The sequence below is a fragment of the Chanodichthys erythropterus genome, chromosome 5 (assembly GCF_024489055.1).
Source record: "Chanodichthys erythropterus isolate Z2021 chromosome 5, ASM2448905v1, whole genome shotgun sequence".
Classification (NCBI taxonomy): Eukaryota; Metazoa; Chordata; class Actinopteri; order Cypriniformes; family Xenocyprididae; genus Chanodichthys; species Chanodichthys erythropterus.
Genome location: NC_090225.1, coordinates 7,362,619 through 7,606,411, shown reverse-complemented (window position 1 = coordinate 7,606,411; position 243,793 = coordinate 7,362,619). Strand labels below are relative to the sequence as shown.

Here is a 243,793-nt window from a genome sequence, read left to right as displayed (position 1 = left end):
AAATTCTGAAGTGAACTAATATTTTAAGTAGTTCAGAAGTGGTTTTGCTACTCAATCAAGAAATTGCACTCATCTAAATGGGTTCATGGTAGAAGTAGGACCACAACTTAGTCAAAGAAGGGGAAACATGACAGGACTAATAATATATTCATTCCGGTAAAAGGAATCCCCAACAATATTGCTGTTATGAAGCAGCTTCACCAAAAACAAATACCTCAATGCAATGTTAAAAAGGCAAGAAAGATACAGTAGATAAAAACACAGCAGAACTCAATACAGTGAAGAAGAAAAAAACAAATCAAAGGAAACACAAGGATATTTTATTAGGCTCATCACCTGACAATTACAGAACAATGCAAATAACAACAGCTGCCTTCTGAGCAGCTTTTCAATTACTAAGGTACAAAAAGGATTGTTCGTCATGGCAACCAGTCAATTGTTCACATCTTATCATGCCAAGCCCTTATAAAGTTGTTTTCGAATGCTACATGGTCAAACTGCATAGTGTAGTGTGTACGGCTGATAGAGCCTATATATTTCATATTCAAAGTGAATCAAGGGTAAACAGTCTTATTATAACACGAGTATACAGTGCTTGGCATTTTCCATGATAAGAAGTGTTCGGTAGAGTGCTACTAGACAGAGGAGTAATGAGTCCGAAATATAAGAAAGTTCTAATAGGAAACTTACAAAAAACAAACGGCACATAGTTCAAGCACACCGTCGCCCCCCACCCCAATACAGAACCCAATCTCCACAAGAGATATTCAGCATTACTAAAGTGCATCTCTGCAAGACTTGTCATGAAAAGTGATTGTTGGTTCTATTTCAAAAAACGAAACACACAGAAAACCATATGTAAATAGATATATGTAGTTGTGTATTTTGCTTATTTAAAAGTATGTTACTTATTTTTAAAAGTTTGTTCGTATGATAGAAATGTTTTTAGAAACTATTTACATGCAGGGTTTTGTATTTTGTTGCATGAACTAATTTATAGACAGCAAACATAGGTGTGTTTTCCAAGGCAACAGCTAATGTGTGAGCACTGTTTTTCCCTTCTTTTTTTTACTACTATATTTTTAAGCAAACATGGTGATAAAAGCACAGATTGGTGATCAAGGTTTTTCACTCTTTTAATAGTTGATGGATATCATGTCTCTTTTTCTCTCACCCATGTAGTGCCTTCATATTTTGGGCAGCTTTGGTGCACTTATGATGGGGTTGGTCTCCTGCAGAAAGCGTCGGCCTGCGCTTTTGTAGTCATAGGTGCAGTCGTGGGTCTCCGAGTAGCGGTGCATTGAACAAAAGATGTTGCCACACCTTCAAAAAAATAAACATATTGTTATGAGAACTGCAATAATCAGATACCATTCTAACCAATGCTTTTTCTAAGATGTGTGAGAAAATGCACTTCGGATATTACTTCCTCAGAGCTGAATAAATGGTGTCTGGAGTCTATCCAGATGTTCATTGATTTTCAGAATGGAATTAAAGCTGTTAGAAAACTATAGAGAGCAAAGCTTATAGTGGGACCAAAAGGAATTGTTTCTAAACATCCCACACACAGATCATGCATCTTATTTTTATAAGACCATAGCTTCTTTTTTCTTATAAACCCAGAATAACAAAAATAATCTTGACAAAATAATACTTGCGTTTTTGTACATTAATGCAAGGCCATTAGAATAACTTATAACTTAATAATAATATCTCCAACATAGGCTACTATGTGTATACATATATAGTAGTAGCAGATTCCCCAAAAATATATATACTTGCAATTAGATTATATTACATTTTAAAACACTAATAATCATACAGTTACATTTGTATTGATTACATGAGTACTTAATATTCACAACATGACAGTAAATTATTCATAATTTATTGATTTTCAATAATTCTTATTTTTACTTTTATCTATTGAGTGGTGCAGTTTGGGAAAACCTGACATAACGTCATGTTTAATGCACTTAATTTTGTTGATGACAAATTTTCAACAATTGTTTTGTTCTTTACTCATTTTTATATCACTGTAGTACAAGAATATCCTATTCCAATCTATGTGATAAACAAGTTAAGGCTAAACGTAAGGTCAAAAGTCTAATTAAACTACCAAAAATGTGTAATATGTAATGTAATGGATGTTGTGTAATTATATATATATATATATATATATATATAGTCAAAGCAAAAAATATTCAGACATTTTTGTTATTTTTGATATATTTTTACTAGTGGGTGCAGGACACTATAGTTCATTTCTGTAAGTAAGGATAGCAAAATAAAGTAAACTGTGACATATTATACCCCAAAATTCTTCATACCACTAAAATGACCATGTTTTGTTTAAGTGTTATCTGACATAATTAAGATTTTTTTTCTGACACAGTTTAACTCTGAGATCTTGTAATATTTTATTACCATTAACTGTAATAATAAATGAAATGTTTGATTTATGCTCATCAAGGCTACATTTATTTGATCATAAATATAGAAAAACAATAATATTGTGAAATATTCTGATTCCTTAAAGTAAAAAGATGGATTTTGTTGATACTGAATTAATTTGATTGGTAACAGTTCTATAGTGTCTTATTATTCAAACTGAATTTATTGATCAAATAACAAAAAAAAAAAAAAAAAATTGACACATTCATTATAATAACACACACATTACAAAAATGCCCCAGAAATCAATTTAATGGGGCAAATATTACAAATATGCTACCACAGGAAAAAAAATCCTTTTTCTTTCCGGATGAGTTTATCTGAAGGACAAACACATAACAAGGCTTAATGTTGAACCCTGATGCTAATTTGGTGCTTATTATTATCAGAGCTAAACAGTAGTGTTGTCATATTTCTGTGGAAACTGGATTCTTTGATGAATGGAAAATTCAAATAGCATTTATTTGAAATGGAAATCACAATATACAGTCACTATATATATTTTATCAAACTACATAAATCACAAATGACCTAATATTTACAGCAGAACAACTAAAAGTCATACTAAATGTAATATTTTAAGAATAAACCACAAACTCATAAAGGCCTACCAAACTAAATATTGGGGGATGTGTCCCTGTCAGTGTTTATGGTGATTACGGCCCTGTTATGAACAAACAAATCAGTCAGGGTGAAAAGAAAGCACTATTTGATTTATCAGTTAATTGATGGATTTTATACGGCGCAGGAGAGAATAACAGGCACAACTTTCAGAATAGTCCTTTGCCTCATTCAAAGCTTTAAAGCCAACATACAGAGAAACTGAAGGAAGCCACAGATAGTGTTATCATTAATACTGGCGTATGACATATAGGAGAACTACTGTCACCTCTGAACAGAAATAACTCTGTCTTGTTATCTCAAGTGCACACGCACCAAATGAAGAGCATACCACCGTTTAAGATTACAGATACACATTAACTACCATCTTGTAAAAAATAAAAAGACTCATACTGAGGGATACGTAGAGAGAACTCACTGTACCTGCATTCATAGCTGGTGGCTAAACCAGTCTTCTTCCCACACAGGAAGCAGTGCTTTGAACTCTTTTTCTTTGTTCCAGTGGGAGCCTTCACAGGGGGCAAGTGATGTGTTGGAGTGCCTAAATTCCACATATACAGACAATAACAGGAATAGAACAAGAGAGACAATCAGAACACCTATAAAATATGGATTCAAAAGGAGAAAAACTACACATGTACCTTCAAAACCTCCCTGTTTATTTCTAGTCACAACTATAAAGAACAACGGAAAAACACACATTGTGACAAAATCGTGGCAAGCACTGAGGCATGAGATTGGATTTCCAGTCATGTACTTCTGGTCTATCTATTCTGTTATTTGCCGTCACTGTTGCATTTTCAAGCCAATGACAATCTCAGATGTGACAGAACATTCAGATGCTCTGAAACACTGGCGGTAAAATGTCAGGGAACATTTCCCAAATGTATCAGGACCACCTGTTTCAAAACCATCATCCAGACTCCTAAGTGCACAATCATGCAGCAAGTCTCTTTAAGCATCAAACGTCTGAGTGAAGATGTGCTTCTATTTTGTGTGTTATTTTAAACATGTGATCATGTGAATATTTATCTACGCGGCTGAGGTGTGGTGTTAATTTCCCGTTTCTTGGTTTCAGTCAACAGTTATGCTTGTTATGATGGTGAATATTTTAAAGTCTGACAGTCCATTGTTGGGCTCATTTAAAAATGCAACACCTTCTGTTAGACAGTCAGAGTGCATGCGACCGATATGGTCAATGAATTCATTTCTAAGGGTGATTTGGTGCTCAAGAAACATTTCTTATTATTCTCAATCTTGAAAACAGTTGTGCCGCTTAATATTTTTGCAGAAACAATGATAAATGTTTTTCAGCATTTATTGATTAATCAGAAATTAAAGGATTAGTTCACTTTCAAATAACATTTTCCTGATAATTTACTCACCTCCATGTCATCCAAGATGTCCATGTCTTTCTTTCTTCAGTCGAAAAGAAATTAAGGTTTTTGATGAAAACATTCCAGGATTATTCTTCTTATAGTGGACTTCAATGGCCTCCAAACTGTTGAAGGTCAAAATTACAGTTTCAGTGCAGCTTCAAAGGGCTTTAAACGATACCAGACGAGGAATAAGGGTCTTATCTAGCGAAACGATTGGTCATTTTCGCCTTCCAAGTGCCTCCGCCAAAACTGCACTTTCGTATCCTTCAAAAAGCTTATGCTGTATGTCCTACGCCTTCCCTATTCTACTTATGGAAAAAAAAGCTGGCGCTGCATTCGTGCCGTAAGTAGAATATATGCCGTAGGACATCCAGCGTAAGCTTTTGGAAGAATAAAAAAGTGCAGTTTTGGCGGAAGCACTTGGAAAGCGATCGTTTGTTTATATAAAGCATATACATTTACATTTTTTTTCTGAAAATGGCCAGTCGTTTTGCTAGATAAGACCCTTATTCCTCGTCTGGTATCATTTAAAGCCCTTTGAAGCTGCACTGAAACTGTAATTTTGACCTTCAACCGTTTGGAGGCCATTGAAGTCCACTATAAGAAGAATAATCCTGGAATGTTTTCATCAAAAACCTTAATTTCTTTTCGACTAAAGAAAGAAGGACCTGGACATCTTGGATGACATGAGGGTGAGTAAATTATCAGGAAAATGTTATTTGAAAGTGAACTAATCCTTTAAAAACAACAGCATATATATGAAATAAAAATCTTTTGTAACATTATAAATGTCTTTACAGTCACTTTTCATCTGTGTAATGCATCATTGCTGAATAAAACTCCTTCTTTAAAGAAAAATCTGACTGACCCCAAATTTTTAAACGGTAAGGTATATCATACATATTCAAAATTTTAAACTACAAGCTCAATACACTTTGAACATTTGTACTGAACTAGGATGGAGGTAGCTATATTTCCCAAATAAGTGACATATGCAGCATGACATTAAAGCAGTGGCCTGTGGATTTACAGATGGGTTTCACAAGCCTGAGGAAGACGGGTGTAAAAATGAAGCAGTGACGAGTGGAAAAGTGTGACAAACGACCAAGGCTCGCCACAAATGCATTAATCTCAACAACAAAAAATTTCTCAGCGATACAGGCCAGCACTGTGAGATGGTGTTTTGAATGGTTCATCTCACATGAACAGAACACTGTTTAAAGTCAAGCCACTCACCTAGTCTCTTTATTGAACTGGAGTGGCCGCTTGATGAGCTTGAGGGCTGCAATGACAAGATTTTGTGTGATAAAGCGTTTGTGAGATTGTCACAGCACTATTCTCATCAGCTAAAATGCCAAAACTAATGAATCACATTTGTAATCGGTTTTGCATGGTGTATAATTTGCAGCAAGTGCCTTTCGTGACAGGATACATGCTCTACTAGTAGAACTAATTTGCACGACAGCATCTGCAAATCAATATTGGGTAACACTTTAGTATGGGGAACACATATTCACTATTAACTATGACTTTTGCCTCAATAAACTCCTAATTTACTGCTTTTTAAAAGTTGGAAAGGTAGATGTTGTAGCATTTAAGTTTAGGCATTGGGTAGGATTAAGGGATGTATATTAAAGTCACGCAGAATAAAGCCCCATTCACACCAAGAACGATAACTATATTTGCGTCCACACCAACGAATGATAACAGTGTTTATTCTTGTGCGCCGTGGTTTCAAAGTGTGTGCAACATGTTTTTACTGTTGTTGTTGCATTTACACTGCTTTAACCAGCAGATGTCCTCAGCATGCTATGTTTCGAGTGAATAGCTAGTGTAATCGATCTAATCTAACAGTGAATTTAGTTGACGACGTCAATATAATGGAATAAAAACAACACCTAGTCTTTCTCACTGCAACTTCAAAGGAAGCAAGACAACATGCTGTCGAAACTAGCACTGGATACCTGAGGTAATTTTATGATGCACTGTTTGCTAGCCTGGCGTAATGATCTTATCGTTAAAACTTCTCACCATTTATTCCAAGAATATGACTGATTGTTTTCCATGTATTCAATTTCTTTGAAGTATCCTTGAAAAGGGTGTATAACTTGTCAAACAGTGGTGGCTTTTTCTGGACCTTGGCGATTAACTTGACCTCCGCAATGACGTCTGCCATTTCAAATGCGCAAGGCCTTAAATTAGAATGGATTCTGATTGGCTGTCAGTGTTTTATCATTCAACAACTGGAAAAAAAAAATTGTTCTGAAAATGATCCCAACTACAACATTCTTTCTCTATATCATTATCATTATAGCTATGGTGTGGACAGTGATATTCTTTTATATTTAGAACCATTTTTAGAAACAATATCTTTATCATTATCTTTATAGTTATCGTTCTTGGTGTGAACAGGCCTTTAGGCATTAATATGTGCTTTATAAGTACTAATAAACAGCCAATATTCTAGTAATATGCAAGCTAAAGAGCAACTAGTTAAAAGTGAAAATTGTTCCCCATACTAAAGTGTTACCGAATATTGATATTAATTTTACAATAAATTAATCAAATAAAATTAAAATATAAATTATTTAAATAAAACATATAAATAAAATAATGTAATATTAATAAGTTATTAAAATTATAGCTCTGAATTCTTAATGTACACACATTTGAAAAGATGTTGTAAAATAAAATATAGCACATCAGTTGCAAAATTGCTTGTAACTCTAAACAATTAAACTGTCCTTGATGTTACACCTCTCAATTGGGCAGTTTGATTATGACAAATCATAATGTCAGTTATTTCGGTCAATACCGTATGTCACGATTATTTAACATGGACAATATTAACACGATATGACCAAAACCATATACAAGTAATTTATTTCATGATACTGATATATAAATCAAATATATTTTGCTTGAAATAAGGTTGCTATGATATCAAAATTTTAGATACCACAATTTCACAACTCTTTATACCAATTTCGACATGTTTTTGCATAATAAAGCATTCGTGAAATTATTACAGCACTATACTCATTTGCTGAAATGCCTAAATGAATTAATCACACTTGTAATCCGTCTTGCCTGGTGTATAATGTGCAGCAAGCATCTTTTCGTGACAGGATACACACTCTACTACTAGTAGCACTAATTTGCATGACAGCATTCGCATGAGTTCTTATTGAGTTAAAGCAAATAGCGTTTCACCTTGCATCCCATTGAGGTTAAATGAACATCAGGTTTTTGAAGCTGTATGAAAGGCGAGATCTGTAAAAGCAGCAGCAGAAGTCAAGGTTACAAACTCACCGTGTACCCAGCTGTTCTCTGTAGGGGGGAGATCCTCCTCAGCAGGTCTTCCTGCAACAGATGGATGTTGGTTGGCAGGGGGGCGGCTGTAGCACATAACCTGCCCAAAGAATAAGGTCCGGCCAAGGCCTCTTGACCTCCGCCGCCTGCCAATGAGGCCAGAAGCTCTGCGTTGCTCACCGAGCCCAATGGCTCTTTAGTCGCTTTATTGGCCATCTTTGTAATATCTCTGGCCTCACTTTTGGAAATCACCTCTGAGCGCTTGTCGACTTTGAGCCCACATACAGATGTGGTCCGTGACGGGGAGCCGACCGGAAGCGTCGGACTGTTGCTGGTTCTGAGGAGAGCGTGGGCTGGACTGGGCTGCACGGCAGAACCAGTAAACTCAAAGTGCTGCGGTATGTGAGGAAGAGTGAGGGGGTCACTGGCAAGGTGCAGGTCAGGTTGGGATGTAAGCCTCCAGTTTGAGTTGATGGCTTGGGAAAGAAGAGGAGCTGCAGTATTGGGTTCCGGCACAGTTATAGAGTTCAGACCTTGCTCTCTCTGAGCGGATACATCCAGACTGAGGGGCTCAGGAAGATTGAAGGGAACAGCTTTTGGCGGATCCATCACAGCAGAGTTCTCGGTTACCGTAAGTCTGTCGCTCTGGAGATCGACCTCATCCTGAACTCCAGGGCTGGACAGAAGAGATACAGGTGGGTACACACAGTCTCGCATGACTTTAGGCCCTCTCATATCCAGTCTGGACACTTTGGGAGGGAGTCTGATCTTCCTGGGCACTGGATTATCCCATGGTTCCTCAGCCTGAAGCATATATATGCCCGAAGCTGCAGAGGAAGAATGAGCGCGGCTTGAGGAAGTGGGACTTGAGAGAGATGTGAATGGTTGGCGGGAGGTGCCAGCAGCAGGGGATGAAACTGCAGGTTGCTGCTGATCTCCGATCGGAGGTAGATGTGTTGACGAGGCGTGGCCTATCTGAGGAAGGACACGAAACATTCGGTGGTGTCGGGCAGAGCCAAGCGAACCACTGCAGGGCCGCGGACCCACTGGAGGTCTGACTTTTAATTTAGCAGTCTTTTTGGGCTGACAAAGACACAAGAAAACAATCACACACATGTCATGCCAAATAAGGCACACAAACAGAGAAGATCTGACACACATTCAAAAGACTGTGATCAGGAGTGGGTGGTATGACCAAAATCTTCTATAGCTGTATGAGTCATAGTAAAAATATGTGTCATAAAAAGACATTTTTTCAAAGCAATGTAATGGACAAATTAGGGATGCATCAATATTAAAATTCTGGCCAATACATAGAAGCCAATAATTAATTTTTAGTTATGGTCAAGAAACAATAAATGGCAGATATTAAAATGTATAATATTTATACTTTTGTCTAAATAAATACAAAATGAAACACTAAAAACTAAAATGCATTTAAGTGAATTTATGCAGCACAACATTAAAATGTACAGCATGAAAAATGCATATTCATTTTGAGATCTGCTAAAGATTACATTTAAGTGTTATAAAATTGCTACTTTTTTTTTTTTTTTTTTTAGGTTAGATGATAGCAGGTAATCTCAATGTAAAAATATAAGAATGCACAAATAAACATGCAATACCGATAAATACAAACTCTAATATTGACTGATAACCAATGTGGTACAATTATATTGTATCATCCCTAAAAAAAATAGTTTATATTATAATAACTAAGTGGTAATGACTTACTAGATAATCCTGTTAATTCTGTAATATAAACATTTTTGGAACTTGATGCACACAAACCAAAATATATAATTTAAAGTCTGGCATCAGTGTAAAAATAGCTTCACAAAAGACTCAACTGTAAAAAAAAATAATATTACTTTTACAATAAATGAATCAAATAAAACTATTAATTATTATAATTTATTTATAAAATATGAATAAATTATTGTTAAAATTAGCGGTGTAACAATATATCGTGCCACGATATGTCATAATACAAAAATGAAACAATGTGTTGTGCATAGTTCACCTAAAATGAAAATTACTCTGTGAGAAAAAGTGTCAGTACTACATTAAACTACTATAATGTTGAATATAATGTATAATAATGCAATGGGTGAATATTTGAACATATTTGAACATATTCATAAAAATAAATCAGTGCTAGAATCAGTGTTAGAACCTATTCATTTCCACTCCTAATTTAATACCAAATTTAGCAATTTAATCTACAGTACATTTTTTGTTATCCTTTTATGTCTTGGAGTATCGCAATAATATCATATTGTGAGTTCAATATTGTGATATGCATCAAATAGTGATGTGAGGGTATAATTACACCCCTAGTTAAAATGGATAGCTCTTAATTATTTTTGCACACACATTTAAATCACATTTAGTCAAGTTGTAAAATTAAATATAGCACATCAGTTGAATCCTAACTGATGTGTCAAGTTGGGATATTGCTGTAACCAATTAAACTGTGCTTCATGTTACACCTCTTAATACATCAAAACATTTCTATGATGTCGACAGGAGCAATGCATACAAACCTATCAACTACGGTACAAGTGTAAGCAATAACAGCAAAGGTTTCCTAGATAGATAACCACAAATATCTGCGACTAAGACATGTCTACTGACAACTATACATAGTTGAGTGTGAATAATTAACTTCATATGCCATTCTGCTGAGCTTGTAGTTATTACTGCGCCAGTTAATCAGACACAGCGTGGGATGGGCGACACTCCCTCAAGCCAGCTGGAGAACTGTGCGCACTTCCATACTGCTCCAATGACAAATCTAATCAGATGTGTTTGACAGTGAGGAGATTCATGCACTTGAGGATAAAATGCTAAAATATGTGGAGGAGGAAAAAAGAAAGATTAATAGCACTTCTAGTCCGCCTGTTTTGTTACCTTTTTGTTAAGGTTCATATTCTCCATCTTGGCCTTAAGCAGTTTCATCTTGCTCATTGTGATGGAGTTCTCCAGCGTCTGCTGTTCTGAGGATGCACTCTCTGATTCTTCCTCCTCCTCCGTGTACACATTATGTACTGTGGCACCGCTGAAACAAGCACATGCAAGGACAGTGCTGTTCAATTTCCTTATGCTGCACTGGATGAAAATATTCATTTTGAGATTTGCAAAAGATTTATAGTGTTATTAAAGCGCCCCTATTATGCTATTTTAAAAGGTTCCCAATTTTGTTTTGGAGGTCTCCTACTATAGGTTTACATGCATCCAAGGACAAAAACACTTTAATTTCTCATAATATACATTGCACCTCACCTCCTTTCTCAAAGACTCTGGTTAGTTCGAAGATTCAGTCTCTCTAAACCCCTCCTTTCTGCAAGCCTACACTACTCTGATTGGCCCAGTCTGTTGTGATTGGTCCACCGCTTACAGCATGATCATATCTGAATTTCATCTCCAGGGGCTTCTTCAGCACTTCAGGAATGATAGGGTCAGTTTTACCATATCAATTCCAGCGCAAGTCCTCATCCTTGAGAAGTGCATGCAAAGTGGATTTGCAGCACTAAAAATAATGTCTTCTCGACATGTCGACAACACAAACCAAACTCTTCCAGGCCTTGGCTACAACTACAGTGTTTAAGGGCGGGTCAAAGTAGATGCTGTTCACGGGCAGCCAATGAAGACCACTGGCTGGCATTATGCAAATTTTGTTTCATTGTTTATGTAGGTATGTAACAGGAAGTGAGGCTGGAAATGCTGACGACTCATTTCAACAGTTCAGAATTGGTTCTTTCATTTAAAAGACAATAACTATTTTTTTGGGCACTTTTTCCATCTTTGCAGACCTTTTACATTCACAAGCAGTTATATTACACACTGCATGAAAAGTAAGATATGCTGATGCATATCTTCATTAGGAAAACAACATGACACATGAAAACTGTAGCTCTGAAACATCTGCTTCCATCTAAAAAAGGGAACCAGAGTGCAGTGTGGACAGAGTGTTTCCTCTTGGCAAGTAATTTCTCTTCTTTTGAACTGACCTCAATGATTCAGACACAGGTGTGAGCGTTCCATCTCCTCTATCCACCACTCGGAAGAAATTGAGCTGATCTCCCTCACGGTACACCAGGAAGGTGACCTGTTTATTAGGCAGAGACTTTTCCCACATCTCCTCTCTCCCTGCATCAAGGCAGTCAGCGATATCCCTCACTGAGTCATCTGTCACTGTCACTGCAGGTAACGAGAAGAAACAGGATGCAGGTCATACTAATCAATATCAGATTGTTAACTAACTGTGCCTGCAAACTTTCTGGAATGGTAATGAACAACTTTTTTTGGCCTCAAAAAAAATAAAAAAAGAATTGCAGAGTAGCAAAGTGGATTAGAAAGTTGCAACAAACCCAGCTTGCACTGACCTGCTGCAGGCATGTAGTGCAGATCAATTAGTCAAGACTTTCCAAAGCCAATCAAACTCTTTCAGTGGTTATCTTATTAAATATTCATGTGGCTTGTACAGGTGCAGAAACATTCCTGTGTTGCATTTCATTTCAGCATCTTAGGAAAACAATGTTGAACGGCGATTGCAAACACATTAAACTGTAATATATTTGTAGAATATTCTTAAATATTCAAATAACTCTTTAAATCCTGACATACAAAAATAGTCAAAAGAAAAACATAGAGAATAGAAGATTAGAAACTGAAAAATCTAAAATGAAACTGTAAAAATAAAAACACATTTATAAACATTTATTATATTAAATATCAGGCTTTTATGGTCTTTATATATTTAAAATGCATCTTTGAAGCTACGCTATTCATTTAAACCTTTTTTTTGTTCATAAAGGAAACTTTTTTTTTTTTTTTTTTTTTTTTTGAGGTATGGCAATGCCAACAAAGGATGAAACCAGGTTATAAATATATTTAAAAAAAACACTTGGAATATAAATGAAAAAAAAAATCTTGTAACAGGAAGCTGGACATTTTGGAAATTATATTAAGTCAGAATGAAATGGAAATTCCATTGGAAATATCTATTTTCTAAATGCATCTTAATGATCTTATTGTGAACAATTCATCAATGCATGTGTTTTATTAAAAAAAAAAAAAAAAAAAAAAAGGAAAAAAAAAAAGAGAAACTTCTCTCTCTCAATTAGTCAGCTTAAACCCAACCCCTTACTGAATATCGAATAAGTTCAACAACTGATGGATAGAAGTCTCGCCCTACATTTTTTTCGATAATCATTTCACTCATATGTTTGTCATAATAAGAAATAAATTATCTGTTGCTACTTCATTACATTGCAACTTTTAAAAGCCCTTCTACTTCCTGAAGAGCATGAATAGCCCACCAGGGGGTGGATAGTTATTTTCTGGAAGGTATTGATCATGTTAATGATGGACTGTATATGCAAATCTGGGGTTTTCAAATGCACAGTATGAAATTTCTCAGGATGAGTAACTAACCCAGGGTATATACAGTGTGAAATAAAGACCAAGAAAAGCCAGGAATCAAGATCGCATTAACCTGGGGTTCAGAATGACAGGGTTAACACTTTCAACTGTGAAAATCCCAGTTGGTGGTGGAAACGCACCTCGTCTGGTGTTTACAGGCCCTCCCCTCATGGCAAGCACCAGCTTGAGAGTGCAGCCCTCTGTGATGCTGAAAACATAAGCATAGGAAAGCTCAGAGCATGCAGTAGCACAATAAACACAAAACCGCTACAGTCTGTACAGTTCTGCCTTTATAAATATTTGCTTCAGTTAACATTTGAAGCACAATGAGTGCCATCCAGCCACACAATATCTTCCCAGAAAGCCTCCATGTGGAACATTAACTGACAAGAATTTATGACAAATCCACCATCTGTGACCTCCAGACTGAGCCAGTCTGCTCTTGAGACAAGTGGCTGCATTTAAAGGAATAGCTCACCCCAAATGCAAATGCTGTCATCATTTACTCACCTTCATGTTGTTCCAAACCCTTTCATATGGTTTTCTTTCTTTCATAGAACATAAAAGGACATGTTTTTTGAAGAATGTCCAAGCTGCTCAAGAGCAAATAAGATTTGAGAGGCCGTGGCAGAGAGGTTTTCCGTGAATAACAACTTAAATATCACTCTGTTCTTCACACAAAGCTATGGTATGCCTTCAGAAGACGTCAAATATAGAGCATGAGTCATATGGACTACTTTTATGATACCTTTAGGCTGCCTTTTACAGCCACTGGTCAAAATATGCTTTCATTTCACAGATAAAAACAGCTTGGCCATTCTAAACATCTCAGTTTGTGTTCCACAAAAAAGATAGGGTTTAGAACTCTAAAATGTAATTCAGATGGCCTGTTACCACAACTTAAAGGAACACTTCACTTTTTTGAAAATAGGCTCATTTTCCAACTCCCCTAGAGTTAAACAGTTAAGTTTTACCAGTTTCGAATCGAGCCTATTTTTTTAAAAAAAGTGGAGTGTTCCTTTAAATAAATGCATGGTTACAAGTTAATAACTCTAATTTATTGTTTTAATTAAACCTTTTAAGTTGCAAACATTATTTTGTAGAGTTCTGTTGACATAACAATGTTGACAATTACATCAACTTAAAGGGTTAGTTCACCCAAAAATGAAAATTCTGTCATTTATTACTTACCCTCATGCCGTTACACATCCGTAAGACCTTCATTTATCTTCAGAACACAAATTAAGATATTTTTGATTAAATCCAATGGCTCAGTGTGGCCTCCATAGGAAGCAATGGACACTTCCTCTCTCAAGAGCCATAAAGGTACTAAAAACATATTTAAATAGAGAATATTGTTGGAGTGCCAAAAAAAACGAAATAACGACTTATTTAGTGATGGCCGATTTCAAAACACTGCTTCAGGAAGCATCAGAGCACAGATGAATTAGTGTATCGAATCTGCTGTTCGGAGCGCCAAAGTCACATGATTTCAGCCGTTGGCAGTTTGACACGATTCGACACACTGATTTATTTATGCTCCGATGCTTCATGAAGCAGTGTTTTGAAATCGGCCATCACTAAATAAGTCGTTATTTTATTTTTTTGGTGCTCCAAAAATATTCTCATTGCTTTATAATATTAATATTGAACCACTGTACTCACATGAACTGATTTAAATATGTTTTTAGTACCTTTATGGATCTTGAGAGAGGAAGTGTCCATTGCTCCCTATGGAGGCCTCACGGAGCCATCGGATTTCAACTAAAATATCTTAATTTGTGTTCTGAAGATTAACGAAGGTCTTACGGGTGTGGAACGGCATGAGGGTGAGTAATAAATGACAGAATTTTCATTTTTGGGTGAACTAACCCTTTAATATCATCTGTAATTTAAACTGAAATTTCTGCATTAATGGGCTTTTTTTATTATTAAGTTGTAGTAACTTAATGAAATTGTCTTGATAACTTTGGAAATTAGGCAGTGGATTTCTAGTTCCCAGCATGCTTTGCATAGGACTGTATAACAAATAAATGTTGAAATTAAGTGTTACTTTGTTTTTAGTGAAGTGAAAGACATGTTTTAGTGTTTAATGCTGTTATGTTTGACATTTAAAAGAGTTTCTGTAATGTTGAAGTTTTTGTGTTCTAGACTATGAATGTAAACACTACATTGACTCTATAAGCAATGACTGTGCTCATGTAACAGTGACAAGTAAATCTTACTTGATCATTAAATATACATGTTAAATAAGTTATAGCTGTTGATTTGAACTTAAATAGATATGATTAATTTGTTCCAGGGTTACAACTCTGGTAGCTGAAGTGACTTAAAGGTGCCCTAGAACTTTTTTTTAAAAGATGTAATATAAGTCTAAGGTGTCCCCCTGTGAAGTTTCAGCTCAAAATACCCCATAGATTTTTTTTATAAATTTTTTTAACTGCCTATTTTGGGGCATAATTAGAAACGAGCCGATTTCAGGTTGCGGCCCCTTTAAATCGCACGCTCTCCGCCCCCTACCGAGCTCTCGACTCTATCACAGCATAAACAAAGTTTACACAGCTAATATAACCCTCAAAATGGATCTTTACAAAGTGTTCGTCATGCATACTGAATGCATGCATCGGATTATGTGAGTATTGTATTTATTTGGATGTTTACATTTGATTCTGAATGAGTTTGAGGCTATGCTCTGTGGCTAACTGGCTAACACTACACTGTTGGAGAGATTTACAAAGAATGAAGTTGTGTTTATGAATTATACAGACTGCAAGTGTTTAATAATGAAAATAAGGACGGCTCTTGTCTCCGTGAATACAGTAGGAAACGATGGTAACTTTAACCACATTTAACAGTACGTTAGCAACATGGTAACGAAACATTTAGAACAGTGGTCTCAAACTGCCGGCTCGCGGGCCATTTACGGCCCGCCCTCCCCCTCCACCCGGCCCGCAACTGATCTAAAAAATAAAACATAATCCGGCCCGATAAAATAATTATTATTATTATTATTATTACTCTCTAGTTGCTACCTGTCTGATATACAAAGAAAAAGCGCGCTTGCCTAAATTACAGTAAAAGCACTCGACTTTAAGTCACGAGCGTCGATTTAAACCACCGAAACGCGTCCGATGCAACCATTAAACATTACCGATGCTCAAGCGGCATCTTGGAGAAATGTGTGTCAGCTGTGTGAGCACAAGCGCTGCAGGTGTCTGTCAGGAAACAGAAGAGTGTACAAATGTACTCAGGGATTGTATTTGTTCAGTACAGTGTTGTTCAGTGCAAGACTTTAATGTTATTTAAGCTAACAAAGTAAGGGAAAATACTTCCACTAAATGTTAAAAACTAATAATGTATGTAACAATGAGAGATTTTTATTTTTTGGCAAGATAAAGTTGATAGGCTATATATAGCTCCAGTTTTTTGTTTATTTCTGACCCCTCCACGCCACAAGTGTTGCTGGTTTTGTTCCTAAATTACTGATTTTTTTTATTCCATGCATCTTGTTGGATGTGAGAAGTTCAATTAATTTCAATTAATAGTATTATATTAGTAATATTAGTTTATTAGTAGTATTATATTAGTAATAGTATTATATAATTATATTACACTCTGTAACAATGAGAGACACAGCTGTTTACATTTAGTATGGTAAATAAAATATTTATAGTATAAAAATATTTTAGGCCTAATGAAATTTGTAAATGAGAAATAATGCAAAGTAAATTTTCTGAAATGTTGTGCTTTCTTGCGCTTCAATGTTAATATGGCCCTCCTATGAGGTGTCAATCACAGAAACGGCCCCCCGCCAATTTGAGTTTGAGACCCCTGATTTAGAAAGACAGTTTACAAATATCACTAAAAATATCATGTTATCATGGATCATCCAGACGTTCTGCCCTTGTGTAATACTAACTGCCCTTGTGTAATGCCTCAATCATGGGCTGGCATATGCAAATATTGGGACCGTTCACCAGTAACAGTCGGTGTTATGTTGAGATTCGCCTGTTCTTCGGAGGTCTTTTAAACAAATGAGATTTATATAAGAAGGAGGAAACAATGGAGTTTGAAACTCACTGTATGTCTTTTCCATGTACTGAACTCTTGTTATTGATGCAAACTGTTGCTTTAATTTTGTTGTTGTTGTTGTTGAGCCAACACATTATTTTTTAGAGAGTAGGGTAATTAAATTATGATAATTTTCATTTTTCAAAATGTACAGTGACCTTGCTAGGTTAAGTGGAACATGTGGTAGTTGAACTTCCTGTAATTTAACATCCTGGATCCTGTTTTATAAAGCTGAAAAACAGTTTGAAAACTCACCTGTAATCATGTAAGCAGTACTCGTCTTCAAGCTCCATTCCATTCCAAATCAAATGCTGCTGAGAGACCGGGATGCCTGTGATCAAAGAGATGTCTTAAGATGAGAATGTACAGCCATCTTTTTATAATGCAAACTATAATAAACATTCAACCACATACACAGGGTGAGACGAAGCAATCACGTCATCTAACATCACAAAAGAACAAACAAAAGAGCAACTGTAGAATAGAACAGGAGCATGAGGTGAACAGCTGATTGCAGTTAATGGTTGACCAAATGGAATGTTTCTGAACTGAAATCGTTTGAGGAAAATAGAATACAGAAAAGGCAGAGAAAATAACATCTGGCCATTGACATCTTATGTATAGTACAAATCAATGTCTAGTGACATTCAGAACTTTCACATCCTTGTGGGGTTTTTTTTTTTTAGACAGGCACGGATTACAAGGCATGGATAAAATTATAAATAAAGATGTCCATTTAGTTGAATATAGAGCCCTTTTGTTTAGGAACAATGACTGCATATTGTGAACATAGGTTAGCATGAAAACTGTAAACCAAGTGCAGAGATTAGTAAGCCCATGAAAACTTATAATTAAATGAACTGGAATGAGATTTGAGAGTTACAGCCATTCAATCAGACTGACTTCAAAAAGCTTTTTTTGCAGTTTATGGTGCTTTTTGTCCTTTTTAGAGCTTGACAATTAACTTGTTCTTTAACCATAGGTTTGAGTCATCACATCACATCACATCACAAATAGAACAAGGAACTTTTAATTATTAATATACTGAAACAAATTAATCAATTCAAAAAAATCAGTTCTGTAAAAGAAATGGGGCAGCCAGAACAAATATGACTCAGATCTGCCCCCCTGTGTACACAAAATAAACCAACAATCACCTCTAGATCTAGCAAATATCACAGTGGTCAAGAGATACATAACGACACAAGAAGCATCTTAAATGCCTGAAATTGCTTTATAACAGCCTTTTTCAAGGTCATTATTGTTGTTCATTCTTAGGACCATGAATGAAAACAATGCACCTGGACATGACGATAAGCTTACCACTTCAATTTTTCATACGTTTGCACTGGCCTATGATTCAGCGAATCGATGTGCCTTTATCGAGTGTAAAGTGCAATAAGACACCAGAGCGCACCCATGCAACACAAAACTGGTATCTATTCCCAGAAGGGGTAATTTTCTAGACAGGATCAGTGAGTAGTGTGACAGTCAGAGTGGTTAGGGTGTGTGGCCTGCCCACTGTTTAGAGACATGCCAGGTCATGCTTTTTAAACTATACACAGCCTCCATGTGTGTAATCTTATTCAGAAAAAACATTTCATATTAAATTGTGGATTTCCTCAACATATCAGTCTCATACTTTTTTCCACAATTGGACTTATGGACGCTTGTTTCCAGCACGGAATTTAAAAAAAAGAAAAAGAAAAAGGTAATTGGGACTTTTTTTCTCACAATTCTGAACTGCGAAATATATACTGGCAATTATAAAGTCGCAATTGCAAATATATATCGCAATTCTAAGACAAAAGTCAGAATTACAAAATATAAAATCGCAATTGCGAGTGATAAAGTCCAAATTACAAGATGTATCGCAATTGCAAGAAAGTCGTAATTGATCAAAATTTGCAGTTGTAAGGAAAAAAATCTGAATTGTTAGATATAAACTTGCAATATTGAGAAAAAAGTCAGAAATAAAAAGATATAAACTCGCAATTCTGAGAATAAGTAAGAATTGACCCTTCGCCAGGAGTTTGATTGACAAACGATCTAACCAATCATAATGCTGAATCTGCCATTTTGTCCGACAAAGCAGTCAGGAGATAGAAGATTAACCTCGGTGGACTTGAACTTGAAAAATGGTGTGTACTGACGTCTTTCTGCATTTGAAACAACATTCCTTCTGATGTTCATTCATGTTTATTTGATGCTATAAATTAACTAGTAGGAAGAGATGATCGGTTCACAAGCCGCTTGAGCTGAGGCGCTACAGCGATCTGTCACGGATAAAAATGTTTTTTATTGTTCTAATTTCTTTAAAAAAATACACAATTTGAAAGCTGGGACTTTGTTTAATATCATAAGTAACCTGCTTTGTCTTGTCTGTCGACATGTTGTCAGTGTCCTCTTTACTCCACAATGTATTTTACACTCTGTGTGGCGTGACAGCGCCATGGCTTGTCAGACAAAGCAACAGTAACTAAGGGGGGCGGGTCTTTGCGAAGGGTCAACTGAAAGATATGATTTCACAATTTCGAGTTATAATATCTGAATAACACTGTAAAAAAAGAATTGTTGGTTTAACTTATAAAAAGTAAGCTACCTGGTCGCCTTAAAATTTGGAGTTCATTGAAATTAAAAATTTTAGTTATTACAATGAAGGCGATTGGTTTAATCAGCAGAAACCCAAAATATGTTATCTGAACCACAATAATTATTGAAGTTGATTTGACAAAAGAAAAAATGTTGTGTTAAGAAATAATTTTTTACAGTGTATGAGAAATCCAATTCTGAGAAAAAAAGTCAGAATTGTGAGATATTTTATTTTTTTATTTTGTTGTGGAAACAAGCTTATTTGGAACTGATGCTTGGAAGGGGCAGTGACTACTGCTCCAGATGCAAAGCGTAGTGAATCTAAGATTAGCCACAAAAGAAGCACATAGCAGAACTAAAACTAGGCCAGCCCTCACCTGTAATCCACAGGGCTGATAAACGCATCTTTAATAAAGCTAAATCCTGCAGGGGAGAGCCAGACCTGGTGGAACTAGTGCTGTCTAACATATCAAAGTGATCCTGGGAGGAAAACCACTTGAGACTGGCATGTTTAAAGACCCAGTGATGAATATGGAACAGTCGTCTGGAATGGCAATATCCCATCTGTGTTTTCAACTAATGCTTTTCCTGTCTCGTTGATTTCACACTTACATGTCAACCAGGAGATATAAATGAAATAAATGAAGCACGCTCAGTCCTTATTTCTAAGCCCAGCGTTTGCTCACATCACGTGCAAGTCATGAGAGAGAAACAACATACTGTATAGCTGTACCGACAAAACAAATATAAGCTCTTCATTCAAAGAATATTAACATTTCTCAGTCTAACAAAGCTGTTTTCAACCATGCCACGTGAAGCTTTAGAGAAGCAGCAATTTTAGTTACCAAGTAATAACAATGGCAGCTTTTGATAGTAAGAACCCATTTATTCTCATCTCCTTTTTTGATTGCTCATGTGTTAAACTGGTAAGACACATGCTTCATCTGTAACTGCATGGGCGGATCACGAATGCCAATTACTGAGTGTGCCAGTTCTTAACAAACCACTTAATTTATTCTAAAGCTCTAAATCAGAATGATAACATCAAACTACTTGGAATGAATCTCATCTTCAAAACCACTCATGGATATTTAGTGTCTAATTGTTCTAAATTATTATCCAATCAGCACAGACCATTTAAGGTGCATTTCTTATTACAATGCATCAGTTTTTCCCCTTTGGCTTAAAGGATTAGTTCACTTTGAAAAGAAAATTATTCCAAGCTTTACTCATCCTCAAACCATCCTAGGTGTATATGTCTTTCTTCTTTCTGAAAAAGACAATCGCAGAAATATTAATAAATATCCTGATTCCTGACGCATCCATGCTTTATAATGGCAGTGAACGTTACCAAACATGTATGAGCTAAAAAAAATGTCTCCATCCACATCCGTCCATCATAGACATACTCCACACAGCTCCGGGGGGTTAATAAAGGCCTTCTGAAGCGAAGTGATGCGTTTGTGTAAAATAATATTCATATTTAACAAGTTATGAAGTAAAACATGTAGCTTCCGCCAGACCGCCTTTCAAATTCAAATTACGGAAAAAACAGAATTGGCATTGCGCGAGTTCCGTAAGCCGAATAGGGAAGGCGTAGGACGTACAGCATTAACTTTTTGAAGAATACGGAAGGAGGTCTGGCAGAAGCTACATATTTTACTTCATAACTTGTTATGGATTTACACAAAAGCAACGCTTCAGAAGGCCTTTATTAACCCTCCAGAGCCATATGGAGTATGTTTTTGATGGATGGATGTGGATGGAGGCACATTCTTCACTCATATTCATTTGGTAATGCTTACTGCCATTATAAAGCTTGGATGCGTCAGGATATTTATTAATATATCTATGATTGTGTTCGTCAGAAACAAGAAAGTCATATACAGCTAGGGTGGCTTGAGGGTGAGTAAAGCTTGGGGTAGTTTTCATTTGAAAGTGAACTAATCCTTTAACATAGGCCTATAGTTGAGGATTATGATGGATAAAGATCGTTTCAGATGAATGGAATGTGTGATTATACTGTACTGCATAACATTTAACAAAACTTTTGTAGTCATTTACAATTAGAAAATATACAATAATTATGAAATGACCATCCTAGCTGGTCAAACCAACACTACCACAAAAGTTTGGGGTCAATGAGATTTTTTTAGATTTTTTTTAGATTAATATTTTAAAGGTGCCCTAGAACTTTTTTTAAAAAGATGTAATATAAGTCTAAGGTGTCCCCTGAATGTGTCTGTGAAGTTTCAGCTCAAAATACCCCATAGATTTTTTTTAATACATTTTTTTAATTGGCTATTTTGGGGCATCATTAACTATGCACCGATTCAGGCTGCAGCCCCTTTAATTCCTCACACTCCCCTCCCCCGGAGCTCGCGCTAGCCTTAAACAGTATAAACAAAGTTTACACAGCTAATATAACCCTCAAACGGATCTTTACAAAGTGTTCGTCATGCATGCGTCATGCATGCGTCGGATTATGTGAGTATTGTATACTGTTATATTGTTTACATTTGATTCTGAATGAATTTGAGGCTGTGCTCCGTGGCTAATGGCTAATGCTACACTGTTGGAGAGATTTATAAAGAATGAAGTTGTGTTTATGAATTATACAGACTGCAAGTGTTTAAAAATGAAAATAGCGATGGCTCTTGTCTCCGTGAATACAGTAAGAAACGACGGTAACTTTAACCACATTTAACAGTACATTAGCAACATGCTAACGAAACATTTAGAAAAAATTTTTTACAAGTATCACTAAAAATATCATGTTATCATGGATCATGTCAGTTATTATTGCTCCATCTGCCATTTTTCGCTATTGTTCTTGCTTGCTTACCTAGTCTGATGATTCAGCTGTGCAGATCCAGACGTTAATACTGGCTGCCCTTGTCTAATGCCTTTAATAATGTTGGGAACATGGGCTGGCATATGCAAATATTGGGGGCGTACACCCCGACTGTTATGTAAAAGTCTGTGTTATGTTGAGATTTGCCTGTTCTTCGGAGGTCTTTTAAACAAATGAGATTTATATAAGAAGGAGGAAAAAATGTAGTTTAAGACTCACTGTATGTCATTTCCATGTACTGAACTCTTGTTATTTGACCATGCCAAGATAAATTCAATTTTTCATGCGAGGGCCCCTTTAATTAATACTTTTATTCAGCAAGCATGCATTAAATTGATCAAAAGTGACAGTAAAGACATGTATAATGTTATAAAAGATTGTTGTTTCAAATAAATGTAGCACTTTCAATTCATGAAAGAATCCTTAAATTATCACAGTTTCCACAAACATATTATAAGCAGCACAACTGTTTTAAACACTGATAATAACAATAATAATAATAATAATAATAAATGTTTCAAATCAGCATACTAGAATGATTTCTGAAAGATCATGTGACACTGAAGACTGAAGTAATGATGCTGAAAATTCAGCTTTGCCAACACAGGAATAAATTACATTATAAAATATATTTTTACTATTTTAAAGTATTATTTTTGATCAAATAAATACAGCTTTGATGATCATCACAGACCTCTTTCAAAAACATTACAAACTTTTTCTGAACGCAAACTTTTTGAACGGTAGCGTATAAGGACATTTTGTAATGCGAGTAACGCCTCAAACTAAAAGTAAGAGTAAAATGTCTGTACATGCAGAAGGAAATGTGTATATTTTTAGATGATCTACTTTTTATTCACTTTAAGAGTGATTTTTTTTTTATTCATGTAGTGATTTTTTTTCAAAGCTGAAATATTTCACACAATCCCTCATTAAATATGAGTTGTACACAGTGCTAATTATTTAGGAGTAAGAAAAATGCAGTTTAAAACAGTATAGCATGTCACAATAAAACACAAAGTACAGAAACAAAACTCATGGTTTCCAATCAAGTGTAATGTCATTATATATATAAAATCATGCTGTGTAATGAGTCAAGAGAGGACACATACCCTCCAATCTTTGAATCTTGGCCTTGACAGAGACAACCTGTTCAAACGGAGAGACGCGTAACTGGAAGCAGGTCCCTGTCAAAGTCTCAATGAACAGCTCCATGGTCTCACTGAAGGGCAGCTTGTAGTGCACCACGCCTACATTGTCATCATTGAAAAACGGTGGGTTTCTCTTGTCAGTCATTACTGCAAAGGACAGGGCTCAGGATGAGACAATAATGAACCCTGCCCAAGGTGGAGGAGTGATGGCTGAGATGCTGCCTCTGTCACAGCAGGAACACATCATGCATGGAGCTCTGGGCTGTGGAGAATCACAATCTCTTTATTAGCATACAAAGAATGTGACTTGATGAATATAAGAATGTTTTGGTGAGTACATACTCACACATACATAAACAAACACACGTATACATTATACATGTATTATTGTATATTTATACACATATAGGCCTATGTCTATCTTAATGAAAAGGGCTCAAATAAAACGTACTGTGAATATGCCTATTAACTTCTGCAGAACCATGGTTTTGTTGTTAAGAGAATGTTTATTTACAATTAGTCTAAACAGCACAAAAGTGCTTTTAAAGCTACAAATGATGTTTTTCCAACTTATTTTCTATTAAAATAAAATCTTATTAGATGAATCACTAATAAATGAACAAATTAAAAGTCCAGTCGACTAGCTTGGTCCTTTGACTATATAATCGCTCCGTAGATCTATTTATCTTACCTTGACAGCATCAGATCTGCAGGGAGAGACAGCTGGATCAGAGAGTGTACTGGCGGATGTCCCAGCCACAACACAGCCCAAAACCTATGTAGTTACCTCTAAAGGTAAACGCGACCGATTCTCCACAGTCTCTGAAGTGTTATCCGACAGAAACTTACAATAAAAGCTGCTTTTAGTCTGTTTCAGCGGCTAGCTGGTTTAGCAAAGCAGCACAGGCAGCCCACCGAACTACTCGCGGATGCCGTTGAAGCTTACAAATTCCTCCTCCACCTTTGCAGTTTCTGCACGCCAAAACGATTCCTTATTTTTTTCGAGCCACGAACAATTGCTTTTGTTCCTATGTTATAAGGCTCAAAGGCCCCATTAAGACAGAATACAAAAAAAACTGAAAAGGAGGCAGCCTATTGTGATGTTCTTGATTGACAGTGAGGACAACGAATGACATTAGCCGTTGTAAAAAAAGAGAGTCACTCGTCCAATGGTAACGCAGAGTGGGCGGGACAATATTCGCGATTCCTCTTTCCATCTCCCGGATGTTACCCCGGTCACCCTGGCAGCGTCAAACAACACTTTGTGACTGTATCTGGTTCCATTTTCTATGTATAACATTGGGATCTTTGAAGATTTTAAATTAAGAAAAGCAATGGTTTTGTCCGCTAAAAATGTGTTTGAATTACAGCACTCGCACTCAAGAGTACATTTCATAAAATATATTTTCTTTAGTTTCCAAAAATCATTTCACATGCAACACAAGAAAACTTCAGCTCAAGTTATAAAAACATCAACAACAAAAGCACTTATGTTGGCGCATAGGCTTAGAGTAATGGCACCACATTTGAAAATTAAACCATACAGTCGACAATATCAGAGGAATGTCTCCAGTCTTAATCCGCACATCTTTTACACCTTACCAGTCCATTCTCATGTTTAAAGTGCTAATAAAAGACACAATAACCATTGCAGATGTCAATGCCAATTGATGACCGCTACATCATTTACCAATCAGATGACTTCACAGATGGCATTAGAGGTAAACAGACTTACAATCTTCTTTTTTCCTGTCTATTTTTTTGTAAAAGTTACCTATAAGAGTTTACATTATTAACAGTGTTAGATTACATCTACCTTCATTTAGGCCATGAACTTCGCTACAGAGTTAAACAAAATAGCTATTATGTAGGAGACTCAGTTTCCCCCAAACGCATTCAGGGGATCATCGAAAATATTGTGGCCTGTTTCCGCAGTTGAGATGGGATCCTGGGCGGGTTGGCTCTTCTTAGACTTGGAGGATGGCTTTACCGTAGGTTTTGTAGTCCCAGTCGAGAAGATGTCATCTGTGAGATGAGAGCAGTAAACCAGTAAACATTTGTAACTGTGTCTTTATTGTTTAAAGTTGAGCATATTAACCTTCAAAACCAATGTTCATAAAATTAAAATGACCCAGGGCCTAATGTATAAATGATACACTGGCAGTCAAAAGTTTGGATTAATTAATATTTTTAATGTTTCTGAAAGAAGTAATAATATTTCACAAAGTTAGTATTTTTTACTGTATTTTACATCAAATAAATGCAGCCTTGGTGAACATGAGGCTTCTTTCAAAACATTAAAAAGTCTTATTTATTCCAACCTTTTGACCACCAGTGTATGTGCATGGAAACTGTGTACACACGAAATGGCACTGAATTGTGTGTACAACAATTTTCCACACACATATCATGATTTATATATATAAAAAAAATAATAATAATAATATTGGCATAAATATGTGCACACCATCCACTCACTTTAGACTCATTTGCTGGTGTGATTGAAGTAATGAAGTAAACAGAATGATTTTAAACTCCCATTAATGGAGTTACAAACTAAAATACAAAAAAATACAATTATATTTAAGATTTGCACATTTTATTTTTTGAATGTTTGAATGTCAGTGCAAAATGCCCTACTGTCAGAAAATCGTATTTACACTGCATCTGTTCGGGTAAAATTTGTTTAATTTATAGGCAAAACTGCATATTTTGCCAATCAGAATGAATGAGAATAAATGACATCTTTATCCAAAAAGTAGACAAATTTGGTAAATGTATTTTGTTTGATGTATATTTGAATATTTTTATTCTAAAACAAGACAAGGATACTGAATACATTTTTGCAATGTAATAATGACAAAGAATATTTACAATCCGTCATTCCATACGATCTCATATTTCTTGTTCAGTAAAACAAGGTAGTATCATGTGGATGGAAATATGCATGAAAATGATATGCAGATGAGGTTATGCATAGTAAAACGAGGTGTGGTAAGCTCCATATATGAATATTTTGGGGAGGAGAAATGCTCTCTGACAGGGTCATTTTTCTCAGGCAGGTTCTGGAATATATACGGTTTTACAAATCTGAAAACTTTTAGGGTAAAATCTATGCCAAGTTTTATACATGAGGCCCCTGGTAAGAATCGCAGTGAAGAGTGTTTTGCAGAGATAACTAACCCATGTCATCATCGAATATAGATTTTGTCTCCACTTTCTTCTTTGCTTTCTTCTCCTTTGGCTTTGTGGTGCCAGTCAAGTCAGCAAAAATATCAACATCATCATCAAACAAACTTGCATCCAAAGACACTTCCTTAGGCTTCTTCTGGCCCTTGGTGGGTTCTTTCACTTCATCCTGTAAACATTTAAGGTCAATAAAGATGCAAAAATCAGTCATTCCACTCCCTACCACCACAATTGATTTGTAATACCAAACTAAATGATATTTACCTGGAAAATGTCTGGTTTTGCAGGACTGGCCTCTGTTTTGGAGTTTTTACTATCTGTACTTTTACTCTTTCCTGCTCCAAAAATATCATCATCGTCATCATCTAGGAAGGACATGTGTTTGGCTTTCTGGACAGGCTTCGGTTTCACTGTGGCAAAAAGATCATCCTCATGGCTGTCAAAAATAGACGAGGCCTGGTCTTTCTTTGAGGTTATGACGGCCTCTGTCTTAGAGGCTTTTTTTTGGCCCTCTTCAGGGGTCTTTGCTTTGTGTTTAGAAGAGGGAACGGGCTTTGTGGCAAAGAGATCATCCGAATCAAACAGATCATCTGCTGAATCGAGAAATCTCTTTGGCCTGACTGCTTCATCTGGGCTCTTGGCTGCAGCGGGGCTGCTGACGGGTATAGTTAGCGCTGAGGGTCGCACTGAAACGGGGTTAAAGGCAGGGAGTGAAGCAGCCATAACTGGTTCGTTAGCTTGTGAAGAGGTGCTTTCCCCAACATCTTCCTCTGATTGCTGTGCTGCAAAATGTCTTGCTGCCCTTGTTTGCGGCCGCCGTCGCACTGCACCTTTAGCCCGACCCTGCAGGAGACAAAAAGGCCACTGAATGGATCCTCTACCAACAACAGCAGTTTTCATCGCAATGGCACGCAACTAGGGCTGAACAAATTGAAATAAAATCGATATGGCTTAGTGCAATTGGTTTCAGAGTAGTGTTTGTCACAATACTGGAATTTCCAACTTCGATACGATACCTTGAAAAATACTGATATTTGATACCATTTTCGATACCACAGGGAAATCTGCCATATATAGCGCCATACAGATAATTTGTTAATATCTTATATTTTTTCAGTAATTTGGGTAATCAAGCTTACACAGAACAGGGAGGCTTTATTTGAATCGTTGAACGGACTGTATTTACCTGAATACTCAACATTTTTGCATAATTTGTAAATATTTGAACGTTTAAGCGCAATAAGCCACAAAAAATAAGTCAATTTCACAAGCTTTTTGAGAAGTGGCTTTATGAGAACAGCACTTAGATCATCTTTTGGCACCACTATTCAACCGGAGCGAATGAGACGAGTGAGTGACAGGAAGCGGATGTGTGTTAATTTGCCGTCAGAAAGAAGAGAGTAAGAATGCGCAGCTGGTACCGGTATTGATATTGGAACCATTTCAGATATTTCAATATCGATACATATCTAAATATCGATAGTTTTTTTGGACAACACTATTTCAGAGTGAACTGTGAAATTTACACACCTGATATCATGAGCTGAAGTATCATGTCACACACACACTGTGAACACCTTTTTGCTGAGGCGCCCAGGGAGCAATTGGGGGTTAGGTGTCTTGTGGCTAATGAGAATGGAAGAGAGCGCTGTTCATTCACTCCCCCCACCTACATTTCCTGCCGGGACTGAGACTCGAACCCAGGACCTTCAAGTTACAAGTCTGACTCTCTAACCATTAGGCCACAACTGCTCCAACAATTGCATGTGTGTAAATGAGCTTCGCTCCGAAACCAGCAGCGCATATTTTTATTTGCTGGCAACCCGTCAAAATAGAAGCTCAATGGCTTTCTGTTTGAAAATTACATATTTTAAGACATAAATATTAGAATTGTAATTTATAAATAATCAATAAATATATAATATAAATAATTAATACAAATTAATTGTATTTTTTATATATATTTTTACAGTACATATGGTGTTATTTTTATATTTTTATTTTTAAAACAAATCACAATAAAAATCTTTTTTTTTTCTTTTAAGTCATTTAAATTGGTAAAAAAATGTGGGAATGTGGCCTATGAAAACTAGAAATTTATCATTATTTGTCACCAAGATATTATATTCTGGTATTGTACTGAAGCCAAAACTGTGGTATCGAGCCAACTCTAATCATGCAGCCCTTCACACAACCAATTTTTAAAACTGTAAAACATAGTCAAGTCACCATTATTTATATAGCGCTTTGTACAATGCAGATTGTGTCAAAGCAGCTTTACAGTGATAACTGGTATTTAATTTTAAATACCATTCATATAGATAATGTCAGTAATGCATTTACAAGCGAATTTTTATCATGTTTGGATTGCTTTGGTATACAACAATTTAACACACTGCCCACTCATACTAAGGGGCATACTCTTGATCTTATTTGCTGCTCTGGTATAACACCTTTTAATTGTACTGTTTCTGATCTATCCATATCAGATCACTTTCTGGTGTCATTTTGTGCCAAACTGGCCATTTTTAAGGTAAACCTGCGTCGCCCGATTACATTTCGGAATATTAAGAACATTGATTTGCCTACTCTTGCTGATGAACTTGCCATTTTTTCCAGTAAATCTGATTTCACTACTGTTGATGAACTGGTAAAATATTACAATGATGGACTGAACATGATTTTAGATGAATTCGCACCTGTGAAAACTCGAAATGTTTCATTTGTCCATTCAGCTCCTTGGTTTACACCTGAACTGCGTGAACTTAAAACTAAAGGTCATAGGTTAGAGCGGCTGTATGTCAGGTCAGGCCTTACTGTACATAAAGACATGTATGCTGAACATATTCAAAATTATAAAAATGCACTAACTACAGCTAAATCCGATTACTACTCTAATGTAATTGGAGCTAGCAATGGGAACTCTAGGTCTCTTTTCTTGGTGGTAAACAATATTCTGAAACCACCTGATTCTTTTCCATCTGATATGTATTCCACTGACTTATGTGATCGCTTTTTGACTTTTTTTACATCTAAGGTTGAAAAGGTACATCGGCAATTACTTGTTGGTACTCTTCACAATGACTCTTGTCAGTCTATCACTCACACGCCTCCCCACTCTGTTTTTTCTAACTTTACACTGCCAACTATTTCAGAGATAGAAGGTCTGATAGGTAAATCTAAATCTTCGACTTGTCAGTTAGACCCTCTACCAACTCCTTTAGTAAAAGCTTGTTTACCAGCCCTTTTGCCGTTGATTACTAACATTGTTCATGCTTCACTTGGTTCTGGTTTTGTATCTCCATCTCTTAAATCTGCTATTATTACACCTATACTTCAGAAACCAGGGGGTGATCCATATGATTTTGAAAATTATCGTCCAATTTCAAATTTACCATTCATCTCCAAGGTAATTGAAAAGTGTATTGCAATTCAAATACATGAACATTTGTCCAATAATAACTTGTATGAACAATTCCAATCTGGTTTTCGTCCCCACCACAGCACTGAAACTGCTCTTGTCAGAATAACCAATGATCTACTGTTGGCAGCTGACTCTGGGCTTTTAACTATACTTGTCCTTCTTGACTTGAGCGCTGCCTTTGATACTGTCTCACATAACATACTTCTTGACAGATTAGTTTCCATTGGTATTACTGGCAGTGCTCTGTCTTGGTTTAGTTCATATCTATCTGGAAGCAGTCAGCGTATTCAATTAAAAGGTTTTAGTTCAAGACTATCTACAGTCACCACTGGTGTTCCCCAGGGTTCTGTTTTGGGCCCGCTTCTCTTCATTATATATATGCTCCGTCTTGGTGATATTTTAAGAAAATATGGTATTAATTTTCACTGTTACGCGGATAACACCCAACTTTACCTGTCTGCCAAACCTACCGGTTCTTTTCCTCCGCCATCTTTGTCAAGCTGTTTAGCTGAAATAAAAGACTGGCTTTCAGCTAACTTTTTGAAATTAAATGGCAATAAAACTGAGGCTCTGCTTGTTGGCACTAGATCTGTTGTGTCTAAATCTACTTGTTTCTCTTTACACATTGACAATACTGCAATCTGTCCTTCCTCTCAGGTTAAAAGTTTGGGTGTCATCATGGATAGCACACTATCTTTTGAAGCTCAGATTATTAATATCACACGGATTGCATACTTCCATTTGCGTAATATTAATCGTCTACGTCCATTTCTTTCAAATAATAATACTGCAGTTCTCATTCACGCACTAGTCACCTCACGTATAGACTACTGCAATGCTCTTCTCACAGGTATTCCCTCCAAATTGCTGCATAAGCTTCAACTGGTTCAGAATTCTGCAGCTCGTGTTCTTTCTAGAACACCTTCATCACATCATATTTCTCCAGTTCTCCAGCAATTGCACTGGCTTCCAGTAAAATATAGAGTTGAATTCAAAATCTTGCTACTCACTTATAAGGCACTTCATAATCTTGCACCACAATACCTTACTCAACTTCTCCAGGTTTACACTCCTTCACGTGCACTTAGATCTTCATCTTCAATTTCTCTCGTGGTACCTCGGATTCGACTTACTACTATGGGTGCCAGATCTTTTAGTTATGTTGCCCCTCGCCTATGGAACTCTCTTCCCCTCGATGTTCGCAACAGCGAGTGCTTGTTGACTTTTAAAACGCGTCTTAAGACATATCTTTTTATACAGGCTTTTTTATTACATGTTTTATTGACACTTAAATGCACTTTATATGTATATGCTGTTTGTTTGTTTGTTTGTTTGTTGTTTGTTTCTGTCTTATGCAGTGACCTGTATATTGCTTGTAAGGTGACCTTGGGTGTTTTGAAAGGCGCCATGAAATAAAATGCATTATTATAATTTATTATTAATTTTGGCTGCACAGCAGCATACAATGGTGTCGATGCAGGGAGATCAAAACACTGTTGAATATCAAATGTCATACATACTGCAGTCTGACCCACCTTGTTAGCATTCTGTAGCGTGCTGACCTGAGCGGGCGAGTCAAAGCTTACACCTCCCTCACTGGAGGCCTGTTTATCAGGGATAGTATCGGTAGCTGGCAATGGCCTGGTAGCTGCAGAGAGGGAAGTGGGTGCCATGCCAGGGATTACGCTGACAGCTCCTGGAATCCGTGGCACTGCGCCTGGCAGAAGGCTGGCAGGGTTGACAGCTAACCCAGCCTGAGAGAAACAAGACATTTTTTTTTAATCTGTGATAAAACTAATCAATATGCACAGTGCCCTTTGCTCACATGCCAAGATCAGAGAGGAACTGGTCTGTACTATTTTAGAAGTACACTAGATTTGCGTTTCCTGAAGCACATAGCAGTGCTTGCAAGGCAGCAACAGAAAAGTAAAATCCACATTTTAGGTCTGCGTAAATAAATCAAGATGGCTTACATTTTTAAACTGATGCAAGAAAGAATGTAGTATCAGTATGCAAATGTTATGACAATGTTATCACTGTTTGTAACAAGGAAAGTATCAATACACTGCTGCCTTGCAAATACTGTAAATAGCACATTGACAGATGCAGATTGCTGCATCTAGAGTTTTCCTGTTGGTGCATTAATGATGTACAGCATTTGCATAAAGCGTAACAATGTTATGGCAAAGCTACAAATGTTTTGGTACTGTATACCAGAATAAGTGAAAATGTTAAAAGGCAGGAATATATTGTGTGCAGAATTACAGATTTGAAACAGATAAAGGGTGTCGTACAACAGCCCAATGAAAAGCAAGATTTTTGGTTTTCTTAGACTTCTAAGAAAGATCATGCCAGGATGCCAAGTAACACAAACAGAATATAGAAATACAGAAAAAACACTGTTTAAACAATGAGAGTAATGGAGCATAAAAAGTATAGAGATTTTTTTTTAAAAACATTACTTGAAGTTCTCCAATCCTTGAGGAAGTTTTTTTAGATTTTAGAGGGCTTGTAGGCTCCTGTGCAATTAAATAATATCAATTACATTTAAGTCAACCAATAAAAAACAAAAATCACTTTTATAGGTTCTAGAGATCTCCCAAAAATTTGTTTTATATGTGGTAAATGTAGTATTCTAGTACTCTACAAATAATTATTTCTAAATATAATAATATATAAATCATTAATAAAATGTAAATGCGTAAAAATAAATACATTTTAATTTCATAAATATTACATCTCTATTTGCTACATATAAACACATGCAAATGGTTTTCACATAAATATTCTGTTGCTGAATAAAGATAAATTAAAAAGCAACAAAGCAGATTTATTTCTCTGCATACCTTGCTTGATGTCAGTGTTGATTTGTCCATTTCATTCGTTTTAGGCTTGCTGGGCTTCTCTGGTACTTTCTGCATGTGGATAATATTGTAGAAACATTTAGGAAGTATTACCGTTTACATAAAAACAAAACAAAAAAAAAATAAAAATAAAAAACGTATTATTTTATTTCATTTTTATTTCATTGGAATGGTAGGGGAAAAAAAAAAAAAAAACACACACACACACACACACACACACACACACACACACACACACACACACACACACACACACACACACAAATCATGGACATGATACAAAAAGCTTAAATAGTCCTGAAAAAAAAGTCATACTCATCAAAAATTACCGCATTGGAAATAAATAGGAAAATAATTTAATCTAGTGGAAACATTTGGTTTACTGCCCCAAAAAATGCTATTTTTTGCGATATCAACCTCAAATTGAAACGCAACTTGTTTAGATTTATGGCTTTGATTTTCTCAGTTTTAAAGTAAAACATGTTTTAGAAACTATATATTTCATATTAAAATTAAAAAAAAAGTTTGTGCATTTTTCAATAATAATAATAAACTTCTGTAACTTTGTTATAACTTTTTTCACTTCACCAATAATCTGAGAAGTGTCTTCTTTAAAAAGAGACCGAACTTAAGTCTGTGCTCCAAAGATGCTTTAAGTTGGAAATTTCATTTTCATGCTCAAAAAGTGGTTAACAGGTAATAAATGGATTATAACTACTGCATAAATAAAATTTAGCACCATAAAATCCCCTAAAAATACAAAATATTAAATAAAAACATTATCGAACTAAAACATAGTACATTTCATTTAATTTAAATAAAAAAAAATAAAAATTTTGTCATTTTTGATCGCAACGCGAAGAGCACCAGAAAGTTAAATGTACAAATTGGGGAACGAACAGTACCGGAGGAGCTTTAGGCTTTGCTGAACCAAAGAGGTCATCATCATCATCATCCCCAAACAGTGTGGGGGCAACTGGTTTTACAGAGCTCTGAGACGACACCTGTAAAATGAAAACACCTCCATCAGTAAGAAACCACTGTCTCACCATGAAGTGGCAAAGTCTATGGAAAGTCTAAAAGCTTACAGCTGGTTTAGGAGATGTAGCAAAGAGGTCTACATCAGGATCGTTGTCTCTCTGTTGCGTGTGGCTGAAAAGGAGTTCCTCATCTTGGAACACACCTGTGCTCTTCATGAGGGGCCCATGATCCTGAGATCACAAGCAAAAATCAATCAATAACATTAAATAACCTACTTAAAGTACCATTCAAAATCACACCTCACAGCACTGAATCTAAAACTGCTAACCTTTAGTGCATTCTTTTCTGCTGATTTGGATGTTTTAGGGACAGGAAGTATTTCATCAGTGTTCATATCTTCATCGTCATCATCATCATCATCATCAAAAAGACTCAGTGCCGTTTTCTTGGCCTTGGTCCCCTTAATCTCCATTGGCGGTGGGCCCTCCTTTTGCAGCTCGTCACTATCAGCAATCTCCTCTTGATTCTTTGTCTGTTTCTGTGGAAGAGACGATCTTCAGTTCTGTAACCCTTTTTTCTGAGCATGTATCTAGGTATATATACTTATTATTTTATGCTATACATTTTTATTTTGTTAATTTTATATAATATATTTACATAAAAATAACTTTTAATTATTTTGCAAACATTTTACTCACTTTACTTATGTCTTGCTTTTCTCCTAATATATCGATCCCACCAAAAAGGCTAACTGCTCCAACTGGCTTCTTCTTAATCTCAGTGCTGTCGTCAGAGGACAGAATGGATTCCACAGGCTTCTTCTCCACAGACGATTTCTCCTCTGCCATCTTATCTTTTGCTACATTGGGCAAATTTTCCTCCTCCGTAGATTCAAACAGAGAGGGAACACCAGAAGCCTGGAATACAGAGTTACTCTGAGTTACTTACAAATGACAAGGCAAATAAAATCTTTGATTATTTTGAAAGAAATGCTTCTAAATTAGCAAGGATGCATTAAATAGATTAAAAGTGATGGACATTTACAATGTTAAAAAAAGAATTTTAACATGTAAATAAAGCATTCTGGTGCACTCTGACAAGTTGAAACACTGATTGATAGATTACATGACATGATATGGATTACTGTATCTTTCAACATATCTTCGGATGTTCATCCATGTTTATTTTGTGTAAAGCGGAAAAGATGGTCAGTTCATGTGCGCTCAGTCTTAGCTTAAACTGAAGCGATACAGCGATCTGTCTGACGTCTATGGTCTCACTCCAGTCTATGGGAAAGTATTCGGATCTACACGATTCACATAAATTACATATTTTGATTCAAAACAGCGAATTTCAACGAAAAGCGACTAGTTTGCATGTATGACTTTACAGTAAGGTTTCATTAGTTAACTACTTTAGTTAACATGAATGTTTTTGAAGTAGCAAAACAATATATTATAATGGTATCTGAGGAATCATGTGACACAGAAGACTGAAGAAATTTTGCTGAAAATTCCACCTTGCTCTCACAGGAATAAATTACTTTTTAAAATATATATTAAAACTGAAAATTATTATTTTAAATAGTAATAATATTTCACAATATTACTGTTTTTACTGGATTTTTGACCAAATAAATGCAGCCTTGGTGAACGTGAGAGACTTCTTTGAAGCATGAATGGTAGCTAAAAAGTATTTGGACACTTGGCCACACTCGCCTTCGGTTCAGAATGAGTTTTATTTGCAGGTGTTTTGAAGCCAAAAAGAGGTTCTTTGTCCTCGTCATCATCTTCATCCTCAAACAGGAGAGACACTCTCTGAGATGACTTCTTACTGCGAGGACAAAAAAGAAAAAAAAAAAAACTTTACAGCATAATGATTTAGTGTTTCTCTCAATACTTCAGTACGTTCACTGATGATACACAAACCTTGACTCATTTGTGGCTGCAAACAAATCATCATCATCATTATTATCAAAAAGGGCATCTTTCTGTGGTGCTTTGACACTGGGAAGCCTGGAGGGGGCGCTAACGCTCGACTTCATTCCACTGGGCTTCACTTCTGGGCTTTCTTTGCTGGGTTTAGAGCTCATCCATTGATCCTGATACAGACAAATTTTGCAAATATTTTGACATTCAAATAATTGGAAAATAAAGCAAATATTGTGCCATGTCATGTGATATCAGCATGCATTATCAAATGAAAAATTGACATGATTAAAACAATGAACAACTGAAAATGACATCAAAATACAAAGACAACTTTGTATAAATATTTCGAAATGTTGTTTTCAACATGTTTGTGTTGTTTTTACTGCATTTTTACAATAAGTACTGACTGTTTTGTAACTGTTTTACTAGTGTTGAAACGCAAAAATACCTCATCATCACTGAAGAGTGAACTGGCTACAGGTTTCTTGGATGGCAGAGATGTTTTTTTGACCTGAACTGACTTGGACTTTGGTGTCGATGAAAAAAGGTCCTAAAAGATCAAAACAGACTTGTTGAAAACCACTGAATGAAATAAAGTATATCCAGATTTCCCCACAATCTATCTCTTTAAACTAAGCTTGCTTAACATCACCTCCTCTTCTTCATCATCAAATATTGAGAGCGGCGCTTTGCTGGGTTTGTTCTGAGTGGTAGGCTTTAATTTACTTGCAGTCGCACTTGGAAATATCTTTAAAAACAAACAAGAACAAGAACAGCAAATAAATCAGTGACAAGTATCGAGTCAGTTTGTAATTAAGGTTGGGTGATATAACTAAAACAGATATTTTGAAAGGGAAATCTCAATATTTAGCTCACATTATTACCCTAAAACATCAGTTATCAATTTTTCAAACCGATTTCAAAAAACTGCTTCAGGAAGCGTTGGAGCATAAATGAATCAGTGTATCGAATCTGCTGTTTGGAGCACCAAAGTCACGTGATTTCAGCCATTGGCAGTTTGACATGCGATCTGAATCATGATTCGATACACTGATTCATTTACGCTCCGAATCTTCCTGAAGCAGTGTTTTGAAATCGGCCATCACTAAATAAGTCGTTATTTTGTTTTGTTTTTGGCGCACCAAAAATATTCTCGTCGCTTTATAATATTAATAATGAACCACTGTTTTCACATGAACCGATTTAAATATGTTTTTAGTACCTTTGTGGATCTTGAGAGAGGAAATGTCATTGCTCCCTATGGAGGCCTCACGGAGCCATCGGATTTCAACTAAAATATCTTAATTTGTGTTTTGAAGATTAACGAAGGTCTTACGGGTGTAGAACGGCATGAGGATAAGTAATAAATGACAGAATTTTCATTTTTGGGTGAACTTACCCTTTAACTGGTCACATTTAACTTGGCCAATTAAATGGGTCTCCACAAAACAAATATAAATTTGATCTTCAATTCCCGCACTATATGCAAATTTAACACATCAACGAAAATCAACATCAAAAAAGCAAAATCAATGAGCTGCATTTCATCATCAGCTAATGTCAAGATCAAAGCAATATGAGAGAAAGTTAATTTAGTCTCACTATTTTTAATGAATATAATCGAGTGTTAAGCTTCAGGATGCAACAGCAAACTTTCAGTTTCCTTTGCGGCGGTTTTGGCTTGCTGAATCGATAATCAGCTACTCATCTGTGGTGGGCCATATCTGTGGTGATATGTGTTGCAGTAGCACTGTCTTATGCAGTTTGTAGTTGATAAAGATGCTCTTTACCATTTTGGGGGTGATATGTGGTTCAACAAACAGATGCATTAACACTTGTCCTGTTTCATTTAGAATGAGTCTCAAACTACTTCATAAAGTGTTTTGAGTTGTTAGATTTAAATCCACCTCGAAAGCGTTTCGAAGGGCATTTACACCTGGTCTGTTCGCTATAAGATAGCTATCCAATCAGAGAAAAGGCTTGAAGAGACAGGTATTAACAGGCCCTTAAATTCCAGAAACAAACTTCGTTTTAGACTGAATTTGTTCAAAATGATGTCACACCAGTTTGTCCTTTGATTTCAAGAACAGGGCCTTTAGAAGATTTACTAATATACTATAATTAGTATTTTACATGAGTAATTTTAAAACTTCATTACTATATTAATCACTGCAGTATTCACATTGTTGCTTAATTTTATATCACCAGCAAAATCATGCAAATTTTTTTTATTTTAAATGTACAGTATGACCCAGCACTAATTGTAATTCATCAGAAAACTGAGAATAGGCTCTATGTATGATGACAATAGAAAAATGATGTACTTGTGAGTCTTCATCATCTGAGAACAGACTCCTGCTATGTGCTTTCTCTGATGCTCCCAGAGCAGGTGAAGATTTGACTGCTTCAGGTGGAGGTCCACTCTGAAAGAAAAAAAAAAGATTGTTGAATGTGAAAACAATTAACCTTTAACACAGCAGACACTATTAAGAGAATAAGGCTGTGTGTCCTCCAAAGCGTTTTTAGCCAGCTGAAAAAGCTAGGTGCTCTACTGAAAACGCCTAGCCGTGAGCGCACCATTTTTTCAAGTTGAGCTTTGTTGCTATGATATGGAATATCCGCTGCACTGTTACTTGTAGCTGATTTCGCAGATAATTTGTTTCAGACTAAAAATGTTGGCACAAATGTTCTTATCCATTTTGTTCTGTTCTCTGCTTGTTGATGTCATTGTACAGCAAGAATTTTGTGACAGTGTTGTATTTGTCCCGCCCCTCCTCCACTCTGGTTGGACGGCTGACTAAAAAGTGACAATGAGCACAGCGTTTTACTCAAAGTTGAACATTCTTCAACTCGAAGCAACCGGTAAAAAACACAGCGCACTCAGTACTTGAGCATGAAATAGACGCTCAGTGCCTCCTGCCGTTTAAAAAAACACAGCGCTCCCATTGAAAACAACTGGAAAGTACACTAGCGGCTGGAAAAAAACACTTTGGTGGACACACAGCCTAAGGGTGTGTTCACACTTGGCAAGTTTAGAAACGCTTTTTGAATGCTTGGTAAGTCGCAAAATATACAGGGTTTTTTTGTTTGTTTGTTTGTATCTTTAGGTCTGGTGTTAAAAAAGACAGTGTGAATGCTAAGCAAACCAGGACTAAATGTATCAATTTATTTTTTGGTCCGGACCAACAGAACTAAGAGAACCGAACTACAAGTGTGAACACACCCTAAGGGCGCGTTCACATAGAATGCGTCTTTGCATATAAAAACGCGAGACGCAGCAGCGCTCAGGAATGGTTATTAAAAAAAAAAAAAAGCGCAGCACAGAATGTGAGGGCCTCAAGACGCACTTTTGAGACGTGATGCAATAACGGAAATAATAGACATGAGCAAACAGCAGAATAGATAGATACTATTTTTGACATGGAAAAAAGAAAATAATCGCACTGGCTATGGCTATGACACAGCGTCTTAAAAACGCAGCGCTCATGTGCAAGGCACTGCAAAAGATGTGAGACACGAGTGTAACAGTAATGCACGTCCATCTAGTGCATGTTTAGATAGAAAAACAATGGAAAAGTAGCGCGTTTTAATAGAAAAGCACGTTCCGTGTGAATGGCCCCTAAGAGAGAAAGAGTTCTACCTCTTCAGATTGGGCGGACTCTTCGCTGGTGGAAGTTCGGCGTTTCTTCAGACCCTCCAGTATATTTTTGGTGCCAGGCCCAAACATTGAAATGGCTCCAGCAGGAGGCTGCAAGCAAGCACAATCAGTATAGAAGCAGTAACAATGTTACAGTGAATAATGATGATTGACAAGCAGACCTTTTTCTCTGGAGGACGGGTCTCCTCCTCCCCGTCGGTTCTTTTGTCCTGCTGTGGAGGAGCAGCACTGGCTTTCCCACTGTACATAGTTCTATCTTCATCATCATCATCCTCCTCCTCATCAGCTTGCCCAAACAGGTCTACTGCTTTCTTTGGCTTTTGCTTCTCTTGTCCTGATCACAAAGATATGCATTTAAGATTCCCCAAAACAACAGTCATTTTTCATGCTGCAGAGAAAATGTGAGAGATTTACCAGGAGTGGATTTGTTATGCGTCTTTCCGCTGAAGAAGTCATCATCATTGTCATCCTCATCATCATCATCATCAACAAAAAGCCCACCTCCAACTGAGACACGTTTTGGAGCTGCCTGCCCTTTGGGCTTCACTGGACTTTTACTGTGTTTACTCTCTAGTGACTCTGAATCATTTGGTGAGCCAAAAAGTTTGTTTTCTGTGGGTCAGAGAGGAATAAAAATATCTTGCTCATTAGTAACTATAGCAAACCTTTATGCAAAACAGTGTGTGAGTATGCAAACTGAATGCAGTTAACGCTTACCAGGAAAGATGGAGACAGCACCAGTGGGTATTTTCTTAGTTTTAAGGGGCTCTGCAAAAGCAAATGAAAAAGATAAGATTACTATTATGTAAATGAGTTGTTCACACAGTGACTTTCAGAAGGTACAGCGGTGTGTGTGAGTAAAATCCAGTCATTACAGTAAAAAAAGCTTATTAAATGGCTATTTACAAAATACATTAATAAATAGAAATTACATTTACATTTTTTATTATTTAATTTCATAATAAAAAAAATTGTGAAAGCATGAAATCGGGTAGCAGGAACAACTGATCATTATACAAAAAAAGTTGCCAGAAATGTCAGTCATTTCACAGAAAAATCAAGTTATAAGAGTAGCATAAGAGTCCAAAAGAGTCACAATTAGTAAATTTCACCTGTTGCTTGGGTTACAGTCTTTTCCTTTTCCACTGGCTCATTTTTGGGTGCATCAGAAAACAGATCTCCCTAAGGAACAAAGCATATGAAATTAATTACAAAAGATTACAACCATGTCTTCTAGTTGCATTTGTATGATATTGTATGATTACTAAATTAATTTTGGTCTAACCAACCTCATCGTCATCATCAAACAGGCCTTTGCCTCCACTAAAGAGACCACCCTTCCCACCAAATGGAGAAAATTCCTCATCTTCCATTTTTGGTGGTTTGAACATCTCGTCCTGATCATCTTCCACTGTAATTACATATACATAAAATATATAGCATTATTTTATTAGCTATATCCTACCGTTTTTCAAAGAAACTATGGTTCAGTTATGCCACAGTGTTAGTGTTTTGAATAAAATAAATATATATAATCTGATGATGTACTACCGTACAAACGTTTGGGGTCATTAAGTTTTTTTTAAATAATGAATACATTTTTGCCATGACAAGAAAAAATTAAATTTTAAAATATTTTAAATTGATAACTGTAAAAATATTTCACAATATTACTGCTTTTACTGTATTTTTAATCAAATAAATCAGCCTTGGTAAGCATAAGAAATAAGCTACGACCCCAGACTTTTAAGCGGTAGTCTACAGAGTCCAAAATATAGCAGAATGATCTGATAAACGTGCTATGAAGTCGCTCGTACCCTGAGGTTTTGGCTCTTTCTTTGTTTTACTCTTCTTCTGGGTGATAGATGGGCCAGATGATAATGCTTGAGAACAGACAAGTACATGCACACAAATAAACTTCAGAAAGACAACAAACTGAATGGAAAGATGGAAATGTGGTAAATAAAAAACAGTCAAATCTACATGTTCTTAATGATCATACATGTGCGATCTGCTTCTGGCTTGTTTGGAGTCTCTCCCTTGATTCTGGCTGCTAGTTCATCAGCAAAGGATGGTAGACTAGTGTCCTGAACGACATGGGACACAGGAAATTTAAGTTTTAGTCTGCACATTTTTATACTCTCTTAACTCATTTGCTAAGTATGTCTGAGGTGCTCAGAAAATGAAAGCTAACCTTTCTGAGTTCATCTTCATCCTTATCAGACCCTCCAAATATGTCAGAATCTTCATCTTCATTCTCTTCATCAGCATCATCATAACTAGCAATGGATGGTTTCTATGGGATGAATTACAGAAGTACAGCATTTTATAGATGTAAAATAAAGCTTTTTATGAAAAAGGTCTGATTTACGTAAATAAGGCTTTGAAAATAGTGCAGTTATCAAATGTCTCACTTTTTTATAGCTAAATTTCTAATTTAATAAATGTGCCTATTTAACCCTTGTGCATCCTTATGGACATTTTTGTCCATTTCAGTTTTGTTTTTTGTTATAAGTGTGCCTTTGTTAATGCCATCTACATGAATTTTGGCTCAGGTGTTTATTTTTATTGGAATTTTAATATTTTACCCTCATTTCCTTCAAAAAATCAATTTTACCCTCTGTACAAAAAATACTCATACTTAGGACCTTAAGGACAAAAATGTCCACATTGAAACCCATTTAAACTGCAATTTTTTAACCCATGGCCATTTGACTATAAAATGATACAATATTTGCAAATAGGCATTCATTATATCGGCAAGGCTTCAAATTTTACATTTTTACCATTTTTTACTAGATTGTGCCATATTTTCAAATTTGGCATATAAAAGAAATACTCGCTTTATTTGAGTTTTCTGCTTATGCATATTATAGTCTATGATAAAGTCAATTTGAAAAATAATGCAGCTATAATTGTGTGGGTATACTGGTAAGGATGTCAGAGTGTAGTTTGCAGGTGTTTACTGAAAATTTAATTTGTGTAATTAGTTTGAAAGAAATTATACCATACTGGCAATCAAAAATCCCACTCCATGTATGAGTCACACCCTTGGCAGGGTCATAGGGTCATGTGAAAACTATGAAAAAGGTCAAAGAAGGCTTTAAGGTTCTTCTTTTTGACCAAACACGCATCTTAACCCTTGATTGCACTTTTTCACTTGTTATTGTTTTTGTACGGAGATAAAAGTTACCCTTGAATTTGAAGTAGACGTTCAGAAGCCCCTAAACACATTATTTTAGTTTTCACCACAAGAAAATACTGATTTTTTAGTCTGGTAGATTTTATACAAAGTTTGAGTTCACACAGGTGTCCTCACAGCCAAACCTATACATATGTGGTGCTTGAGGGGTTGATCATTTCATTGTTTGAAGAGACGTTACTCAGCAGAGGAAGCTCTGAAGCTAGTGCTGCCCACTGACACTGAGCACACAGGTGCATTAGAAGCCGAGGATGTAAAGAAACCGATTTGTAAAGTGTTAAAATTCTGAAAATGAATGAATGTTTGGTATCTATGGATAGAACAGATGCTGGTTAAAAAATTGACATCAGTGAAAGTGGAAAAAATATTAATATATAATATTTCTATGGCAGTTTTTTGGCATGGACATTTTTGTCCATTATTGACCTAAGTGTTATTTTTTGTAAAAAATCTGACACTACATAAAAAAATATAAATGCCTCAAAATTAATGTTGTTGTTCTTCATTGACCCACCTAAGAATCTAATAAGCAAAGAAAAAAAATTCTGCTTAGCATTTAGTTTATGAAAATTAACTATTTTTATTTTTTTCATAAAAAAACACCTATGGCATTATGTAAACAAACCAGCATTTAAAGGGTTAAAGTTCTTAAAATTAATAGATGCTGGTTAAAAAATTGACATCAGTGAAAGTGGAAAAAAATATTAATACATCATATTTCTATGACAGTTTTTTGGCATGGACATTTTTGTCCATTTTTAACCTAAGTGTAACTTTTTTTTTTTGAATGCACAAGGGTTAAATGTATAAGCATTAAAAAAGAAGCATAATATAAATATAAATGTTATATGTAAATCTTGAGTTGTAGAAAACTTGAATATGCTATTTAGAAATGTACTGGTCGATGTTAGATTTAAGATCTATATTTACCTTTCACATTTACTGTAACTGAAAAAGTTATATTAGTGTATAATGATTAGATACTTAAAAGCATTATTAAAAGCTTAAGTAAATCTGACAATAGTGGGTTGCTTTTGTTTTATAACTCATTTTGTTTTACATGTGAAAATTCCATATCTATAAAAAATAAGTACCACTGCTGTAAAAGCACCTGAATAAATATTTTGCATATATCCTATACTTTTTTGCAGTGTATCCTAATATAGTGTAAATCCGTTACTTGTCTATAAACCATCAGAAACGTAGCAAAGAATCTTTCAAGTCTTACTTTCTTAAAGTTGCCATGGACTTCCTCATCCTGGTCAGAATATTCATCTGAGTGCTTTTGGAACAGAATCCAAATGCAGGATTACACATAAATATATTTATTTATGTAATGTTGTCAATAAAAAAAGTCCATAAATTTGGTTACAATGTTTTTGAAAATAGAATATTTATTCAATAAATAAAATATGCTTAAAAATTTTTATCTTGGCCAATGTTCTTTAAATGCTAATGATGCAATTCATGTAAAAATATGTGTACTGTACATATCATCCTCTCTCACCTCATCACCATCTTCAATATCACTCTCAATGACGCTGTCTCTGTCACTACCGAGAGACATTTCTATAAAACACAGCAAACAAAGAGAAGCTAAAAGCAACATACAAAAAATAAATATATATATATAAAGATTATGAATGGGAAATGTCACCATCACTGGACAGATCTCCCAGGCCAACATCCTCCTGATCCATAAAGGCTTGGGACCCAATCAAGTATGGCAAAGGCCTGTCCACATACAGATCCTACCAATAAAATACATTTAGGCTCAAAACCTTAAAATCACCATAAAATCAAAACTGAATATTTGTACTTTTTTTTTATGGAATACTGGATTAGTTATTATGAAAAACTGCATTTATTTATAATAAAGGATTTTTCAGATTTTTTATTTATTTATTTTTTTCATATCCCCTCATAATCTTTAATCATAAATATTTTCCCCTCCCTCTTGTAGCAACATTGGATATCATTCAACTTGGCATGATGCCCCAAATCTACCGAGACCAATTTTATGATTTTTTGACAAACCGCTCAGAAGTTATAAGCAAAAATTGCCATTTTTCATATCTCCGGACAAGTAGGTGGCGCTGCACCAAAATGCAGCATGTAACCTCAAGTCATGCTTGTGATGACATGGACAAATATTGGTCTGAACATGATAAAGCGTTGAGAGGATAGAGCCTTACGTCTATTTTCGCAAACACTATGTAAAATTTGTTTGCATATTTGTCAAAAACGGTTGGACAAATCGGCTTGAATTCAATTTTTTTTTTTCAGCATCGTCTGAAGATAATCATGAGTTTTAAACAGTAGACTCAAAATGTCAAGAAAACTTTCATGAATTTTGTTTCTAGCCCTTACAGTTCAAAAGTTATTAGCATAATAAGGTTATATTTGGACAGTTGGTGGTGCTAGAGGGATTGAGTTAGAGACTCCAAATTTGCTATGGTGACAGTTCAGACTGGCCTCCATCAGTGTGCCAAATTTTATAACTTTCCCCCAAGCGGTTCTATGGACGGCCATAGACTTCCCGAGCGGAAGAAGAAGAACGGATAGGTTACGCACCTTCGGTTCTTGGCCCCTAATAATCAAATAAGTGCTCAAGGGCTCTACAGAAACACTACCTTTGCTTCCAAAATGGGTTCTACTTTTTCCAAAGCCTCTTCATCCTCAGAGTCAGAGTTTCCTGCTTTAATGTCGAGCTGTTCGAAAGCAGATTCCAGGACCTTCAGGCCATAGTTGACGGCCTCTTGGACTTTGGGAATAAGTTCTGCTTCCTTCTGTTCCCTTGTCTTCTCCTTTACATGTGTATGAAATGGTAGGAATGCTTAAAGCCATTGTCAGAGAAGTTTTCAAAAGAATACATAATATAAAAAAATCATAGCAATGGTCCACAGCAGAAATAACCAGAGAAACATCCCCAAACAGTACCTGTTCAGGTTGTCTCTCTGTGGTTTCTGGCTTTGGTGCAGGGTCTTCCACCTCTTCATCATAAACCCTCTAATGAGTAAAAAAAGAGGTCATAAAAATAGGGTTTGTTTGTGCTTACACCCTTATTGTTCTTTATCAAAATTCACAATCTCACTGACATGAGCTAAGAAAAATGCTGAATAAAGAATTCACAGTTAGGCCACTTTCTCAAGGGAGGAACGTTGAACAGGAAATGTGCAAATATCATAAGCTGACAAACTCTCCCCCATATTCTCTCAAGACAAGTGTGATATTTCAGTTTGTGAAACTTGACCTACTTTGCTTTGCATCATACTAAGTGAATTCTCTTTTAGCTAAAACCATGAAAAAAAATGTACATACGTTTTCAATGAACTGTGTGTTGGACAGCATGAGGAAGTCATTAAACACTGTATGTAGGTGGCTGTCTGTGGCTTTAGTGTCCCGGATAAGACCGTCCAACTGCTTCTCAATCTCATGTGTCTTGGACAGCATCCTTTGAGAGAAGTCTTGCAGGAAAAGAAATAACTGCAGAGATACAAACAAACAATCACTCAAACCATATGTACAACGTAGCAGCAAGCACAAACGGTATAAATATGAAATATGAATGCATTCCACTCCATACCCCTGAATCTGCGGCAAGTGACCAGTTTGTGCTGGATTTCTGCATCTCTTCCACTGTCCAGGGTCTCTCCCACACCTGCTCAGCCTCCCCATTATGATTACTGGGGCCATTCTCCATAAAATTAGACATGCTTGTTTAATCTGTAAAAGATCACAAGTTTTACTTGAATAAGTTACTGATGCAATGGGCATTATGACTCATAAGATTATGTCTTGAAGGATTAGTCCACTTTCAAATAAAATTTTCCTGATAATTTACTCACCCCCATGTCATCCAAGATGTCCATGTCTTTCTTTCTCCAGTCAAAAACAAATGATCGGCTTCCAAGTGCTTCCGCTTTCCGCATTCTTCAAAAAGCTTACGCCGTATGTCCTACGCCTTCCCTATACACTTACGGATAACGCGGCGCCAGTTCCGTTTTTTCCCGTAAGTAGAATAGGGAAGGCGTAGGACATACGGCGTAAGCTTTTTGAAGAATGCGGAAAGCAGAAGCACTTGCAAGCTGACCATTTGTGTTTATAAAGCATATACAGTTGTATTTTTTTCGAAAATGACTGATCGTTTCGCTACATAAGACCCTTATTCCTCGTCCAGTATCGTTTAAAGCCCTTTGAAGCTGCACTGAAACTGTAATTGACCTTCAACCGTTTGCAGGCCATTGAAGTCCACTATAAGGAGAATAATCCTGGAATGTTTTCATCAAAAACCTTAATTTCTTTTCGACTGAAGAAAGAAAAACATGAACATCTTGGATTTTGTCATCTTGGATGACAAAAACTTGTATAGGACTCATGACTGCCCCTTGAGGATAAGAAGTGTACTTAATGAGTGTGTACTATAAATTTCAATTTCTGTAGCCATTCCGAAGTCTTTTGCTTTTGACTACGGGTGAATCTTCAGTTGTCACTGATGACTGTCATTTGGACCTTTCTGGATTACAATCCGCCATCAAAATGAGAAGTTTACCTATTCCAGCTGCTGTGAGAAAAGGCTATAAATGATCCGCTACCAGTAGCGTCCTCACATATAGCCTACTAGCTGGGACTCGTTCTTTCTGTTTACAGACGCGACGTAATGATGAATGATGAACGGCTACATGATCGAATTTCCCGTGGAAACCCACCAGTACCGATTTTATTGTAAAAACATACAAGTAGGGCTGTTCAACGATAATCGCAATTATCGTGTACAAAATAAGAGTCTGTGTTTACTTAATATATGTGTGTTTGTTTTGTGTTTAATTATTATGTATATATAAATAAACATACATTCATGTATATATTTAAGATATTTAAGATAAATATATTACATTTCTATAAAAATATTTACATTTATATATTATACAGTGCTTCCTACAGGTTTGAAATATACTTGCGGTGGTAGCCGGGTGAAAAAATCCTCCTATTACCCACAGCACAAAAATGGTCTACTACATCTGACAAACAAATAATTTTATATAAAGGCCATAAAGTAGACATTGTAATAATTCATCAACTTGAGTTCATTAGCAATCGCTTGGCATAAATCTGCGCTTTTCATTGATTGAGAATCACTTTGAAGCAGTCTGAAGCTCTGTTGCGCGAGTTTGTAGAACGCGCAACAGCGCCCCCTTGTGACTTCGCAAAATGCAGCGCCCGTTTGAATGCTAGCGGGATTAAACAGTTCTGACGCACACATAATGAGTAGGTACGAAACGACTAGTTAATCGATCGCGGATGGTTTCATTATCTTGTGCGGATATAAAAGTATAAGAGGATAAAAATAATAAAAGCAAAAATGTGTCTCCGAATATACTTGGGCAGCCGTTATTATACATGGGCGGCCCGCCCAAGTAAAGTCTGTGTGGGAAGCACTGATTATATAAATATATACAAATATAAATATATGCATATATTTATACATACATGCATATCTTAAATATATACATGTATGTGTGTATTTATATATACATAATACTTATTAGGGCTGGGCGATATATCGCATGCAATTGTCACGCGCATTTCGTCAGTAAAGCCGGTTCCCTGATTACCGCTAAATCACCATCACCTGCTTTCAAATGGAGCGGCATTTAATAGACAGAGCCGTAGTTCACTGATAAGCTACGCAATATCGCGTTCATTATCGCAGATGAATCGCCTTCGATAATGAACGCGATATTGCGTGGCTTATCAGTGAACTACGGCTCTGTCTATTAAATGCTGCTTCATTTGAAAGCAGGTGATGGTGATTTAGCGGTAATCAGGGAACCGGCTTTACTGACGAAATGCGCGTGACAATCGCATGCGATATATCGCCCAGCCCTAATATTTATACACAGAACAAACGCAGACTCTTATTTTGTACACGATAATTGTGATTATCGTCGAACAGCCCTACATACAAGCCTACCGTTGTGAAGCGGGTAATGAGATAGTTTTGAACACTGGCTGGTTATGTACTTGCTCAAAAATTGATTTTGGATCATTTTTAACCAAAAAAGTTACGAACTGCAGTTTTAAGTGCTCTTAAAGAGAGTACTATTTCATGACTATGTTTCTTAACAGACTTAAGTACACTTTAAAACTGCACTTTGTAATAATGTAAAAATAAACATTTACTTTAAAGTAAAGGTTATACTTTAATAATGGTTTTGTTGTGCTTTAAAAGAAGTACAGGTCTTGTTGATAACTAACATACACTTCTACGCGTTGACATTATTTGACATTACATTTAAAGTTAATACATTTTAAATGTAACATGTAATTACAAATATATTTAAATACATGACAAAAAAAAGTTCCAGTAAAAATTACATTAAAGTGTATATTAGTTTACCATAAATGCTTGTCATTACATTGGGCAGTACACTTTAACCATATTTCAAATACAACATAAATAATTATGAAATAACAAATAAAGATCTACTGTACTTAATCGTTACTTAAGAAGGCTGGTCCACTCAAAATAAATTTAAAATATAGCACATTTTCATTCAATTGTAAATAACATGCAATTAAGTGTCCGAGAACATTGTATTCAGTTCACACATATAGTAAGTATAGTCTTTTCAAGTTCATTATTTCCATAATAAGTGCTCTTTTTTTTTTTAATTATGCTAAAGTGTACTTCTTTTTCACAATGGGTTGATACATGCTTATTTACTTAAAGCCAGATATTTTTATTTTATCTAACAATTGATATACATAGTAAAGTGTAAACAATATTTATCTCTCAAATTACACTTCTGAGGAAACTTTCACAAGTTAAAAGCTTATAAACTATGTGTCAATGAAAAATCAACATATGCAGAAGCGATAATCTCGTTCTTCCTCAAATCTTAAACGGTTAGAAATATAAGTACATACACCTGAATGCACTTTTGATCCTTTATTATCTGTTATTTTACTGTTTTATGCATTTATATGTGATTGCTCAACCTGCTGTCATACAAGGCTAGCTGCTGTGCTAGCAATTTACAGTCTGAATCTCTGCTCATTTCGTTTGAAGTACTGATTTACCTTATATATGTACTGTGGTAAAATATCCTCTGTAGTGTTTTTCTTCACCTCTAAATCTCACGAATCCAGCAGTGAGAGAAGTCAAGGGCAGCTTATCGCTGTCATTCGTCCATCATCAGCTCAGTGTTTTGAGAGGTCGGCCATGTTCCGTTTGCAGAAAATCAGCTGATTCTAGTCACCTGACTGAGGCGCGCGGCAGCGACGCTAGAGTCTCTCTGATCTGAGAACAGCTTCTGATACGCGTGAATGACGTCTTACCTATGCGTCTTACGTAAACGAAGCGGATTTAAACTGATCTCAAAGCAGTACTTCCTGATAGGAACATCTAACGTTTGTTATAAAAAAGAAAACAGGGATTTTTTTAATGGTTTATCATGAATGGTTGAATGTAATCTGTTGGGAAAAAAGAAACATAAAAGATGCAGTGTGGATAAATTTTGTAAATCAGAAAATGTCCACGTAAATTTAAAAATTTAAAAATGTCCACATTTTCTAGAGAAAATGTTGATTCTGAATCAATAAATCTGAATGCAAACCCTGCTGGAAATTACTGTAGGTTATTGTTCGCTGTTTAGCCATTTACATTGCAAAACACACATCCATCCAATCCTGTGGATAAAGTTTATCTTTGAGTCTGAGATTTTTGCTCCTTCATGAGAACTTCAGTGTTGCTGATGTTGTAAACTACTTGTTCCCATCAGTGCTCAAATAACTTTTTTTGTTGTTGTTGTTTTAAACCACTCTGGGGTCCTGAATCTCTAGGGTCCTTTGTTAAAAATCTGAGATCGGATGCTATTGGACATGGTAGGCCTACTCATAGGACTATTTATTTACAAGTATGTATACAAACAAGGTGACTTCTGTCTTTAATATGCACAATATGGATATGGAACCAAGTAATATTGGAACCAGTAACTCCTGCAATAACCTCCTGCTATTGCTAAATGCTAAAATGGTGTTGGCTGCTCTGGAAGTAAAATGTAAAATTTGCAAATCCTAATGCAACAATTAAAAGAAAATATAAATCAAAGTGGGATTTAACCAAACTGAAGTAAATATTTTTTAAGAAAAATTAACCACTATGAATCCTAGTGACCTGATAAAATTTTGCTCTAATCCATAAACAGTGGCAACATGACAAAACTGTATTGTAAAACAACTGCCCATTTATTCACAATTTTTCCAAACTCATCAAAACGTATGTCTCTCAATTTATCATGACTAATACAGGATTCACTAGTAGACATCTATGACTTTAAAGTAAATAATCAATCTTAAAATAAAAAAGATACAATTAATGTTTCACACAATTTTAAAAGAAACAAGCTGTTTAAAACTCAAGAATGATAATGTTGCTGAAATATGCATATACAACATTGACATTTGTTTGACATGTGGGTAAAATAAACATTAAAAAACAGCAAATGGATAAAATAATTTCTGGCTACAAATTATTATTACGAAACTTCTCTTACATTACACATATGAACCTTTATATTTAAAAAAAATAAAAATAGGTCCCACTTTATATAAGGTGGCCTTAACTACTATGTACCTGCATCAAAAAATAAGTACAGTGTACTTATTGTGTTCATATTGAATTGCAAAACACTTTTGCTGCTATTGAGGTGGGATACGGGTAAGGTTAGGGACAGCTTTGGTGGGTTTAAGGGTGGGTTAAGGTGTAAGGGATGGGTCAACAGTGTAATTATAAATGTAATTACAGAAAGTAATTACAGATGTAATTACATGCAGGTGTTTTTCAAATATAAGTACAATGTAAAAACATGTATGTACACAATAAGTGCATTGTATCAAATTATTAATTTAAATGTAAGTACATAATAGTTAAGGCCACTTAATATAAAGTGGGAGCAAAAATTAATTTTCTAATTTTTATCCCATAAAACACTCTGATAAAACACTTTCTACTACTAGCATAGCACTTCTGCATGGTTCCATGCGACTGATGAATCACACAGCCACACTGTTTGGGATTCTGTCTGGAGACAGATAGTAGTAAGGCAGCTTCTTCCCCTCATTTCGGTTCTTGATGACTTTGGTCACTTCTCCAAGGTTCTTGCGGAATTGCACCATGGCCTCTTTCACAGGTTTCTCAATGAAGTGTTCATCTGGATACATACCTAGAAACAGCTGCAAAAAAAAAATCATACATTTCAGAATCTGTCATGTTCACATAGCACATCTGAGCTTTTATGTATTCATGCAGATATGCACTTATTTCAGACCTCATTTTCTTGAAACTGACTGAGGGCCCACACAGCTCCCAGATGCCAGCAGGAGCGTCCTCGATCAGGCAGACTCTCCACTATGTACTTCAAATCCACCTCGCCTTTCTTTGTAGGAGGAGGTTTTCGCATGGTTGGGGGGGAATTTGGGATCCATGAACACCAGTCAAACTGGAGTAAAGAGTCAGAACATTGATATTAGTTTTGCTGTTCATTTTATTTTACAACAAAATATGCCAGAAACATCGTAGTGTGTAATCTCACCTGGCCAAAGTTTACGGAGGCATGTTGTGCAGAAGCAGTGAAGATGACGATAGTCAGATACTCCACCAGCTGCTCTTTGGTTTGTAAACTCTTGGGAAACTCTGCAGACAATGACAACTTTTCATCACTGGTTCATTCAGAGGTCAGAATACATACAGATAAGAATACATACAGGCCTGAAATTAAAGCTCTGCTAAAAAGTGAACGGAGAAAGGAACTTGAAAATTACTGATGTCATATACAAATTTTGTCACCAGTATACCCTTAAGAAAGCCATTTAAAGAGTTAGTTCACCTAAAAATTTAAATTCAAAACACAAATGAAGATATTTTAATAAAATCTAAGAGCTTTCTGTCCCTCCATTGACAGTCCAAGAAACTACCACTTTGATGCTTCAAAAAGTTCATGAAGAGATTGTAAACCAATCCATTTGAATCAAGCGGTTTGGTCCAAATTTTCTGAAGAGACTCAATCGCTTTTAATATTATTTTGTTATTCATATTATCAGGTTTGTCAGGGTTTTGATGATGGACGAGGACTCAAAAGCAAGACCCAACAAAAACTACCCATGGGGGGAAAAACAGACTCGACTCGACTCGACTCGACTCAACTCAACTGTACAAAGGGAAACATATGACGACAAACCAGCACAGGATTGCAAACACAAGGAGAATAAATAGGAGAGCAAACAAGGCAGGTAACGAGGGAGGACAGGTGGGGCAAATGAACCAATAATGAGGTAAGAAGGTTGGCGGGTCAAGACAATAGACGTGAGAGCACATGGCACACCAAACAAAACAAAAACACAAGCACATGGTCAATAAGGACAAATCACAAGCCATGTGCTTACACAAGATGAGACATGAACATGAAAACTCATAAGCCACGTGTTCACACAAAACAAGACAACATGAGGGACAAAAGACAAAAACACAACACGAAATCACGCGGCAGGTGGAAACCAACCGCTTGCTACACAAAATATGACAATACAAGAGCGCCTGGCCAATAAGAACCGACCAGGCGCTACACAAAACACAAGACAAGAATGCACGGCACATGAAAGAATACTCGACAGTGCGCTCACAATAAAAGACAGGACTGGGAGCGCGAGTGTCCGAATCCCGACACAAAACCGAAACCAAACTAGACATGAATGACGGGATCCGAACGCCACGCTCCCAACATGAAACAAGACACGCAGACAAGAGAGCGCACGGCTCGAGAACACTCGAGACCGTACGCTCACACAAAAACAGGACAAGAACGGGAGTGTCAGAGCACTGTCACTAAACCAAGAAATAAACTAGACAGAAGTGACAGAATGTTATTCACATATAAACATTCACGCATATGGTAAACGGAAGCTCAAGCATGTTTGCTTCACGCGCGAGAACCAATGAGGTTCATTCTCGTCTGTTACGCAGCACGTTTGAGCTTCCGCACAAACCAGTGAGGTTTGTTCTCGCGCATCAAGCAAGTACGGTTGAGCTTCTGTTTATGTTCGCTGATCAATGTTTATGTTTGAAAAAGCCTAAATTCAATCTGTTCATCATATAAAGTGATCGAGTCTCTTCAGAAAATTGGACTAAACCACTCAATTCATATGGATTAGTTTTACAATCACATTATGATCTTTTTGAAGTGTCAGTTGCATGGACTGTCAATGGAGGGACAGAAAGCTCTCAGATTTCATTAAATATCTTCATTTGTGTTTCAAAGGGTGAGTGAATGATGATATTTTTTCATTTTTGGGTATAAAAACACCCTTGGAAAAAAGTGTACTTAAATGTGCACTTGTGTGCTTCAATTTTAAAATATAAATATTTGTTTTTAATATATTTTTTGTGCAGATAATATAATGTTAATAAAATAAAGGCCACTTAAGTGTACTTAAAGAGTGTACACTTTCATGACTGTTTCTTAACACACTTAAGCACACTTTTTAAAGGTGCACTGTCTAATAATGTCAAATAAGTTAAAAGTTTTACTTTAAATCATAATGATGTTAAATATATATTATAATTAACTTTTGTTGTGTTTTAAAGAAGCACACTTAATTTGATGTGTTGACTAAAGCATATGTAAAAAAGTACTTGATAATTTAACTGTAGTGTGTTAATTGATATTTCATTTAAAATTAATATATTTTAAATGTACTACATTGGACACTTTGATTTTAATGCACGACCTATAGAGTCGTTTTTTTTTGGAGGACAGTCTCGTTTAAATACAATGCATACAAGTTTCAATAGAAATGACATTAAAGTACATTTTAGTTTATCATAAATGCTTGTCAGTGTATTCATCAATTGTCATGTCATGTCTTGTTTCGGTTTTGTTTCATGTTCACAGTTTATGGTTTGTTTTCATTGTTATGCTTTGTTTGTTTCCCTTGTTTGCCATGTGTTTTGTCATGTGATTCCACTGCCCTCATGTGTTCATGTCATGTGCTTCCCCTGTGTCATGTTCTGATTGGTTGTCATTGTCATGTGATTTAATTTCTGTCTTGCCATTGGTCCTTTGTCAAGTCAAAGTCAAAGTCAATGTCAAAGTCAAAGTCAAAGTCAAAGTCAAAGTCAAGTCGTTCACGTTTGTATTTTGGATTTATGTAATTAAACTGCACTTGGGTTCTACCTACACTCACCTCCAGTGGACTCCCCTCCATTACATCAGTACACTTACTGAAACACTAAATTTCAGCTAATTGCTTTTAATATAATTTAAACTATAATATATTTTCATTTCACTGAAATTGCAAATAAGTGTCTGACAACATTATATTCAGTTTGCACTTAAGTATATTCTTTCTGTAATAAGTATTCTTTATAAAGGTACAGCGCTCCTCAAGTGTACTCCCTTTGCATGATGCAATTTTGGGATTTGTTTTAAGCATATATTTACCACATTGGTCAAAATCCTGCATTCCAAAGCTGCAAACATCTTTCACAAATGCCTGGATCTCTTCATCCTCCTGAACTGTCTCATCTTTCTCATAGTAGATGTTCACTACATCTGCCACAAAACTAGAAAGAGACCAAATAAATATCAAATTACTAAACAAAAAACAAGTTTTCATTCCTTTTTACAATTGAATGTTCATTCTTCTTTTTATCAACTATGTACTGTAACATACCTTGTCACAGCCTCCCAGACACGGCAGCCATCATCTCTGTAGAAGTAGTAGGGCAGATCCTCCTTGCTGTCCATGCCTCGTTCTTTTATGGCTTCTGGGAAAATCAAGGACTTGTATGTGAAGGTTTTCATGGACCTCTGGACCAGTTCTACGTGTCCACCTCCACCTGTCCCATTAGCCTGTAAGACACACATACAGATACAGTACAGGCACCCCTCAAAAACACTGCTGTTATTTAATTTTTCAGTGACTCGTTCTGCATGTTACATCATTATACTTGTAGGTGGCGAGAAGTGGCTGTCTTTATGAGTGGATCAATGAATCAAATGTTCAAACATACCGATTCTTTCAGGAACAAAACAAATGACTGTCTTTATGAGTGAGTTTTTGAATTAATCATTCAACCAATTTGTTTAACAACATTGGCTGTGTCTGAAATTGCATACTCTGAGTATGTTGGCCTACTACTTTTGAATAAGTAATTACTTTGTGACCATTAAAAAAGTATGGTCAATATAGTAAGAATATATGTAGTATGAATGTCACCCGGACAAATTACATTCTTCATGCTGTCAATACCATGTGATCTACCAGCATAATTTGCATCGCTTCACTACAATGTACAAATCTCTCCCATGGCCTCATGTCACTTCACATATTGTTTTTTGCCTACCACATAGGGAAGTAGGCATATTCAGATGCAGCCCGTCTTTATGAATGAGTCATTGAATATTTGATTCAGCCGATTCAGTGCTGATTAATTCAGGAATGAAAAAAGCTCTTTATGAGTGTCAATGACTCATTCATTCACGCCTTTTGTTTTAAAAAATCATTCAGGGGCGAAACACCACTACTGTGTGTTGTGATGGAAAGTGCAACTTCAACTTTGATTAGAACCATAAATATTGTGTCTAAAATGTAAGTTACTTAATATTAACTTATTTTTTTACACAATAATTTAACTCTCTATAGTTAAAATAACCCTATTCAATATTGCTATATTCACAAAACATTGGTGTTAGTGATAAACTACACTGTAAACAATGAGAAAATACACACTGTAGGTGTATGCAGGCATTGTTTATTTTATTACCATATTATATTAAAACTACACCAAAACTGTGTATTTGAATTTCAACATGACTTGAATGTTGTAGAATGAAGCAATTTTGCTGAAGGAAGTGGAAATACTTGCATCATTTAAAGTCATCTTTAGTGACCAAAGGCAAAACCAAACACACGCAACTTATGCAACTTGCCTCAAAATTAAAAATTGCATGCCTTTGTATTTAGACTTTTTACATTTACAAAAATACAAAATGGTCAGCAGCAGACATATAGAAAACATTCTAGACAGAGTTTGCTTATGGAGGAAGTAAACTGATAAGAAAGAGAGAAGCTGACCTTGTCAAAAAGTCCACACTCACAGATGAGCTGCTCACGAGCTTTGGTGTTAATGGCAATTGTAAAACGGATGTGAGGTAACAGCAACTGGAAGAGCAGAAGATGCCTTTAGAATATATACTCAACCATACAGTTACATTCATACCAACGTTAAACTCTGTACTATAGAGAGAACAAGAAATTACCTTAAAAACAGGATGAACTGCAGGCAGTTGTCTGAACATGGCTATGCCAAAGACCTCAGATATCAGATGTGTCCTGAGAAGATGTGTGACTGTCTGGTGTACGTGAAAGTCTGAAGATCTCACCCAGATCTTGGCCAGCATCCAGTCATACTCATCATCAGTTGGAAGGAAGATGGGATTATCCTCTCCTGGTGTCTGACCCAGCTGTGCAAATGAAGTAGAGGTCATTTTCAAAACTCATCCTTTCTATTTTTATAGACAATAGCATAAGCCATGGTCACAAATCATGTAAGGGTGAGCGTGGGAGACTTCACTATTTCTCATATACCAACTTGTAATGTAAACTCTGCAGGACAGTGGCCCTCTAGGGCCGGATTTGAGGAACTCTAGCATACACCATACAGTATGGTCTTTTTTGTGTGTTTTGGTGCTTAAAAGTTACAATTACCATCCTCTTATCCCCCATCACCCATGAACTTCCTGTTTATGAAAGAATTCTGATAAAAAGCATCACGGTTGCCACAAAAAAAAAACAATATTAAGCAGCAAAACTGTTTTCAACACTGATAATAATAAATGTTTCTTGAGCACCAAATCAGCATATTATAAGCATATAATAATTTCTGAAGGATCATGTGACACTAAAGACTGGAGTAATGATGCTGAAAATTCAGCTTTTCAAAGAGAAAATAATTTTTTAATCAAGTTCAAGTTTTAAGTTTTTAAGTTTTGTTTGTATATGTCTACGTGGTGTTTAAAATTTGCTTTAAGACAAACTATTTGCAAAATTCATTGGTCAACAAATATGCTGAGTAATTTCGCCTTAAAACCGCAGTGTACCAAAGACAGTCTCAAAAAATGCCCGTTTCCTCCTACCACAAACATGTTACCAAACCGGTCAACATGCAGGGCAGGGCTTTTCTTCACTGACTTTCTATCATAGAAATTCTATGAAGTTTAAAGCATTTTAAGCATGGTAATTTTTAAATGGCAGCTGTCTGACTATGAGATGGCAAACAAGAACATGGTTTGTGTAACATCAGCAACACATTATTAGCTGTTTGATAACATAGTCAGTTATGTGTCCGCTGCACAATTACCATTCAGATACATTAACTTGTAGACAACCCTGTATAATCTGGTCTTCTGAATCAGCTTCTTGTTCAAAACATACAGTATATGACTGAATTAAACCAATTGAGGCTCTGGTGGTGGATGTGGAGCTGGAGAGGGGTGTAAACAAAGAGAGACAGGCCAAACAGTCCATTGGCGTGTGAGTTCCTGCAATGGAGATCCAGACAGAGCCGAGGAGACATGGAGCCAGGATGACACCACAGTTCCAAATGGCCAAGGTGGAGCTGACGGCTCATGGGAGCGAGCTGGAGATGGGGACCCGGAAGTCCGCGGTGGATCCGGAGACAACGGCAGAGCCGGAGAGAAGGTGGAGTCCCGTGAAGCCAAAGGGATGGAAGGCAGAGGCGCAGCTGGCAGCCAGGAATTCTGTAGCAGAACCAAAGTGATAACTGACCAAGGCGGAGATGGAGGGACGAGAGAGCCACGGCAAGGTGAACGTGATTTCACCAAGAACGACATGTTCCTGGATCAACATCTTTGACAAGTTTAACATTTATGTCAAATTTAGGCTTGCAACCAGGGTTAGGTGCTTCTACATCAGTGTTATTCATATATCTTTCCCCTCTGATTTTAGGGATAAGTTATGGGTAGGATTAGGTTTAGGGGTAGGAACAGGGTTACGGCTAAATTTTCGGACAGGAATGTTGTTCCAGGATCAACAAAATATGTCAATCCAGGAACATGTCTTACTTGGCAAAATCACAGTGACCAGCCCGGTGGAGCTGGTGGGATGACGGGCCTTGGTGGAGAAGAAGGAGCTGATGGGTCGGAGGGCCGAGGTGGAGTCCGGGGCTCGGAGGCAGAGACGGGATTCTCGTACCAAGATGGAGCTGGGGACTGGAAAGCCCGAGGTGGATCCACACCACAAGATGGAACAAACTGAGGATGAGCAGAGGCACAGACAGAAACTAGTGGTGGCAGGGCTGGGAACTTGGGAGGCTGGGCGGGAACATTGGAAACACAAGAGATGCAGGAGACGTGAAGCTGGGCGGAACCAGAGGAAACAGGAGAATCAGGGGTATATCCACCTCAAATTCCTCTAAAAGATTTCCATAGGCCAAGCACAACTTATCCACAGTGGCAAGGGTGTGGGCAGGGCTTCCCTCCATGCCCTCAAACTCCACACGCACTCCTTCAGGGAAGGGCGTTGTTGCCAACTCAAGCACCTGGTCAGACGTGTCGTTGGGCTCCGTCAGGCTCCGTGTCTGGTGGAGGCTGGTGGGCTCCACGGGGCAGATGGTGAAAGGTGAATGATTATTTCCCAACAAAAAATTCTTTGGTTCCGGTCTTCTGTCAGGGGTGGGTGCTATAAGTAATGGTATGCCATAGAATCATTCAAGCGAATAACTTTAATAACAAACACTCCGGAAACAGGCAGGAGAAACTCAAGAAACAAACACTTACAGTAACATTGACGAGACCGGACAAAGAACTGAACAAAATAAATACACAGACTAAATTAGATAATTAATAGAACAACAGGTTAACAGAATGATTAATCAAGGGAACAAACTGGAAACTAGGTCAAATGACAGGGAACACAAGCAAACAGGAACAGAATTAAAATACAATGAAATTAAGCCAAAACAGAACATACACATCACACCAATATTTCCACTTGCCATTGTGCATGGTTTACTACAGTTGACCAAGTGGATCAGGTGTTGTGATCGAGTGGAGGTGGGGACTAATTTACTTATTCATGGATTAACCTTTGTGTTGAATTTATTTGGGTTATTTTCAAAGCCATTTTCTACTCCATCTTCTATCAACATATATTGCTCTGTATTTTTGCAAAAAGCATATCCTGAAAAAATAACAGAACAATGTATACCTAAAAATAAAAGCCATTTTTTTAATGAAGTGTGCATCACATATAGGCCTGCTTTCACAGACAGAGTTTATATTAATCCAGGATTAGGCCTTAGTTCAGTTACTTCAATTCAATGGCTCTGACATATATTAAGGTATGTCAGTGCAAGTTGTTTTAAGATGTTAAAACAGCTCAAACATGCATTTTAATCTGGGACTAGGCTTAAGCCTTGTCTGTGAAACCAGGGAATAGCATTCATTGTGTTTTTCATCATTAAAACTGTTTTCAGTCTTTGACAGAAAAAGTGAAATAGATCCATCAAATGTTTTTCATGGCAGTTTTTCAATAAAATATTTGACTCCTTTATATTAAATTGCTTGTATTCATCTTGTTCTAAATCACTTTTGACAAAAGCATCTACACTAACTGAATAGTTTGACTAATTTCAAAGGGTAGCATGAGAGTATGAGAAAAGAAACGCAGAAGCAGAAATTATCTTATCACACACTGTGGTGTGAGAACTGTCTGGTATGTTTCCAGCATATGTGATTGTTTTTATGTGTAGATACTGTACCTGTATGGCAACTGGCATGATTTTGTTCTGACTGTTCTTATACAGCAAACAGATGGGTGCAGCCAAGTATTGAAGGGTGCATGGGTCCGTAGCATTAGCGGTAACACCATCCATTAACTCATAGTCAGCAATAAAGATGTTTCCTTCCTGCAAAGCAAGACATCATGTTTTATTAAAACCACAAACTATCACGTTGGTTTTTGCATGGCTCATGTGTGTTGTATACCTTGAGCTCTTCTTCCAGCGTGAGACCTCTCTCCAGACTGGCCTCCACAAGCTTTTGTGTGATTGGAAACTTGTCAGGAATTTCTGTGCATTTCCTGATGACCACTGGATTACAGCCATTCAAGAACTGGTATCCAAACATGAAGTCTTCCTTCCAATGCTCCATCACATACTCTGTGCAAGACACACAAGCACGTAAATAAAATAATGTTTGTGGTAAATATACACCTGAAGATATTTTTACCTTACATAAATTATACACATTCATATCTCAAACATGAATTTTGTAGCAGTTTAAAAATGTCAGTCAGAACCGTATGGTATATTATTTTAAATGATAAAGAATATAAAACTTAACATAAATATAAATATTGTACATTAGGTATTCAACAGATATTTATGAGTAAACAAAAAGCAAAGCTGCAAATTCCAAACTGGTGATTTATGCATGATAAGAAATGAAAGTGTTTGTGAGCTGAATAATTGTGGGTCATGTGCAATTCTTCAACAGATCATTACATAAATGTTGAAAAAGATGTTGTAAAAATTAAACATACTGGCGGTTCAAACCTGATATCGTGTTCTTAATTCTCATGAATATACGCTCAAAGTCTGCAAAATCTCCCCATGAGGACTGAAACATGTGCATGAACTGGTTTACGTAAAGATTCTCAATCCTGAGGAATAGAACAGAGCCGAACATGAAAATATATATGGCCTATGATATATTTTATTGCAATATATATAAAAATAATACATACAGAGAGATATTCGGTGATATTATTCTGAGAAATGTTGAGTTAGTTAGGTAGAAGAGTAAATTAATATTTCATTAACAATTTTAGACCATTTTTCCATTTTAACACAGGGTTTTGGATAGTGAAAAGGAAGTACACTTTAGCATACTTTTTAAAAAGAGTACACTCCATTGCATGTTATTTGTAATTGTAAAAAAAATATATATATAGTTTAAACTATATCAAATGCAATTAGTTAAATGCAATTTGTGGTTTTTGTTTTTGACACTTATGCGTTGTTATGCTCCCCCTACTGGATTGCAGGTCAATATTTTCTTAAATAAAGTGGTAAATTATGTGTTTTGTGCAAACAAAGCACTCACATTGCTTCATAAAACTGAGGTTAAAAAAAAAATGGAATTACATGGAGTACTTTAATGATGTCTTTACTACCTTTCTGGACCTTGAAAGTGGTAGTGTTGCTTCCAATGAAGGGACAGAAAGCTCTCAGATTTCAACAAAAAGATCTTCATTTGTGTTCCGAAGATGAACGAAAGTCTTACAATTTGAAACGACATGAGGGTGAGTAATTAATGACAGAATTTTCATTTTTGGGTGAACTAACAATTTAAAATGTACTTTATAGTCAAATTTTAAGTGTGATAAGGGATAGTTCAGCCAAAAATGAAAATTCCGTCATCATTTACTCTCCCTCAAGTCTCTGTTCTTCTTCTGAACACAAAAGAAGATATTTTAGAAAATTACAGTTAACTAAACAGTTAATGGACCCCATTGACTTCTATAGTATGGAACTCAATGGGGCAAGCAAATGTTTAGTTACCGACATTCTTCAAAATAGCTTCTTTTGGGTTCAGCAGAAGAAAGAAATTCATACAGGTTTGGAACAACTCAAATTTTCATTTTTGGCTGAACTATAACTTTAAGAAACATATTCAATGGTACTTTCTCTAAATGATCTCAATTGGACTTTTATTGCATTGATACTATTTCATCTGAAAGTCTAGGTTTTTTTTTTTTTTTTTTAAAGATTTGCTGTTCATAACAAGTGCACATTCAGTAAAATATAATTGCACTTCTTTTTCACAAGTGTAACCAAGGCAGTTTCTCACAGCCACACACCCACTAAACCAGAGAGCTCAACCCCTGGATGCGTGAAACATTTTTTGTTGTTGTAATAATCTGACTGTCAGTGTGTCTGCACATATGGTTTAACACGTACATCCTTGTGTCTGAGAAAGACACTTCTCAAAGCTATTTATATCAACAGCAAAATCTACTGATCTGCAATTTCCCCCTTTTTAACAGTCACATTCTTACTTTAATACAGGCCAACACAGTTCAGCAAGACCTGTGCAAATGTGTAATACCACAAAAACAATGCATGTATTCAGACCTTGTTAGAGATACATGCAAAAGACAGAGTTCTAAAAGAAACATGCAAATGTGCATAAATACAAACAGATGGTCACTTTATGTAAATAACAGTTATCTGACTGCACAGACCAGTAAACATAAAACGAAATGAATCTTACGCTTTGCTGTAGTTGAGCACAAAGTCCACTCCTTTCTCACTGTCAAACTGAATGTCTCGTGGAAGCTCACTATGGGCTTTGGCATCTATACTCATAGGGAAGCCAGGATGCCACTCCTTCCATCTTCAACATTAAAGACAACATCGTGTTTTAAAATTCAGTTTCTTTTACATCAGACCCAAACCATTTATTGTCAATATTATGAAATAAATAAAAGGTTCCACTTTTAGAAATTGGATTTCCTGGGCAGTGTGGTCAGACATGTGGTCATGATGGTATCATTGGCAGAAGTCCCAGATTTAGTCCCTTGAGTTACTAGACAAATGCAGATTTCGGTTCCTATAATTAATGTTCTCTTGTATGCTTTTCACTCTGGCTTAAAGGGTTAGTTTACCCACTCACCCTCATGTCGTTCCAAACCTGTAAGACCTTCGTTCATCTTCGGAACACAAATTAAGATGTTTTTGATGAAATCCGAAGAAAATCCCTTTCTGATCTCCTTATACACAGTAATGTCATAACAAATTTCAAGGCCCAGAAAGATAGTAAAGACATTGTTAAAATAGTCCATGTGACTACAGTGGTTCAACTTTAATGTTATGAAGCGACAAGAATACTTTTTGTGTTCTGAAGTAGAACCCGGAAGTGCTGCACTGTGTTTACAACATGAACAGCATAGGAGACTGACAGGAAAGAGAAGAAATTGTTGAATAAAGTTGTTATTTTTGTTTTGTTTTTGCACATAAAAAGTATTATTGTCACGTCATAACATTATAATTGAAACACTGGAGTCACGGACTATTTTAACAATGTCTTTACTATCTTTCTGGACCTTGAAATTGCTGTGTATAGGGAGATCAGAAACCTCTCAGATTTGATCAAAAATGTCTTAATTTGTGTTCTGAAGATGAACGAATGTCTCGTGGGTTTGGAACAACATGAGGGTGAGTAATTAATGACAGAAAGTTCATTTATGGGTGAACCAACTTTTTAATCCTGGGTTATTGTCTTTTTAATTCTCCTTTTAAAGGGAGAGTTTACCCAAATAAAACATCTGTCATATGTTGCTCTTCAAAATATCTAAATATATCAGAACAAGATCCACACAAGATAAAGATCCTACAGGTTTGTACAAGTTAGTACATTTTTGAGTGTGCTATTCCCTACCACTTGGAAACCAAACCACACTTGTAATTTTGAAAAGGAGTAGCAGAGTTGTTCAACTCGTTTACTCCTTAAATTTGTTTTCGGCTTATAGACGTGAAAAGATGCAGAAGTTAGCAACAAACTTCCAATCATAAACTGAACAGCGCTTGCCTCATTAAATATTCACACACTTTGTAAAGTCACAGAAACACAAACGTGCTGTATTTTGTTTTCAAAACCATCAAACAATTGTGTAAAACGTGTTTATTTGAGTGATGAGTGTTTTATTCTTATGATTATGGGCAGAACAGAGTATTCAGAACAAACTGGATTGTACCACCAGGACTATAAATTCAACTGATGTGCGAGACAGCGAGACAGAGCGTAATTTAAACAGGTTGTATGCAAGAATTTTAACCCAGGATTTACGAAAGTAAACGTTTAAAAATAAAGGTTTCAGTAGGGTTTTTTTTTTTTTTTTTACAGTGATGCTGTAAAAAATGTGTAATACCATTTTCTTTTCCCCAAAGAAGAACCTTTTAGAGAACAGATCTTAAAAGAACCAATGGCTGGTAGGGACTACAACAAGCTTCGTCCCGGGTTAGTGACATCACAAACCCCAAAACTTACACAAACCCTGCCCCCGAGAACACAACAAAGGGGGTGAGGCCATGTTGGGCTGCTTTAGAGAAGAGGAAGAGTTGTTGTGGTAGAGTGTTGTTACCATGCCGTCATTTTACACCAGACTGCTTCACAAACGAGTGAAGCGAGTGTCAATTCAACGCTGGATTTGCACAAAAGATTAACATGACGGCACATGCTAGTCGAAAAGTTGAATCAACTCCACAGCAACTACATAAATTTATCCACTAACCATTCAGAAACGTCCAGTTTCATTCTAAAAGTTGTAACTTCTTCCTGAGTCTCTCCATCAGTGTCCGACTCCGGTTTGAACAATGTAAGGCTGAACACCGTTACTGACAATCCTCATTTTGGCTGCGTGAGATTCTCCAGCTTTGTTGTTGTTAAGCAACCAAAGCGTAAGCTGTTAAAGCTCCGCCCTCTACTGGAAAGGGGGCTGGGAGCAGCAGCTTATTTGCATTTAAAGTGACACACACAAAAACAGCATGTTTTTGCTCACACCCAAATAGGGGTGAATTTGACAAGCTATTTAAGTGATCTGTGGGGTATTTTGAGCTGAAACTTCACAGACACATTCTGGGGACACCAGACACTTAAATTACATCTTGTGAAAAGGGGCATGATAGGTCCACTTTAAATGTTTTTCATGGAACCATCGATGCCAGGTTAAAGATTAAACAGTGTAAAACAGAGTTATAGTAGTCTACATATGTATGTGTGTGTGTGTGTGTATGTGTAGGCAATATCACAAATATATACATTTTTTATAATGTCCTGTTCTGACCATATACACTGTTCTGACCATAAACCTTTAGAATAAATCACACTCATCACTCCAAATTAACACGTTTTCTGTCACTGTTAAACATTTTGAATCAAACTCTGTGTGTGAAAGCGATGTAAAAAGAGGAAAATGAATAATCTGTTATGATGAAATCGCAGACCACATGCACTTTATGAAGAAAGTACTTTTCCTGGAGGCCAAGATTGTTGTGGTTAACCTCCTTCTAAATGTTGCATCAAACCTGTATGTCTTCTGTCTCTGTTCTAGTTCTTTGTGCCTGTGTTGTTTCGCCACTCCAGCCTTCTTGTCATGTTGTGGTAATCGAGCTGAAACACAGCAAGTATCAAAACTTTATGTTATGGTAACATTTAGCATTTCTATTGCAAGAAGAAATGTGCACAGGCAATCAGTACCTACCCCTGCCATCTCTGAGGACCACTTCCTTGTCATCAACTAACCAGCGAAAGCAGGGAAACTCAATGTAATCTCCATAGGGAGTCTTCACTGTGATGTATTTGCAATACCAGTCATCTTGCACCCAGTATTTCTTCTTTTCGATTTTCACCAGCTCAATTTCACCCAGGTCTTCTCCCACAGTGACGTCATATGAGTCCACCTTGAATTACACCATGATATTTTAACGCAATGTATAGTTTCAATAGACAATTTTAATACTGCATGTGTTATAGAGTATTACAGTACAAATAACTTATAAGTCTTTATATGACACATGCAATAGTGAACTTCAACTGTGGCAATAAAGATATTATGCTGTCATTAAGATATTTAAAGACACAAATCATGAAAGTCTACCTGAGGTGAAAATCAAGTTTTTAATGTTGTTTATATGTCTATCTTGTGTTTTTAACATTTAAGACAAACCATGTGCAAATTCATGTCAACAAAATTGAGTATTTTCTCTTAAAAACTGCAGTAAACCAAAGACAGTCTCAAACACTTGTTTGAAATCGCTAGTGTTTCTTATGACACAAACTACCTTGTAACCAATCACGTCAACGTGCCGGCGGGCTTTAGCATATCATTAACTGGGGGAGTCGCAAAAGAAGATGCCGGCAGGGGCGGTTTCTTCATTAGGGCAATTGGGCAACGCACCACCAAAGTGAGAAAGGGACGGATTTTTCAATCACATTCAACCACAGAGTTACGCTAGCTGTCACTGCTAGGCTGTTTGTTCTGCCTCTGGATCATGCCCTGGATATACTCCAATCAGCGTCGAGTCACGCTCTGTGGAGTACCGCCTCTTTTTGGGCGATTTCAGTCTGGTCGAGATTTGCCCATAGACAGTAAAACTCGGTTTGCCCCGAGTGCTCCCATAGACTTCCATTCAAAAACCTTTTTTTTTCGAACTGCAGGCACTGCAATGCATTCTCTATGGGTTCCGGGAGGGCTCGCACTAACGTGCTTTCGTCATCATACGTAACCTTAACTTGTGCGGCGATTGGTGCAAACAAACATACCGCTATTAATAATATTTTTTTAAGCTGTAGTGACATCCAATAATTTCCTCAGGGCATATTTACATTTCACAGGTATATTCTCCATCTGCAAATGTTAGAAAGTCGAGAAAATATTTCCATTTTGCAGCCAGGCGTGGACGAGTCTTCAGCAAGCACAAACTTACGTGAACGAGCGCGGCCGCGCGCATGCGCGCCAAACAGACGGAGTTCAATCTGAGTCAAATACATTTTGCTAAAAATATTTGTTGTTGAAAATTTGTTTTTGTTGGCGAACATAATTATGCCATATGTAGAATTTCTAAAATACAACAGTGTATTTGTACAATAGCAGTAACTGTGTAAAGTGACTGTTAATAGGGTAATCAACATAATAAAAATTAGTCTGTTCTATTGTTTTTATTTATTTTCATTTTTAGTTTAGTGTATTTAACTTCTGCTTTAAAAAACATTTTGTTTTTAGATTGTAAAGTTAGAATATTAGAATATAACCTAGGCCTAATGTGATTTGACCCCCTTTTTTGCACATAATATATCATATACTACACAGTTACATTCATGTTTGGTTTTTATAGCCTTCAATATGAACATTGTTTCTAGGACAATCTTGGGCAGAATGTGAATAAAAAATAAAAAATAAATTAAATACAGATATATATTTTTAGATCCCAGCCCTATGGCATGCTTTAAATATTGAATTTTCCACTTTTTAGATAATCAATAATGATACATGATTATATCACTTGTTAAATGATTATTTAACAATTAGCCTATTCATTCCTGCATTTATATATTAAAAAAAGAAATTGCGCCCCACCAAAAGATTTTTGCACCAGCCGCCACTGGATGCCGGTATATTTTTTTGTTGATATGAAAAATATTTAGCAATATGGCCGGTGTATGATGCATATTACGATGCTATGATGAATTATATGCCAGTTGTTCAAAGCGTATCTAAGGAAAGGCAGCTTTCTGACTCGTGAATGTAAACATGGTTTGTGTAACATTAGCAACACATTATTAGCTGTTTGATAACAATCAAGCAAAACACCAATCATATGAATTACAGTTATATGTATCCTTTTTACATTGTAAAATAAGCGTTACCATTGTGCAGCATTTACCTCAGTAAGTTGACCTAGTGGATCTCGTCAGAGCTCGTGCGAGTGAGTGGAGGCGGGGCTAATTAGCATATTCATAGATCCGTGTATTTTAAATGAGGCAAAGGTGTAGAGTTACATTCAAGCTATTTTAAAGGAATTAACTTTTTTTTTTTTTTTTTTCAAAGGAAAAAAATATTAAATATGCCATTTTGGTAATCAAAGATGAGTTTTAAGGGATAAAATTATTGAATACAGGGGGACTTAACATGCCCAAAATTTGATTCACCATTTTGTAGCAATCTCCATTTTGATCCACTTATTATTTTTTCAAAGCACACTTTTAATGTATAGTCATATATAATGTTTGCATATAGGGTTACAATTTATTTTAAGGTGTTCTTGTTACAGTGTAATTATACATTTAAGTACTGAGTTTTATCAATTAACAACGTGTAGTTACTATAGGGTTAGGGTTAGGAGTAGGGTTTGGTTTGATTTAAAGTGATAGTTCAGCCAAAAATGAAAAATCTGTCATCTTTTACACACCCTCAATTTGTTCCAAACCTGTATGAATTTCTTTCTCCTGCTGAACAAAAAAGAAGATATTTTGAAGAATGTCAGTAACCAAACAGTTGATATGCCCATTGACTTTTTTTTTTTTACCTATAGCCTATCAACTGTTTGGTTACCCAGTCTTCACAATATCTTCTTTTGAGTTCAGCAGAAGAAAGAAACTCATACAAGTTTGGACTTTTTTTTTTTTTTTACCTATATCAACTGTTTGGTTACCCAATCTTCACAATATCTTCTTTTGAGTTCAGCAGAAGAAAGAAACTCATACAGGTTTGGACATTTACACGCCTGAGGGTGTGTAAATGATGACAGAACTTTAATTTTTGGCTGAACCATCCCTTTACGGTTAGTTGCATTATGCATAATTTACTCGAATTACTTCAGAAATCGCATGCAACATATGAAACAAGGACATTGTAAAATAAAGTGTTACCGCATATAATTGCATTTGTAGATAAAGATCATTAGTATCTTACCGCTCCTCTCTCAAAATCATTATAGAGGGGTTTATCCAGGAGGGTTCTCTCACTGCATCCCTCCGTTCCCATCAAGGTCAGGTAAATGTAGTCATCTGTTCCAGCAAACCACTGAGTGCCTGTGGCGACAGTCACTGTGTAGTTCGGCATTTTCGTCAAGCTGGAGAGCTAGAGCTGCATCTGAACTCGAATGGACTTTTCAAGAGTCGCACACAGACTGCATTTCCTCTTCTCTCCCCCCCTCTCTCCCATTCTCTCTCTAACTGACTCTCACAAGCCACAGACTTCACACATACGGAAATTTGTAGATGTGATCATGGTGAGCACTGTGGTGGGCTTCACAAGCTGCTTATTTCAAGAGTGAACTATCATGCACTTTATTGATGATTCTAATTCATTTCAAAATATTACGGCAAATCATATAGGTCAATATGCAGTTTTTAAGATGTCCTGCATTGCATGCTTATCAGATATTTTAGTTCTCATTTATCTTGAAGGCTTTGAGCTGTTATTTCACACTTTTTTTTTTTAACAGGGGTTGGTCTCATTACTTTGTAAGACTTTATCTACCCTGTGGTTTACCAGCTCACATTCTGCTGATAGGAACATCCAAATATGAAGTTCTGCAAATATTTCTTGCTTTCTTTCTTTCTTTCTTTCTTTCTTTCTTTCTTTCTTTCTTTCTTTCTTTCTTTCTTTCTTTCTTTCTTTCTTTCTTTCTTTCTTTCTTTCTTTTATTTAAATAATCTACCAATAAAAATAGGCTTATATATATATATATATATATATATATATATATATATATATATATATATATATATATATATATATATATATATATATTTACATTATATTTACATTACCTTTCAAAAGTTTGGGGTTGGTAATATTTTTCATTGTTGTTGAAAGAATTCTTACGCTCACCAAAACTACATTTATTTAATAGAAGAAAACAGTAATATTGTGAAATATTATTGCAATTTAAAATAACTGCATTCTACTTCAATATTGTCAAAGTTGGGTTGCAATATTAAAAAGCACGACGAAGAAGATATCTTCAAGAACATTTAATGGAATAAACTGAACATGAAACAGGGAAAATCACCAGTGGCCTGTTGCACAAAGGCGGTTTCAGTTTCTAAGTTCAAGATTAGTTTGCGCAAACTCTGGTTTTTCAGGCTCATGAAGGTGGATTTGTTTTTAACGGGGTTCATTGCTATGATAACTTGCACTACACGGCTAACCTGCTCCGGAGCAGGTTTTATTCGGATTTAGTGATCACAAACCCAAACTCGACCAGTCAGCTGTGAGTAAAGTGACCTGTAGGCCTATCTGATGCAATAAAGACACTCCCCCTGTATCTCTCACTCCAAATTAAAGAGGTTTATAGTGAAAACATTTTAGAAACAAAATTGCTCAACATTTGCTCTTAATTATTAATTACATTTATAATAAATAAATTAAAATAATGAATAATTCATGACATATTCATATAATTAGGCCTATTATATTAATTGACAATATTAAACTTTGCTTTTAAATTAAAATAAATATAATACATGCATAATATATAAAGCTTTTAAACCGAGCGTTGTGATCAACAGTTGATCCTGATCTAACCCAGGTTGGATTTATCTGGATTTGTCAACTCCATAACTACCTTTATGCAACAGGCCACGGCTCTCTTCAGAAATCATTCTATGTTGATTTGGTGCACAATAAAACATTTATTATCATTATATCAATGTTGAAAACTGTTGTGCTGCCTTATATTTTTCTGTAAATCTTCTTTGATAAAAGTTTTATTTAAAAAAAAACAAAAAACAGTTTGGAATGGTGTGAAGTGTATAATTCTAAAGTGCTTTAATGGCCCTCGAATAATTATTTTATTCAAAGTACAGAAGGAAAATAATCCACACTGGCCAGTGAGTTCTGCTTTTTACGCCTTGAATGGTAACATTGATAAATAGGACGTGAGCTATAGCCAGTGTTTTGTCTGTAACATATTTTCCAGTCAAATAAGACATGCTATTAAACAACAGTACCTTACAAATATATGAGGAAATGCAAATAGAATGCTAAGTGGGAGGTATACCATAGTACATACATTTCCAGGCAGGAAATATTAGGTAAATCTCACTGGCTGTCAAATAATTTGGAATAAGATTATGTAAATAGTCAAAAGCAAACAAGATAAATTCCAGCACAAGACAAAAAGCCTTTACTTTTATTTAAAAAGAAATTAGTTTTTACATTTAAATTTCTTTACTGATCATCTATGCATTCATACAAATGATCACATGTACAAAACAGGCATTCTCAATGTTAATTTGTTCTGACAATCTGACTTAATATCCATTCATTATACAAATATAATACATTGTAATGACAAATAAATAAAGGTGATTTATCCAAAGCAGCAAGATGAACTTTTTCCTCAGTTCTCAAGAATCAGAAAAAAAACAGACTTTATATTCTAGTGATTCAGTTTATGGCACTTAGTGCAGATAAACTAGAAATGTGACGAATCATGAGTTCATGACCTTCGCTACTCATACATGTACTCGATCTGTCATAAAACCATGACATCAGTTTCTGTTGAATTTACTTATACGAAGATAAATTCATAACATCCCCCTCCATCTTTGGAAACATGCAGCTAAACGATCAACGCACATGAACTCAAAAGTGCAATTTCAGAGCCTCAAGGACACGAATTACTGCAACACTGCCACCACGTGGCAACAAAAACGCAATTACAAAAGGAAGGAAAATTATGCAAGTTTGAGGGTGCTCATTTCCCTTAAAAATATTATTTATATATATATATATTTATTTATATATATATATATATATATATATATATATATATATATATATATATATATATATATATATATATATATATATATATATTTTTTTTTTTTTTTTCCCTCCCGAATTTTTAAAATATTTTTAAGTGTATATAATAGTACATTGCAGATAGAATTTTTACTGTATAATAGTAATAAGAGATTCATAACCGAGGCAAGACAGAATTATTTGATAGTATTTGAAAGAACTCCTGTGCATACATAAAGGCAAAGTCATTATTTTATTTAAGGGACCCATTTTTTCCCCATCTCAAATCAGTGAACAATAATTTAAAAGATTCACATACATATCAGCTGTGATATGCTAATCACCACACACATCCTCACTGGATTGCTCTCTTCCGAAATGGAGATTGTGAATTTAACGGCACTGTAAGGCATCGATCAGATATAATTTGAGCCACAGTAACGTTGGCATGCGAACATGACTGAATACTGCATAGATATTATGTACACTCTCTTCCATTTGCTATACTGCTGAATGGAAGTCATCTTGATCACTAAACGAAACAAATATCAGCCAATAAGACTTGAGGTGACTGAAATAAAATGCTACATATAAATGAAATAAGGTTTCTGATGTTTAAAAAGAAAGATGTCATCAGTCATAGTTAAAAGCACTGTGATATACCTGTCTACATAGGTAAAATCAACTGTGATTTTGTGTTTTGCTCATTGCATATGAGTGATAAGCTAAGGCATATTGTACAAAATGAAATGGGACGGCTTCATACAGGCAAGTTTCAGACGCAGGTTTCCATGGTATTTTCATTGTCGGTTGTTAGGGGGCATGTTCCTGATCCACACATAATGGCAAAGCAAGCTTTTGTCTCTGTAATCATAGTGACTGTTGCTGGGGTGTGCGAAGCAGCCACAGGTTTGACGTTTGTGTGGGTGTTTTGTAAGAACTGGAGTTCACATGACTGGTGACTGGAATGGCAGGCAGGGCTGCTGTGATGTTGCCAGGGGTCGTTTCAACTTGTTCCTTTAAGGCTTTAAGTCACTTCTTCTTCTAGTTTAGGTGAAGAACTTGCTTCATGAACTCATAAGTGGTGAAGGCAACGGCTTGTGATGGTATACAGCGGATGTAGTTGAGGGACAGGCCACGATACAGTCCTTTCTTGACACCATACTGGGTGTACACATAATTCAGTGTTTTTGTGAGGCTGCTGCTCAAAAGAATTAAGAAAAACGTATTAGTGGTGACAGATATAACACACACACACACACACACAAACACTCGCACACACATTTGTATGTGTATGTGTAGATGATAGATATGTATAGATTGCAGTTATTTTATATATACATACAGTACAGTCCAAAAGTTTGGAACCACTAAGATTTTTAATTTTTTTAAAAGAAGTTTCGTCTGCTCACCAAGGCTACATTTATTTAATTAAAAATACATTAAAAACAGTAATATTGTGAAATATTATTACAATTTAAAATAACTGTTTTCTATTTGAATATATTTCAAAAGGAATTTATTCCTGTGATGCAAAGCTGAATTTTCAGCATCGTTACTCCAGTCTTCAGTGTCACATGATCCTTCAGAAATCATTCTAATATGCTGATCTGCTGCTCAAGAAATATTTAATGTGTACAATTGTACAAAATATGTGTGTACAATATTTTTTATCAGGATTATTTGATGAATAGAAAGTTCAAAAGAACAGTGTTTATCTGAAATCTAATCTTTTGTAACATTATAAATGTCTTTACTGACACTTTTGATTGATTTAATGCATCCTTGCTGAATAAAAGTATTCATTTCTTTAATTTCTTTTCAAAAAAATAAAAATAAAAATTCTTACTGACCCCAAACTTTTGAACGGTAGTGTATAATGCTACAGAAGCTTTGTATTTCAGATAAATGCTGTTCTTTTGAACTTTCTATTCATCAACGAATCCTGAAAAAAAAAGTACACAACTGTTTTCAACATTGAAAATAATCATAAATGTTTCTTGAGCAGCAAATCAGCATATCAGAATGATTTCTGAAGGATCATGTGACACTGAAGACTGGAGTAATGATGCTGAAAATAAATTACTTTGTCAAATATATTTAAATAGTACACAGTTATTTTAAATTGTTATAATATTTCACAATATTACTGTTTTTTACTGTATTTTTAATTAAATAAATGTAGCCTTGGTGAGCAGACGAAGCTCATTTTAAAAATATTAAAAATCTTAGTGGTTCCAAACTTTTGGACTGTACTGTATGTGTGTGTATGTGTGTGTGTGTGGTGTGTGTGTTTATATATATATATATATATATATATATATATATATATATATATATATATATATATATATATATATATATATATATATATATATATCACAACAGCTATTAGTGTTTATGTATAGATAGATTACAGCTATTTTAAATTGTAATATTATATATGTATGTATGTATGTGTGTGTATATATATTATATATATATATATATATACACACACATACATACATATATAATATTACAATTTAAAATAGCTGTAATCTATCTATACATAAACACTAATAATTTAATACAAATTAATATCCATTTTTCATACTGTACTTCACAATGTTGTGATTCACTTTTAGAAAAAATAAATGCATTTCATTTTTGGTGTTTTATTTATTTATTTTTTAGAATTTATTTTTAGAATTTTGATTTCACAGGTATCAATCATTATATGAAAATAATTATCAGCCAAATGTTAATATTGATTGATCTCTATTAACAAAGCAATACCTCTTTATAAGTTACAAAATATATACCTCACTGAAAATCATTAAGGCAACAAAAATATAAAATACTCACCAACATTTGTCAGAATCAGGCAATGATGAACCTAACTGCATTCTCCTCCGGGCAACATCTAGTGGATATCTGCGCATAAATATTAGACAGAATGTACTACACAAAACGTAGAATGTATGTACAGTAACATAAATGTATATATGTTTTGGTCTTTAACTTAAAATGTAAAAAACGGTTGTAAAAAAGACAACTACAAACAATAGGGATTTAAAGAAATAACCATACGATATAGTTTGAGCAATTGCTCCGGCGACTCCACCACACAACAGATTGACGTGAGTCTTCAGCACGAGAACATCGGGGTTGTCAAGAGATGGCTTGCCTAAGAGCTCTGGAAAGTGAGTCAGTCCCAGAGTCTTCAATGTACCGAAAGTAAAAAAGGAAAAGCCTGGAATAGAGAAAACAGTGACATGAGGAAGTAAACTGAAGTAAAAGTGTTTTTCAGTTTTGCATATTGTACTGGACATTTCACATCAAATAAACAAGAAAATAACCTGCATATGGAGCCATGCCAATGATTGTGGGGGTCAGACCCCGGTAGAATCCAGTGACTCCTCCTTCCTTTAAAGATAAAACACTGTCACGTAAAAGGGAAGCACAGATGGTTCTCAATAAAAGCCCTTTCCACCCTTCATACCTTAAGGTAAATAGTCTGAAAGGCGTTTCGTATGCCAGTGTAGCGATGCTCTCCTGTCACTTGAAATGCTAAGCGAGCCCGGATAACATCGAGTGGATAAGTGCAAATAACTGCGGTCATCCCTGCAGAAGGAATACAATGGAGATAAAGACATAACACTCATCATGAAGTAACAAGAACCTTGGGAAAGAGTCATGGAAAACAATCACAAACCTGCCATAGATCCTGCCATAAGCCGATGGATGTGCCCAGATATTCCAAGTTGTGTGTTAAGGAACTGAAAGTACATCCGAAACAGCTTTTTACAAGCATTACATAATCTAAACAGAGCATACATTCAACTTTAGTACAAAGCATTGTACTTTTAACATCAATGTAATTTGAAAATGTAGTTTTCCAAGCTACAAGCTACTCTCAATATGAAGTTTAAAAAAGTTGAAAAGAAAAAAAAGAAGTTAAAAAGAGTTCATTTGTGATAAAAAAAAAAAGTAAACTACACTGAAGGTTTTAATATAAACTATATAACCATCAGATGACGTTATTGATCTATGCAAAACCATTTTTACATTTACAATTAATACAACCAGGGCTTGACATTAACTTTTTTGCTCAACAGTCACTGTGGCTAGTGGTTTTCTAAAATTACTAGCCACTCAGCATTTTCACTGGCCAGAATATTGACATCGATAACATGAGTATTTTAGTATTGATTTGTAATTTCAATATTTTTGAGGACACTACATTGCACTTAGGTGCCTATTTAAAGACTACAATTGAAAAATGTATAAATTATATATAAATTTCAACCCACCAAAGTGGCAAGTAGGAGTGACCGTGTTACACGCAACTGCTGAAATTCACCCGCATTTGGTTAGTTGGTGGGTGTTAATGTCAAGCCATGAATACAACCAATAAAAAAGATGAAAACAGTAATTCTGATATGAAAACAAAACATAAAACACCCCACACAAACTACCTCAACTTCTACAACAAATCTGTGAATCCTTTTTTGAAACGGATCATCTTAAAGAACCAAATCTCTAGAATGAAGTGAAGTGACATGTGGCCAAGTATGGTGACCCATACTTGGAATTTGTGCTCTGCATTTAACCCATCCAAGTGCACACACACAGCAGTGAACACACACACCGTGAACACACACCCGGAGCAGTGGGCCATTGGGGGGAACGGTGCCTTGCTCAAGGGTCTCACCTCAGTCGTGGTATTGAGGGTGGGGAGAGCGCTGGACATTCACTCCCCTCACCGACAATCCCTGCCGGACCTGAGACTCGAACCCATGACCTTTGGGTTACAAGTCCGACTCTCTATCCATTAGGCCACGACTGCCCCAAGCAGACAAGTGCTTCACTTGGGAGGACAGTTTAGGAGATTGTGTTTGATTATTGACTATTTTTAAACTACTTGTGCAATACAATGTGACAAAACCAGCAAAAATTAATACTGGAAAAGCAATATTTTGAACAACTGAACAACGGTCACGCTACTAAAAATATTATGTTAGTAAATGTCACTATGTTTAGTTTGTTATTCCCCAAGACTAGTTGTCATTACTAAATGATGACTATGAGACAAAAGAAACCTTTTTGTAGTGATCAAAAGCCATAAACTGAATGGCTCCATATGGGAAAATCCTGATCATCATAGCTCCATTTCCTTTGTATAGTCCAAGAAAACCCTCTTTCTTTGGCACAGCCTTAAGTGTGGCAAACACTCCTGCAAAAAAAAAAAAAAAAGCAACACATATTATATATACATGTTCAACCATTTGGTTAATTGTATTCTAATGCATAGTTCCTTGATAATCAGGTTGCACAAAATATCTGGGTTTAACTTACCAAGGTGTTTGTAATGCGGATTTTGAGCTTGTAGTAAAATTTTCACTCTGTCGAGAGGCGCTATGGTGGACTTGGCACAGCACCCTGCAACACCTTTTGAAGACATAACAATAACACTAAAAATGGTTCCTTTGCATTTTTCGAGTACAGACAACTCTGTCAAAGTGTTGGTCAAAGTGATACCCGTTCACACAGATCTGTGAAAACGACTAAAAAAGCTGTTTTGTGCATTCTAATGTGAATAAATGCCTAAATTAAATGTTTATCATATCAAGACATTAAGTCTCTTCAAAAAAATTGGAATATACTGCTTAATTAATATGGATTAATTGACAATCTCTTTATGAACTCTTTGAAGCTTCAAAGTAGTAGTTGTGTGTCCATGGAGGGACAGAAATCTCTCAGATTTCATTAAAAATGTCATCATTTGTGTTCCGATTACACAATTTATTTAAAATACAATAACATTAAAGGGTAATACATGATTAATTGTATTAACCAAGGCAAAAACATGGTTAAAACATGGTTATTGTAAATACAATAACATTTAATGATGGCCGATTTCAAAACACTGCTTCAGGAAGCTTCAGAGCATAAATGAATCAGTGTATTGAATCATGATTCAGATTGCGTGTCAAACTGCCAACAGCTGAAATCACGTGACTTTGGTGAGCCGAATCACTGATTCGACACTGATTCATCTGTGCTCCGATGCTTCCTGAAGCAGTGTTTTGAAATCGGCCATCACATTATAAGTCATTATTTTGTTATTTTTTGGCACTCCAAAAATATTCTCGTCACTTTATAATATTAATATTGAGCCACTGTACTCACATGAACCAATTTAGATATGTTTTTAGTACATTGATGGATCTTGAGAGAGGAAGTGTCATCGCTCCCTATGTAGGCCTCACTGAGCCATCGGATTTCGACAAAAATATCTTAATTTGTGTTCCGAAGATTAATGAAGGTCTTATGGTTGTGGAATGGCATGAGGGTGAGTAATAAATGACAGAATTTTCATTTTTGGGTTAACTAACCCTTTAAGGGGGGAAAACACATTTACGACCTATATTAGCAATTTATCTCCGGTATTGTTTATTGTTATGCATACTTCCATAGTACAAGATATCCAAGAGCAGCTGAATGTACATTCTTTAGTTCATCAATATTTTGAGATTGAAACATCACCTCCAGCTGCGAAAGAGCGCAAAAAGTGGTAGTAATCTTTCTGCACAGGAGCTGGGATCTGAGGTCGAGCCCCCGAGGACACAGCCTCTGTCGTCATGATGGCTGATATCAGGACTCCAGTATATTCATGTCTTCAGCACACTCTGGAGTAAAGTAAACAAACAACAGATTGGTATTATTATGACCAGCCGATCTGTGCCAAAGGCGGGTCTACATGCACAGGAAAGTCATTTCAGTCATAAACAGTTGAAGAGGGTTATAAATGTACTACTTTACATTCCCTGGTTTGAGGAAATGTTAACAGATTCAGTTCTCCAAATCTAAACTAGAAAGACATACCAAATCATGTACCATCAGGATAGGTGAGCATGAGTTACAGGTTGGGCTAACCATGAATTGAATTTTATTATGGCTTAAAAATTTGAACTCTTTAATGTGAAAATGTAATAACTACTGTATTAATACTTATATAAAGACAAATAATTCAATAATTAATACAAACATAATTTATTCTGCCTCCTTTAAAAAATATATACTGTGTTTGTACCATAGTAGCTATCAGATGGTAGTGCGTAGTAGTCTGGTCAGCTTGTTTTCGTAACTTTGGCTAAATTTGATAATATTTCGTAACGTACAGCAGCTCGAAATATATTACAATACACATTAGCGATGTTTGCATATTGTTACCTTGGTTACTGTTGCTTATTCCATGAGTCAGCCAGCCATAATATTACATGCAATTTACACTGAACTTCTGCACCGTTCACAAATAGACACGTCTTCGGCAGCTCTGGCCTGAATGCTTGTACGCAGAAAAAATAAATCCTGCCTAAAATGAAGGTCATCGGTTGCACAACTGTATATGGTCCTGTGCGATACCGAAGCTGACAGCTCTTCCTGTTACAAACACCGCGTGACACTGCGTGTCTACGACAACAAAACTATTCGCTCTACATTACACCCATACGTCTTTAGTTATATGCATATAGACTATGTACTTACATAAATTACATATCAAGGCACAGTAATACATTTTTCCCACGTGTTTGTCTACAATTTCGTCCATTTCATGTCCTTCAATGAATCACTTCCTGTCGCAGAATTAACACGTAATCGCGTCAACACCGCATCTATATTTGTGTTATGTATATTGCACATTACACTATATTACATTCATTTAGCAGATTTTATTTTAATAAAATTTTATTATGATAAAATATTGTCTGCATATGATGTTTTGGCAATAGGGTGTATTGTGAGTTTTTCATTGTTATGTGTTAATAACAATGTCATAAAAATGTAATGATGATGATGATATTAATTGGTGCTGTTGTTTGTTTTACATTCATTTGATTTTTCTGAGGAATTATTGTCTGTATATGAAAATTGCGTAATATAGTAATAATAATAATAATAATAAACTACTTAAAGGGTTAGTTCACCCAAAAATTAAAATTCTGTCATTTATTACTCACCCTAATGCTGTTCCACACCCGTAAGACCTTCGTTAATCTTCAGAACACAAATGAAGATATTTTTGTTGAAATCCGATGTCTCCATGAGGCCTCCATAAGGAGCAATGACATTTTCTCTCTCAAGATCCATAAAGGTACTAAAAACATATTTAAATCGGTTCGAGTACAGTGTTTCAAAATTAAAATTATTAAGTGACGAGAATATTTTTGGTGCGCCAAAAAAACAAAATAACTACTTATTTAGTGATGGCCGATTTCAAAACACGGCCTAATGAAGCTTCGGAGCATAAATGAATCAGCGTATCGAATCAGGATTCAGATCGTGTGTCAAACCGCTAAATCGCTGAAATCACGTAACTTTGGCGCTCCGAATCACTGATTCACAAAATATTCATATTAACGCTCCGATGCTTCATGAAGCAGTGTTTTGAAATCGGCCATCACTTTATAAGTCGTTATTTTGTTTTTTTGCCGCACCAAAAATATTCTCGTCGCTTTATAATATTAATATTGAGCCACTGTACTCACATGGACTGATTTAAATGTTTTTACTACATTAATGGATCTTGAGAGAGGAAATGTCCTTGCTCCCTATGAAGGCATCACTGAGCCATCGGATTTCAACTAAAATATCTTAATTTGTGTACCGAAGGTCGTACGGGTGTAGAACGATATGAGGGTGAGTAATAAATTACATTATTTTCATTTTTGGGTGAACTAACCCTTTAATAAAATAAACTACTACTACCACTATTATTATTATTATTATTATTATTATTATTATTATTATGGTTGTATATACTGTGCCTTTATAATAAAAAAAATTACGATACTGACGATTAAAAAAAGTGACGATAGTCATAGTGAAACTGACGTCATCTCTAATCGTGGTACACGCATTTAGCAGTTAGCTCGTTAGCAGTTAAAAATAATGATATGATAGATACAGTACACTGCTGCACAGATTATCTATCCTGAGAACAGAAATCCTGTCCGGGTTTTCCCGCCGCCTCACGCCGACGTCCATTAAATATCCTGAAGTTGACTGGAGAGTGTAGGTCGAGCCTGGCAGAGGGCTGCCGTCAATGGATTGACATAAGAAGGATTTGCCTTTTATCAGGTGCTTTAGTCTCTGTGGCAGCATGTCAGTGTCACAGTTCACAGTTATATTGTGAAGACGTTATTCACTCGTGCCTAGGGAAGATTCATCGAGGAGAAATGCTGAAGGATCGGTCGTGTCGTACAGGCGGGGAATATTATTAGCCCTTCAGACAGTGCATCTGTCTCTCCGGTATGTAAAGTATTTCAACTCCCTTCAAAGTGTTAATAACAATACAGCAGCCCACGGATTAAAGCCCTCTTGTTTTATTATTTGGTTCGTATCACATTTAAAAGTTTGTAGAGCAGTTTATAGAAACTGAAACAAACTGCTGTTAGAGATAAGCGTGTGAGAGCGTTGAAAGCGATTAGTCAGCCACAACGGGCGTCTCAAAACCTAGTTAGTTCCCTACTTAGACAGCATTTTTTGGAATCGTAAGCGCGTGACTCGCATTTCTGTACGCGTCTGTGAGTGACACACAAAATGCTGTCGATATTCCTTCAGCCAGTGTGAAAACCTGTGTGAGTGTCTTTAGATCCACTTGTCAGAACTAACACACCTCACACTTGCCTAATTTTTGTTTACGTTGTAAAGTTACTCATGACAGGTGGCGAAACACTTGATTCACTTGAGGGAGACTCCGAGTTGACACATGAAAACAAACAATAAACGTGTAGGTTCGTAAATCCTTTCCAAAAAGTATTGTACATGATTACCATATTCATATACTATGATATTTAAAGGGATAGTTCACCCAAAATTGAAAATTATCCCATAGTTTATTCAGCCTCAAGCCATCCTAGGTGTATATGATTTTCTTCTTTCAGCTAAACACAATTGGAGTTATATTAAAAAATATCCTGGCTCTTCCAAGCTTTATAATGGGAGTGAATGGCACTCAAGATTTTGAAGCCCAAAAAAACACATCCATCCATCATAAAATATCTCCACATGGTTCCAGGGGGTTAATACAGGCCTTCTGAAGCGAAGCAATGGGTTTTTGCAAGAAAAATATCCATATTTAAAACTTTATAAACTGTAATCTTTAGGTGCGTCCCAATTTGCGTACTTATGCACTATTCTGTGATGTTTTTAAGTGTAAATAGTGCAAGTAGTGCGCTCACACTGAAAATTCCCCAAAAAAAAATAGAAAAAGTGCACTTTAAATACCCGGATGATGCACCAAATTAACGGAAAAAACGAAGTGTGGAATGTTGGACACTTCATGCACTCAACTGTCGTAGCTTTAATTACATAGTTGATGTATCAGACTTCGATGTTAAATGACAAAATAACCTTATACAATTCACTCACTACATGGATGAGTACATAGTGCATAAGTACATAGTGTATAAGTGCATAGTGCGTCATTTGGGACGCAACTTTTGGCTTCCGGCAATGGCCGTATGCGAGTCTGGTTCCGGCGGAAGAGTGACCTTTGACCCGATGCATTGCATATGGACGAACGCGGAAATGCAGAGGATAGAGCAAAACCAAACACTGGTCATGAGTTAGAAGTCTAAAAAAATTTAAAGAGAAATGACGGATGATTCGATATAAGAGAAGAGGACCTTGAGAGGCGTCGAAGCTTACGCTACTCCTACATCCTACTTCGGGTCAGAGGTCACTCTTCCAGCGGAATTAGACTAAAGTACGGCCGTTACCGGAAGTTTTAAATATGGATATTTTTCTTACAAAATTACATCACTTCAGAAGGCCTTTAATCAGCCCCTGAAGCCATATGGATTTATGATGGATGGATGTGCTTTTTTGGGATTCAAAATCTTGGGTACCATTCACTCCCATTATAAAGCTTGGAAGAGCCAGGATATTTTTTAATATAACTCCAATTGTGTTTGGCTGAAAGAAGAAAGTCATATACAGCTAGGATGGCTTGAGGGTGAGTAAATTATGGGATAATATTCATTTTTGGGTGGACTAAACCTTTAAGGTACTATTATGGTAAAAAAAACAAAAAAAAAAAACTTGCCAATGTCCGAAAGCTATTGGTACTGTTTAATAACCATGTAATACTATGGTATTTTTTGCTAAGCATCATAATTTGTCTTATTAGCAATACAATCGTAAAAGTTTTTATGAGCTTAATACATTGTTCTTAAAGGCTGCATATCTCCTTTAGTATACCAACATTACATTTCATAGTATCCTCTATTCTTTTTTTTTTTTCTGAAATATATTTATATATAGCCTACTTTATTTACACTGCAAATATATGGTAGAAACTCTGCAGAGTTTGGACTCTAGTGAGAATATTCCCTAATATAGCATAGTAATATAGAATATACTTTGCACCTGCACAGACTGTTATCAAATTATTTCATACTTCAGACACCTATCTGTTAGGTGGCCTATTTATTGTATCTTTCATGTTGCACTTTATTAGCTTGAAGTTAATGACCCAATTTAATGGCTTGACAAGCACAGAGTTCTTTACTGTGCTAATGTATTTATTTGGAACTTATTAATGGGATCCTCCTTTTTTAAATAGCCAGAAGACTTTATTTGACATCACAGCCATAATTTCCTACTTGCTAGGCTGTGCAGGTGTTATCATGGGGAGAGGCATTCTCATTCAATAGAGCATTTGATTGGACAGAAATCTGTGTAGTGCAGAATGTGTCATCAGGTGCATCTCAATCAGCTCCCTAGGTAGTGAATCAGTGTGTTGTGTACACGATTTAGGGCACTGGCAAGGACCCTGGCCAGTTATCAGACACTGATAACTCTATTTCCGACATGACAAAAGAGTCGCATTGTAAAACGTCACCACATTTCAGCCGTAAATTAATAATAAATGTTAGCTAGATTATGTTCACTACCGTTGAGCATTTATGCTGAAATATACTTAAATAATGGTGTGTCTTTTTAAAACTTCTGTTGTGCGTCATGATGTGTATTGAGTTGGCTCGTGCAATTTATATTTCACACTTCAAAAATATGATGCAATTTCTGTTAAGGGAACGACTTTGTTAAAGAATAAAGATTCTTTGATCAGTGCCCTGACTATAATAAACTAGGGAACTGATTGCGACACACCCATCAAAATTTTGTTTCATTTTTCCAAAAGAGAAAGTCTGTCAATTTTAAATGTGTACGGAGGAGTTAACCAGCATATAGATGGCTTCAGAGCCCACATATATGCACTACAAGCCACAATCCAACGATTTCAAGATTTCAATCATTATGAAAGTAATCAGAGTCTACATGCTACAGAATTCAAAAATGACTTGTCCTTTCCACAGGTAGCCATACATCCATATGCCAAGAGTGGAAAAATGTCAGTGTGATCTTACTTGAAACAGGGAACATTACCTGAAAGATCTGAAAAGTACTGTTGCCCAGAGTCATCTTCATACTGTTTTCCATGCCGGCTATCCTGAACTCCTCCTCCCTCACCCTCACTTACTTCAGCTATGCCTCATATTCCCAAAGCACCCAAGAAGTCATCTCGTGCATCCAAAAAGCGAAATGTTAGGAGGGTGAAAGCTTCCACGACTAGGAGGCAAACGGTCAACTCTCTCAAAGCCAGTGGTGTCATCAAGAAGGCCATAGACAAGAAACAAGCAGTCAGGGGGGCCCAACGGACTGTTGTCAGCAAGCCCAGCAAGAAGACAGTCAAGAATGTTCATGTTGTTAAAGGATCCAGGCACACGCGTGGTTCTTTGAAACAAAATGGCTTGTTGTCAAAACTTAATGGGAAAGGGAAGTCACCTAGGAATAGTGTCTCGTGTCCGAGTGTCCTGCAGGATGTTGAGTCCTACAGGAAGGTGGTTACAAGAAGAAAGGGAGATCAGGAGAACAGGGAACAGGATATTGATACTAAAAGGTCAGAAGTTCATGATCCTACTGGTGATGGACAACAAAAGGGTGCTGTAATTCCCACTGGAGAGGGACAGAGCATTAACCGCTCAGAGGAAACTGCGGAGGAGCACAGAGAGACTGTTGTTCACGACACTGACAAGGCAGAGGAGGAGAAGGTAAAAGCAAACACAGAAACTGTACAAAACGAAATTTGTCCTGCTACTAACGAGCAGCCAAACACAGCGCTTGTTGAGCAGCATGACCCTCTGAGGCACGACCCCGTCAATAACGTGGACTTTGCCTACAACAATAATACCTCAGGCCCAACGACTCCCTCCCCTTCACAGTCAGATAAGTATGCTTTAGGTCAGGTTGAGGAGGTTCAACAGATGGACCTTCCCGACAGTTCTTTTCAAACCACTCCAGAAAACTCTACGGAAGCAGGTGAGACTGTAGCCTCCCAAGTGTGTCAGTCCTCCAATGAATCACCAGCACTTGAAAACTTTGCAAATTCTCCCCAGAAGGAGAAAAGTGAGTTTCAGAGCACTGCAGACGTGGAGACCAAAGATGAAATTGACGATGCTGAAATGTCGATGAAGAAAGAGGGAGCGCTTTCTCTCCTCTCGCTGAGCACAACCATTTACAACAGCACTCTTTGTGAAATGGGCCATGGGCCTCAGGCGATGGCACTGCTCTCCAGTAGCACAGAAAGCACCCAGTCCTCGTTTGACAGCGAGTCAGAGTCCTTTCTGGAGCACAGGGCGTCAGGAAACCCTTCTCTCCAAGTTGAGGATATTCAGCTGCGTTTACGTCGAGTTCAAGAGAGGAGGGAGAGGAAGAAGAGAAGTCGCTGCTGCGTTTGTGTGCCTTGTCTGCGCAAGATGAACTGTGGGGAATGCAGGAGTTGCCTAAACCGAAAAACAGGGCATCAGATCTGTAAGCTCAGGAAGTGTATTGAGCTGAGGAAAAAGTCCCTCGTGGTCTGTACGAGAGAGGTAAGGCACCTGACTCTTCAGCTTTTTGACGTGTCTCTTGGCCTAACCCAGGGGTGTGACCAAACTCCTTTTTGGAGGGCCAATGTCCTGCAGAGTTTAGCTCTAAGGCTACATTCACACTGCAGGTAAATGTGGACCAAATCTGCCCACATGTGACACATATCTGTTTTCCCCATGACAATGTAAACAGTACAAACCACATGGAATCTGATCCTTTCAATCCTGATTTGTGCCACTTCCATATGTGGTACTAAATTCAATACAGATCAGATATTTTCAGACAGTTGCGAAAGGTAGTTAGTAGAAGGACAGTGATGTGTCAGAACTCATAAGTATTACAGAGACCGCTCTATAATACAAGCAAAACATGAGGGCTTGTATTATTCAAAGCTCTCACATCATTGTCTTTAATTTCCATATTGCCTGCACATAATTTCGCTAGCTTCCGTGGCAGATCACACTACAAATAAATGTGTAATCGCTTACTTTAATGCCCTCCATGTTTAATTCTGTATGACAACACTGTGTGTGTTGCCAAGTCCGCCATTTTCCCGCAGAATTGGGTTACCTTTTCACTGTTGCCACGGGTTGTTTTGCAACTCCGTGGGTTGAAGTTACCACACCAATATGATATTTAACCCCCTGGAACGCCCCTGAAACCCCCTGTTTGGCACATACAGGTCAGTTCAGAACCATGGAGGTACATAAGTTCACACTGGAAATCGGAATTCAGCATTAAAGCTTGTAGTGCGAACGTAGCCTCAACACACCTGCCTGGAAGTTTCTAGTTTCAAGTATGCCTAGTAAGACCTTGATTAGCTGGTTCAGGTGTGTTGAAATTACATAACTAAATGCTGCAAGACAGTGGCCCTCCTGGAGCAGCACTGGACACCCCTGTCCTAACCTCAACATTGTTGAATTTAAGTCAAGGCAACGGATGCTCAGTGCAACATTTAATCTTAGAGTTACTTTCAAAAGTCAATCAATTAAAGGGGTCATATCATAAAAAAACAAAAAAAATTCCTTGATCATTTAGATAATTTGAAAAATTATTTTATTTAGAATTAATTTGGAACATTTTGTGATGTCACACAGATTAATACATCAGTTTACACATCAATAATGTCTAAGGGATGATGCAAAACTTCTACCAAATCACAGAGGTAATAAGGAGAATGCATTAAAAGTTGTGAAACTTTCCACTATGCATATCCTTCCCAAAGATCCCAAAGTTAAACTAAAGACTAAAGTTCATTTTGAAGGTCCCTGATTATTTAAACCACTCCAAGACTTTGCCGCATGGATTGTCTGGTGACCCTGTCACTACTTTCACATAGTAGCAGGATTACAGTTGTCAGTCTTGTTTGGAGTGCTAAATATGGTTCTGTTTAAATGTGGTTTGGTTAAGAAGATTGACAGTTGCATTATTTAACTGAATGACTCCCTTATATTTTCAGGGCTCACAATCAAATTTTGAGCGAGTCTTTGCAAAAAAGCTGTTATTGGAGGATGGGGCTGTTAAAAATTATATTTGACATGACCGCAAACCCACAAGCCGATATGCTAGCAAACGGCAGAGAAAGCAGACATGCATGCAAATGCAGCAACAAAAAAAATAGGTCCCATTTCATATTAAGTGGCCTTAACTACTATGTACTTGCATCAAAAAATAAGTACAATGTTCATATTGAGGTGGAATACGGGTAAGGTTAGGGACAGCTTTGGTGGGTTTAAGGGTGGGTTAAGGTGTAAGGGATGAGTCAACAGTGTAATTATAAATGTAATTACATAAATTAATTACAAATGTAATTACATGCAGGTGTTTTTAAAATATAAGTACAATGTAAAAACATGTATGTACACAATAAGTGCATTGTATCAAATGATTAATTTAAATGTAAGTACATAGTAGTTAAGGCCACTTAATATAAAGTGGGAGCAAAAATTATGTTTGCCTGTATTGTCCACCATATTTGTCAGTACGGACATACGCCATTTTCTGTGAATGTGTGAGACTTCTGATTCATTAGCTGCAATGGGTAAATAACCAGAGAAATAAGTGCAGTAAACATACAAATAGCAGCACCCGCTCTTATGTTAAAAATAAGGTGGAAAAATGTATCAGGGCCTTGCATAAGAAAACATGACCCATTTAACATTGGTTAATGACACTACTAGGCTGGAGAGATTTTAATAAAGACATTAGCTATGTTTTCATTCAAAGTTGTGAATTTAACTTATGCGCCAAATGGGAATATCGCATAAAACATTTGCGAATAAAGCAGCATTTCCATCCATCGTAGAATCTTTACCTCTATTCCTCAGCTGTGCAGCATATACCTGACCTGACTTCCAAGTTGCTCTTTACAGAAATGAAGTTTTATTTACGGCTGGGAGATCACTCCTCACAACAGAACAGAAAGGCACATACACATTTAAACCTTACAGTTGAGCAAAAATGTCACTCAAGTCTTTTCAGTGTGGTTTGTTCTGGTGATTGGTTTATAATGATCTGAGCTAATCAAGTGACTGTTAGTTCTACTGTTTTAAGTAAGTTTACATGATCTTTGACTTTAGCATCCTTAGTCTGCATCTTCTGTACATTTCTAAAATCAGCACATAAAACATTTCCATCACAATACACATCAAGGAATTTATTTGGTTAAATGTGTTTCCATCATAGTTTATGCGCATGTTTTCTTCGAATTTTCTTAGAATCTATGCGTATCTTGGCGTTTCTATCCAGCAATTTTTTTATATGATATCACAAATTGCACATGAACATATGTGGATGGAAACACAGCTAATGAAACAGATTTTGTTGTCTCAATTTTACTTACTGATCATACTTTGACTTAATATTATTACTGTCTTCTGACTGCATTGGCTCAAGAAAATATGACAAAAAATAAATGAGCACTGTTTTCAAGCAAAACCCATCACATGATTCGCCATGAGCATTGCACGTGGCCTATGTGTCTATTATGTGTGTGCATATTTGTCTATGAGAGAGAGAATGAATGGCACTCTATATATGTTAAGTCTCCATGTGCGTGTTGTACCCTTATCTGTGTTTGACGAGTCACACAGGCAATTCAGTAGTTTGACAGTTTGGATGTTTGTCTTATTCATTTTTGATTTAGGCAATGAGAATTGTTTTCACTAAGTCATTGTGTTGATTAAGACTTCATTCCTGGCATTTTTTAATTATAACTATTTATTTAGTTATAAAACATGCTGGCAACATACTAAAAGATGTGAACAACATGCTAAATCATGCTAGCAACGTGATAAAACTTGCTACCAATGTGATAAACATGATAGCAATATGTTTAAATCATGCTAGAAATGAGTTAATTAAAGCTAACAATGTGCACAAACATGTTAAAACATGCTATCAAAATGCTAAAACATATTAGCAACATGCTAAAACATACTGGCAATGTGCTAAAACATATTAGCAACATGCTAAAACATACTAGCAATGTGCTTAAACATGCTAGAAACATGTTAGTTTTTTGGGAAGACATGCTAGCAACATGTTAAAAAGGCTTGCTGCATGCTAATTCATGCTAGCAATGAATTAAAACATGCAAAATGTAAAATAATGTTAGACAGATGTTAAGACATGTTAACAACATGATAAATCATGGTAGGAAGCTTCTAAAACTTTCAAACAGGTTTTGTCAAGCCAACATAAATGTTTGTCCCAATGTACTTTATTTTCTAGTTGCTGTTGAAAACAGTATTGCTGTTTGTGATTTAGCTCTAATTATCCAACTTTATAAAGTGGTGTTTTAAGACCCTTTGCCAATAAGGAACTGTGAGAATATATATAACTGCCCATACTTTTGTGTGCGTTCCTGTAAACGTTAGAGCATTGATCTGGGGTTCCCAGGGAATGCATGACATAATGAAATGTATGGCTTGAATCCAGTGCAGGTCAATTTTGATAACAGTCTCTGCCAAATGCGAAATGACATTGTAACTAATCACAACATTTTGCCATTTATGCACGTAGTTGCTAGCTTTGTTCAGTCTGAAATGTTTTGAACTTGGAAAAAAGTCACACAATTGTTTTCACTCTCACCCAATTATATAATCGTTGCTGTCAATTGTGAGTGTTTGGGTCTGTTCTCTAATATCTATCTGTTAGTAGTTGTCTGTCAGGGACAGGGATGATGACGGGATTACACCAGATTGAGGTCTGTAAACATATCCGTCATTTCCCTAAAATTTAGGCCAGCGTTCAGCCAGGGTCACATCTGCCATAGTTACGTAGTCAGACTTTAGTCAGCTTGTCATCAGTGTCTGGATGCAAGAGAGTGGTTTGTGGGCTAAATATCTATTACGCTTGGGATTGTGTGTCTTTATCTTTAAAGGGTTGATGGGAAAGGCCATCTGTAATTATGTAATTAACTACATAAGCAGGGTTGTTGTGTGTGCATCCATCTGCCAATGGGTGTCACATGATAGGTAAAGTGGAAATAAGTGCAAGAGGAAATGTAGATGCTTATGAAATATTCACTTCAGGGATATAATTCACTCTCTGTTCGATGTATGATAAACAACAATTAGTATTTTAGTTACATAAACACTACCGTTCAAAATTCTGAAGCAGCACAACTGTTTTCAACATCGATGGTAATAAAAAATATTTCTTGAGCAGCAAATCAGCATATTAAAATGATTTCCAAAGGATCATGTGGTATTGAAGACTAGAGTAATGATGCTGAAAATTCAGCTTTGCCATCACAGGAATAAATTACATTTTCAAATCAAGAGGAAAACATTAATATAATTTTATTAATATTTCACAAAATTATTGTTTTACTTTATTTTGAATTAAATAAATGTAGCCTTGGTGAGCAAAACCAAGAGACTTCTTTCAAGAACATTAAAATATCATACCCATCCCAAACTTGTAGCATATACAGTACTACAAGGATTCAGCTAAATTGCTTATTTATTATATATTAAATTAATATTTTGAACTAGAATTGTCACCAATAAAGTATAATTTTTCATCTAATATAAGTTTTCTTTTTCTAAAATCAGTCATATTTTGGACTCCAAAAGAAATTTCAGAATAGTTCAGTTTAAGGTTTGTTACATTTTATATTGTTACATTCCCTCTTGAACAGTTTAAATCCAGTCTGTTTGGGTGTATTAGGAATTAGGAAAGAGGCTTTCCAGACAAGAAGATCAGGATCAGCCTGCATCCACACCTACTATCAGGTCAAAAGTTAACAAACATGTAACACTGGTGCTGCCAAACTGGATCCGATGATCCTGATAGTTGGTGTGGGTAAGACTTACATGTGCTCTGACTTGTAAACAAGAAGTTTATCTATTGCAACAATAATTACTTCAAGAAATCAACATGCTGGGTAATTTGAGATCCAGTATGAGAGATCAGGTGCTACTTTTGCGTAATCCTCTTTGTGTTTTTGCTACGTCTTTCTTTAATTAAAATTATTGAACAAAATGACCCCTGGGCTAGAAGCGATCACATACCACATCTCACAGCCTGTGCTGCAACATGTCTCCTTCATCACTGTAGAATAGTCATAACAATCATAAGTGATGTGTGTTTTGTTTACTTTTCAGACTGTAGCTTTTTCTGAGGGTTAAACTATGCAGGGTTTGTCATGTCTGTTCATTTTACCATCAGCAGGCCTTTTGTGATCATGTTTGTTCCATTCCTAATTATAAGACATTAATACAAAAAAAAATAATAATAATCTGCTGGGTGTGCACATCTGCCAACCAGCTGTGACACTTCCAACTACACTGACATCCCATGAGCTATCGGTTCAAAATGTTTCACCTATGATTGCATGTTCGTTTTTTGGAATGCTTCAGAGATGGAGCTACTGCCGTGTGCTTGTGAATGGCAAGGGGGCTGCTTGGCTTGGCACAGACGAGGAAGAGGGAAATCAGGGGAAAACAAAGTAAGAGGGCTGTTGGTTCAGTTAGGTCTGGTTTTAATCTCGTCTGACAGCACACTGAGGCCAAGCAGGATGCTGAGGTAACGCTTCAGAATACAGTGGCTTCAGTTTTTGTCACACGTCCTGATTTGCTCTCAAGAAGTGTTTTGACCACATCAGAAGTTCAGGTATTACTAAACACTGATCGGGTCATGGGTCATGATCATGGGTTTTTCTGTAGCTGGAGGATTTGTGTCTCCAGTCCCAAAGGTAGATACAGCAGCCCATCCTCCCCTGGGTTCTGCTTTGTTTTACAGGCAAACAATATATATTTCCCTGAATGGGAAAACTGCAGTTTCTCAGAAAACCATGATGGCTTTCTCTTCTCCAGGAAGTGTTTATTTGGATTGAGTATGCTTATCAAGATGGTAACCTCAAGTTGTATTTTTTTTTTTTTTTTTTTTTTTTTACTGTGGCCTACAACAAATGTTTTATATTGCTAGTTTTGTTCACAGATGATTTGCATTGAACACCGGATGTTCTTTACTAATTCCATGTGCTATAATGTCCTGATCCAATTGGCTATGCAAAGAATAGATTACTTTGACATCTGTGTAACTATAAATTCTCCTTGTATTTGTATTGTTGGCTTCTTGTCAAATCCTCCAGACATTGAGAAGCAAGGGTATAGCAAATATTATAACTGACCCCCACCCCACATCATAACATGCCGTGTTACTTTTAGAATTGACCAAATTTGACTTCCTCATTTTTTGAGACATAATCGTTCTATTTTAAGAGGTTTATTTTTCTTGGCTGCATTGGGATGGAAAAGAAATGCCTTGAAATGATGACTTTTAAAATTATCAGTAGACTCTGCCAAGCGATTGCTTTGGCTGTGAGATGAATGAACACGCAAGGGATAAATGATAGCACTCATCCCCCTTACAGCAAATCCGTTATTAATTATTAATATTCATGACCCCAGCCGTGCATGGCAGTTGTGTGTGCTGAACTGTTAATAGGAAGCACACTTCAAACTTTTTTTTTTTTTTTTTTGATAGCTTCCTCTGCTGAAAAGGGATCAGTATCCCTTAACATTGGTAAATAACATGTTATAGAACAATACCTGTAAGTATCCATCTTATGTCAAATCCAATCTCAGAATGTTTACTCATACATTGTAGTTCTCTGATAAGAACTTGGAGTCAGTGACTTCCTACTAATAACATCGTTTCAGGTAGGGTTGTCAGAAGAACGACTTCGGTACCAAGTCAGTACTGAATTAATTAAAAAAAAAATGTGATGATGCTAGCATTTCCAACTAGCATTTTGAGGGCTGTTGAGCAGATTCTTAAACACTTCTGATTGGCCATTATGTTCACAAACTCAACAGATATGTCTGTTATTGGCTGCTATGATCAGCGCTTCAAAAAAAAAAGGACATCTTTGATGCTCTTCAACGAGCTCTTCCACAGATACACACAGGAGTGTTTTAAAGCAGGCATCTATCAGTGGATCCATCTATCAGCGGATACAGTGGATAGACGCCTACTTTCAAACACTCCCAGTAAGGCAGAGTGGCTGATGACCAGTATAAAGCCGATATACAAATATATGTATGTATGTGTATAAAATATATAATATATTTTTACTGAAATATTAAATAAAAAATAACTTAAATACATCTGCCACTTCCCAACTTAAATTATATTGTAGTATTTTTTTTTCCAAGTACATAAATTAAAAACATACTATATGGATGGAAATGAAGTAGACTTTTTCTGATTCTCCTTTGTTTTATATTTAAAGAATTTAATTTTACCGTTTTGATTTCCATTTTTCTCGTGTGCTTATCATTTATATTAGCTACTCACTATCACAGAGCTTTAGTTCATCCAGTTTCCAAACTCTCTGAATTCATGTAATTTACATATATAAAAAAGTAGTCATTCACTATATCATACTCGTTCTGTTGCCTGACAAAAAAAAAAAAAAAAAAAAAAAAAAAAAAATATATATATATATATATATATATATATATATATATATATATATATATATATATATATAATGAAATGAGAGCAGCTTTATTTGATATTCGGCTATATTATGTTATATTGTATTAAACTGTATTAAACACATTAGGAAGGCAGAATGCAACCGATTTGATGACATTACAAATATGCTAATTGACGCATGACGTCATATAGCGACATTTAGCGAATTTTTGGGCAGGCTTTAGCTACTTTCCTTTGAAAATAGTTGGCAACACTGACTGCAAAAGAGAACTCAAATCGGTACTCAAATGCTGTGTGAGAAGTCACTTTTGTGCAAATACTGAATTGACTTCTCTTTCACCTCTTCTTTCACTTGAATGGACAAATTCACACAAAATTATGTCATAATGCCCTTCTTTGAGAGTATCCTTGTGCACACTGTCAGTTATGTCTTAAGTGAACATAAACAGTTAAAAATTATAAATAAAATGCATGTCACACTATATTCGATACGTGCATAAGGCCTTAAAGTGACAGCAGCCTAATATTCCTGCTGCAGTCTGTATAATGTTAATCAAAGAACAAAGAAACATATCACTCAACTGCTCTTAACTGAATGTTTTTGTGACTTTTAATAAGGATTAATCTATATTTATTTAATTTATACAGTGAAGACTATCCAGTGTTATTTTACATTTGATTACTTTATTCAATTTATTCAAATTCTGTACCTAAATCTTACTGTTAGACCAACCTAAAAATCCTGAAAAGCACTGCTTATTTCATTGTTATGTTTGTTCTATTGTATTTATTGCTCATAATTTGATTATTTGTTCTTATTTTATTACTGACTGTTTACTTGTCTTTAATAATATTTGAAATTGATATTACTTAGGCTAGTAGTCTTTGCCGTGGTATCAAAATTGGAACTGAGAATTGTGAAATTAAATTTTGTGTCATAACCTTATTTATTAAGGTTGCATGGGTCTAACATAAAGAAAACAATAATTGTTTTAAATTGCTTATTATTATTATTATTATTTATAATTATTATTATTTCTTTTTTTGTGGTGGGGCCATTGAAACTTTTTGCAGGGCAAGTCAAAATTTGAACCACTGGCCCAACCGGGCCTTAGCGTTTAACCCTTCACTGTAAAACGATCAACCACTAGTGTCACAGTAAGCCAGCAGTTGCATGTGACTAAACCTCTTTTCATATTCAACACTCAGACAAAATGTTTCCTTCCTCACATACGTTACTTTGAGAATAAATGGAACTTCCATTTACTCTCTTATATATTAAGTAATGGTTAAACACAGTACTGCATTAGTCTGAAGTGATGTACCACAGAAATCTTGGCTGTGTGTGGAGCAAAGTCAATTCAAACTGATCTACATAATGGAAATTCAAAAACCACAATCAACACAGAAGATCAAGGAAAATGACTGGACTGCTCTCAGTGGGCTGAATCTGTCCAGACTGTCCACTTCAGTTGTGTTGCGCTGTGAGACAGGTTAGCAAAAGGTATAAAACTAATCTCAATTTTGTTCTGAAGCTACTACACTGCTCAAGGAAACATCACTGAAGACAAAAGCTAGTAAATATTGTAGTACTGTAGTATTGTAGTACAAACCACGTTCATTTAAATTTTTGAACCAAGTTTTCAATGTGATTTATTAGCTTAGGCTAATTAATTAGCTTGTTATCAGCAAGTTCCCTGTAGAATACAGGGTTTGCAAACAGGAAATTACATTAAACAATTTTTTAAAGGAATTTACAGTGCCAGGGACTCTAATTAAGGACCAAATTCTGCCTTAATCAAGGGCTCTCTTGTTGGTGCAAGAATGCAAGTTGATGGCCTGAATATAATGTGTTCGGCAATTTGGCAATTTTTTGAGTCCTGTTATTATTCGTACTAGTGCATCTTTTGTTTTTCTATGATATGTCTTTCATTGCTTTTCCAGAGCCCTTGCCAAATACTACTCGATTAGCCAAAGAACTAAGCTGATATGGTTGCCATGATATCAGCTTGTATCACCTTGACATCTAATGCCAAAGTCAAGAGCATCTGGCCTCTGATGTTCTCACTGAGCATCTGGTTCATGATGTGTCAGGAAAGGTTACTTTTTCAACATTTGATCTTAAATCTTCCAAATTTCCAATCACAGTAATATCTATAAAGACTTTGAGCAATTAAAACATGATCAGAGGTGCACACACATTTTATGTTTTAACAGCCTCTTAAATGTTCAGATATAAGTATACCTATGTCTATAATAATAACAATAAATAAATAAATTTATATATATATATATATATATATATATATATATATATATATATATATATATATATATATATATATATATATAAAGATATATATATATAAAGATATATATATAAGACATATTTTAGCTATGTCTCATCATGATCTCCCCAGCTTGGGCTTCAAAACTCCTGGCTTTGACACTTTGTGTTTATCATTATGAAAAAACAAAACCAAACATGTCAAATAAACTGACTGTAACATAGTCAATGCAGGGAAGAGGAGAGGCTGGATCCTAATGCAAGCTGTATTTTAATAAAACAAGGCAAAACATATGCTACATCCTCGCAGAGACAATGACCAATAGATCTTTATCACAGCAGAATAGATTACCAGAAGTGCTCGTCAAAGCAGTGCATTCTTCCGGTTATGAATATTTTCAATGTGATGTTAACACCTAGTTCAATAAACGCCTCTTAAAATAAGCATCCGCTGTGTACAGAATATATCTAAGAAAGCCGTGGCTTGTAAACATGATTATTTCACCACACGGTGTCAGTGCTCGTCTGAACTAGTAACGGCAACGCTGCAGTGTGTGAGAGACTTGATGAATGAGATCAGAATTAACATATTCATTTGAATTAAATATTTTAGTCATTATGCTGCATCATTTTTCATTGAAAATCATTTCACTGTATGCAATTCACAACATTTGTCAAAATTCATAATTAATATTCAAAGCAGTCGCGCTGTCAATGCATTTCTAATTACTAAACACATCATTAAATGTCTTTAAGGCAGTTAAGGCGCATTCATTCATCTTTTTAAATACAACTCTTATGAAAACTAACCATAAATTCATTTAAATATGTAAATTCAACAGGTATGAAATACGATCAGTAAGAGAAAAACACTGTTAATAAATAGACGAGCACTGGACTGCCGCAGGTTAGTTGGATAATACATTTATTTATTATTCAGAATGCACATTTAAGGGAAATATATTTATAGGAACATTTCAGCAGGTTGAAGATATAAGATGTAAAGTCCTCAGTTTGGAAATGCATAGGTCTCAAAAAAATACATGCTGTGTATTATTTTTTTTTAAAGAATTATCTTCATCCTTACCGGAAATAGGAAGTGTGATAAAGGTCTGTTGAAAAACACAGCTTATATAGGCCGGGTTAACAATGTAATGATGCACAGGTGGATGTAATCATTGACTTTGAGTCCAGGCAAAGGATTATGGGGGAGGAAGTCCATGACTGAGTGGCAGTGGTCTGGGGTGGAGTGCCATCTGGTGACTATCAAGGGCACTCCAGCTGGTGATCGTGACACTGACACATTGATTATCAAAAATGCTTCTATCTTTTTATTAGTTTTATGTTTTATCGCTATGGAGAGAATACCTAACCAACATACTGAATGTTTTATCTCTGTATGACTAGTACTTATTCAGTCAATAAACTACATCAGAATAAAATACCAATCACTTATACTCATGCCTCAGGATATTATTCCTAGGGCCATTTCTGACCATTTTGGTGCCCTATAGGTGAGATCCCTACTGGCGCCCCCTTACTTCATCGGCTCTCTGGCTTTCTAGTTTTTGGAGGCTTTAAAGGGGCTCTATGTAAGATTCTTACTTTAATAAAGCATAAAAATACCCCAATATGTTTGCAGATATTTAGGAAACATGCCAAGTTCACCTACTTGTTTCTCAGAAAAACAATGCTAAAGCCAGATGTTCTACTTTGAAAATGTGCGTTCCTTGTCGGAATGTCTGTTTTTGTTTTGGTCTGTGCGAAACCTCGTGCTGCAGTTTATCCAATAGTATTTCAACATCACAGGTTGCCAGTTGGTGGAAAACACCACGTATTACAACCACGGAAACCAGCAAACGATCAGGCAATAACCATAGGGCAATAACGTCAGCTGCGCGTTCTCGCTCTCTTCTCTGTCACAGTGAAGTGACACACACCCGCGCGGGCGCCTTCCCTCTCTCTCGTCTCATTCGTCTCAAGTAGTGCTTGTATTGCGCATAATTTTAGTAATTCCCGCAGGTTTCATGGTCACACCAAAAGTGCGCGCACCACTAAGCGGTGGAGCGGGCAAGCCACCAACAGAGACAGAAGTCAACCAGAGTTACAAGTACCAAAATGAGTGGCTTACTGAGCTTAAACTGTCAAATACATACAAAAGTATGTCAAAACCAGCGGCACAGGCAATCTTGGCGAGTACACAGATAAGCACAGTCAGTTTTGAATCGTTAAATAGCTAAGAAAGTGAACTCATGTTGTGTGTAACCGTTGAACACCGTTCATAGACTATTAAAGGGACAGCAGTCCAATATTCCTGCTGCTGTCTCTCATGTTAATCAAAGAACAAAAGACAAAATAAAAATCAATTTCAGCTCTTGACTGAATACGTTGTATAACTTTAATGGTAAGAATTGTTTGCAATAAAGACTACAGAAATTAAGGTAACCAATGCAAAATAACATAATGTGTTATTTTACATTTGATTAATTTCTGTAGTATTTCTTACCTGAATAAAAACCCAGAAAAACTTCAAAAACTAGAGCCCCTTTAATGCAATTCAAGATGGCATACTTGCTGCCATTCTGGTCCATGCATACAGTAAATGATTAAGCCTTGAGTTGGCAATTTCCCTCTTTTAATCTCCATTCCAGATGCAGCTGCATGTCAAAATAAATTAAACTAAATTAAATTAGAGTAAAAGAAACTAAGTGGTGAGTCATTGATATACCAGTTGAGGCCTGCTAACATAACCAACATAACTATTGTGAATTCATTTGGCTGTCATTCTTTCCGTTTCAGTGTTTGATTTAACTCTATTTAGGTGACCTTTTTGAAATCAAGAAATTTAAACTTAAATTCAGCAAGTAAATTGGTCTCTTCCCAGCATTCGTTAAATTACCACATAAATTAAAACTGTGATGAAGTCGCCAATGTACTAGCATTAATGCAAATTCATTTTAATAATGTTTAATTGAATTAATAATATTATGGCCTTTTTAATTGCTATGTACTTAGTGAGTATAGAATGCAACAGCGGACACAGATGTGTGTTTTGAAACGTGGCTCATGCAGTCAGATTCTAGAGCTGTTATTATAAAAAACTATTGAGAATAAGGTAGGATGATGTTAATATTGTGTTCATGTATTTAAATCTCCAGTGAAAAGTTTGAGAGATTTTCCTGGAGCTTGTGGGCAGGGTCTGTAATGATGTGCCTGTGTAGGATTGGCAGGAGTTAGTGTGAGTGTTTGTGAGCCAGGCGAGTGAGTATAGCTGGTAGGAGGCTGAAGTGTAAGAAAGTGAGCAAACGAATCGTGAAATATCAGTATGAGTGAATGCCTCTGCATCAGCCCTCTCTCTGACCAGTGTGTATCATCAGTATCATCTCTGATCTTCATCAACACCTTGTATTGCTGCCATCAGACTCTTAAACAACAGAAATCATGCCCAGAACATCATCTGACACAATCAGCCACCTCTGTGCACATAGTGATGCATCATGACACAGTAAAAGGCTTTTTACTTTATTTTATTTGGGCCACGGACATCTGATTGCACCTGCATCTGTACAGTTTTTGGAAGTGAAAAAGTACAATTCATCTTAGAATTTAAAGTCAAAAACCATAAATCGACATTCCCTGAATTCTCTGTGGCAGCTCACTTTTTATTTTTTTTTTTCAATGTAATAACCGTTTCTTCTTAGTTTTTTTTTTTTTTTTCTTATGTTGTTAAATGAATGTTTATTGCATTATTGTAGTGTTGAGTGTTACCATGATTGCTTTTTGTATTTGTATTAGGCTTAAAATCTGCACCTTCTATATATTAGTATTTACTGCAGCTTGTGGAAAAGCTATGTAATGCACAACTTTGAGTCATCATGTGGCTTTCTCTTTACCATCTGTGTTATTATAGTGGTTATAAGGTAAAAAAAAATAAAATAAAATAGCAGAATTTAGTAAGCTTGTTCAAGTCCAAACTTAACAGCATTCAGCATGTCTCATCTTAAAATATCTCATCACATACAAGCAAACCTAAGATTAATGTCAGTACTGAAAATGGGAAGTCTTAAACTGTTTTACACTACCACATTAGTTGCCATGGAGGAGTATGGTAGTACTGGAAAATTTCTCTACAGTCCTCACGACTTTACAGTTGAATAGTGATTTAAATTTCAATGTCAGCCCTCTGAGGAAGCGAATGGACTGAATCATGCAGTTTCTTTTGAGGAGTCCCAGGTGTTCTTTGACTATTCACTCAAGCTAATCCTTCCCTAAGAGGTTTTAGTTTGTGATATGAATCATCATACGGTATGATTCATACCTTAAAATAAAGTCATGACACAAGCACAATGATGGTGATCAGGCAACTGCCCTTGTGTTATATTTGTAATTACAGAAGCCAAGTCCATCTGTTGAATTGTCCTTGCTGGGCTTTGTCGGGTCTCCCTTTGTTTTTTCCCTTGTTATCTGTGGGCATGGCAAACCACCAGTTAGTCTTCCTGTGTTCACACACACTTCCCTCCTGACTAAGGAAATCTTGGGGAAAAAAACTATCTGCTCTGAATGAGATATAGCAAACTACTACTGAGATGTTTTAATACATATTTTTTGTTGTCTTGTTTGCAGAAATGAATACCACTTGCATTATATTCAAAAACTGATGTGTAGGATATATGAGGATGGTATTAGCAGCAAGTTTACAAATTTGATGGCCAGAAATGAGCTTTTTCTTGACAATTATTTGAATTCATTAGGAGAACACACTTTCTAATGGTGCGTTCACACCGGACGCGAATGAAGCAGTAAGCACGAGTGATTTACATGTTAAGTCAATGCAAAGACGCGAATTGACATCCTGCGGCGCGATTCGCGCGAATGAAGCGGTGCGAATGAATCGTGTGAATCGCGCAAGTTGAAAAATCTGAACTTTGCCGAATTTCCACGCCGCGTTAACCAATCAGGAGCTTGCTCTAGTAGTGACGTGACGTAGCGAGCTGAGGCAGAAATTTGAAACAACAATGGAGGACAAAATCATTGTCGCTGTACATCTTCATACATTTATAGAAAGAGAAATAAAAAGGATCGTGCGAGGAGGTCGGACAATCTGATAAATTGTAAAAAAACGGTCTTTACTCAATTTGAGCTATACATATATATTAAGACTACAAGCCAACTAAAGACGACCAATTGAGCTTATTCACTGTAATTTACAATTATTTCCCCACTGACAAGTTGTGTTTATTCAGAGGAAGTGTGCAGAAAGCAGTGGGAGAGTCTGGGACACATAAAGGAGCGGGAGAGCCCCTCACATGACGCGAATTCGCGTCTGTTGTGAAGGGATTTTCACGTGCGAGCAAGTAAACTCAAAATGCTCCAGGGGTCATTCAATGAAGGATTGCATTTGCTCAATAAATACATTGTTTTTTTTGCTTCTTGGTGCCTTTTGGAATTAGGATTCTCTCCTCTTGCTCAGCCTGACTTTTCCTGTCATTTGGAGGTTAATTTAAAGGGTTAGTTCACCCAAAAATGAAAATTCTGTCATTAATTACTCATCCTTGTGTGGTTCCACATCCGTAAGACATTCGTTCATCTTCGAAGATATTTTAAATTAAATCTGAGAGCTTTCTGTCCTTCCATAAAGAGATCTAACACAATTACCACTTTCAAGGTCCAGAAAGATATGAAAGACTTCATTAAAGAACTCTTGAATCCAGTGGTTTAACCTCGACTTTATGAAGCTTTGTTTGCGCAAAAAAACATAATTTACCACGTTATTAACGAAAATATTGATCTGCAATGCGCATTCACGACGCATGCGTGTTGTGTTCAGAGTCGCGCGTCAACTCAATGGACATGCGCGAGTGTTCGCAAGAGCACCACGTTTTGTGTTCACATGAGAGCTGACATTGTTGTGTGAACATGCTATGGTTAATATTATTTTGCAGGGCTCCAGACTGCTCCTAAAACTGTTGCATTTGTGACTAAAAATATTAATTTGCAAGTGATATTTTTGCCAGTAGCCTATCACATCATTTGTTGTGTTGACGTAATTAAATGAGATGCTGCATGTGAAAGTTTCACTGAGTCAAAGTGCCAAAATATGAACGGGTAGGGAAAAATATCACACCCCAAACAGACGCCAAAGAACTAGCGCTGATGAAAGCCGACTGTGTTGTCGCCTCGTGATGGCTCGAGAATCAATAATTCACTCTATGCGGGGGCTGTTTCACTGCATTATGTGAGATAGAGGTGGTCTTTATAAAAGAAGCACCTCACCTACTTAACTAAGAACGTTTCGGGAAACACATATTAACATTAAGGTGCAGCTTAAAGTATAATTTAAGAGCGACGTAGAGTTAAAAAGGTTTTGGGAAATCCAGCCCTGGACCTTGAAAGTGGTAGTTGCGTTGGATCTCTTTTGATGGGACAGAAACTTCTCAGATTTCATTAAAAAATATCTTCATTTGTGTTCCGAAGATGAACGAAAGTCTTACGGATGTGACATGAGGGGAGTGATAAATGATAGAATTTTCATTTTTGGGTGAACTAACCCTTTAATGTGTATAACTTGATTGGTCATACACAATAAAGGGTTCATTTACAGGTGACACCTTGACAGTCGACACAGTGCAGTGGTGTAGGGGCTGTTTACCAGCACTTTATAGATGGGCTGCTTGTGACTAATGAGGGCTGGGCAGCTTTTAAAAGCTCACCATATGGACAAGTTTCTGCAATTGGCAATCAAGTACATGTGAGGGAAGACCAATGATGGGAGAGTTCTGGGAAATGTTGTTGAGCCAAAAATGAAAGTTCTGTCATAATTTACTCACCTTCTTGTCTTACCAAATATGTATTATGTTTTTTTGTCTGTGGAACATAAAAGGAGAAATTTAGCAGAATGTCCAAGTTGCTCTTTTCCATACAATGAAAGTGGATAGAGTCAGCGGTGATCACTGTACAGGTTTGGAACAACGTAAAACCAAGTAAATCAATTTACATTTTTGGGTGAACTATCCCTTTAAGAAAATATATTAAACTCAGATTTTTTGTAAAGCAAATGATTTGTCAACGGGTAGGACATGATGAAACATGCTAGGATTAATTTTTGTATTAGTCACAAGAAGATTTTACATGTAAAATGCACTGTCACTTGTACCATTATCTTGCTTTCAGCAGTCGTCAGAATATTAACCAGATTCAGCTTTTATGTCCATTGTCAATGAGAATACCAAAACTCTATTGTCCGTTGATGCAAGCGTGAAGAAAACTGTCTCAAGGCAGCTGACTCACTGCACGACTCAAACCGATTTCCATCAGCCACCTCACTTGTTATCAAACAAAGCGCTGCAACAATACTCAGCCATCACAGGACACAGCAGGCGGACTTATTATGGATGGCTGCTTTAGACACATGCTCACAGAGAGCCGGTCAGTCTATTATGCAGGTTACACTTTGGAGTGAAGTTTTATCTAGAGTGAGGATTAGTTGAAATGTCTTAGTTTAGACCCGCATGGACTAGATTCACTTTCAGCTAAGCAAAAAGAAATAAATAAAAAAAGTATAGTAGTGATCAACGTAGATTTGTTGCTATTAATTTTAAAAAAGGAAGGGGTCACATTCATAGAAACTAAGTAATCCAGACAGACCAGTTTAACATTCAACGGCCATTAATTGAAAATATAACCTGTCTTACCACCTTTAGTTACTGCAAACAGTCATTTTATGTTGACTCAACAAGACAGACACAGGATACTGTCTTTTTCGGTGAAAAAATGCTCTCTCTCTCTCTCTCTCTCTCTCTCTATATATATATATATATATATATATCAAAATTCAGTTGAGCTGATCAGCACTCACTCTTAAGAGTCGGAACAAAGGAATATGTGAAAATTTATAATCCACCTCTATCCTATTTATTTATTTTACTATTTACTATTTAATTATTATTATTATAAAATACTAAATGTCTTATATATAGATTATATAAATAAAGTATATAAAATGTATTCTAATATAATATATATATATATATATATATATATAATAGATATATTATTTTAGATTATGATTTTAATAATAATTTGAAAAATAAAAAAATAAAATATATAAATTATATAAATATTAAATGTCATAAAAAATAATAAATATATTGTACAGTCAAACCAAAAATCATTCGGGCACTAGATATAATTTTCTTTTACTAGTGGGTGCAGGACACTATAGTTCATTTATGTAAGTGAGGATAGCAAAATAAAGTAAACTGTGACATATTATACCCAAAGATTATTCATACAGTGCACTTCCAGTAAAATTGATAAAAGTTTGGGACCAAAAATTATTCATACACTTTGACCTGACCATGTTTTGCTTAAGTGTTATCTGACATAATTAAGATTACTCTGACACAGTTTAACTCTGAGATCTTGTCATTTTATTACCATCTTTTTAAACTATAGTGAATGAACTGTAATAATGAATGAAATGTTCAAGGTGTCTGAATAAATTTTGGTTTGACTGTGTGTATATATATATATATATATATATATATATATATATATATATATATATATATATATATATATATATATATATATTAGTAATTCTAAAACAATGTATGTACACAGAGATGCATTAATAGTTAATTATATCAAAGATACAGTTGCATTTGTATCGGCCGACTCCCTGGTGTTTGTATTCAATAGCTGCGCTTGTGCTAAAAGTAGGTCTTTCGTTCCCTTGTCCTCATCTGACCTCCTCAGCCATATGTTTGTGTGTAGAAGTTGGTGTGTGCCGGCAGACTGGGCTGAACAGCACATCGTGTGACAGCTGCAGTGCAGCGGTGGAGGGTCTGCGGCTGCGCTGTCACATCCACTCTAAACGCGTCTCCATGGAGAGACAGAGAGCGTGACTGCTTGCCCTGAGGCGTCTGACATCCTCACAGAAAAAGGAGAGCGTGACGTGCCTTGCTGTGACGTCATTTATAAAAACAGCTGTGTGGCACCACGCTTAGTCATATGTAATTCGGCTTTGTTCCTCGTGTTATTTTTAACATGTTATCCTTGTTGCATTGCATCATGGATGGGCTAAGCTGTTTTATATTTGTATTTAGAATATTTTTATTCTGGATTTATTTTAACGTAAGAATAGAGGTAAATGCCCTATAAATGTAACAGGTTAATGTATCAGGTTATGTGTGATATTTATTGATTTTTTTATTTTTTATTCTTATTTAAGACATAAATGTGATGTTTGCAGCTCTTGTGATTGGAAAAACTTTAGACTAATAAATACATAAATATAAAAAATATACAGTACAATTCAAACTATTTTTAAATTATTATTTATTATTATATTTACTATTATTATTTTAAATTATTTATATATATATATATATATATATATATATATATATATATATATGAATGAGAGAGAGATCAAAATGCCTGCTAATGTACTTCTAAAAATAGTGAGTTTGCTTGCAAAGACCCTTTTTCCTATCAATATATTATAATAAATAATATATTAAATATAATTAATGTATTTATAATTTCTTTCTACATATAAGATTGTTGAAAGATGATGTACAATTCAAATAAATATTTAAAAATACAATTCTAACAATTTTAAATAGATTATTATGTATTATTTTTAATTATTATTAATCCATTTCTAAATGATATATTTAGAAATAAATTATAATTAGTTATTCCACATAATGCACCGTTGATATAATAAGATCAAAATACTTCCTATAATGTGCCTGGGAACTTTTGTGTGCTTCTAAAAATAGCGAGTTTGCTAGCAAAGAGCCTTTTTCCTCCCTCCTCCGCTGGCTTTGAACTCCAGTCCGGTGTCGTGAGTGTCCGAACCACAGCTTAACGTTCTCCCTCGTGCGTACTTGTAGAGTAAGAAACCACATAGGGGATCCTTTGTTTAGGAGGGTCTAGGCATGGCTGATACATTTACAAGCCGCTAGAGTCCCTACGCGATTGGCTGACGGGCTGCTGTCTGCGTCTGCGAGAGGCATGCGTCGGGTGTCTGCGGCAGCGGCTGTCCAAAGTCTCTCTCCTCTGCACTGATCATGCAAACCTGTGCTGCTCGCGCTGCATCTGCCACTACGGCCACTTATTCTTCTGAAGCTGAGGGAGGCAAGATGGCTACCTTTTAGGATTATGCTGCCCAAAATTGAGGGTCTGCCTCTGAGGAATGAGAAGGTACAACCCCAGACTGGCTTTTAATGGCTATTGTCTCAAACAGATGCTCCGAGGAGAGTGTGTGCGCTGGGATCTTTGTGCGCTCATGTGTGTGTGTGTGTGTGTGTGTGTGTGTGTGTTTATGCTCTTGTTGTCAGTGCTGCATCAGTAATGTGGCTCAGCTAATGTTTTGGTTCTTCTTTCAGATAGGGTGCAAGGATATTTCCAAACCACGGAAAAAAAAGCGAGGTTCTAAGGTAATAGACCTCTATGTTTTGGTTTGCTTTGCTTAAGTTTTTAGGCACAAAAAATGTTTTGTGCTCTCCAGTTCTTTTGATGCAGCATCCGAAATCAGTGTCTTAAGAGTTTCATCTTGGCTGAAGGGGCAGCCATGAGTGTGTGTTCACCTGCGCCGTGAGTTTTTTCTCTGTAGTAAAGTTCTGAAACAGGAAAGCAGCAGCGTATGAATGAAGAAACCTCATAACTTCAGAGAAACTACACACGCGCTCCAGGAAGGAAGCGTGCGTTTTTAGAATTCGTGTAATAGCGAGAGCTCGGCGCTGTGAAAAAGAGTGCACACAAAGCGGTTTGAGCAAAACTACTGGCCTTTGATGTGTTCAAAGGGGGTTCGTAACTGAGCAACATGGCATAAAGATGCACTTTCGGGCTTTCGGAATGATCGTTAACTTTTTTTGGGTACCTGCTAAATTATAAAGACATGATAAAAGATGCTGTTTGCGGCGTGTGTAATATTTCTACCCTTCGTGCTATTCACTCATAGCTGTGTTTTGTGGTTTTGATTGAGCGTGCGGTGTGGAAGCTCTTGGGTGAGATACACGGGATGTCAGGTCTCTCCTCCTCTCGCTCTGTTTGGGTTGGAAACTCCCCTTCTGCTATAACTTTCCCTGGTAACGCTTCCTAAGGGAGGCTTCTTAGGATTTTGGCAGTACGTGCGCTGTTGCTAGGGGTGTGTGTGTCTGGGGGAGCTGTTACTACAATGAAAAGGAGACAGAGTCAAGTGTGACTTTTTTGAGTTTTCAAGGCTTCAGACACAACAAATCAAGAACAAAGCTGCAGAGGCACTGCTGTGAGAGACTAACGTCTGACGTGCTGAGAATGAGCAAACCGTCCCTCTTAATGTCTGATTATGTTTTCAATAAAAAGCACATTTTGTACTGTGTGTTTTAGGATGTTGTAATGTACGCTTGTTTTTGACCCAAATGACTTTAAAAGAAGTATGCAGCCGTCTGAAGAGATTTGTTCGCTTTCTTGATACACATTCCTGCTTTATTTATAAACATAAAAGTTTTGCACACTGTTACCATGATACTGTAATTTGAGCAGTTGGTTGTTGTAGGTCTGCTTATAATCAGTCCCAGACGTATCTGTGGAGTTTTTTCACATTTTCTGCTGAATTTTCTGTGGATTTTAATGGATTAAAAGATGAAATGTGTTAACAGAGGTGAGAGTACTACACCCTTATTAGTAGCTGAATCGAATTTACTACCTGCATTCAGATTTATCATTATAATTCAGTTCAGTCCTATGTTCATAATAAAAAATCAGTTTGAATGTCCGATGTATTATCCTGTCCTTTTAACAGTTAAGGGGTTTTCCCATGACTGACAGCACTAGTCAAAGCATTTGTCAGTTGCGTCTTGTTCTGTGTTCACAACAATTCAGTCTTTTCAATGTAAAAGTCTTCGCTACTGACTGACACACTCATAAAGACAGTGTTTGCCGCCATCAAATGGTGTAATAATGTAACTTCTGTTGCTGTTCACGGTCAGGGACTATTTTTTTCCAGCGGAAGGAAGGCTTTTATTGAGTTTACATCATGAAAGACATATTTTTGGCTTTAATATTTGTATTGTGTGGTAACCGTTTTATAAAAGCAATATGGTACTTGAGGCTAGTGCTATATCGTGAATAAGTCACTGCTGAAGGGGTTGCAGGCACTCTGCTTCACGTCGTACCTAACAATGCCCTTCAGCCATGACTTATTCATGATACAGCGCAGCCTCGAGTACCTTATTGCTTACTTATATTACATCTTTTTTCTTATATCTTTTATTATATTGCTATTGCTCCTAGTGTTTTCAAAAGTAACGACTTCAGTACCAAGTCAGTACTGAAATTTTTAAAATGTGGTGCTTTGATCGCTGTTGAGCGGATTCGTAATATGTCTGTGATACAATGATCAACGCACGGGAGCGTTTGAAAGAACACAGAAGTGTTTGAAAGCGTCTTATCCATTTCGCTGTTAGACGCCTTCTTTCAAATGCTCCCGTGTGTATCTTTGTATCATTGATGTCTATTTATAACATGTTTTTGAAGCGTTGATCATTGTAGCCAATCACAGACTTATCTGATGAGCACGTGAACACAGTGGCCAATCAGAGGTGTTTATGAATCCGCTCAACGGCGCTCAAAGCGTTGCGTTTTTAAAATTTTAAAGTTGGTAATTTTGACAACACTAATTGTTGCCATATAATATACAAGCAATAAGCCACCCAAAGCAGTGAATTACAGTGATTTTACCATGGTTCTTTACGCATCACTGTAATGCACAGCCTCAAGTGGCTTATTGCTTTTCAAGCAATGTTACATTTTGCCAAGGTTATTTCAGATACAGCAGATATCTCTCTATGGCACATTTTCACTTTTTATATTACATTTTCCAGTCAACAAGTCAAAAAGATGTCACAGTATTTAATTTGACCTGTAATTAGTTGGCCTACTGATTTTTATGTTAAATTAGATGGAATAATTGGCTCCAACTCTTTTGACGCTCTGTTACAGTGTCTATCTATCATCTATCTTTATCATCCATCTACAAAATTCTGGTTTTAACTGCAAGCTTTTCCTAGAAAATGACTGAAAACTCGAGCTCAGGTCTGGCAGTGCTGTCTTTCTTGTCGTTTACTTTGCAAGTTTACCCAGAATTTGCACAAACAAATGACATCTAATTTGCAGCCTTCATGTCTGTAGAGTCTCCTTTTCATTGTGTTTTCAAAGTGTTGCTCATGTTCTACTGAATTAAACCTCAGATGATCATCAGACAAGAGCAGGTTGCTGATAAAAACAAAAATTTGGGCTTCTGCAATGCAGGAAGCTAAAGATCTAAACATTTACACGGGCCTCCCATTAAGTCCCCATCCAAACTACTTTGTTATTGAAAGGAGTTTTACTCAGCATCTGATGCTGACCGCTTTTGTTTCAGTACTGGATGGAAACATCAGAGGAGCCGATTACCATTCTCTTCCTATTCCCCCCAGTAATAACAGTTGCAGCGGCTGCCAAGTTATTGCCTCACTGTTGTTTCGACCCCTCTATTGCATCAGCCCTCTTCTGGCATAAGTGTTAATGATACATGAAGGAGTTTTCCTGAATACTACGTTGTTGGTGCTGCTGAAATTATTTACACACTGCACTAAGAGACAAATTTAACTTTCCTAAATACAAAAAAAAAAAAAACTATGAAAACCACAGTTCTTCACAAAGTGACTGACTGACTCCTGCAAGTATTTAATCATCTCATGCACACTGCTTTACGCGGGTAGTAAAATTGTGTTTTATTAGAGGTACTTAGGCTACAGTAAGGCAGGCGTGCTGTGAAGACTCTCACACTCTGTTTTTTTTCTCTTCATTGCCTCTTTTTTTATTTTCTTGTATAGAAAAACAATTATGAGGCTATAATGAGCGTTTCCAATAATGTTCACATTGTGGTATATATAAACTAAACCTGGTATTAAAATACGTTCTGGTCGATTGGCTCACAAGTAGACGAGAGAGACACATTCCCGTTGACACCTGGTGTTTTAATCCGTCTCTTTTGTCCACTTTTGACCACTTCTGTCCTGATTTCTTCGAGGGGAGGGTCTGTGGGTGGGTAAATGTATGGGCCTTTTCAGATCTTTCGATCTAACGGATGAAATAAGCTTGCACAATTTACATATGAACGTGAAAGGAGAAAACATACAGAGCAGCAGCTATCAATTCTGCTCTGACAGCCGCAAAACCACGCAGAACACTGTGAGTGTGTGTTAGAAATCAGGAATGGTGAGAGAACATTGTGTTTGGTATGTTTTTTGTCTTCAAACCAATGTCTGGCTAACACGCTTCCCATAATGTTTACGCTATGAAAGCAATCTGGTCGAATGCGTTTTGGAAGTGGTTGTAAGTGGACAAGCTCAAAACATTTTAGACCCCGTTTACACCTGTATTTAGCGTCGTCCACTTGTGATCCGATCAACCAAAACGCATCTTAATACTGGGTGTAAACAGGGCCACAAAGATCATGGGTTCGATTCCCATGGAATGCATGAACCGGTAAAATGTACATCTCGAATGCATATCTTGGATATTGTGATGAACCTAAACACTCTTAAGAACACAAAACGCAGTCAACAAACACATTCACATAAGGCATACTGAAAGAAATGACAAAATAAAAACTTTCATTGCACATTAAAGCTACAATATGTACATTTTGGCTTTCTAGCAGTTAATGGATATGATGTAACAGGTCTAAAATATAAATGATTATTATAGGTTTATCAAAGTATATTTGGGTAATGTAGCCATGGTTTGGAACATGTTTTTTTTTTTCGTACTCTCTCATTAATAAAATTTTGTTATTTTGCAGTTAATCATGTCCTTTGACCTGTATATAAATTCTTCAGCTAATGTTGTTATTATGGTGAATTAATTAATCAGCATATAGTGAATATTAGATAAATGCATATTAACAGTGATAGGACAGAGTTGATCAGCTATAGGATGTTCATTTGCTAATGTAAACTATATTCTTGTGAGTAAATTGGGCTTTCTATTACCTCAAGAATGTATTAAGTTTAAGACAGTGATGTCTTTTGTAAACTTGTTTCAGTGGACATTTTGCATTTCTTTTATTGTAATATGATGAATTAAAGGAACACTCCACTTTTTTTGAAAATAGGCTCATTTTCCAACTCCCCTAGAGTTAAACAGTTGAGTTTTACCATTTGCAAATCCATTCAGCTGATCTCCGGGTCTGGCGGTACCACTTTTAGCATAGCTTAGCATAAGTTTTACCAAAGAGTTTTGATATTTTTCCTATTTAAAACTTGACTCTTGTGTAGTTCGTGTACTAAGACTGGCAAAAAATTAAAATTAGAAATTTTCTAGGCATGTGATTTTCTAAGCATCTCGCTCAAAAATGACCAAAGAGTTTCAATATTTTTCCTATTTAAAAAATGAAAATGAAAATGAAAAGTTGCGATTTTCTAGGCCGATATGGCTAGGAACTCTCATTCTGGCGTGATAATCAATAATTCATTTTTTAAATAGGAAAAATATCGAAACTCTGGTTATTTTTGAGCGAGATGCTAACGGTCTAATCAGATTCAATGAACTATGCTAAGCTATGCTAAAAGTGGTATCGCCAGAACCGGAGATCGGCGGAATGGATTCGAAAACGGTAAAACTCAACTGTTTAACTCTAGGGGATTTGGAAAATGAGCCTATTTTCAAAAAAAGTGGAGCGTTCCTTTAAATGTTACTTTTGTTTTTGAGTTGTTTTCATGTATTGCTTAATCACCCCAAGTTCTGTGCCATGATCCACTGTGGCACCAGCTGTCATAAGTTGCAATTACCAGTTGCAGTATGTATTGCTTCACACCACAGCCAAAACATGCTGAAGCATCTCTATATTTTTCCACTGCAGGTTGAGTCAGAGGCAAACTCAGTAAATGGCACAAGCTCAGAGCAGATGGAGGAGACCTGTACGGCACCAGAGGAAGAGGCACATTACATATCCTTAACACACAATGTTCCACCTGATGTTCACACGCCTCTCCAGCATGGCTTGTTACCAGCACCTCCTGGAACGGATCCCAGGACCACTGATGTACTTCTCCCTTACACCATCTCTCTAACCTCTCATAATGGTGCTGAACACATGAAACCAAACACTGAGAGACATGTGGATCCCACCGAGCCACATGCCACATTCCATAGATCTACGTTTAATAAAAGTCACGAACCTGAGGCAGTTCAAGAACAGATCATTCCTCTGAAGAAGATCAAACTGGAGGAGCAATGGGTTGAGATTGATGACCAGCCCTCAAAGCACTTAGAATCTAGCGAGTGCTACGAGGATGCTTTATCTACACTAGCAGCTGTGGTCTGCTTCTCCAGTACGGAAAGGAAAAGTCTAGAGGAGAGGCTTTTTGGGCCTCAGGCCTCAGATATGTGTTTAAAAACTGAGCCGAAAGAAGAACCATATCAGTGTCAGTTAAATCAAGGAGAAAGTCCAGAAGAACCTCCTCAGAATGATAACATTGCACTATCTTTACCCAGTGTTCAGTCTCTGGTCCAGCATAGGAATATTAGCGTTGATCAGGCTATAGCTATTGAGGCCTTGACCCAACTGGCAGCTACCCCACAAACAGTGCCCTGTGAAACTGAAAACCATAGTCAGGACGCTCAGCGAGAAACATCTACATACTCTGCTTCAAGCAACCACATACCTCTTCGAGAGGCTAAACCAGTTTCAGATGTTTTCTCTAACAAGGTCTCGGTAATCAGTTCATCATTGCACCAGACTTCTGTCATCCGCAGCCCTCCAAACTGGCCAGCCAACTTCACCCAAAGTCAAAGTGAGCGCTGTGCCTCTACTCCAAGAAAACTTTCCTTGAAGGATCTTCTGGTGGCCAGCTCAGAATGTGAAAAGCTATCATATACCACGGAAAACCGAAGAAACGGCCAAGCACTTTGTAAAGCTGACAGGTTAGAAGGCACTTTTAAGAAGTATAAGCATGGAGAAGCGACTCCCATCTCGAGAAAGAGGGACGAGGAGGAAGTTGCGGCTCAATTGGTGCAGCTTGCTTTCATGATTGAATCGAGGCAGATGCAAGTCTCGGAAAACAGTCCCCCGAAAGGTTTGCCTACTCAGACAATGAAATACAATCATAATTATTTGGGGCAGCACTTGAAAAAGCAAAGGAAACCTAAAATGACACCATCAAAACCTAGGATGTCTAAGAAGAAAGCTGCCGAGATTGATGGCAATCATTGTAGGATTCCGTTGGCCAAGAGGACGCCCAACAGGAAAACCCCACTCAAGGCCACGATTCAGAAAGCCATTTTACAACAAAAGATGAGGTTCCAGCACAAGAGGAGTCCGTTTCTTCCACAAGCTCAGATAGACCTGAAAAAATACATTGCGGAGGCTCATCACGAGAACAGGCAACTCTTATACTACAACAACTCTCTGAAAAAAGAGCACTTGGACATTGTAGGTTCTGGTAAGCAGAACGGCTATCACTTTAAATATGAACATGGAGCTCAAAGTCATTCTTTACCGCCACCAAACGGACTCTTTCACAGTCATACAAATGACCATCTTGGTGCTAGCCAGTGGCCGAAGCATGAATGTGAACAACAAATGATTTCTCAGGTATCGAAAAACTACGATGTGCTAAATCATGGTGCTAAACAACAACCTCAGCAAACCATGGCCAGTGAACCCTGTAAAGACTTGCCGCAAAGCCCAGGGATGTACCATAAAGCAAACGGCTTAAATGATCATCAGCACTTGCACACGAATCAAAATGGGTTTTACAAAGTGGAGAAGTCTGGAGGTGTTACGGTGTTGTCCACATCCAACGTGCATTTGGAGAATGGTGACGTGGCGTACGCTGGAGAACAGACTCCCACCAAGCACACGCTCAACAACTTTTTGGATTCTCCAATGAGGTTCTTGGACACACCAACCAAGAATCTCCTCAACACCCCCTCTAAACAATCCACAGAGCTGCCCTCCTGTGACTGTGTCGGTAAGTCAAATTAGCCATATCATAACTTGAAATTATAGTTTGCAAGAAGTTCTTTCAATTCATCTATGGCCACAATTTGCCTCTACAGAACATATAATTGAGAAAGAGGAGGGTCCGTACTACACTCACCTTGGATCTGGCCCGAATGTAGCAGCAGTGAGAGAGATGATGGAGAACAGGTAAAGTGGATCTCAACTGCTATGTTTACATGCAATAATGTTTTCACTGGCTCCAACACAAAAAAAATAAGTAACTTTTTTATTTATTTAAATGCATCATTTAAATTATATTTACACGTATACCTAAAAAAAAATGTATCAATGATAAGTGAAAATCACTAAAGTAAAATCACAAGTAAAATTACTAAAAACCTTCCTTCCGCCGAAAAAAATAGTCCCTGACCGGGAACAGCAACAGAAGTTAGATTATTACGCCATTAGATGGCGGCAAAGACTGTCTTTATGAATGATTCACTCAATCGCAAAGACTTTTATATTGAAAAGACTGAATTGCTGTGAACACGGAACAAGACGCAGCTGACAAATGCTTTGACTAGCGCTGTCAGTCACGGGGAAACCCCTTAACTGAAAGGAAAAGATATTGCAGCTGATATTTAAACAGATTTTTTATTATGAACATAGGACTGACCTGAAGGAAAATGCTAAATCTGAATGCAGGTAATAAACTTGCTCACTCCATCTCTTTCTCACAGTACACTTCTACATAATACAGTAAGATTCAATGAACAATATCAATTGAGAACAGTTTACGCTGCAAAGAGCGGATGCTAAGGATGTTGTGTAGTGATACACAGAACCGTTGGGTGAAGCGGTCATAACCGTGTTTTATCTTGAATAAAACACAGCTATTGACCAATCATAATCAAGGACAGGAACTAACCATTTTATAAATTTAGTTTTTTAATTTTAAATGTATAATTTTTACATTTATTGCTTACCTTTTACCTTGGGTGTATCAAATGTCAAATTCCCCATCTTTCTCCTGATCCCTGTTTTCTCTACAAAGCCAAATATTAAAATGTAGAACTGTATTTTGGAATGTTGGGAAACTTTGTAATATGTGGAGAAACATTTATAGCTTAATATTTATCCTAATTTTTTTTTTTTTATATATATATATATATTTAAAAAGTAATAACATTATTATTTAATATTAATTATTATTAGTATTGCATTTTTTAAAACAGTTTTCTTTACAAATACAGTTTTTTTTGATAACCAGACTTCTCCTATTGATCTATTAGTAAAGTGAATTGCTGATTATTAGGTTGCATGTAAATGTAGCTAATTTGTTTGCGTCATTAAATACTAAAACTCTAGCTTGGCAACCAACTCATACTGAGTGTGTAACCCAGTTGTGCAATGTTTTTGACATACAGAGTATTCAGAGTACAGAGAAGTATAAATGTAGCTATAGACTTCTCTGCATTCAATCTGCAACCACAGATGCGTTTTTAGCAGAAACACACTTTCATGCTCTCTAGAAGAAGAAACAGGAAGCCCATAACTAGGTTCAAGGGGCCCATAGAGTGATTCTCACCACAGAGGTTGAGAGGTTACTACTGAACTGCTATAATTATTGAAGTCTGATGTTGTGGCGATACTATTTCCCATCACCCGTGCTGTGCATCCAAAAGTATGACACTTGCAGTGTTTGCAAGGGAACACTGTATTGATATTTCTTAAACTTTCTTGTTAGAGTTTCTTGTTTCAGACCCCTAACCCTAAATATTATAAATAATATAACCCATCTTACTATCTGCATACTGAATTTTAACTAATTAAAATTGCATATAGTTTTGAAAAAATAAAAAATAAAAAAATCTGAATTTCAAAATGTTTCTCTTAAAAAACAAAAAAATAATAATGTAGGTAGCTACCTTTATATATTGTATGATGGGGGTCTGTTGCAAAGGGATCATCATATTCCTTTGCAATAAAAAGTTTGAAAACTCCTGTGTTAAAGTGCTTAGAATACACATAACTCAATGTACTTTTTTCATCACAGATACGGTGAGAAAGGCAATGCAGTCCGTGTGGAGGTTGTGGTATTTACTGGTAAAGAGGGGAGGAGCTCACAGGGTTGCCCAATCGCCAAGTGGGTGAGTGACCTATATGAAATATGAAGAAGAGCTTGCAAAATGTCTGTTTCTTCATATACAGTGTGCACATGTGTTGAATTCTGCAGATCATACGCCGAGGAAGTGAGGAAGAGAAGTTGTTGTGTCTTGTGCGGCAGCGTGCTGGTCACTGCTGTCAGAACGCGGTGGTAGTCATTCTCATCCTGGCCTGGGAGGGGATCCCACGCAGTGTGGCTGACAGGCTGTACCAGGAGCTCACACAGACTCTCTGCAAATATGGCTCGCCCACTAGCCGCCGCTGTGCCCTCAATGAGGAGTGAGTCACAAGTAACATACGGACAGAGTGTGTGGGAATGATTCACGTACACACTCCCTCACACAAATACAAAAGAACATTTGGAGGTTGCTATTGATGAAGTGTTTGTGAAGTACTTTTCTTTAAGCTTTTACACCACAACTCCTTCGCATCATCATTTTGTAACTGTACATTACACTGAAAAGACCTGGCTAGTTTAGTTGTATGTCAAAAAAGTTAAAGAAGCCCTATTATGCCTTTTCACATTTTCAACTTTCTTTAGTGTGTTATTCATGCTGTTTGAGCATAAACAAGATCTGCAAAGTTACAAAGCACAAAGTCCACTCCAAAGGAAGTTATTCTCTATATCAGTAAGCACTTTTTCTGAACTCCCTGAAACACCTCGATTGTATTCTTACCGTTACCGTATCCCTCATTTAAAGTCCCCCTGTAGTCAATAATTTTATCCCTTAAAACTCATCTTTGATCACTAAAATGACATATTTAAAAAAAAATTCTGTGAACATAATTTCATGCCTTAAAATAGCTTGAATGTTACTCTACACCATTGCTTCATTTAGTATACAGAGACCATGAATATGCAAATTAGTCTCCGCCTCCACCCAATCACGTGAGCTCAGAATACCTGATCCACTCATTCAACTTTACTGTAGTAAACGCTACACGATGGCAAGGAAATACTGGTTTAATTCAGCCGTATATGTTTGAACCAGAAACTGATTCAGAAGAAGTGGAAGAGTGAATTACACAGAGACGTCTACAAATCAATGTATCAGAATGGTAATGCGTTTTATTTATCACTCTCTACAATGTCAGACTTATAGAGGTAATTGATATGATTAGCCTTTTGCTTGACTATTTTAACAAAGCTAATGTTACGAAAACCATGTTTCCTCCGTTCACAATCTCATTGTCAAACAGATGCCCTCTAAAAATCGGCATCCTTAGAAACACTTTGAGCAACTTCGAACATCAGTGGAGAAAGGCATATAGTTCATCATAACATTGTAATATACATCATATACATAATTCACCCACTATATTGCTATTTTTCTTATGAACAGAAAAATATACAGATAACCTGGCTTCTCTTGAGACCCCCCTGCTTCGCAGCATAATTAATGATATGCTAAAGTCCGCCCGCACATTGACGTGATTGGTTAAAACATATTTGTGACAGAGAACAAGGATGATTTCAACCCATGTTTTTGAGTCACTGCAGTTTTAAACAGAAAATACTGTGAATAATGAATTTGCACATGGTTTGTCTTAAAGCATATTAAAAACACCACATAAACATATAAACAACATTAAAAACTTGATTTACACCACAGGAGCTCTTTAAATAATTCTTTCCCAGGGCATACACAAAAAAGGGGGGTGAGGCTTGGTTGAGTTGAGTTGAGTTATTAGTGTGTTAAAACACATGCTAATGGTGAGGGCGTGACATTCCTGAAACACACTCAAAGTGGTTGACCAATCACAACATGTTGGTCCAGTTAACCAGAGCATATTGCGCTTTTTGGAAGAAGGGGCTTCGTAGAGACAGGAACTAAACTGAGCATTACTGACAGAGTGGGAAGAGAGGTGCTGCAACAATGTGAAATATGTGAAAAGTGTTTTTTGAACATTCAAGCATGAAAATCTATTCTAGTAGACCCCAAAAACAAAATCAAGACTTTGTAAAAAGGCATAATATGACCTCTTTAATATAGTGGTGAAATAATGTCATTTTCTGTTAAATAATAGCACCACCAGCAAGTTCTGTATTGTGGTATATTATTGCACTGTAACTTACCTCATCTTCTTCATCTCTCCTGTTAGTCGTACCTGTGCATGTCAGGGCCTGGACCCAGAGACCTGTGGTGCCTCTTTCTCCTTTGGTTGCTCCTGGAGTATGTACTTCAATGGCTGCAAGTTTGCACGAAGTAAAACGCCCCGGAAGTTCAGACTGCAGGGAGACTGTCCTGAGGAGGTGAGCACTAGATGGTCTCGTTGGAGATATACTCTCAGTCCATTGATTTTCAACATTGGCACACTGGAAATGTGTGAAGAAAGGCTTTGTTCTGGATCATTATACTGGTTTTCAAAATCCTGCCAACAAGCCATAGTAACTTTAAATGAGATGTGCAACTCTCATGAGAATATCCTGTGTGAGTATACCTGAATTACCTTCTTTACCTGAACCAGTTTAACCTGTTGCCATCTAGTGGCTCTAAGTAATAAAGTTAATAATAAATCACTAACACTCACACTTAAATCAAGGGGCAAATCCGTAGAACAGTTGCATGACTTTTGTGTGGATTTCATTGCAAAAACTCACACAATAAAGTTTAACCAGATGCAAAATGTGCATTGAAATAGTGCTGTGGCATTGAATATTGAACAGGTGCCTGATTTGCATTGGTGGAGAGACGCTCTGTTTTTATTGCAAATGTACCGTGAAAATCGAATATAAACAATAACAGTGGTCGCAATGCACAGAGCTTTTGCTGCATGAAATTATGTGTAACATTATGGGTAACGCTTTACAATAAGGTCTCATTTGTTAACATTAGTTATGTACTAACTAACATGAACTAACAATGAGAAAAACATTTGTCACAGTATTTAGTAACCTTTGTTAATATTACTTAATAAAAATATTCACGTTCATGTTAGTTCACCTTGCATTTACTAATGTTAACAAATACAGCTTTTGATTTTAATAATGTATTAGTAAACATAATAGTAAACACAAATTAACATTAACTAAGATTAATAAATGCTGTAGAAGTATTGTTCATTCTTAGTTCATGTTAACTAAAGTAGTTAACTAATGTTAACTGATGTAACCTTATTGTAAAGTGTTAATCGTCAAGATTTTTTTTCCTAATTAGTACTTTTATTCAGCAAGGATGCATTCAATTGTTTAAAAGTGCAAGAAAAGACATTTATAATTTTAAAAAAGGTTTCTGTTTCAAATAAATGCTGTTTTGAACTTTCAAAAATAGAGTCATGTATCAGGGTTTCTATACAGTTATTAAGCAACACAACTGTTTTCAACATTGATGATAATAAGAAATGTTTCTGAACAGCAAATCAGCATATTAGAATGATTTCTGTAGGATCATGTGACACTGACGACTGGAGTAATGATGCTGAAAATTAAGCTTTGCCATCACAGGAATAAATTACATTTTCAGATATATTAAAATAGTAAAAAATCATTTCAAATTGCAATAAGATTTCACAATGTTACTGTTTTTACTGTATTTTTGAATCAAATAAATGCAGCCTTGGTGAGCATAAGAGACGTCATTTAAAGGTGCCCTAGAATTAAAAATTGAATTTACCTTGGCATAGTTGAATAACAAGAGTACAGACATACAGTGAGTCTCAAACACCATTGTTTCCTCCTTCTTATATAAATCTCATTTATTTAATAGACCTCAGAAGAACTGGCAAATCTCAACATAACACTGACTGCTACGTAACAGTCGGGATCATTAATATGTATGACCCCAATATTTGCATATGTCAGCTCATGTTCAAGGCATTACACAAGGGCAGCCAGTATTAACGTCTGGATCTGTGCACAGCAGAATCATCAGACTAGGTTAGCAAGCAAGGACAATAGTGAAAAATGGCAAATGGAGCGATAATAACTGACATGATCCATGATAACATGATATTTTTAGTGATATTTGTAAATTGTCTTTCTAAATGTTTCGTTAGCATGTTGCTAATGTACTGTTAAATGTTATTAAAGTTACCATCGTTTCTTATTGTATTCACGGAGACAAGAGCCGTCGTTATTTTCATTTTTTAAACACTTGCAGTCTGTATAATGCATAAACACAACTTCATTCTTTATATATCTCTTCAACAGTGTGTATTTAGCCACGGATCACTATCAAACTCGTTCAGAATCAAATGTATACATCCAAATAAATACTATACTTACGCAATTAGACATGCTGCATGACGAACACTTTGAAAAGATCCATTTTGAGGGTTATATTAGCTGTGTGAACTTTGTTTATGCTGTTTAAGGCAGTCGCGAGCTCGGGGGGCGGGGACTACGAGAATTTAAAGGGGCCGCAGCCTGAATCAACGCATATTTAATGATGCCCCAAAATAGGCAGTTAAAAAAATGAATAAAAAAAATCTATGGGGTATTTTGAGCTGAAACTTCACAGACACCTTAGACTTATATTACATCTTTTGAAAACACGTTCTACAGCATAATAAATATATAAAATAAATAAAAAATGAAACCCCAAACTTTTGGACAGCAGTGTATTTTCAGATTTATGGTAATTTAAATCAGCTTTCAAACTACAATATTTTTTTGATTTTGTGGTTAGGAGGAGAAGTTGGAGAAAAACTTACAGAATCTGGCATCAGATTTGGCACCCGTCTACCAGAGACTCGCTCCTAAGGCCTTTCAGAACCAGGTATGAATTACATCATCAAAATGAACTCTGTCACAGTGTTAAAGCTGCTCTTAAGCAGGGCTCAGCAGTAAAATATGTTAATTCATTAAGTTGATTATGTGACTTTTGATAATGTTGTGATTTCTAGCCACTTTATTTTGCAACGCAGAAGTAAGTGAATGTATGAGACTTAAGATCCGTTAGGTCGCTATCAGTAAATAACTAGAAGAAAAACAAAGCGACGATTTGTGCCACAAACCAGTGTGCTTATGATTACGATAATAAAATAATATGATAGCAATATAAAGCAGTGTAACTGGCTATTTTTTAATAACTGGAAGCACATGACACCAGAAGCCTCACACTTTCAAGTTACAAATGGCCGTGCCTGCTCTTACATTAAAAATAAGCTGGATAGCATCCTAAACAACGCTAACTGAGCTCTGTGTAGATTTGTAAGGGAAGTAAGGTAATGATCTGTAACCCATCAGGTGGAGCAGGAGCAGCAGGGGAACGACTGTCGGCTGGGCAGGAGGGAAGGTCGACCGTTCTCTGGTGTGACTGCTTGTGTGGACTTCTGTGCTCATGCCCACAGAGACACACATAACATGACCAATGGAAGCACTGTGGTGAGGCTCACCTCCACTATCGTAATGTCATTGTCCTTACTTTTTCCATTTCCTTTAATAACACCATTCGGAAATGTTTGCTCATATACATTTGCTTCCTGTGAACTGCAGGTATGCACTTTAACAAAGGAGGATAACCGTGCAGTGCGGAACATTCCAGAGGACGAGCAGCTGCATGTCCTGCCGCTCTATAAGATGTCTGACACGGATGAGTTCGGCCATGTTGAGGGCCAGTGGGCCAAGATAAAGACTGGGGCACTGCAGGTCCTCTCTTCCTTCCCAAGAGAAGTGCGGCTGTTGGCTGAGCCTGTCAAGTCAGCGCGTAAGAGGAGGCAGGAGGCTAAAAGAGCCCATGCTGAGAAACTAAGCGGCCTGGAAAGTAAGCAGGTCACCCCTGTGAAAGTCAAGAACGAGCCTCTTAAAGGTATCTCCAGTTCAGACTTCTTTCTTTGGAGCCATGCCATCTTCACAATGCATACACGCTAGTTTAAGGCAGGGATTTTCAATCCGTTCCTGGAGGCTCTCCAGCACTGCATGTTTTGGATCCCTAATTGAACCCAGCTGAATTAAATCTTCAGCTGATTTGTAGAGTACTTCATGACATGACCCGGGTGTGTCCAATAAAAGAAACATTCAACATGTGCAGAGCTGGGGAGGCTTCAGGATCTGTTACTCTGGGTGCTTCTCAAACAAGGCTGCGTCTTATTGAGGCTGCATATCTCGGCTGCTACGTCATCAAGACTTTTGTGTCCTTCATTCAGCTCATTTAGAAGGATGCAGTATCATTCATGTCTTTCAGTCACCCACAATCCTTTGCACACATTCCAATTCACGAAAAACAACTGATTGAAAACGAGGTGGTACTGAGCTTCGCTAAGTTCATTATGAAATGTAATACAAAAATAATGTTTTCGGAGATGAAGGCATACATGTTATCTTTTGTTGTGGTGTAAATTAATCACATAAAACTAAACTTCCAATAATATAAGCGACTGGGAGACCACAGACGGTTGTCATTTACTATATTGCATTAATAGAAAGCCAGATAATAGTAATAGTTAAAGGTGTAACAGAGGATGTTTTGTTTTATACATTTTTGCAATATTACTTGAAACTGTCTTTACTAACTGATAAAAGACTATTTATTAGGTGCACTGAAAGGAATAATATTAATATACATATTCTGTGCACGAGGTAGGGCCTTAAAAACATCAACCAATCATTTACGCGATCATCGCGTAAACGATTGGCCCTCTGGCTTGTCAATCACTGCCATTACGTTTCTTGTGAGAGACGTGCACGGATTGGCCCTCTGGCTTGTCAGTTACTGTCATGACGTTCCTTGTTTCCCTGCGGTGAGTCCGACATAATGAATCCACTAACACGACACAGCGAATGGCGGTGGTAAACACTCGTGTTCCGATACTCGTGCACAAGTTTTGGGAGGCGTTCCCTCGAAATGAGCTGTGAAGGAGGGGGGTTGTTCTTACGCATGCACTCATTTCAAAAACTCACTAACAGTCTTTGGTTTCTCAGTCGTCGAAAACATCCTCTGTAGCACCTTTAATAGTATTAAGTCAAGTCAAGTCATCTTTATTTATATAGTGCTTTTTACAATGCATATTGTGTCAAATCAGCTTTACTAGTATTATAATATTACAGTTAGTATTTTTCCAAAATTAAATTTTAAAAGTATTTTTGTGCTGTGGCGGTGGGGGCGGGAAAATGTGTGACGTGTGCACTTAATAACAACTAATCTCATTCTAGTGTTCAATGCTGCTGAGTAGTCTAGCTTAGAAGCCTCAGAAGGACTGGTCTAGGAAGGATGCAGCCTCAATAGGATGCAGTTTTCCATTTGAGAAGCACACACAATGTCCTCTAGAGCAGTGGTTCCCAACCCTGAGCCATAGGCCAAGCCTGTGTAAGGCTGGGCAAGGCTTAGCCTTTCCCTGGCCATGGATTTGAGACTAGTGTGGAATTTTCTCACTCAAACCACTGCCTGCTGCTGCTGCTTCTGATTGCTTTTAGAGGGAAAAGCTGCCCACAACTGCAGGTTTAGGATCAGCTTTCTCCATAATAATAGCATATTTGGGAATGGGAAACGATCCAGTGAGTATCTGTGTTTGCGCACTGGAGAACGTCAAAGGATTCTGTTTATAATGTGTTTTTACAGCTGTTGATTTCTTGAACACAACAGCCAATCAGAGATGTAAAGTTCACCCAAAAATGAAATTTCTGTCATTAATTACTCACCCTCATGTTGTTCCAAACCCATAAGACCTTTGTCCATCTTTGAACACAAATGAAGATATTTTTGATGAAACCTGAGAGCTTTTTTTTTTTTATCCCCCATAGAAAGCAATGTATTTACCACATTCAGTGTCCAGAAAAGTAGTAAAGACATTGTTAATCAGAATGCAGACTCCGTATTGGCCGGCTTCTGCGTCAGCATCACATGCATGCGTCGTGGTGCTCACGTGAACAGCATCGGCCAATAGCCGGCGTTCTGATGTAGAACCCGGAAGCCTGCATTGTCTATACAATGAAGAGATTTTTGTTTTTGTGCTCAAAAACTATTCTCATGGCTTCATAACATTAATGTTGAACCACTTAACATTAATGTTAAAATAACCCATCACATGGGCTATTTTAACGATGTCTTTACTACTTTTCTGGACCTTGAATGTGGAAATTATGTTGCTTTCTATGGGGGATAAAAAACCTTTCGGATTTCATCAAAAATATGTTAATTTGTGTTCTGAAGATGAACAAAGGTCTTGCGGGTGAGTAATTAATGACAGAAATTTCATTTTTGGGTGAACTATCCCTATAAGTTTAAAAACTCCAGTGTTTTGAGTCGTAAATATTCAATTCTGCATGCTCGCAAATCCTCTCATAATAATGAACAAAGTGTACACATTATGTAAATAAGAGATTCATTGTGCAGACAGCTTCATTTATTATTATAACAGAACTTTGTGAGAAGTAAAATAACAGCTTTTTATTGTTTATAAAGGGAGCGCTCTTTGCACGCTTTTTGCCATGCCAAATCCCTCATACAGTATGCTCACTTTTCTGTTAAAATTAACAGTGGTTTGTGAACGTAGATGCTTTAATAACAAATACATTTTCATGTGCGTTAATGTTGGGCTGTGTAGGTTGTGCGACGACAAGTAAATTGAAACTATTACAAGGAAATGTATGTCTTTAAAAGGGGAAGCACATCTCCTTAGCTGTAATGAATGGTCCACTGAAGGAAAGTTGATTTGAACCAATGTGCAGTTTTATTGAATATGATCCAAAGTCAACAAAACAATGACGTGACTACATGAACAAAACAGTTTTATACCCAGTATATTAAATTTCTTTGGGAGACTTTGGGGTAGCGCCCATGACATTAAGAAACGTTGGCTGAGAAGCCCTGACGTGACTTGAATTTGGCATTGTGGCCATGACGTGAACAGGCTCGGAGTACTGTGGGATTGCGGGGCTCCTCATCCACAAGTCCCACAGTAAACAAGGAACCGCTTAGCAAGAGTGCATAGTCAGTATATTCCTCAAGAGTCACTGGGATGTTGCTATTGGGCATTAGATAGTTGAACCACTCATTTAAGCCATTGCGAAAAATGTCTTTTAGAGCTACCTCATTGAATCCCACCAGGTGCCACAAAACTTCGAGGGGATGATTCCCCTGAAGCAAATGTAGCAAAGCAACTGCTGGGTCCATTGTAGACGTTCTAGCTTTCTGAAATGAATAGTCCACTGAAGGCAAGTTGATTTCAACCCATTTGCAGTTTTATTGAATATGATCCAAAGTGAACAAAACAATGACTTGGCTACATGACCGCTACATGACCGAAACATGACCGAAACATGACCATAGAAAACTTACTAACAGCGGTTACACAAATAAAGCTAGACAAAAGAACAAGAAACAAGAGGGCTATTTCTACACAAAGTCTAATGACTTAACAAGACACACCTGAAAGCAATGAACAATGAACCAATGAGAATGTGACATATAGACAAGGGAACCAATCAGAACAAGACACATGAGACATGTGACAGGATAAGGGAATCACATAACAAACAGGAAGCATGACTAGTGATGGGCAGATCGAGGCTTCATGAAACACTGAAGCAGCTGAATCAAATGTGCCGTAATGATTCGAGGCTTCGAAACAATCTGACACCCGTCTCCACGGTGACCCCTAGTGGTCAGAACAGTGCAAATGCAACAAAACTCAGGCCAAACATGCGTTAAAAATACACTTTAACCAATGTATTGCAAAAGTTTTATTTAAAGTAAAATCAATTAAATGGAATTAACTAATCATCTAATAAGATTAAATATAGAGTGTCTGTATAATTTGTGTTCTTTTATCAATTTTAAAGGCTTGTTTCTCTGTTCCATGGCTCAAGCTAAACAGGCCAATAAGAGATTAATAACCATTATTCATTTTAATTATTCTAATGTATAATTAAAACATGTACAACTGTATAAAACTGATCAGAGATCAGGTAAAACCATAGGGTAAAGCCCTAGACACTTGTTCAATAGTTCTCAGTGAATCTGCATGATTCATGGGCTCACTTTATCATCGCCCTCTGTTGGTGAACCATTGAAATTTCGAACTGTTTCGAAACAGTGATGACGTGATGAAGCCTCGTTTATTAAAATCACGTGACTTTGGCAGTTTGATACACGCTCTGAATCACTGATTCGAAACAAAAAGATTCATGAAGCTTCGGAGCTTCATGAAGCAGTGTTTCGAAATCGGCCATCACTAAGCATGACTATGAGTAAACTTCAAAATGAAAGATCTGAAAACAAGAACATGAACAAAACTCAAAACCAAATGTGACATTAGCCTTACCCTGGAGTTGGTTTACCCTCCGCCTATGCCCCCAGCACTGCATATTTTAGATGTCTCCCTAATCAAACAGACCTGATTCAACTCATCAGCGCATTAGTAATGTCTCCAAGAAGTTAAATAGGTGTGTCAGATAAAAGAAACATCAAAAATGTGCAGTGATGTGGGTGCTCCAGAACCACTGCACTAGAGCAGGGTGTCCCAAAGTGTGAGCAAGGGTGTTCCTTGAAAAATCTTTTTTTTTTTTTTTTAGAAATGATCATTACCATATCTGTTATTGGACACCAGGGTTATTATAGTATACTAAAAACATTAAAAAAAACAAACATTTTTGTTACTTGAAATAAAATAAACAACTGAAAATATATATTTAACCCTCTGGCCTTCTTCGGTCATTTCTGACCGAAAGATTTTATATTTTGAATTGTTAAAAATCGTAGCTTTGTCGGAATGAGATGACACTTGGTGACTTTTGTAGCATTACCAATATGAACACACAAAAAAATCAAGGACATGATTCGGACATGTTAAGGCATCGTAAAAAAAATAGTCACACTTACCTTCTTTTCGGTCAAAAATGACCGACATAGGAAATGAATGGGAAATACGAAAAAATACAACAACTCAGAGAATCTTTTGTTGGTACAAACTACAAATCAGACACTGTGCAGAAACAAAGTGTGCAGCACTGAAGGGGGGACACTCTGAAATGCCAAGAGTGCAAAATAGACACAACCACCCCCACCCCCCTCCCCCCACACACATATATATGAACCAGCACGACTATAAGACAGAGCAAGTTTATGCAAATGTGTGAAATAAAAGCAAAAATTCAGCCACAAAGCAGTAAAAAATGAACTGCAAGAAAGGGGTTACACTCTAAAACACCAAGAGTACAAAATAGAAACACCCACTCACTTACACACATTCACAGACAAACACACACACAACACACCATTATACACATACAAATGAACCAGTGTGGCTGTAATAGTATGGTAAAATTGAGCCAAAACTCAAATAAGAGGATGAAATCAGATCAAACACAGATTTTTCAAGCTGTTATAAAACACACCTGTTCATTTTTGTTATTTTTTATTGAATTTTGATGTTACGTGTAACAAAATGGCGCCCTCTATGTTCAGGTTTGACTGTAGTAAAATTAATGCAAAAACCGACGCTTCAAATCAACATAAAAAAAAAAATAAAAATCTAAACCTTGACAAAAAGTAGTCTTTGAGAATGTCTAAGTTTAAATCCATATCCAAAACTTAATAAAAATAAGTGTTTGTGTCCAAAAACCACTAGAGAATTTTATATAGAGCTCTATGGGAATCTAGTGGTTACGACATGGCATTGCATAAGTTTTTCTTTTTTTACTCTCACCAAATGGCACTAATCTACCTTCAAAAAAATTATTTTAAATGCCTTGTCTCTATTTTAACATGGAATACTGCTTTAATTGAAAAATAATTTAAAAATATGTTAAAAAAAAAAATTCTATTATTTTCAATGGGGAAAAATAGTTAATAAAAATTGTATAAATATTGCATAGTATCATAAAATACCCTCAAAATTTTATATAATAATCAAAAAATATTATAGAACAAGAATATATTACATTGGTTTTCCTGAGGAACAAAAAAGTTACTTTCCAAGGCTTCGGTCACTTTTGACCGTAAAGAAGGTAAGTGTGACACCTAAACGAAGAGGGCCAGAGGGTTAAAAAAACTTATTTTATTTCAGCTAGTTGCCAGGGAAACATTTCTTTACTTACTTTACCTTTATGTACTAAAATAAATAACACTTAAATAAAAGTGAATATAGACAACAAAATTACTAACACTAAAATAAAAAATAAAATAAAATAAAAACTCATTTAAAATATTTATAAAAACTATAATAGTATCTCATTGATACCAACACTCACTTAGTTAATCTTTAAAAAAACACTGATCAGAGATCAGGTAAAACCATAGGGTAAAGCCCTAGACACTTGTTCAATAGTTCTCAGTGAATCTGCATGATTCATGCAAGAATGAATCCGAAATGCTCACCCTCGTTCAATAATTATTTGATAAACTTTATTATTATTTAATTATTCAATAAATTATTTAATAACCAAATTTAAAAACAATAATAACTGAAAAGGAAACTTTTTATTTCAAAAACCCGGATGACCACTGAGATTCTGAAGTGTGCATACAATGGACACTTTCATGTGTTTTATATGGATATACATAGAGATTAAGGGTGCGTTCACACTTGTCATGTTTGGTTCGATTAAAACGAACCCAGGTGCGATTGCTCGGTTAGTGCAGTTCATTTGAACATATGTGAACGCTGCCATCCGAACCCTGGTGCGCACCAAACAAGCGGACCGAGACCGCTGAAAAGGTGGGTCTCAGTCCGCTTCCAAACGAACTCTGGTGCGGTTCGAATGATATGAACGCAACACGGACCAAAGACATGTAACCGAACCAAAAACAGGAAGATGAGACCCTAAAATGGACAGAATCCTCACGCATGACGTTTTTTTCTCGTCATAGTTTGCCCATGACAGGCATCAGACACGCGTCTCCACGCAGCAGATCGTTGGTGTGTTTTGACTACTTTACACATTTTATAAGCTCTTCACGAGTTTCCAGCTGGCCAAAATACCATCACATGCAGGCCACGCACTGCTACGCACACACAACGAGTTCGGTAAGAAGAGATGTTCGGTAAGTTCCGTCTCAAAATAGGCAATACGTCATAAAATCCGACCAATCACGTTGTGAATGTATCCCGATGCCTTAAGATTCGGTATCTTTTGGTCTGGTGATAAAATCTGAACGCTAATCGGACCAGGACTAAATGTTTTTTTTTCTGCTTTGGTCCAGACCAAATGAACCAAACTACAAGTGTGAACGCACCCTAATTTGACTACAGAATCCATTTTGTTAAATATTTGCTTCTTTTGATAACATTATTTTGTAAAATAGTATAAATTTCTCCTGAGAGTTGATCATAAAGGAGGGCCTGGTGAGCCGCTAATTTATTCCATAAACCTTTTGGTGGTTTTAGGATTCTAAAGTAGAGGAGCTCTTGTTACATCTTGTATCTATGTTAAATTCTTATTATTGTTATTCTTTTTCTGTCCACAGCTTTCAAACACACCTCTTTTGAACATTCACCATGTTCAGAAAAGGATGCTCATAATTTATGTTCCACCATGGGATTGTCTGGGGTTCCAGACATAGGAAGCCAATTCCCAGACTTCCACTCTACAGTCCCGTACACCCAGAGTAACACATGCCGCACACCTCCTGTGGGCTCTGGCTTTGGCATGTCCATGTTCCCTCAGCATGACCCCTCTGGAAGAACTGGCCACAGCGACGATCCTCCTCCTTTTCGACACGGACACGAGGCCATCAGGCAGATGACCGAACCGTTCAGAAACCCGTATCCAAACGACCCTGCAAGAATGAATCCGAAATGCTCACCCTCGTTCAAATCCGAGCCTGAGGAAATGCGGTGCTTCCAGGGCGGGGCAGCTTCCACCCCACTCTCCCCGCCGATGGCTGAGGGTCTCCACAGTCGCTTGAACTGCCCGCCCGTTACGGCACAACTCCTGACCCCGGAGGTGGTTAGAGCAGAGGAGGTGTGGTCGGACAGCGAGCACAATTTCCTCGACGGGAATATCGGCGGGGTCGCAGTGGCTCCTTCCCACGGCTCCATCCTGATCGAATGCGCTCGACGGGAGCTACACGCTACCACTCCCATCCTGCGACCCAACCGCACGCATCCCACCCGCATCTCTCTGGTCTTCTACCAGCACAAGAGCCTGAACGCCCCGGGCCACGGCCTGCAACAGTGGGAGGCTAAAATGGCCGAGAAGGCCAGGGAGAAAGAGGAGGCAGAGCGTCTAGGACTCAACGATAGGTCAAAGGCCATGGATTCAGATACGGAGAGCGAAAACGAGACTTATCCGGAAGAGAGACACAAGTTTCAGGTCCCTACACGTCAATCGCTAACAGTTACTCGTGACGGCCTCGTCACGTCAGCACCCTACTCCCTCACGCACGTCACTGGGCCTTACAACCGCTGGACGTGAAATTCTCTGTGCTTGTCTAGCTAATGCCTTACCTCAGCTAGTTCTCATCCTTTCACGGCCGTTTTTACGTATGCCCTTTTTTTTATTTGTGCTTTTCATCTCAGCTTTTACGACTACCGTTTGTGGGTTTTTAACTGTGAGTTTTGGTGTGTATGTCTGTGTTTTTTGTTTTTTTGTTTTTTTTTTATTGTAAAGAGATGGTGCTCAGAACAGATGTTATAAAACTGGTTTTATACATATAGATGAAATTAGTGCATAGTAAATGTGATTATTTATTCTGATCATTTTCGAAACTATTTTGTAATTTAATTTCTGGTCCAAGCCTGTTTACTGCAATAGGAGTTTGTCATCCTTTAAATGACGTGTGTAGTAAACACTCCGAATTGACATTGTCAAATGTGAATTCTATTTTCATGTCTCAGCCTTGGGTGCTCTTTTGGCCGACATTTGCTAGTTGCTATTTTATGGTGCCATTGTAACAGTGAGGCTAAATGACCAATACGAAACACACACGGGTCATTACAGGAACTTTCCGTTAGTTTTTTTAGGGGTATTTGTGTTGGTATTGAAGGTACATTGTTTCGGCATTGGGACACATAGTACGTGGCATCGTTTAAAGGGATAGTTCACCCAAAAATGAAAATTATGTCATCAGTTACTCACCCTCAAGTAGTTCCAAACCAGTATGCATTTCTTTGTTCTGCTGAACACAAAGAAAGATATTTGGAAGAATGTCAGTAAGCCCTCCATTTACTACCATAGTAGGAAAAATAAATACTATGGTAGTCGATGAGGGGCGAGATCTGTTTGGATACTTCCAAGTATCTTTTCTTTGTGTTCAGCAGAACAAAGAAATGCATACCGGTTTGGAACTACTTGAGGGTGAGTAAATGATGACAAAATTTTTGGGTGAACTATCCCTTTAAAAAAGCACTTGTATCTTCAGACCAACTTGATCGTTGAAGTGCCCAATATGTACATTTGGTTTATCCATCATCAAGAATCTACAGTCAGCATGTGTTTGGTGATTATGAAACTTTGCATATTTAAGCAATAATCATGGAAGGTTTTATGCTGCATTTTGGCAACTGGTTAATTTCTGGCACTTGTGTAAAAGTTTATATTATTCAGTCCCAATTTTTGAGTTTTCTTTATTTGTAACTCCCAAAGAGGTTGAAACATGACTTGAAAACAGCTTAATCATTTTATACAATTCAAGCGTGTTAAGTTATATTCAAACAAATTTACTGTATGTTTTCACTGGTGCTTTTAAAGAGATCCCATGACACCTGTTGAGATGTTATTTCGTATGTTTTTATTGCTGCATAGTGCATTTTTTTTTTTAAATCAATCACTTTTTTGGTGCGGGGGGTGGGGTAGATCAGTGTCTGTGCATTTTTGTACACATAAAAGTTTGTTCAGTTTTATTTAGGTGCGTTGAATAAGAAGATCTACTTTAAAAACGAATGACTTCGTAATTGCATGTGTATCCAGAGGCCTAGTCAAAATACTGGCTTAATCAAAAGGTTTACATTACTCTTACATGAGTTTTAAAATGAACATGCGGCTAAAAATGTCTTTTTAATTTCTTCAAGGTGCTAAAGAGTGTACGTCAGTGTTCAAAACCATTGTACACCCAAAATGCTGTTCTTACTTCAGCACTTGATACAACATCTTTTCAAATAGGTTGTGAGAAATTTTACATATTATCTATGAAAACCTGTTTTAACTATAGTACTCTAGCTGCAACACGGATAGAAAAGCTCAACAATAACCCAGTGTTTTGGGGAACTTGAAGTCACAGAGTGGCATTTGTACGTTCACGCTACTGTCTCTTCAATTAAATATATTTTTGCTGAACAATTAAACTGTTGTTTTTGTGTCAAACCATGATGTGTAAGAAAAAAGCCTGGGTTTGTAGCTCAGGGAAAGGCTTTTAGTGCTCATTCAGTGGTGCTTATTCATAGTACCAGAGTCCCCTGGCATTGACAAATCACATGTAGGTGCTGCACTAGTTGGATGTTTTATTTTAGGGGTGCTGAATGTTTTACTCAGCTTGAACATCATTAGATCATGTTATGTTATTGAGTGTTTTCCTCTTGACTTTATGTGGCACAAATAATACTATGACCTCACAGTCCCCTGATGGTAATCGACTGACTCTGAATTGTCAGTAATACGAACATCATATAGCCTAAGGGAATTACCAATGCAATTCGTTTCAAAGCTCACTGATTTTATGCATTTTTCTAAGCTATTGTTTTCCAAGCTATTGTTTTACATGAATGATGGGTTGGTTTTCATGTTGCTGTTCAAAACCTGCATTTTCCACATAAGATTTATCTAACATATTTTATATTTGGCTCATAGGATCTTTGTTTTTTTTTTAGTTCGGATGATCGAACATGGCCCTCAGAGCAACAGTCTATAGTGAAAACATGTTCCAAAAGAAATGCATCTTGTTACATTCCTTTTCAAGTTAATATATTCACACTAGATGTCTCTTGCATGTTTTGTTTTTTGTTTGTTTTTTTGCCTTCTTTGTTGTATTTTTCCCCTCTTTTCTCAGGTCTCTGTGTGTAACTTTGGACATAAGCTTCTAGGACTCTTGCATTGTCTTCCAATTAAATTCTCCAAATTTTTTATTTACTTTTGTTTCTATTTTGTGAAATGGAAAAGTGATTCCCCTGAAAAACATCTTAATGTATATTATCAGTTTGACAATTCTCTTCTGTGTATGTTGAATGAAAGCTGAAGTGTGTAATTCCTGCGCCACTAGTGTCACCAAACAGAAATGCATAAATAATCACTGTTTTCAAACAGGTTTCCCCCTCAATCTCCCAGATAGATTGGTTGATCCAAAGTTGTTGTGTTGGGCTGGTTGCGGTGCTCAAACAGCAGAGTAATGTGTTCATACAGCCCAAAGATTAAGATGTTTCATTTTGGGGGGAATTCAGCCTACCATTTACTTAGTTACTTATTTGTCACATATTCAACTTATTTTAGCATCAAAAAAATTACACACTTCACCTTTAAGTATGAATGTAAGCCTCCACGGGCACTGTTGTTGTATAATGTGGAATTTTAAACCTCTTCAAAACAAACAAGAACATATTATGACTTGAAGACTTGTTTATTATGTGACTTGAAATGATTTGTCAAGGAAAGAAAACACCAGCTTTTGAGATTTTTCTTTTAGAAAATAAAATGCACAGTAGTTGTACAGTACATGTGAAGAGTGAGGCTTTTCCATTTGCACATTTTTAAATGATTTTTCAATCCTTATACTAAATGCATACTGTAAGTCTAAGAAAGTACTAAAAACTTCAAAAACACATTGAAATCTGTCTAATACATTCTACACAACAAAGTATGAGAAATAAAGAGAAATTAGCAGTAATTCATCAAGCATATGAGCATTTATTATTTTGCTTTTCTATTATACGTTTTGTTTTGTTTTTTTTACGTTTTATTGTGTATTTTCATTGTACCAAAGATAAAATATCTTGAATATTAGATATTTTTAACAGATTTTTGAATATATCACTCAATGTGGATCATGTTCAAAATTGTCTTTGGCTCACATCTGCCAAATGATTTCAGGAATAAAAATTCCCTAAATATTTTATTATAAAGAGTGATGATTCACAGGAAATTTTAATTAAATTGCCATAGCTCAGATGAGTTCAACAAAAAAGCTACTTTTTTTCCTGAAAGGAAAATTGTATGACCTTGAGATTTGAAGGAATTTTGCTAATTCAGTTGTACTTTCACGGCTCCTACAGTATGTCACAAGCATGTGCTCTACCAGTACACCCTAACTGGAGTAGTGCATTTCAACATCAACAGTTTTTAGTGCCCTCTATTGGCAGAATTTGATTCATTTTAGTGTGCATCGTCTGATGACCCAAATGCACGTATATTAAGTTTTGTTAAGTTTTTATATTATGCAGGTCAATATCCAAAAACTCCATTGACATGTATCTAAAAAACACAAGAATCACACTTTATAACTTATCAGGAATGTCACAAGTTAATAATCACAAATTTTGTGAATGTTGGATGAATACAAAATTGGGCTATTAGTATACTTCTTTTAAACTAAAAGAAATTAAGAGTATACTTTCATCATCTGATCTCTCTGACACATCTCACAAAGGAACAAAACTCATTGAAATCTCATAATAAAACAAAACTGACAGTCGTTGAGATCTCGTAAAGGAATGAAACTGACCATCGTTGAAATCTGATAAAGAAACAAAACCCACTGTTTTTGAAATCTCGTAAAAGAACAAAGAAACAAAACCGGCGCCACTGAAATCTCGCAACCGAACAAAACAGACCATCATTGAAATCTCGTAATGGAACAAAACTGACACTGAAAACTGACTGTCATTGAAATCTCATAACGGAATAAAACTGACCATCATTAAGATCTCTTAATGGAACAAAACTGACCGTAATTGAGATCTCATAAAGGAACGAAACTGACTGCTATTGAGATCTGCTAAAGAACAAAACTAACCATCATTGAAATCTCATAACGAAACGAAACTGACTGTCTTTGAAATCTTGTAAAAGAAAAAAAGAAACAAAACCAACCATCACTGAAATTTCATAATGGAACGAAACTGACACTGACAACAGACTATCATTGAACTCTCATCACAAAACAAAACCAACAGTTTGACTATCATTGAAATCCCATAACAGAATAAAACTCATAACAAAACAAAACTGACTGTCTTTGAAATCTTGTAACAGAATAAAATCGACCGTCATTGAGATCTTGTAAAGGAATGAAACCGACTGTCATTGAGATCTCACAAAGAACAAACCCGACTGTCATTGAAATCCGACTGTTATTGAAATCTCATAATGGAACAAATCTGACACTGAAAACCAACCGTCATTGAAATCTTGTCACAAAACAAAACCAACAGTTTGAATCGTTTCAAACTCCACTGTTTTTGAAATCTCATAACTGAATAAAACCGACCTTCATTGAAATTTCACAACAAAACAAACTGACTGTCTTTAAAATCTCGCAACCAAACAAAACCAACCATCATTGAAATCTCATAATGGAACAAAACCAACTGTCACTAAAATCTTGTTAAAAAAAAATCCAACCATCATTAAAATTTCACTAGCAAACAAAACCAAGTGGCATCTCGTAATGGAAAAAAAATGGCCATTACCTAAATTTCATTAAGGAACAAAATTGACTGACATTGCAATCTGAGAATGAAAACAAACAACCGTCATTGAAATCTCATATCCCAGCAAAACTGACCATTATTGAAATCTCATAACCCAGCAAAACCGACCATCATTGAAATCTCATAACCGAATAAAACTGACTGTCATTGAAATCTCACAACAAAACAAAACCGACTATCTTTGAAATCTCGTAAAAGAACAAAACCGACTGACACTGAAAACCGACCATCATTAAAATCTTATAATGGAACAAAACCAACTGTCATTCAAATATTGTTAAGAAACAAAGAATGGAAAAAAACGACCGTCGTTGAAATCTCATAAACCCAGCAAAACCGACCATCATTGAAATCTCACAACTGAACAAAACGGACCATCATTGAGATCTTGTAACCGAACAAAACTGGCCATCATAGAAATCTCATAATCGAACAAAACCAACTGTCATTAAAATCTTGTTAAGAAACAAAATCGAGTGACATTACAAATCTTGTAATGGGAAAAAAAACAGCCCTTATTGAAATCTCGTAGAGGAACAAAACCGACCGTCCATTGAAATCTCATAACCCAGCAAAACTGACCATTATTGAAATCTCATAACCGAATAAAATCGAACGTCACTGAAATCTTGTAACAGAACAAAACCAACTGTCATTAAAATCTCATAAACAAAACATAGAAAGAAACAAAACCTTCTGTCTTTAAAATCTTATAAAGGAACAAAGGAACAAAACCTACCATCATTGAGATATCGTAAAGAAAAAAGTCCATCATTGAACTCTCGTAACAAAGAAAAACTGACAGTCATTAAAATCTCATAAGTAATCAAACTGACAGTTATTGAGATCTCACAACTGAACAAAACCGTCAACCACTGAGAGATCTAGAGAGAGAGAGATCTAGTATAGGACCAAATCAATCATCATTGAAATTTCCTAAAAAAACAAGCCGACCGTCATTGGAATCTTGTAAAGGAACCAAAAAAAAAAAAACATCATCAAGATCTCATAATGGAACAAAACTGACCGTCATTGAAATCTCGTAAAGGAATGAAACCGACTGTCATTAAAATCTCGTAAAAGAACAAAACATAGAAAGAAACAAAACCATCTGTCTTTGAAATCTTTGAAAGGAACAAAGGAACAAAACCTACTGAGACCTACTGAAATCTTGTAATCGAACAAATCTGACTGTCACTAAAATCTCATAACCAAATAAAACTGACCCTCATTGGGATCTTGTAAAGGAACAAAACAGACTGTCGTTAAAATCTTGTAAAGGAACAAAACCAACTATCATTGAGATCTTGTAAAGGAACAACAGTGACCATCATTGAAATCTCATAACAAAATGAAAACGATTCAGATCCTGAAACCGAATGTAACTGAAATCTTATAATAGAGTAAAACCTATCAGAAGATTAAAAAATATATATATTATTCTAAGATGACACACAAAGACATCAAGAATCAGCACATGAATCTCAACAAAGGTGAATCAAAGGAAAATCAAAAGTGTTGTGCCGCAATGCATGCTTGGAACAATAGTACAAATCTCCCAGCATCAAAGCATGAATAAATTATGCAGCTGAATTGTCCTATTATTTTCTAATTATAATTCTAACAATTTGCTTTTATTTTTTGTTGTTTATTTTTTGTTGTTGTCTATTCTGTCTTTTAGTAGCTTTTTGTGATGTCCAGAGTTGATCCGATTGTCTGAATATTTTGTCACCATTGTAGAGATTCATATGCTGACTGCACATACCTGTGAATGTTATTGTGTGTCATTTTTTTATCTTCAATCTTTTAACTTTTTCTGCAATATAGTGTGATCTCATGTTGCAGTAAAACAGGGATTATAATTCAAATATTAATGGCACAACACAATTATTACATCCAAATGATATCAGTGATTCGGGCCTTTTTGCAATGATTATAAAACCATCCTCTGATCTAGCCGTCATTGAAATCTCGTCACAAAACAAAACCAACAGTTTGCATAACTCGACTGTCATTGAAATCTTGTAACGGAATAAAACTCATAATTAAACAAAACTGACTGTTTTGGAAGTGTAATTAAACCTAACAGTCATTGCAATCTTGTAACCGGACAAAACCTACCATCACTGAAATCTCATAAAGGAACAAAACCGACTGTCATTGAGAGCTAAAAACTGATACACAACACAACTGTTTCCAACACTGATAATAAATCAGCATATTAGAATGATTTCTGAAGGATCATGTGACACTGAAGACAGGAGTAATGGCTGATTAAAATTCAGCTGTGCATCACAGAAATAATATTTTAAAGTATATTAAAATAGAAAACCATTATTTTAAATTGTAATAATATTTCACAATATTACTGTTTTTCTGTATTTTTGATCAAATAAATGCAGGCTTGATGAGCATATGAGACTTCTTTCAAAAACATTAAAAATAGTAATGAAAAAAAAAATAGCGTGCCTCCATGTAAGTTGTAAGAACTAAGTAAAATACATTTATGATGTGAAACTAACTAACTAACTGCATGGTATGTGATGTAATGAAGGGATTATTTTTGCCCCAGGGTAACTCCCCTTATATTCTGGTGTTTATTTTAACCCTTTATACAGTACAGTTTGTTGCGACTGTACTGAGGCGTCAAGACCCACTAAGGCCACAGGTTGATCAGGCCTGCTGGCCTCTCTAACACCTCTTCCAGCAGCTACCCAGTCTACCCAGGAGGTTTCCGATTCAGATATAGACCGGGCTCAACCCTGCTTAGCCTCAGTGGGTGTGCAGGTGAAAGCTGCAGGTTGACCACTGCAGGGCTTCTCAAGCATTTTTCTAACCATAGACCCTCTTACGTAGAAATATAAATCTCAACAATGGTGACATACTTCATGCTGCAGTGCATTCTATAACAGGATATTAAGTTGAAATTAACTGTATTACATCTACATGATCCAAAAAAAACAAAAACAAAAAACACTTTGTGTAAGATTAGACCACTAGAAGATGACCTCTTCATCATCAAGTTGTCAACATCACCTGACCACATTTTCCCTTATTATTATTGCCACAGCTAACACAATTTCAGCAGCAAGAGAAAAACTAACATTAAATGTACATTTACACAACAACGATGTACTAAAAACGGAAACGTTTTTTCTTTGTACAGATGACGTTATCAAAAATCCCCGTTAACTCATACGCAGAAATGACTAAAAATGCTGTATTACGCATGCTAGACAAGTAGTTGGCAATGTCACTTTGTAAAGGCTACACACCTGCGCATATACGCATTCTTTTACAGAGCACTCGCCACGCGCATATCCACCTTAGGCTGGCCACACACTTGAAGATTTTAAGCCCGATCGTTTACATAATAATGGCATTGTGGTGTCCTGAAAACACAAACTGGAGAACAGGTTTCAAAGTAGCAGTTTGTGAAGATGATACTGTTAAAGCAGCCCTAGAATTAAAAGGTGCCCTAGAACTTTAAAAAAAAAAAGAAAAAAAAGATGTAATATAAGTCTAAGGTGTCCGCTGAATGTGTCTGTGAAGTTTCAGCTCAAAATACCCCATAGATTTTTTTTATTAAATTTTTAACTGCCTATTTTGGGGCATCATTATAAATGAGCCGATTTAGGGCTACTGGCCCTTTATTTCTCGTGCTCCACGCCCACGGAGCTCGCGCTTGCCTTGAACAGTGCATAAACAAAGTTCACACAGCTAATATAACCCTCAAATGGATCTTTACAAAGTGTTCGTCACGCATGCATCGGATTATGTGAGTATTGTATACTGTTATATTGTTTACATTGATTCTGAATGAATTTGAGGCTATGCTCCGTGGCTAATGCTACACTGTTGGAGAGATTTATAAAGAATGAAGTTGTGTTTATGAATTATACAGACTGCAAGTGTTTAAAAATGAAAATAGCAATGGCTCTTGTCTCTGTGAATGCAGTAAGAAACGATGGTAACTTTAACCTCATTTAACAGTACATTAGCAACATGCTAACGAAACATTTAGAAAGACAATTTACAAATATCACTAAAAATATCATGTTATTATGGATCATGTCAGTTATTATTGCTCCATCTGCCATTTTTCGCTGTTCTTGCTTGCTTACCTAGTCTGATGATTCAGCTGTGCACATCCAGACGTCAATACTGGCTGCCCTCGTCTAATGCCTTTCATAATGTTGGGAACATGGGCTGGCATATGCAAATATTGGGGTGTACACTCCGACTGTTACGTAACAGTCTGTGTTATGTTGAGATTCGCCTGTTCTTCAGAGGTCTTTTAAACAAATTAGATTTATATAAGAAGGAGGAAACATAATATAAAAAATATAAAATATAAATTCAAATATAAATTCAATTTTTAAAGGTGCCCTCGAATGAAAAATTGAATTTATCTTGGTATAGTCAAATAACAAGAGTTCAGTACATGGAAATGACATACACTGAGTTTCAAACTCCATTGTTTCCTAGAATCAAATGTAAACATCCAAATAAATACAATACTTGCGCGATTGGACATGTTGCATGATGAACACTTTGTAAAGATCCATTTTGAGGGTTATATTAGCTGTGTGAACTGTGTTTATGCTGTTCAAGGCAAGCGCAAGCTCCGGGGACGGGGAGCACGAGAATTAAAGGGACCGCAACCTATATATCGGTGCATAGTTAATGATGCCCCAAAATAGGCAGTTAAAAAAATGAATTAAAAAAAAAATCTAAGGGGTATTTTGAGCTGAAACTTCACAGACACATTCAGGGGACACCTTAGACTTATATTACATCTTTTAAAAAGACATTCTAGGGCACCTTTAACTGCAAAAATGTGTATCAGTGATCCTACAGAAATGAGGTCCAATAGTGTTGCAACAACCAGAAATTTTGAAAACAGTTTGTACTCAAAACATTTTGAAGTTCTATGTTACAGACACACACAGACATCAAGAACAGGCGTATGAATCTCAACAATGGTGACAATCAAAAGCTTCATGCTGCAATGCATGCTGGGTACCAGCATAGTACAAGACTCATCCATAACTCCCAGCATGCATTGCAGCATGAATAAATTATACAGTTGAATTAATCTGGTTATTTTCTCTAATTCTTACAATTTGTTTTTATTTTTGCTGTTGTTTTTGTGTGTTTGTAGTTTATCTGTTTTTCTTTTTTGTTGATTGTCACCATTGTTGATTCATACACTCTAAAAACTGCTGGGTTAAAAACAACCCAAGTTGGGTTGAAAATGGACAAACCCAGCAATTGGGTTGTTTTAACCCAGTGGTTGGGTTAAATGTTTGCCCAACGTGCTGGGTAGTTTTATTTAACTCAACTGTTGTATAAAAATGACTGTATTGCTTGCTTAAAATGAACCCAAAATATGCTGGAAATTAATATTTATTAATATGTTTAATAAATGAGCATTTATTAATAAGATAATGAATAATAAACAATAAACATTTATTAAATTGCTTATTAATAAATGTACACCTTTTGATTATTATTGTTGCCTTTAGTAATTATGTGTCTGATTTTTAATTTCTCACCTATTTTGGATTCATTTTAAGCCACCCATATAGTCATTTTTAATCAGTAGTTGGGTTAAATAAAACTACCCAGCAGGTTGGGCAAACATTTAACCCAACCACTGGGTTAAAACAACCCAATTGCTGGGTTTGTCCATTTTCAACCCAACTTGGGTTGTTTTTAACCAAACATTTTTTAGAGTGTATGCTGATTTTGATTTCTGTGTCTAATTGCTCCCATAGATCAAAGTTTTTTGTGTTGGTGATGCAGAGACAATCTCTTTGTTATTGCTAACGAAGATCTGCAAAGATTTGATCCATCATAAACGTACTCCACATGGCTCTGGGGGGTTAATAAAGGCCTTCTGAAGCAATGTGTTTGTGTATGAAAAATATCCATATTTGACAAGTTACAAAGTAAAATATCTAGCTTCCACCAGACTGCCTTCAGAAGGCCTTTATTAACCCCCTGGAGCCATGTGGAGTATGTTTATAATGGATGGATGCACTTTCTTGAGCTTCATACTCGTTGTTCCCGTTCACTGCCATTATAAAGCTTGGATGCATCAGGATATTTGTTAATATAACTTTTCTGTGTTCATCAGAAAGAAGAAAGTCATATACACCTAGGATGGCTTGAGGGTGAGTAAAGCTTGGGGTAATTTTAATTCTAAAGTGAACTTATCCTTAAACTGGAACCACTTCAAGATTTTCCAAGTCGTCATCTTGTTGGTTGAATTCTACAGGATGTTCGGGAGACGTGTGTGTCGTGTTTTTTAATGGTCTGCCTGGAAACAAATGCCGTGATGCCAAACCCCTCATGGAAGAAGAACGGAGTCATGTTTACAACTGTAACAAAGAGCGCTTATCAGGATCAACTAAAAGCTGAATTTTGAAGCTTGCAGCTCCTGTAGACTGTTATTGTTGGGACGTTGACTTTACTTTTTCACACCCCTAAACAAAATATAAGGTAACTTAAAGCCTTAAACCTTCTTTCATAACTACTAAATAGCAGCTGAAACATGTCACTGCTGAATTGCCACAGACACAGAAATTCATCTTCTCTCAGTGATGTCTTTCAGAGTCCATATTATGAGAGGAATCACATCTTTAAATATACATAGAAAAACATATTTTCAGTCAAAACAATGAGTTGTTACTACTATTGGTTCATTAGCAATGCTGAATACAATGTTAAACCCATTGATTTAATGTAAACTAAATTAAATCATTCATTATGTAAGCGATAAGGTACGAGAGGCTGTGCTGTATCATGAATAAGTCACGGCTAAAGGGCGTTGTAAGGCACAACGCAAAGCGGAGTAACCCCTTCAGCCGTGACTTATTCAGGATACACACTAGCCTCCAATATCTTTTTACCTTTATAAAATGGTTACCACACAATACAAATATTAAAGCCAAAAATATGTATCAATGCAATTTTCATGAAGTGAACTTTCACTAAGAGCCTTCCTTCAGCCGAAAAAAATAGTCCCAGACCGTGAACAGCAACAGAAGTTATATTATTACGCCATTAGATGATGGCAAAGACTGTCTTTATGAGTGTGTCAGTCAGTAGTGAAGACTTTTACATTGAAAAGACTGAATTGTTGTGAACACGGAACAAGACGTAACTGACAAATGCTTTGACTAATGCTGTCAGTCATGGGAAACCCCCTTAACTGTTAAAAGGACAAGATAATACATAGAACATTAAAGATTTTTTTATTAAGAACATAGGACTGACCTGAAGGAAAATGCTAAATCTGAATGCAGGTAATAAATTTGCTTACTCTTTCTTGCATTGCTCTTCTACATAACAGTAAGCTTCAATGAACAATATCAATTGAAAACACTTATGTTGCTAAGAGTGGTTGTTAAGGGTGTTGTGTAGTGATACACAGAGCCGTTGGGTGAAGCGGTCATAGCCCTGTTTTATCATGAATAAAACACAGCTATTGACCAATCAGAATCAAGGACAGGAACTAACCGTCTTATAAACATAAACAAATCAAGTTTTTTCATTTTTATTTCTCACATTTTCACAATGTGCAGAGTGATTTCAATCCAATAAAGTCTTCAATGCATCACCACTTAACAGTGAGACTAAAAACAAGTTGTTTGTTAAATGAATGACATTTTAGAGACTAGTTACCATTGTTTCACAAATGCCTCATATGTACAATAAAAATAATTACACTCCACAAAGAAACAAAAAGCACCCCTTCAGAAATCATAGCGTTTAATGGCAACACGCTAGATTTCTAAACTATTATTGTCACCTTCCCCTTGTCAATCGAACTTAACTACTAATTTTAGATTAAATTACTCTATTAAAGGTAATTCCATTTCTTTCGCGTAATCCGTCATGTCTGAACAAGAACTTTGCTCATTAAACACCTTTGGGCAAAACTTTTTCTCATGAGTCCGTAGAGTAGATAATTGGGTGAAACTCTTCCCACATGAAGAGCACTGGTGCGGCTGCTCTCCAGTATGAATTCTTTCATGAGCTTTCAGGGTTTCTGAACGAGCGTAACACTTTCCACAGTGTGAGCACTCATACGGTTTCTCTCCAGTATGAACTCTCTCGTGAGCTTTCAGGTATTCTGAACGAGCAAAACTCCTTCCACAGTGCGAACACTCGAAACATTTCTCTCCAGTGTGAACTCTCTCATGATCTTTCAGGTTTCCTGGCTGAGCGAATCTCTTTCCACAGTGTGAGCACACGTAAGGTTTCTCTCCAGTATGAACTCTCATATGATATTTCAGGTTTCCTGACTGAGCGAAACTCTTTCCACAGAGTAAACACTTGTAAGGTTTCTCTCCAGTATGAACTCTCTCATGATCTTTCAGGTTTCCTGACTGAGCGAAACTCTTTCCACAGAGTAAACACTTGTAAGGTTTTTCTCCAGTATGAACTCTCTCATGATATTTCAGGTTTCCTGACAGAGCGAAACTCTTTCCACAGTACGAGCACTCATACGGTTTCTCTCCAGTATGAATTCTCTGGTGTGTTATTAATTTGTCCAATTTAATAAAGGTCTTCCCACAGTCAACACAAATATAAGGTCTTGCGTCAGTATGAATACGCTGGTGAACTTGTAAAGTTTTCAGTAGTGGAAAACTCTTTCCACAAAAAGAACAAAAGTAAGGCTTCACATCTGCATGAACTTTAATATGCGCTCTTAAGCCTGACGCAAAAGTAAATGTTTTATCACACTGGTCACAGCTGAATAACTTCACTTCAGAGTGAGAGAACAGATGATCTTGGAGAACTTTTTTGGATGTGAAACTCTTTCCACACTGAGTGCATGTGAACGGTTTTACTCCAGTGTGAATACTCATGTGCACATTTAAGGCTCTTTTATCAACATACTTCTTTCCACACTGAGTGCAGGCAAACAGATTTTCTCCAGTGTGAAATCTCATGTGTTTGTTAAGGTCTGATTTACGCATGTAACTCTTTCCACACTGAGTGCATATATAAGGCCTTTCTCCAGTGTGAATTCTCATGTGTATTTTAAGTATTGATTTATGTCTGAAACTCTTTCCACAGTCAGAGCAGGAGAAAGGTCCTTTGACACCAGCACTTATCTGTGTGAAATTCCTTTCAGTCTGTGAAATGACAGGGTTTTCATCTTCATTTGTGAAGTGATAAGGTTTTTGAAACCAAAGCGGTTTGTCTTCATTCACTTCCATTGGATCTAGAATCGACATTTAAAATTCACATAAGTCAATTAAAGAAGCTCATTCTACTCCCTTTTCCCATCACACATCAGATCGCAAAGGCATTTATTTTCAATAAAAATTCCAGAAAATATTTGAAAAGTGGTCCTATTGTTAGATATGTCAGTTTTCTTTTTAATGTTCCTCATCAGTCATTAAGGAGAATGAAGGAAAACACCAACCTGTTTGTTCCTCTGTATCTTCATCTTTTATTCTGCAGGGCTCTTCCTCAAACTCCATCTTTACATAAGTATGTCAATAGTTTTTCCTTAAATAATTCCTCCTGCTTGCTTCTGTTTCTCCTGTGGGAAGATGGGAATATTCCCCAGCATTTAAACTCTCATGAATGACTGTGTGTGCGGCTTCACTGACTAAAGGTGTGAATTGTGGTCGCTGTTGCTCAATTAGCAGATTGATCAAATAGTAATTCAGAAACAATTCCATGATTTAAGTTTTTGTCTTTAACTTCTATGGTTGGTGTCATATGTGTAAATAGGGGCTAGTCCAGGGGTAGGCAAGTTCGGTCCTAGAGAGCCGGTGTCCTGCTGAGTTTAGCTCCAACCTTAATCAAACACACCTGGACAAGCTAATCAAGCTCTTCAGGATTACTAAGGCTATAGGCAGCTGAAGGTTTTTTTTCAGGGTTGGAGCTAAACTCTGCAGGACGGCGGCTCTCTAGGACCGAACTTGCCTACCCCTGGGCTAGTCCTTGCAGAGTCAACAAACAGTTCGATTCAAACAAGGCTAGAATTTCGGCACGGGATTGCACATGATTTAAACCATTCCTGCAAGTTTAGCTTTTAAAGGTGCTTTAAGCGATCCTGGGTGGAGTAACTTCCTGTTGACGTTCGAAGTGTTGTCAAACAAAACAGAGGCTAGCTAGACCCTACCTCCTCCTCCTCCCCCCTCCCCTTCATATTTGATACTGCATATTGCCCACTGTTCTTCAGAAAAATACTTAATAATTACTTATAATAACTATAATGAAATTATGAGATATTATGTATCACTAGCCTACTTTATATAACTGTTATTTATTTGTCTTTTCAAAAGTGGTGTTATTATCAGAAATGAGCTCTATATTTCCAGCACTGTTAAACAATCAATTCTTCAATTCCCACAAGAGTTCAGGGAAGCTGAAAAAATATTGATGAGGGTTCATTGTTGTAATCAGACATCGATTAAACGTGTGAATGTGTGCGTATTTGTGTGAAACGTCGGGAAATGTTTTATTTGTTATATCGTACGTCTGAAATAAACTATTCTTCTTCGGTTACACCCTTTGTTTACATTTATTCATTACATTAAATAGATATCACTTAACACAATTCATAATCTTTACACGATGTCACGTGCATAGCTTTTTGTGCATCAGTAAGGCGTTAGTTCATTTCAATTCGGATGTGAGATTCTGGATTCAATCTCTCTGACTCGCTTGGATTCACTCCGGTGTAAGTGTTTTGATTCAATAAAATGAACTGACTCTTAAGAGTCATTCGTTCGCGAATCAGACACTGGCTCAATGCATGTATAAGATGTCAGAATTTCATTTCTCAAAGTAAATAGTAAATGTACTCACAGTCTGATAGGATCCGGGCTGTGTTTAACTCTGTTTATTTAGACAGACCCTCAACCCCTCGATTGGACCGAGAAGCGAGTCTTCTTCTTCTGTTATTTAAATGGTGGTTGGAGGTTAGCATTTTCCACCACCTATTGGATTGGAGTATGGAGCACAACTTGATCGAAGTAATATGTCTATAATAGATCATGCAGATATTAAGATACTGATGAATACTTTGATCATGTTAGATTTTAGGTTGTGTCAATGTTGTAATTTTACAACACTGGGTCAAAGGGGTAGCAAAATTTGCCTGTGCACCTTATGCATTTCATGGATAAATTGTACTTCTCACCTTTTACCAATTTACTTTTTGATATTTTTTGTCAGCAACAAAACATAATATTAATTTTAAATGTCTTCTTTGATACCATTTTGAGTTTCAATCTAAATTTTATGATTAAATAAGTTCAAGTTTACTTTTTTTTTGAGAATTTGAAAGTATTTGTGTAGTATTTGAAACGATATGTATCTTATAATATATAAAATAATGTTTTCTTTTCTGGGCTTTGCTTGTTTATAACTACTTGAACTTCCCAAATAACTATTGAATATCATATTAAATGCTGGATGGGTTGTGTTGATAAATGGATAGGAATTAATTTTAAAACGTATTGTATGATAGAGAAAATTCTGTATTACTGTTACTAATAAAGCTGCATCTGATTATGCTATGTTAGCTACTTTACAAAATAGTGTTTTTCTCTGAGGCATGGTAAAGCATGGTACTCACAAAAATCAAGAAAATTAGATTTAAACAATAAGACTAAAGCTATATAACAATAATTAGTTTTCTGTCTATAAATATATCAAAACTGTTGTTCCCTTGTCTATTAAAATGTGTAATATATTGAAGCGTCTTTGGCGTTTCCATGGTTTCTACAAAATAAAACCGAAACCGAGGGTAACGCGTGTATGACACAATTGACAGGTGACTCCTCACACGTCCCGGAGCCTTGGTTAAAATTGCAATTTTCTCACGATTTACAAATAGTTGGAAACATTTGGGATGTTGTAAGTACTCAAGTGAACAAAATATATAACACTGACCTAGTGGTTATTGGATATTTTACTGCAAAAATCTTACATATTGTACCTTTAAATACACCATGTGGAGTACATTTATAATGGGTGGATGTGGATGGAGGCACTTTTTGTTCTGCTTCACTCATACTTCATGGCTCACTGCCATTAAAGCTCAGATGAGAGTTGATGTTGTGGTGGAAATTGGAATTGGAATAATATTTTAATGGTTGAGCTGCATATAAAAGGACCAAGAAAAAGATTTACACGGTATTTAATAGTATCCACAAGCTAAATCCTAAGAACTGCATGCAAACACAACCATGAACGAGACCGGACAAACGTAAACTGAAAACACTTGACTTATGGCTTAGTGAGGCCTCTATAGACAGCAATGCAATTGTAACTCTCAAGATCCATAAATCAGTTCATGTGAGTTCAGTGGTTCTACCTTAATATTATAAACCAATGAAAATACTTTTTGTGCACCAAAAAAAAAAAAAAAAAAACGACTTTTCAACAATATAGTGATGGGCCGATTTCAAAACACAGCTTAGTTCGAAGCATTGCCAGAGAAGTCTCAAAAATACACACACACATCCAAGGCGATTCGCACACGAATGATGATTTGCACATTCACATTCAGGGATAAACTCCTACATTTTAAACATTAGAAAGTTTTTGTGCAGTTTTATATCTATGAATTGTGTTCTGCATTTGTAAAAAATATATTTTATAAATATATATAATTTTGCACCCGTAAATTGCTTTTTGTGAATCCTCTATTTTTTGTGCTCGTGCATTTAGTGTATGCAAATGAGCCAATGAGTAATGCTTTGAAATTTCATGTTATTTTAATTTTTAAAGTGTTTGTTCTCCAGTTGATGACACCAGTCTTCCATTAAAGTTTAAACTGGCACATTGTCCATGTTAATCTTAGTTTGGTTTCCCAATATTTTTGGCACTGCATCTGATGTCCATTCGTATTTTTTCTTGGTTTGTCCAAACATCACACATGTTTAGTCATGGTTACATGTGCCAATTCAGCCATGTAGTTCTGCTTTTCACACACACAACAATTAGTAGCAGATTGTGCAATAGATCTTGGTTGTGTATTCTGTGGTGAAACACGATTATGAAAGATCAGCAGATCTTTCAGGCGGAATCTAGTGACAGTAGCACATAAAGCTAAATAGAATGGTTGAAATTTAGGCATGGTTAGCTAGTAAAAATCATTGATTGTCTGTTCTCCCAGATCACATGAGTTCATTTTGATCATGAGTTTAGGCTACTTGTACCATCTAACTTTAAGTTGGCATCAAGATATTCAAATCAATATCACTCCAGAACAGATTAAAATGTAGCCGATCTCAGTTTTACACGTAGGCTGCGTTAGGGTATGAGCTATGAATTTTGTTGTGCACTAATTAGGGTCCTCAAGGTGGCAACACTGGCCCGAGCCGTTGCTTTCACAGTCGGAAAAGAAGTCTACCGAAGAAGACAACAAAACTCGCCCGCGTTCACGAGTGCCTGTGAGGGGATTAAAAGCCGTTCACGCTGCTGATGTGTTTTTCAAACTGTAAGTACAATCATTGTTTTATTTATCATATATATATATATATATATATATATAATTTTGAGCGATATTTTATGAATTGAATTAATGAATGAAACAAGGTGTAACCCAATATGAGCAACCAAAGAAAGCATTATTTCCATTATTTCAGACATACGACAAAGACATTTTAAGTGTGTTTGTTTCTTATAGAATAAAGCTCCCGAATTCTTTAACTGAATCAGACTATGATAAATATAATGTTAAAAAGACACAAAAAGCAGTTAGATGAGTAATTGTAAGTGTGATGAGCATCTGGTTAAGAAGCAACAGCAACGGCAAAACATTTTGACTTTTATTCATTCTCACGATATAAATTCTTGATATCAACAATTCAATTCTTGATATCTGTAATAGTATTTTCACTAGTGAAATGTTACTATAGGCTTCCATTCATATTCAATTGTTGATATCAAGAATTGATTTCTTACTAGTTGAAATTCCAATTTCACATATCCGAAATAAAATTCTTACTAGAAAAAAATCATAATTTTTTATATCAATAATTACATTGTTACTAGTAAAAATGCGATTTTTTTAGATCAAGAATTCAAATGGCACTAGTTGAAACGTCAGTTCTTGATATAAACAATTGAATTGCTACTAGTAAAAATGTTCATTTTTGATATCTGAAAATGTATTTCTGATATCAATATAATTTCAGATATCTAAAATGGCTTTCTTACTAGTAACAATCACATTCATGATATCAGAAACTAGCATTGTCACTAGTGACAGTCAAATTATTGATATCAAAAATTAACATTGTTACTAACAATTCAATTGTTGATATAAAGGAATATATATTTGCATTAGTAACAAAGTAATTAATGATATAAAAATTATGATTTTTACTAGTAAGAATTGTATTTCTGATATGTGAAATAAAAATTTCAACTAGTAAGAAATCAATTCTTCATATCAAAAGTTGAATTTGAATGGCAGCCTATGGTGACATTTCACTAGTAAAAAAAAATACAATTACAAGAATTTTATATAGAATTTAGAATTTTAGTTTGTACTTGTGGAAATTTAATTCCTGCTGTCAAGAATTGAATTGTTGATATCAAGAATTAACATTGTTACTAGTGGAAATGTAATTCTTGATATCAAGAAGTGAATTGTTGATATCAAGAATTCATATCCCGAGAATTAATAAAAGTCAAAAGGCCTTGCCATAAAATGCGACCACAATTCACACCTTCAGTCAGCCACTCCCACAGCCGTTCATAAAAGAGTTGAATTGCTCGGAAATATTCCCATCTTTCCACAGAAGAAGAAGAAGCAAGCAGGAGGAATTACTTCAGTAGAAACTACTGACATACTATTGTAAAGATGGAGTTTGAGGAAGAGCCCTGCAGAATAAAAGATGAAGATACAGAGGAACAAACAGGTTGGTGTTTTCCTTTATTCTCCCAGGGAACATTAAGAAAAAAACTGAAAGAAAGAAAAAACAGACTACATTTTTGCTTAATTGTGACTCCTAGTATATTTCTTGTTGTTCTCAATTGTCCTTCTTTATTTTAATTTTGAGAACTTGATATGTTTATTTTAGACCCGATGGAAGTGAATGAAGACAAACAACATCAGTTTCAAAAACCTAATTTCACAAATGAAGAAGGAAACACAGTAATTTCACAGATTGAAAAGTGTTTCTCACAAAAACGAGCTCGCAAAACTGGAATCAAAGAATCTCTCATCTGCAATGAGTGTGGAAAGAGTTTTAGACAAAAAGGAAACCTTACTGTGCACATGAAATATCACAACAGAGAAAAACAGTTCATATGTAGTCAGTGTGGAGAGAGTTTCATGTATAAATCAACGCTCGAAAGACACATGAGAATTCACACTAGAGAGAGGCCTTATACATGCACTCAATGTGGAAACAGTTTCAATTACAACGGACAATTAATCGATCACATGAGAATTCACACTGGAGAAAAACCGTTCACATGCACTCAGTGTGGAAGGAGTTTCACTCAGAAAAGAAATCTTAATACTCACATGAGAATTCACACTGGAGAAAAACCTTTCACATGCACTCAGTGTGAGCAGAGATTCGCATCCAAAGCCGCTGTCACCAAACATCTGCACCGTCACTCTGGAGTGAGGTCCTTCAGCTGTGATCAGTGTAACAAAACATTTGTTTTTGACTATAACCTAAAAATACACCTTAAAGTTCATACTGGTGTGAAGCCTCACATTTGTTCTTTTTGTGGAAAGAGTTTGTTGCATCTGCACTCTTTAAAAGAGCATGAGCGTATTCACACTGGTGTGAGACCTCATATATGCTCTGACTGTGGGAAGACCTTTATTTCATCCACCAACTTAAAAATACACCAGAGAATTCATACTGGAGAGAAACCTTATGGGTGCTCACACTGTGGAAAGAGATTCACTCAGTCAGAATCCTTGAAAATTCACGAGAGAATTCATACTGGAGAGAAACCTTATGGGTGCTCACACTGTGGAAAGGGTTTTGCTCGGTCAGATTCCTTGAAAATTCATGAGAGAGTTCATACTGGAGAGAAACCTTACAGGTGCTCACACTGTGGAAAGAGCTTCACTCAGTCAGAATCCTTGAAATATCATGAGAGAATTCATACTGGAGAGAAACCGTACAAGTGCTCACACTGTGGAAAGAGTTACACTCAGTCAAAATCCTTGAAAATTCATGAGAGAATTCATACTGGAGAGAAACCTTATGGGTGCTCACACTGTGGAAAAGGTTTTGCTCGGTCAGATTCCTTGAAAATTCATGAGAGAGTTCATACCGATGAGAAGCCGCCCCAGTGCTCTTAATGTGAGAAGAGTTTTGCCAATCTATCTAATCTATGGACTCGTATGAAAAAGCATTGCCTGAAGGTGTCTAAGTGAGCAAAGTTCATGTTCTGATTCATGACTTTCAAGTAAATAGTTTGATTTTTTCAAGGTCGAGCTGATTGTGTTTTTTATAATCTGCACAGATTTAGTTTAGTGCACATACTCGTCAATACAACACATGATCGTCAATATGAATATTAAATATAGCCGAATTGCTCAGCATCTGCGCATTTCTGGCTTACTTTAACAGAGCCGTCACTAAGCAACAAATGAAGGTGTGCAGGTTTGTTTGCTTTAAAGGGAATAGTGCAGACCAAAGCAGGGCTCAACGCTAAGGATTTTTTCTACTGGCCAATTGCCACATGGCACATGTGCTCTGGAGTACTTTGGAAAACCGTTGTCACTTAACACCCTGCTGTTGCATCAAGAAATGCAACTTGAATCTCTGTTATGCAAGGAAAAAGCTATACTGTTCAATGCAGAGATGCCGGCAAGTTCTCTGGGAAAAACAGACATCGTGTTCTCAGTCCCAAAGACGAAAAGGACCATCCAGACTTTTATCAGCGACAGGTACAAAAGCAAACATCTGCCATGCCATGGTATGGGGGTGCATCAGTGCAAATGACATGGGTGATTCGTGTGAAGGTACCATTGACATATTGGGATTGTACAGAGACATTTAATTGCATCAAGATGGCATCTTTCCTGGGAATCATACAATGCCAGGCCTCATTCTGCACATGCTACATCAGAGAGTTTTTAGACATTTTACTACACCTTAGAAGGGATGTGCATGACTTCCTGACTGTAGTCCAGACCTTTCTCTTATTCAAATGTATGACCCATCATGAAAAGAAGAGTCGGACACAAACTGAACAATCCCATTTTAATAAGCTATTGTCGCGATGCGAACCACCACTCGATGACATTTAAAGCAGAAATATATTGCTGGGCACATAATTAATGCTGCTGCAAACTTGTGCGAAGCTTCAACTCTAATGTATGAAACTTGAGCGATTGCAAGCCATGGAGTATGGTGTATTATAAATTATTTTTATATATTTAAGAGCATTGATTTTGGAAGTATGTGATACCTGTTTCCATGTCCCATTGATAAATGCAATGAAAATAGTTTACATAGGTTAATAGTTAAATGTTTTAGGTTTTACTGTATTGCTGTATGGGCAACAAGGATTGGATGTAAAAATCAATAATAAACATGACCATGAGATCACTGTGTGTGTGTGTGTGTGTGTGCGTCCACTGGTTTGACCTACGTTGACCTACTCAAAGTGTGTGTATTGAGGTTTCAGGAGACGCCCCCTACATTATGAAGACATGCTGTGTAACGCAAAAAAAAAAAAACATACTAAACGATTTTTCTATTAAAAATGTAAAAATGCAGAAAGTTTTGTGTGATGGGTATGTTTAGGAGTAGGGTTATTGTAGGGGGGTAGAATATACGGTTTGTACAGTATAAAAACCATTACGCCCTTGGAATGTCCTCATAAACCACCTATAACGTGTGTGTTTGTGTGACACATGAACTGATTTAAATATATTTTTTGTACCTTTATGGATCTTGAGAGAGGAAATGCCATTGCTGGCTATGGAGGCCTCACTGAGCCATCGGATTTCAACAAAAATATCTTAATTTGTGTTCCGAAGATAAAAGAGGGTCTTACGGGTGTGGAACTGCATGAGGGGGAGTAATAAATGACATTGTTTTCATTTTCGGGTGAACTAACCCTTTAAAGTGGGATTGTCAGTGTGCCGTACGTACGGACTGTTATTCTGGCGAGGTTTGATCAATCGAATAAACGAGCCGTAATTTCATTTCTTGTTATTTCATTCCAAATAGGAAATCGTAGGAGGATTTGAGTCTTTTAGGCTGAAATCACTGTTGAAAATCCTCTTTTTTACAGTCTTGACTGGAATACACAGATTCGATAGGTCTTTAAATACCTTAGCACTTATATAAAATAATTTAGATAATTCTCTTTTCACACTAAATTTAAATGGCTTATGATTACTCCTTTTTTGTTTGTTTGTTTGTTTATATATGTGTAAGAAAAACTGAAAACGTGAAGTAAAAAATAATCAAAACAGCGTTTCGGTCTCCCGCATGCAGTGCGTTCAGCGTGCGTGAGCCCTGCCAGTTTCCGTAGATTCCCGAGCGCGTGCGTGACGCAGCAGCGTCCAACGGTCAGAAGAATTTTCACAGGCAAGATGGCGACTTCGGAGCCGGTAAGAGGGAGCGGGCTTTTTCATTTAGGGCTTCTCAGCGACCAAAAATGGTAAACCGGCGTCTGTTGTAATGTCTGCGGGACATGTTTAAACACTGAGCAGTAGTGTTAAAAGCTGGAGGTGTCGTTTTGGCGTTCAGTATGGTTTCGGGGCGGCACTGCTGCTGGTGACTTTAGAGACAGGGAGGGTCCGGACAACGACAATTCATCAGTCCTCACACCCGTTAACGGGTCATTTCGAATCGGCGTAATGATACCATAACGCTTTTGGGGCAGATGGTGTCGGGTTTTCTCTCTTCTCCACGTGATGAGATCATATCTCCAGACATCTGGACACGTGTGTTCGTGGCTAACTGTGTTCGGCTAGCGTGCTCAGTCGTGGCTGCTTAATACGTTTCATTATTCACTATCTCAACTAAATGTGACGTTTCGATTTGCACGATTGCACTAACGTGTAGTTTGAATCCGTAAATAACACCAAAGTCATTGATCGCTGAAATAAGGCAGCATGTGTTTAGAGAAGCTTATACCGTAGCGGACAGTAGAGGGTGTATGACTCCAAATTGCACTGGAAATTACACTTACTGACTCTATAGTGTGTGATCTGCACTACACTGCATTAAGTACGTGCTGTAATCGAACTAGTTGTCTTGGTAACAGGCCTAAAAAAAGTTATGAACAGCCTAAAAGTTAAAAAAAAAAAAAAAAAAATGACTAACTTGACTAGTCATAGTGGTTTATGCAGCCGGTTTCAGAGTATTGAGCCAATAGATTGCAATTGAAACATCTGTTTCCATTTAGTATTTTTGCTATTTACCTAAAGAAAGATCTCTTATTGTCCAGGAGCCTCTTTAACAGTGAAGACAGACTGACAGGTGCACAGAATGTGCTGTAGATCAATTTGAGGATCATGACTTGTGCAATGAGATGATTGTCAGTATTTCTCTATGTATGCATGGAATGACCCTGAACTTTCTGTAATCAGTTTCCCCACGGACATGGAAAAACCTAGGGATATCTGGGAATTTTTAAAATAGGAATAGTTGTGGAAATTTCTCTGCTCTAAAACGTTTAATTGGATAGATACCACTTCTTGTAGAGTAAAAATTCCTCAGTGTGACTGAAAAAAGGGAAATTCATTAACGGTCTGTTTTGCATTTATGTAGCGAGGAACTGAAAATGAAGAAAGCCGTGCTGATAGTCCTACAGCTGCTGTGACAAGTCCTGAACAGTACATCAAACACCCTTTGCAAAACAGGTAAATGTGGTAAATTTCTTTGTGTATTTATATCTTGCATCACCTGTGTAACGTGCCACACCGAGAACAGAAATCAGTCATAGTGCATTAGGGGTTAAAGTGAATAGAGCACATAATATCTGAAATTAATTGAACACTTTTTTTTTTTTTTGGGGGGGGGGGACAATATTTACTCAAACTCTAAAACAAGTGTGCATTTTTTGTAGCATATATTGATAATCTAAAACTAGCCATAAACTATAGTTTAGAATTTTGTGGGCAGTAAATGTGTATATATATTTTTGCAAAGAAAGAAGTATATTTTAATGCATAAATTATAAAGTGTCATTAAATACATTATTTATATAAATATAAATCTTTTGTAACATTATAAATGCTGTTTTGAACTTTATTTATTGAAGAATCCTGAAAAAAAATGCATCACAGTTTCCATTAAAATATTAAGCTGCACAACTGTTTTCAACATTGATAATAATTAGAAATGTTTTTTGGGCAGCAAATCAGCATATTAGAATGATTTCTGAAGGATCATGTGACACTGAAGACTGGAGTAATGATGCTGAAAATTCAGCTTTGCAATCACAGGAATAAAATTTTAAAATATAATAAAAATAGAAAAGTTATTTTAAATTGTAATATTTCGCAGTATTACTGTTTTTACTTTAAGTTTGATCAAATAATGCAGAATTTGTGAGCATAAGATACTTTTTTAAAATCAGAGAAAATAAGGTGCTGTGGACATCTTTAGAAAACTGACGTTTGCTAAACTAGTCTACTAGTTTAATAAACGTGTAGTGAGAGTCACATTTTAGGTGGAAGTAGTGTTTGGTGTCATTCTGAGCTCAAAAGTCATATGAGCGATGAGGTGGCAGTCTGCCAGCATGCTGCAGGAAGTGCTGAGCTCACATGTTGAGCTGTCTCATTCCAGCCCTTTCTGTCTTTTCACTACCCGTGGCTTATTCCTGTGATGATCTGTGAGGACCTTCGTTCATTATAAAAGCTGCCGCCCCCTCAAGTACAACATTCACATTTCAGTTTGTTACAAATGCAAGATGTCATTTTTAAGTTTTTATTTAACTGTTATTTTTAGAATTTTCACTCTGCTCTATTTTTCCAGTCTGTTATAGATGGGCTAAAGTTTAAAGTTCACCACAGGTCAGAGCTGCATGAGATAACCCTGTAGTATCAGTGACAGGGTGCATCTGTCATATACTCCGCGTTTACTACTGGGTTCTAGAATGATAGCATCCTTTATTATGACTGTTTACATAGCTGTTTAGTGGAGCTGCATTATTTCTCTGTCCTTTGCTTTTAGGCAGCTGGTTAGATTGAAACCTTGTCATAGGAGAAAATTGACTTTTGTTCTCTTATAGACTTGATTTATTGATTTATTTATTTTTTTTATTATAATTGTGAAATATTAAAATTTAAAGTGTTTTGTATTTTAATATATCTTATAAAATATAATTTATTCCTGATGACAAAGCTGAATTTCCAGTTTTCAGTGTCACATGATCTTTTAGAAATCATTCTAGTATGCTGATTTGGTTATGTTGCCTAATATATTTCTGGAAACGGTGATGCATTTTTCCAGGATTTTTTGACAAATAGGTTCACAAGAACAGAATTTATTTAAAATAGAAATCTTTTGTAACATAAATGTTTTTACTGTCACTTTTGATCAGTTTAATGTGTCCCTGCTGAATAAGTGTTTTAATTTCTATTTAAAAAAAAAAACAATAAACAAACTTTTGAACAGTATTGTATGTAATGAGGTTTAAAAGAGTCCACTGTGAAAATGTTTTCATAAACGTATATCATATTTTTATATACTTTTTCCCATTACAAATTGTATTATCAGTAGTTATTAGTATAAAAATTTTGAAACATTTAATTGAAAAAGTAACCTGAATTTGAGTGTAATGCATTAGCATTAATGATTGTGTGATAACTGATGATCATGTTTTCCAGCATGATTTGAGATGATCTAAAGAGGTTTTTGAACTTCAGCAGCAGAAGAACATCTGACCAGCTGTTCAGAGTCACACTATCAATTTATATTTAATAATGATACTATAACCTTTAATATGTTTTAATTCAAAGCCATTTTTGCCGAGCAGCTGTGGTTTTCCATTGGTTAACAGGACAGTATGAGTCGTCTCTCAGCTGAAGCAGGCCTTCATGAATATTATATGAGTGACACAAGGAGACTCGTTCTCACTGTCCTTATTTGCGTCCCTGCAGATGGGCTCTCTGGTATTTCAAAAATGACAAGAGCAAAAGTTGGACAGAAAATCTGCGTCTCATCTCCAAATTTGACACAGTGGAAGATTTCTGGGCGTAAGTGTCTTTCCTTTGTCATGTATTATGACATTAAGTGACATTATCACCCTTTTTCCTTTTATAATGAACATTTGAGTGGCAAATCGTGATGGATTTGACTTCTGTTCACTCCTCAGATTATACAATCACATACAGCAGCCCAGTAAACTTGGTTTTGGTTGTGACTACTGCTTATTTAAGGTAAGATGAGAAAGTGTGTATATGCCCGAACTGAAATGTGTGGCTAATTATTAACCAAACATTTTATTGTAAAGCAGGTGCACTTCTGAATTTCTGGGCATCACTCTGACCACATGACTGCAGATTTAATTATCTGCATGCTGATAAAGAGATGAATGTTAGCACTTGGCAAAAATGAGAAAACACTCATATCCAGATTATGTGTCTCAGGATGGAATTAAACCCATGTGGGAGGATGACAGGAATAAACTTGGAGGAAGGTGGTTAATGACCCTCAGCAAACAGCAACGACACAATGACCTTGACCGCTACTGGATGGAGACAGTAAGAGTTTTTTTTTCACATGGTTTTGTGGATGGCTCAGTGTGCGTTGCATAACTTAATACTGTGCTGTGTTTTGCAGCTGTTATGTTTAATCGGAGAGTCCTTTGATGAGGCTAGTGAAGACGTGTGTGGAGCTGTGGTCAATGTCAGGCCAAAGGGGGATAAAATAGCCATCTGGACGGGCAACTGCCAAAACAGGGACGCTATCATGACGATAGGGTACGTTGCTTTTTTTATACTGTCCACACTAGGATACAACACATTGTTGAAATATTTCAATTACAAATCAGAACAGATTTAAGGGTTAGTTCACCCAAAAATGAAAATTCTGTCTTTACTCACCTTCATGTCCTTCCACACCCGTAAGACCTTCGTTCATCTTTGGAACACAAATTAAGATATTTTTTGATGAAATCCAAGAGGTTTCTGATCCCCCATAGAAAGCAACATTACCACCACATTCAAGGTCCAGAAAAGTACTAAATACCAATAAGTACTAAGTACCGATAATTTGTGTTTGTGTGCCCGATAACCGATATGCAGAACCAATTACTGATTTATTTACTGTTATACTTCTGTTTTTGACACAATTACACCACCACTGAACTGAACAAACCATTTTATTTATAACAATCACTTCCTCCTTGCATAGAAAACAAAACCAATCTTATTTATACACCAATAAATAGAGGGGTCTGAAAGTGCAAAAAATTAAAAGGTGAACTGTTAAACTGTTTTTGTTGAAAATTTGTAATCTTTCATGCTAATTTTAATCTTCATATTACAAAAATAATTTTATGTTTAAAAAGCATCAGCAGCAACACTAATGTTAACAATAAGCAAAATAAATGTAGAATGTCTGTTTTCAAATGGAGAAAATAAATGAAAGACAGGAGTCATATCAACTTTGCAGAAATGTAATACTTCATTTTAAACTACAGTTTTAGTAGATTTATAAGCTGTTTAATAGGCTAAAGAGTGAAGAATAATTAGCTGGATAATGTTAAATAACTGAATAATATTCTCTGGAATATTGGACTATAACAAACAAAACATCATATTATCGCATTTCTCAAGTGGTATGCATTTACACCGAGTAATACTCAAACTGTGATCGCTCGTGGAGATAATAAATAAGTTGTGTTTACTTGGATGTTTATTAGCGAATTAATAATTTTATAGTAAATATTTATATAATTACGGTGTTTTAAACAAGTGAATCTTGTTCAAAGTTACATGTGGTGGCCATGCTGGAGCATTTCCTGAGCATCAACCTGATGAATGAACAGTAAAATGCAGACGACTTCACAAGACTAATGATGAGCATAGACAACAGAGAGAGAATTAATTCAGCGCTTTTATTTCCAACATGTGCTCATTCATGGCTGTATTTAATTCATGCAAAGTTACATCTTTATCGGGACAGCACTTGACATCTTCACTTCAACTAAGTCATAATCAATTGTGTTTACGAGGATAGGCGATCTTTTACGTGCATTTAGACAATTTTTGCAAACTTTGCAATTAATCAGACAATCGCATACGTTTTGAACCGTGGTGTCTGGTCCGAACGGATTAATGATCCCTATACTAGACATTGCGCATCCTGCGATGCGACTATTGCGGATGTGCATATTGCGATTTCGATGCTAAAACGATATATCGTGCAGTCCCTCATAGGCAAACCTCATTTTCATAGGCAAAATTTGTAATATTCTGGCTAAGCTAGGCCTTTACTCTTCCATACTCTTAACCATTGCTCTTCGATAGCATCATACATTTCTAGATCATGATAACCACAGGTAAAAAATGCACAGCACCTCACTGCCATGGTAAAAAGTAATACACACATTTAAACAAATCCATTAATGCTAAAATTCAACATGAATATCTCCATATTTCTACCACAGTATTCATGTTTACAGTGTTACTACAGTAAACCCATGCTAAATGTGTATTGAGAAGTCTTCTAACTTGACCGTTGTGGCACAATGTTTCTCCTGTTTTCTGCTGATCTCGCCTTTATCATCAGATATAAACTCGAGTGCTTCTCAATGATCTCGCAGCACTGTTTAGTGCGACAAAAATGCGACAGTTTAGTGAGTCTACTGCTTTTTTTTTTCTTTTTCTGAAGAACATGCTCTCCAAGGCTAATCAAAAATACAGTAATATTGTGAAATATTATTACAAATGTAAAATAACTGTTTTCTAATTGAACATTTTTTTTTTATTATTCTTGTGATGTCAAAGCTGAATTTTCATCATCATTACTCCAGTCTTCAGTGTCACATGATCCTTCAGAAATCATTCTAATAAGCAATTTTTAGCATTTCATGAAAAATTTCTTACCAAGTCGATACTGAAATTTAAAAAAATGTGACGCTTTGAGCGCTGTTGAGCGGATTCATAAACACCTTTTTGAGTGAAAGGTCATGTTGATTCCACCGAAATGTGGAATGTGTGTTTAGTTGATGTTTTATGTAAATGTGCTGATATCTATCAGACTTCTGTTCTGTTCATTCCCCTTTAGGCAACAATACAAAGAGCGTTTGAGTCTCCCAATCAAAACCCTCATCGGATACCAGTCACATGACGACACCTCTAGCAAAAGTGGCTCTACAACAAAGAACATGTACTCAGTTTGAAGAAAATTAATTTCAACTCATTGTAGGTTTATAAAATTTCAAATTTGCATCACATTAATACTTTTGAGTTGTCAACTACTGTAGTGTCCTTCCTTTTTAAGAAAAGAAAAAAAAAATCTGATATGTAAATGTAGTGCTCTCCAGCCTGAAATGATCAGCACCGTTACCATGTGGATCAGGGGACGTCTGCTTGTTTAGACCTGAGAGAGGACCACATCAGCTAAAACTTTACCAGTTAAGCTAGATGTTACTGATATCATTTTTAGCGATTTGGGAGAGTTTAAAGGACTAATCGAGACTTACCTAGCTGAAGAGGCTCTAAGGCTTAGATAAGAGGCATACCGTTCTTTGCTTTAACCTTTTGTTCTCTCACGCGTCACGTCATGAAGTATTTCTCATCGTCAGATGAACAGATAAACCCACGACATAATCCACATGGACATTTTAAGGGCCCAAACTGTTTTAACATGCTTTGGTTAGAGGTGTTTGGCATGAGAAGTGATTGCAGAGACGCCTGCAGACTGACTATCTTAAAGGTTTGTAAAGGATTACTTTCGGTCATGCTCCAAGTTTGGAATTTGGAGGAGTGGTCATTTATTGTTTCAGCTATGCTGAAATTGTGGCATCTTGCTTGTTTCTCCCCTCCATCTATTTATGATATATGCGTTGCAGTTGAACTATGTAGTGCGAGGAACACCATGAAAATCAAGCTCCTTTTCTTTCAGTTGTTTTTGAGGTTCTTAGCAATGTGGACTACTGCTTGCTGTTTTTCCTTATTTGTTCCTTTTGAACTTTTTTTTTTTTTTTTTTTTTTTTTACAGTGTATTCAGTGAATGCCTGGACATACATGCTTTTTAAGTTTGCTTCCACCTTTTCCCTAATTGATACTGTAGACATTTTCTAGTTTGCCCCACTCTTTGGATCAGTGAAAGAAGAGAGGATATTCATTGTGAATTTATTTTGCTCATAATGTATCTTTATTATCTGTAATTCCAGGATGTATATTACCTTCTTTCAAAGTAAAGGTTATGTGCTTTGCATTAATAATTGAATCTTTCTTTATTCTTTCTTTATTCTTTATTGTCTTGACTCTTTTATCAGAGGTCATAAAAACATTAACACCTCAATACAAAAGGTTTAATTTATTTGCTCATTTTAAGTAATTGCTTGAGTTCAAACCTACCTTAGTTAAACAGTTGTCATTAGCACAAACTAATTTTTCCAGTATTCATTTAAACAGTCACTTGATGAGGCACCATCTATGATAAACTAATACACTGCATCATAAATTGCATACTGAGTACGTACTACATTGGAATTTTTAATATACTTCGCTACCATAATAAAAATACATTCTATATAGTATAAATGTGGGTTAGTATGAATGAAATTTGGATGTGCTGTGTTTGCCATGTTGTTACTGTCACATCACTTCATTGCCATTCATAAATCCTCTCCTGAGGCATCATGGGTAAATTGTCCATCGAATGCACACTTCAGAATCTCAGCAGAAGTAGTAGGTCATCTGGAAACTTTTCACCTACTGTTTTCATACTTTGTAGTAGGGAAGTATTCAATTTTGGATGCAGCAATAGAGTTCTGCAGGGATTATGTATTTTTGTAGGCCAACCAAGAAATTAGCTTCAACCTGGTTTCCTTGCTAAAAAGCCTTTTTTGGATTGTTACAAAAAAGAAGCTCTGTGACCAATGTAAGTTCATGATTCTTTCATGTTTTGCTTTTCAAGATAACCTGGTACACTTTAGAATAATGGTCCATCATTAATAGGGATCTGTGCAGCAAGTAATGTAGGACAGATGAGTATTACTACATTAGCACTTAAGCTACTATTATTAACTAATATATATAAACAAGATTAACTAATCAGCAAGTCATTACAAATTTAGGACTGAAATAGTCCCTTATAAGGTAATCAATAATTACTGAATGAGAATAGCATAATTAAGAACTATGAAAAATTATAAAGAATTACTAATACTGATCACAATATTAATGTCTGGGGTGTGAGCAATTGTCTTTTTTTTTTTTTTTTTTTACTCTTAACGTCATAAAATGCATCACTAATTACTTGTGTTACCTAGTCTTTACTAGTGATTTGGATATTTTAAAGTGAAAAAGACATTTTAGCTAGTTATTAGTTTTTGATCATGCCCATCTCATTCAGTAATTATTGATTACCTACACTACAAAATGCTGGGTTGAAAATGGACAAACCCAGCAGTTGGGTTAAATGTTTGCCCAACCTGCTGGGTGGTTTTATTTAACTCAACTATTGTTTAAAAATTACTGTATTGCTTGCTTTGTTCATTTTCAACCCAATTTGGGTTGTTTTTTTAGAGTGTAATAAGTAGGGCTGGGTAAAAAATATCGATTAGTCTAGTCTGTTTTCAGTTGATGAATGAAAAGAACATGTAGCACGCCTCCCATCCAATAAATCGCAATCATCTTTGTGCTTTGTTACTTTTGATATAAAGCAAAGTCTCAGATTTCAAATGACGTCCATCTTATGAGATTCAAAAAATAAATACCGTTGTTTAATATCGCTGTAGCGCCTCAGTTAAAGAGAAGCGGCAACACGGAGCACATGTGAACCTCCTCTCCACTTTTATACCAGTTACAGTGCGAAATAAACATGAATGAACATCTGAAGGTATGTTAAGATACAGTACATCTTACTGAAATCTGTATCATGTCTCATGTAACAGCTTAATCAGTGTTTCATCCGCGGAAAGACTTCAATAAAACAGCTTGTAAACAATGTCACGTAACGTCACATTTACCTCAGAAAAAACTTATCAGTCAGCTAGAAAAATGAACTCTAGAGAGCAGCATTCTGATAAATATATGCACCGTTACATAATAATTAGAATTTTTAATGTTCTTCAATATTTAATGCATGTTTGAATAAATCAGTTATGAGCGCCACAATTTAAATGTTTATATTTAAAAAAAAAAAACGAATTGGAGTAGAAATATGATTATGTAATTCTAAACTTTATTTATTATAAAAAACATCACTGAGTGTAATTTGTTTTTAATCTTCAATATTATAGTAATGTAGTGCCAACTGACCCCCATGTGTAGTTTACAGCATTACTCGAGAGATTTTTTTCCTCTAGAAAATTTGCCATGTACTGTAACTGATATACTACATCCAAAATAATCGATATCGAATCGAATCATGAAAATTGTGTAAATACCCAGCCCTAGTAATAAGAACTATCTTAGTCCTAAATTTGATATTGCTAAATACTTACTGATTGGTTAATTTTGTTTCCGTATAGTTAATAATATACCTGATGTGTTATTGTAGTTCTACTTATTTGTCCTGCATTACTTCCTGCATAGTTACCTATTAATGATGGACCTTTGTTCTAAAGTGTTACCTATGATCTTCTCAAATGAACAATTTTTATTCATTTTGAAGCCTAAATCTAGTCTGAAGAAGTATAAAGCTGATGGTAGGATTTACTATATCTCGGTCACAACAGTACCACATCTAATCTTCTGACAACTTTCAATCTTTATTTGAAATCTAGTTGAAAGTTTGAGCTAGAATAGTTTAAAAGAACACGAGTATAAATACATCAAGGCTGCACCTATTGAGATTACCATATTGGGTGTGATGACGTTTAATGTCCTATTTGACCGCTTGTCACACATGTAAAAATCTTTATTGATCTTGTGTTAACCTTAGACCTTATTTTAGGCATTCAAACAAAACCCACTGACTTTGGGAAGATGGAACTGGAAGTGCAAATATGCTCATTTATTGTTTTAATTGTTTCCGGGTTTTAGGACTCTGTTCACTGCTGCTGTATTCTTTAGCACAGGTCCAAAGTCCTAAGCTGCATCAATGTCTTTCTTAGTTTGTGTATCAGTATGTGTACATAACCTCTCCAAACAAAGTCACTCCTTCAGCCTGACTGAATGTGGAGCTCAAAAGTTTGAACAAGTTGTCCCGTAGCTCTCCTTCCTGTTCTGGAAGTTTCTTTGCAATTCTAAATGATGCCGTAATTGAGATTGTATAGTTGCTACAAAGCAGACTATACGTTAAAGCATGCCAGATTATTTGGTTCTTATAGCAATTTAAAGTCTTCATTGTTGATACATACATACAGACTGCATTGTTTAATAATGAAAATGGCTGTCAAATAAACTGTAAATAGAAAAACAGCGATAGAATCCTCACCTGGCCAGGTGAATTATTACATGCAAGAGTGTTTTTCTTTGTTACACAATGGGTGTGTCAGAATTACAGAGAACAACGACTTGTGCTTCCATTGCATTGTTGTACACCACACATGACTTTTTATACCATTGTGTGTTAGTTAATATCCTGGCCATTATGTTGTGAAACTATTTGCATTCCAGCCAAACCTTAGATCTGACATTTGACAATCTCTAGATTCTTTGCATTACAACATTAAACACATCTGCCCTTTTAAAAACAAGGCTGGATTTCAGCATACACTCTCAAAAATACATTTCTAAAGGTTTTTGCAGTGATGCCATAGAACCATTTTTGGTTCCCCAAAGAAACTTTCAGTGAGCATTTTTTTCTTAGTGTAAAGAGCATATTATTAAGCTAAAGTACATTTTTCCACTATAAAGAACCTTTTGTGCAATGGAAAGGTTGCATTGAGTTAAAGGATCTTCATGGAACCATCAATGCCAGTAAAGAACCTTTATTTTTAAGAGTGTATTCAAATTGAATCTAGCCTAACCCTGAGCAAAACATACTCCACACGATAAAATACGTAGCTTCCGCCAGACCACCTTCCGTATTCAACTTGGTAAGAAAGCATAACTGACATTGCGTCAATTAAGCTTTTTTCATAAGTTGAATAGGGAAGGCGTAGGATGTAGCGTAAGCATTTTGAACTGCGAGAGGCATTACACTTTCTTCGTAAGTTGAATACAATCTGGCGGAAGCTAGATATTTTACTTCATAACTTATTAAATAGGCTATGGATATTTTTCTAACACAAATGCTTCACTTCAGAAGGCCTTTATTTCTCCCCGGAGCTGTGTGGAATATTTTTTGCTTTGGATGGATGCACTTTTTTGAGCTTCATACTCGTTGGACCCGTTCATTGCCATTATAAAGCTAGGATGCATCAAGATATTTATTAATATAACTCAGATTGTGTTCATCTGAAAGAAGAAAATCATATACACCTAGGATGGCTTGAGGGTGTGTAAAGCTTGGGGTAATTTTCATTTTAAAGTCAACTAATCATTTAAGGCCCATTCACAACAAGATCGATAAATTTAGTGTCCACACCAGTGGACGATATCGTTCCACTTATTGTATTTGTGTTCACACCATGTAATTACCGTAACGATTCTGAACTCTAAAAATCATGTGCTTATTGAGCTTATAATTACAATGTGTAAACTCATAATTTTCTGATAGCTATATGGCCGCTGTACAACCTGACCACTGCAGATTTAAGGTGTGAACATGTCTGTTCGACTTGAAGTGGCGCTGCACAGACCGATCGGTGTATGACATCAATGTACCGCTTTATTTACGGTAATTACATCATGGAGCGAGTGAATGCAGCATATAATCCAACCTGATCTCACAGCAATTTGTACATATTTGACAAGGTGGCTAATTCGTACGAATTTGTACGACCTCACTTGTACGAACTAGTACTTTTTCTTTTTTTTGCGAAATCATACGTATTTTATGAGTTGAAAAAAACTCATTCTGAAAGTGATTCCAACGATATTGTTTCTCTGTGCCGTTATAGTTGTGGTGTGGACAACTTTTGTATTTAGAACGATTTTGAGAACTATATCGTTATAGTTATCTTTGGTGTGAATGGACCTGTTTTTAGGCTTGTCATAATGTTGAAAACTAGCATTGAATACCACATACCTCTAGAAATATTAAACTATCATACAGAGGCAATGAGCCCTTTGTTGCTTTTTTCAAAGGAAATAAAGTTGTTTTTGAATTGAAATTCTTTGCATTGAAAAAACATCAGGAATCAAACTTGACAATGATCTTTGAATGAAATTTTTAGGGTCATTTCAGGTAAACTGAACCACTTAGCCATATGGTTCCCTAGGTTTACTTGAATTCACCCTATGTCTAGAGTCTATGAATTGAAGTTCTTGACACAATAATAATAGATAATGGAAATAATTTAATTTGAGATAAACCTGAGACTATGAATGGTTATTCTTATCTTTTTCTATATGGACCTCATGACATTTTCATTTCTGACAAATACACATTTCCTGCCAGCAGCTGATTCCACATTTTTAGGGACTGAGTGATTAGATTAAAAGTGTGATGTAAACACTGAACAATCATTTAAACTGCATGCACCAACCATGTTACTCTTGCTCACAGGAAATCTAGATATGAGATCAAATATTGCATTTGTAAGGTGTTTTTCCTCAGTTAAATGCTATAGTATTTTGAAAGTAAAAGTGCTTTGGAAAAAAACAGACGTTCAAAGTGCCTGTTGCTCCACTCTGAGCAAAATCAGAGTATCCTGTTCCAAAGTAAATCCAGTGCTTGCAACCTCATAAATTCTAGCAACTTCCAAAAAAATTCTTCAAATGTCTCCTGAGTAGACCTACTGCTCGAATGAGGTTATAACATGTCATATATTATGAATCCATAACGGAAAACCGAAGAAAACCGAGTTCTGAAGGATTTTTGACATTAAGCCATAATGAGAGGTTTCTCCTCTTCTTTCTTTGCTAGAAGTACTGAAAGCATCGATGAGGAGAAAAAGTAGAACTCCACAGAGTAGCTGAGTTCATAGAGCTCCAGATTGACACACAGAAACCATTCAAACACAGCAGAGATGTGCTTATAGAAGTAATCCTCCTGGATGAAGAGGATGCCATCTGATAAGAGAAGTCATGGAGAAAAACTGTTGTGATTCAAAACATTTCATTTTTAAATAACTATTTAAATATGTTGATATTTGATAAAACTTTAAAGATATGTGGTTGCCCCAAAAGGTTTTTTCATCAGAGCATCCTGAATAAGAAATGTTTCTTGAGCAGCAAATCATCATTCTGAAGGATCTTGTGACAAGATGGATTTTGCTGATACTGATTTCATTCTATGGGTATAACAGCTCTATAGTGTTAAATAGTGTAATTAATCAAAAGATTATCAACAATATGTAACTACTTTTTTTTTAATTATAAATAATTATAAGAGGGGTGTCCTTTTTTCACTTGAGCACCTTCCTTGCAAAATGTCTGTGCTGTAAAACCTGATAAGTCACGGTAACTCAAACCATTTGAGGAATTGAAGTTTTAAAACCAAGAAGTATGAATACTGTAAACTCATTCACATTAAGTTAAATTCACTTATATTTTAGTGTTGGTTAAGTTAATCAGAGTATACTACACTAAAAGATTTTAAGTTTATTCCACACATTCATTTTGAATTCAGGTAACAAATCTAACTAAGTCTTAAGAACAATATAAATGGTTTGAGGAAACCGGTTGCCTTAAATGTTTTAAGTTCATCAAACTCAAAGTAATAAAGTTACATAAGACTAAGTAAAAATTAACATTGGTACAACACGATGACGACAGCGCATCAATTTAGTATTTTGTTACATAATGCAATGACATTCATACATTTTAATGTGGTTCTTAAGTGTCCAAATCAGAATTGCTAAATATAAACTTTTCTGGCAATTATGACTTTTTTCCCTCAAAATGGTGATGTGAATTCACAATTGCGAGTTTTAAAGAGATATAAACTCGCAATTGCTAGGAAAAATGTCAGAATTGTGAGATAAAAAAAAAGTTTTAGGTTTAAATGTAGTCTATGTAAAATGTTACAGGTTTAAATATTTAATACTGTAAGTATATATGTGAATATTATGTAGATCTATTGTTTACATCAAATTCATGCTTTAATAGTATGGTAATCGTCACAGTTTCCATCAGTCCAGTCTGTGTTTTGCTTCATTTTTTTGCTTTCAGATTCTGACATGCAAAGGAACAAGACTTTTCTTTCTCTTATTCCATGGATCTCTCCCGTTTTCTTCCATTTGTTACCACTGTTTTTCTGCCACCACAATGCACGCGCATCTGCAGTGACGTAACTGTGATATCTGCTCCCAAAATAATCTATACAGGTCCTAATTTTCACCTGTACTTCATAATTGCTGACCTTAGGCTTTTTGTAATCATAGAAATACTGAACAATCATTAATAAAAATACCATTACAGTGCATTAGCATCAAAAATTTGAGCATATAAGGATACAGAGGATGGTGGTAGAAATCTGGAAAAATGAGGAGATGGTGCGTAGTGGGTAGAGAACCCGTTCAAACCCCGTCAGCGTACATTTACTAGTGAGGGAGGTCAGGATGGTCATGTACAGACACACAAACACAAAGCTCAGGGCAGCACCCAGGTAATGGAGCAACAGCAGCTCTACTGGCTGTAAGAAAAACATGAGAAACAACATCTGTTCACATCTGTTTGCATGTTTCAGTTCATGACAAAACATGATTATAAAATCACAAGTTTAAGAAAGTGGTTTAACCTTGGTGTACTTCAAAATTATTGTTGAGTTGTTTTGCAAAACACTTTTGCTACTATTGAGATGGTATACGGGTAAGGTTAGGGACATGTTTGGTGATCACTCTTAAAGGTGCCCTAGAACATTCTTTCACAAGATGTAAGATAAGTCTAAGGTGTCCCCTGAATGTGTCTGTGAAGTTTCAGCTCAAAATACACCATAGATTTTTTTAAATTAATTTTTTAACTGCCTATTTTTGGGCATCATTAACTATGCACCGATTCAGGCTGTGGCCCCTGTGCTTAAATCACGCACTCTTGTGTAATGCCTTGAACATGGGCTGGCATATGCAAATATTGGGGGCGTACATATTAATGATCCCAACTGTTGCGTAACAGTCTGTGTTATGTTGAGATTCGCCTGTTCGTCAGAGGTCTTTTAAACAAATGAGATTTACACAAGGAGGAGGAAACAATGGAGTTTGAGACTCACTGTATGTCATTTCCATGTACTGAACTCTTGTTATTCAACTATGCCGAGGTAAATTCAATTTTTGATTCTAGGGCAACCTTAAAGGGATAGTTCACCCAAAAATGAAAATTCTGTAATCATTTACTCACCTTAATGTTGTTCCAAACCCAAAAGTCTTTTGTTCATCTTTGGAACATAAATGAAGATTTTTTTTAATGAAATCTGAGTGATTTTCAGCTAAGCAACTACCACTTTGACACTTCAAAAAGTTCATAAAGAGATAGTAAAACTAATCCATATGAATTTAGTATTTTAGTCCAAATTTTCTAAAGAGACACGATCACTTTATATGACGAACAGATTGAATTTAGGCTTTTTTCCCCAAATATAAACATTGATCAGCGAACATAAACAGAAGCTCAACCATACTTGCTTGAAGCAACTTGAAGCGAGAACAAACCTCATTGGCTCTTGCGGAAACTCAAACGTGCTGGGTAACACATGAGAATGAACCTCATTGGTTCTCGCACATCAAGCGAATATGATTGAGCTTCTGTTTACCACACCTGATATCTGAGTTTGTGAATGTTTGTATGTGAACAAAGGCCTATATTCAATCTGTTTATCATAAAGAGTGATCGTGTCTCTTCAGAAAATTTGGACTAAACCGATTTCCGTTTTCCAGTGTCTTTATGAGTTTTTTGAAGCGTCAAAGTTTCATTTGTGTAGCTGTCAATGGAGGGAGAAAGCTCTCAGATTTCATTAAAAATATCTTTGTGTTCCAAAGATGAATGAAAGTCTTATGGGTTTGGAAAGACATGAGGTTGAGTAAATGACAGAATTTTCATTTTTGGGTTAACTAACCCAACTAACCTTAACTAACCTTAAAGGCTTTTTATATAAAAACATTTAGGGGTTCCTGTCATAGAATCTTATTGGGATTGTATTTACTTTATCAGTAGAAATTTGTGTAATGTGCATAACAGCATGCATTGTATTTACACAGAGTACACCTACAGGAAACAGTCTACTAAACCTGTGAAGAGTTTGCTTTGTGACTCCACCTATGTTCGACCTGTCAGGAATGTTTTCGTACTACCTTTATCTTATAAAATATATGGTTAAGGACCTTGATTTTTGTCTGTCTGTTCAGAGTAAGGCCACTGAAATAAGAAATGTGTTAGACTCTCTTGTTAAGGCTCTTGTCACCTGAGAAATCACATCATCACTGAATCGTTTATTAGCTATCCATAAGCAGGAAGTGAAATTAGTGAAGGGTATTTATCTGTACTTACATTGCAGTTTCCAGCCATGAAAGCACCCGCAGACACCACACAGCCTATGATCATAGCAACCTTACTGAGAAGAGAATGAACACTGTTCCTGTCCAGGATGTGTGCATGATGGAAAATGCAGAAAATGAGAACTGTGGGGACAAAGAGAGAATGTATTACTCTTACACACATTTTATCTGAAGTGTGTTCAAATATGATTCACTGTGAGTGATAAAGAGAGTCCTCTGGATATTCTATGCACTTTATTACACTATACCAGTCAAAAGTTTGCATGCAATGATTATTTATCTAAGCCTACTCAATAATCATCAAAATGATTGAATTCATATGTTATTTAAAAATATTTAATATAAACAAGTAAACAAAAGTTTTGGGAATTATGTAGTGCCCTATATATATATATATATATATATATATATATATATAAAATATATGAAACACTGTAAAAAACAATCACCTTCATTATATTAACTAAAATTTTTAATTTCAATGAACTCAAAATTTTAAGGCAACCAGGTAACTTACTTTTTAAAATTAAACCAACGATTCTTTTTTATAGTGAATTAATAAATATACATAATATATAAAGTCCTATATACCCACACAAAAATGAACCAGCATTGATTGTTGCTGTGAATAGGGAGTTTTCTGGAAAGTTTGCTCCACTTGTGCTGTAAAATAAGCAGAAAATGCCTGTCATTCCTTTGAATTATATGAAGTGGAAAATAACAAGTGTATCAGAGGTTAATGTTAAACAGACCTTACGGTGGGGACATTATCCAGGGTGCAGCAATTCCCCGTTTCATTTGTGTGACACGAGTTTCTGTATTCCCTTTTAAGAAACCCAATAATGTTATCATGAAACATGAATAAAGGAAACATTAAATAATGCAGGTTGAATTCATCACTTTACCAGTTATTAAGTGAGCAGACATGGTTGAAACTTAATGCAAGTCCATATCTGTAGAAAAAGACAAAAGAACCCTTTAAAACAAATAGGAACAAATACTAAGACTAAAATCAGACCCAAAATTGTAAAAATATTGTGCTATATTGTTGTTTCTGTATTCATTCTGTTCAGTATTTTTGCACTAGTAAAGATGCATAAGAATAATTTAATCTGTTGATTGTGCACATGGAAATTGATTAGCGTCTAACAATGTATGTGAAAATGTTTTAGATCAGACTCTCCTGATTAGATTCCCAAAACACCAGCCTTGTCTTTGTCTTATCCTGACTCATGATCGGTTACTGAGTTTAAAATATAATGTGCCTTGATGCTTATGACATCAGCACTGAAATTACTCGCCTCTTGTTGATGTTTTGTTGTTAAGCTGGTTATGTAACAATCTTTTACACGTCAACACCAATGTTATAATGTAGATATTATAATAAATTATGATTGAAACATCAAAAATTATGATTGAAACTAGTCTATCATCTGTCATCTATCATCTATCTATCTATCATCTATATCTACATATCAATGCAATATGTCAATGCTAAAACATTTAACAGTAATAACAGACCCTAATAAAAGCATCTACTCAAACTGTAACAAAGTTTAGAGTTGTAGCTGACCTTGAGAAGCAGCATATATCTGTAACATGTCATTTAAATTGAGAGGAACAACAAATAATTGTCAACTCACACGGTCCAGCACCCAATGAATGAGACGGCGCACAGAACAATGGGTAAAACAACCCAAACAGCCATGTTTCTTGGAGAAAGTTGCTTCAAGATTAAAATAAAGTGCTGATAATCTCAAAAGTGATATTTCCACCGAGGTCTTGAGAAGCTGACTGACATATTAACCCCTCAAAAATCACGTAAACACGTCCTTTAGCATCTTTCACTTTTTCTCCTGGCCTTACCGGTTTACTGTCTCCTGTACCAGATGAGCTACATTCTTACATAAACACGCAAAGAAAGCTTTGAGACGTGCCACCACATTCAGCCACTCCTTAATGGTAATCATAACAGCCATAAGGCAATATGACAGCCATAAGGCAGCTTGGGTTGAGTCAACTCAGTCAGTGTTTACTTATGGTCTTACTCATAGTTGAACTCATGTTAGTTTGGAGCAGTGGTTCTCAAATTTCTCAGACCAAGTTCCAACTTTAAATCAAATCAGAACATCTAGATATCACCTAATCATGACAATGCTCCCTCTAAATGTTTTAGCATTAGGCAAATTTACTCTTTGAATGCAATCAGACTGTGAGCAACATACACATATAGCCAGATTTTGAATATTCCTGTAGTTTAGACAAATCATGCTGCTGTAAGAGCCTATCAGTGCCTTTTTGCAGATCTGTGGAAAGACCCTACAAGAGAAACACACTTTAAAGTACCATTTAGAAAGGATAACTATGTAATGTAGCCTAATGCACGCACGCGCACACACACACACATTGGAATTCTCAAAGTCACCATTTCAAGAACTCACAGAACAAGAGTGCAGGCAGGCAAATAGAGTACAAACAGTTTATTCAACAGGTTTGTATGAAACACTGGAACTGGATTCAGCAATCGGTGAGTATGCATATGAACATCAACTGGTAACTTAGCTGGCAATTGACTGAAATGTCCTTGCAGGTGCACACTGGTAGAGGTGAATGGGACAAAGCAGACTTGGAGCTGAAGACGGTACACAGAGGATCTGGTAAATACTATATAAGGGGTCCGTACGAGTTAACAATGAGACCAGACGCAGGACAGCAGGAAGTGAGGGCTTAAATGGGGTAACATAATGAGGTGCAGGTGTGACGAATCAAAACTCCTGGGAAAGTGAACGAGTGGGCGGATCTGGTGATGATGGGTTGGTTGGTGTTTGTGATGGTTGTGACTCCGTGACAAACTACTGATAGTTCCTTTTTTTTCCTGTGGAATGTTGCAGTGTATTAGTTCATGCACTTCATTTTTAAAATTCATGTGACCTCGTAATCTTTGTTCAAAATAACTTCCCCTCCCTCTTGCAGGGACATCTCTTCTCCTCTGTGATGACGTGTTTACTGATGCGAGGACGGGACAACCTGTCACTCACATGACATCACAACAATAGCAAAACACAATGATACAATCAATTCCAGATTACCTGCTTGTTTGAGTTTTTGGAATAACATATTTAGTGATATAGAATGGGAAGAGTTTTGGCATCGACAAAAATTCATCTTATCTAATAAAGTTGTTGAAGTCTCTATTAAAATTATCCATAATTGTTATCCGATAAATTATAAACTTGCTAAATTTAACAATAGTATTTCAGCCAATTGCTCCTTTTCCCTTCAGTATGAAGAAACGATCAGTCACTTGTTTTGGGACTGTACTTACTGTAAAGTTTTCTGGATTGATTTTTCAAATTTTGTTAAAAAATACTTATATTAAAACTTTTGTAAAAGCCCAAAAATTGTGTTTTTTGGTTATTCTTTGAATTTAGACCCTTCTCATTGTACATTTATTATTAATTTATTGCTTCATTGTGCTAAATTTTACATTCATAAGTGTACATTTTCAAAGAAAACTCCCTACTTTTTATTTTCAGGAAAGTTTTTGATGTGTATGTAAACTCTTTAAGAAACTTCATCAATTTCATCTAAGACTCTTTCATGGTTTAAGTCTTATAAGCTAACATAGTTTGCTTTTGGAGTATTGTTTGTAACCCTCATTGTCTTTTGTTCTTACCTTGTCTTTGTAATTGTATTTGTTGTTCTTCTATTGCATAATAATAAAAAAAAAAAAAAAAAAAAAAAAAAATTCCAGATGGACAAAATCTACATTTTTTTCTCTCTTCTCATTCAAGAAGCTGTTTCACTCGGATATTTGTCACAACAAGGAAGAAAAGACTATCTTATTGATTGAATCACATGCAAACAATCATCCCACACCCTGCATGCATTAGTCACAAAAAGCTATGTTAAATTTGTTTAGCCTACATGACTTGTGAGAGACTGACAGACTCACCTTTGTGTGTTATTTTCCATAAAATAAAGGTGACTGGAACTGTCATTCTGTCTAATATCTGTCACGTCTTCTTTTGTGTAATATAAAAGAGAAAACTAAAGTCATGTTTTTGGAACACGTGTGACTAAGTAAATTATGAGGGGGAAAAAAGTTAATTTTTGGGTGAACTATCCCTTTAAGAAATAAAGCATTAAACCACTTGCGCCTGACATGTCAGGTACAATGCAATTGTTTTGCCGTCATTCACTCTGATTTCATACGCTTGGTTAGGTTAGGGGCTAATGTTTCTAAGCACTATATATATTTAAAATTACACACAAAAAACATACAACATACACAAAGTCGTATTTTTGAACAGGAGAGTTATTGTCAGCTTTGGGGTCCTAAATTTCAAAACAATCGAAATGGCGGCGTCTGTAAGATGGAGTCTATTGCGCTTCGTACGGTCACATCATTATAGGTTGGAAATGACATACTGCATTTTTCACCGTATTTAAAAACCAATATGTGTATTGTTACATAATAGAATGTCACATGATGGTAGTGCTAGGTTACTAAGGAATCGTTCAATTTCCTACTACAGTCAAACGATTTGCTTGGTACTAACTTCCACTGTCATCAAAATGCATTTAAATTATTTATATTGTTTGAATGAAATTCTGTTTATTCAATTGATCCTCAATGTGTTATATATTTTATTTATTTACTATTATTTAATTTATTATGGTAGTATTTTAGTAGCATATATATGACTGTAATCAATAATGTTCTCTTTTAGATTTCCTGTAAATGACCGAAATCAGTGCTATTCAATGTGGGCTTTCCACAGAATACAGTCTCAGCAGTATGAATTCAAAGCATTCCCAGGTGAAGCATTTTACTTTCACCAGATATCCTCTTTATTCCATAACAGATCACTTTTGATGATCAAAAGTTTGTAATGCTCCTTAATTTTCTGTTGTACAGTCCTGTATTCTTTCTTGAATAGTTGTTTGTTTTTTTATTGCAGTACGAATGATTTCAATTTTAACTCAAGACACACCAAACCCCAGAAGTCTAAAGTTTCTTCCCGGTAAGCCAGTGTTGGGGACAGGGACACATGATTTCCCAACATCAAACTCAGCAGAGAGTTCCCCTTTAGCCAGGTAAACACAGTTTCGGCTTCATTGTCTACTGTCGAATCATAGTGTTCTTTTACAAATAGTGATTTGAATGTATCATTAAATCTAATGCATTGATTCAGTTGCTCTTGCATTAGTCAAAAGTGTGCATAACCTTGCTGTGTATTAAATACATTTGTTGTAATCATCCAACAGGGATCTTTTCCAAATCGAAGGGATAAAAAGTGTCTTTTATGGCCCAGATTTTATCACACTGACTAAGGTAGTGTTCAGCGATTAGACATTCTGTTTGATTGTTAGCGAGTGTACTTAAGTTCTGTATTTAAATTCATGAATAAATTGTTTCTTATTAAAGACAGACGATGATGTTGAATGGACAGACATTAAACGACATGCAATTGATGTCATCACTAAGTTCTTTGAGAGTGGACAGGCCATCACAATGGGAGCAACACATGCTGAGAGCAGTGAGCCAAACATTGCACAGATTGACTAAATAAATTATGGTTCATTATGTACTGTATGTAGAATTTTCAAAGCTAGTCTAATTTATTTATGGTGTCTTTATTCTTCAGGTGTTACAGAGGATGATGATGACATTGTCTCAATGATCAAAGAGCTGTTAGACACAAGGATCAGGTATGTTTACATTGTTTCAATTCCATATACACTACCGTTTTTAAAGAAATGTATACTTTAATTCAGGAAGGATGCATTAAACTGATCAAAAGTGACAGTAAAGACATTTATAATGTTAAAAAGTTTTCTTTTCTTAAGACCTACGGTTCAGGAGGATGGTGGGGATGTCATATTCAAAGGCTTTGAGGATGGCACTGTGAAACTGAAGCTGGTTGGCTCCTGTACTGGCTGTCCCAGCTCCACGGTTACCCTAAAAAATGGAATCCAGAACATGCTGCAGTTTTATATACCTGAGGTAGACGACGTAGTACAGGTGAGAGATATACATCCATTTAAGATGACCTATTATGCTTTTTTTTTTTTTAACTTTCTTTAGTGTGTAATGTTGCTGTTTGAGCATGAAAAATATCTACAAAGTTGCAAAGCACAAAGTCCATTCCGAAAGGAGTTATTCTTGCCGCCATTGTAGTCTTGAGTTTTCATCTGGGAAAGAACACGTTACAATAGCTGCATCCGAAATCGAATACTATTCCACTATATAGTACGTGAAAAACAGTGTGCGAACAGAGTAGTATGTCCGAGAAGTACCAGGATGACTTACTACTTCCGGCGAGATTCTGAAGTGTGCATACGATGGACACTTTCCTCTCCCATGAGCCACGGGAGAGGATTTTTTGAATGGAGTTGAAGGGACATAACTGACGCTGGGAGGTTATGTGACAAAAACATAGCGGATGTAGTACGTCCGAATTCATTCATACTACACGCATTCGTACTATAAAGAACGTACTTTTTCAACGGTCATGAAGTAAATTTAAATTATGCGATTTTGGACGCAGCCACTATTCCTCATTTAAACAATTCCCACCAAAAGCATACACAAAAAAGGAACAAAACCTAATTAGTTGAAATTCATGTTTATGGTGAGGGATGTAACATTTCAGAAACTTGCTGGAAATGGTCAACCAATCAGAGCACATTGCACTTTTCGGGGGCTTCATAGAGTGCCCCAGGTATGACGCGTTTTTGTAGGCAAAACCCGGAAGCGAGTTAGCATTTTAGGACTTCCGGTTCCAACGCCGTAAAGTCTATGGGTTTTTTGAATGGGTTTTTGCTAAATCGCCTGAAATAAGGTCTGTGGTTTAACAAAGCCTCTAAATACTTTCACTTTTTGATCTATGACATAAAACACACCAGTTATAACCCACTTGTGATTTTTTTAACTTTTACTGTGTCTTAAAATCGGCGGTTGCTAACAAATTGCTAAAAGGGACTACTTCCTTTGGCGGGGACTTTAGACGTCATCATGACAAACAGGACATTTGGACAGCATTTCTCATGAAAAAGTGGATAAGTATTCATACACAGTGCAGATCATAATCAGCGAGCATGTTTATAAATGAAGTTGTTTTTTAAATACAGTTTGAGGAAGCTTGGCGGTGGTGACGTTGGTCCACGACCATGGTGTGCTGTAGTCCGTTTATAGCCTACTGTTAGCCTTTAATATCTGACGACTTTATTTAGGCTTCAAAATCTATAAATGTTGTGTTAACTTGTAAAGATTGTCTTGATATAGACAAAATGTGTAAGTGTCATAACCCTTTGTTAAACACAGAGCTTATTTTCAGCGATTTTCAAAAAGTCTATGGGAAAAATGCATAGGCTTTCAGTCGAGGGATGCTGTGCACCGCTAACTTCCCGGTTGGCCTACAAAAACGCGTCATCCCTGGGGCACTCTATTGAGACAAACTTAAAGGGTTAGTTCACCCAAAAATGAAAATTCTGTCATTTATTACTCACCCTCATGCCGTTCCACACCCGTAAGACCTTCGTTAATCTTCGGAACACAAATTAAGAAATTTTAGTTGAAATCTGATGGCTCAGTGAGGCCTCCATAGCCAGCAATGACATTTCCTCTCTCAAGATCCATAAAGTTACTAAAAACATATTTAAAGTTCATATGAGTACCTTGGTTCAATATAAATATTATTAAGCGACGAGAATATTTTTGGTGCGGCAAAATAACAACTTATATAGTGATGGCTGATTTCAAAACACTGCATCAGGAAGCTTTGGAGCGTTATAAATTAGGGTGTCAAATCAGCTGTTCGGAGCACCAAAGTCATGTGATTTCAGCAGTTTGGCAGTTTGACATGCGATCTGAATCATGATTCGACACAAAAGATTCATAACGCTCCGAAACTTCATGAAGCAGTATTTTGAAATCGGCCATCACTAAATAATTAGTTATTTAGTTTTTTTGGTGCACCAAAAATATTTTCGTTGCTTAATAATATTAATATTGAACCACTGTACTCACATGAACCGATTTAAATATGTTTTTAGTACCTTTATGGATCTTGAGAGAGGAAATGTCATTGCTGGCTATGGAGGCCTCACTGAGCCAAAAATGAACAAAGGTCTTACGGGTGTGGAACGGCATCAGTGTGAGTAATAAATGACATAATTTTGATTTTTGGATAAACTAACCCTTTAACAAAGCGTTACTGACAGACTGGGAAGAGAGGTGCTGCAACCATGTAAAATATGTGAAAAATAATGTTTTTTGAACGTTCAAGCATGAAAGCCTATTCTAGTAGACCTCAAAAACAAAGCTAGCTCTAACACATCATGATCTTGTAAAATGGCATAATATGGCCTCTTTAAAGTTATTCATGAAAACATCTTTTGCAAATTTTAACTACAGTGATCATGACTTTCACTATTTACCTGACTATGTATATTTTTTTCAATAAGGTGGAGGATGAAGTGGATGAGATCAATGCGAAGGTGTTTACAGAGCTGGAGAAGAAACTGCAAGACTCATAGCAAGACTCATAGACCCGGCAGTGCTGTCAGCATATTTCAATTGCTATCATTGTGTTATAATTATAGTGGGATTCAGACACTCCATAAAGACACTGCATATTTAAGGTTCAGAAACTATAGAATATACTGTAATATTTAACCAAGCCTAAAGTCGTAAGTTGTTCTGTTTCTACTATAGTAGTGCAATATTGTGATTGCAAATACAAGAAACTTGTAAGCACTTTCCAGATTGCCGTTATGTGTTCTGACTGTTGCTCTTTTAGATCTGCACTTAGCTCTGAGCTACAAGCTTCATGATTTTTAACAGGTTTGTTCCTTGTCTGAGAGATAAGGTTAGATTGAAGACGGTTATGCTTTTAATTCCAGTGTTCGATGCTCGTTGCAATTTCCCCTAGATATCTGGAGAGTTCATTAAATAATTGGGAGTTCTTTGAAATGAATTTAATGCTGTGATCCTGATACATTGTTAAACCTGAATTGACCACTTGTAATAATTGCAGATCTTCCACTGCTTTCAGAATGAGATCAGTCGTGAAAGTTTGTATTCATCTACAGCTGCTATCCAGCAGTTCGGGAGGATCTATAATGAATTAAAGTTGTGCATAAATGAACTGTTGTCTTGGTTTAGATATTTGTCCTACTTTTTTTACCACTTTTCTCCTCCTTGGGTTGAAAGGACTTTTGAAACAAATTATTGAACTTTTTTGTGTTTTTCTACATTTTGTTTTATTTAAGCCTCCATTTTTATTCTGTGTTTCAGCATAAAAAGGTCAACCAATTTGTGAACCAATGTGTTTCACTAATTTCTCCAGAATGAGAGATTTGAATATCTAATATAAACATGTCCAGAAACAGTCCTTTAGAAGCAGTTACCACATTAATCATCCTGTGATATAACTATACTTTACACCTGTAGATGGTGGAATTTTGGAACAAATTCTTCACATGCAAATTAGCTATTGGTGGACATCAATTTTCAGTTTTGGAGTATTTTTTCTGTGCTTTATTTGATGTTCAACAACAACACAAATTGAAGTGTTTCACTTAGTATCAAAATAACATGGAATTTAGGTGATTAATAACATAGAAACTTGAAAGCTAAAAATGAACCTTTTGGGATATTTTCACAGACTTGCTTGTTTACTACTTCTACATGGTTGGGAAATCCAAATTAAATATGTTTGCATTTCACTCTGCAACAAAGCATAATGGAAAAAAGTGTAATTTCTGTAATCAGTGTAAACAGTCAACAGCTCCAGCTTGTCTGAAAAAAGCTGAGTAATTTCATAAAATGAGTTGTATTTTGACTAGGAAAAAAATGTTTTGAAGTAAAACATTTGAATATATTAATGTTATAATTCATATATATATATATATATATATATACTTGTGTGTGTGTGTGTGTATATATGCCATTGCCTAATGATAACATATATATATATATATATATATATATATATATATATATATATATATATATATATATATATATATACACACACACACAGTGGGTACGGAAAGTATTCAGACCCCCTTAAATTTTTCACTCTTTGTTATATTGCAGCCATTTGCTAAAATCATTAAAGTTCATTTTTTTTCTTCATTAATGTACACACAACACCCCATATTGACAGAAAAACACAGAATTGTTGACATTTTTGCAGATTTATTAAAAAAGAAAAACTGAAATATCACATGGTCCTAAGTATTCAGACCCTTTGCTCAGTATTTAGTAGAAGCACCCTTTTGATCTAATACAGCCATGAGTCTTTTTGGGAAAGATGCAACAAAGTTTTTCACACCTGGATTTTGGGATCCTCTGCCATTCCTCCTTGCAGATCCTCTCCAGTTCTGTCAGGTTGGATGGTAAACGTTGGTGGAGAGCAATTTTTAGGTCTCCAATGCTCAATTGGGTTTAAGTCAGGGCTCTGGCTGGGCCTATCAAGAACAGTCAAGGAGTTGTTGTGAAGCCACTCCTTCGTTATTTTAGCTGTGTGTTCAGGGTCATTATCTTGTTGGAAGGTAAACCTTCGGCCCAGTCTGAGGTCCTGAGCACTCTGGAGAAGATTTTCGTCCAGGATATCCCTGTACTTTGCCGCTTTCATCTTTCTCTCGATTGCAACCAGTCGTCCTGTCCCTGCAGCTGAAAAACACCCCCACAGCATGATGCTGCCACCACCATGCTTCACTGTTGGGACTGTATTGGACAGGTGATGAGCAGTGCCTGGTTTTCTCCACACATACCGTTTAGAATTAAGGCCAAAAAGTTCTATCTTGGTCTCATCAGACCAGAGAATCTTATTTCTCACCATCTTGGAGTCCTTCAGGTGTTTTTTAGCAAACTCCATGCGGGCTTTCATGTGTCTTGCACTGAGGAGAGGCTTCCGTCGGGCCACTGCCATAAAGCCCCGACTGGTGGAGGGCTGCAGTGATGGTTGACTTTCTACAACTTTCTCCCATCTCCCGACTGCATCTCTGGAGCTCAGCCACAGTGATCTTTGGGTTCTTCTTTGCCTCTCTCACCAAGGCTTTTCTCCCCCGATAGCTCAGTTTGGCCGGACAGCCAGCTCTAGGAAGGGTTCTGGTCATCCCAAACGTCTTCCATTTAAGGATTATGGAGGCCACTGTGCTCTTAGGAACCTTAAGTGCAGCAGAAATTTTTTGTAACCTTGGCCAGATCTGTGCCTTGCCACACTTCTGTCTCTGAGCTCTTCAGGCAGTTCCTTTGACCTCATGATTCTCATTTGCTCTGACATGCACTGTGAGCTGTACGGTCTTATATAGACAGGTGTGTGGCTTTCCTAATTAAGTCCAATCAGTATAATCAAACACAACTGGACTCAAATGAAGGTGTAGAACCATCTCAAGGATGATCAGAAGAAATGGACAGCACCTGAGTTAAATATATGAGTGTCACAGCAAAGGGTCTGAATACTTAGGACCATGTGATATTTCAGTTTTTCTTTTTTAATAAATCTGCAAAAATGTCAACAATTCTGTGTTTTTGTGTCAATATGGGGTGCTGTGTGTACATTAATGAGGAAAAAACATGAACTTAAATGATTTTAGCAAATGACTGCAATATAACAAAGAGTGAAAAATTTAAGGGGGTCTGAATACTTTCCGTACCCACTGTATACCCACTATATGTTATTTTCTTGTGTGTGTGTATATATAATTTACATTTTCACTTACACACACACACACACACACACACACACACACACACACACACACACACACACACACACACACACACACACACACATTAATATATATATACACACACACGACACTTTGACGAAAGATAAAAACCAGACAGTGGCGCACACTGACTTGAAATCAAATAATACATAATACACACAAATAAAAAATAACACACTCACATAATATATATATATATATATATATATATATATATATATATATATATATATATATATATATATATATATATATATACACCTATATATATGTATTATGTGAGTGTGTTATTTTTTATTTGTGTGTATTATGTATTATTTGATTTCAAGTCAGTGTGCGCCACTGTCTGGTTTTTATCTTTCGTCATCCGACCCTGGATCAGTGTTTCACTGATGTGCTTCAAACGATCTGCGCATGCGCTTCATCCAGACTTCAGTTAGTGTGTCTCAACCGGTGAATGAGAGAGGACGAAGGGTAAGCAGCGACAATAACAGCTAGCTTGCATGCATATATATTGGCAGAAGTTTTGTTATATTATTAATGCTTTGTCATGCACTGTGTTGTGCTGCGTACTCTGTATATACTTCTGAGGTGTAACGTTAAATGAGACTAGAAAGTGCACGGACAGAAAACTAGACAGTGTGCTCAGGCGAGGGCCCGAATCAGATAGCAGCACTGCTGAAAACAAAACACTACAGTCAGCACAGTTGTGACTTACACTCTACCACTGAGACTGCTGCTTAGTTTGAGTTAATACACTTCATAGTGGTTGAGGGTGATAACACGGGGTTTTAAATGGTTAGGTCAGTGTTGTTGTGTTGCTCCGTTAGCTTCTTAGCTTGCATTGTGAATACGTTGTTGTGCTAAGCTAGTGCAGATAAAAGATTGTGTAAAAGTGGTCATGAGGACATGAACAATGATCATGAGGACATGAATGTGTCTTATTCACTGCTGGATCTGGACTTAGTGAGTTTTGAAAGCAGGAAGAGGTTGTAAACAGTCTGCTGTTGTTCTGGAGCTGACAGATGGCATTGGCTGTGTTTCAAAATCTAGTAAGTTCCCTAACTAGACAGCAGTCGAGCCACTAGCTCTCAAGATAACTTGAAATTATTTAAATTCAGTTAACAATCTTCCAAACACAGCTCTCAGTAAACGATATAAATCTTTTTACAGCCACTGTAGTTATGAATTAAATCTAGACTTTTAATAAAAGGGGAATTTAATAATCAGCAAAATAATTTTGTTACATAAAATTTAGTGAGCTGACACATGGCATTGGCTGTTTCAAAATCCACTGAGCTCCCTAACTAGACTGCATGTCGGTGTGCTTTCTGAGTCACTGGCTCTCAAGATGTATTTAAAAAATATTTAAAATAAATTTAACAAGTTTGCAAACACAGCTCTCAGTTATTGCATATCTTTGTTACAGCTAATTTTGTTACATAAAATTTTGATTTTCTCTTCTTAATAATAAACTAAACATGTTAACTATTTAAAAAATCATGAGAATAATCATAAGCTTGATTATTTTAATCTGTGCAGAGCCCCAGTTTCTGTTTCAGAAAGGTTAAAAATAAGAATCTTTGCAGCAGTAATACAATATAAAATATCATATAGCCTATAAATGAGGGCCCTTCGAATCTTGTCTTGGGCAATGGGAGCGCGTGAAGTTACAAAGATCAATAACCATTGATTTTGCATGTCTTGTGGTAATCAGAAGTGTTGTCTTGGCAGGCAGCCACTGAAACAACTACTGTATTTTAGTTCCTGTCCAACCAGTTTTATGCTTGTAGTGTTTTGAGCTTCCAATTTTTGAATACCGTTCCCACAGGAAACAATCTGCCATCTGGTCCAGCAGAAAACGTGAGCATGGCCCAGTTCGGGGGGCAGAAGAACCCTCCATGGGCGGCCCAGTTTGCCGCAACAGCGGTATCACAACCCGGCCACACAGGACAGTCCCTGGACCTGAACAGTTTACACTGTAAGTCATCATAAATACTTACATAAACACAAGCACTACTTTACTTTCAATACAAATTACTTAATTGTTAGTTGAAACATGCATTAATAAAGATCTCTAGCTCATGTAGCTCTAGCTCTCTAATTGTGTGTGTCAAAGCTTACAATGTTTTTGTTTGGTTTACATTGGCAGGTCAAAGTTTGCTTGTGTTTGTTTAAATGATGTTGATAGCAGTTACAATGTCACGTGTTTCTCCCATAGCTTTAGGAGTACAGCAGCCGTCCCTCTTGGGAGCGTCTCCGATGTACACTCAGCAGTCAGCTTTAGCTGCAGCCTCCCTCAACACACAGTCAGCTGCAAACTACCAGCTCTCGCAGCAGACCGCAGCACTTCAGCAGCAGGCCGCTGCAGCCGCTGCTGCTGCATTACAGCAGGTGAGGCCCTGGCTGTGATCCACCACTGGAGGAATTGCACAATAAATCCTTTGGCTTTGTTTGGAATAGCATTCTAACATACTAGACTTAATATTTCTACAGTATGTAGTGTGTATACTGTGAACAGAATGCAAATTATTCTGGATTCCCTCAAGATAACAATCAGCAGAATGTGTGCAATATCTCCAGTGTGATGAATGAAATGGAAGCAGTTACACTGGCTTTTAACAGGACTCATTTTTTGATTGGATTGCAAAGAATTAAGACATAATTTTATGCAAAATGTAAACAGAGTAGTATACTACTGTTTAAAGCATATATTGTGGAATAATAGTATAGTACCTATTATTTTCCCAAAATGCTAGTATTTGATAAATGAACTGGAAGCAATTGCAGCAGCTTTTAATGTAATGTTTTGAATAATTTTTTGATTGTATTGTCAAAAATTAAGACACAATTTTATGCAAAATGTGACAACAGAGATGCATACTACTGTTTAAAGCATTCACTGTGGAATAATAGCTAGTATTATTATTTTCCAAAAATGGTAGTATTTAATAAATGAACTGAAAGCAATTAGACGATTTAAAAAAAATATATATATATATATATATGCATTTTTGATTGGATTGCCAAGAATTAAGAATTTTTTTTATTTTTACACAAAATGTGACAACAGAAAAGCATGCTACAGTTTAAAGCAACAATATTAACTTTTACCTATTATTATTATTATTATTATTATTTTATTTTTTAAAAATAGTAGTATTTTGATAATTTTTTTTTTTACTTTTTTTTGATTGGATTGCTAAGAATTAAGGCATAATTTTATTTGTCAGATTAGCATACTACTGTTTTAAGGCATTTATTGTGGAATAATAGCTAGTCTATTACCTATTATTTTCCAAAAATGCTAGTATTTGATGAGTGAACTGGAAGCAATTACAGCGGCTTTTAATGTAACATTTTTAATACATTCTTTAATTGTATTGCCAAGAATTAAGTTTTATGCAAAATCTGAGTAGTATACTTGTACTGTGGAATAATAGCTAGTGTAGTAACTGTTCTTTACAAAATGTGACTACTGAGTAGCACACTACTGTTTAAAGTGACAATACTGACATCTTTTACTGTGGAAAAATAGTTAGTATAGTACTTTTTTTCCAAAAATAGTAGTAATTATACTGTATATTCTGTGCACATAACACTGCACAGTAGCACCTAAACCTAACCTGATCATTGTGTTGTATAAATTGCTTCCTCCTTCATTCTGAATTGTATCGTCTGCATTTTTAGCATGCTCAGTTGTTGGAGCGCTGTAACCTGAGCCCTTCCCCCAGCCTGCAGTCTTGAGTCACTGGTGTGTTTTATTTTAGTCGCAGATCAATTCAGCCCTGCAGCAGTATCAGCAGCAGCAGCAGCAGCAGCAGCAGCAACAACAACAGCAGCCACCTCAAGGCCCCCCGCCACAACCTCCACCTCAACAAACCCTTTACAACGTCCCACATCAGGTACACACGCTCAGTCTCATACACACCACCTCTTTCACTTCACCTCTTAGCTTTTCTAAAGATAGTAGTTGCCCTAGTTTTATCATGAAGGTTTTGTTCGTTGTGATATCAGAAGGTCATGGATTTGATTCCCAGTGAGTTTATGTGCTGGTAAAATGCATTTGCTTGGATGCACTGTAAGTCTCTTTAGATAAAAGTGCCTGTCAGGTGTGTAATTTGTATACACCATGACAGAAGAACTAAAAGGACTGCAGTCCGCAGAGCGTTTACTCAAAAGAGGGCAAGTGCTGCAGTGCATGAGTGCCTGTCTGCATTATTTAACTCTCAGGACTCAGTTCCAGTCTCACTCTTGGTAGATGTGGTCAGTTCTGATTGTGAATCCAAATACCATGTACCTTTCAATTTATATTTTTCTATTCTGTACTGGCATCATTTAATTGTGGTGTAAAAAAAGCTAAGATTTAAATAAATAAATAAAAAAGTAATACTTTTATTCAGCAAAAATGCATTAAATGGTAAAAAATGACATTGAAGACATTTATGATGTCAAAAAAAGATATCTATTTCAAATAAATGCTGTTCTTTTGGACTTTCTATTCATCAAAGAATCCTGAAAAAATATCATGGTTTCCACAACCATTTTAAGCAGCACAACTGTTTTCTACGTTGATAATAATAAAAATGTTTCTTGAGCAGGAAATCAGCATATTAGAATGATTTCTGAAGGATCGTGAAATGATACTGAAAATTCAGCTTTGACATCACATGAATAAATTACATTTTAAAATATATTAAAAGAGAAAACATTATAAATTATTGTAATATTTCACAATATGACAGTTTTTACTGTATTCTTGATCAAATAAATGCAGCCTTGGTGGACATCTTTCAAAAACATTAAAAAAATCTATACCTAACTCAAACTTTTGAATGGTATAGTATAGTTATCGGAGCTTATATTTATAGTTAACCTGTAAAAAATGTATCCAATCCAAAAGGTACTCAATCCAGATTTGTTCATTTCACTTAATTTGTGGCTTATGGTTAATGTGTTCTTTTGATTTTTCTTTATTTCTGACAGCTTCCACAGCCCCAACAAGCCCTGCTATCACAGGTACACTGTGTTTCCAAATGCTGTATTTGCATCACATTTGAATTTTCCTGGGAAATCCCATGTCGCCATTTTAAAATTTGTAAAAAGAAGCAAGAGATCCCCTAATATTGCCAGATATGAAGAGTTTATGCTCTGACAGTGGTGCTATGTGTGTTTTGCAGCCCCCTGTTGCCTTGCCCACCAGCCTGAGCTTGTCAAACCCGCAGCAGACTGCACAGATAACCGTGTCCTACCCGACCCCCCGCTCCAGCCACCAGCAGCAGACCCAACCTCAAAAGCAGCGTGTTTTCACAGGGGTTGTCAGCAAGCTGCACGACACTTTCGGCTTTGTCGATGAGGATGTCTTCTTTCAGCTCAGGTGCTTTATAGTAAATGTGCAGGTTTGAGTTGTGAATCAGTCTTTTAAAGGCTGCATTTACACTGCAAGGCTTAATGCACAGATCTGATCTTTTGACCATATCCAATTTTTTTGTCCCTCCTGTTTACATTCACTTTAGACACGACTGGTATCTGATATCTGTGTTTACATTAATCCCCGCCCAAAATTATTCTGTTGGTGATTGCTTACTATGCAACATCAGGGCTCAACAATAAGGACTGCCCGATGGCCTGGGGCCAGCGTGAAAGAATCTTGGGCTAGTTGATGGAACTGTTACTTGCCTGATCGGGCCAGTGCTGCATCTTCACAGAAGTTGATAATTTGTGCGTTTATAAGCCTTGCCAATTTAAATATTCAAGCGCATGTAGACATGAAAGTACCTCAGTACTGTGTCTCTCAGTTTGCTACTCGTGCGCTGTGTGATAAGTTTTGTATGCGCAGCAATACACATTCAAACCGCGTGCCCAGAATGCCACGTCTCACAGCGTGCGAATACTCTTTCACATATTCCTGAGCTTGCATGGACATATTCACACAAAATTGTCATTCACACAAAATTGCCCGTCTTGTCGAGTATCATCGTAAACTTAGTCGATTATGTCTTCAATGAACTTAAACGTGAGATAAGATGCATGTGTAACAGTATATTGGATCCGTGCATCTCTTAAAGTGACAGCAGCCTAATATTCCTGCTGCTGTTTGTTTTTATGTTAATCAAACAAAAGACAGAAAAAAAAATCACTCGCTGCTCTTGACTGAATAACTTTAATAAGGGATAATCTATATTTATACAGTGAAGACTATGCACCATGATTACTTGCCAACATGGATAAGTTAAAAGCTGTTATGGATGATTGCAGCACAAAATTTGAAAACAGTAATTGTTTTTATTTTATCTACAGGTCGTTAGATCTAGAATTCTGAAGTGAAATAAAGTAGCATGTTAAAATTTATTTCAAATGAATTAACAACAGAGAGAATTATGTGTCTGTAGCATCTTAATTTAATGGTGAAGCTGTGAGTTTACACAAAAACAGCGAAGTTATCACCTAGGATATAAAGTTTCCACCTCTTAAAAAAAAAAAAAAAAAAAGCTGAAAGTAGTGCACATCTGCTAGATGTCGGATATGTATCTGATTTAAAACCACATTTGGAAGTGGCTCAGAATGGATGCGAAAAAATTGGATCTCTTGTGGATATTTGTGTTTACACTTGTGCAACAAATCCTGGGGCCTGTACTCAGGGGAGGATTAGTTTTGAGTTGACAAAACCAAACCACTCCAATCCGGCTTTGTTGGTACCATGATGCTGATCATCAACTTTCTCTGTCAACTCAGGCTTTGATCCTGAGTATGTGGATAGCGTGCACATGAATCCGTGACATCAGTGGCAAACAGCCAATCACATGCCTTGCAACAGAAATAAACTGTGATTCACTTCTCGCGAGAGAGCCAGCGCGATTCAAAACTATTTCGCTGAAAATGAAGAATTTAAATGCATTTACACTAATGGAAAATACTTGTCTGTGAAAGAGGACAAATAAAAGAAATGATCTTTCTCTATCAGTGCAAGTGAAAGTTGTGAAGTTAGTTTATATAGCTGATAATATATAGCGATAGAGACTTAAACATACAAAGTCATATGTAGTCATTTTTAAAGAGTATATTTACTCCTTATTTAGGCCTATATTACATATGATCTATATATATTAATATTCATCGAAAATAAGTGCTTAATAACTACTGTTACACTAAACTTACGTGTGTGTAATGGATTAATAACATTATAGATCATATAATTATACAAATCATATAAATTATATTATCATTAAAACCAGACAATTTCATCGTTAAATATTTGTTTTTACTATATAATGACCTTTAATTTGGAGGAAGAGAAACTGGGGGAGTAACTTTATTGCGTTGGGTGTGTCAGTGTCACTTAGCTTAAATCCGATTGGTCCAATTTCAGTTTGAAATCTCTAACCCAGAACATAACCTGCTCTGGAGCAGGTTAGCCGTGGAGCGTAAGTTACTATTTTTGCTATGAACACCACTAAAAGTCAAGGTACTTTAATGGTACCTAAAACCCAGGATTGGCGCAAACTAATCTGAAAATTACCTGACTAGCCAGCTAATCCGGCTTCATGGTATAGGCCCCTGATCTGTGTCAGATGTGTTTAAAAAATCAGAATTTTTTTGACAGAGTAAACGCAGATGAAAGGTCAGGTGTTTAATTTGTGTGTGTGTCTTTGTAGTGCGGTTAAGGGCAAAACACCTCAAGTCGGTGATCGTGTTCTGGTGGAAGCGGTCTACAATCCCAACATGCCTTTCAAATGGAATGCCCAGCGCATTCAGACTTTACCTCAGCTGCCCAACCAAACGGTAAGCAAACCCACATAGTCTGAATGGATCCGTGGCAGATACAGTCTGATATGGTTCTGCATCCACAGTGTGTCATGATGCTGCTGTTGATTCCTGTGTTCTCAATCTCCATGTAGCACCAGCCGCCTCAGCCCTTACCTCAGGTTTCCCCACAGCTGTCCAGCTTTTACTCTGAAGCAGGAATGCCACGCTACTCTGACATGCATTCTGCGGTGGATTCAAGACAAAATGTAACCCACGCCACTTGACCCCTGTGCCCCAAATCCCCATTCTGTCCTTCTCCTCCCCTTTATCTTCTGCCTGATCCACTCCTCCACTCTCCTGTTTCACAAACAGGCTTTAGTCACATGTCCTTGGGTTTCTTTTCGCCCACCTAAGACGAGTTGCTGTTGCTGCTTTTTCACCCTACCCTGTATTACAGCTCACAGCTTGCGTGTTGGATTTGTAATTGAACATTTTTCAATCCATAGATTCCATCTTTAGCTAATCAGCACCTGCTGTGCTATTAATGCACTTTGTATTGGGGGGGGGATGCTGTAGTCTGTTTTTTTTTTTCTAAATATATATAAAAAAAAAATCCCCTTTAAATTTCATACCATAATATTAGTAGTACAAATACCAGTGAAATTTTGCCTTTTATAATGATTAACACTAATTACCTTAAGCTAATTCATTAAAAAATATACACTGGGTGCAGAATTATTAAGCCAGTTGATTTTCCGATCATATTTTTTTTCCAAGCACATTTTACCAATTCCAATCCACATCAGTCTTAATAACTACTATTAATGTTGTTTTTAATCATTTATAAGTGATATATTATTGTTCATGAAGGCTGGAAATGAAAAATGCATTATATTCAGGTGTGCAGAGTTATTAGGCAGGTTTTCTTTTACAGGCAAAATGAGCCAAAAAAGAGATTTAAGACTGAAAAGTCAAAAATTATTAAATACTCATGAGAAGGACTCTAATGCAATACTAGAAATTGCAAAGTTAAAGCATGACCAAGGGACAGAAAAATGCTCATTGGGTCAGCGGGGTCATACAAAAACAGGTGGAGAAGAAAAGACACATGTTAACTGCAAAATAATTAAGAATTAAGGTGAAGAATTACCACATCCATTACCACATCCTCTCGTACCACTGTTTGAAGAATTTATCTTCCAAAATCTGGCTGCAAGTTTTGGAAGATCATTTTTAGTCCATCTCTGCACTCCAGGTGGGTTGCAGTTCTGGAAAATGGTGATGCTGGAGATTAAAGGGTTCCTGATGGTTTCTCACTTAATTCTTCACATTAATTCTTAATTATTTTGCAGTTAACATGTGTCTTTTCTTTTCCACCTGTTTTTGTATGACCCCGCTGACCCAATGAGCATTTTGCTGTCCCTTGGTCATGCTTTAACTTTGCAATTTCTAGTATTGCATTAGTATTGAGTCCTTCTCATGAGCATTTAATAATTTTTGACTTTTCAGTCTTAAATCTCTTTTTTGGCTCATTTTGCCTGTAAAAGAAAACCTGCCTAATAATTCTGCACACCTGAATATAAGGCATTTTTCATTTCCAGCCTTCATGAACAATAATATATCACTTATAAATGATTAAAAACAATATTAATAGTAGATATTAAGATTGATGTGGATTGGAATTGGTAAAATGTGCTTGGAAAAAAAATATGATCAGAAAATCAACTTGCCTAATAATTCTGCACCCAGTGTATATATAAATGTTAATAAGTTAAATTAAAATAATGGCATGTGGGTGCAAATATTTATCAAATAAACACTGTTTAAATTTTTATTTTTATAAAATGAAGAACAAAGAAAGTCTGGTATTGTTACTACTGCTATTTTTATTTATTTATTTATTTTAAACATGATCATGAATTACCTGTACTTTTGACATCTCTACACCTGGACTCAATTGTCACACTGAGCAGGTGCATGTTGATAAAGCAAATGCAGACTGCTGTCTGTTTTGTTTTATGTAACTAACAATAATTTTGAGACTCCTTTTGAAATGCCCAGAATGCTTGCCTTGCATTATCTCTTGAAAGAAACTGTTTTTTTTTTTCTTTCAACAGGGGCCAAAAGTGGTAAATGATAACAGCAGTGCTTCTACTTCCTCAGTCTCCAGCTTTTTCTAACCATTTATTTTCTTTTTACTTAGTGCTTCTCACTCATTTAGGCACCTTTTCCTCCCATCCTTTAAAACAGGTTATCTAAACTTTATGTATTGGAGACGGATTAATTTTATTTATTTAAAGGCTTGTTTTATAGCCCCTAGTTGAAAGCTGTCATAAACATTTTGATGTTTGTTTTTTGATGAATTAATATACAGCAATATGTTTGTTTTTGTTTTTATAGATGTTGGTTTGTTGTCTGAACTAGGGCTAGTCGATTTAATTTAATTTATTAATAAATGTAATTAATTTCCACAAAAGCAATGGCAGTTTGGTTGAAATTTACTACCTTCCTTTAATTGAAGGGGAAATAACAAAACATTGAGACATTTCAGGCTAAATACATGATTTTCGATGTCAAAATATATTAGTTATAAATTGAACTGAGCTATTGAACTATATCGCCCAGCTCTAGTCAAGCACTAGTTCATTAAAAAGATATTGTGATTTTTCTTATCTTGATGGTTGTACATACTAGCAAACCCATCCCTTTTTCTCCGTCTCATCTTCTCAGAACCAGCCACCAGGCCCGAACATGATGAAACCAGGTCCCACCATGATGCAGTCTCTACCCCCGCCCACCACGTTCAGCGTCCCGGCCCAGGGACCTCCTCCATCTCTTCTGCAGGCTCAGCTCTCAGCTGCCTCTCTGGCTCCACTTCTGCAGAACCCACCACAGCCACTGCTTCCCCAGCCACCCCCTAAAGGTGCATCAACCCCCTTGACCTTTTGCAGAGTCACGCTTTTACAGAATCAAATCTGATCTCCCGTTTCTCTCTCTGTGCCGTGTGTAGACTCTGTGTTCTCAGGGGGTTTGCTGCAGCCCCCGGTGCGGATGATGCATCAGCCACAACAAGTGAGGCGTGTGGACCCCTCACCCCGCTTCCCCAGCCGCAGTGACCGACCTGAACTCATTTTGAGGAAGGATGACCGCAGGTCAGCGTTCAAACATACATCTGAGAGTTAGGCTTGCTGCGGTAGTCCTTGTTACCGGTGTTACACAGTCTAACAATTACATTACCTGGTGCACCGCCGTCACGCCTGTCGTTTATCCTTTTCATAGAAAAGGTCACTCAAAAGATGTACAAACAGTGGTACTCGGATAAATAATAGCCTACAACAGAAACTGAATAAAGTAATCAAATGTAAAATAACACTGGATAGTCTTCACTGTATACATTAAATATAAATTAATCCTTATTAAATCTACATAAGTTATTTATTCAAGAGCAGTGAGTGATTTTATATTTGTCTTTTGTTGTTTGGTTAACATTAATGGCACAGACTAAAGCAGTAATATTGGGCTGCTGTCACTTTAAGACAGAATGCACGGATCCAATATACTGTTGCACAGGTGTTTTTCTTTCTCAACTGTTTACATTCACTTCAGACATAACCGACTGTGTTTACGAGAATACTTACCAAAACGGCATTTTGACAGTTTTGTGTAGTCTATTTGACTGTTGCTTATGCGCATTCTGCTCCATCTCAGACCGAATGAACAGAAAACCCCCTGGGAAATAGTGTCTCTGTTGAGGCTTAAAGGATTAGTTCAGTTTCAAATTAAAATTTCCTGATAATTTACTCACCCCCATGTCATCCAAGATGTTCATGTCTTTCTTTCTTCAGTAAAAAAGAAATTAAGTTTTTTTTATGAAAACATTCCAGGATTTTTCTCCATATAGTGGACTTCAGTGGAGCCCAAACGGTTGTAGGTCAAAATTACAGTTTCATTGCAGCTGCAAAACGTTCTACATGATCCCAGACGAAGAATAAGGTTCTTATCTAGAGAAACCATCGCTCATTTTCTAAATTTAAAAAAAAAAAAAAATTATATAAGTTTTAGCAATAAATGCTCATCTTGAACTAGCTCTCTTCTTCTTCTCTATTTGAATTCCAGCAGTGTAGACACTGCTAAGTGTATTACTGCCTTCCTCAGGTCAAAGTTTGAACTAATTGTTATATACTTGCACTAGAAGATTGTATATGACAATTTAGTTAAAACTTTGACCACAGGAGGGCAGTAATACACTTAGCAGTGTCTACACTACTGGAATTCAAATAGAGAAGAAGAAGAGAGCTAGTTCAAGATGAGCATTTGTGGTTAAAACGTATACAAATTTTATTTTCAAATGAGTAATGGTTTCTCTAGGTAAGACCCTTATTTCTCGTCTGGGATCACTGTAAACTGTAATTTTGACCTTCAACTGTTTGGGCTCCATTGAAGTCCACTATATGGAGAAAAATCCTGGAATGTTTTCATCAAAAACCTTAATTTCTTTTAAACTGAAGAAAGAAAGACATGAACATCTTGGATGACATGGGGGTGAGTAAATTATCAGGAAATTTTAATTTGAAAGTGAACTAATCCTTTAATGCACTTTTAACGACACTGTTTAATGTTAGGCACATCCTGCAGTTTAGCAGCAGTGTACTGCATTTTACAACATTATTCGGCTGATTTGAATGTTAAGTTTGGCGTAGGAAAGAACAAAAGCACACGCTGAATGTGGCAGCAGCACAATAATCATTTTACCTCTTGTTTTCATAATCACTGGAAGCAAAAATTTGGCAAAAAACAATTACGATTAATCGCACAGCCCTAACCCACCCCCACCCCGCTCGTGACATCCCTACTGAGATTACAATTACTTCAACCAGAAAAAGTATTGGGTATTGAGAATTTTAATGTGCTCTACATGCTCATTCTTTATTTTGCCTCTGTTTGTGTAGTCGGGAAAGAGAGAGAGAGCGAAGAAGATCAAGAGAACGTACACCCACAAGGAAACGTTCTAGAGACCGGTCTCCTCGTAGAGAACGTTCTCCAAGACGGCCACGCAGAGTCGTCCCAAGATATACTGTGCAGTTCTCCAAATTCTCTCTTGATGGGTAAGTTAATTGTTTTCGAGGAAGTATCTTGACGGATATCTTGAGATGCAAATTTGGTATAGTTTTTGTTTTGTTTTGTTCATCCCAGACATGGGAGAATGAAATTGTTTCTCTACAGGTCCAGGCAATAATTCAACGTTAATGTTACCAGCATGACAACAATATATAGAAAAGTCATTTTGCATACCGAATATCAGCAGTGCAGTCCAACAGATAAGGCAGCGGTCGGGAGCCTATGGCTCGTGAGCCAAACTTGGCTCTTTGACAAAAATCATGTGGTTCGCCAGGTCTTGCCGACAAATGATCGATAAAAAAAATCAGACAAATCACTAAAGATTAGCTTTCTACAGAAAATATACATGACTGTCTTTTTCTGTTCTCTGCAGTTTCAACTGTGACGTGATGGAGTTACGGCGGAGGTATCAGAGCCTCTACATCCCCAGTGACTTTTTTGATGCTGTGTTTACCTGGGTGGACGCCTTTCCCTTAACACGACCTTTCAACTTTGGAAACTACTGTAACTTTCACATCATGCATAAAGAGGTGGACTCTCTTGTGAAGAACACAGCTGTGCTGGACCCACCTGATGCCAACCACACCTATAGCGCAAAGGTAGTGCCCCTCATCTTTTTCTAATTAACGTAATACTTTTTCCAGGTTTGATTCAGTGGTTTTTGACAGTCATGATTAATATTGATGTTATAGGTGATGCTGCTGGCCAACCCTAGTCTAGATGAGCTGTATCATAAGTCATGTGCTCTGGCAGAAGATCCAGCAGAGCTGAGAGACTCCTTCCAGCACCCTGCCCGCCTCATCAAGGTACAGCTCTCTGAATTACACTACTAACTGCAACAAACTAACTAGGTTTGTGTAATCAGCTTGCATTATGTAATCATTAACTTATGTGCTTTTTAATGTAAATTTTTTTGCACTTATATTGTAGTATTTCACAGGGATCGACATCATTACAGTGTCGGGGACTGTAGCTATTATAATCCTGCAAAACATTAATGTTTTAACTCTGGGTTTTTATGTCTGTATCTGTACCAGAAAACACCATCTAGCCTTTTTTGTATGGTTCAAAAGAACAGCATACATCTGAAATAGAAGTCTTTTGTAACATGAATACCATCATTTATTGACCTCTGAGCTCATGTTAGCTCCATCTGGGATTTTTACTTCCAGAATTCTGATGTTGTAATCTATTAAATGTCATCTACACTGAAACTCATTTTCTTGTTCCCCTGGACACTGAAAAATGTTTGTCCACTCCTGTGTTTAATGTGGGGTGTTTCTAAAGGTGTTGGGGAGCTGACTGTGATGTCTCTGTCCTATTCCATTGCTGAACGCTTTGCTGTGTGGAATAAGCTCGTCTGATGTTGTCTCTCCCTGTGTCCGCCGCATACAGCGCCTTCAAGAGTGCTCAGCAGCTTCCCAATGTTGCGTAACCCATTTGAACTCCTCTGTTTTCAGTTCCTGGTGGGGATGCGGGGCAAGGACGAGGCCATGGCCATCGGGGGTCACTGGTCTCCCTCTTTGGACGGGGCAGACCCGGAAAACGATGCCTCGGTCCTTATAAAGACAGCCATTCGTTGTTGTAAGGCTCTGACAGGCATTGATCTGAGTTTATGTACCCAGTGGTAAGTACAGCTTCTTTCTCGATTTGTGCCGACGCATCTCCATGTGTGCATCTTTAATATTTAAAAAAAAAAAAAAAAAAGGCCCAGCAGACAACATCCAAAATCTGTGACCCGCTGCATGGTTTTGATACAGCAGTGTATCTCCTGACATGTTTGATGCTTTTGTGTTCATAATTTTTTATTTTTTTTTTGCAATGTTTATGCTAATGTGTGTGGCAGTCCTGCCTCTATATCTATATATGTGGTGAATGCATTGATTCTTTTGCTCCGAGAGCAGAGCCAGAGGAGTCGCCGCCGCCATTGTTACTTTCTGTTCTCTCTGACCTTTGCCTTGTGTTAAATATCTTACATATTTAACTTGCTTTCACTGTGTCTGAATCTGTCCTTCTCTCACACCCCCGGGGGTTCGTAAGCTATCTTTCACGACCAACCGGTTCAGATTCACGGGTGCCGATGGGAGGGGCCTGGCGCAAAGGGGGAGGGGTCATTGTAGTTTTTGTTTAGCTGTCGATATTGTCTGTCGACCTCCCTGATGCGTGGCTGCCGTTCATCCTGAGAAACCCCCCGTGGAGTTCCGCAGACTGTATTTTCATATGCGTCTCATTCGGGGGGTCGAGGGGATCGCAGCTTTCTGTGTGTGTGTGTGTGTTGGGGGAAATGGGTGATGTCTCACAGAATGTTTCTTTCCAACGCGCTTCTTCCTTTGCGACAGGTATCGTTTTGCAGAGATACGCTATCACCGCCCTGAGGAGACTCACAAAGGGCGGACAGTCCCCGCACATGTGGAGACAGTGGTTTTATTTCTCCCGGATGTTTGGCATTGTCTTCCTACCCGCTCAGAGTGGGAGGGGCTGTCCCGTGGACTCAAGGAGCAGCTGGCAGAGAAACTCTTGGCTGAACGGAAGGAGGCTGATGGAGAACAGGCACTGAACGCTAATCTCTCTCTTCTCATTTCCGCTTCTCACAGGCACAGGAATAGACAAACAAAACAGTCAGAAAACACAGAAAGAAACAGACAAGTATCACAGGCATCATACAGATCCCACTTTTACCATCCCTTCCTCTCATCCCTGTCTCATCCCTGACCCTCCACCCCATTTCTTCCTGCTCTCCCTCTGTCACGCAGTCTCACACACAGCGGAAGAGCTTAGATCCTACTTTATGACACCAGCGTCAACTGGTAAAACAGCTTCCAGCTCTGCCCATTACATGATTGATGGCCTGATTGACATAACCTGAAATTTCCAACAAACTTAAAACACATTTGATCTGAAATTTGATGCATGAACCAATGAGAACAATTGAGAAATGAATGCTGGAATCTGGAGAGCCAGTTGCGTTTATGATGTTTGTGTGTTTTTTAGATTGTTTTGTTTCCTGTTCGAAATTCAGTATCTGCCGAACTCTCTGAGTTCTGTCTCTTGTCTGTCTCTTTTTTTTAATTTTTTTTTATTTACACTTTTCTCTGATTGGACTGTGTCTAGACCCTTTGTGGATGTGATTTTTCCAGGGAGATTGTTTATCCGAGGACAGTTCTGGTTAGGGGTTTAAGAAAACAAACTAAAAGAGTACATGTGGGCCAGAAAAAAACAGCAATTAACATAGACGTAGGGTTTGGAGACCTTCTCTGAGTGCATCTGTCCCATGTCCATCTCTTAAACCCACTGTCATTGATTATCTTTTTGTATTCCACAGAACTGGCATTGATTGGCTGATGAGTGGGATATGGATCTGTTTCTGAAAGCTATAGAGCTTCCTAGCAGTGGAAATTTTTTTTTTACCCAATCAAGAGCTCAGTAGGAGGAGACAATGAGAGACAGTTGTGACCTTGCTTCTTGCACGGATCAACTTTTGTTTCAGAAAACTCCTTTGGAGTCTGAGAGTGGTGCGTTAACACAATGTTGTCTTTTCTCTCTTCCTCTCTCTTTCACATAACGTGCATAGGAGGAGGACGATAAAGACGAAGATGATTCAAAAGAAGTCACTACACCAACTCACTGGTCGAAGCTTGATCCGAAATCCATGAAGGTGAGATTCCCACAAGCAGCTTATCTGCTGCAGACCAAACTTTTTAGCGTCATGTCATCTTGTACATCTATATTAAAAATCTTTGTGACCTCAAAATTTGAATGGTAGTGTATTTGTTAAAAAAAACAAGTATGAAAATGTAACATTTGATTTAATATCATGGAGTGTTTAAAGAGTTAGTTCACCCCAAAATAACTCACCCTCATGTCGTTCCAAACCCGCGAGACTTTCATTCATCTTCAGAACACAAATGAAGATCTTTTTAAAGAAATTTGACAGCATTCTGTCCCTCCACAGCTGGAACTTTGATGCTTCAGAAAGTTCATAAAGAGATGGTAAAACTAATCAATATGAATTGAGCGGATTAGTCCAAATTTTTGAAGAGACTCGATCACTATATGATGAACAGATTTAATTTGGGCTTTTACTCACATATAAACTTTGATCAGCGAACATACGCAAGCTCAATCGAAACTGAATGACGAGATCAAACTTGTAACATACGAGATCAAAACCTCATTGGTTACGCAAGAGGTTTGTTCTTGCATGTCATTCATGTTCGGCTGAGCTTTTGTGTATGTTCGCTGATCGATGTTTATATGCGAGTAAAAGCCTAAATTCAATCTGTTCATCATATAAAGTGATTGAGTCTCTTCAGAAAATTTGGACTAAACCTCTTAATTCATATGGATTCGTTTTACAATCTCTTTATGAACTTTTTGAGTTCTAGTTCTAGTTCTAGTTGTGAAGGCTGTCTATCAAGGACTCTCAGATTTCATCAGAAAGATCTTCATTTGTGTTTTGAAGATGAACGAAAGTCTTACGGGTTAAGAACGACATGAGGGTGAATAATTTATGACAAAAGCTTAATTTTTGGGTGAACTGACCCTTTAAGGGGATGATAAAACTTAATTGCACACAGGTCAATGACTTACGAAAGGAGTTGGAGAGTCGTACACTGAGCTCTAAAGGGCTGAAATCACAGCTGATCGCTCGCCTCACCAAACAGTTGAAGGTGGAGGAGCAGGTAGAGGAGTCCAAGGAGCCTGAGAAACCTGAACCTCCTAGTGTGGAGGAGGATGAGTCCTGCAGACTGGAGGATGACCGAGAGGTGAGAGAAGACCAGAGGTTTCTGCTCTTATTGAGAGCCTGTCTAAATCAATCGCATGCAAACATGGAAAAATTGTTTCTTTTCAGGAAGAGGAGCGAAAGCGACAGGAGGAGCAAGAACGTCAGCGCAGGGAGAGACGTTATGTTCTGCCAGATGAGCCCACCATTATCGTCCACCCCAACTGGGCTGCCAAGAATGGCAAATTTGACTGTAGCATCATGTCTTTGAGTGTGCTGCTGGACTACAGACTGGAGGATAATAAAGAGCACTCCTTTGAGGTGAGGATCACTGTGTAGTTGCTGCATATTAATGATTAAAAAAAAAAATTAACATTGCCTATGAACTACAAACAGGTTTTAGGACATTTTGCTTGACTTCAGTTGATATAATTAATTACAATATTCTGCTTTCAGCTATACTTTTGTAAATGGTTGTCTTTATTAGTGAAAGGAGGCAAGTAACCTTCAGAAAATATTCATCCAGAGCTAAAACTACACTAAAAAAGAAAATAAACAGTTCCCAAGGTTACAGTCAAACCAGGTCAAAGTGTCTGAATAATTTTTTGGTTCCAAATTTTTATCAATTTTACTGGTAGTCCACTGTATGAAGAATTTTTGGGTATAATATGTCATAGTTTACTTTATTTTGCTATCCTCACTCACATAAATGAACTATAGTGTCCTGCACCCACTAGTAAAAAATATATAAAAAATGTCTGAATAATTTTTGGTTTGACTGTACATTTGTCATTGCCATTTAGTTTAACTTGATGTACTAAAATAACTAAAACTGAAATAAAAATGAATAAAAACTATATAGACAATTTTAAAAACAAATCTAATAAAAATGACAAAAACACCCAGGAAAATGACTAAAATCTAAACTATAATAATAAGAATTTAAAATATAAAAATAAAAGTTAATTCAAAATATTAATAAAAACTATAATAGTATATCAATGATACTAAAATAACACTGTTTTTGATATCTGTTCCAGGTGTCTTTGTTTGCTGAATTGTTCAATGAGATGCTTCAACGAGACTTCGGCTACAGGATCTACAAAGCACTCGCTTCTCTTCCAGGCAAGGATGAGAGGAAAGATAAAAAAGAGAAAGCTAAAAAAGATGCAGAACGGAGAGATGTAAAGAAGGAGAAGGATGAAGAAAATGGAGAGCCGGTCACAAAGAGAATGAGAGAGGAGGATGAGAAGAGGAAGGTGGGGAAATACTTAAAGAATTCCTACGACCATGAAAAACTTGGAAATATTGGGATATTTTAAAGCTGTTTCCTGAAAGAGTCGTGTAAATTATTCAAATCTTGGGTAACACTTTAGTTTAGGGTCCATTTTTAACTATCCATTAACCATCCCTTAATCCTACCCAATACCTGAACTTAACAACTACCTTACTTACTATTAATAAGCAGTAATTAGGAGTTTGAGCCAAAAGTTGTGGTTAATAGTTAATAGTGAGAATTAATAGTGAGAAAATCATGAAAATTTCTGTAGTGAATATTGATCAGTGAATGTAGTTACACTTGGCTCCAAACATTCTTTCATTGGCTAGATTTTTTCATACACATGTTTATTTGGCATCATGAACAACTGGAAAAGATATGGGGGGGGGAATTCACACAGATTTGTCATTGTGGGGACCCTGTTTGGATTGATTCTGTGATTCATTCAGATGTCTGTTAAATGCTCTGGCGTTGTGATTTGTTCAAATGAATTGCATTTTTAAGCTTTTTTTATATGAAAACAACACTAAGCCCCTCAACTTGTGTCTCCTGGCTAAAGGATGAGGAGAAAGAGAGAGGTATTAAGAGAGAAGAATCCAAAGATGATGATGATAACGAAGATGGAAGCAGCAACAACAACGCTGATGAATATGACCCCTTGGAGGCAGAAGAAGCAGACGACTATGATGACGACGGTAAAGGTCACACTGTTTCATAAGCAAATGCACCTGGATCCTCAAACACACTTTTGATCGTGAATTGCATGGATCTGTTTTAAAATGGAGCAAAATCAAAGTGACATGAAAATATTCATATTGTGCTCCTCAGATAAAGATGACGAAGACTCCAATGGCAGGGACAGAAGAGACGATCGTCGAGATGACCGGAAATCCAAAGAGAGATCATCTAAAGATAAAGTAACAACAGATCTACTTTTACAGCACTACATATTTCTAATAGAGAGAGGAGTGGTATACTTCAATATTTCAATCTGTCCGCAGGATGAGAAGAAAAAGCAGATGGTGACATTTAACAAGGATCTGTTGATGGCCTTTGTGTACTTCGACCAGAGTCACTGCGGCTACCTGCAGGAGAAGGACTTGGAGGAGATCATGTACACACTGGGCTTGCATCTCTCCAGAGCTCAGGTGCTGTATTTCACATTTACTTCTTACTTGGGAAGGTTTGATGAGGAACTTTGGAAAGTTTGGAAAGTTTCAGTTCCATGTTTTGGAATTTTGAAAAGTTCCAGTAATTTACTCATTATAATGCTTATGTATTTCTTAAAATCTGACTTAAAACTTGCTCATTCATTTCTATGGGGAAAATTAAGAGAAATATTGAGTGGATTTGACTGTTTTTATTCGAAAAACGCTGAATTTTTCAGATTCTTAACTGTATCTTAACTTTTGTTTGTGTCTTCTTTTTAGCTTTTGGCTAATAATAATATTAGTAAATATAATATTATGAATATGTAGTAATAATAATAATTATTATTATCTTGCTTATTCAATTTAACAGTTATATTATTATGATTATTAATATTGTTACATTGAATAAGCAAGATGACAACAATAATATTATTATTAATACATTTAATGTTATGTTGGAATAAAATTAATTATTATTATTATTATTATTACATTATTTTTGTTATTTAATAATAATAATAATAATAATAATAATAAATATAGCATGATTATATTATTTTAATATTAACTTTTTTTAGTAATGTTAATACTAAGCTACACGTTATTATCATCTTTTTTATTCAATGTAACAATTACATTAGTTAATAATAATAATATAACAAATATATTATTCATTATTGTTGCTTTTATTATTGTTATTAATAAAAATGTGTTAATCATATTGGTAACACTTTGTATTAAGATGTCATTTGTTAACGTTAGTTAATGCATTAACTAATTTGAAGTAACAGTGAGCAACATTTTTACTGCATTTATTAATCTTTGTTCATTTTACTTAATAAAAATGTTCAAGTTAATGTTAGTTCAGTGCATGTTGACAAATACAACTTTTGATCTTAAAAATGTGTTAGTAAATGTTGAGATAGTTAGTTAACAATGAAACTTTATTGTAAATGGTTACCATAATATTAGTATTATTATGTTCTTGTTTAATCAGTTTAACTATTAGTATGAGAAAAGAGAATAAGAGAAAATGTAAGCAGTGACTTCAGGACACAATGTTACCTGCAATTTCTTAGTTGCGAAATACATAGAATATTTATTACCAGACTAATGTATCTTGTTTATATTCTTTTTCAGGTGAAGAAATTGTTAAACAAACCATTGGTTAAAGAGTCCTGCCATTATCGAAAACTGACGGACAGACCCAAGGATGAGCCTAGCCCCACTCTGACCTCTGATGCTCAAATAGACAACCTTTTAGGTGTGCAAAGAGGATGATGGCTGGAACCAACAAGCTTATTTGTAACACTAGAGCACATATCCATGATGCTAGAGTTGACTGAAACCCTCTGTGTGTGCCCGCAGGTAACCAAATCTTGCTGCCTGGTCAGAAGATCAAGCGGGAATCAGAGGAGAGAGGTGAGTCAGGTAGCCTGATCGACTACAAAGGAGCCATAGTGGACGTGGGAAGCATGATGCAGAAGCTGGAGAAGAGTGAGAAAACCCGTGAGGAAATTGAGCAGAAGCTCATGCAGCAGGACATTAAAATGGGTAACAGTCTCACTTGTCTCATTTTTATTGTGTGTTTGAGCAACTATGTCTGATTGTTATGAAAATGTCAATATCAAAGTCAAAACTCAAATTGTGCTCAAATTCATCAGCTGAGGTCAACAATAAGGATTTTTTTCTTCTGGACCAAAATGCTTATTTATTATTTTTAGCATTTGTGTTTAGATTTTCTTTAAATTAAGTTTTCTTTTTAGAAAACTAAAATTAATATTTTGTAGATGCCTTGTGTCTCCATATTTTGTCTTTTTTTTTTTTTTTTTTTTTTCATAAATCATTACTAATGGTCAACCTTTACGTCTATCAGTGGGTTTTGCAAATATTTAACCAATGGAAAGTATTAAAAAGAGCTTGTGAATAAACTTTTTAACTCCATTGGATCCTCAAACTGTCGGTAAATCATCACTCTGCCTCAATCGTGAAAGAAGTGGTGCACACAGTTTGGACCATCTCTGCTTGTTCACAATGAAAAACAGATTCAGTATTCCTCAAAATTAATAAAAACAGTGAAAAACAAACTCGGATATTATGCAAACCTGCAAGAATTAAATGTTAAATAATGCAAATATACTTTATGTATTTAATCTCAATTTAATCAATGTCTTTAACCTTCGATGATCCAAATTAACCTTACTAAAATGACTTTAGATAAACACATTTGTGTTTCATTTTCCCCCCGTTTTTATTACTAAAGTACTTTCTTCTCCTTAGTCATTTTCTTTTACAGTCTAGAATGGCATCACAGCTAAAAGATTTGTTTGAATTGCCCTCTACTGTACAGGCATGAAATTGCATTTCCTTTAGCCTGAGGCTTATTCATTTCACTTTTACCCCCCAGCCCCCCCAACCAAGTATAGCAATTTTTAGGGAGTAACGCAATATTGTAACACGTTACTTTTATATATAGTGTTTTCCCCAACACTATATATAAAAGGCTAATGTTTTATGTATTGGAGTAGCGGAGAAGAGTGTCTTAGTCTAGCATTTGTCATTGAGTCATAGTCAGTACTATCTTAAATAGCCTGTGTGTAGCACTTCATCTTTAATAACATGATATTTTGCTCAAATGATGGAAAAAAACTGAGCACCCAGATAGCTACAATAAACTTTATAACCTGTAAGTTGACGAAAATGTAATGAGATGCACTTACTGCCTCAGATGCTGCCATGTCTGAAATTCGCTGTTTATTTGAGAATGATTTTGGTAAAATGTTAATAATATAATGACACATGCAAGTGTCTGACCATATATAAAGCCACAATGTAATCTTTGACAACAGTGTTATTTTAATAAAAAAAATAGTTTGTCCTATTTCCTGAAAAGTGTTGTTTTTGGAGATGCAAGGTTTCTGCCCGACAGCAATGATTATTATTTTATTTTATTTTTTTACAAAAAGAAAATTTGGTTAATTCCATAAACTAAAAAACAATAATTTTTCGTAACCTCAATACCATTACATGTGCTGACTGAGACTTTTTGTTTTGTAGAGGAGGATTCAAAGCATATTTCAGAGCTAGAAGCAGCTAACCGCAGCCTTCAGAGGGAGCTGGACGAGGTGAAGAACAATCTCAGAGACACGGAGAACAACCTGAGAGCCTCAGACCAGCAGAAAGGCAGCTATGAACAACAGCTCCACAGCACAGTGTCCAGCCTCGACACCATCATGAAGGAGATACAGGGGGTTTTATCAAACGTATGAACCTTTATTTACTGTGTAGTAAATGGTGAGCAGGACTATTGAAACTGTACAGTATTTTTAAATGAATGATATATGTGTTTTTTTTTATTTTTAATGCAGGGTGACCCTTCTGAAGACAGCGACCCAAAAACTCAAGCTAATGGCTCAGATGAGTGAACTTTCCTCTCCAGCTCATCCACATCTGATCTCCTTTCAAATATGTAAATAAGCTTAAAACTAACACAATACCGAAGCTAATTTCATTTAGATTTTTTTGATGTTGTTGTTGGTTTCTGTGTACAAAGTTTTAATAATAATGGAGGTGAACTCTCCGTTTCGTCATAATTCTATATTTAAGAATACGTCTTTGACAAATTAATTTGATCAGAGTCAAATGATTACATTTAACAAGCTCATGTTTAGAAAATATGTTTGAATTATGTAAATTTGTTTTGGTTACTTGTTAATCCACTTAAGCTTTTTGGCCTTTTTCAACAGTTGCTAGTAATTTTAACATGTTTTGCTTTATCAGCATATTTCCTTGTTGAAATAATACACAACTTGTGCCAGTACGTGAATTATTAGCAGAGTTTATTTAGCAATAAAAGTGTTATTTATGTTTAAATCAAACTAAGTTTAGAAACAGCAATTAGGATTTTATTAGGATCCACAATGAGCTGCTTTTTGATTCCTTTTAATTGTTTCCGTGACAAACAGTGAACGATAAACATGTTTTGTTAAATATATCTTTTGTTTGTTTTTGGTCACACCTGCGCATGCATTTAAATTAGCGCATGCATATCAGCTTAATTCCTGAATAATATTCTTTCAGACTTATTTTTTTACTTAATTTGATCTTGTTGCTTTGTTCTGTGATCTCTGTGTAATCCTACCAGGGTAACTTTGTGTGAATGGGGCCATGTTCTTTGTTGTTGCAAACAAAACCAAGGCAGTTACCCTGTTAAAGATGCACTGACTGAGGTCGAGTCCATTCTGAGTCCTGGGTACTTCATATCAGAGTGATTGTAATGTGTCAGAATAGCGTGAGTCGGATATTGTGTGTTTTTCCAGTAGTGTGTTATCCTGGAATTGTTTGGAAGGCAGTGAATTCTTTTGTTTTTTATGTTTTTCCTGTTGTTGGAGCAGAATGATTACAGTGGGTGGTTTCTGCTGAGTGGAAATGAGCCCAAAGCAACCAAGTGCATATTATTTTTCTATTCTGGTGTACTCTATGGTTGTCCCGGTAAATGAAAATAAATAAAGTGCTTCATTTTAACATTTCACTCAGTTAATTTTGGGTTTCTCCATTTGTTTTGGATTTACAGGGGTTTTTGGGAACTTTGCAATGCCAGTTTTTCCCAGTAGATGGCAACATTTGTTTGATCTGAGCTGGAGGAATCATGCATGCACTTTTTATGAGAGACGACTACAAGGAAGGGCTTAATAAACACAATTATACTTCTTGACACAGGCTTGTTGACAATTGTAATGATATGTAAAGTGTTTTGATGAATTTACTTTGATGACTGCAGGATGTTTGCTTGGGCCATTCTGAAATGGTGCATGCGTTGGTCGTGTCACATAGGCATTTAAATGATTGGATACTTTATATTAAATGTTTTAACTACTGTGTACTAACATTTACATTAATTATTTGATACAATGTATTTATTGTGTGGATACATGTATTTACATTGTACTTATATTTCAAAATGATATGCATGTAATTACAGCTATAAATTAATTTCTGTAATTACATCCATAGTTACACTGTTGACCCTTCCCTTACACTTGAACCTACCCTTAAACCTAACCATACCACCAAACCTGTACCTAACCTTACCCGTATCCCACCTCAATAGCAGCAAGTGTTTTGCAATACAACATGAATATGATAAATAAATTGTATAAAACAGTCTCTTTTTTGTAAGTACATAGTAGTTAAAGACACCTAATATGAAGTGGAACCAAAATATTTTATTCAAGTAAACATTTCTATATTTCTGTCAGCACTGTAATAGCAGTGGGTTTATAGTGGAAGACATGAAGGAGATCAGGGTTGTACCGACTACAAGATGATGACAGTCTGCAGGACAGATGTGAAAAGTTACTATTTCTTCTTTAAGCTGTTACCCATAACAAAAAAAAAAAAAAAAAAAACTTGAGATGTACAACTTCCAGTACTGTTTTCTGAATGAACTTAATTCTATGGACTAAATTATGTGAACAAATATCCACAACAAAGGTGTAAATCAGAGGTAAATCTTACTTTTAATCGTGTTTAAAGTTTATGTGAGATCAACTTTACAGAGAATGTCAGCTTATGTAAGGTCAACCTGCAGTGAAATCACAAAATTGTCATAGGTGCTCCAGAGCTGTTGAGGGCAGCAGAGAGGCTAAAGAACAACTACGAACGGGAATATGAATTGAAAGGGGATGAGGTTTGCTGGTTAGCTGTTCATGCTGAGCCAAAAAGTTATATAATGCAAACATATTAATTATATTTAAACATTATAATAGTGTATTATACATAAAAAGGTAAATATTAATATAAACTTTATTTAAATATAATGTAAAATAAGTATAATTTATAATTAATTTATGGACAAAAAGCACTATAGGAGCCATTTTTTGCAAAAAAACAAGTACCTACTTAAGAAAGTATGGGATTTCAGATGCAGCTTTTATGCCCATGAACAAAGACTGCAGAATTTATCTTTTGAGATGAATGGGAATGATAAGAACCAGCAAAACAACACACACTGATGAGCCACAATGCCTGAAATCATGTAGGTCCTTTTTGTGCTGCCGAAATAGCTCTGATGCTCTGAGGGACTCCACAAGACCTCTGAATGTGTCTTGCTGAATCTGGCACTAAGACATTAGCAACAGATCCTTTTAAAGGGTTAGTTCACCCAGAAATGAAAATTCTGTCATTAATTACTCACCCTCGTGTCATTCCAAACCAGTAAGACCTTCGTTCATCTTCAGAACACAAATTAAGATATTTTTGATGAATTCCCAAAGCTTTCTGATTCCCCATATAACACGATTACCACTTTCAAGGCCCAGAAAGGTACAAAATACATTGTTAAAAAAGTCCATGTGACAACAGTGGTTCAACCTTAATGTTATGAAGTGATTGGAATAACTTTTGTGTGCAAATAATGATTTTATTCAACAATTTCTTCTCTTCTGTGTCAGTCTCTGACACTGTTAACACTTGAGGAGCACGACCCATGCGTGTGATGCTGATGCAGGAGCCGGCCAGTACTGAGCAGAACTCTGAAGCACTGCACTGTGTTTACAACATGAAAAGCATCGGAGACTGACACGGAAGAGAATAAATTGTTGAATAAAGTCATTATTTTGTTTTGTTTTTTTTCTCACTTTTGTCGCTTCATAGAATTAAGGTTAAACCACTGTAGTCACAAGGACTATTTTAATAATGTCTTTAATACCTTTCTGGGCCTTGAAAGTGGTAATTGCATTGCTGTCTATGGAAGGACAGAATGATCTACAGGTTTGGAACGAAATGAGGATGAGTAATTAATGACAGAATTTTCATTTTTTGGGGAACTAACCCTTATGAGGTGAAACAGATTTGATGGTCCAGCACATCTCGAAGATGCTCAATCGGACTGAGATTTAGGGAATTTGGAGGCCAATGCAACAACTTGAACCCTTTGCCATGTTCCTCAAACTATTCTTGAACAATTTTTACAGTGTGGCAGGATGCATTATCCTACTGAAACAGGCCATGGTCATCAGGGAAAATCGTCGCCATGAAGGGGAGTATGTGGTCTGCAACAATCTTTAGGTAGGTGGTACATCACTAACTAACATTCACACGAATTCTGGTACCGTCAAATTAACATTCACATGAATGCCAAGACCCAAGATTTCCCATCATGCCCTGGTCAACCTGCTTTCTTCCCATAAGCCGTGTTTCCACTGCAGGAACCTTCTTCAGGAACTAGGAACTTTGGGGTGGTACTCAGTGTGTTTCAGCCGCACGGTCTAAATGAAGCTCTGGATAAAAAAAACCTTCAGAAAGTACCTGCTCGCCAGGCAGTACTTTTTCAAAGTTCTGTAACTTTCGGGGGTGGGACTTGGGAGCTGAACAAGCTGATTGATTGAGTTCACGCAGCATTTTATTTCACACATTCGTTTTTTAAATTCTGTTGCGGTGCATGCAGTAAGAGTTGTTTGCTATTCGAATCAACAATGGAGTTTAAAAAATACGGCCGATGGACTGACGATGAGGTTCAGGCTTTACTAAGCTTATATGCAGAGGACAAAATCCAGTTGCGTGTAGTCCTACGCCACCGGACTAATTTCACAGTACTTTAGACCGCTATGGAAACCCAACTATCTATAGGTATGTGGGTAAAAAGTTGCTGGGGAAAAAAGTTCCTGGGACAAATTGTTCCAGGTAATTTCGGTGGAAACGTGGCTATAGTGCATCCTGCTGCCATCTCTTTCCCAGGTAAATGATGCACATGTACCCGACCATCCACCTGATCTAAAAGAAACCGTAATTTATCAGACCATGCAGGCAACCTTCTTCCATTGCTCCATGATCCATTTCTGACACTCTTGTCCTCATTGTAGGTGCTTTCAACAGCAAACAAACCTGATCTCAAATCTCACATCACATGATATCTGTGATTTCATAAAGCATTGCTCTCAAACTAAGTTCCTGGAGGGCCACAGCCCTGCAGAGCTTAGCTCCAACCCTAATTAAACACACCTGACCATGGTCTTCAGGATTACTAGAAATTCCAGATTTTGAGACCACTGCATTAAAACATGCGCACCAGTCACAGAGGTTTAGCTTCCATCTCACTTACAATCTCCACTTTGCAACATTGGAAAGACACTGTTTATGGCTCAATGTCACTCGGCAGGCCAGCTGTAGCAGCAGGAGCGGGCGGTGTTGTGAAATCAGAGCCGGTGCAGGTAAGACAGAGGGCCTTTGTGCCCCCACCTTCCCCCTGCAGTCTGGGTAACACTCATACACCAGAGAGCCATGAGACAATCAGCTTCTCTTTGCTTCAGAGGGCTGGGCAACACTCTCAAACCGGACCCGTGAACAATCGGCTTATTTGAATTCAAGCTGCTGTGTTTTTTCTTTTCTTTTCTGGGTGGAGAGTTTGGTTGCATCTGTTATTGCAGCATTAGAGGGGAGATTATGTTACGACTCTCCTCTCATCTAACAATCACCTCTCTAAACCGCGAAGCCTTCTCATTTGCCTCTTTCCAAGACAAACCAGCGACTTTCATACAGCAAATGTCATCCTGTGCCTTTCAACAATCACCAAAGGTGTTAATCGTTCAATGTTTCACCATTTCTCCTTTTGTTTCTGGAAGGCTCCTGTTGTCTGCCGTTCCTGGGTGGCATATAGAGGCTAATGTTTCGCCTTTGTCTGGGGTCAGACCCATTATCCCCTCATCTCTGTCTGAGTTGTGTGTGTCTGTGCTGACATTCGCCATCCCCTCCCCCTGTTTTCGCACATAGCTTTGTTTCAGAAGACCCCACACTTTGTCCAAGCCCCTCTGCTGCTCCTCCTCCTCCTCTCACTATATCACTCTTTTCATTGCTCCTGCTGTGAGTCTCACCGCCTTCAACAAGTCACTTGTGCAAAGGTGTAATTATCATGACAATGGAATGCGGCCTCTTGAGACTTCGTGATAGTTTTTCATAACATGTCGTGCTTCTCTGTTTTTGTTGTTGTTTGCTTGACTTCTTGGAAATAGAATTGACTTTGTGGCCTCACAGAAATTCAGAAGGTTAGTGTTTGCTCACATGTACAATACTGTGGAGTCAGTAAGAAGTTAGTACTTTTATTCAGCAAGGATGCATTAAATTAAAGGGATAGTTCACCCAATAACATTCATTTATTTCTCACCCTCGTGTCGTTCCAAACCTGTAAGACCATCTTTCATCTTCGGAACACAAATTAAGATATTTTTGATGTAATTTCCATCATTCAAGTTCCAGAAAAGTATTAAAGACATTGTTAAAATAGTCCATGTGATTACAGTAGTTAAAACTTAATGTTATGAAGGCCCCATTTACACTAGTGCGTTTTCGTTTTAAAATGCATAACTTTTGCTTTGGTTACGCCTGTCGTTTATATTACTCTTGCATTTTCGGCCTTCGAAAATGGAGACTTTCGAAAACGCTGCTGAGCCCGTTTTAGTTTGAAAATGCCAGGGTTGCATTTCAGCGTAAACGGACCGAAACGGAGACTTTTGAAAACATTGCCGTGGCTGCTCACGTTCGCTTTGCGTATCTTTGACGACCGTGTAAACCATAACATGGAGACTGAACTTCAATCTTTGCAGGCTTTGTTGTCATTTTTAGCAGCCATTGTGCAGTTAAACTCTGCAGTTTTTCAATACTGCAGCTACCCACATGTGCAAGAGGTAACTGTTTACTTTTGTACGCGCATACCCAGTGTGCACGAACGGTCATGTGACGTGCATTTTCGGTCGTGTAGTGTAGATGGAGAGCGGTTCTGAAACGCCAGTGTAGGCGAGGATCGTTTTCATTTTTAAAACGCCGTTTCAAATTGTTAAATAAAGTCGTTATTTTTTTGTTTTTGCGCACAAAAATTATTCTTGTCGCTTCATAGAATTAAAGGTGCCCTAGATTCAAAAATTGAATTTACCTCAGCATAGTTGAATAACAAGAGTTCAGTACATGGAAAAGACATACAGTGAGTCTCAAACTCCCTTGTTTCCTCCTTATATAAATCTAATTTGTTTAAAAGACCTCTGAAGAACAGGCAAATCTCAACATAACACTGTTACGTAACAGTCGGGATCATTAATATGAACGCCCCCAATATTTGCATATGCCAGCTCATGTTCAAGGCATTACACAAGGGCAGCCAGTATTAACGTCTGGATCTGTGCACAGCTGAATCATCAGACTAGGTAAGCAAGCAAGAACAATAGCAAAAAATGGCAGATGGAGCAATAATAACTGACATGATCCATGATAACATGATATTTTTAGTGATATTTGTAAATTGTCTTTCTAAATGTTTCGTTAGCATGTTGCTAATGTACTGTTAAATGTGGTTAAAGTTACCCTCCCTGTATTCACGGATACAAGAGCCGTCGCTATTTTCATTTTTAAACACTTGCAGTCTGTATAATTCATAAACACAACTTCATTCTTTATAAATCTCTCCAACAGTGTAGCATTAGCTGTTAGCCACAGAGCACAGCCTCAAACTCATTCAGAATAAAATGTAAACATCAAAATAAACACTGTACTTACGCGATTAGACATGCTGCATGACGAACACTTTGTAAAGATCCATTTTGAGGGTTATATTAGCTGTTTGAACTTTTTTATGTTGTTTAAGGCAATCGCGAGCTCTTGGGGCGTGGAGCACGAGAATTAAAGGGCCACACACCCTGAATCGGTTCATTTGTAATTATGCCCCAAAATAGGTAGTTAAAAAAATTAATAAAAAAAAATCTATGGGGTATTTTGAGCTGAAACTTCACAGACACATTCAGGGGACACCTTAGACTTATATTACATCTTTTAAAAAAAAGTTCTAGGGCACCTTTAAGGTTGAACCACTGCAGTCACGTTGACTATTTTAACAATGTCTTTACTACTTTTCTGAACATTGAATGATGGTAATTGTGTTGCTTTCTATGGGGGATAAAAAAACAACAACCTTGGATTTCATCAAAACTAACTTAATTTGTGTTCCGAAGATGAAAGAAGGTCTTACGGCTATGGAATGACATGAGGGTGAGTAATAAATTACATAAATTTAATTTTTGGGTGAACTAACCCTTTAATCCAAAGTCAAAATGTATCACAGTTTCCACAAAAATATTACGCAGCACAACATTAATAAAAAATGTTTGTGACTGATATACGCCAGTAGGCTATATAGTCTGCTTCTCATCATTCCTTCACATTACAGTCAAAAATAAGAAAACCGCCTGCTTACGTGTTGCTTTAAATCTGTGAAACATGAGAGAGACCATTGATGGGCATCTGTGCCAGTGGCATTATTATCAACTAGGCCCTGCAGTGTTTGAGAGGCACTTATATGCAGTTCTTAGTCAGCTGGACAACCCCAGGGACACGCAAAGTGGAGCAGTTGTTGAGGAAATTATCCTTTTTCCTGCCTCTAAGGCAGGGGAATACTGGGTTACAGTGTGAGAAACCTGTGCAGTTCTGTTTGACTGGCTCATTGGCATTTCCCAGTGGGAACACCACACCCCTGTGCTGTCTACATGGCTTTAATCATGGCTTTATGCAGGTAACTGCATTAGTAAATAGTCCTGCGTTTCATTATTTTAAGTGTATTTATATTTATCATTATGGTCTGATGCCTATATAGCTAAACGATACAGTAGATTATATAAAACACAATTTGGGGAACCAACCGCCCCTGTGTTATTTACAGTAACTCTTCCGGCATGCATGTTTCAGTCTATACACCAAGCAACAATGGAAACAAACACAGGAAAACAAAATTCCTTTGCTGCTATAGTACTAGGCTGATTCGTAGCGCCATTGACCATTTCTCAGTCTAAACAGTCCGAAGGAAACAATCTTGAACAACATAAACCCCAACATAAACAATAAATCACCACCACATATAAACTATACCGTTCAAAGGTTTGGGGAGATGTAAGATTTTTTCTATATAGGAAGTCTCTAATGCACACCAAGGCTGCAGTTATCTGGTCAAAATTACAATAAAGTGTTGTGAAATGTTATTAAAATATAAATTATTCCTGTGATGGCAAAGTTGAATCTGAATCTGAATCTGATGCTTCAGAAATCATGCTGCTTTGATTTGATTCGACTCAACTTTTGAACAATGTGGATGATATAACAATTTAGCAACTTAAAATTAAGTAAAGATGTGAGAAAATGCATATTTATCATAATATACTATATCTTGTCTAACCACATTAAAATGTGTCTGGAGTTTTCTCATGATGTTTCAATAAGACATCTGCCCTTTTTAGTGTAATCCTACACTGCGCTGACCTGGATATCTCCCTTTATTGATGTGAAAAGCACTAACAGAGAACAGGAAGTCCAAGGGAGGCAGTTCCTGGATGGATGTAGTCACCTTGGTGCAGGGTCGCTGGAATCAGCAGGAGTCCTTTAAGAAGAAGTAACCTCTAATACATGCTACGTTTGATGTTGATTTTTACAAGGCATTTGGAAGGCTGATTGTTCCTTGGCGGCTTTTTTTGAAAGAAAAAAAATCTTCATTAAAGCAAATGGAAGTCAACAATGACCTGACACTAGTTATGAAGTGACAGATGACATGGCACAGGGGTTACATGATATGACCACCTTTTCTAAATTATGGCACAAAACATGTCTTTTCTATAATTTCAAACATTCAATACACTGTGTAAACCCCTAATAACAGACATCATCAGTGCACCTGCAGTGGAGCGCGTGTGTGTTCTTGTTGTACACCCTGCAATTACTCTAGCGCTTTGGTTTAAACTCTCACTCTACTGTGAACATCACCATGTTTGAATAACAGCCCCGCACAGTTGTGAAGAATTTTGTGTAGCGCTGGACTGCTGTCTGTGTGCCTTTGAGCTGAATTTATCTTGACTTATGATAAAAATGTTGTGATAACATCACAATAGAATTAACATATTGGATTATATTTTCCACAGATGGATCATTTGTCCTCTATGACACATAAACATTGACTGACAGTGTCATGTATTATTTCCAAAATAATTAACCTACAGCAATACCAAGATATTCTGTGAAATGGTTTAGATCCTGTAGACTAAACATCTAGTAAAAACAAAATAAAGAATTTTGAACATTAAATTAGTTCAATCAAAACCTCATTTTGATGCAGCACTAAGTTCCACATTGATTTTTCTCTATAATGTCTAATGGCATTTTTAACTGCCTTTACATCAGCTCACACCATAAAGTTTTAACAGGAAGCAGTGAAAAGTGTCTTTGATCCAGTTTACTGCAGGAGGGTACATGTGCACTCATAATGAAAGAGTAATGAAGGAGTCATGTTTCAGTCTGAAAAAGAAAAATCAAGTAAAAGGCAAGTGAACAGACAATGCATGACTCTAAGTACTTTATTTTTGCTATTTGTAAATGTTCTAAATTTGCACTAGATTACACTAAAGATGATACTGAAATTTCGTTTTTTTTATTTTTTTTTTTTAAATACACTAAAAAATAAAGGATCTGTATTGGCATCTATGGTTCCATGAAGATCATTTAACATCCATGGAACCTTTCCATTGCACAAAAGGTTCTTTATAGTGAAAAAGGTAAGATTATTAAAATGTACTTCACATTAAGAACAAAAATGGTTCTTTTAAGAACTAATCACTGGAAGGTTCTTTGGGGAACCCAAAATGTTTCTTTGCATTGCATCGCACTCTTAGAAAAGGTTCTATATAGAACCTTAAGAGTTCTGTTAGGCGCTTCATATATAGAACATTTTAGAGTTTCCCATCATTTTTATTAAATTTTATAAATTAAATGGCTCGCAAACATGCTTTATCACTAGAAAATATTGAAATAATCTGTGAAACATCAAAGTATTATGCAATGGGGTGTACAATACCCTGAACTCACAATACAATATTATTGCAATACTCCAAAACATGGTAAATGGTTATCAAAAAATGTACTGTTGGTTAAAATGTTAAATTTGTTATTACATTGGGGGTGGAAATGAACAGGCTTAGACTTGGTGCTGGTAACCCAATGCACAGGACAATGTTGATACTAGAATAAAAATATTCATGATTCTGAAGCTGAAAATACAGAATTATTTTAGACGAATATGCTTGCACTCTGTCACTGACTAGATATATTTTAAATAAATTAGGCCACATTTTACTGGTAACATAAGACATCTGGCATTTTCAGGACCCACAGATATTCCCCCATTGCATTATTTTACATTATATTCAAAAATATAGTACTAACACTAAAACTCTGTAAACTTGAATTTTTTCTCACACAGTAATTTTCATTTTACATAATACATATTGTGGCATTTTTGTATTGCAATATACTGTGGCACGATATATTGTATGCAATTATTTAAGACATTTCTCCTTATATAGAACACTTTTGGCATAAAGCATTCTTTAAAATTGAGTCAAAAATCTATATAAAACCCCATAAAACCTTTCTAAATCTTTTGTAACCTTTATTTTAAGAGTAATAGGTCAACAATACTCACCAGATTAGCTCTAGTGGTAATTTACACCATTCCATTCCCCTGTGGACATCATATTTTAAAATTCTTCTAAAAAGATAATGTGAACATCTGTGAAGATGGAATTTGAAAACTGGATCTCGGATGATAGGAATATATATTAAATATACACAATGCATGATTAAATCTATGCTTTCACATAATCTCTAAAAAGAGCATGTTGTTAAGTTCTGTTGAATTCTTTGCCAGAGCATTAAAGCTTTGAATCAAATTGACCTTGGAGAAACTAGATATATACAAAGACCATGACCAGTCCTGATGTGGTTGTGGTCAGAACAGATGCTTTGACTCATTTTAAAACACAGATGCATGAAGACACAAGGTCTTATTCATTTAACATGAAGACTGGAAGGGGTCTTTAAATGCTTTGTATGGCAACCTTCCAAAGAGTGTGCCGTCATGCACGTCTACCTTTAACATGATTTATGGTGGGAAGAGGGAATGTATTCTTTACATTCATGGAGGAAACAGAATATCCTGTTCCACTGCCAGACCTTCGCCCTATGGTCATACATACATTTCAGCCATCTTTTGATCTGTCTGTCATATATGCCAGACCTTTAGGTTTAATTTCAGTCATCTAATACACACGACAAAGCTTGAGTTTAAACTTTGCACTAGATTTCAGATGTCAAAATTATTTTTTTTAATGTAACCGTCTGTAATTTGTGATATATTTAAGTCTCAGTATTCATATAGGGGAGACTGGGGCTAGTTGTCACATGAGAAAGTTGTCTCAAGAGCTATATCTCGTATAACTATAAGGTTTTGAGTCAAAAGTCCAGTTACACAAAAGTGTGTGTTTCTCTGGCAGGAGTTTCAAACACCTAGTTAAAAACCCCTCTTAAATTATAATTTTATGAAATCTGTTAATTAACTAAAATCAGACTAAAATCTCAAATATCAAAATATGTTTGATAAAGCAAATTGTAAAATGTTTACTTGGGAAAGTTGCTTTGAATGCCATAAATGTATTATTAATTTATTAATGACATACAATATTTTTTTGGACAAAGCAATGAGTTAATATATATTTACATTTGTGCTTTTTCATGAATTGTTTTAGTGGTTTATATTTATATTTTGCTCAACATCCTAAAACAGACAGTTTAATGGTTCCATTGTGACCACTTCCTCCATATAGCCTATACTTTTTTGCCAATAATTGTGGAAAAGTTTCAAAAAATTTGTGCAACCAAAATTTTAAGGTTTGTTCCAATAGAAATTGACTTGAAAAATTTGCTGGAATAAAAATTTAGCTCCACTGCACCATGTAAGGTAGAAGAAAGCATGGAATAATGCAATGTCTTAACGTATTTTGCTTCTTTGCTGCAGAACTTAAAGGATTAGTTCATTTTCAAATAAAATGTTCCTGATAATTTACTCACCCCCATGTCATCCAAGATGTCCATGTTCTTCAGTTGAAAAGAAATTAAGGTTTTTGATGAAAACATTCCAGGATTATTCTCCTTATAGTGGACTTCAATGGCCTCCAGACAGTTGAAGGTCAAAAGTACAGTTTCAGTGCAGCTTCAAAGGGCTTTAAACGATACCAGACGAGGAATAAGGGTCTTATCTAGCGAAACGATCGGCCATTTAAAATAAAAAATGTATATGCTTTATATAAACAAATGATCGTCTTCCAAGTGGTTCCACCAAAACCGCACTTTCGTATTCTTCAAAAAGCTTACCCTGGATGTCCTACGCCTTCCCTATTTTACTTACGGAAAAAATGGATCTGGTGCTGCGTTCATTCCGTAAGTTTTTGAAGAATACAAAAGGGCGGTTTTGGTGGAACCACTTGGAAGGCGATTATTTGTTTATATAAAGCATATACATTTACATTTTTTTTCAAAAATGGACGATCGTTTCGCTAGATAAGACCCTTATTCCTCGTCTGGTATCATTTAAAGCCCTTTGAAGCGGCACTGAAATTGTAATTCTGACTGTTAACCATTTGGAGACCTTTGAAGTCCACTATAAGAAGAATAAGAAAGAAGAAAGAAATGTAGAATGAAGAAAGAAAGACATGAACATCTTGGATGACATGGAGGTGAGTAAATTATCAGGACAATTTTATTTGAAAGTGAACTAATCCTTTAAGCAAAATTGTCTTAGTGCTCAAAAAATATGCATTTATAAAATGTAATAAAGATGAGTTTGATCATCACACTAACGCGCTGTTGTGGTTTAATGACAAAAATGCACAATCTCTGAATAAATACCTCACTAACCACCAGCCATATTCCTTGCACTGTTTGTTTACTACCTGTAGATTCTTTTCAGCGGGAGTCCAGACGCGAACACGCCCCTATAATTAAAGGAGCGTTTTCATTGGTGCGCCGCCTCGCGCCTCCCCTGCGTCAGTTCGTCAGCAGCGGCGGTTGCCTTGGAAGCCCGTAGACACCGACGTACACATGTCGAGTCGAGACATACGGGGCGGCGTCCTGCTCTCCAGAAATGTGACACATTCAAACTGAGTTGTTGGATTAAGTAAACCGAATTATGATGTCTCATTCCCAGAACTACATGTAGATTGAGGTTCATGTGAAGGCAGAAATGTCTGTACAGCACCGCTCCGTCCAACTGTCAGCCGCGTCGCTCGCTGTTGTTCTCTGCCGGGACGAGGACATCAAATTCAGCGCGAGCAACACTAACGGACAGGACGTGTTTGCGGATTTTAAATCGCAAAATTCGCGAAGCTTCTGGAATAAAAGACTCGTGAAAGCGGTGGCGGAAGTTTCCTTCCAGGGATGGCTGGAGAACTATGTGCTGCTCGTGCAGGGCAATGCCAATAACTTGGAGGTGTTGAGGGAAGCGTGGATGCGCAGGGCGCTGAGGTCACCCAAAGGATACACTATCAAAGCAGTGGGTAGGTGATCGGCATTTGGCTGTTTATAAGATGTGCAGGAGTGTTATAAGATGTGGAACCGCGGTCACTCATTCATAAATGATCGATTTGATAGTCCCGAAGCTTTTTCTGCAGCTCATGGTCACTGAACGCGATATGGCACTACAGAAGTGAGTCCCACGAGAGCGAAATCTGAGGAAGGCTTTGGATTTAAGTTTTCTAAGCGCTTTGTTGATGAGTGACATGGTGAAATGTGAAAAGAACACCTTTGGCCGTGTTGGTAAAGCAGACATGCATGCTTAACACTTTGTTTTGACCATTAATACTATACTGAAAGTTATGATGAATGACTCATTCTTGTGTCTGGATCTAGTAAGTTATTTCATTAAAAAATAAAAATAAAAAATCTCTTCAATGTTAAACTTTTTTTTATTTTTATTAATTAAATGACATTGAAAAGTCTAACTTTATTAAAAGGCTGACATTTTATTCATTTATGAATCAATTAAAATATTTTCATAAATAGTTTGATATAATCTCTTATTATTTTTTCTATAATACCAAAGCTTTTTAAATATTTAAATACATATGTGACCACAAAACAGTCATAAGGGTCATTTGGTTTGTTAGGATAGGACAATATTTGGCCGAAATACAACTATTTGAAAATCTGGAATCTGAGGGTGCAAAAAAATCAAAATATTGAGAAAATCGCCTTTTAAATTTGTCCAAATGAAGTCCTTAGCAATGCATATCCACTTACAAAAATACATTTGGATATATTTACAGTAGGACATTTACAAAATATATTCATGGAACATGATCTTTACTTAATATCCTAATGATTTTTGGCATAAAAGAAAAATCAATAATTTTGACCCATAGAGTGTATTGTTGGCTATTGTGACAAATATACCCGTGCGACTTATGACTGGTTTTGTAGTCCAGGGTCACATATTTGAAAGCATTTTGTCTACCAAATCAAATTCAGTGCATTGAATTTAACATAAAGTAAGCCAAGAAAACCATAAAATGGAGATGATGGACCCCTTTAGACCCTCATGACTGTGTCAAGGTCATTATGTTTTTGTTTTTTTAAAGAAAATTACATATTTTGTTAAAAGATGTCAAATGGAGTAACCCTCACACTTCTTCATATGCATGAATCAAAAAAAGTTTTATCTTGAATTGTTTTTTGTTTTAAGGATAATGATTAAGTTGCGTTTACTCATATGCATTTAAATGCACAGAAAATGTATTAGTTCTTTTTATGTGATGGTTACACCATTTGACATTTTTAGAGTCAAAGTCTTTGTAGAAAGTGATATAAATGTTAAACTGACATTAATATTTATTTCTAAGAATTTGGCACTTGGTGTGTTTTTAGATAGATTAAATGATTTCTCCTTTTTATCATCTCAAAGATTCTTCCTGACATTGACAGATTTCATTAGAAAATCAAAATATAACCTTCATTTGTGTTTGTGGACATTCCCCAGCAGACCTCTATAGGGATCCTCCTGCTCTATAGGGGATCCACACATACTCCACTGTCCTCATGAATGCCTCTTCCTCCAGTGTCTCTAAAGGTCCCCAGATTGTTTTTCCTCAGCTATAATAGAAAACCACATAATTTCCGTTCGCTGTAGAAGGTGGCCTCTTAACCTAACCTGACCAACAATTCCCCATGAGACCTCAACATGCTTTAGGCGTAACTGTGTGCGTGCAACATAAGTGCATTATTTCCAGATGACAGGAAATATGATTTCTGGGGAGCTGTGAGTCTCATCTGACTCAATTTTCACTGCTCGGTTTTAGCTGAACCAGTTAACTTTAAAGAAGAATGGACATTATGATTTGGTGTGGGTACATGCCCAGTGTTGCGTTGGTTGTTATTATGTTTTGATAGCGGATTAAATTGTTTTCGTTGGTCACATGTTGAGGTGGCAGACCTTTTGTGATTTGTGTATTTCTGTTGCCTCAGGTGTCGCTGCTTCTGGGGGGCGTCTGGTTTGCCCACTACAAACATAAACCAGATTGTAAGGACCGCCATTTGCTCCTGCTGTCACAAGCGATGAAGTTAACACACTGAGGAGGATAGTGTGTAACCGGGGCTTTTTTTGAGCTAGGACCACACAATAATGGGACTGGGAATATAGGGAGCTAAAACCTACAGCTTTTTTCACTTGTGTCATTTACTCTCGGAAATTGGAAGCACACTCTCATACGCATACAAACTGTTGAGACCTCAGGTCAGGTTGTCCATTGTGATGATATAAGCCCATCCCTATTGTCTTTGTAATTTATTGCCCATTCATCAGAGCCAATAGTGCTGAGTTATGTCCTGTCCAGTGGTTGTCCACCAGCCGGGTTTACAGCTTGACCACTGGAGCCGATGTCCCTTGTTTCATTCTCAGAGCGGTACCATAGAGATTTTTTATTGTTGTCTGGAGACGGCGCCAGGACATTGTGTTGGCAATGAAATGTCAGCTTGTAGATAAGATTTAGGTATGGTTTGCTAAAAGTATTGAAATTATATAACTGTAAATAAGATTAAAATGGAAAGTTACTTGGCAAATGACATCTCCAAGAGCTTTTTTAAACATCGCTTTAAAAGCCCCGATAATACTAACGCCGAAGCTCGAAAAACCTTTTGTAGCGAACATCCAAATGCCTCCTACTATGCTGGGAATGGCATTTAGATGAATATGTTAATATGTGTTACACACTTTTCACTAAATAACAAAATAAACACAACAAAAATGACAGCAGTTAAAGAAAATTTTTCCAGGATTTACACTCTCAATCCATAGGTGTATATGACTTTCTTCTTTCAGACAAACACAATTGGAGTTATATTGGAAAATATGGATCTCTTCCAAGCTTTATAATGGTAGTGAAGAGGGCGCGAGATTTTGAAGCCCAAAAAAGTGCATCCATCCATCATAAAAGTAATTCATACGGCTCCAGGTGGTTAATAAAGGCCTTATCCAAAAAAATATAAATATATATATATATCCATATATTAAATATATATCCATATTTAAAACTTGATAAACTATAATAACTAGCTTCTGGTAAAAGACCGTACACATTGAGTTACAGAGAAGGAGTGACCTGTGAATATGGATATTTTTCTTAAAAAAAACCATTGCTTCACTTCAGAAGGCCTTTATTAACCCTTTGGAGCTGTATGGATTACTTTTATGAAGAAAGGATGCACTTTTTTGGGCTTCAAAATCCCACTCACCCTTAACTACTATTATAAGTTTGGAAGGGAAGGGATATTTTTTTTAAATCCAACTATGTTTGTCTGAAAGAAGATAGTCATATGCACCTAGGATGGCTTGTGGGTGAGTAAATCATGGGATAATTGTCATTTTTGGGTGAACTGTCTCTTTAAGAAAGCATCTGATCATAGCGATGTGGATATGTTTGCACCGCAGTCAAGTCACTTCACATTCATTTATAGTACTTTATACAACAATAGATTGCTTTTAAAGCAAGCAGCAAGCAGCTTACAGTAATAAACATAAAAAAAAAAAAGAAAATGAATCAGTTAAAAGCCCCGGAAGCACACCTATATTAAATAATCACCACGGACCTATGGTAGTTTAAAGGTGTTTGTACCAGCCAGAGTGAACTTTTCCAGAAAGCTCGCTTTGGCAAGCTGTTTTGGTCTCAGAAACAAACTCCAAACAAACTTTGTTTTGGCCTAATTTTGTTCAAAACGGCATTGCACCAGTTAATTCAATTTCACATTAAGTATATAGAGCCTTATATATTACCACATTCAGTACTTTAAATACTTTCAGTATTTTTCTAGGCCTGTGTTTGGTCAGCAGGAAAGCGTTAGTGGCTGTGATTACCCTTCAGCAGATGGGATGATGAATGAGCCTGCTTCGCTCTCTGTCCTCTTGATTATCAGTATACATTAAGTGAAAAGACGGATTGTTCACTGGGGCCTGCGCTGCTTTTTTTGGCCTCTTGCTCATAATACTCATTGACCTTTTCAGCTCAAATTATGAGCATGCCATCTTTTTTATGTTCCCTGAATCCCAATAAATACATTGATATTGATTTTAGACCACTATTTTCGTGAATTATTAGTTAAGAAGTATGAAAAATCTGTCGTGGATTTACTCACCTTCATGTCATTCCAAACCTACGTGCTCTTATTATTTAAGTGAAGCACAAAATATTCACCTCCACCAAACTTTCACCTAACCTGCATCTGTGTCCACATCCAAAAATGCCATGTTGTCATAATTTTAGCCAAAACGTCAATAGAACGTACCATGCTTTTTGATTTCTAGACGCGAATATGGTTAATCTGTTTTTTCACACAAAGCTACTGTATGATGGTTTGGAATAAAGTGAACAGGTCATGGACTACTTTTATGATAGTTTTTGTTTTATTGTTTTTATGTTTATGTTTATGTTTGACTGCCCCTCATTATGAACTGATGTTATATGACAAGAGGACATAAAGATGGCATGTTTCAAAGAAATATTGGGAACATCAGCAAATGGGTGAGAAAAGAAAATATTTGGTGAACTACCTCTTTTGGTGTTTAAGAAATATAAAGCAAGTTAACTGTCAGATTTCTAAAAATGAAAAGCTGAGCAGTTAGTAATGGAGTGCAGAAACTGGACTTGGATGCATTCAGATGCTTCTGTCTTCGGCCTTTGGCCTTGAACTAGAATTCTCCATGCATCATTTAAGTAAAGCTGTATAAATTTGGAGGCATAGTAATAATGTGCATTGAACTATAGTGATTTAGGATGATGACTGTAAAAAGCAGAAACAAGAAATTCAAGGCTGCCTCACCCTTTTCTGGCTGTCTGTTGAAATCTGAGGCGCTTACAATGGCTGAAGTCTCTGCATTATTGAGGAGCTTTGGATCACGCCATCATTCCTCAGCTGGGTATAACATCTACACTAAGTTCTAATGAGGCGTTCAGTAGGGTTACGCACAATTAATCACTGATATGTTTAGTAACATACTATGTCATCTGGTTTAGTTTAATTTTTTTAACCATGTTTGTTAGTGCACATTTATGCTATCTTTAAACCTACTGTAACTGTGAACATATACATGTTCTCTGGAGTGCCTCTACCAAAGCAAACTGATTTGTTGGAGGTTTATGCAGTATAGACCACATCTCTCAGATCTCAGCTCATTAGCCGTGACATGGCATCGTGCTGGACTCTTTTATCCCGAGGTCAACACCCTGTGGTTCTCATGCATTGAAAGTTGCCCTCTTGGTTAACAAGGCACCAGAGGTCATTGCTCCCCAGTGCTTTCCTCAAAGATGTCATTGCTGACCACAACACTTCCAGGTGTGCACCGTAAACAGAGGAGGCACAGTTCAGCCAACATGTGTTTGTAAAAGAACAAAAGCTTTCTTATTCCCATGAAAGCATATCTTTCTTTCACTTGAGGAAAAACCTAATAAAAGCAAGAAAGAAATTTGCTTACACATAAAAAACTATGTTCTGTTTTTGAGTAAATAGAATAATTCATGTGGCTTGTTACTAATTACACAGTAAACTATAATTTTGAAAATAAAATAACTTTTTTACGGAGCCCCGCACATGATATGCAAGAAGTAAATAGTAAATTTGTTCCTTCAATTTACTAAACCGTGCAGATGAGTTAATAATTGGTTCCCTTGATTTACTAAATTGTGCGTACGATTTACTATTTCGTTCCCTCGATCTATAAAACGTGCTCATGATTTAGCAACGAATTAGTAAATTGTGTGCACAATTTAGCCTATTATTTTTTTTATTTATTTTTTTCCTGGATGTCATGTGTTCGTCTCAATACTTTTTAAAATAATTAAACAAAAAATGACATGCAGTGTCATCACAAGCAGAGAAGACAGGACAAACATGTGGGTTGCTATTCATTCATTCCAACTTTTAAGTAAATAAAATAATCCACATGTTTTATATTATAATGTTTATGTTATAATTTTGGACCTTTGAAATTAAATGGCACACAGTTTTTTCTGAAGCAGAGATTCCAGAATAAACATGTTGGTTAATATTTATTAAAGTTTTTTTAAAGTAAATAAAATAATCCATGTGCTTTATAGATCCACAGAAAACTATTGTCATTTTTTACTATATTTAATTAAAGTTTCATCACAGGCAGAGGTTCCAGTATAAACATGTCAGGAATGTTTATTTATGTGAAAGCTTTTTTGTTTATTTAAGTAAATTAACTTATCCATGTGGTCAGAATAAAAGGGAGTCATATACATGCAGTTTTGGGAGATAAAGGTGGAGCTGGATCTGGTTTCTAAGAAAGCAACCAATGGAATGTTTTCCAAGATAACCAAACACCCTTCCATGAGCAGCCATGTGTATTTCTTCCATTTTTCACCCATTGAAATAATGTATATCCTTTATCCGTCAGTGTAGTTAAACAACCCTGACAAGACGCTCTTTTCCTTTTCCTTCATAGAGCTCTTCTCTGTCCGTCTGTCTGCTGACACTAATTTAACATTTGAAAAATTCTTCTCTTCCTGTGACTTCAATTATATCCACATTCAAAAATTCATGTGTCCATCTAAATGCTGTCCAAACACAGCACATAAGACTTCTCATTTTCAGATTGGGAGCTCTGGAACTGTTTTTTGAACACGTGAGTGTGTGTTGGCATGTATATGTGCTTGTCTGTGAGCTTTTTTTCTGTGTGCATGAGTGATCCAGAGATATGTCTCCTTGAATGGAGCTGAAATGGATTTCCCTTTATCTGTCCTGATTTGAAGGCATCTCTCTATTCAGAATCTGTCCTTTGTTTTATAGTATGTTAGATATTGCTTGCAGCATCCTTTTTCCATTACACAGGAAGTCAATCCTTGATGAAATCTAAGCTGGATGACATATTTAAGTATAGTTCACAGCCAGGTGGAGAGCTAGGCCAGTACAAACAAATGAAAAGATTATGCCGTTCTCCTACTGTTAAGCATTGCAGCTAATGTGTTTGCAATTAGTGGACAGTACTTTCCTCATATGAGGTACAAAATGGTGTACTGTTGAGTAGACCTGAGCTGACTAACCCATTTCCATGCTCCTACTTAACTGAAATCAAGATATCGTAAGCTTTTGGCATGAAAGCTGTTTGCAGCTAAGATTAAGCTTCACTATGTGAAGCGCCTTCAAATCTAAGGTTAACAAACCTAAAATCTGATGTAGCTCAGCCTTGGTCAGAGGAAATGATTCTCATCTGGTGGAAATTACCAGCATGGAACTTGATTAGTGGTGCAGACTGTTGTAAACTGTGGCTCCTTTAACTTCTAGTAGTAAAACTAGTATGAAACACATTAACATCTCTTCAAGCAAATCATGAATCTGTATCCTGATGTTCCTTGAGGGATGAGGAAAAGGTTGTAATAGACAATGACCATCAGGATAACCTTTTGGCTGTAGTTTTAGCTTTTAATTTTACTTTGTAATGCATATAATTATGCATGACTATACATGATTATGAATTTCAGTGATTGAATCAAACTCTCAAATATCATTGCGAGAATATCATTATCGTTCAAAAGTATGAGGTCGGTTTTTGCTTGCCTAAGCTGCATTTATTTGATCAAGAATACACTAAAAACAGTAATATTGTGAAATAATATTAACAATATTAATTATAAAATAATAATAATAATAATTTATTCCTGATTGCGAAGCTGATGAATATTCTGATTAATAGAATTTAAGAACAGCATTTATATGAAATAGAAATCTTTTGTAACATTATACATATCTTTACTGTCACTTTTGAACAATTGAATGCAACCTTGCTGAATTAAAGTATTTAATTTCTTAAAAAAAAAAAAAAAACGTACTGACCCCAAAACTTTTGAATGGTAGTGTAGACATTGTTATAACAAACACATTGCTTTTCATTATATATGGTATTTGTTACTCCAACTCTATAGACCAAAAGGCCTAAGAACATTTACTTTTCCTGTGGCAGGTAATATGGCCTATTTGCATCAGCTTCAAAAGGGTCCCCAGTCTTTTGCCTTGAAACCTGAGATATGTTGCCAATTGATAATGACCTCCTTTCATGAGACCTACTATAATATGCTATGTGCAAAACATTACACTCTCTAATACAGGAAAGCGAGCTGTTGTGGCTTTTTGTGACTCTTCTCAAAGTCAAAATGTTGGTTTATTTCAGGGGTCTGGAACCTTTTTTGACCAAAGAGACAATTTTTCATTTTTGGTAAATGCATTTTTCCAGAGCCACACAGCTAAAAAAAAAAAAAAAAAAAAAAAAAAAATACAATTTCCAGTTTTCCAAGTTATTTCCAATAACATTTCAATAAAAGTAAATTTATTATGTCCATAGACAACTAACAACAAACAAATATGCAACAAACAATAAATAAGCTGCAATATGGAATAAATTGTGCAGAGATTTCACTGTGAGGTTAAGTTACCACCTGAGTCACATAAATCCTCTTCTGTGTGCGTGAATGCTCACCAAGACGCCATTTTGACATTTTCTGTGGCTTGTCCGTGTTCTGCTCGGAGTGCACGCACAGAAAGTATCCTGTCAGTAGCAGTAGTCAGTTTGCGAGCCATAGGTTTCCGACTGTTGGTTTAGTCTTGTTTTTTATTTTTTATTTCAGGAGTTTGTCAGTGTCAATAATGGCTGTATGATGATAGAAAGTACTACCCACAAATTGCATACTATTTGTTCAAAATGACAACATAAACGTGGAGACATATTTCATCAGCAGTGTTATCAGCGTGAGGCAGATTCTTCTGTTAATCAATACACAAGTCCACAAGAGTATCATGAAGCATGTCAACATTGTAAAGTGGCCCTTTTAATCAGTCTAACGCACCAGACAGTGAGTTCATCCATCATGCCTCTGTGGGAGGATCAGTAGAAGAGCTTCATTTTTCCCTTGTAACATTTGACATGGTTAACATTTGACACAGGTGGTTCATTTCAAAACCACACCAGACACATGCTTGATAGTTAACACGCCTCTCACAGAATGTTTGTTAGTGGTAAAAAGGGATAAATGTTTAGGGCCTCTTTGGATTTATTGGCCTGACATGGCAGGCAAAATGTTGTAAGGCCTTCATAGCAGAAGGTGTGACCGAGAACCCATCGGCCACTAATGACAGTACAAAAACATTTTAATTAGTCCACCAACAACATGCAAAGCTGAGAAAACAAAGACTGAAATGAATGTGTGCATGCATGAGAACACAAATACCGTACTGAATAGTGAACTGACGCTAGCCCAAAAACAACACATGATTTTGCTTGCTTCATTCTTTTTCGTGTTAATAGAGCATCCTTAGGGGCAGTGACTGGTGTTGTCTGAAGTCATGAACAATTAATGTGATTAATGCTTCTGTTCCAGCAGAAAAACTCAAGGGGAACTGAACCTCCACAGAAGCTTTATGTGACTGAGACATAGATCTATCACCTTGTTTTTGACCTCTGCATGAAAATGTTATCATGCATGCATAATTTTTTGGCTTTGAAGTACTGAAGTGATGTTATGATAGAGGGCATTATGTTTTGTCTTTTTAAATTTTAAAGGTATCTAAGAGGTTGGGGTTTGGTCTTTTAAAGTACCTTTTAAAGTTCAGGTCGCTGTTGGTTGGGCATGTCTGGTGATTGGAAAGACAGCTTTGGTGGATGTGCAAGTTTCCACCAAGTCACCACCAAGAGATAATTTTTTTATTTGAAAAGGACATATCTTTTTCTAAATCAAACTTATTTTCTTTCTCAGCTAAAACTCGCGGCCCGCGGGATGATATTTTGTGGCCCCCCACCTGACATCAAAGTTTAGTGTTAGTGCGGCCCGCGAGTTATTCTGAAACTTTTGTTTTATTTTGTTATCACTTTAGTGCATGCTGATTTTTATGATTATACACAAGTTTGTCACTCTCTCTCTCTGATTTTCTTGAACCATGAACTTGAATGTATTTAAAAAGTGGCATTTTATGAGATAGTTGACTTCTTGACCTTCTGAGGTCATTCAGACATATTTTTTTTTACTATTCAAAGGGCACTTCACCACAAAAATGTTCAAATAATTGGGCTTTCAAAGCATGTGATATTAGTGTTTCCACCTGTATAATGCAGGACTTTCTTTAGTGTTGACATGGCTTTGTAAAAGGCATATTTGTATTGTAAACTTACAAAAATAATTTTTAGTTTAATTTTTCTTGATTTTGAAATCTTCAGTTTTTGCTAAAAACATATTTAAGACAGTCGAGCATTTTAATATGCGACTAGGCCTGTCACAATCATGAATTTGAATTTTAATGTTTGGTAACACTTTATTTTAATGTCTGTTACACGTTACATGTATTTACTATAGTAATAACCACAATTAGGCATAATTACATGCAACTAACCCTAAACCAAACCCTAATCCTATTCTAACCCTAAGTACGTACATGTAGTTATTTAATATTATTAATATAATAGTTATATAATATTACTCAGTACTTATTAGATTAATTACACAGTAATAGAGACACATTAAAATAAAGTGTAATTGATTTTTTTTTACAAAATAATTAAATTACAGTAATTAATATCTTAGTAATGCATTACACCCACCACTGAATGGAAATTATAATAAAATATGCCCATATGATTTACTTAAATGCTGTGACCTTTATAACCTTATTTTTTACTCTCTGCCAGATTATGACTCCTCTGCTTCTCCCTACCACACCAGAAAAGGAGACACAATATCGAGCATTTGATGCCATTTCTTTAAGCTCTTAATTTTCCCTTATTTGGATGAAAAAATATGATTGTAATTGAAATGTTACAATTATCGCAGTTTTCTCAAATAGTTTATTGATGATTAATCAATAATCATGACAGCCCTATGTGTGACACCTAGAAAAGCATGTGATTTCAGCCACCCATGAAGCACAGAATTCCTTAGAGGCAGGAAGTTGCCTATAGGGAGTAAAACAACATGTGTGGCATTATCAAGTTACCTTTAATTCACTTTCTCTTTCCCGCCTTCTTTCGAAGGATCACAGTCCACTGTGTGTTTTTGTTGTTCCAGCCACTAAGTGGTTCAGAGAGTATAGTGTAGGTAATGGTTACAGCTGTGGTAAGGAATAACCCTTACCAGATTCAAATCTTGTATTTATTAGTACAAGCTCATTCATCAGAAGAGCACCTTATATGTGGTGTATATGTGTGGTGCTTGAATCAACAGAGCACTTGTACGTTAATTACCTCTGTGGATTCTGTGAAGTTGATGCCCACGGCTGACCAGGTTGATTTTAATCAGAAACTCAAACAATAATTAAGCTGTTTTGGTTAATCTGTCTGCCCCTTGACAAAGCCTTGGTTGAAAAAATCAAAAACATGAATATTGGTATTTCTGTGGTTCTCTTAAAATAGCCACTAAAAGATCCTTTATAAACTCAATCCTAACAAATTTGACTATTAACATTTGAAACCGATCATCAAAACCATTTATGTGTGTGGTGATACAGATTACATTTAGACTATATTAAATAACAATTTAATATTATTACATAATAAAGGATGGTTATGTATGTATTTTGTGGGTCTTGTTCACAGATTGTCTTCAGGTTGTAAATCACATGACTAAAAAATTTAATTTCTAAAAATATTTAAAAATGTATTTTTCTTCTATTATTTTGTTTGGTTTTCCATATTTTATTTCTAATTTATGATGGCCTTTATTTACTATTAGAGTTTATTTTTGTGTGATCACGTGGTCACACAGGTGACCTTGTTTGACATTTCAGTATCATGAAAGATGCCTACTATTACTTGTGATGAATGGCAAGTGCTGTAGGGTAATGTGATAAAGACAAAGTGAGTATTTGAGTAGCCAGGACATGCACAAGACATTTGCATGTGATTTTCAAATCTTGTTTACTCAAATTAATTTATGCTCCAAAGTCAACCACTGTTTGTTTTTTATATTCATTTGTAATTTGCAATCAAAGAGACATGTCCCACTCCCTTTCTTCTTCTTCCTTGCCAGAATTTGCAGTGTGACATGGCTGCCATGGTATCTGTTGAGGTATTCCTGTGACAAAAGTCTTAATGTTGTCAGAGCAGCTTCATGATACAATGAGCCCAGGGTATTTCCCTGGAGAGGGGAATTAAGGGTACATGTGTCCTTCTCAGCTCATTTGGAGCTGGAACTCAATTGTTGTGCAAAACATTTCCCACTTTCTCTCTGAAAAGACTATTTGAAGCACACTTACTCCTAAACATTTTTTTTATTGTTCAATAATTTCTGCTGTTAAACCTTCTAAACAATTATATACATCCCAAAGACAACCTAAGGATGTGCTGTTCCCTACATCACCTTCCTGAAAATAAAGGAAGTTTTTCCTTTAAAGGTTTTCCTCTCATTACACCTCTCAGACTACATGTGGCCAGAGACCTTAGATGAGATGTTTCCTGTTTAAGACCTTAGACGGGATGTTTTTCCCCTGGAAAACAGTGTCAAAAGTGGAAAGCGATGAGCAAAGGCGTTTTTCAGCTTACTCTGAGGCCTCATCTTACTCTCTGAGTGCTCTTACAACAAAGAAGAATGGATTAGTTGCTAAGTGAGAGAGTCAGAAATTTAATGGGAACTAGCAGATGAGATGAATGAAGCTAAAACCGCAATTTCAGGAATAGGAGTGGCTTCTTGTAAAACATGATTTTCATTTACTTTTGTGTATATAAAACATAGTACTATAGTAAAAATTATATTTTTATATTTTTTTATCTCACTTTTAAAATCTTATAACATTATATATATATATTACAAAATATGCTGTTGTGTTTATCTGAATCAACCAATAATGTTTCCAGGTTGATGTGAGTTTGAGAGTTTGTCTTACCTGGTCTGGGTTAATTAATCAACAACAGAATGGAAAGTCAGTTTTGGCCAGTGTTCAGTTAATCTAGCCATCCCTAGTTGATAATCAACTAGGGATGGCTTGACGGACAAAGCAACAGCAACTAAGGACTTAACAAGAAAAGAGATTCATTAGAGATTCAGCTGTACATATTTTCTTATGTGTATTGGTTGAAATACTCCACCTGTAATTAAGCTGTTTAATAAAAATCATTCAATCACACTACTGATTGAACTTTAGACCTCTTTGGATTTTAGGGTTTGTTGTTTTCTATCACTGTGATGACTTTAAGGGCCATTTGTCTTTCTTCATAAGCAGACTTCAGACTGCCTCATATGCTTTAATTAACAGTTTCTATCAGTCTCTCAATTTTATATCCATTAAAGAACATTTTATATAAACATATTTTAAAATACATGTTTTAAATGATAGTCACTTGAACTAACCATGTTATATATATTTTTTTCCTATAGGTGATCTGTCCCCTGTGCAGATGTCACCAATCTCCCAGTCTCAGTTTATTCCACTGTCTGAAATATTGTGCTCTGTCATATCAGACATGAATTCTGCCCATGTGGTTGTAAACCAGGAAGCATTGATCAATCACATGATAAAAGCACACCCAGGTAGCACAATATTACATAATGTTTCACTTATCCATACACTACCTTGTTACATTTTTATTGTAATTCATTTTCATTATGGCTATATTTACACCAACAATTTTTTTTGTAGGAATGACCATTCCCACTCAAGACATCCTGTATAATGCTTTGGGAACACTTATTAAGGAGAGGAAGATCTATCACACTGGCGAGGGCTACTTTGTAGTCACCCCTCAAACATACTTCATCACCAATAACATGGTGAAAGAGAGGAATTGGTGGAGTTCTGGCGACATTGACCTGCCTTCACCACCTCCTATCACGTACCTGGTGAGCAACGAGAGCTGCATGGACACCTCTAGTGAGGTGCCTGTCCTGGCCCACTGTAAGTCCTGCAGCTGCTTCACCCCTCCTTCCATTGTACCTCCATCTGTCCAAGACCATCAATCCATCAGTATCAGTGAGTGCACTGGGAAAAGCCTCAAGTGGCCCAAAGAACACAAACCCTCCATTCAGCACCAGTCCACATCTACCGCAGCAGACTACCAGGCCAGTGAGATTAGCAAATCCACCAACACAAGCCGCAAGGACAAGGAGAAAGCTGGTCGCAAATTTGGACTTAACCTCTTCCGACGAAACACAGGGAAGAAGGACAACAAACCAAAGAAAGAGTATGCCACATTCTCTGGGCAATTCCCACCGGAGGAATGGCCTGTCAGGGATGAGGATGACTTAAACAACCTCCCCAGGGATCTAGAACATGCCATCATCAAACGGATCAACCCAGAGCTGACTGTGGATAATCTTGTAAAGCACACAGTTCTTATGAAGAAGCTTGAGGAGAAAGCTGAGAGAGGCACAGAGAAAGCTGTGGACAAGGGCATTTCCACCGAAGCTCTTTTAGCTAAGCAGAGGCACCATACCTCAAAGGCTGTGGGGAAGAAATTAGCCCCTAGAGCTACTCGTAGCAAGAGAAGAGGACCTTCATCCAAAGAGAAACAAAGGGCAAAGGATAAGACTTTCCAACATGCTAAAGATTTAGAGGAAGATGATCAGATTATGCCTCACCTCAGAGCAGAATTTGCTTTGGATGATCCTGACAATAATGTAGAGAGTACCATTCTGAATCCAAAATGTGTCTACAAGAAACGGATAGACAACCCATTTTTAGGTTTGCCAGGAAGAGATGTGGAAACAAACATCCACCATAAAGAACAAAGGAGGAGAGAAGCCAAGATTCCATCCGCCATACGGCGGGAAAGAACAGGTCACAGGTCAAAATCCTGGGATCCTCACCGGGCCAAAGCAATGGCTGACAGCGTAGAGAAATCTCACACATTGAAGGATGCACCTTGCAAACAGGTCCATGAAAGAGTACCGACTGTGGACTCCACTCTGGATGTTCAACCAATTCAAGAGCTTTGTGGAGATTACAGCTCAGCATACCCTGAGAGCAGCACATTGAGGATAGAGGACAAAATTAAGCTGAGACAGAATAAAGTCCGAAGCAGAGAGTTCAGAAATGACAGATTAAAAGAAATGAAACATCAGGATGGACACTTGAGACATGTTCCTGACCAAAATAACATTGTAGATAATCCTTCACATTGTGATACAACAGAAGTACCCCTCTCATGGCCTAAACCTACAATTCAACGTAGACTTTCCCTACATCTACTTAACAGTAAAGAAGAGTCTCATCACCGTCCTGATCTGCTGTCCTCGCACCAGCAAGTTGGCAACGTAACTAGCCATCAGCTGCCGGATGGTCAAACCTTGGACAGAAACACAAGCCAGACTGAGAGTGAGGTGTATACAGATGATGAACATCACATCTATCAGAAAGCAGTGGAGGATGAAGATGGTTGTAGCTCCATCTGCCTGAATGAGGAATGCATACTTGACTGTGAGCTATCACAAACCAATGTAGCTCGTTACCATGAGTCTGTCTGTGCAGATGGTGGCTGGGATGGCCATTTTATTAAGGAACATGCTCATCACAAACCCACCAGAACCACACACAGGCCGCATGAATACAGGTGGCAGTCCTCTGATCACCAGATCCTTCAGAAAGGTGCTAGCCCCAGACAAGAGGTCCAGTGTCTGAGGAAAAGACTACATGAATCCAGTTTGGCAGATGAACATACTGAAGCCCTGGAAAGCAGCATATTTGACTACTGTCAGACAAGTGAAGTGGAGTCTGATTCTGAGACCATACATAAATCTGCAGATGAAGCTGATGCTGGCAAATCTAACAACTGGATCAGTCACCAAGATTTGAAGGACTGCCATCAGAGCACAACAGAGACATCCGAACATACTGGGAACAACAGTGCAAACCTGAATGACCCTACAGGGGCCTGTGCAGGAGAAACCGCAGAGAGTCAGAGTTACACAGCTGACAGTGGGATTGACTCTCCAAGGTTAGTCTAAGGTTATAAATCTGAGATGTTTGATCCATAAATGTGACCCTGGAACACAAAACCAGTCATATTTGTAGCAATAGCCAACAATACATTTGTATGGGTCAAAATGATCAATTTTTCTTTTATGCCAAAAATCATTAGGATATTAAGTAAAGATTATGTTCCATGAGGATATTTTGTAAATTTCCTTCCGTAAATATATAAAAAAAAAATATTTTTGAGTGGATATGCATTGCTTAGGACTTCATTTGGACAACTTTAAAGACGATTTTCTCAATATTTTTTTTTTTTTTGCACCCTCAGATTCCGATATTTTTAAATAGTTGTATCTCGGACACATATTGTCCTATCCTCACAAACCAATCATCAATGGAAAGCTTACTAATTCAGCTTTCAGATGACGTAAATCTCAATTTAAAAAAACTGACCCTCATGACTGTTTTTGTGGTCCAGGGTCACAAATATACACCCGGTTTCACAGACAAGGCTTAGCTAGTCCTAGACTAAAATGCATGTTTGAGCTGTTTTAACTGAAAGTAACTTGCACTGACATATCTTAAAATATGTCAGAGCCATTGTTTTGTCTCAAGATGCTTACCAGTTATCAGTAATGTTTTTCTATGGAACGTTCATAAAAGTTACTTAGATGCCTTAATTGAACTAAGGCCTAATCCTGGCTTAGTTTAAGCCCTGTCTGTGAAACCAGGCATAATGTTTTTAAGATTACTTTCAAGTATTCATACTGCAATCAAACTTAGTACTAAGTACAGTTTAAGGGTTCATGGTTGCCTGAATTTAAACACTTTCCATTTACTTTCATTTAGAGGTAGCGTACATATCTGAAAGTTTAACAGATTATTTAATTCCAGATTAAAATTTTTCTTTTCACTGACTATTTGCAGGACACATATGAGTGTAACCTCCAGTAACTCAGCAATTCTTAATGGACTGAAGCATCGTGGCTTCCTGCAGAACCTTGAAAAGCTCCACTCCAATGGCATTCACCCTCAGAGTTCACTGCTCAAGCTTACACCTGTCATGAATGTATAAACATGTTAAAATGTAGCTCGGCATCTGGGTATAGTTATATCATGTAAAAAAATGTATATAATCCAACAAATGTAAATACCACCTCCCCCCCACAAAAACTAGGAATGGAATGTAGGTTGTGCTTTTTATATACTTAATTCAGTACAAATTTACATTTTAACTGATTAATAATGTTAAGGTTTAACATAATTTTGTACATTGGTCTTTTGTTGTTTAGAGAGAAAGCCTGAACATTACAAGGAATTATCTGCTCAAGTCATTCCTCTGTTAGCTATGTACAAATGGCGGGTATTTCGTGGAAATAAAGTGTTTAAAATGGAGTCTTGTTAGATACACTTCTGGCCTGGAATAAACAACAGTTAAAGGGGGTCAAAACCAAATTACATTTTTAGGGGAACAGACATAGCATTGAGAAAATATATGAATAAATCTGTCAGCAATAGAAATAAGGGTGTGTGTACCAAAGGCATATGTTTATGTAATGACATGAAGATGTCATTGCCCAAATATTTCATTTAATGTAATTTGTAAATCAACCAATGTTTGTTAAGAATACATTTTAATGTATTCTTACTATAAAGGCGAGTGTTTAATATGAATATCATAATGTGTGCCTGAAGCATACATCTATCAATCTCCAAGTTCCTCACATTAGCTTGAAAGTTTTCATCTGTACCTCTACAACTGAACAGCTTGGCCTCCAGTACAGTGGAATGGCGATGAATACTTTGTAAATTCATCAAAATGTCACTTGTGGTCTTGTCAGATGACTTGCTACAACAAAGCTTACCTTTACAATGCCACTGCCTGCCATTGACGGTCATGAAAAATTCATTGTCCTGCAGCTAATCCAACATTCAAACTGACAAAGGCAAGTAGAGGTAGCCATAGCTTACTGATATATGATACAGACACATAGTAGGACACGTGGGATGTGTACCCAACTATTTTATAACAATTTCTGGCCACACACAGTTTGATTCCAGTACATTTAACCAGGTGACTGAGGTGAGAAGCGCTGCAGGTTCAGGCAGGAGCTAAACAGATGGGGTTTCTGAATGACAGGTATTGAATGATGGCTGACTGTGTCATGTTTCATTCTGCCTCACTGGCAGAGAACAAAGGCCAAAACCTTCCTACATGTGTTCATAAAAGACAGCACAGGCATACTGTAGGCTACAAACCACTGTTATTTATGAGTTCAGTGACACTGAGTATGTATAATGTAACTAGTTTGTCTTGTATTCTTGGCACTTCGAGAGTTTTAAAATCTTTAAAGTATTGACAAAGAATAACAAGCTAGTTTTAAAGCAAGGTGTTTTTCTTTACAATAAAATATCAAAACAACATCTTTATCTTTGCCCTTTTCAGAAATTGACAAAAAGCAATAGTGCTTGTGGTTTTCAAACTTTTTAAGGGAAAGGACGCACCCTAGTGGTGTCTGATCACAGTGGGAACACAGTTTGTTTTGAGGAAGCCATGTTTGCTCAGGATGGCCACAGTATATCCTCACATCCTTTTAATGTTAGGATTAGTGTTTATTCCTTCCTCACAAGATGCTAGTCCTGGTGGCTGGGCATCCTAGTAGGTGTTTCCCACATGACAAGATGTGCTACCCATGTTTTAATCACTTTTAATAGTGGTTTTACAACCCAACCGTTTTTTTCTGTCAGATGAGACATTTTAAAAATGACATTTTAAACTACTGATGGATCATCCTGAGCATGAAGGTCAGATCAAAAACACTGCCCTCTATGCTTCACTGCACGTCATGATATTGCTGAGTTAGATGCGTTCCTGGGTCAACATATTTTGTTGATCCTGGAACAACATTCTAGTCTGAAAATTTAGTCTTAAAGGAACACTCCACTTTTTTTGAAAATAGGCTAATTTTCCAACTCCCCTAGAGTTAAACAGTTGAGTTTTACCGTTTTCGAATCCATTCAGCCGATCTCCGGTTCTGGCGGTACCACTTTTAGCATAGCTTAGCATAGTTCATTGAATCTGATTAGACCGTTAGCATCGCGCTTAAAAATGACCAAAGAGTTTTGATATTTTTCCTATTTAAAACTTGACTCTTCTGTAGTTAAATCGTGTACTAAGACCGACAGAAAATGAAAAGTTGCAATTTTCTAGGCTGATATGGCTAGGAACTATACTCTCATTCAGGCGTAATAATCAAGGAACTTTGCTGCCGTTCCATGGCTGCAGCAGGCGCAATGATATTACGCAGCGTCTCTCACAAACGTCTCCATGGTTGCAAGGCATGTTCGGCTGAATGGATTCGAAAACGGTAAAACTCAACTGTTTAACTCTAGGGGAGTTGGAAAATGAGCCTATTTTCAAAAAAAGTGGAGTGTTCCTTTAACCCTATTCCTACCCCTAAACCTAACCATACCCAAGTTATCCCAAAAATCAGAGGGAAATGATAGATGAATTACACTGATGTAGAAGCACCAATTCATGATTTTAAGCCTAAACGTGACATAATCTGTAAACGTGTCCCTCAAATCTGGTTGATTTGAATGTTGTTCCAGGATCTACAAAAATGTTGAACATGTTGAACTCAGCAATATCAGGTTATGCATGGCACACCTGTGCTTATACCGTCTGTAATTTGTCAACATTTCTTTTACAATGTAGTTTTATTTGGAATCATATAAATTTCAGCCAAAGGTTATTTATTTACTGATAAATCCTTTATAATAAATACGGCAATATTTTCAATTGATTTCATGGTGACTTTAATAAAATATATAATTGTTTATTTAGGGCCTATATATATCAATATTCCTATAATTATTAGGTATTATTATGAAAATGTTGCCAATTTTTACTCTCATTATTAAAAATTCTTTTAACATTAAATGTTGCTCCAAGAACATATAAATATGCAAATTAGATACAGTGTATAGATTGAATGGGAAAATCCATGTATGGCCATTTCACCCACATATTGCATAACGTAAAATGATATATCGATTTATTCCATTCTATCTTTCATAATATAGTTGAGAATCATCTTTAAACAAAATTTAGTTAAAAAAAAATTAAAAATTGATTGTTGAATAAAAATAAAAAAAAACATTGTTTTTGCCTATACATGTCATTTATTGTCATTTTATTTTTTAAATTACTTAGTCCTGGTGTCCACTACAGAGGACATAGCATAAAATATGAATAAAATATAATTTTTCAATGTTATTTTTCCATTACAATGTAATGATGTGAAACAAAATATTAAATTCAAAAACTTTTTTTTCGGGGTCCCAGGAGGATATATATTTTGTTTGGGACCAGACTGTATGGGACTGAAGGCGAAGGCGCCATCCTCCAGGACTACAGGGGGTAGTCGAGCGCTTGTTTCTTCGCCGCTTTGTTTTTTTGCTCATGCGCTCCAACATAGTTGGCGCCAGTTGATCCGCGGCGCCATCCCGCTACGTACGTACGGAGGGAGGGAGAGAGAAAGAGTGACAGAGTGCAAACCGCAACCAGGCAGTACAGACGCAACAGAACGAAGATCTTCAGGCCTTTGACTACGCCGCGACTACTAGCAGCGCATCTCGCAAAAAAAGCCATTAAAGGGCAAAGAGGTCGGACATGTTTCTTCAATACATAACCGTTTAATGTTTATGTGCGTCAGGGCTTTATATACCGTTGCAAGTTAACTTAGCTGGCTAACTAGCGTGCTATTTTTGATACAACGTTGTTATTTAATTAACGATATACCACACGTTGTGGCATATGCTCAATCTTGATCATTTTTTGAACGCAGTGCAATAAGTGGCGCTCGGTCAACGCTAGCGATGAATTGTGGACGTCACGAAGTTCGGAGGTGTTCTGTAGCAATGGCGGCGGAGGCAGCTAGTGTTCCGCTAGCGAGGCAGCTTAGCAGGACGACAGGCCATGTTTGTTTCACACTGCTAAAAATGGGCTAGGACTATAGCATGATAAGCACAGCTTATAGCAACGCAGTGCTAGTGTCAGTTGATATTGATGATTTCAAGAATCGTATATAGCCACAAAAGACGTTAAATATATGTTTATTTAGTTTTTAATTCGACGCCACAAAACAAAAACGCGTTATGTAAGAAGGGGGGCGCCTTTCCCGGGCTTTCGCGAATAGCGTACATCTGTGATTAGCCATTAACTCGAGCGGTTTGCCGTATGTCTTGATAATCTTGAGTTTTTAGAGCTATCTTCCCAGCGAGCAATAAAACGAATCAATTGATATGACCTGGTTTATTTGCATTTCCTTACGGTGCGCGTTGCATCTGCGTGCTTGTATTAGGGGCGGAAGCTAGTCGCGGCGGCCATTTTACAGCTAGTTAGCTGTTCCAACCTCTGGCGGACAAGATGCCCACCGTAAACTCGTTGTATTTTCTAGAAGCTGTAGCGTCAGTCTCTACGTGACTCTGCGGCACTAAAAAGCGTATGCATGATTAAAAATTGACAAGTGGAGTTCCGCATTTGAGGCAGTCTGTCAGCTTTTCAATTCAGTATCAATTTATGATACAGCTATAGTGCTAGTTAGCCAGCTAGTTAGCTGAAAATGCATGCTCAAGGAAGCTAACTAGCAGCTATTTAGCCAGCTAACCTAGCCAACAGTGGCAAACCAGCAGTATGTGTAAGTTGTAAACATTGTTTTTTTGTTTGTTAAATATGAGGTATGTTTAAAGGAGTTTGATGTGGTTCAGTGTTGCTCATATGAGAGAATTGAATGTCTGAACTGTACGTTATATTCTTGTATACCTAGCCTGTCAAGATAGCCAAATATAAACTACCCATAGGCTAACCTTAGCCAATTTGTAGCCACTGATATTTCTGCTAACTAGCTTTATGGTTGTTTCTAGATAAGGCTCATATTTGTTTACAATTTTTAGCCATAATATGTTTTTTTCAAGCTATGGTGTATATAGTTCAGTTCCCAGTTCTGTTCAACTATGCAACACCCTTTCTACCTTAGGACGTTGATTGTTAGATTTGTTTATGCATCAACTTATTCTGTTGTCTCCTTTTTTTTTTTTTTTTCATGTTTATGGCTAGACATTTAACCTTGCCTATTACCCATTTAGTTGAAGCTGTTTGTTTCTTTGTCACATTAAATAGCATCAATTAATTTCTTGATATTTTACTTTATAGAAAACTAACTGCTTTAGTCTTTGCATGTTTTGCATGCCTTATTTTTTACTTTTAAGGGGTATCAAGTAGTAAAATCAAGATGAAAGTTAAATGTTTTCAGTTTTATCATTATTATACAGATGAGTTTAAAAATGTTCATTCTTTCAGCAGGCAGGACTGCTCCTGACTCAAGAACCGACTGAGCCTGCAGCAGGCACCCCTTCAAGTTTCTTTGCGGGAAAGCGGGGCTCGTAGAGCAACGCTAAGTTTCACTTAACCGGGAAGACGGAAGTCGTCAGGCTGGAGTGCGTCCTGATGGCTGAGTCAGAGACTGACTGTGACACACCAGGTCTCGATACATTGGGATCTGAGTGTGTCATAGCCCATACTCAAGTCGGTGACTTGCATTATGGAGCGGAGACTGAGATTATGACTCAAGAGGACAAAAGACTTGACCTGGAGGCCATTCATGGTGATTTAGGGGCAGTGACCTGCGTAGATGTGGTAACAGAGACGGACCATGACTATATTAAATCTGAAATA

The 243,793-nt window shown here is 36.4% G+C and overlaps 13 protein-coding genes across 30 annotated transcripts in view; 7 read left to right on the top strand and 6 right to left on the bottom strand.

The window, feature by feature from the left end:
• Positions 1 to 318: 318 nt before the first annotated feature.
• Positions 319 to 24,996, bottom strand: zfand4 (zinc finger, AN1-type domain 4). 3 transcript variants are annotated; one of them, XM_067385862.1, is made up of 10 exons: positions 24,553 to 24,996; positions 23,823 to 24,123; positions 17,520 to 17,595; positions 13,334 to 13,401; positions 11,780 to 11,969; positions 10,680 to 10,827; positions 7,767 to 8,849; positions 5,691 to 5,736; positions 3,499 to 3,616; positions 319 to 1,323 (listed from the first exon to the last, which is right to left on the bottom strand). In XM_067385862.1, exons 2-10 carry the CDS (start codon positions 24,004 to 24,006, stop codon positions 1,188 to 1,190), a joined length of 2,049 nt encoding a protein of 682 aa, XP_067241963.1. In that variant the 5' UTR covers positions 24,007 to 24,123; positions 24,553 to 24,996; the 3' UTR covers positions 319 to 1,187. The 3 variants fall into 3 exon arrangements, with proteins under 3 accessions (XP_067241963.1, XP_067241964.1, XP_067241965.1); XM_067385863.1 differs by lacking the exons at positions 23,823 to 24,123; positions 24,553 to 24,996 and adding an exon at positions 17,679 to 17,723; XM_067385864.1 differs by lacking the exons at positions 13,334 to 13,401; positions 17,520 to 17,595; positions 23,823 to 24,123; positions 24,553 to 24,996 and adding an exon at positions 12,155 to 12,862.
• Positions 24,997 to 25,288: 292 nt separating this feature from the next.
• On the bottom strand, positions 25,289 to 50,349 carry washc2c (WASH complex subunit 2C). Of its 4 annotated transcripts, none has more exons than XM_067385856.1 (32): positions 50,194 to 50,349; positions 46,697 to 46,836; positions 46,432 to 46,596; positions 46,051 to 46,119; positions 45,744 to 45,917; positions 44,768 to 44,861; positions 44,618 to 44,679; positions 44,339 to 44,392; positions 42,103 to 42,204; positions 41,911 to 41,995; positions 41,726 to 41,791; positions 41,198 to 41,319; positions 41,021 to 41,090; positions 40,626 to 40,676; positions 40,323 to 40,520; positions 40,070 to 40,242; positions 39,891 to 39,998; positions 38,575 to 38,673; positions 36,903 to 36,998; positions 36,699 to 36,800; positions 36,248 to 36,420; positions 36,038 to 36,152; positions 35,018 to 35,236; positions 34,648 to 34,857; positions 34,427 to 34,549; positions 34,244 to 34,342; positions 33,321 to 33,389; positions 32,937 to 32,993; positions 32,010 to 32,228; positions 27,315 to 27,893; positions 27,045 to 27,219; positions 25,289 to 25,886 (listed from the first exon to the last, which is right to left on the bottom strand). In XM_067385856.1, the coding sequence occupies exons 2-32, from the start codon at positions 46,823 to 46,825 to the stop codon at positions 25,738 to 25,740; spliced, it is 4,206 nt and encodes a 1,401-aa protein (XP_067241957.1). In that variant the 5' UTR covers positions 46,826 to 46,836; positions 50,194 to 50,349; the 3' UTR covers positions 25,289 to 25,737. The 4 variants fall into 4 exon arrangements, with proteins under 4 accessions (XP_067241957.1, XP_067241958.1, XP_067241959.1 ...); XM_067385857.1 differs by having other exon boundaries at positions 50,242 to 50,344; XM_067385858.1 differs by lacking the exon at positions 32,937 to 32,993.
• Positions 50,350 to 51,324: 975 nt separating this feature from the next.
• On the bottom strand, positions 51,325 to 69,922 carry alox5a (arachidonate 5-lipoxygenase a). 2 transcript variants are annotated; one of them, XM_067385860.1, is made up of 15 exons: positions 69,667 to 69,922; positions 66,457 to 66,655; positions 66,281 to 66,365; positions 63,468 to 63,590; positions 62,368 to 62,472; positions 61,748 to 61,854; positions 61,179 to 61,351; positions 60,953 to 61,099; positions 57,432 to 57,635; positions 57,247 to 57,333; positions 55,843 to 56,021; positions 55,611 to 55,732; positions 52,707 to 52,807; positions 52,443 to 52,613; positions 51,325 to 52,347 (listed from the first exon to the last, which is right to left on the bottom strand). In XM_067385860.1, the coding sequence occupies exons 1-15, from the start codon at positions 69,814 to 69,816 to the stop codon at positions 52,168 to 52,170; spliced, it is 2,133 nt and encodes a 710-aa protein (XP_067241961.1). In that variant the 5' UTR covers positions 69,817 to 69,922; the 3' UTR covers positions 51,325 to 52,167. The 2 variants fall into 2 exon arrangements, with proteins under 2 accessions (XP_067241961.1, XP_067241962.1); XM_067385861.1 differs by lacking the exon at positions 62,368 to 62,472 and having other exon boundaries at positions 69,667 to 69,921.
• A 2,678-nt stretch (positions 69,923 to 72,600) lies between these two features.
• On the bottom strand, positions 72,601 to 80,143 carry slc25a16 (solute carrier family 25 member 16). Of its 2 annotated transcripts, none has more exons than XM_067385855.1 (10): positions 80,041 to 80,143; positions 79,039 to 79,181; positions 77,848 to 77,940; positions 77,592 to 77,725; positions 76,205 to 76,268; positions 75,992 to 76,113; positions 75,849 to 75,915; positions 75,580 to 75,742; positions 75,355 to 75,423; positions 72,601 to 73,708 (listed from the first exon to the last, which is right to left on the bottom strand). In XM_067385855.1, the coding sequence occupies exons 2-10, from the start codon at positions 79,133 to 79,135 to the stop codon at positions 73,552 to 73,554; spliced, it is 966 nt and encodes a 321-aa protein (XP_067241956.1). In that variant the 5' UTR covers positions 79,136 to 79,181; positions 80,041 to 80,143; the 3' UTR covers positions 72,601 to 73,551. The 2 variants fall into 2 exon arrangements, with proteins under 2 accessions (XP_067241956.1, XP_067241955.1); XM_067385854.1 differs by lacking the exon at positions 80,041 to 80,143 and adding an exon at positions 79,726 to 80,031.
• tet1 (tet methylcytosine dioxygenase 1) lies at positions 79,330 to 134,501 on the top strand. Of its 4 annotated transcripts, none has more exons than XM_067385850.1 (11): positions 79,330 to 79,400; positions 84,876 to 86,429; positions 112,566 to 114,678; positions 114,767 to 114,857; positions 116,707 to 116,800; positions 116,887 to 117,095; positions 118,920 to 119,070; positions 121,445 to 121,534; positions 122,005 to 122,142; positions 122,254 to 122,566; positions 130,163 to 134,501. In XM_067385850.1, the coding sequence occupies exons 2-11, from the start codon at positions 85,047 to 85,049 to the stop codon at positions 131,110 to 131,112; spliced, it is 5,532 nt and encodes a 1,843-aa protein (XP_067241951.1). In that variant the 5' UTR covers positions 79,330 to 79,400; positions 84,876 to 85,046; the 3' UTR covers positions 131,113 to 134,501. The 4 variants fall into 4 exon arrangements, with proteins under 4 accessions (XP_067241951.1, XP_067241952.1, XP_067241950.1 ...); XM_067385851.1 differs by lacking the exon at positions 79,330 to 79,400 and adding an exon at positions 81,250 to 81,804 and having other exon boundaries at positions 122,254 to 122,521; XM_067385849.1 differs by lacking the exon at positions 79,330 to 79,400 and adding an exon at positions 81,250 to 81,804.
• A 9,128-nt stretch (positions 134,502 to 143,629) lies between these two features.
• Positions 143,630 to 147,260, bottom strand: LOC137019973 (zinc finger protein 135-like). 2 transcript variants are annotated; one of them, XM_067385132.1, is made up of 3 exons: positions 147,177 to 147,260; positions 145,780 to 145,899; positions 143,630 to 145,575 (listed from the first exon to the last, which is right to left on the bottom strand). In XM_067385132.1, exons 2-3 carry the CDS (start codon positions 145,835 to 145,837, stop codon positions 144,197 to 144,199), a joined length of 1,437 nt encoding a protein of 478 aa, XP_067241233.1. In that variant the 5' UTR covers positions 145,838 to 145,899; positions 147,177 to 147,260; the 3' UTR covers positions 143,630 to 144,196. The 2 variants fall into 2 exon arrangements, with proteins under 2 accessions (XP_067241233.1, XP_067241234.1); XM_067385133.1 differs by lacking the exon at positions 147,177 to 147,260 and having other exon boundaries at positions 145,780 to 146,201.
• Positions 147,261 to 149,396: 2,136 nt separating this feature from the next.
• LOC137019972 (zinc finger protein 135-like) lies at positions 149,397 to 153,898 on the top strand. Its single transcript, XM_067385131.1, has 4 exons — positions 149,397 to 149,817; positions 151,127 to 151,246; positions 151,409 to 152,656; positions 152,927 to 153,898. Exons 2-3 carry the CDS (start codon positions 151,189 to 151,191, stop codon positions 152,653 to 152,655), a joined length of 1,305 nt encoding a protein of 434 aa, XP_067241232.1. The 5' UTR covers positions 149,397 to 149,817; positions 151,127 to 151,188; the 3' UTR covers position 152,656; positions 152,927 to 153,898.
• Positions 153,899 to 154,862: 964 nt separating this feature from the next.
• Positions 154,863 to 162,800, top strand: eif4e1c (eukaryotic translation initiation factor 4E family member 1c). Its single transcript, XM_067385848.1, has 7 exons — positions 154,863 to 154,923; positions 156,089 to 156,180; positions 158,425 to 158,520; positions 158,640 to 158,703; positions 158,914 to 159,027; positions 159,107 to 159,246; positions 161,558 to 162,800. The coding sequence occupies exons 1-7, from the start codon at positions 154,906 to 154,908 to the stop codon at positions 161,670 to 161,672; spliced, it is 639 nt and encodes a 212-aa protein (XP_067241949.1). The 5' UTR covers positions 154,863 to 154,905; the 3' UTR covers positions 161,673 to 162,800.
• Positions 162,801 to 165,012: 2,212 nt separating this feature from the next.
• On the bottom strand, positions 165,013 to 174,001 carry si:dkey-228d14.5 (uncharacterized protein LOC796266 homolog). 2 transcript variants are annotated; one of them, XM_067385846.1, is made up of 7 exons: positions 173,853 to 174,001; positions 172,892 to 172,939; positions 172,739 to 172,810; positions 172,582 to 172,649; positions 171,979 to 172,109; positions 169,954 to 170,131; positions 165,013 to 168,567 (listed from the first exon to the last, which is right to left on the bottom strand). In XM_067385846.1, exons 1-7 carry the CDS (start codon positions 173,963 to 173,965, stop codon positions 168,380 to 168,382), a joined length of 798 nt encoding a protein of 265 aa, XP_067241947.1. In that variant the 5' UTR covers positions 173,966 to 174,001; the 3' UTR covers positions 165,013 to 168,379. The 2 variants fall into 2 exon arrangements, with proteins under 2 accessions (XP_067241947.1, XP_067241948.1); XM_067385847.1 differs by having other exon boundaries at positions 165,015 to 168,567; positions 173,630 to 173,954.
• Positions 174,002 to 176,310: 2,309 nt separating this feature from the next.
• On the top strand, positions 176,311 to 181,133 carry zgc:110319 (uncharacterized protein LOC796111 homolog). Of its 2 annotated transcripts, none has more exons than XM_067385129.1 (8): positions 176,311 to 176,401; positions 176,720 to 176,808; positions 176,951 to 177,086; positions 177,258 to 177,324; positions 177,418 to 177,529; positions 177,638 to 177,701; positions 177,840 to 178,014; positions 180,459 to 181,133. In XM_067385129.1, exons 1-8 carry the CDS (start codon positions 176,346 to 176,348, stop codon positions 180,528 to 180,530), a joined length of 771 nt encoding a protein of 256 aa, XP_067241230.1. In that variant the 5' UTR covers positions 176,311 to 176,345; the 3' UTR covers positions 180,531 to 181,133. The 2 variants fall into 2 exon arrangements, with proteins under 2 accessions (XP_067241230.1, XP_067241231.1); XM_067385130.1 differs by lacking the exon at positions 176,311 to 176,401 and adding an exon at positions 176,424 to 176,540.
• Positions 181,134 to 184,159: 3,026 nt separating this feature from the next.
• Positions 184,160 to 208,918, top strand: ccar1 (cell division cycle and apoptosis regulator 1). 3 transcript variants are annotated; one of them, XM_067385845.1, is made up of 27 exons: positions 184,160 to 184,208; positions 185,566 to 185,715; positions 185,956 to 186,128; positions 187,505 to 187,639; positions 188,721 to 188,753; positions 188,915 to 189,111; positions 191,390 to 191,516; positions 191,633 to 191,746; positions 194,211 to 194,403; positions 194,491 to 194,632; positions 196,430 to 196,585; positions 196,972 to 197,197; positions 197,291 to 197,404; positions 198,059 to 198,225; positions 198,938 to 199,148; positions 200,170 to 200,253; positions 201,176 to 201,364; positions 201,451 to 201,642; positions 202,362 to 202,580; positions 203,160 to 203,295; positions 203,429 to 203,517; positions 203,602 to 203,748; positions 204,892 to 205,015; positions 205,120 to 205,305; positions 206,809 to 207,014; positions 207,120 to 207,220; positions 208,325 to 208,918. In XM_067385845.1, the coding sequence occupies exons 2-26, from the start codon at positions 185,604 to 185,606 to the stop codon at positions 207,174 to 207,176; spliced, it is 3,729 nt and encodes a 1,242-aa protein (XP_067241946.1). In that variant the 5' UTR covers positions 184,160 to 184,208; positions 185,566 to 185,603; the 3' UTR covers positions 207,177 to 207,220; positions 208,325 to 208,918. The 3 variants fall into 3 exon arrangements, with proteins under 3 accessions (XP_067241946.1, XP_067241943.1, XP_067241944.1); XM_067385842.1 differs by having other exon boundaries at positions 207,120 to 208,918; XM_067385843.1 differs by lacking the exon at positions 184,160 to 184,208 and adding an exon at positions 184,727 to 184,786 and having other exon boundaries at positions 207,120 to 208,918.
• Positions 208,919 to 220,707: 11,789 nt separating this feature from the next.
• On the top strand, positions 220,708 to 239,439 carry stox1 (storkhead box 1). Its single transcript, XM_067385127.1, has 4 exons — positions 220,708 to 221,159; positions 234,522 to 234,674; positions 234,784 to 237,076; positions 237,982 to 239,439. Exons 1-4 carry the CDS (start codon positions 220,847 to 220,849, stop codon positions 238,127 to 238,129), a joined length of 2,907 nt encoding a protein of 968 aa, XP_067241228.1. The 5' UTR covers positions 220,708 to 220,846; the 3' UTR covers positions 238,130 to 239,439.
• A 2,128-nt stretch (positions 239,440 to 241,567) lies between these two features.
• si:ch211-198a12.6 (uncharacterized protein LOC563253 homolog) overlaps positions 241,568 to 243,793 on the top strand; it is a 5,291-nt gene continuing 3,065 nt past the window's right edge. The window contains exons 1-2 of one of the 3 annotated variants that reach the window (XM_067385840.1): positions 241,568 to 241,722; positions 243,422 to 243,793. The exon at positions 243,422 to 243,793 is cut by the window's right edge and continues 3,065 nt beyond it. In XM_067385840.1, coding sequence (XP_067241941.1) covers positions 243,566 to 243,793 — 228 coding nt within the window. In that variant the 5' untranslated portion in view covers positions 241,568 to 241,722; positions 243,422 to 243,565. Of the gene's footprint in view, positions 241,723 to 241,749; positions 242,757 to 243,418 lie in introns of those variants that run through there. The other 2 variants (XM_067385839.1, XM_067385841.1) reach the window with 2 other exon arrangements.

Bases quoted from the DNA above. Each gene is read 5' to 3' on its own strand.
- zfand4 (XM_067385862.1), bottom strand. From the start codon at position 24,006: ATGACTGACAAGAGAAACCCACCGTTTTTCAATGATGACAATGTAGGC. The intron at 11,970-13,333 runs GTGCGTTTCCAC...CGTTACCTGCAG, and splicing joins GCCTGTAAACACCAGACGAG to TGACAGTGACAGATGACTCA. The intron at 3,617-5,690 runs GTGAGTGGCTTG...TGTGGAATTTAG, and splicing joins CAGTTCAATAAAGAGACTAG to GCACTCCAACACATCACTTG.
- washc2c (XM_067385856.1), bottom strand. From the start codon at position 46,825: ATGTCTAATTTTATGGAGAATGGCCCCAGTAATCATAATGGGGAGGCT. The intron at 42,205-44,338 runs GTAAGACTTGAA...TTCATCCCATAG, and splicing joins TCCATGGCAACTTTAAGAAA to AAACCATCCATTGCTAGTTA. The intron at 36,999-38,574 runs GTACATCATTTT...TTGTTTTTAAAG, and splicing joins CAGATGATGAAGACTCACAA to ATATTTCCAAGTGCGACTGC.
- alox5a (XM_067385860.1), bottom strand. From the start codon at position 69,816: ATGCCGAACTACACAGTGACTGTCGCCACAGGCACTCAGTGGTTTGCT. The intron at 62,473-63,467 runs GTAAGATTCATT...TCAAATTGTAAG, and splicing joins GTGCTCAACTACAGCAAAGC to ACTTTCGTTCATCTTCGGAA. The intron at 52,348-52,442 runs GTCTGAAATAAG...TTTTTTTTGCAG, and splicing joins GTCAGTTTCAAGAAAATGAG to CTGTTTCTAGGTATGTATCC.
- slc25a16 (XM_067385855.1), bottom strand. From the start codon at position 79,135: ATGACGACAGAGGCTGTGTCCTCGGGGGCTCGACCTCAGATCCCAGCT. The intron at 75,916-75,991 runs GTATGAAGGGTG...TTATCTTTAAAG, and splicing joins TTCAGACTATTTACCTTAAG to GAAGGAGGAGTCACTGGATT. The intron at 75,424-75,579 runs GTATGGTTATTT...ATTTATGCGCAG, and splicing joins GCAATTGCTCAAACTATATC to ATATCCACTAGATGTTGCCC.
- tet1 (XM_067385850.1), top strand. From the start codon at position 85,047: ATGCCTCATATTCCCAAAGCACCCAAGAAGTCATCTCGTGCATCCAAA. The intron at 121,535-122,004 runs GTATGAATTACA...GTAACCCATCAG, and splicing joins CTAAGGCCTTTCAGAACCAG to GTGGAGCAGGAGCAGCAGGG. The intron at 122,143-122,253 runs GTGAGGCTCACC...TGTGAACTGCAG, and splicing joins TGACCAATGGAAGCACTGTG to GTATGCACTTTAACAAAGGA.
- LOC137019973 (XM_067385132.1), bottom strand. From the start codon at position 145,837: ATGGAGTTTGAGGAAGAGCCCTGCAGAATAAAAGATGAAGATACAGAG. The intron at 145,576-145,779 runs GTTGGTGTTTTC...TGTCGATTCTAG, and splicing joins AGATACAGAGGAACAAACAG to ATCCAATGGAAGTGAATGAA.
- LOC137019972 (XM_067385131.1), top strand. From the start codon at position 151,189: ATGGAGTTTGAGGAAGAGCCCTGCAGAATAAAAGATGAAGATACAGAG. The intron at 151,247-151,408 runs GTTGGTGTTTTC...TGTTTATTTTAG, and splicing joins AGATACAGAGGAACAAACAG to ACCCGATGGAAGTGAATGAA.
- eif4e1c (XM_067385848.1), top strand. The intron at 159,028-159,106 runs GTAAGAGTTTTT...TGTGTTTTGCAG, and splicing joins ACCGCTACTGGATGGAGACA to CTGTTATGTTTAATCGGAGA. The intron at 159,247-161,557 runs GTACGTTGCTTT...ATTCCCCTTTAG, and splicing joins GACGCTATCATGACGATAGG to GCAACAATACAAAGAGCGTT.
- si:dkey-228d14.5 (XM_067385846.1), bottom strand. From the start codon at position 173,965: ATGGCTGTTATGATTACCATTAAGGAGTGGCTGAATGTGGTGGCACGT. The intron at 172,811-172,891 runs GTAAAGTGATGA...GTTTCTTAAAAG, and splicing joins GTCTGCTCACTTAATAACTG to GGAATACAGAAACTCGTGTC. The intron at 170,132-171,978 runs GTAAGTACAGAT...TTTTTCTTACAG, and splicing joins TCATGGCTGGAAACTGCAAT to CCAGTAGAGCTGCTGTTGCT.
- zgc:110319 (XM_067385129.1), top strand. From the start codon at position 176,346: ATGGCGGCGTCTGTAAGATGGAGTCTATTGCGCTTCGTACGGTCACAT. The intron at 176,809-176,950 runs GTGAAGCATTTT...TTTTTATTGCAG, and splicing joins TGAATTCAAAGCATTCCCAG to TACGAATGATTTCAATTTTA. The intron at 177,325-177,417 runs GTAGTGTTCAGC...TTCTTATTAAAG, and splicing joins ATTTTATCACACTGACTAAG to ACAGACGATGATGTTGAATG.
- ccar1 (XM_067385845.1), top strand. From the start codon at position 185,604: ATGGCCCAGTTCGGGGGGCAGAAGAACCCTCCATGGGCGGCCCAGTTT. The intron at 186,129-187,504 runs GTGAGGCCCTGG...GTTTTATTTTAG, and splicing joins CTGCTGCTGCATTACAGCAG to TCGCAGATCAATTCAGCCCT. The intron at 191,747-194,210 runs GTAACCCACGCC...TCATCTTCTCAG, and splicing joins CGGTGGATTCAAGACAAAAT to AACCAGCCACCAGGCCCGAA.
- stox1 (XM_067385127.1), top strand. From the start codon at position 220,847: ATGTCTGTACAGCACCGCTCCGTCCAACTGTCAGCCGCGTCGCTCGCT. The intron at 221,160-234,521 runs GTAGGTGATCGG...TTTTTCCTATAG, and splicing joins ATACACTATCAAAGCAGTGG to GTGATCTGTCCCCTGTGCAG. The intron at 234,675-234,783 runs GTAGCACAATAT...TTTTTTTTGTAG, and splicing joins CATGATAAAAGCACACCCAG to GAATGACCATTCCCACTCAA.